Genomic DNA, 232,943 nt, shown 5'->3' with positions numbered 1-232,943 from the left:
GCCATTATTTACAGGGGGTCCCGGGGAGTGTGTCAGTATTTTCAGGGGGTCCTGGGGATTGTGTCATTATTTACAGGAGGTCCCGGGGAGTGTGTCATTATTTACAGGGGGTCCCGGGGAGTGTGTCGGTATTTACAGGGGGTCCCGGGGAGTGTGTCAGTATTTACAGGGGGTCCTGGGGAGTGTGTCAGTATTTGCAGGGGGTCCCGGGGATTGTGTCAGTATTTACAGGGGGTCCCAGGGAGCATGTCAGTATTTACAGGGGGTCCCGGGGAGTGTGTCAGTATTTACAGGGGGTCCCAGGGATTGTGTCAGTATTTACAGGGGGTCCCAGGGATTGTGTCAGTATTTACAGGGGGTCCCGGGGAGTGGGTCATTATTTACAGGGGGTCCCGGGGATTGTGTCAGTATTTACAGGAAGTCCCGGGGATTGTGTCATTATTTACAGGGGGTCCCGGGGAGCGTGCCATTATTTACAGGAGGTCCCAGGGATTGTGTCAGTATTTACAGGGGGTCCCGGGGAGTGTGTCAGTATTTACAGGGGGTCCCAGGGATTGTGTCAGTATTTACAGGGGGTCCCGGGGAGTGGGTCATTATTTACAGGGGGTCCCGGGGATTGTGTCAGTATTTACAGGAAGTCCCGGGGATTGTGTCATTATTTACAGGGGGTCCCGGGGAGTGTGTCATTATTTACAGGAGGTCCCGGGGAGTGTGTCAGTATTTACAGGGGGTCCCGGGGAGTGTGTCATTATTTACAGGAGGTCCCGGGGAGTGTGTCATTATTTACAGGGGGTCCCGGGGATAGTGTCAGTATTTACAGGAAGTCCTGGGGATTGTGTCATTATTTACAGGGGGTCCCGGGGAGTGTGTCAGTATTTACAGGGGGTCCCGGGGAGTGTGTCATTATTTACAGGAGGTCCCGGGGAGTGTGTCATTATTTACAGGAGGTCCCGGGGAGTGTGTCATTATTTACAGGGGGTCCCGGGGATTGTGTCATTATTTACAGGGGGTCCCGGGGAGTGTGTCAGTATTTACAGGGGGTCCCAGAGAGTGTGTCAGTATTTACAGAGGGTCCCAGGGAGTGTGTCAGTATTTACAGGGGGTCCCGGGGAGTGTGTCAGTATTTACAGAGGGTCCCGGGGAGTGTGTCAGTATTTACAGAGGGTCCCAGGGAGTGTGTCAGTATTTACAGGAGGTCCCGGGGAGTGTGTCATTATTTACAGGATGTCCCGGGGAGTGTGTCAGTACTTACAGAGGGTCCCAGGGAGTGTGTCAGTATTTACAGGGGGTCCCGGGGAGTGTGTCAGTATTTACAGGGGGTCCCGGGGATTGTGTCATTATTTACAGGAGGTCCCGGGGAGTGTGTCAGTATTTACAGGGGGTCCCGGGAGTGTGTCAGTATTTACAGAGGGTCCCAGGGAGTGTGTCATTATTTACAGGAGGTCCCGGGGAGTGTGTCAGTATTTACAGGGGGTCCCGGGGAGTGTGTCATTATTTACAGGGGGTCCTAGGGATTGTGTCATTATTTACAGGGGGTCCCGGGGAGTGTGTCATTATTTACAGGGGGTCCCGGGGATAGTGTCAGTATTTACAGGAAGTCCTGGGGATTGTGTCATTATTTACAGGGGGTCCCGGGGAGTGTGTCAGTATTTACAGGGGGTCCCGGGGAGTGTGTCATTATTTACAGGAGGTCCCGGGGAGTGTGTCATTATTTACAGGGGGTCCCGGGGAGTGTGTCGGTATTTACAGAGGGTCCCAGAGAGTGTGTCAGTATTTACAGAGGGTCCCAGGGAGTGTGTCAGTATTTACAGGGGGTCCCGGGGAGTGTGTCAGTATTTACAGGGGGTCCCGGGGATTGTGTCATTATTTACAGGAGGTCCCGGGGATTGTGTCAGTATTTACAGGGGGTCCCGGGAGTGTGTCAGTATTTACAGGGGTCCCAGGGAGTGTGTCAGTATTTACAGGGGGTCTCTGGAATGTGTTAGAATGTGCTATCTCATTGTGTAGACAGATCCCCTATGTCAAGCCTTACAGGGTGTGTCTCCATATGGGTGCCCAGAGATCTGACAATAGTTATACAGGAACCCGTGGGTGTGTCGCTATTTACAAGAGGCTCTCTGAGAAACTCGCTCAGTAGTTATGGAGGATCCTCTATTCTTCAGAATGTTCTTGTTATTAATGCAGTGTTTTCACAGTGCCTCCGAGAGGGTGTGTGTATTTTCAAGAGGCCCCTGTAAGTTTTTCGTGAGAAACATGTCATGTTTACAGGGGTCCTTTGTAATATGTCCAAATTTACAGGGGGTCCCCAGCAGGAACAGCAGGCCCTGGAGTCGTCCCGCCAGACACACACCTAGATGGCACATACAGGGAGCCTCTCCGCATCTTCCGCCAGCAGGTCAAAAAGCTGGAATTCTCTCCCTGAGAGTATTCTGAGTGATCCCACAGCTCAAGAAGGGCAACGGTTCAAGAAATTCAAGGTCAAAGTAAATTTACTATCAGAGTACATACATGTCACCATGTACTGCCCTGAGATTCACTCTCTTCCAGGTATTTACTGGGGAAAATAACAATAGAATTTATGAAAAATTATACATAAACAAAGACTGACAAATAACCAATGTGCAAATTAAAAAAAAACTAATACTGAGAACGTGAGTTGTAGAATCCTTGAAAGTGAGTCTGTTGGTGGTGGAACCAGTTCAGAGTTGTGCTTATCTGTTATCCACACTGGTTCAGAAGCCTGATGGCGGAAGGGTAGTAAGGGTAGTTCCTGAACCTTTTGGTGTGGGACCTAAGGCTCCTCTGTCTCCTGCCTGATGGTAGCAGCAAGAATAGTGGGGTCCTTGGTGATGGATGCTGCTTTCTTGTGGCAGTGCTCTTTGTAAATGTGCTGAACGGTGGGAACGGCTTTTGCTGTGATGGACTGGGTTGTCCATCTTTTCAAGGGCATCTGGGGATGGGCAGTTAAATGCTGGCTCTGTCTGTGAAACCCACATCCCTTGAATAGATTAAAAAAAACACGACTCTTTAGGGAACTGTGTGAACAGAAGGTTGTAAAGGGACAAGTATCATTACCTAAGTGAGCAAATCTTTGCCAGGTAGAGTTCAAAGTGGGTAAGTGCAGGTTTAGCCATTCTGAATTCCAGACAGAGTATTACATAGAGCAGTACAGTATAGGCTCTTCAGCACACAGTGTTGTGCCAAGTATTCCACACACTCACCACTCCCTGTGTAAAAAAACTACCTCTGACATCCCATGATAACAACTTTCTGCCAATTGCCTCTAAATTTGACACCTCTTTTTATAGATTCTGCAGATGTTCTGCTGAGTTCTGACCAAGGGTCTCACCCTGAAACATTGACTGTTTATTTCTCTCCATAGATGCTGCCTGACCAGCTGAGTTCCCCCCTCATGTTAGCCATTTCCACCCTGAGAAAAAAGGTTCTGGCTTCCACTATGCCTCTTAACTGTAAACCTCTATCAAGTAACCATGAAGTTCCTTTGCTCCAGGGAGAAAAGACCTAACTGGTCAGAACTTGATGATAGGTCGTTATGACCTGTGCTTATAAGACATGCTCTCAAATCCAGACAGCATCCTGACAAATCTCCTCTGCATCCACATGCTTCCTATAACGAGGTGACCAGGACTGAACACAATACTCTGTGTGGTCTAACCAGGGTTTTATAGAGCAGCAACATTACAGACAGACATACTTGATTGATCCCGAGGGAGTATGTCCTATAATGAGGACATAATAATAATAATAATAATAATAATAATAACTGTTATTAATAATTATTATAACTATAATAATATAATAATTCCTATAATGAGGTGACCAGGACTGAACACAATACACCAAGTGTGGTCTAACCAGGGTTTCATAGAGCAGCAACATTACCTCTTGGACCTTGAACTTAACCATGAGAGATTATCAATTACAGAGAGAAAAAGGATTTACTGTTTTGCAGACTCTTCCTGATATTCCGCTCCGCCAAAGAAAACTTATTAATCAACCCACTTACATGTCAGTTATTGGTTGGACAAGTAACAGTGATCACGGCACCAAACCCAGTGTTGGAATCTGATCAGAATCACTGTCTTATATGACTTGAAACCTGTTGTTTTGCAGCAGTAGCACAGTGCAAAGACACAAAATTACAGAATAAATACTCGGAGTCTTCTGTTGGTCAGGGGTGACTGTGGATATTGTGTCCTAGCTGTCTAAATACGCAAGCCAGGGCAGTACAATATGGTGAGCAAGCTCCCCCTCTCTGCCATTTGATGAACCCAAAGGAACGGCAGAGACCGATACCGTTTGGTACCAGTAGCATCGCAGGATTTTCCAGTTAGTGTTGAACTCAAAGTGGGATTGCCTTAGGGATATTAGCTCTGGATTTTTCCCTCTGAAACCTTCCCCATGAGTGGGTACAGCCACAAGGCAGCAGATGTTTGAGAACAGAGCTTTCCTTCTCCTAGATGGGCTGCCAACCATCTGCCCACAGCAACTGGTTTTAAGGTGCCAGTAACCTGCTTTTGCCCCTTCTCCTGTCGGTAGAAACGGTTCCACTGGACTTAGTAGCTAAGCCACACGCGAAGGTGCTGGACTTGGTTGTCAGAGGCTATTTGAGATGCACACCATTGGGATAATTTAATAGGTAGTGGGAGCTCATCCCCACCAACCTCTCCAATGTCATGACAACCTCACAGACCAAAATAAATGAATACAGTAATGGGAAAAAGGTATGAAGAGGTCCATGGACAATCAAATATCTGATGGCAGAGAGGGAAAAGCTGTTACTGAACCATTGAGTGTAGCTCTTCACCTCCCCCTGGTGCGCCTCCTCCCTTCCTTTCCTCCATGGTCCGCTGTGCTGTCCTGTACCCTCTTCCCAATGGTGGTAATGAGAAGAAGGCACGTCCTGGGTGGTGAGGGTCCTTAGTGATGGATACTGCCTACTTGAGGATGTCATCAATGGTATAAGTGCCTTTATTTTCAGGCAGCCCCTGATTGTGTGTCAGTATTTACAGGGTGCTTGTTCCAGAGCACCTTCATTTGTGGCAGTCGAGAACCTTTGCTCCAGCTGCCACGGAAGGCAACATTTACTGGTGGCCACCCATTTCAGTTCGAATTCCCATTTCCATTCTGACATGTCAGTCCTGGGCCTCCTCTACTGTCACAATAGACCACTCTCAGGTTGGAGGAGCAACACTCTGTACTCCATCTGAGTAGCCTCCAACCTGATGGCATGAACATAGGTTTCTCCAATATTTGGTAACTTCTTCCCCCTTCCCCCTTCTCTCTTTTCCCAGACCCTTTTCTGGTACCCCTTTTACCCTTCCCCTTCTCCTCACCGGCCCATCACCTCCCTCTGGTTCCTCTTCTTCTCTTTCTCCTCACGGTCCACTCTCTCCTTCTGCCAGATTCCTCCTTCTTCAGAGCTTCACCTCTTCCAGCTATCACGTTGTGTTGTAACCAGAGCTGCAATATGGTTGGGAAGGGTTCTTGTGCTTCTGGAGAGGGAGGGGCTGGGCTGGCTGAGGAAGCCCCTCAATTATTGTAGTTGTGTACCCCCCCCCACCGCCCCCACCAGGCGGCCACATGAGTAGCAGCAGCAATGCTTTTGGTGTGTAGGAATGGAATAGAACAGTACTGAACGTGTTGACTATCAACGTAAAGAATGAAAAGGCATTGCAGGATTCATTGTCATTTTTTTTATTATGAGTAAAGTTTATTTTGATTAAAACAAACTTACCTCATGCTCTTGAACTCAATCTCCTGTCTGATCAAGGCTTAGCAACCCTATCAACTTGTGTGGCAACCTTGAGGAATCGAAAGACCCTCTGTTCCTCCACATCGCTCAGAGTCCTGCCATTAACCCCGAGTGGGTCCTGAAGCTCCTGATGGCAGCAATGAGAAGAAAGCTTGGCCTGGATGGTGGGGTTCTTGGTGCTGTTTTCCTGTGGATGCACTCAGTGGTAGTGACGCAAAGCTGTATCCACCACTTTTGTAATATTTTTCTGTATTTACTGAGGGCTGTCTGGAATATTTCCAGGGTGGTAAATTTTTCCTGGGTCTATATTTACCAGAAATCCCTGAGGTTGGTATTGGGGTCCTTGTTGTGTTATTTTTAATGGGGGCCCCTTTTTTTCTTTACAGGGGCTCTTATTAATGCGGCCTCTGTCAGTGGTGTCAGGAGCAGGCCAGTTAGTGATGAGATGGAGAAGGTGGTTGGTTGTGCCTGGGGTTCACTGGTAGCAGTAGCAAGGCTGAGTTGGTGCCAGAAGAGAAGTGAATGTGAGAAGTGGTTTTCAGATAGGGGTTGCAGTGAGGAATTGGAGGGGATGGAGCATACCTCCAGTGCCAACATTTTGTTGACACCTTCCTGGCCATCACTGCCTCTTGGTGGTGAACCTGGCAACAGCACACTCCCTCCAGCAGCTCATCCGTCCCCACTGAATTCACATAAACATCGAACACAGAGCAGTACAGCACAGAAATGGGTCCTTCATTCCTACCACAATGTCAGTCCACCTGCTTTCCATTCTCTATCTATTTAAATGCCTCTTAAATATCACTCTCATATTTGGTCTACCACCAAACCTGGCAGTCGATTCCAGTAACCCAGCAATCCCTGTGTAAAAAACAATGGGTGGTAGAGTAGCATAGCAGCTAGTGTAATGTTTTACAGTGCCAGCATTTGGCGTTCAATTCCTGCTTCTGTCAGTAAAGAGTTTGTATATTCTCCCCTTGACTGTGTGAGCTTCCTCTGGGAGCTCTGGTTTCCTCCCACATTCCACAGATGTACAGTGAGTTGTGGGCATGCTATGTTGGCGCTGGAAGTGTGGCACCCAGCACATCGTCAGACTGTGTTGGTCGTTGACACAAACGACTCATTTCACTCTATGTTTCGATGTATATATGACAAATAAAGCTAACCTTATAATATATATTATATATGCAATATATATTATAAGGTTAGCTTTATTTGTTTTTTATATATATATACTTAACTATAATCAATTTATTTATTTCTATATTATCATGTATTGAATTCAACTGCTGCTGTTAAGTTAACACATTTCACAACACATACCTGATTATGATTCTTTAAAAAAGGCAATGAATAAATGGGCAGTGATTATCTACAAACAGAAATAGAAACATAAAATATTGAACACATTCAGAAAGTCAGATTGTATCCATGGAGAGAGAAAAACTGTTAATATTTCAGGCAGAGGCACTTTATCAGATGACAAATAATTACATATTTTTTAGTTTTTATTTCCAGTATCAATGCTTTTAATAATTTACTATTTAAATACATGTATAGGTAGAAATTTGTACGAAAATGTTGATTTGTTGAAGGAACCGAGTTAATTAAAAATAATGAATACAGGAGATTTCAACACATCAGTACAGGGAGATCCCAGGGAAAAGATTTAAGAAAGATAAACAAAAGATTCTGCTTTAAGTCCAGAGCCATACACATAAAATGCTCAAGGAACTCAGCAGGTCAGGCACCATTTATGGAGGGAAATATTCAGTTAATGTTTTCGGCCGAGACCTTCATCAGGACTGGAAAGAAAAGTAATAGGTAAAACCAGGTGAAGAGGAAGGTGGGTGGGGAAAAGAGATGCAGAAAGCAACTGGGAGGGGATAGATGGAAGAGGTAAAGCGCTCATGAAGAAGGGATTTAATAGGAATCGTGACCTTTTTAGACATAATAAGCAACAGTCGTTCGTTATTAAGTAATTTTAAGTAATTATCGGTGAGAAATTGCAGAAATAATAAACAACGATCGACCGTTATTAAGTAATTTCAAAATGTAGAAACTTATTCGTTGAGCAATTGACACTGGAATTGCAAACTTGTCCGGTGCAATGTTTGGGTAACACCGGTAGGGGCAAAGGCAATGACTTCCGCCTCGCAAGCGTGTTGGCCGTGAGGAACGATGGGGGCAGAGACTTCCGCCCCGCTCTCCTTTGGCTGGAGGGACGATTTTAATTAAGCACCGATGGGGGCAGAAACTTGTGCCCCGCACTCCTTTGGCCGTGGGAATTATTTTAGTGGGACAACGGCGGTGGCGGTGTCTTCCGCTCCACAGCGAGGGGGCGTGGAGCGACGAGTGCGTTGGGCGGCTCCTGCGCCTTGTTGTTGTGAGGCGTTGAGGGGCAGAGGCGGGCGGCGAAGATGGGCAATTGTCACACGGTGGGACCCAACGAAGCGCTGGTCGTGTCAGGTAACCTGAGCTGGCGGGGGTGGAGTGTTCCCGCTGGGGTGAGCAGAGGGAAAGACTCCGGGGAGGTAAAGTGGTGGGGATCCAGGGAGGTGGGTCTGGGTTCAATTTCCGGGGCGCTAGGCCGCACGGGCAAAGGGGTGGAGCCGAGGGTTGGGGTCCGGGGTCCGGGGTGCTGGTCGGGGTAGGGCTGGGGTCTGGATCTTGGAAGGGGTTTGGGGCGCATCAGTGACTCGATCCGCCAGTTGCTTTACTTGCGCCCCTTACAATTTTGGGGAATTTGGGCTCAACCCAAACTTAAAAAAATATTGTAACGTAAAGTTAGTTTATTCATAACGCACTGGTTATCCTTAAAGTTTTCTCTAATAATTCTTTTGAACTTGTGTTTTATTTTCGGAACAGAAGCCAGATGCTAGAAATCAAGAGCAAAATGCTAGAAGAACACAGCAGGTCAGGCAGCATCTATGGAGAGGAATTAAGTGTCCTCATTTTAATGTTGTGCCAGCCTTATCCATTTATCATTCTTCATCCTAGCTGTTCCCAGTTTCTCACTTCATCCACCCCTCCCATTTCCCCCTTCCCCACTCACCCTGACACCCAGCTCAACCCCCAGCCTCCCGTTAAACCCCCCCACCCTCTGGCCAAGCCTGCATCCCAGCTCACCCCCATCCTCCTCCCAAACCCCTCTCCCCAGCTCACCCTTACCTTTCTGCCAAACCCCCCTCCGGCTTACCCCCACCATCCTGCCAAGCACCCCCCCCCCGGCTCACCCCCACCCTCTCGCCAAGCACCCCTCCGGCTCACCCCCACCCTCTCGCCAAGCACCCCCCCCCGGCTCACCCCCACCCTCCTGCCAAGCCCGCCCCCCAGCTCTCCCCCACCCTCCCTCCAAGCACCCCAGTTCACCCTCCCCAACCCTCCCACCCTCAAACCTACCTCCTCACCCACTCATTGTCCCCCCCTGGTCTCGCGTATCACCTGCCAGCTTACCATCCCCCCTCAACTTCTTTTGGTTTCTGCCCTCTTCCTTTCCCATTCTGATGAAGGTTCTCGCCTTGAAACATTTTTGATTTATCCTCCTCCATAAATGCTGCCTGGCATGCTGAGTTCCTTCGGCATTTTGAGTATGTTAGAACTTGACTGTAAGGCACAGGTGCAGAATTCAGCCCATCAAGTCGTCTCTGGCATTTGATCACGGCTGACTTATTTTCCCTCTCAACCTCATTCTCCTGCCTTTTCCTCATAACCTTTGATGCCCTCAGGGCCTCTCGGATGTTTCTTATTTTTTGTTGTTGTCTAATGATTACTTTCCATTGTTCAATTCAGTGGCAAGAAAGGTTTAGCATTTTCTGGTTAGAGATTTAAAAGCCTGCAGGAGAAGTTGGTTGTACAATATAATTTTTTTCTGCATTGTCATTATTATCCTTTTTGGGATTGAGGCGTTTGAATAATAGATAATCTGTTACTTGTGGTGAAATCATGTTTGTGTGCACAAAATATAGCACACGATTAGTGATTTTTATGTGGTTGACATGTGTGATGGAGGGTGTGTAACTACAGATGTGTGATTGACTGTAGACCAGAGTACTACACAAGTCCAGTATTTTTCCACTTGGAGGAAGTGATAAATGAGGTTACGGGGTAATTGTTCAAACCGTTCAATACAGTGCGAAGCAATGATTTGGGTTTCATTTCAACACCTCGGATTTCACCATCTGTTACGTAAGAAGCCATTGAAGGCATTGCAGTTAAGGAAGAAATTTCCAGTCTGTCATACCGACGTACATTTCACGCCTCCATGACTCGTAAAGAAAATGTTAATCTCTGAACTGATTAAAAATTTGCACTGTGCCCGTCAGTTTCAAATGCTGTATTGCAGATTTTACAATGGGTAGACAAAATTGCCCAGTGCTTCACCAGTACTAGTCCGCCCATCATCGAGGTCTTGTATACAGAAAGGTGCTGGAAAAGGGTCCAATAACATCATGAAGGATCCCATCCACCCTGCTCATGGAGTGCTAGTCCCACTCCCATTAGGGAGGAGGGTACATAACATCCATGCCAGGACCACCATACTCAAAAGCAGTAAGGCTGATCTACACCTCGACCCACTAACCCACCTCCACACCTCCCACCACTACTTTATCACTTCTTGTCAGTCATCATATTTGCAGACAGTCCTGTGCTTATAAGAACCAGGAGCAGAATTAGACCATTTGGCCCAATTTCCCTCAGGATCAATAAAGTATGTCTGTCTGTCTGCTCCGGCAATCTCATCATGGGTGATGTATTCTCTCTCTCTCTCTACCCCATTCTTCTGCCTCCATTCCATAACCTTTGCCCTGATTAATCAAGAATCTAACAACCTCCAGCTTAAATATGATTTGTTCTGTGTCAAAGAATTCCACAAATATACCACCCTCTGGCTGAAGAAATTTTTCCTCATCCCTGTTCTAAATGGATGCCCCTCTATTCTGATGCTGTGCCCTCTGGTCCCTGACCCCCCCCCCCCCACTATAGGAACTATCCTGTCCAGATCTTTCAATATTCGATATGTTTCAATGAGATCCCTCCCACATTCTTGTAAACTGTAGTGAGTGTAGGTCCGGAGCTATCAAACGCTCCTCGTGTACCAACCGTTTCAACCAAGGGGACGTTTTCATGATCCTCCTCTGGTCTCTTTCCAAAGCAAGCACATTGTTTTTTAGATAAGGGGCTGAAAGCTATTTACAATACTCCAAGTATGGTGTGACCAATGCCTTATAAAGCCTCATCATTACATATTTGCCCTTGTATTCTAGTCCTCTCAAAATGAATGCTAACATTGCATTTGCCTTCCTCACCACCGACTCAGCCTGCAAGTTAACCTTCAGGGAATCCTGCACGAGTTCTCCCAAGTTCCTCTGCATCTCTGATTTTTGAATTTTCTCTCTATTTTTATCTTCATTTCTTCTGCTAAAGTGCATGAAGATGCACTTCCCTGCATTATATTCCATCTGCCACTTCTTTGCCTGTTCCCCGATCTGCCCAAGTCCTTCTGAAAACACCTTGCTTCGTCAACACTACCTACCCTTCCACCTATCATTGTATTGTCTGCAAACTTGGCCACAAAGCCTTCAATTCTTCATCCAAATCATTGACATACAATGTGAAACAAAGCAGTCCCAACTCTTACTGTGCAGAAAAGGCCCCCTTTATTCCCACTCTGCCTCCTGCCAGTCCGGCAATCTTCTATCCATCCCAGTATCTTTACTGTAATACCATGGGCTCGTAAGCAGTCTCGTGTGTGGCACCTTGTCAAAGGCCTTCTGAAAATCCAAATAAACAACATCAACTGATTCTCCTTTCTCTGTCCCGCCTGTTACATCCTCAAAGAATTCCCACAGAATTGTCAAGCACAGTTTCTCCTTTAGAAAACCTTGCTGACTTTGGCCTATTTTATCACATGCCCCAAAATGTCATCCCTGATAATGGACTCGAACATCTTCCCAACTACTGAAGCCAAGCTAATTAGAGTAAAATTTCCTTTCTTCTGCTTCCCTGCCTCCCTCCCTTCTTAAAGAGTGGAGTGACATTTGCAATTTTCCAGTATCCAGGAACCATTCCAAAATTTAGTAATTCTTGGAAGACCATAATCTCTTGAGCTACCTCTTCCAGAACCCTGGTGTGTAGTTTATCTGGTCCAGGTGACTTACCTACCTTAGACCTCAGCTTCTTGATCACTTCTTCCTTGGTAACAGCAACAGCACTCGCTTTTGCCCTCTGACACTTGTTTCTGGCATTCTGTTAGTGTCTTCCACAGTGAACCCTGACACAAAATACTTAGTCAGTTCATCTGCCCTTTCTTTGTCCCCGTTACTACTTCTCCAGCGTCTTTTCCCGGTGATCCAGTGTCCACCCAATCATCTGCCTCTGCTTCCCCACAACCTCATTTCTGTACATCAACAACCCCATCCTCAGTCCCATCACTCTGCCAAATTAGTTGTAACTCCCCCCAACAGCTTTAGCAAACCTGCCTGCAAGGATATTGATCCCCTTTGGGATCCTTGTCCTTTATGGATAGCTTATCTTTATAAGCTCTTATGTATTTATATTTATTGTATTTCTGTTATTCTGTTCTTTGTCTTGTGTTTTTGTGCTGCATTGCATCCAGAGTAACAAGTATCTTATTCTCCTTTACACTTGTGTAATGGAAATGACATTAAACAATCTTGAATCTTGTGGCTGGACAAGGGAGAGTAGGGCTTTGTTGGTGCCAGAATTGTTCAGGCAGGATCTCCCCCCCCCCCCACCCCCCCAAGTTGGGGGTTGATACGGAACATTGAAGCTCAAAGATTAATTAAGCCTGCATCTGCGAGCCCCATAGGGAAGTCTGTGAGTCTACAAGTCAGATAGTACCCGAAGCCAGCCTGTCCTGTGGTCCTGTGTAAGTGTGTGTGGGAGGGAAGGAGGATCAGGGCTTGTTTGTGTTCTGTATTGTCCTGCTGGATGTACTGTGCTGCTGATAGAATGTGTGGCGACATTTGCTGGCTGCCGCCAGCACATCCTTGGCTTGTGTTAGTTAATGCAAATGACACACTTCACTTTGTTTCAAAAAGAGTAAATTTATTATCGAAGTACAGGCAGTCCCTGGGTTATGTACGAGTTCTGTTCCTGAGTCCATCTTTAAGTCGGATTTGTATGGAAGTTGGAACAAGTACATCCAGTATTATTTAGCTTCAGTTAGTCAAACGTTTGTCTTAGTATATACTATATATTTTACCTTTCTATGAATATAAAACACTAAAGAAACGTATGTATTCCAATAATTAAACCACTGTGTTGCTTAGTAATAATTGTAGCTTTCATCGGGGCAGTGCCTTTCACGTGCTCCATTATTCTCACTTTATCCTTTAAAATTGTTCCAATCGTTGACTGACTGTAGCCTAACGCTTTTCCAGTGACCGATGGCGTTTCACCTCTTTCCAAATGCTTTATTATTTCCGCTTTATTTTCAATCGCGATCGCTTCACGTCAATGGAACAGAAACACTGCGGGCGGCAGCTCCCGAGCTTTGCTGGGTCCCGAGGTCCACTGGGTCCTAAGGACCACAGCATTGAGGCAGGCTAAATGGGACAAGTGGGGGCTGTGCTGGGTTTGGGTATTTGATCATCCACAATATTCCACGTGGGAATTTAAACTGGAGGTGGCAGTGTTTTTTTTTTAATGAGGTCGAGTTGCGAGCTCGACGTCAATCCAGCATAGATGGTATTGGAGTCACTGGATTGATATCAACCTGACACAGGAACGGTCTATCACTGGATCGAACTTGGGAAACTCTGTCCTTCAGCCCGGCACTGATCTCACTGTGCCACCAGCCGACTGGGGAACGGGGGTGTGGGGTCAGGGTGAATCTTACTAAGAAAATTTTAAGCCAAATACAAAGTTAAACACTCAACACAGTGTCAACAGCAATTACTTAAAATGGCAGATGGCATCGCGATCCGACTTAAAATGGCGGACTTCCTCAGTTCGAAGTACGAATTGTCCGTAAGTCGGGCGTTCGTAACTCGGGGACTACCTGTACATATATGTCACCATGTACTACAATGAGATTCATTTTCTTGCAGGAATTCACAGTACATACAAAGCAACACAATAGAATCAATGAAAAACCTGCAAACAAGATGACCAACCAACCAATGTGCAAAAGACATCAAACTGCAAATATCAAAAGGAGAAAAAAAACTTCCTAATAAATAAGCAATAGAAATTGAGAAGGTGCGATGAATAGTCCTTGAAAGTGAGTCCATAGGTTGTGGGAAATGAGTCTATATTAATTGATGTACATGTGGTAAATAATTTTTGGTGGAGAATTCCCTGAATTTTGCCCTGTTAGGAAGATGACGAACAAGGACAGTGGAAGTGAGAATCAATGTCAGGTTTATTATCACTGACTTAAGAAGTGAAATTTGTTTTGTGGCAGCAGTACGATGTAGAGATGGAAAAATTACTATAAATGATAAAATAGTGGGGAAAAAAGGAATGCTGAAGTGGTCTTTATGGAACATTCAGATGGCAGGGGGGAAGAAGGCTGTTCTTCAGACTTCCGTACCATATCCTTCAGATTTTGATCCAGATTTATTACATGTATAGTTGCAAGAAAAAGGTTTGTGAACACTTTGCAATTACCTGGTTTTCTGCATTAATTACTCATAAAATGTGGTCTGATCTTCATCTAAGTCAATACTAGACAAACACAATCTACCTAAACTAATATGAAACAATTATACTTTTCATGTCTTTATTGAACACATTGTTTAACCATTTACAGTCCAGGCTGAAAAAAGTATGTGTGCCCTTGAATTTAATAACTGGTAGAACCTCCTTTAGCAGCAATAGCCTGCACCAAACATTACCTGTAGCTGCTGATTAGACTTGTAGATCAGTAAGAAGGAATTTTAGACTACTCTTCCATATGTAACTGTTTCAGTTCATCAATGTTTTCTTGGAGAGCAGTGGTTTCCTCTGTAGTATCCTTCCATGAACACCATTCTTGTTCAATGTTTTTCATATAGTGGACACACGAACAGAGACTTTAGCAAGTTCTAGAGATTTCTGCAGGTCTTTTGCTGTTACCCTTGTGTTCTTTTTCACCTCCTTCAGCATTGCACTTTGTGCCCTTGGTGTGATCTTTGCAGGATGCCCAGTCCTAGGGGGAATAGCATAGTACTGAATTTCTTCCATGTGTAGACAGTTTCTCTTGCTGTGGACTGATGAACACTCAGGTCTTTAGAAATGGTTTTGTAGCCTTTTTCAGCTTCATGAATCTTGACAATTATTCTTCTAAGGTCCTTAAAGTTGTTTTGATCAAGGCATGGTGCACATAAAGAGATCTTTCTTGAGAAGAGCAGGCTGTCAGTAACCTGACTTTGTCTTTTTTTACAGGGCAGGGCACCTCTACAACCCACACCTCCAATCTCATCTCATTGACTGGAACACCTGACTCCAAATAGCTTTTGTAGAAGGCATTACCCCTGAGGTTCAAATACTCTTTTGAACTTAGGCTGATTGTTTAAATGATATACTCAGTATTGATGAGAAGTACAGTTGTTTGTGTTATTAGTTTATCAGATTGTATTTGTCTATTATTGTCACTTAGATGAATTTTATGAACAATTGATGCAGAAAACCAGGTAATTGCAAAGGGTTCACAAGCTTTTTCTTGCAGCTGTACATTGAAGCATAAAGTGAAATGTGTCGTTTGCTTTAACACAGAAACATAGAACATAGAAATCTACAGCACATTACAGGCCCTTCGGCCCACAATGTTGTGGTGACCATGTCAGCTACTTCAGAGGTTGCCTAGAAAGTCCCCACCATATAGACCTCTTTTTTTTTAAAGCTTCATGTACCTATCTTAAGAGTCTCTTAAAAGACCCTATTGTATCTGCCTTCGCTGGCATTGCACTTCACACACCCACCACTCTCAGTGTGGAAAAATTTGCCTCTGACATCTCCCTTGTACCTACTTCTAAGCACCTTAAAACCATGCCCCCTCATGTTAGCCATCTCATCCCCGGGGAAAAGGCCTCTGGCTATCCACACAATCAGGCTTCTCATCATCTTGTACACCTCTAACAGGTCACCTGTCGTCCTCCATTGCTCCAAGGGGAAAAGGCCAAATTCACTCAACCTATTCTCATAAGGCATGCTCTCCAATCCAGGCAACATCCCTGTAAATCTCCTCTGCACTCTCTCTATAGTATCCACATCTTTCCTGTATTAGGTGAGCAGAACTTAACACAGTACTCCAAGTGGGGTTTAACTAAGGTCCTATATAGCTGTAATAGCTGAACTCAATCCCACAATTGATGAAGGCCAACACACAATATGCCTTCTTAACAACACTGTCAACCTGCATAGCAACTTTGAGTGTCCTATGGACATGAACCCCAAGATCTCGTTGATCCTCCACACTGCCAAGAGCCCTACCATTAATATTATATTGTCTTCAAATTTGACCTACTAAAGTGAACCACTTCATACTTATCTGGGTTGAACTCCATCTGCCACTTCTCAGCCCAGTTCTGCATCCTGTTGATGTCCTGCTGTAACCTTTGACAACCCTCCAGACTGTCCTGGGGTTAACTACTAACACACCAAGGATGTGCTGAGGCAGCCCACAGGTGTCACCACACGTTCTGGATGGTTACTGTCATCCTTGATAGCTCCACAGATGCCTGTGGCAAAGAATTCCACAGACTCATCACTCTCTGGCTAAAGAAATTCCTTTTTATCTCTGGGTTCTAAAAAGATGTCCCTCTATTCTGAGGCTGTCCCCTTTGGTCTTAGACTCTCCCACCAGAAGAAACATCCTCCACATCCACTCTATCAAGGCATTTCACCATTCGGTAGGTTTCAATGTTACAAAGATCGCATGGATGAACTACAACAATTGTTCATCCCAGTTTGGCAAAAGAATAAACCAGGGAAGGTAGTGCACCCGTGGCTGACAAGGGAAATTAGGGGTAGTATCAAGTCCAAAGAAGAAACATAAATTAGCAAAAAAAAGCAGCACACCTGAGGACTGGGAGAAATTCAGAGACCAGCAGAGGAGGACAAAGGGCTTAATTAGGAAAGGGGAAAAAAGATTGAGAGAAAGCTGGCAGGGAACATAAAAACTGACTGTAAAAGCTTTTATAGATATGTGAAAAGAAAAAGATTGGTCAAGACAAATGTAGGTCCTTTACAGTCAGAAACAGGTGAATTGATTATAGGGAACAAAGACATGGCAGACCAACTGAATAACTACTTTGGTTCTGTCTTCACTAAGGAGGACATAAATAATCTTCCGGAAATAGTAAGGGGCCGAGGGTCTAGTGAGATGGAGGAACTGAGGGAAATACATGTTAATAGGGAAGTGGTGTTAGGTAAATTGAAGGGATTAAAGGCAGATAAATCCCCAGGGCCAGATGGTCTGCATCCCAGAGTGCTTAAGGAAGTAGCCCAAGAAATAGTGGACGCATTAGTGATAATTTTCCAAAACTCCTTAGATTCTGGATTAGTTCCTGAGGATTGGAGGGTGGCTAATGTAACCCCACTTTTTAAAAAAGGAGAGAGAAACCGGGGAATTATAGACCGGTTAGTCTGACATCGGTGGTGGGGAAAATGCTAGAGTCGGTTATCAATGATGTGATAACAGGTCATTTGGAAAGAGGTGAAATCATCGGACAAAGTCAGCATGGATTTGTGAAAGGAAAATCATGTCTGACGAATCTTATAGAATTTTTTGAAGTCAGAGGATGTGGTATATTTAAATTTTCAAAAGGCTTTTGACAAGGTCCCACACAGGAGATTAGTGTGCAAACTTAAAGCACATGGTATTGGGGGTATGGTATTGATGTGAATAGAGAATTGGTTGGCAGACAGGAAGCAAAGAGTGGGAGTAAACGGGTCCTTTTCAGAATGGCAGGCAGTGACTAGTGGGGTACCGCAAGGCTCGGTGCTGGGACCCCAGTTGTTTACAATATATATTAATGATTTAGATGAGGGAATTAAATACAGCATCTCCAAGTTTGTGGATGACACGAAGCTGGGTGGCACTGTTAGCTGTGAGGAGGATGCAGGGTGACTTGGATAGGTTAGGTGAGTGGGTAAATTCATGGCAGATGCAATTTAATGTGGATAAATATGAGGTTATCCACTTTGGTTGCAAGAACAGGAAAACAGATTATTATCTGAACGGTGGCCGATTAGGAAAAGGAGAGATGCAACGAGACCTGGGTGTCATTGTACACCAGTCATTGAAGGTGGGCATGCAGGTACAGCAGGTGGTGAAAAAGGCAAATGGTATGTTGGCATTCATAGCAAAAGGATTTGAGTACAGGAGCAGGGAGGTTCTACTGCAATTGTACAAGGCCTTGGCGAAACCACACCTAAAATATTGTGTGCAGTTTTGGTCCCCTAATCTGAGGAAAGACATTCTTGCCATAGAGGGAGTAGAGGTTCACCAGATTGATTCCTGGGATGGCAGGACTTTCATATGAAGAAAAACTGGATCGACTAGGCTTATACTCACTGGAATTTAGAAGATTGAGGGGAGACCTTATTGAAACGTATAAACTTCTAAAGGAATTGGACAGGCTAGATGCAGGAAGATTGTTTCCGATGTTGGGGAAGTCCAGAATGAGGGGTCACAATTTAAGGATAAAGGGGAAGCCTTTCAGGACAGAGATGAGGAAAAACTTCTTCACCAGAGAGCGGAGAATCCTGTGGAATTCTCTGCCACAGGAAACAATTGAGGCCGGTTCATTGGCTATATTTAAGAGGAAGTTAGATATGGCCCTTGTGGCTAAAGGGATCAGGGGGTATGGAGAGAAAGCAGGTACAGGGTTCTGAGTTGGATGATCAGCCATGATCATACTGAATGGCGGTGCAGGCTCGAAGGGCTGAATGGCCTGCTCCTGCACTTATTTTCTATGTTGCCCCTCATTCTTCTGAATTCTAGTGCAAACAGGCCTAGAGCCGTCAAATGCTATTCGTATGACAAGCAATTCAATCCTGGAATCATTTCCATTATATCTTTTGGGCCCTCTCCAGTTTCAGCACATATTTACTGAGATAAGGGGCCCAAAACTGCTCACAATACTGTTCCTGAATTCTGTATGTGCCTTCAGGCTTCTGTATCACCTCCCTGATGGTAGCAATGAGACAAGGCATGACCTGGGTGATGTCCTTAATGATGAAGGCCTCCTTTTTCGGTCACACTCCTTGAAGATGTGTCCTGGATGCCGGAGAAGCTAGTGCCCATGATGGAGCTGACTAAGTTTATAGTTCTGCAGCTCATTTTGATCCTGTACAGTAGCCCCCCCACCCGCCCCATACAGTTTGGCGATGCAGCCAGTTAGAATACTTTCCACAGTATATCTGTAGAAATTTGCGATTGCCTTTGGGTGACATACCAAATCTCCTCAAACTCTAATGAAATATAACCGTTGTTATGCCGCTTTTGTAGCTGCGTCGATATGTTGGGTCCAGGATGGATCCTCAGAGGCGTTGACACCTAGGAATTTGAAATTGCTCACCCTTTCCACGTCTTGTGTGGTCCTGAGGCAAGATCATCTTCATACATTCCTATGTTCTTGGGTTTGCGTTATGATGCGTATCCCAATAAAATAACTTCCCACTCAGGCCTTTAAAACATAGTGAGCACTGGAGGCTCATCACAAGTTCCAACCAAAAGCAGTGTGATAAATAACTGGAGGCACTTTTCTCTTTTTGGCAGTTGAGATATAGTTATTGACCAAAATGCTGGGGTAGCTCTTTGAACACTGGTACATGATTAGTCAAACTGTGATAGTATAAGGATCTTCAGTTGAATATCGTCTGGAATGCAGCACCTCTGACATTGCAGCACTCCCTTGGTGAAGCACTTTGGTTTTGACCCTGCTCTTGTACTTGAGCCTAGCGTGGGACTTCCTCCCACATGACCTAATTCTTCTGCAAATGTTAGTGTGACCTACTGTTTTCTACTCTCTTCGAATTTGCTTTATGGTTTGATGTAGTTTGAGGAGAAGTGTTTCCTTTTGAGGTTCAAATATAGTTTGAAGGTAGAGGTGAGCAATAATTCAAGAAATAGAACACTGAACAGTTCTGCACAGTATGGGTTCTTCGACCCACAATGTTTTGCCAACCTATTAAAATGTACTTCATGATCAATTTAATCCTTCCTCCTACATCCCTAACAAAATGGCCACTCTTTTAGGTACAGGAGTGGAACCTGGTGTGGCTTTGTGCTGCTGTAGCACATCCAGTTCAAGGTACGACGTGTTGTGTGTTTAGAGAGGCTCTTCTGCATGCCACTGTTGTAACAGGTGGTTATTTGAATTACTGTTACCTTCCTGTCACCTTGAACCAGTCTGGCCATTCTTCACTGATCTCTCATTAACAAGGCATTTTCATTCAGAATCAGATTTAATATCACCGGCATAAATTGTGAAAGTTGTTAACTTTACGGCAGCAGTACAATAAAATACATAAGAAATAAATATTGAGGGAAAAATCTGAGTTGCATTAAGAGAGTGTGTGTGTGTGTATATGTGTATAATATATAGTGCAAAATAACAGGGAAAAAAAGTAGTAAGGTAGTGTTCATGGGTTCAATGTCCACTTAGAAATTGGATGGCACAGGGGAAGTAGTTGTTCCTGAATCACTGAGTGTGTACCTTCAGACTTCTGTCCTTCCTTCCCGATGGTAACAATGTGAAGAGGGCGTATCCTGGGTGGTGGGGGTCTACCTTCCCAGGCAACACTCCTTGAAGATGTCTTGGATACTATGGAGGCTGGTACCAATGATGGAGCTGACTAATTTTACATGTTTGTGTAACTTGTTTCCATCTTGTCTAGTAGCTCCCCAAACTGGACAGTGATACAGCCAGTGAGTGTTTTCCATAGTACATCTGCAGAAATTTTCGGGTGTTTTAGTTGACAACTCAAATCTCCTCAAACTGCTAATGAAATATAGCCACCATCTTGCAGCCTTTACAACTGCATCAATATGTTATGCCCAAGTTGGTTTCTCAGAGATACTGACATCCAGGATCTTGAAATTGCTCACTCTCTCTACTTCTGATCCCTCTGAGGATTGGTTTTTGTCTCCTAGTCTTATCCTTTCTGAAGTTCAGAATCAGCTCTGGCCTTGCTGACGTTGAGTGCAATGTTGCTGATGTGACACCACTCAACTAACTGGTATATCTCTGAGGTAATGCCTTCTACAAAAGCTATTTGGAGTCATTTGTTCCAATCAATGAGATGAGACTGGAAGTGTGGTTGTAGAGGTACACTGCCCTATTAAAAAAAAACACAACAGTCAGGTTACTGACAGAGCCTGCTCCTCTCAAGAAAGATCTCTTTATGTGCACCATGCCTTGATCAAAACAACTTTGAGGACCTTAGAAGAAGAACGATAGAGATGTATGAAGCTGGAAAAGGCTATAAAAGAATTTCTGAAGACCTGAGTGTTCATTAGTGCATAAGAGATTTTGTCCACAAATGGAGGGAACTCAGTACTGTTGCCACTCTCCCTAGGAGTGGGCATCCTGCAAAGATCACACCAAGAGCACAACTTGTAATGCTGAAGGAGGTGAAAAAGAAGGGTAACAGCAAAATGCCTGCAGAGATCTCTAGAACTTGTTATTCTCTCTGTTCATGTGTCCACTCTAAGAAAAACACTGAACAACAATGGTGTTCATGGAAGGACACCATGGAGGAAACCACTACTCTTCAAAAAAAAACATTGCTGCAGTTCTCAACTTTGCAAGACCCCTTGGATGTTCTACACTTCTGGGACAATGTTCTGTGGACCGATGCGACAAAAGTAGAACTTTTTGGTATGTTTGGAGGAAAAAGGGCACTGCATCTCATCCCAAGCTTAAGCATGGTGGAAGGAGCATCATGGTTTGGAGCTGCTTTGCTGCCTCAGGGCCTGGACAGATTACAAACATTGAGGGAATAATGAATTCAAAAATGTCTTGGTACAATTTATGGGAGAATGTCAGGGTGGCGGTCCATCACCTGAAGCTCAATTGATGTTGGATGATGCAACAAGGCAATGATCTGAAGGATGAATAAATCAGTAAAAGAATGGTTTAAGAAGAAGAAAATTTGTGTTTTGGAATGAAAAAGTCCAAGTCCTGACCTTAATCCTATAGAAATGTTGTGGAAGGACCAGAAGCAAGCAGTTCATGCAAGGAAATCCACCAAAATCTAGAGTTGAGTTGAAGCAGTTTTGTAGAGAGGAATGGCCTAAAATTCCTCCAAGCTGATGTGCAAGACTGAGTAATAGTTAACCGGAAACAGTTGGTTGAAGTTATTGCTGTACAAGGGAGTTTACACCAGTTACTGAAAGTGAAGATTCACATACTTTTCCAACAAATATATGAAATATTGGATCATTTTTCTCAATAAATAAATGAACAAGTATAATTTTTTTGTGTTATTTAATTGAGTTCTCTTTATCTAGTTTTAGAACTTACATGCAGATCTGATCACATTTTAGGTCATATTTAAGCAGAAATAGAGAATTCGACTGGGTTCACAAACTTCCTAGCACCACTGTAGTGGTGCGTGAAAATCCCAGGAGATCAGATTCTGAGATACTCAAGCAACCACTGCATCTGGCACCAACAATCATCCCATGGTCAAAGTCACTCATCACATTTCTACCCCACTCTGATGTTTGGTCTGAACAAACAACTGAACCTCTTGACCATGTCTGCATGCTTTTGTGCATTGAGTTGCTGCTTATGGTTGGCTAATGGATATTAGTATTAATGCATAGGTGTACCTAATAAAGTGCCCCTTGAGTGTGTTTTGCTGTACATGTGACAAATGAAGTTGGTCTTTGCACAGCTTATAACCCAGCATTTTACTTGCATGTATGTACCTACTATCTAAGAGTCTCTTAAATGCCCCTATTGTATCAGCCTCCCTGGCCTCCACTCACCCACCATTCTCTGTGTGAAGCAAAACCTATCTGAAAGTTAGTTGCTGGTTTCTAATGCTCTGCCTTTTCAGTGCTTCCTTTCTTCCAGCCCCAACCTTTCATTTTGTTTGAGGAATGGTCACTCAAGGCAGCTCTTTAATTTGAATAACCAGCCTTGGGTTTGTTGCTGTATGACTTGAGAAACATGGAGAATTCACTAATTCCTCGTCTAGTAAAAGTTGTCTGTTGATCTTATTCCATTCTGTGTCTGTATAACCATCAGGGCTCTGGGTGGCCCTGCAACTCAGGCTTCTGCATTCCTTCGTCTCCTCAGTTCCTTGGCCAGCAGAGACAAACTCGTACAGTTAAAGAGGGGAAAAAAGGGTAAACTCATTTTTGCCACAGTAATAAGTGAGCATCTGCAGCCTTATCTCCGCGTATCTCAGAGTCATATTTATTTATTTGTCATGGAAACATACAATGAAATGTGTCGTTTATGTTAACAATCAACACATTCAGTGATGTGCTGGGGCAGTCTGCAAACGTCAACACACACTTTAGCACCAACAAAACACATCCGTAATGTTCACCAGAACACAACAAATAACAAAAGAATAATAGCCAAACAAGACAAGCTCCCACACCATCTCTGTACCTTATTTCTTGGTCAAGCTTACTCGTAACTTGTGTCTCCCTGTTTATTCATATATTCCAGTCCAGATCTGCCTCCATATTTTGAAATGCACACAAAGCACTGGAGGAACTCTATGGACGGGAAGAGTTTCAGGCCAAGACCCATCGTCAGGACTAGGAAGGTTCACTCTGAATAAACTAGAGCTCATTAAAAGCTGTATCCCAGACCCCATTATCCCTGTGCTTGTTGTAAATCTCTCCAGTCTTGGTCTTTAACCTTTATATTCTCCCACACTTAGTGTCTCACTCCCTCCTGTTCTGAACTCCCGTAGTGCCATTTGTTGCGTGGGCCCTAAGCATTTGAATTCTCTTCTCTCTTTTCATCTCCCTTTCTCTTCAAAGGTTGATGTATTATCAAAGCTTGTATCCATATACAACTCTGAAATTTGTCTTCTCCAGATAGCCATGAAGCAAAGAAAGAATGTGAAAGTTGTTCAGAGAGAGACGTCAACCCCTTCCCTGCATAAAAAACAGGAACATTGACCCTGAAAAAGCAACCCTTCCCACACACAAACTAATAACATCAACTCACAAGCATCCTCTTCTTGCCCAAGGAAACAAAAAAGAAACGGGCAAAAAAAACCACTAATATAAAAACCGTAAGTCTGAAAAAGTCCATAGTCCATAAATGCATTTGTCCAATTCATAAGTGTAGAACCATGGTACAATCCTACAGTATCACCGACATTCATCGAAATGGGGACTCCATGAGGCCAAGAGGCCTACCTACTAGCCACAACGAGCCACACAGCAACAGGCTGCTCACAGACTCCTACTTGGCAGCGATTGAAAGGAACGCAGTTGGTGCTGAACTCATGCTCACCTTCCGCAATCACTTCAATGTCTCAATCTTCCTTTACATTTTAACCATGTCGAACATTGGCTCATGCCCAGACTTGGTTTCTTCACCTCGAGGCTGTCCAAGTACATGCTCGCTTTCCAGAATCTTCTCGGAGACAACAAAATGCCGGATCACTCAATTGATCTCTAAACTGTAAATCACAGGCTGTATAGATTAGATATGGCAGAGTTATTTCCCATGGTAGGAGAATTTAGGACAAGAAGGCACGACTTCAGGATTGAAGGACTTCTGTTTAGAACAGATTCAGAGAATTATTTTAGTCAGAGGGTGGTAAGTCTGTGGAATTTGTTGCCTTGAGTGACTGTGGAGGCCAAGATATTTGGTGTATTTAAGGCAGAGGTAGATAGGTTCTTGATTAGCTAGGGCATCAAAGGGTATGGGGAGAAGGCAGGGGAGTGGGGATGACTGGAAGAATTGCATCAGCCCATGATTGAATGGTGGAGCAGACTTGATGGGCCAGATAGCCTACTTCTGCTCCTGTATCTATGGTCTTAAAAGTCCTAGGAATACATTTAAGGTGAAAACAGATGTGAACTATCTGGAAGATGTCAACTGAGGGAGTGTTGTATGCTGGCGCCATCTTGACTAAAGTTGAGGTTGTTTGACCTAGCTTTGTGTCTTAAAGGCAAATGCAATGTTAGCATTCATTTCAAGAGACCTAGAGTTAAAGTAAGGATGTAATGTTGACACTTTATAAGGCATTGGTCAGATCACACTTGGAGTATTGTGAGCAGTTTTGGCCCCATATTTAAGAAAGGATATAATGGCATTGAAAAGTGTTCAGTGTAAGGGTAATGAGAATGATCCTGGCAATGAAAGGGTCATCATCTGGAGAGCATTTGGACCCAACCTGTACTCACTGGAGTTTAGAAGAATGAGCGGGGGATCTCATTGAAACCTATTGAATACTGAAAAGCCTAGATAGTGGACATTGAGTGAATGTTTCCTATAGTGGGAGTCTAGGACCAGAGGGCACAGCCTCTGAATAGAGCAACATCCATTTAGAACTGAGATGAGGAATTTCTTTAGGCAGAGGGTGGTGAATCTATGTAATTCCTTGCCACAGACAGCTGTGGAGGCAGAGTAATTGGGTACATTTAAAGCAGAGGTTTTTTAGGTTCTTGATTAGTAAAGGTGTCAGAGGTTATGGGGTGAAGACAGGAGAGTGGAGTTGAGAGGGAAAATAAATCAGTCATGATCAAATGGTGGAGTAAGTCCAGTGGACAGAATGGCCTAATTCTGCTCCTGTGTCTTGATATCCCCATCAGCTGGTGTCACAGGAGCATTCTTGTGAAGTGTCTTATGATATTTTACCATGTTGGAAGCAAGCATTTTATTGGTGTGGGCTTTTCACTCTGCCTACATAATGGGGCTCTCAGCCGTCTGGGCTTTCTCTTCTGTCTGAGGTGTTTGGTGCAGTAGATGTAGTGTGTATGGAGTTCTGCAAGGCATTTGATAAGGTACCCCATGCAAGGCTTATTAAGAAAATAAGGAGGCATGGGATCCAAGGGGACTTTGCTTTATGGATCCGAAAATGGTTTGCCCACAGAAGGCAGAGTGGTTGTAAAAGGGTCATACTCTGCATGGAGGTTGGTGACCAGTGGTGTGCCTTAGGGATCTATTCTGGGACCTCTTTATGATTTTTTTAAATGACCTGGATGAGGAAGTGAAGGGATGGGTTAGTAAATTTGCTGATGACACAAAAGTTGGGGGTATTTTGGATAGTTTGGAGGGCTATCGGAGGTTACAGCAGGACTTCGATAGATGCAAAACTGGGCTGAGAAATGGCAGATAGGGTTCAACCCAGATAAGTGTGAGGTGGTTCATTTTTGTAGGTCAAATATAATGGCAAGACTCTTGGCAGTGTGGAGGATAAGGAGGATCTTGAGGTCCATGTCCATTGGACACTCAAAGCTGCTGCGCAGGTAGACTGTGTGGTTAAGAAGGCACATGGTGCATTGGTCTTCATCAACCGTGGGATTGAGTTCAAGAGCCGAGAGGTAATATTGCAGCTGTTTAGGACCCTGGTCAGTCCCCACTTGGAGTACTGTGCTCAGTCTGGTCACCTCACTACAGGAAGGATGTGGGAACTATAGAAAGGGTGTAGAGGAGATTACAAGGATGTTGCTTGGATTGGGGAGCATGCCTTAAGAGAATGGGTTGAGTAAATTTGGCCTTTTCTCTTTGGAGTAACTGAGGATGAGAGGTGACCTGATAGAAGTGTATAAAATGATGAGAGGCATTGATCATGTGGATAGTCAGAGGCTTTTTCTCTGGGCTGAAATGGCTAGCATGAGAGGTGCTTGGAAATAAGTATAGCGGGGACGTCAGGGGTAAGTTTTTTATGCAGAGCTTGGTGAGTGCATGGAATGGGCTGCCAGCGACTGTGGTGGAGATGGATACAATAGGGTCTTTTAAAAGGCTCCTGGATAGGTACATGGAGCTTTGAAATATAGAGGGCTATGGGTAATCCTAGTTAATTTCTAAAATAGTACATCTTCGGCACAGCATTGTGGGCCAAGGGCATTTATTGTGCTGTAGGTTTTTTATGTTTCTATGTTCTATCATGGTCAAGGTTGACATCAGGTAGCTGAGATCAGAGCTATTTGACTGGTTTTATGTGGTTTGAGGACTTGGGACTGAAGTATTTCCCATTCAGATCGAAGGTAGAGGAGGTGAACAAGTTTAACTTTTGGAATGCACACCTGAGGGGGATGTGATCTGCTGGGTTCCAGCACCAATGGCCATGTACAGTTCTGCCTCTCTGATATCTTTCTCACTGCCCTTCGGAGGGTTTTCCTAACCTCACACCCAGTGTTTTAAACCAGAGCACATCTTTGGGATATGGAAGTACAGATTCTCCAGCATTTAGTGAGTGTGTGTGTGTGTGTGTGTGTGTCGCTCTGGATTTCCAGCATCTGCATAATCTCTCAGGAGGTAAGAGATCTGATCTTCATAATTTTCCATCCCCTGTATGTAGCCTTCCCTAATGTGTTAAATGGTTTTAGCTGTTACCTGTGAGAGTTATTGAGGATCCTTCTCAAATCTAGTTCTTCTTGATGTCATGGTCAGCATTTCTGGTTGGGCCGAAGGGTCATGCTGTATTGCTCTGTGACACATGCACTTACTATCTTCCCACCCGACTCTGACATTTTGTGTGTGAAAGGGGCAGAGGTGTTGAGAAAGGAGTTGGAGTTGGGACCCGAGCCAGCGATGCTGACCGCAGCTGTCAGTGGTGCCGAGTTGCATTGGTTTTTGAAAAGTGTGCAGAGTCAATGCAATGTGAGATTCTCGGGAGTACGTAGTGCAGATGGGACATGGGAGCATACTCTCTGTGCTCCAGTGATCACTTGATCAGTGAGTGACCGTGGCAAATCTAGCCCGTTCAGTGTTCAGATTAATTTATTTGTTTAATTTTAAAGATACAACACGGTAACAGGCCCTTCCTGTCCAATCAGCCCAATATCACCTATGTGACCATTAACCTGCTGACCCGTACATCTTTGGAATGAGGAAGGAAACAACGATGAATAAATAAATTTAATTAATAAGCAAATAAATAAACAATACCTAGAGCCTGAATTGCAGAGTTCTTGGAAGTGAGTCTGTAAGTTGTGGAATCAGTTCAGAGTTGAGGTGAGTGTAGTTACCTATGTTGGTTGAGGGGTCATAACTGTATCTGAACCTGGTGTTGTGGGACCTAAGGACCCTGTATCACCTCACCAAAGGTGACAGCAAGAAGAGAGCACAGGGTTGGTCTCCCAGTGGCCACACATTTTAATTCCACATCCCATTCCCATTCTGATATGTCTATCCATGGCCTCCTCTACTGTCAAGATAAAGCTACACTCAGGTTGGAGGAACAACACCTTATATACCGGCTGGTTAGCCTCTAACCTGATAGCGTGAACGTTGACTTCTCTAACTTCCGTTAATGCCCCTCCTCCCCTTCTTACCCCATCCCTGACTTATTCAGTTGTTTGTTTTTTTCTCTGTCTCTGCCCATCACTCTGCCTGTTCGCCATCACCCTCTGGTGCTCCCCCCTCCCCCTTTCTTTCTCCTGAGGCCTTCTGTCCCATGATCCTTTCCCTTCTCCAGCTCTGTATCACTTTCGCCAATCACCTTTGCAGCTCTTAGCTTCATCCCACCCCCTCCGGTCTTCTCCTATCATTTTGCATTTCCCTCCCCCCACTTCTTTCAAATCTCTTACTACCTTTCCTTTCGGTTAGTCCTGACGAAGGGTCTCAGCCCGAAACGTCGGCGGTGCTTCTCCTTATAGATGCTGCCTGACCTGTTGTGTTCCACCAGCATTTTGTGTGTGTTGGTTGAATACCAAAACCTTTCAGGATCATCAGCTCGAAGCAACCTCTTTCTCTCTTCACTGTTGCTTCCTAATCGGAATGTTCCCATCTTTTTCTTATTGTGATTTTAATCTATTGGTTCTATCTTGATATTCTGTGAGCATATTTCTCTGACCTAACAACTCAATCAATAAAATTCCACTTGTGTATCGGTGCCAACAAGAGATCCTGATTCTCAGTAATTTAATTTAAAAGGTTTCTAACTTATCCAGAGACCTGGCTCCATTAAGTCCTGCTGCTGTTTTTGTCTACGTAATTCATTATGGAGAGTGTTTAATCCTCTCCCCATCTGAAGATGCTCGCATTTGGCTGGACTACTGGAGTCATAGTTATACCACACAGAAGCAGCCCTTTCTGCCCATCTTGTCACTCCTATTGGCTTGTCTGACCCATATCATAAACCTTTCCTGTCTCTGTACCTTTTAGCTGTTGTCATTGTTTCTGCCTCGACTATTTAATTCCAAGTATTGACCACCATTTGCATAAAGAAATTGCATTTCAAGTTCCAGTTAAATCTTTCCCCTCGCTCCTTAATCTATACCCTCTAGTTCTTGATTCCCCAACTCTGGGGGAAAAAGACTTGGAATGTATTCACCCTATCTGTTCCCTGTGTGATTTTATATCACCACTCATTCTCCTGTGTTCCAATGAATGAAGTTCTAACTTGCCCAACCTCTCTCGATAACCCAGGTTACTGAACTGCTGATATCAATCATTCTGTTCCTGAGTTATCGTACTGCATGCACATGCCTTAGAAGTGAGCACAACAGATTATTCACTCCTAACCCATCAGTACCAAGCCCTGCAGTTCCTCACTTTCCATCAGTAGATACTGGATAACGGCTGGGAATGAGTGAGGCAGGTTGGGCCTTTCATAGAATAGTACAGGCCCTTTGGGCAATGATGTTGTGTTATCCCTTCAATCTACTCCAAGATCAATCTAATCTTTCCCTCCTTTCTTTTCTATCATCCATCTAAGAATAGAACCTAGAACATTACAGCACTGTACAGGCCCTTCAGCCCTCTATGTTGTGTTGACCCATATAATCCTTTTTAAAAAAACTAAACCAACACTACCCCATAGCCCTCTATTTTTCTTTCATCCATGTGTCTGTCCAAGAGGCTCTTAAATACCCCTAATGTTTTAGCCTCCACCACCATTCCTGGCAAGTCATTCCAGGCACTCACAACCCTCTGTGTTTTAAAAAAAAACACACACAAAAAAAGCCTTACCCCTGATGTCCCCCCCCCCCCCCCCTAAACTTCCCTCCCTTAATTTTGTACATATGCCCTCTGGTGTTTGCTATTGGTGCCCTGGGAAACAGGTACTGACTATCCACCCTATCAATGCCTCTCATAATCTTGTAGACCTCTATCAAGTCTCCTCTCATTCTTCTACGCTTCAAAGAGAAAAGTCCAGCTCTGCTAACCTTGCTTCATATGACTTGTTCTCCAAACCAGGCAACATCCTGGTAAATCTCCTCTCCATAGCTTCCACATCCTTCCTATAATGAGGTGACCAGAACTGAACACAATACTCCAAGTGCAGACTCACCAGAGATTTGTAGAGTTGCAACATGACCTCTCTACTCTTGAACTCAATTCCCCTGTTAATGAAACCTAGCATCCCATAGGCCTTCTTAACTACCCTATCAACCTGCGCAGCGACCTTGAGGGATGTATGGAATTGAACCCCAAGGTCCCTTTCTTCATCCACACTCTTAAGTAACTGACCATTAATCCTGTACTCAGTCTTCTGGTTTGTCCTTCCAAAATGCATCACCTCGCACTTATCCGGATTGAACTCCATCTGCGATTTTTCTGCCCAACTCTGCAACCTGTCTGTATCCTCTTTTAACCTTCGACAACCTGCAGCTCCATCCACAACTCCTCCAATCTTCGTGTCATCTGCAAACTTACTCACCCATCCTTCCACCTCTAAGGTCATTTATAAAAATCACAAATAGCAGGGGTCCCAGAACAGATCCCTGTAGCACTCCACAAGTCACCAACCTCCAGGCAGAATACTTTCCTTCCACAACTACCCTCTGCTTTCTTCTTTTAAGCCAATTTTTTATCCAAACAGCCAAGGTTCCACTTATCCCATGCTTCATGACTTTCTGGATGAGTCTCTCATGTCTCTTAAATTTACTTATTTATTGAGATACAGCAGGGAACAGGCCCTTACAGCCCTTTAAGCCACACCACCCAGCGACCCCTGATTTAACCCTGTCCTAATCACAGGGTTAGTTAACCTACCAGCCAGTACATCTTTGGGCTTTGGGAGGAAGGATATACTAGCTTTGGAGGCAGTGCAGAGAAGGTTCACCAGATTGATTCCAGAGATGAGGGCATTAACCTATGAGGAGAGATTGAGATACCTGGGACTGTACTCACTGGAATTGAGAAGGATGAGAGGAGATCTTGCAGACACATATAAAATTAAGAAAAGGATAGATAAGATAGAGGCAGGAAAGTTGTTTCCACTGGTAGGTGAGACTAGAACTTGGGGACATAGCCTCAAGATTCTGGTGAGTAAATTTAAGATGGAGATGAGGAGGAACTGCTTTTTGCAAAGAGTGGTGAATCTGTGGAATTCTCTATCCAATGAAGCACCTGGAGGAAACCCACGCAGTTACATATAAACTCCTTAAAGACAGCGGCGGGAATTGAACCAGGATCGCTGGTACTGTAAAGTGTTGTGCTAACCTCTATGCTACTGTGCCACTCCTAATGTACTTGTCTCTACCCCTTTTGCTGGCAGTGTGCTCCACACACCTACCACACTCTCTGTAAAAAAAAAAACATACCTCCAGCATCCTTCCATACAGACAGACATACTTTATTGATCCCGAGGGAAATTGGGTTTCGTTATAGCCGCACCAACCAAGAATAGTGAAGAAATATAGCAATATAAAACCATAAAAAATTAAATAATAGTTAATTATGCCAAGTGGAAATAAGTCCAGGACCAGCCTATTCCACCCTCCCCCCCCCCCCATACTTTCCTCCAGTCACCTCAAAATTTTAACCCAACATATTAGTCATTCCCAAATGTATTGTCCGTGGGACAAAGTCACTGGCTGTCCACTTGATCCGTACCTCCTACCATATTCTACACTTGTATCTTGTCATCTCTCATAGTGCAAAAAAGTAATGAAGTAGTATTCATGGACCATTCAGAAATCTGAGGACGGAGGGGAAAAAGCTGTTCCTAAATCACTGAGTGTGGGTCTTCAGGCTCCTGTACCTCTTCCCCGATGGTAGCAATGGGAAGAGTATATGTCTAGGATGATGGAGGGGGGGGGGGGGTTCTTCAGTGATGTAAGCTCTCTTCTGGAGAACCGCCTCTTGAAGAGGCCCTTGATGGTGGGGAGCATTGTAGCAGAAGTGAAATTTGGTTCGGAAAAAGAGGGATGTCTACAATAGATATAGGCAGTGTGGAGTAAAGGAATTGCTCGAGGAATATAAAGAATGTAAAAGGAATCTTAAGAAAGAGATTAGAAAAGCTAAAAGAAGATACGAGGTTGGTTTGGCAAATAAGGTGAAAGTAAATCCGAAAGGTTTCTACAGTTATATTAAAAGCAAGAGGATAGTGAGGGATAAAATTGGCCCCTTAGAGAATCAGAGTGGTCAGCTATGTGTGGAGCTGAGGGAGATGGGAGAGATTTTGAACGATTTCTTCTCTTCGGTATTCACTAAGGAGAAGGATATTGAATTGTGTAAGGTGTGGGAAACAAGTAAGGAAGTTATGGAACCTATGACAATTAAAGAGGTGGAAGTACTGGCGCTTTAAAAAAATTTAAAAGTGGATAAATCTCTGGGTCCTGACAGGATATTCCCCAGGACCTTGAGGGAAGTTTGTGTAGAGATAGCAGGAGCTCTGACGGAGATCTTTAAGATGTCATTAGAAACGGGGATTGTGCCAGAGGATTGGCGTATTGCTCATGTGGTTCTATTGTTTAAAAAGGGTTCTAGAAGTAAGCCTAGCAGTTATAGACCTGTCAGTTTGACATCAGTGGTGGGTAAATTAATGGAAAGTATTCTTAGAGTACTTATTTATTTATTCTTATTTATAATTATCTGGATAGACAGGATCTGATTAGGAGTAGCCAGCATGGATTTGTGCGTGGAAGGTCATGTTTGACAAACCTTATTGAATATTTTGAAGAAGTTATGAGGAATGTTGACGAGGGTAAGGCAGAGGATGTAGTCTATATGGACTTCAGCAAAGCCTTTGACAAAGTTCCACATGGAAGGTTAGTTAAGAAGGTTCAGTCGTTAGGTATTAATGCTGGAGTAATAAAATGGATTCAACAGTGCTAGATGGGAGATACCAGAGAGTAATGGTGGATAATTGTTTATTGGGATGGAGGCCGGTGACTAGCGGGGTGCCTCAGTGATCTGTTTTGGGCCCAATGTTGTTTGTAATATACATAAATGATCTGGATGATGGGGTGGTAAATTGGATTAGTAAGTATGCCGATGATACTAAGGTAGGAGGTGTTGTGGATAATGAGGTGGGTTTTCAAAGCTTGCAGAGAGATTTATGCTGGTTAGAAGAATGGGCTGAATGTTAGCAGATGGAGTTTAATGCTGAGAAGTGTGAGGTTCTACATTTTGGCAGGAATAATCCAAACAGAACATACAGGGTAAATGGTAGGGCATTGAGGAATGCAGTGGAACAGGAATAACAGTGCATAGTTCCCTGAAGGTGGAGTCTCATGTAGATAGGGTGGTGAAGAAGGCTTTTGGAACATTGGCCTTTATAAATTAGAGCATTGAGTACAGAAGTTGGGATGTAATGTTAAAATTGTACAAGGCATTGGTACGGCCAAATTTGGAATATTGTGTACAGTTCTGGTCACCGAATTATGGGAAAGATATCAATAAAGTGCAGAGTCGATTTACTAGGATGTTACCTGGGTTTCAGCACTTAAGTTACAGAGAAAGGTTGAACAAGTTAGGTCTCTATTCATTGGAGCGTAGAATGTTGAGGGGGGATTTGATCGAGGTATTTAAAATTTTGAGAGGGATAGATAGAGTTGACGTGAATAGGCTATTTCCATTGAGAGTAAGGGAGATTCAAACGAGAAGACATGATTTGAGAGTTAGGGGGCAGAAGTTTAAGGGAAACACGAGGGGGTATTTCTTTAATCAGAGGGTGATAGCTGTGTGGAATGAGCTTCCTGTAGAAGTAGTAGAGGCCAGTTCAGTTGTGTCATTTAAGGTAAAATTGGATAGGTATATGGACGGGAAAGGAGTGGAGGGTTATGGGCTGAGTGCGGGTAGGTGGGACTAGGTGAGATTAAGAGTTTGGCACGGACTAGGAGGGCCGAGATGGCCTGTTTCCGTGCTGTGATTGTTATATGGTTTGTTATATGGATGAGTCTCTAACCCTGTGCAGCCTCGAGATTTGGTCTCTGTGCATTTCATCTTCTGATTACATTTAGTTCATTGCATTTACCAGTCCTTAAACTCCTGAAGAGGGAACTTGAGGGAAATTTGCATATGATGCATATTTACATACTTTGTTCCTGCTATTGTTTCTAAGTAGAGCTGCTAACTTGCTGGTGACTGTTACAGTGCATTCATTGTTAGGTTAGATAATTGATCAGATTTTTATCAGTCTTAAGATCCTCAATTTCAACATTTGCCTAAAATACTTGTGACACAATCAGTATTCATTATTAGTGAGTAAAATGCACAACTTCATTAAATTGCTTAGAGCAAAAAATCTGCATTTAAATGCAGAAATCCAGCACTGCTACAGAAACTTTGCTATGTTGTATCTAGTCAATATACTCGTATTTAAATCTGTGCAAGAATGTGAAGTTACCGTGTCCACCAAACACACTCGCTTTCACTTTCTCTGCATATTAATCCATCTAAATCATGGACCCTTCCGTTATGATTGGGGTCCATGGCATAAAAATGGCTAATGGTAAATTCTAATCTATGCATCCTCTTTCCATCAATCTAACTCTTTCCATCAGTCAGATGTTTAAAGGGCTACATTAGGGTGGAAATTGCTAATGCAAGGGAGCTTAATTTTAAGGTGTTTAGAGGAAAGTATAGAGGAGATGTCAGCTAGGTCTTTTTTCCCCAGAGTGGTGGGTGCACCTCAGGGGTGGTGATGGAGGCAGATACATTAAGGACATTTGAGTCGATGGGCACATGGATGAAGGAGGGCTGTGTGGGAGGTAAGGGTTAGATTAATCTTGGAGTAGGTTAAAGGGTCATCACCAGATCATGAGTTGAAGGGTCTGTACTGTTGTATTTTCTGTTACTGTTTGCGTAAGCCATGAACCTACTATCGTGAGTGTAGCACTGGATCCAATCAGCTGCTTTGGGAGGCAGACAGCTCTTGGCGCATGGATCGTTGTGACTGGGAAATGGGTGGCACTGTGCCACTGAAACTGGTCGTGGGACTTACCTGTGCTGGATAAGGGCAGTGGAGGAAGAAGTTCCCAAATGGAGACATAAAAAATAGAACCGAGAAACACTATATCATGCAATTGGAAATGGCACAAGTTAGTTGGTAGACCACAAGGTTTCATTATGACATATAGACTTTATAGAAGGGGGCATGTTTAAAAGCCAGAGCTTTTGTTTATTTGGTTATAATTATCTGCATGCACTAATTTGTTTCTGTATAATTATTCTATATGTACTAAACATGAAACTATTGTGGATTTTTCACATGGTGATGGATTTCTGCTTTTCAATAAATAAGGTTGTTCTAGATCAGTGGTTCCCAACCTGGGGTCCACTGACCCCTTGTTTAATGGTATTGGTCCATGACATCAAAAAGGTTGGGAACCCTTGTTCTAGACAAATCCAGTATTTACGGTTAACGATGAATAATGATTTGCTTTATTTGTCACATAGTGGGAGAGTCTAGGACTAAAAGGCATGGCTTTGGAATAGAAGGAAGTCCCTTGAGAACAGAGATGAGTTTCTTTAGCCAGTGGATGGCGAATCTGTGGAGGCTAAGTCATTGGGTATATTTGAAGCAGAGATTGATAGGTTTGTGCTCACGACAGGCTGGATAAACTTGGATTGTCCACATCTCTGGAGCAGAGGAGTCTGAGGGGAGATCTGATGGAGGTTTACAAAATTGAGAGGCACAGATAGAGTAGATAGGGTATGTTTCCCAGGCTTGAGTTATCTATTATTAGGGGGCATGCCTTGAAGATGAGAGGGTGTAGATTCAAGGGGGGGGGTGTGAGGGGTAAGGGTTTGACAGAGATGTGGGTGCCTGATATGGTGTTAGACACAAATACATTAGAGGCTTTTAAGAGATGTTTGGATAGGCACATGGATGTAAGGAGGCTGGTGGAACATGGACTGGTGTAGGTAGGAGGGATTAGTGTTTGGTGTTTTTGATTTGCGTTTTAAGCTGGTTTGGCACAACAATGCGGGCCAAATGGCCTGTTCCTGTGTGTAATGTTCTATGTTTCTATGTTAGGTTCTTGGTTAGTAAGGGTATCAAAAGTTACAGGGTGAAGACAGGAGAATGCGGTTGAGAAGGAAAATAAATCATCCATGGTGGAATGCCAGAGCAGACTTGATGGACCGAATGGCTCAATTCTGCTCTTGCGTCTTATGCTCTTAAGTACATCGAAACACAGTGAAATGTATTGTTTGCTGAAATAACTAACACAGTCCAAAGGTGTGTTGGAAGCAACCTGTGATTGTCGCCATGCTTTCAATGTCAATATAGCATGCTTACAACTTACTGGCCCTTACTAATCGGAATCCAGTGTAACGTTCAATGAATTTTAACCTTAATTCCAGAAACCAGTGTGGGATTTGCATTAAGTCTGCTCTGCCATTTCATCATGGCTGATCCCGGATCCCACTCAACCCCATACACCTGCTTTCTTGCCATATCCTTTGATGTCCTGACCAGTCTGGAAGCTATTAACTTCTACCTTAAATAAACCTATGGACTTGGCCTCCACTGGAGTCTATGGCAGAGCATTCCACAGATTCATGACTCTCTGGCTAAAAAAATTATCTCCTTACCTCTGAAAAGGTTGCCCCTCAGTTTTGAGGCTGTGCCCTCCAGTTCTGGATACCCCCGCCAGAGGAAATATCCTCTCCACATTCACTTTATCTAGTCCCTTCAACATTTGATAGGTTTCAATGAGATCCCCCTGCATTCTTCTAAATTTCCATGAGTCCAGGCCCAAAGCTGCCAAACGCTCCTTGTATATTAACTCCTTCATTCCCGGAATCATCCTCGTTGCCCTCCTCTGGACTCTCCAATGACAGCACATCCTTTCTGAGATATGGAGCCCAAAACTCTGATTCAGCAATATCTGCTTACTTTTATATTCTATTCCCTTGAAATAAATGCCAACATTGCATTTGTCTTCTTTACCATAAACTCAACCTATAAATTAACCTTCTGGGATTCTTGCATGAGGACTCCTAAGTCCCTCTGCAACTCTGACGTTTGAACCTTCTCCCCATCTTGATAATAGAAGCACTATTGTTCCTTTTACCAAACTGCATTATCATACATTTCCACTGTATTCCATCTGCCACTTTAATGCCTATTCTTCCAATTTGTCTAAGTCCTGGTGCAATCGAATAGCTTCCTCAGCACTTGCCCCTCCACCTATCTTTGTATCGTTGGCAAACTTTGCCACAAAACCATCAATTCCATTATCTAAATCACATGTGAAAATGTGAAAAGTAACGGTCCCAATACTAACCCCTGAAGAACACCTCTAGTCACCGGCAGCCAACCAGGAAAGGCCCTCTTTATATCCACTCGCTGCCTCCTGCCTGTCAGCCATTACTTTATCCATACTGGTAATGCTTTACTGGTACAGCCTTTCTGGTAATGCTATAGGATTTTATCTTGTTAAGCAGCCTCATGATTTGCTTTGTGTTTTTGGATAATTTCAGATCAAATTACTTCTCAATGTGGCAATTGCATTTGGGCTGAAATTGGCATCTTGTGTGTACTCTTCATCTGCATCTGTCCCAGGGTATTTGCTCTCTGTACTTAAAGCCAGATTGTAATTCTTTCCCTTCATGAGACTTGCCAAATTTTCTTTGATATCCTCTAGTTGTTCACACAACACTGACCAGGTCTTCCCAGAAGAAGTTTTACGAATGGGCATATTTGAATTCAAATTGCAATTGAGAAGTTCTACTGGCAGAATTTCCAGTATGCTCAATGATGTTGTTTATGTCACAATGTTGCATTATAAAGATGACTCAAAGTCACAAGGATTATAATTCAAGTTTTTGTCATCTGACTGTACATTTATACAACCAAATGAAACAATGTCCCACTGGACCCCGGTACACTCCCAGTACATACTGTTTATCACACTCAGCACAAAATGTTACCACAAGTAAGTTAAAATGTACTGTAATTCAAAATGATTGTGAAGTACACAGCATTAGTGAACAGTGCAGTAAGCATCTTGCTGTCCTGGTGACAAGATCTTGGTGGTGGCTTGGTATTTTTTAGTCTCACGATCTGAGGGGAAGAAGCAGTTACCCAGTCTGGCAGTCCTGGTCCTGATGCTCCTGTACCTCCTTCCTGCCACTAGTGACCAGAAGACATAGGAACAGAATTAGGCTATTTGGCCCATCGAGTCTGCTTCACCATTCCATCATGGCTGATTTATTATTCCTCTAAATCCCATTCTGCTGACTTCTATTCAAAACCTTTGATGTCATAACTAATCGAAAACCTATCAAATTCAACTTTAATGACTTTGCCCCCACAGCTCTGTGGCAGTGAATTCCGCAGATTCACTTCACCCTGGCTAAAGTTATTCCACCTTATCTCTGTTCTAAGTGGACGTCCATCTGTTGAGGCTGTGAACTATAGGAAACGCCCTCGCCATATCCACTGTATTCAGGCCTTTCAGTATTTGATAGATTTCAGTGAGACTCCACCCCCCTCCCCCGTTCTCCTAAACTCCAACGACTACAGGCCCAGAGCTATCTAACACTACTCGTGTGTTAATCTTTTCATTCCTGGAATCATTCTCATGAACGTCCTCTGGACCCAATAAATGCAGCACATCTTTTCTTAGATAAGGGGCCCTAAACTGCTCATGATACTCCAGATGAGGCCTTGCCGATGTCTTAAAGCCTCAACATTACATCCATGCTTTTATATTCTATTCCTCTTGAAATGAATGCTAACATTCATTTACCTTCCTCACCACTGACTCAGTCTGCAAGTGAACCTTTCGGGAATTCTGCACGAGGACTCCCAAGTCCCTTTGTACCTTGGATTTTGAATTTCTCCCTGTGTAAAGAATAGTTTATGCATTTATTCCTTTTACCAAAGTGCATGACTGTACTGTTCCCTACACTATATTCCATCTCCCACTTCTTTGTTATCTCCCAATCTGATTAAGTACTTCTGTAGATTCCCTGCTTCCTTAACACTGTCTCCCCTTGCACCTATCTTCATATCATTGGCAAATGTGGCCAGAAAGCCACCAATTCTGTCATACAAAGCATTGACATATAACGTGAAACGCAGTCCCAATACTAACCCCATGTGGAACATCACTAGTCAGTGGCAACCAACCGGAAAAGGCCCCCTTTACTCCCACTCTTTGCTTTCTGTCAATGAGCCAACCTTCTATCTTTGTTAGTATCTCTCTTGTAATGCCATGGGCTCTTACCTTATTAAGCAGCCTTGTGTGGCTTTTCTCAAAGACCTTATGAATATCCAATTGAAAAACATCCACTGACTCTTTTGTCCATCCTGCTTGTTATTTCCTCAAAGAATTTAAAGTAATTTCCAAGTAAACTGTGCTGACTTTGGCCTATTTTATGTGCCTCCAAGTACCCTGAAACCTCATCCTTAATAATGGACTCCAACATCTTCCCAACCATTGAAATCAGGCTAACTGACATCATTTCCTTTCTTCTGCCTCCCTCCCTTAGAGTGGTGTGACATCTGCAATTTTTCAATCCTCTGGAACCATTATAGAATCCTAGTGATTCTTTAAAGATCATTAGTAATGCCTCTGCAATCAATTCAGCTACTTCCTTCAAAATCCTGAGGTGTAGTACATCTGTTTCAAGTGACTTGTCTACCTTCAGACCTTTCAGCTTCCCATGCACCTTACCTTTAGTAATAGCAATTACACTCACTTTTGCCCCGACACCTGAATTTCTGGCATTCCGTTTGTGTCTTCCACAGTGAAGACTGACATAAAATCCTTAATCAGTTTGTCCGCTATTTCTTCCCACCCCTTCCCATTACTACCTCTTCAGCACCATTTTCCAGTGGTCCAATATCTACTCTGTCCTTTTTTTAACTCTTCATATATCTGAAAATGTTTTTTTGTATCCTCTTGTCTTATTGGCTTGCTTTCCTTCATACTTCATCTATTCTCTCCTTACGGCTTTTAAAGTTGCCTTTTTGTTTATTTTTAAAAGCTTCCCAATTCTCTACTTTTTACTACCTTATCTAACATTCTGTGTACTACATGCATCTAAATATAACACCTTCAGTCCTATATTCATTGCCCTTTTTGATTTTGGCCCCTTGTTACACTTTAACTCATCCCACTGACTGTAATTTTGCTCTGTCACCTGCCTGTTCTTCCTCACAGCCTCATTACACACTGCATCAGCTTGCCTACCAACTACCCCATCCTTGGGCCTATCACTCAGATTTCTATACCCCTGCCAAATTGGTTTAAGCCCTTCCCAACACTCTAGCACTCCAGCAAACTTGCCCACAATATTAGCCCCCTTGGGTTCAGGTGTAACCCGTCTGTTTTGTACAGATCATAACTTCTCCAGAATAGATACCATTTTTCCAGAAATCTGAAACCCTTCCCCCGCAGCAATTCTTCAGCAACACATTTATCTGCCAAATTATCCTGTTCTTAATCTCACTGGTGTGAGGCACTGGCAGCAATCCAGAGATTACTACCCTGGAAGTCCTGCTTTTTCAGCTTTCAACCTAACTCTGTATATTCTCTATTCAGGACCTTTTTTTTCCTACCTTTGTTGTTGGTATCAATATGTATCTGGACTTCCGGCTGCTCATCTCCTCCTTCAGAATGTTGTGGACCTGATCCAAGACACCCATGACCCTGGCACCTAGAGGCAAAATACCATCTTGGTGTCTTTTTCATATTCATAGCATCTTTTGTCTGCGTCTCAAACTTTGGAATCTGTTATCACTACTTCAGTTCTCTTCTCTTCCTTGCCCTCCCTCCCCCACTTCCCTTCTCAGCCACAGGGCCAGACATTGCTAGAGGCCTCATTGCTGCCGCTTCCCCTGGTAGATCCCTACAACAGTATTTATTATTGAGGGGAATGGCCACAGGAGTACCCTGCACTGGCTGCCTACACCCTTTACCTCTCCTGACAGTTACTCAGATACCTGCCTCCTGCATCTTGGGGGTGACTACCTCCTTGAGCTCTTATCTATCACCTCGTCATTCTCCCATATGAGCCATAGGTCGTCAAGCTACAGTTCTAGTTCATTAACACCATCTCTGAAGAGCTGCATCACGATGCACTTCATGCAGATATAGTTATCAGGGAGAGTGGAGATCTCCCAGAGTTCCTGTCTCACATAAAGACCATACCACTAACTCTGAATCTATTGTCAGTGTACTAACTATATACTAATAGAGGGGAAAAAAAAACTTACTGGAAACTTAATTAGACCCTATGCCTAATCTCACCAAAGCCTCCCACTCTTAACACTGGCCCACTGCCAACACTGGCTGCTCAGCTTACACCTTCCTTCTTTTTTGTTGGCTCCTGATGAGACTTGTTCTTTCCCCACCTTGCAATGGTATTTCCCTCGCTTGCTATTTGAAATAAGCATGTCAAAGAGATTGTGGGATGGGTGGTAGGGATCCACAACAATGCTTTGTATACAGTGCTCCCAGTGAATGTCACAAATAGCGGGGAGGCAAACCACAGTGATTCTCTTATAGAATCACAATAGTTATGGCATAAAGGAGGCTATTGGGTCTATTGAGTACATACCAACATGCCATAGAGTATGACCTCTGTCTAAAATCATTTCAGCTGATCTCATTCCTTAGCCCTGCAGATTCTTTCCATTAATTTTCTCAGACAGTGACCTTTCAAACACAATTGATCTCTTTACGATTGTTACTGGCAATGTACATCAGACCCTAATAACTGGTCGTGTAGTTTTGCTTTCCTTCTTGTCACCTCATTTTCTGTCCGATCTCTTGAGCCCTCGAGGTTCACAAGTGCTCGTGGATGTGCTGCTTTGGGCAATATAAAAACTTGTCACTTGCTTCTCAAAGTATGTTCCACTTTTTGAGTTGTGTCAGGTATGCCGTTTGAACAGTATCACAGCTAACGTGACTCAATAGAATAATTTAATCCTATTGCCCCTGTTGTCACTCTTCTTCTGTGCATACGTAACACTGTTGATGATTACAATGCAGTTTTAAAGGCACAACACCTCGCATACCAGGATTTAAAAGTTTGGAGTTAAAAGTGGCCTCAACTCATCAGTCAGTAGTTTTTAAACAAAAACAATCACTAGTTTAATAAGCCAACACATTAGAATTACATTTTCCCATTTTTTTCTCTTTATTAGAAAGTAAAAATCTTTTTCTGGGCATCTGATAAATAATCTTTCAAAGGAGTGAAGTTGCAAGATCTGTGGCAGTTTAGATTGTGTAGAATTAAAAGAAGCTAGCTTGCAGGTCAAGTCGGTGATAAGGCAAATGTAATGTTAACATTCACTTTGAGAGATCGAAAATACAAAAGCAAAGATGTAATGTTGAGGCTTTATAAGGCACCTGTGAAACCTCACTTGGAGTATTGTGAGCAATTTTGGACCCTTTATCTAAGAAAGGATATGCTGACCTTGGAGAGGGTTCAGAGGAGGTTCACAAAAATGATTCCGGAATTGAAAAGCTGATAGTATGAGGAGCGTTTGTTAGCTCTGGACCTGTACTCACTGGAATTCAGAGTAATGAGGTTGGGAGGGGGGGGGGGGGAGATTTCATTGAAACTTGGGGAATGTTAAAAGCCCTCGAAGGTAGATTTTCAGAGGATGTTTCCTATGGTGTGGGAGTCTTAAGATCAGAGGACACAGCCTCAGAATAGAGGGATATCCATTTAGAACAGAGATGAGTAATTTCTTTAGCAAGAGAGTAGTGAATCTGTGGAATTCGTTGTGATAGGCAGCTGTGGAGGCCAAGTCATTGGGTATATTTAAGGCAGAGATTGATAGATTCTCAATTTATTAGGGCATGAGAGGATACGGGGAAAAAGCAGGAGATTGGGGCTCAGAAGGAAATGGATCTGCCATGATGAAATGGCGGAGCAGACTTGATGTGCCAAATGATCTAATTCTACTGCTATAACTTAGGGACTTATGAGTGACCTTGGGAGATTATAAACTTAGTACAGGTATAGATAATGTGGATAGTCAGTTTTTATCCCGGGGTAGAAGAGTAAAATGAGCCCGCACAGAGTTAAGGTGAGAGAGCAGGTGTTTAAAGGGACCCTGAAGGGGCAAGTTTTCACAGTGTGGTGGGGAAATGGAACAAATTGCCAGAGAAAATATTAGAGATGGGTACAGTCACAACATTTCAAAGACATTTAAACAGGTACATTGATAGAAAGGTTTAGGGATGAACTCAAGAAGGCACCTTGTATGGCATAGACGAATTGGGCCGACAGACCTGTACAGTATATCTTTAGATGTACATTACACCTCCTTGTGTGCGTGTGTATATGTATGTATGTATACTCTCTCATGTTTGATAGTACTCCACGATGGGAAATATCCTCTCCACGTGGATTCTATCCAGGCTATTCAATATTCAATAGGGTTCGATGAGATCCTTTGTCATCTTTTAAATGAGAGATTTAACTAGATAGGTACATGAATATAATTTTGGAAAAATCTGAGCATGAGATGGAACGAATTGGCAAATATGGCCAATTTGCCAATGAATGTGGATGAAGTATGGTTTTTGTGCATCACGAGGAATGTTTTGGGCGAACAATTAAAATCAGGCATCCAATCAAGACTGGATGTAGCAATGGAGAGGGATCAGGGTACTGGTAGATGCAGATAATCCCATAGGTATGAAAGAAGGCAATGTTTGTGGTAGATAGTTTGTTGCGTTTGAGGCAGAACTGAGTTGAACACTAGAGAGAGACGAACTTGAGGAGACAACTGGGGCAGTGGATGGTATCAGAGGCTAGACTGTATAACATAATCATAGCTGTCCTAATTAGTTACAAGCTGAATGTTAAATGTGCATTTCACTCTATAGAGAACTCTCGTCGGGAGGGACATATAGTGTTTAGTATAAGTAGAGTGCCACAGATTTGAAAATAGATTCAGTAGAGGCCTGATTGACAAGATTCATAACCACTTAAAAGTTGTTTGATTTCTTTGTTCTTTTAATCTTTCTTTATCTTCTGAACTAAATGCAACCTTGAAAGAAATGGAGCAGAAAATTAGTCAGTATCATTGGTACTAGGCTCTATAATATCCAAGACTAATTCAAGGAATGCTGCCTCAGGAAGGCAATGTCCATCATGAAGGACGCCCGCACCCAGAATATTCCCTCTTCTCACTGTTATCATCAGGAAGGAGGTACAGTGGTCCCAAGGCACACACTGGACGATTCAGGAGCAGATTTTTCCCCTTTGTCATCCGATTTCTGAATGGACATTGAACCCATGAACACCACTTCACTACTTTTGTTTTATATCTGTTTTTCCACTATTTAATTTCCCTATTTACTGTGTGTGTATGTTTATATATTTTTTTCATTTTTTTCCATGTTTATCAAATATTGCATTGTACTGCTACCGCAGAAGTTAACAAATCTAACAACATATCCGGTGATATTAAACCTGATTCTGATTCTAATTGTTTCAAAAATATAACGGGTCATTCCTTTTGGCTCTTGAAAAAGCAGGAAATTCTCATTACTCAAATTGAGAAATTTGCAATCATTTGCGTGGATGAAAAATGCCAATTGCATTTGGCACAATGGAATGGAATCCAACAGGAAATGTGTTGAGGAAGCAACAATGACTCTTTGATACTGACTGAATCACACAGAACTTTCCTGGTAAATGTACTGCCTTGAAAGGGGCTCTCAAATTTGTTAATGGACATTGTACCAAATGTGCTTATCTTGTTTCCCCCAGCTCTGTCATTGTGGTTGTACGCTCAGTTTACCACAAGCTTTGGAGTTGTCTCCTGATACTATCCTCTCTGTTCAAGTGTTTGGTCACTTTTCACAGTATTTCAAAGTAGCTTGTTGTCGACTTTTGCTTCTGCACCTAGTAATATTTAGTTGTGTTAAAGGTGCTGAGGAAATAGAATTAATTCTGATCTGACCCATAAGTCAGAGTTTTAAAACAATTCTTAATGATTAAGCTGATTTCTTATCCAGGGAATGGTAACAGAATTCACTGTGAATAGTTGAAGAAGATAATATCGATATATTTAAAAAGGTGAGTTAGGCAAATGAGGAAGAGGGCCATGCTGATAGCTTTAGCTGAGGAAAAATTGGTGTTCAAAGTTTGAAGTAAATTTGTTATCAAAGTACATGTATGTCACCATATATACAACCCTGAGATTCATTTTCTCGGGGGCATACTCAATAAATCTGTAGAATGATAACCATAACAGAATCAATGAAAGACTGCCCAACTAGGGCGTTCATCCAGAGTGCAGAAGACAACTAACTGTAAATACAGAAGAAGAAATAATAATAAAGCAATAAATATTGAGAACATGAAATGAAGAGTCCTCGAAAGTGAGTCCATAGGTTATGGGAACATTTCAGTGATGGGGCAAGTGAAGTTGTCCCCTTTGGTTCAAGAGCCTGATGGTTGAAGGGTAATAACTGTTTCTGAATCTGGCAGTGACTCCTGAGGCTCCTGTACCACCTTCCTGATGGCAGCAGTGAGAAGAGTAGGTGCCCCTGCTGATGGATGTTGCTTTCCTGCGACAGTGTTTTGTGTAGATGTGCTCAATGATTGAGTAGGCCCAAATGCAGTTTAAAGGCTGGGCTGGATTTGTGGATGGCATGGTCTGTTTCTCTGACCTGCCATCAATATAATCATAAGGAAAGCATGCCAGCGTGCTTGGGAGGTGAACTTTAATCTTGAGGTGTTAAGGAGATTTGGCTCCAAGCACCCTGACCAATATCTACTGATGTACTGTGAAAAGTACCTTGACTAGTTGCATTGTGACTTGGTACATCAGTTTGAATGCAAGTTGCCTCAGAGAGAAGTGGACCCTGTCCAATACATCACGGGCACATCCTTTCCTACCATTGGTGGTATCTACACGAGGCACTGCCTCAAGAAGGCAAAATCAAACGTCTTTAATCATCTCCTCACCAGCCCAAGGTAAAATCCTGTACAACCAGGTTCAAGAACTTCCCTTCAACCATTTGGTTCTTGGACCAACTGGCAAAGCCCTAATCACTAGTGTAGCAACATTATGATCACTTCACACTAAATGAACTTTTTCTTTGTTCCAATCGTACTTTCTGATACTAATGCCCCTTCCCTTTGACAACATCGGTGGCGTGGGGAGGGGAGACTTGCAGCTTGGGCAACTGCCGGTCTTCCAAAAAAAAAACCTTACCCAGGCTTGCGCCCTGGAAACTTTCCAAGGTGCAAATCCATGGTCTATCGAAACTAACGGAGGCCTACCTACCTACTTTGTAATAAAAGTTGTCTTAGGAGCACAATTTTTGACTCGTCAATTAAATTTGAAGAAACTTGGGGACCGTTCATCCGACATTTTCATGTGAATTAATTTGGCCTTTCCCAGACCTTCTCTTTGTTTATTCTTGTTCAGGTATGGAGTTCCAGAGTTCTTTGACACTATCATATACTTATAAACTGTTATTATTGCCCATGTTAGTTTTAGTTTAGTGCTTGTTTCATATATATATTTTCTTTCACACATTTTTAATTTTTTTTTCTTTTTCTTTTGATGATTAGTTTTGTTTTTTTTCATATATAATTATATAGACTTGATTGATTAATGTACTTTTTTGTTGTTGATGTTTAATAGGATATTATTATCCTATTATTAATGTAATCTTAAGTCTATTGTATTCATAACCTATTCATTATTTTGTTATTTTTTTTTATATTTATATGAAACTCAATAAAAAGATTGAAAAAGAAAAGAAAGAAAAGTTGTCTTTAATTTGTTTTTCTTGTGAATGCTGCTTATCTGATGCTAAATACCTGTGATGCTGCTGCAAGCAAATCTTTCAGTGCACCTGTATATACGTGTATTTGTGCATAAAACAATAAACCTGACTTTTGAGATCTTTTGTAATCCAACAGTCATATTTGTCAGTCAAATCTGCATAATAATACATATAAATCTCTGTTTACTGGAGTTGTGTGGTCATAGATAACCAATCCAGTGAAACGTGACTGAACTGAACATTTTTCCTCCATAAACAAGTGTTCTGTTTCACCTTGAACTAAACTTCAAACCTTCATCAGAGGGAAGGCTATTTCATGAGCTGTGCTCCCTGTTCCCCAGCCAGAGCTGAATATCATTTTATCAGGTAGTTGAACTGTGTTGAATTCAAAATGTATGGATGTGGTGTATGCTGCTGATAATAATTGTAAGTGGCCTTCTGTAATCTATTAGCTTTGGGCGGTGGGGCTTGCTGTTGAGTGCAGGAGGTTCCAGAGGTTTTTGCTTCACCCACTGTCTTTGCAGATTTCACAATATTCATGCACTTCATTAATAGGGCACACTGCTGGCTTTGGATTAGCAGAGGCTTCATATTACTGGACATTGTTGTAATTTACATCCCAGCAGACTTTTAATTCACTTTAAAATTCAAGTTTCATGATAATTTATTGTCATACTTCAATACACAATGCAAAGGATTATGAAATAATTGTTATTCTGGATCTGATGCAGAATGAATAAAACACAATAAGCATGAATAACATAATAAAACCCCCCAAAAAAAGAATACCACCCAGAGGGCAGCATGCAGTAGCAATGCTATTGATGTGTAGGAATGTAATCGAACAGTACTAAAAGCATTGACTTGGAATGTAAAGAAAGAAAAGGTTTTTTAATAGTTTTTTATGAATAAAGTTTATTTTGTTAAAAACACAGTAAATATAAAAGCAATCCTTTCAAACATGTCAAACATGATGTACAAGTTACTGATATATATGTACAGGTGTCTCTTCCCCCCCCCCCCCCCACAAAGATAGAGCTTTCCCATGAAACCCCTTCTTGAGCTGAAATGGTGTAAAGCAAAGAACCATTAATTTATATTGGGGGGGGAGCGAAAATCCTCTTTGTAATGGGAAAACAGGTTACTAATGTAGGTCTTTTGTAAAAGCGAAGTGACGTAAAGCAGGGACACCTATATATATATATATTTAAAAAAAATAATAATTATATTACATTACGTAAGTGACAGTAGGTGATATACATGTGGTGGTGGTGAGTTGGGTTAGTGGCAAGAGGGGTTGATCAGCCTGATGGCTTGGGTTTTTTTTTGAGTCTGGTGATCCTGGCCTGGTCTGTAAATATCAGAGTAATACAGTACTTGTACTACAATACTTTAGTACTCTTTTTTTTAAGGATTATATGGGTCAACACAGCATGGAGGGCTGAAGGGCCTGTACTGTGCTGTAATGTTCTATGGTTCTGTGGCTCTAATACATTTTTTGTGGTGAAGTTTGTAAATTTGAAGGGGACAGAGCCTTGGTGAGTTTAAAGGGAATGCGGCCAATTTCCTCCAACCGACTGTCAGACCAGATGGAACTAGAGAGAGATGCGGTAGGATGATGGGCAGATGGCAAAAGGTGGGGAGGGTTCTAAAGGATGAAAAAGCTAAGGTGGACCTGAGTGTGTATGGGAGGAGAGCACTGGGGATTGTCATTACCTGAAGTTGGAGAATGTAATAGTCATATCATTTGGCTGAAAGTGTATAAGACATAGCAGAATCAGGTAATTCAATACATCAAATCTGCTCCACTATTCCATCATGGCTGCTTTATTATCCATTTCAATCCCATTCTCCTGCCTTCTCCCTGAACCTGTCTGAATGTCTGTCTGTCTCTGTCTATAGTTAGGTTGCCTAAGACTTCTGCACTGTACTCTGTTTGTCAACATGAGGTGGGAGAGAGAGTTTGTAAATCTGCCAGGAGCAGAGGGTGTTGGGGATGGCGAGGGTGGAGTGCTGCGACGGGGGTGTGAGGCAGCGGGCAGAGGAGGGAGGGCCAGGACAGGAAGGTGGCATGGGTCATTTCTAGTCATTTCAACACTTAGTAAGTTTCAGTGAGATTTCTCTCCACCCCCCCCCCCCCCCCACTCCTGCCATGTTCTAAAAATTCCGGTGATTACAGGCCCAAAGCTGCCAAACGCTCCTCATATGTTAACCCCTTCATTCCTGGAATCATCCTTGTGAACCACCCCTGAACTCTCTCCAATGACAACACATCCTTCCTGAGATATGGGGCCCAGAGCTGTTGACAATACTCCAAACACAGCCTGATTACTGTCTTATAAAGGCTCAGCATTATCTCCTTCCTTTTGTATCCTATTCCTCTTGAAATGCCAGCATTATATTTGCCTGCTTTACCACAGACTCAACCTGTAAATTAACCTTCTGGGAGTCTTGCATGAGGACTGCTAAGTCCCTCTGCACTTCTGATGTTTGAATTTTTTCCTTATTTAGGTAAGTCTGCATTTTTGTCTGCATTATCATGCATTTCCCAACACTGTATTCCATCTGCCACTTCTTTCATCATTCTTCCAATTTGTCTAAGTCCTGCTACAATCACATTGCTTCCTCAGCACTACCTACCCCTCCATCTATCTTGTATCATTTGCAAATTTTACCACAAAGCCATCAATTCCATTAACATTGACAAACAATGTGAAAAATAGTGGTCCCAATACTAACCCCGAGGAACGTCACTGGTGACTGGTAGCCAACCAGATAAAGGCCCTTTCTTCCCTGTTGCTATCTCCTGCCTGTCAGCCATTCTGCTATCCATGCTAGTATCCCCCTTGTAACACCATAGGATTTTATCTTGTTAAGCACCCTCATGTGAGACACCTTATCAAATGCCTTCTGAAAATCCAAGTAAATGACAACCCATGCCTCTCCTTTGTCCACCCTGCTGGTTACTTTTTCGAAGAACTCAACAGATTTGTCAGGCAAGATTTTCCTTTACAGAAACCAGATTGACTTTGATTTATTTTATCATTGGTCTCCAAGTACCAGAAACTTCATCCTTCCCAGCCACTGAGGTTAGGCTAACAGGCCTACCTATAATTTCCTTTCTTTTTTTGCCTCAGACTTGCACAGAACTGTATGTCATGGAATTAGCTGTTTTGTGGCAGCACTGCAGTGCAAATCATAATGTTTACCATAAATTATAATAAATGTATGAAAATATATGGAAATATTAAAACATGCACTGTGGATTCCGGCTAATTGTGACAAACTGGGACCCGTACGTTTTGGCCCAATTAAGCAGTTGCCTCAATTAGTTGGAAGGTATTTTGGGGGGGGGGGGGAGAAAAAAAGACGAACCAATATTTAATTAGTCACAAATTATGTATTTAAATTAAATACAGACCACAGTACTATAAAACTGTGTATTATACTAGTGTCCATACTGGGACTGCTCACTTCCCTTTGGTCCCCACTGGACACTCAGCTCTCACCTGTGGCTACCAGTAGCTGTTTACATGCAACAGCGGCTACACCCTGGTCCTCTGCTTCGACAGGTGGGCTAAACCAAATTGAGGGTAGTCAGCGGGTCTCATACCCCAGTGAAATTGGGACATGCTTGTCCTAGCATGTGAAGTCAACTCCAGAAAACTGGGCGTATGAGATCCAGTGGCCAGGAAGGTGGTTCTACAATGCTTTGTGGAGAATCAAAGACATGTAAGTAGTCACGGGTTATCTGCTGCAATGAAGGAAGACCCCACTTTGTGATGACTACTTATTTCACTGGACCTGGACTTCTGAGGTTGAGAGGGTGGAACTGTCCTGGTGCAATGGCTTTTCCACTTTAAAAACTCTCCCATTGTTGGATTTGATGGGCAACCAATACACTGTTGTGCTCTTCTATTTGACTGTAGATGAACAAAATTGAATCTTCCAAATCTTCATTTTCATTGTAACATTCAAGATGGTTGACAATGCCTTCAAATTCTTCAGTAATTCCTAACTTGTTGAAGTAATGAAGTAATTTAATTTTCACTCCTGGCCATTTCTGGCATCCCCAAGCCTGAATGCTTGAAACCACAGTGGGCAAAACAGTTCTGAATTGTCTTACTGCTTATTTCTCGCCAGCTATCAGTGACAAAAATAATTATTAGTAGAACACAAATATGTGCAACTGACACTAATTAAAAACTGTTCGCTCTAAGCATGGTATAGTCTGTAACAGCCACACAACTGACACTAGTCAGAAACTGTCCGGCAAAAGTTTCCTGTTTCAATTAAGCGGCATAGTGTTGCAGATAAGCGAAGGGAACCCCTCATATTTTCTTGATTAGTTTTTGTTCTTTAAGAGTTGTTCTAGTAAATGACTTCCCCAACAAAAAGCTGGTGGGGTGGAGGTGCATCTTTGCCAAAGGAGATGTAAGGTGCCTGCAGGTCATCTTTAGACAGGATGTAACACCTGCTCAGTCCCCTGATCAGAGTCGTGTGAAGCCATGGGAGCAGGTCCTGTTCATATAGCTGTCTCCATGGGAGATGGTCGTATGAGCAGCTGGTGCACATCACATCTGAAGAGTGTTGATAAAGGCTGGGGTCACCCACTTTGTAAAGACATTGTCCAGAAGAAGGCAGTGACAAGCCACTTCTGTAGAAAAATTTGCCAAGAGCAATCATGGTCATGGATAGACCATGATTTCTCATGTCATATGATATGGGACATAACAAACGAATGAGGCCTGATTAACTGATGGACTAATTAACCACAATCCACTCTATATCTAGTATATTGCATAATATACAATCTATATATAATATATATTACATATATAAAATGGGGGTTGCCTATGAGAAATTTCAGAGCTGTGTAAATCCCAACCAGCTGTCCAATACAGTAATCAATTCAAGTGGAATCTTTTGCAAGAGTAGGATAAAGGACCTGTGGTTGCAATCCAGACATTAGCAGCAGAGTGGTTTGTTTAAATGATTGAAGAATATTGGAAGATAAAAACATCACATGATGCTTGAGCATTGGCACAGATTCAGCTTGTGACTGCTGGAAAGGGGCTCGACAAGGGAGTCAGAGGCTTTCTTCCTTACTTAATCCTAGCTTGGTTTATTTTTTTTGTCTCTGTAAACAGAGTTCGTAGAATAGAATGTTCTGCATGATTTAAAAAAGACAACATACCATGTATTTTTTAAAAATGCTTCATTGCTTCAAACAAGATTTACTTCAAAATCAAAAACCAAGCTCCTGGCTCGCATGTCAGGATCTAGTTGTGAATTGTGCTGCCATTTCCATCCTGTCATTCTAATGTGCTTTGGGCTGGCCTGGCACTTTGCTCCAGAGAAATTGCCTTTTTGTGGCTGCTTTTTAAATTGGTCGGAGTGCAAAGTTCAACACTAAGATTTTGAGGCAGTTGCGTTAAATATTGTATTTAGTGGAAAATTCCATTTGTGCCACTGAGATATCAAGCCTGTTTTGGCAAGAAGTTGGAACTGAATTTCGAATTTAGTTCTTTGCTAAAATTAGTGATTCTGTCTAATGAAAAGTCTTGGCAGAAGGTAGGTGTTGTGGGTTGAAACTCATAACCAAGTTCTCAGTTTTAACATTCACACCGATTCTAGTACACCACAAAAGCACAGCCACTAACTACTTTCCCATACCTCTGATACTAGATTTTAACCACTGAAGCCCAAGATACTAATCGAATATTAAAAAAATCAAAGCCGAAAGCATTGAATTTATTTGAGAGATGCAGCTTGTAGAAGACACTGATGGTGAAAGAATTCGTGTAGATATTCTCTCTCCTCTTCTCCTACCCCTACTCCCCCCCCCCCCCCCCCACTGCCCACCCATGGTAGTGTAGCAGTTAGCACAATGCTTTATCAGAGATCAGGATTCAGTTCCTGGTGCTGTTTGTAAGGAGTTTGTACATTCTCCCCTGACCATTCTGCAGATCCTCCAGTTCCCTTCCACAGTCAAAACAAAAGATGTAGGATTAGTGTTATTAAGTTTTGGGCTCTCTGTGCTGGTACCGGAAACATGGCAGTACATGTCCCCAGCACATCCTCTGACTGTGTTGCTCATTGATGCAAATGATGCATTTCACTGTTTCAGTGTACATGTAACAAATAAAGCTAATCTTTAAAGGAACAAAGATCTTGGAACCACATACCACCAGGTTCGGGGACAGTTTCTATCTTACTATTATAAGAGTATTGAACATGATGTGTTCTTAGAACATTATAATACAGTTTAGGCCCTTGGGCCCACAAGGTTGTGCTGACCCTTTAACGTGAGATCAATCTAACCCTTCCCTCCAACATAGCCCTCCATTTTTTGGTCATTTATGTGTTTATCTAAGAGTTTATTAAATGCTCCTCAAATATGCCTCCATCCCTGGCAGAGTGTTCCACATACCCATCATCTCCGTGTAAAGAATGTACCCCTGGCACCCTCCCTCCCCCCCCCCCCCATACTTTCTTAACTTGACAATCTGCTTCATTGTGGCTTGCACCCCGTTGTCAGCCTGTGGCTTATTTTCTCCATAACAGAACACCACTCTGCTTTCTAAAATTGCTCTTCCCTAGTAATCTCTTAGTGTGATGAGATCCGTAAGGATGGAATGCAGAGACTTTTCACTCTACCTCGGTGCCTATGACAACAAAATAGTAATAATCAGTGTTGGGGAACGTCAAGTATGTGGTTGGCTGAGTGCTGCAAATTCACATTGATGGATTCAGTTTGAGGGAGGTGTTACATGAGGAGGAGATAATTGGCAAGTTAATTCTAATGTATCTCCTCAGATGTGGGAGGAAGAAGAGGCCGCCACAGTTGCCAGCCAAAGTCTTTAACCACTTTTGTGTAATTTTTCACATTTTAAATCCTGGAGGTGGTACTACAGATGATGTTTGACCTGGGGAGTTCTCACATTGGCTTCTCTTGTCCACTTGCTATTGATGGTTTCCATTGTGCTTAATAGCAAAGTGAGGGATTACTCTGCATGAAAGAAATGGTGAAGTCACTATTGGGAAAAGACGGCTTACCTTTGCTGTATTTCTTTTAAACCTTTTTATTTTTTTGCTTTGGTGCACTTATTAAATGTAGACTCAAAATTCTAGTGTTGGTAAATTTCTGGATAACTTTTCTTTGCTGCTTTAATCCATGCATCATTGTTTTAGATTTTAAATCTAGAGATACAACATGGTAATAGGGCCTTCTGGATCAATGAGCCCGTGCTGCTCAATTACACCTGTGCGGCCAATTAACTTACTAACCTGTGTGTCTCTGGAATGTGGGAGGAAACTGGAGCACCTGGGAGAAACCCATGTGGTCACGGGAAAACGTACAAATTCCTTACAGGCAGCAGTGGGAATTGAACCCATGTTGCTGGTGCTGTAAAGCAGCGCGCTGACCTCTACTGTACCATGCCACCCCATTGCTAAATCGTTAAGACTATAGAAGCGTATAAAGTAGCAGGAGGAGGCTGTTCTATCAATTAGTATGATGATGGCTAATCATCAAACTCAGGACCACATTCTTGTGCTCCTATTGTACCTATCATCTCAGATATATTCCCCAGCCTGGCCTTGGCAGTTCTGTATACCCTCAGTTCTTCACCCTCTGTGTGGAGAAGTTTCTGCTCATCTCAATCTTAAGTTCTTATCCTGTTCCCTGAGATTGGAACCTCTTGTTCTTGAAGCTACCATCGCCCCCAACACGTAGCAGAAGAAATGTCCTTTCTGAATTCATTCATTTGGACAGCTGTCAGAATCTTGTCTAGTTCGATGTATATCCTCTATAGTACAATCTAATGATCCCATTTCCTCCTTGTACAACAGTCCTGTCAGTTTGCTGAACCTCTGTTATATTTCCTCTGGAAGAAGTATATCGTGGGGAAGGAGACTAGTGGTATAGTTTTCCAGGGCCCTATAGAATTTTGGTAGGGTTTTCTTGCATTGAAGGATAATGTACCATTTGTCTTTTTAATTCTGAGCTAAGTTTCTCTATCATTATATAAATAATTCTCTACCTCTCTAATCTTCCGGCCCTGTGATATCTGTGAATCCATGAGTCTGCTGGAGGCTGATGGCAGCTTGTCCTGAGGTTAGAGGACAGTCCATGCAGGTGGATGGGTAAGAGGGATGAAAGGGGCTTGTTTTGCTGCAATTGCTTTGTTACTTGTCATGTTCTGTTTTGTTATGGTGGACGTGCTATGTTGGCACTGGAATGTATGGCGATATTGCCCCCAGCACATCCTTTGGTATGTTGGTTGTTAATGCAAGCAACCTATTTCAATATACATGTGACAAATCTAAATTAGTGGAAGCATTCTGTGTGCAAATTTATTTTCCCAGAAATCCTTGGGGTGTTGGTTGTTAGTGTAAATGATGCTCTATGCTGTATTTGTGATAATTAAATTAGCATCTGAACCTAACCACACTTTGCCATCTTTTACCATATACTTGCCCACTCACTAAACTTCTAAGTCACCTCAAAGCCTCCACCTTCCATGCAACATTTTTTTCTGACAGCAAACCTGTACATCCATTTCCATTGTCTAAAATACTGATGTACAATATGAATCGACAGTTGTATTGAGATGAGCTTCCTGTGCATACCGAATCCCATGGCAACAAAAAATAATGTATGGATTTAAGAATGCATGGTACAAGTCTGAGCATACACTTTTCTGTTTTGAGTCTTGTATCTGTTTTTGTGCAGTAGCTTGCAGGTGTCAATTACCTAGAGTTGGAGAACAACTGGGCATTGTTCCACCAAGAAGCTAACTGGCTTTAACTGCCAATTTTTTCCAAGTTAATGTTCTTCAGTCTTTTTTATCTGGTCACAAATATTAGCCCACCTAATGTATCCCACACAATGGAAGCATTCCATTGGCTCATCACAAAAAACTACCAACACTTTAGATGTGATCGAGTTCATATTGGGTTTATTAACAAGTACTTAAAGGGTGCAGGGATTTGCTTTGGGAGCCTACGCTATCAGGGGCTTTCTCCATTGGTCTAGAAAGTATATTAGCATTGTTGAAGAGGTATTCTGGCACATTTAGTACAGCTGCTTATGGAGTTCAGGTCTGGGTTCCTATTCATCTTCGCTTATTTAAAACCTCATTGATCACCTCGAACTCTTGACTTGGAACTGAAGTGGATCTAAATCAGTTCAAGATTAGTCATCTACACAGAGTCTAAATGAGCAACTTCACTGTATTCCCTGGATTTCAGAGCAATTTATTCTCCAGTCAGAGATACGAAATGGAATATCAAATATTCATTTTGTAATTACAGTAAAAATATTTACAGTGAAGGTTACAATAAGGTAGTTCATCATTTTCAACCAATCAGCTTGCATATATTTTCATTAGAAACTTTTAAAATGGGTTCTTATATGAAACTTAATCCCTTGGTCTTGCAGGAGAAAACCTTGCCCTTTTCCCTTTCACAAGCTGGTTGCCTATAGGTCAGATGGTAAGTGAGACTGGGGCTAACGGCATATCAGAATGCATCTATACATATTGAATTTCTGTGTGTGTGTTGCTAACACCACTCACTACCTTGTCTGTCTCAATTTCTTCACTGTGTGATATATTTGACTGTCCAAGTCCAGTCCAGAATGAGAAATTTCCTCCAGTTACATAATACTAAGGCCAAAGCTTTCCCTTTCTATAATCCATTTTCTCTATTCATGATTGTATCCTAGATAGATGGCAACCCTGACATGTTTAACTTCATTCAAGCCTGTGTGTGAAGCCATACAAGCTTCACTAAAATATTTAATTTCAACTCCAGTCTGACGATGCATAGATTTTCTTTTATATTTGCAACCTTCCACGCTTTGCCATCCCTATAACCCAGTTTATTGCTCCTTGGAAGTGCAACACCTCATTTAGGTAGCCTCCAGTAACCTCCAGCCAGTATAGAGGGGACCACGGCACAGGATCACAAAAAATTGCTGACTTAGTCAGCTCCATCGTGGGCACTAGCTTCTCCAGTATCCAGAACATCTTCGGATTTTCGGAAGGGTATGCCTCAAAAAGGCAGCATCTATCATGATGGAACCCCATCACCCTGGACATGCTCTCTTCTCATTACTACTATCAAGGAGGAGCTCCTGGAAGCTGAAGACACCCACTCAATGTTTTAGAAACAGCTTCTTCTGCTCCACCATCAGATTTCTGAATGGACGATGAGCCCATGAGCTCTACCTTGCTATTTTTTCATTTTTCTTGCTTTGTTTTTGCACTACTTAATTGATTTGAAATTTAATTTTTCTTTCATTATCATGTATTGCAAAGCATGATGTATTTTGCTGCTGCAAAACAACAAATCTTACAACATATGCAAATGACATTAAGCTCGATTCTGAACCTGAACCTGATGGCATGAACATTGACTTCTCCAACTTCCTGATGATTTATCCTCCTTTTCCATTCCCTATTCTTGTTCTCATCTTACACCATCTCTTCTCCGGTTTTCCTGCCCTCCACCTCACTCAGGTTCCCCTCCTCCTTCCCTTTCTTCTATGGTCCACTGACCTCTCCTTTCAGATTCCTCCTCCATTGGCTCTTCCTCATATCATCTCCCAGCTTCTTGCTTCATTCCCCGCCCCCCCCCCCCTTTAACCACCCACCTTCCCCCTCACCTGTCTTCACTCATCAACTGCCAGTTTGTACTCTGTCCCCTCCTCCCATTCCTTATTCTGGCTTCTTCCCCTCCCTCTCCAGTCCTGATGAAGGATCCCACCTGAAACATCACCTCCTTGTTCTTCTCCATAGATGCTGCCTGACCTGCTGAGTTCCTCCAGCATTTTGTGTCTGTTTCTCTTCTCCTTTCCTGAATTGTAATCAATTGATCTGAAGTGTTGAGTCCATCTCACTGTTAAGCTACTGTGTAGAATAAAATGCTGGAGGAACTCAACAGGTCAGCCAGCGTCTACGGAAATGAATAAACGGTCGACATTTTGGGCTGACCCTTCACGAGGACTGGAAAGGGAAGGGGAAAGAAGCCAGAATAAGGTGGGAGGAGTGAAAGGAGTACAAGCTGGAAGGTGGTAGGTGAAGCTATGTGGATGGGAGTGGGGCGATGAAATAAGAAGCTGGGAAATGATAGATAGAAATGGTAAATGCTGAAGGAGGAATCTCATAGGAGAGGAGAATAGACCACGGAAGAAAGGGAAGGAGGAGGGGCATCAGGGGGAGGTGATAGGCAGGTGAGGAGACGAGAAGAAGTAGGAGGAGAGAGCCAGAGAGGGGAATGGAAGAAGAGGGAAGGGGAGGAGGAGGGGGGAAATTACCAGAATTTGAAATTATGTAGTAATAAGACCCCACAGGGGTAAAATACCAGGACTGAAAGGTTTTGCAAGGTGGAGTTGGACTAGTTGCTTAAGAATTCACTGTTGAACAACATGCCTGACAGGAGGTTGAGGAACATTGGTCTGACTCTGAATTTTGCTCATTTATGTGACACAACAAACAGGCCTTTTGAAGGGAACTTGAATAAAACCTTGAAAATTCAAAGTAAATACAACTCTGAGATTAATTTTCTTGCGGGCATACTTAATAAATCAATAATAAAATAATGACCATTATAGAATTGATGAAAGACCGCACCAACTGGGCAACTGGTCCTTTAGCATCTGCTGGATGATGCTGAGGATGTTCTACGAGTCTGTGGTGGTCAGTGCTATCATGTTTGCTGTTGTGTGCTGGGGCAGCAGGCTGAGGGTGGCAGACACCAACAGAAACAAAGAACTCATTCGTAAGGCCAGTGATGTTGTGGGGGTGGAACTGGACTCTCTGACGGTGGTGTCTGAAAAGAGGATACTGTCCAAGTTGCATGCCATCTTGGACAACGTCTCCCATCCACTCCATAATATACTGGTTAGGCACAGGAGTACATTCGGACAGAGACTCATTCCACCGAGGTGTAACACTGAGCGTCATAGGAAGTCATTCCTGCCGGTGGCCATCAAACTTTACAACTCCTCCCTCAGAGTGTCAGACACCCTGAGCCAGTAGGCTGGTCCTGGACTTGTTTCCACTTGGAATAATTCACTTATTATTATTTAATTATTTATGGTTTTATATTGCTATATTTCTACACTATTCTTGGTTGGTGCGACAGTAACAAAACCCAATTTCCCTTGGGATCAATAAAGTATGTCTGTCTGTCATTCAAGCAGTGTGCAAAGGACAATAAAATGTGCAAATACAAAAAGAAATAAATAAATAGATAATAAATGAGTAAATAGATGGACAAGCAAACAAGCAAGCAATAAATATCAACAACATGAAATGGAGCCCTCGAACGTGAGTCCACAGGTTGTGGGAATATTTGAATGATGGGTGAGTGAAGTTATCCGCTTTGGCTTAAGAGCCTGGTGGCTGAGGGGTAATCACTTCCTGAACCTGGTGGAGTGAGTCCTGAGGCACTTGTACCACCTTCCTAATGGCAGCAGCAAGAAGAGAGCATGACCTGGGTGGTGGGGCTCCCTGATGATGGATGTTCCTTTCCTGTGACCATGCTCCGTTGGGGAGGGCTTTACCTGTGATGAGTTGGGCCGTATCCACTGCTTGTAGGATTTTCTGTTCAAGTGCATTGGTATTTCGCTACTAGGCTATGATGCAACCAGTCAGTATGCTCTGCACCACTCATCTATAGAAGTTTGTTAGAGTTTTAGATGTCATGCAGAATCTTTGCAAATTCCTAAGGAAGTAGAGGTACTGCCTGGGTTTCTTCATAAATACACTTGCATGCTAGCCCCAGGACAGGTCCTCTGAAATAATAAACTTTCAGGATGGTGAACCCACTAAAAGCAAAAAATTAGAACAAAACTTAATCTATCTACTCTCTGAACAAATAAGAACCAAGAAACGCAAATAATAACAAAAATGGCAACGAACATGTGATTCCAAGGCTGAGATCTCTGGTAGATGACCCTGCGTTGAGCTAGAGGAAATGAAGTGGCCTAATTCTGCTCCCATGTCTTATGGGTGAATTCTTCAGAGGACACACAAGTTGCATGGTTGGGTTTTGACTTGGAACTTACAAATTTGATGACACTACAAATAGAATTCTGATGAAGGGTTTCAGTCTGAATGTTTACTATTTATTCCTCTTCCTAGATGCTGCCTGACCTGCTGATTTCCTCCAGCATTTTGTGTGTGTTGCTCTCGATTTGCAGCACTTGCAAAATCTCGGGTTTCTGACACCACTAATGTATTTACTTGATACACTAGAATGTGTAGAATAGTTGACACTATGAAGGCAAAGGAAGCAACGCTGTCTTGCAGTTCTTGCATATAGTTTGCATAAAGATTTTGGAATGAGAAGAACGATGGCATAAGAACCTGAGCCACTGTTCCTTTGTGGCTGTTTTAATTATTTTCAAAATTAATTTATTATCAAAGTACATATGTCACCATATACAACCCTGAAATTCATTTTCTTGTGGACATAGTTAATAAATCTATAAGATAATAAGCATACTAGAATCAATGAAAGATCACACCAACTTGGGTTCAGCCAGAGTGCAGAAACTGCAAAAAGAAAAATAATAAGCAAATAAGCAACAAATATCAAGAACATGAGATGAAGAGTCATTGAAAGTGAGTCTATTGTTTGTGGGAACAGTTCAGTGATGGGACAAGTGAAATCATCCCCTCTGGCTCAAGAGCCTGATGGTTGCGAGGTACTAACTGTTTCTGAACCCAGTGGTGTAGATCCTGAGGCTCCTGTACTTTTTTTTTTCCTGATGGCAGCTGTGAGAAGAGAGCATGGCTTGGGTGGTGGTTGGTCCCTAATGAAGGATGCAGCTTTCCTGCAACAACATTTCATGTAGGTGTGCTCAGTGGAGGGGAGGGCTTTACCTATAATGGACTGGGCCATATCCACTATTTGTAGGTACTTCCTTTCAAGGGCATTAGTGTTTCTGTACCAGGCTATGATGCAGTCAGTCAAGACGCATCTAAACACATCTTTAGAAGTTTGTCACAGTTTTAGATCCTTGCTGAATTTCCGCAGATTCCTAAGGAAGTAAAAGCGCTGCCTTTTTCGTAATTGTTTTTGTGTGCCTGACCCATGAGATTGAGCAAGGAACAAGCCCTTCTGGCCCATTGAGCCACACCCCCCAGCAACCTTGCTATATTAAACCTAATCTAATTACAGGACAATTTCCAATAACCAATTAACCACTAGCCTGTACATCTTTGAACTGTGGGAGGGAACCAGAGGAAAACCATGCTCACACGGGAAGGAACATACAAACTATTTTACAGAGGATGCTGGAATCGAACTCCAAACTTCAATAACCCGGCTGTAATGCCTTCTTTTGTGGTGGGCTCACAGTAACTTAAGGTTCCTTTTGAAATTGATTCAACTTTATGACAAAATTCTCCTCTCTTCTGTCCTAGGTGGCTGTTGTGGATCGGATCAAAAGCAGTATGTCATTGGTGGATGGGCGTGGGCGTGGTGGTGCGTCTCACAGACACAGAGGTGAGACGGGCAAGGACTCTCTCTGTCTCACTCTCTCAATTCCCCTTTTCCTCCTCCCCAAGATATGAGAGAAGCTGTGTAAATCAATGTTTAATGGAGTGAAATGTTATCTTTCGCCCAGTCCAGATGATCATTTACCTGCTACCAGCTCCCCATTTATTTTGGTTTAGGAAATGTTTTTTGTACTTTAATTCCTTTTACTTTTTCCCATCACTTGGGTCAGTGTTAATTCATCAGATGGTGACATGGCACCAAGGACTAGATTGGTTCTAGATTTTCTCTGCAAAACTTTGCTAATATAATTTTTACAAACATAATTGGAGAGTTTGTACATTTGCCCCCTGCATCTGAGCGAGTGTCCTCCGGGAACCCTGGTTTCCTCCTACATTCCAGGGACGTGCTGCGGGTGAGGTAATTGGTGTAATTGGGGGCTTCAGTCTTGTTGGCTGGAAGGGTCTGTTACCATGCTGTATCTCTAAATAAATATTCTATATAAATTTCTCTAGTATTGCTAGCTGCTTTACTAAAATACAAAACCAATAGGAAAGTGCTCAATAAGGTATTGGAATGGGAGAAATGCTACGTTGACATGACTTACTTGCTTGCTTCCTTGAATATTATGGGAAGTGTAAATAACTGATGTCTTTTTTTAAATAAAAATCAGGTGTATCATTATCAAATATGTGTCAAATAACATTACAACACAGTGCAGGTCATTCAGCCCACAATGCTGTGCTGGCCTTTTAACCTATTCTAAGATCAATCTAACCCTTCCCTTCTACATAGCTTTGGTCAATGTTAATTCATTAGCTGGTGACACACCACCAAGGATTAGATTGGTTCTTGAGTTTTCTATCACCTATGTATCCATCTAAGAACGTATTAAATGCTCGTATCTGCCTCTACTGCCACTCCTGGCGGGGCGTTCCATGTACCCTCCACTCTCTGTGTAAAGGACCTACCTCTGACATCCTCCCCTCCCCCATACTTTCTTCCAATCACCCCTGTATTATGTATTGCAATTATGCTCCCTTGTATCAGCCAGTTCTGCCCTGGGAAAAAGGTTATCTGCTTGATCATCTTGTACACCCTATCAAGTCACTTTTCGTCCTGCTTCGCTCCAAAGAGAAAAGTCCTAGCTTGCTCAATCTATCCTCTTAAGACATGTCCTCCAGTCTAAGCAACATCCTGGTAAATCTACTTCGTACCCTCTTTAAAACTTCCACAACTTCCCTATACAACCAGAACTGAACACAATATTCCAAGTGTGGTCTAACCAGAGTTTTATAGGGCTGCAACATTATCTCGTGGCTTTTGAACTCAGTCTCCTGTCCAGTGAAGGCCAACACACCAAATGCCTTCTTAACAACCCTATCAATGGCAATTTTGAGGGCTCTATGGATGTGAACCTCATAAGATCCCTCTGTTCCTCCACGTTGCTAAGAATCCCGTCATTAACCCTGTGCTCTGATTTACAAGATATGCAGTGTAGATAAAGGTAACCAAAATATTTAAGCTGGTAGGCTAGTTGGCTCTTTATTTATGTAATTCTTGGTAATGTGACAGTGTTTGGTTTTGGGAAGATACTTCCACAAACAGGATTAGATTTATCACATGTACAACCAAACATAGAGTGAAATGCATCATTTGTATTAACTGCCAACTGCCAACTTAAGTATGTGCTGAGAGCAGCCTGCAAGTGTAAACCTATCCTATTACTGAATTTTAAACATAACTGAGAGAGAAATGTGGATCCAAAGTCTTTCATTCACAAGTTTGTTTTTAGTCAGTTATGTATTGATGGAAAATTGGTGGCTGGTTGGAGATACATCTCTACCAATGGAGTTGTTAAGGCACTCCTTCTCTCTGTTAGCCTGCAGGTCAGCCTTGGGCAATGTGTAACACCTACTTAGGCCCCTCATCAGTGTCAAATAAAGCCATGGGATCGGGTAGTGGATGGTTGTATGAGTAGCTAGTATATATCACAAGTTCGGGTTATGTGACCATTGATGCCAAGGAGACAATCTCTGAAAAGTATTGATAATTGCTAGGGTCACCTGTCTTGTAAAGACACTGTTCAGAAGAAGGTAATGGCAAGCTACTGTAGATAAATTTACCAAGATCAGTCATGGCCATGGAAAGACCATGATCACCTACATCCATACAACATGGCACATGATGATTTTAATTTTATTTAAGAGAGAGACTATGTCTGTGTAAGCATTTTGGAAATAATGTTTTTGAAATGATAGTGCAAAGTTGTTTTGTTCTTTGCAAGAACATGCTCTTTACATTTTTGCTGTTTATTATTGATAGTCACACACTGAACTGTTTCCCAGTTGCTTACAAAGGGTATTGTTCTGAATTTTCTGCACTAGAATGGCACTTCATAGAAATCCATTTCCCAGTCCTATATATTCCTGAACATTTAAGTTCACTGCAAATGATGTGAACAAACAAAATGAAACTTCCTGCTCTAATTCTATTATTGCCATTGTATGCTTTAGTGAACGGATTTCTGATGTCCTCTGCATTTGAGGTCTACTCATTGCTGCAGCTTGTAGAGATGAATCGGGAAAGATAAATAAATCTCATTGTGTGCAAGCTCTCTTCTGTCTTTGCATGATGAAGTTCCACCCAAAAACAAGACAAGCGCATAGTCAATTCTTCCATAAATGTATTTAAAAATTGTGCAGGACTACACAAGATTATATGAAATAGGAGCAGAATTAGTCCATCTGGCCCATCTAGTCTGCTCTGCATTCAGTCATGGCTGATCCTTTTTCTCCCCCTCCTCCTCAACCCCAGTTCCCAGCCTTCTTCCCATAACCTTTGATGCCATGTCCAACCAAGAACCAATCAATCTGTGCCTTAAGTACACCCATCGACCTGGCCTCAACAACTGCCTGTGGTAACAAATTCACCACACCTTGGCTAAAGAAATATCTCTATATTTCTGTTTTGAAAGGGTGCTCTGCTATCCTGAGGCTGTGTCCTCTTGTCCTAGACTCTCCCACCATGGGAAATATCCTTTCCATATCTACATTGTCTAGGTCTTTCAACATTTGAAAGGTTTCAATGAGATCCCCCCTCATCCTTTTGAATTCCAGCGAGTACAGACCCAGAGCCATCAAACATTCCTTGTATGATAACCCTTTCATTCCTGGAATCATCCTTGTGAACCTATTCTAACCTCTCTCCAATACCAGCACATCTTTTCTAAGATGAGGGGCCCAAAACTGTTCACAATACTCAAGGTGAGGCCTCATCAGTGTCTTTATAAAGCCTCAGCATCACATCCTTGCTCTTGTATTCTAGACCTCTTGAAATGAATGCTAACATGGCATTTGCCTTCCTCACCACCGATTCAACCTGCAAGTTAACTTTTAGGGTGTTCTGTACAGGGACTCAGTTAGGAACTGAGGAAGTATTCTTTCATTTCAAGTGGTTAAATTGAGGAACTCAGCACAGGCAGATAATCTGCAATCGTCCAAAGTGAGGCAGTGATTAAGCAATATACGGATTAGGGTAGAAGCAGAAATGAGTCAGATAGTATGTGAAGAGACTGAAAGGAGATTGTAATATCTGTAGCAGTGCTGTGATTTTGTGCCATTCCCTTGTATTAACTTGCCTAAGTGCCTAAGACTGCTTGTCTGCACATAAGAGATTATGGATTCAATTATCCATTCCGTTATTGGAGTAGAGTACTGTGAAAATTCTAAGCATAATGCAAGAAATATAAATAGTTTACACCACTTAGACTCTTGTGCCTGTTCCACCATCTGCTGTGGCTGATCTGTGGCCATACCTTCATTTCATCTTGATTAATCCCATATCCTTTGATGCCCGCAATATCCAACTCTTAAATATGATCAAAAACTGAGCATTCGAAGCTCACCTGGTTAGGGAATCGTAAATATTTTGCCAGTATTAGGGTAAAGGAATTTTTTTGCCTCAGTTGCAAATGGCCTGCCCTGAGTTTTCAGCCTTACCTCTGGCTCCTGACTGCCCAGACAGACGAGGCAACATCATTGCATCTGCCCAAGCCTGTTGAGGGTTTTGTATGTTCTGATAACCTTGTGCTGCATGTAGGGTGAGACTAGAAGTAGAGGGCATGGATTAAGGATGAAAGGTGAAATATTTAAGGGGAAACTGAGGGGGGAGCTCTTCACTCAGATGGTGCAGTTATGGAATGAGCTGCCAGCAGGAGTGGTGGATGTGGGTTTGATTGCAACATTTAGAAGTAGTTTGGGTAGGTATGTGTTGTATGTTAGAGGTATGCGGCCTGGGATCCAGCTGTGAGTCGACGGGAATGGACAGAATAATGGTTTGACATGGACTGGATGGACCGAAGGGCATGCTTTTATGCTGTCGTGCTCTATGACTCAATGCTTAAAGCAAAGGTTGATAGATTCTTGCTTAATAAGGTTGTCAAAGGTTATGAGAAGAAGGCAGGGGAATAGGGTTGAGAGGGAAAATAAATCAGTCATGATGGAATGGCGGAGCAGACTTGATGGGTCAATTGGCCTAATTCTGCTTGTATGTCTTGTGATGAGGTTGCTGATTGTGAACAAGGAGCATAGTCCAATTGGCTGCATTCCTCTGAGCACCAGACACGCAGTCCCAGAAATCAGTCTGATGAGCCTGGACAGCAAATGATCTCTATTACTAGTATATATACTTAAGGTGTTGAGTTCAGAGCTGGGTACACAATTCCAGGGTTCATTTTCACCAGGCTCCTGTCTAATTGCAACAAAACATTTCTGTATTTAAATATTTTAAAATAATTTTTAATATGGTGAGCCTTTCTAATTGCTCGGTTATTAATTTTCAACATTCAAAAGGTTTCAATGAGATCCCCTCTCATTCTTTGAAATTTCAGTGATTAAAGGCCCAGAGCCATCACTTGCTCTTCATACGATAAGGCTTTCATTCCCAGAATCATTCTCGTGAACCTCCTTTGAATCTTCTCCAATGTTAGTATGTGCTTTCTTAGAAAAGGAGCCCAAAGCAGCTCACAATACTCCAAGTTATGCCTCACCAATGTCTTACAGAGCTTCATCCCTGCTTTTATATTCTAGTCCCCTTGAAATGAATGCTAACATTGCATTTGCTGCCTTTACCACTGACTTGACCTGCAAATTAACCTTCAGGGAATCCTGCAGGAGGACTCCTAGACCCTATGCATTTCGGATTTTTGAATTTTCTCCCCATTTAGAAAATAGTCTATCCTTTTATTCCTTTGACCAAAGTGCATAACCATACACTTTCCGACTCTGTATTCCATCTGCCACTTCTCTGTCCGTTCTCCTAATCTAAGTCCTTCCGTAGCCTCTCTGCTTCCTCAAAACTATCTGTCCCCCCAACTATCTTCATACTGTCTGCAACTTGGCCACAAAACCATCAATTCTGTCATCCAAATCATTGACTTGCAACATAAAGAGAAGTGTTCCCACCACTGACCCTCCTCCCCATGAACACCATTATTCACCAGCAACCAATTAGAAAAGACTCCCTTTCTACCCACTCTTTGCCTCCTACCAATCAGCCAATATTAGTATCTTCCCTGTAATGTCCTTGAAGAGTGACATTTACAATTTTCCATTCTTCCAGAATCTAGTGTTTCTTGTAAGATCATTACAAATGCCTCCACTATCTCTTCAGCTACCTCTTTCAGTACCCTGGAGTATAGTCCATCTGGTCCAAGACACCTTCTCCTTAATAATAGAAACTGCACTCATTTCTGCTCCCTTACACTCTCGAAATTCCAGCATACCGACTTCCTGGTATCTAGGCTCAGTTCAAGATGCCCAAGCTGAAACAATTTTCAATCAAATCTCAAAATGCAGCATTAAAAAGCAGAAGCTCCATACTCCATTGAGCTGTTTCCCAGGAAAACCTTTGAGAGAATCCTTCAAACAGGGGACCCTGGCAGGTGCAGCTCTTGCAACTGAGGATAGTAGTGGGTGGTGGTCAGCTTGTTGGCCTTGCCCTGGGAATGGGCCAGGGTCTCATTGTTGGAGAGTTGGGAGGCTTCAAGGTGGAAGGGGTATGTATGTGAATGGAGAGGTTGGTAAACATAGGAAGGTAGGTGGGGTTTCTGAGATGAACTTGGGAACGGATGCTTAGGAAGAGGGTCTGCGGAGAAATGAAAACAAAAATGTGACACGCACACACAAAATTCAAAATAATATTTATTGTCAAAGTACATATATGTCACCATATGCAACCCCAAGATTATTTTTCTCCAAGATTACTTGGCAAATCGATAGAACAGTAACTGTACACAGGATAAATGGATAATAAACGGTGCAAATAATATAAATGGCAATAAATGACAAGTATGAAATAGGATAAAAGAGTCCTTAAATGAGTGAAGTTATCCCCATTTATTCTAGAGCCTGTTGGTTGAGGGATAGTAACTGTTTTGAACTTGGTGGTGCAAGTCCTGAGGCTCTTGTACCCTCTACCTGATGGCAGCAGTGAGAAAAGAACATGGCCTGGGTGGTGAGGATCTTTGATGGTGGATTCTGTTTTTCTAAGGGAGCGTTTCATGCAGATGTGTTCAGTGATTGGGAGAGTTTTACCCGTGATGTACTGGATCGAATCAACTACCTTTTGAAGGATTTTCCATTCAGAGGCATTGGTGTTCCCATACCAGGCCATAATGCAGCCAATCAGCACACTTTCTACCACACATTTGCCAAGGATTTTGATGACACACCAAATCTTCACAGACTCCTGAGGAAATAGAGGTGCTGTTGTGCTTTCTTTGCAATTATATTTATATGATGGGTCCAGGACAGGTCCTCTGAGATAGGGACACCCAGAATTTAAAGTTGCTGACCCTCTCCATCCCTGATTCTCTGATGAGTACTAGCTCAGGGTCCTCTGGTTTCCCTCTCCTGAAGTCTTATTGACATTGAGTGAGAGGTGGTTGTTATTAGACCACTCAACCAAATCTTCATTCTCCCTCCTGTATGCTGATTCATCACGACCTTTGATACAAGCTACAACAGTGGTGTCATCAGCAAGCTTGCACCCCAAAGCATTATATATATTTGTCAGAAACGAGGGGTAGCCAGGGAAAGAGCAGGTCCTCTTAGGAGCCAAAGAGATGATCTGTGTGTGGAGCCAGGGAATGTGTAGTGTCTTCCATCACTTGCGACAGTGAGACAAGTTATCTTCTGCCCTGAGTCACTAAGAGATCAAGAAAAATTGCTCACTGCAGCAATAGATTTTTAAAATTTTTTATTCATTTTCTGTTTTTCCTCTTTCTCTCGTCTCATCATTTTTACTGTCCATTTGGCGACAACCCATGGTCCCACCTCCGGTGCTGTTTGTAATGATGCCTTTCACCTCAGCACCATTTACTGACAGCCAGGTGTTTTTGATTTAAGAAGTGAACTTCTTTTTACTGGAAATCTGTTAATTTTTATTTGAAAATGCCCCTTGTAGTCAGTCAAAGAAATGGAAATTTGAAGGAGCCTCCAGCAATTTATTTGAACTGCAGTACTGGCAGTCGATTCTATTTATCATATCCTGTTTATACTGAATTTAAAATTTAACAGGGTGCTACTGGTTCTGGTTTTGATTTAGTTGGTTTCCTTAATTGAGATGGAGAGACAACACAGTGTTCTTGGTGCAGGGTTCTTTTTATAGCTTCATTTAGAGCACTTTCCTCTCATACCTTTATATCTTCTGCATTCTTTTCTCCACCACCCCTCCCCAGTTTGCCCCTTCTCTCTTGAAGTACAACTCTGTATACTCTCTGGAACAGGCAGAAGATTTTGTGGATGTTGGAAATAATAAACAAAATGCTGCAAACATTCTGCAAATGGGACAGCTTCTGTGGAAAGAGGAACACTTTTCAAATCAATTGCCTTTCACAAAAGCAAGAAGTTAGGGGCAGCACAGGTAGTAAAGTTGCTGCCTCCTCTGCCAGAAGAAATTCCCACAAACCTTGGTTTTAAATGACTGTCCCCGTCTCTTCAGTTATCTTCCCTGGTTAGAGACTCTCCCACTCAGTAGTGGTGGTGAGGGGGCAATAGTTTCAGATCAGTATAAAAGGAGCTGTTGATGGTTGGACCAGACTAAATGGGCCAGTTTTCACACTTTTTGGCTTCTATCGTACATGCTGGAGTAGGTCGTGTGGACCATCAAGCCAGTCTTGCCATTCAATAATGATCACAGTTGATTTTCCCCAGCCCTCAATTCCTTTTCAATATCATAGCTTTCAATTCCTTGATCTTTTAGAAAGTTAACCACTTCTTCTCAAATATATCTAATGAGCTAATCTTTATAACCTTGTCGTCATCATTATGTGCCGTGTCGTATGACTTGGTCGACTAATCTGATTGCCTGGGGGGAAGACCCCCTTCACACTGCTGTTCTTATTTTCTTCTCCATGACTGTGATTGTTCTTGGCAAATAATTTTACAGAAGTTGTTTGCCATTGCCGCCTTCTGGACAGTGTCTTTACAAGACTGATAACTCTAGCCAGTGTCAATACTCTTCAGAGTTTGCCTGCCTGGCATCAGTGGTCGCATAACCAGGACTCCACCACCTGCTTCCATAGCTTCATGTGACCCGGATCGGGGGTTTGGCTAAGTAGGAGTACACTTTGCCCAAGGGTGGCCTGCAGGTTAATGAAGAGAAGGAACGTCTTACACCTTTGGTAGAGATGTATCTCCACCCTAACACCCATTTAACCTTCTAAAATAGAAAATTCTAGAGGTTCACTAACAACTGTGAGAAGGAACTCTTATTATCTACCTAATTTTAAATAACTGCCTTCATAATTGTCTCTCTTTGTCAGAGACTCTGCCACTAGTAAGCATGTTTCATCATTTATCTTGTCATGTTCCTATAGGGTTTTAAAGGTTTCATTAAAATCCTCTCTCAATTCTTCAAACTCAAAAAAAATCATCCGTCTTTATTAGCTATTTATGATAGGTCAAACCTTTAATCCCAGGAATTAGCTGAGTGAATCTTTTCTAGGTTGTCTGCAATGTTAATATAAATTTTCTTAAATAAGTCATAGAGCACTACAGCACAGAAACAGGTCCTTTGGCCCTTTCATCCATGCCAATCTGGTTTTCTGCCACGTCCTATCTATTTGCACCCAAACTATAGCCATCCATACCTCTCATTCTACTCTAGTACTCCCAAATCAGTTTGCACCTCCAATTTCTGAATTTGATTCCTGTTTAGAAAGTAATCTACATCTTTATTCCTTCTACCAAAGTGCATGACCATGTACATCCCTATGTACATATGTTCCATCTGCCACTTTTTACCCATTCTTGTAATCTGTCTTAGTCCTTTTGCAGACTCCCTGCTTTCTCAACATTACCTGTGTCCCAACTGTCTTTGTATCATCTGCAAACTTGGCCACAAAGCCATCAATTCTGTCATCTACGTCACTAATATATAATGTGATAAGTGGCAGACCCTACATTGACTCTCTCTTGTTTGTTTCTTCAGCAACTGAATCTCCTATAGTGGAACACATTGCTACAGATGGATGTGAAGGCCCAGTAATTGAGTATATTTAAAGCGGAAATTGAAATGTTTTTCATTAGTCAGGGTGTCAGTGGCTACGGGGAGAAGGCAGGAGAATAGGAATGAGAGGGATAATAAATCCACCATGATGGAATTGTGGAGCAGATTTGATGGGTTGAATAGCCTTATTTTACTCCTATGCCTTGTCTTCAGAGTCATTAATGTAGGTAGTAAATAATTGAGGTTCAAGTACCAGTTATTGGGGCACTCCCTCCCAGTCTGAGGAAGATCCGTTATTCTGCCTGCCTTCAATTAGTTTTTCATTGATCCAGAGCACTCTGGAAACAGTCCATGGGCACAGGTAATTGAAATTATTTCAGTTTATGAGCCAACACTGAAATGTATAGAACTTACTCAGCTCAGCAATTTGAAATTAGAGCTTCCATCTAAACCAAGAAGAACAGTATTTCACGCAGCTGCCTCATATGAGAGCCATACATCACCAAAATGGGTCCTTCAGCTCAGCTGGTCCATGCTAGTCCTGTTTTCTTATTTTGCCCCGCATCCCTTAAAAGCCTTTCCTATCCATGTACCTATCCAGGTGTCTTTTAAGTGCTGTTAATTTACCTGCCTCAACTACTTCCTCATAATTACAGAATTCATCTGAAGAGATTTCAATAGCAGAGGCGATAAAGGTATACATGATGCAAATTGAGCATGTCAAGAATTTTTCTCAGATGCTAAAAGCAATTGCGTCTGGCCACCTGCTGGAAAACCAATTTGGAAGCATCTCTGGAATGATTATTATGGCATTGTGCTGCTCGTGTTCTAAAACCGCTCCAAATTCTACAATTCCATTCCTCTGCACGGGGGATATGAAATCTGTACTTCATTTCCTTTTGTGAGTTGTCCAGAGATTGATTCTTTGTTTTATTAATTCCTTGTTTACCAAGTGCACTTGTAATTTTCAGATTTCTACTTGTGCAGTACATTACAAATCATCTTTAAAAGTTCATCATGTGGTCAAAAGCTGAGAACTAGCCACAGGCATGAATGTGATGTTCACCGTGCAATGACTGATTTCACTGGATGTTCCAAAAAGCTTTTTTTATTTAGTTCTAAAAAGCTTTTTTTTTATTTCTTATAAGCTTTGTCTTTTGTTTTCTATAGAGGCCAGAACAACTTTGGTCTCTCTTGGCAGCAATAGAATTGTTGTTTAAGTTTTCGATTATGAATTTGTGTTAGGGTGGCATTATTTGTTCAAAGAGAAGTGAATTCATTGGTTGTTTGGGCAAGGTTCATTTGTTAATCTATTGAATTCAAGTGGATTAACAGACAAGGTCAGATGACTTCGTTATTCACCTTATTTGGACAAATTTCCCTGATGTTGTTATCAATTGTGACTGGCTTCACAGGCCTTCTTTGAGCTTAAGATCATTTGAGCTTCTGTTCACAAAGTTTCATATAGTTCTTGTTTGATAATGGGCAACACCAGGAAAACCCATTGGGTTTGCTTGATGGCCTCTCTCAGAGTCAACTCTTAAGGACAAGCAATGAAATATCTTGACTGGCTGCATTACAGCCTGGTATGGAAACACCAATGCCCTTGAATGGAAACTCCTTCAAATACTGGATATGGCCAGTCTATTACGGGTAAAACCTCCCCTACATGAAATGCTGTTACAGGAAACCCACTTCTCATGGACAACCCACTACTCAGGGCACACTCTTCTCTCACTGCTGCCATCAGGAAAAGGTACAGGAGCCTCAGGGCTCACATCACCAGGTTCAAGAACAATTACTACCCCTGAACCATCAGGCTCTTGAACCAGTGGGGATAACTTCACTCTACTTCACTTGCCCATCATTGAAATGTTCCCACAACATATGGACTCTCTTTCAAGAACTTTACATATAATATTCTCAATAGTTATAGCTTATTTATTTATTATTGTGTATTGTTACAGTACATCTCCAGCAACAATGAATATAGAATTGAGATAGGTTTTTTTATAAACAAATAAACATTTATTTAACTCTGTTCAACAAAAATGGAAGTAAACAAACAACTAACTTAATCAGAAGTTAACTGCTATACGGCAACTCGAACAGTTCTTAAAGTGGTAAATGTGAAAGTCCAAATGATTTATACAGTCAATTAGGAGAGACTTCCCTGAAGTAACAAATTCCTCAATGATGTGACGTTACTGCTGATTCTGGCCAAAATATGCCTTGTCCAAAAGACTCACGATGAAGGAAATAAAAAACTGCTTAAAGGAACTGACCTTTTCCTTGGTGAATAACCCTTTCTGCTCTTACATGCAACGGTTATCTCGGATGCAGGTTACTGTTTCCTGAACGAAGATCCAGTAAGGTCAATCCTGTATTAAACCGCTGACAACACCAACTTTACTTGATCCTTCAGGTTCCCATACTTTGGTACATGCTTCACTCTCTGACTGAATTGCAAAGGTAGAAAACCAAAACTAGCAGTGTTTGGTGAAACTGCCGGCAATAACCTTTGAGACTTAAGATAGAAAGTAAAACTCTACTTTAAAGCAAAACTGCATTATGAGATGAATGCGCAGCATAACGGAGTAACTGACGATTTAACCGACATCTCAACACAAAAACTCCTGCGTCACAGCAGGCTTTCCAGTTTTATACCTGTTGAGAACAGGTCATCATGTGACCTCCAACTGGCGGGAAAATTACATCATGTGATCTCACACTGGCGGGAAATTGCAGCACCCCACCATAACAAGACCATTACAAATGCTGACCAGATATTCAATTACATCATGGTCATGAGACAGTTGCAAGATACCCATGGAGTATGTAACAATATTTTTTATACTTGCACAATTTGTTGTCTTTTGCACACTGGTTGAATGCCCATCTTGGTCTTTCATCGATTCGATTATGGTTATTACTCTTACAGATTTATTGAGTATGCTCACAGAAAATTGAACCTCAGGGTTGTATGTGGTGACATATATGTACTTCGATAATAAATTACCACTTGCCCTTGATTTTTTTCCCCCCATTATTTGCTGAAGACCTTGCTTAATTCCCGGAGTATGTTCCCCAAAAGGGGAATGCTTCCTGGTTTTATTACAATGTAAACCTTGAAAGTGAGCGCTCTGTCCTCTTAATAGGCGCAGTCCTCGATGGATTTACATCAGGGAAAAGTCTGCTTTTGCAATATGTTGAGAATGAGCAGGAACAGCTTATTGTTTTTTCATCGCACTAATCAAACTTAATCCCAAGTCTCTAATGAGTGGGATCCAGCTTTCTTCAATTGGCTTTTATCGTTTTGCTGTATAAGTTCCATAAATTTTACGTTCTTCTTTAAGAGAAAAATTTCATCAATAGTTTGCAAAACTGATGTATTTTCATTGTAAAAATCTGATCAGTTTAATGGTGTGTTGCACTGCACGGGAATGTTTCTTGTAAGAAACAACACTGAAGTTTAGTTCTCTTCCTGGTTACTTGTCTTATTTCTTAAATCTGCAAAGTAGATAGTGCAGACACTAAATGGATTCTCTCCTTGCTGTGCTAGCCTTGCTATGCCCCGAGCAAAGCTGTTCGTTTGTCTCCAGAGTGCATTGACAGAGTTGTCAGAAACTACAAAATAATTTAAGTCAACACATACAAGCTGGAGGAACTCAGTAGGTCGGGCAGCATCTGTGGAAATGAGCAGTCAACATTTTGGGCCGAGACCCTTCATCAGGACTGAAGAGGGAGGGGCAGGGGCCCTATAAAGAAGGTGGGGGGAGGGTGGGAAGGAGAAGGCTGATGGGTGTCAGGTTAAAAACCAATCAGAGGGAAGATCAAGGGGTGGGGAGGGGAAGCAGGGAGGGGATAGGCAGGAAAGATGAAGAAGGAATGTAAGGGGAAAGCACTGTGTAATAGAAGAAGGTAGAATCATGAGAGAGGTGATAGGCAGCTGGAGGAGGAGGCAGAGTGAAATTGGGATGGGTGAAGGGAGAGGGAGAGAATTACTGGAAGTTGGACAATTCGATGTTCATACCAAGGGCTGGAGACTACCCAGATGGTATATGAGGTGTTGCTCCTCCAGCCTGAGTTTGGCCTCAGAGGAGGCATGATATTCTACTGCCATGATGAGGCCAAACTCAGGTTGGAGGAGCAACACCTCATATACTGTCTGGGTAGTCTCCAGCCCCTTGGTATGAACATCGAATTCTCCATCTTCCGGTAATTCTCTCCCTCTCCCTTCACCCATCCCAGTTTCACTCCGCCTCCTCCTCCAGCTGCCTATCACAACTCTGATGATTCTGCCTTCTACTACACAGTGCTTTCACTTCACATTCCTCCTTCACCTTTCCTGCCTATCCCCTCCCTGCTTCCCCTCCCCCACCCTTTGATCTTTCCCCTTACTGGTTTTTAACCTGACACCCACCAGCCTTCTCCTTCCCACCTTCCCCCCCACCTTCTTTATAGGGCCCCTGCCCCCTCCCTCTTCGGTGCAGACGAAGGGTCTCAGCCCGAAACATTGACTGCTCATTTCCACGGATGCTGCCCAACCTGCTGAGTTCCTCCAGTTTGATGTACGTGTTGATTTGACTACAGCATCTGCAGTGTACTTTGTGCTTACAATAATTTAAGTCTGGTCATTTATAAGGCACTAGTTTGGCCTGTGACCATAATTAGGCATAGACAGCCATTGCAATTTTCTCACTGTCAGTATCCGGACAGGTTATGTGGTCCGAGTTGTAGAGTAGAAAGAGGGTCTTTTGGCCAATCATATCCATGCTGACCAAGATCTCTGTCCAAGCTGGTTCATTTGCCTGCACTTGACCCATAACCTTCAACCTTTTCTGTCCATTAACTTGTCTAAATGCATTTCAGATATTAATTGTACCTCCTCCTGCAATTAGTATAGCGGTTAGCGCTGTGCTTTACAGAGCCAGTGATCACCAATCGGGGTTCAATTGCTGCCTGTCTGCAAGAGGTTTCTACACTTTTTCTGTGACTGTGTTGATTTTCCAGGTTCCCTGTTTCCTCCCACATTCCAAAGACGGTTAGGGTTAGTGGGTTGTGGGCATGCTATGTTGGTTCTTGGGGACACTTGCTGAAACCTCGGACAGTGTTGGTAATTGATGCATTTCACTGTAGGTTTCAATGTACATATAAAGCTAATCTTTAATCTTTCCTCTGGCCACGTGTTCCATATACCCAGCACCCTTTGTGAGGAAAAGTTACCTGTTGGGTCTTTTTTTAAATCTTTCCCCTTCTCAACTTAAATCTATATATTCTACTTTCTATTTGGAAAGTACACAGACAGGAATATAAGAGGAGCAACTCCTTATATTCCATCTGGATACTCTCCAACTTGATGGGATGAATATCGATTTCTCCTTCCAGTGTACAAGCCCCCTTCCTCTAATCCCCACTGTGACCTATACTTCTTTTCACCTACCTGTTTCTTCCCCTGGGTCCCCTTCTCCTGTTGTCCACTCTCCTCTCCTATCAGGTCTTTTCTTTTCCAGCCCTTGATCTTTCCCCCCACTTGGCTTCACCTATCACCTTCCAGCTAGTCTCTTTCCCGTCTTCTCCCTCCTCCTCCTCCACATTCTATGTCCTGAAGAAGAGTCTCAACTCAATGTCGTCTGTTTACTATTTTCCATCGATGCTGAGTTCCTCCACATTTTGAATGTGTTGCTTATTCTACTTTTAGACTGCCCTAACCTGGAGAAAAGACTGATCATTCTCATTATCTATGCCTCTCATAATTTAGCAAGTCACACCACACTCAGGTTGGAGGAGCAACACCTCATATTCCACCTGTGTGCTGATGGTGTGAACATCAATTTCTACAACTTCCTGATGACTTCGTCCCCAATCTCTTTTCCCGTTCTCCATTCTGGTTCCTCTCTCACCCCTTCTCGTCTCCTCGCCTGCCCATCAGCTTCCTCTGGTTCCCTTCCTCTTTCCCTTTCTTCCACGCTCCTCACCAATCAGATTCTGCCGTCTTCAGCCCTTTACCCTTTCTACTTACCCCTCCCAGCTTACTTCATCCCCTCTCTTCCCCCCCCCCCACCTGGCCTCACCCATCTCCTGCCAGCTCGTACTCGTTCCCCTCCCTGCTAAATCTCTTGTTTATCTTTCTATAAATCTTGTCTTTAATCCTTTCCCTGCACTTACCTACTACCAGTTATGTTGGAATCTCTCCTCTCTGGGCTGTGCTAGCTGTATCAAACGTCTAGTCCAGGTCCTGGCAGCCGGGATGTCACTTCCCAACAGAGACAGTCAAGAGGCTTGTAAATGAGCCCACAACTGGATATCCTGGCAAGCATCCCCCAGTGCTGGCCATGGCCATTATAGTAAAATGTGTAAATGCTGGTGCCAGAGAATGCCTTTGTTCCGAGTAGGGGAGAGTTCATGCAGCATTCTTTAAAGAGCATTTCTTCTGATTTTGGAACAACTGGTGATGCTGTTCCAGCAGGGCAGGGTTTGCAGTTAGGTCTGTAAAAGGATGCTTTTCATGACAGTCATGAAAATATCCTGACTTGAAACATATCAATTTCATTGTAGTCCTCAAATCCGGAGCAGAGTTTTGCCCTTATCAAGGATCAGCTTGAATCACCATATACATTTAGGAATTAGGAATTCGCTGTGGTGTGCTGGTCAGGGCGCAACATGCAAAAAAAAAATTCAACAATTATACAGAATAGAGAATTATATAAAATAAGATTAGAGATTAAAGTATGGATATGGAATAAAAAGTGCATAAATACATAAATACCTGGATGTATTAACAAAGTTATTTTGAGTGCATTATCTTTGCTGCAAACAGTCACAGTTTTAAACCTCCACACTGCAAGTACTTTCTCATCACCAGTTTAGTGTTAGTGATACATCATGGAGATCTGCTTTTCCAATTATATCCCATTCTATTCAAAATCGGGAACTGTGTAGTCGCATAACCAGAAGGAGGCCATGGCAAACCACTTCTGTAGAAAAATTTGCCGAGAACAATCATGGGCAAAGAACGACCATGATCACCTGCATCATGTGACACGGCACATAATGAACAGACAAATCACATAACCACTGATGTGCTTAATGATGTGACTCTTTAGGTCTAGTTGCTGCGTTAATTACCATTAAGAAAATTATCCCAGATTCACATCATAAGATATTTGGTATTTCTGTAATAATGAACAGAATTAAGACTGCTGGAACACGGAGCATCTGACAGGGTCTTATATCAGCTATTCAGCATGTGAATTTTTCTTAAGTAAGTGGGCCGTCAGTCTTTAATACAATGAGAAATGTATTTCTGCTATTCCTCTGATATTCCTTTCAACAAAACTAGGCTGCGGTATTTTTGTGTTGATTTAGTGCTGGGGCAGCACGATAGCATCACTGTTATTGCCAAGTTTTATCGCAACAGTGCTGTGAGAATCAGCATTCAATTCTGTCACTGTCAATAAGGAGTCTGTAAGTTCTCACCATGACCACATGGGTTTCCTCCAGGTGCTCAGGTTTCCTCCCACATTTCAAAGGCTTAGAGTTAGAGTTGGAGTTGTGAGCTTGCTATTTTGGTGTTGGAAGCATGGTGACACTTGTGGTCTGCCCTTAGTACATCCTTGGACTGTGTTGATCGTCGGCACAAACGATGCATTTCACTACATGTTTCAGTGTACATATGACAACTAACACTAATCTTTTATCTCTGTTCTGGTGTTTGAAAGCTTCATTTTGAACTTTAACAAGCTTTGTTTACAGGATCTGGACAATGATGGCATTTATTCTCCTAAAATCCCTCTGCTTAAGCTGTAGTCCTACATTTCATATAATCATTTTAAAATTTCAATTTTAGGATTTGGAAGATGTTTTCCTTTATTGTTAACAATATGTGCAAATTATCACTGTGTGGTGGTGTGTGGGTGTCCATCTATTCACCCAAAATTTTGCTTCTACTCTCCTGTGGAAGCAAGTGTTTACTTTATTGTCTTCAAACAATTGATACTAGAGCGTACAATCATCACAGCGATATTTGATTCTGCGCTTTGCGCTCCCTGGAGTACAAATTGATAGTAAATATAATAAAATTATAAATCATAAATAGAAAAGAGAAAGTAAGGTAATGCAGAAAAACTACACAGAGAATCGAAGTACTGCTCTTGCTTGTTAGTTAGCCATGGTTTGCAAACCTTTTTTTTAAAAGGTGCTTTAGTGAAGTGAGTTTGAAAGTTCAAATTTTTATAATTCAGACAGATGTCGTGCCTTATCAGCCTAATGAATTCTTTGAGGATGTAACAAAATATACTGATGAAGGTAGAGCAGTGAATCTAGTGTATATGGATTTCAATAAGGCATTGATAAGGTTCCACATGCAAGGCTCCTTCAGAAAGTAAGGAAGCTTGGGATCCAAGCAGACCTTGCTTTGTGAATCCAGAGTTGGCTTGCCAACAGAAGGCAGAAGGTGGTTGTAGATGGTCTGTATTCTGTATGGAGGTCGGTGACCAGTGATGTTCCGCAGGGATCTGTTCTGGGACCCCTCCTCTTTGTGATTTTTATAAATGACCTGGATAAAGAAGAAGGGTGGGTTAGTAAGTTTGCTGATGACACAAAGGTTGGGGGTGTTGTGGATGGTTTGGAGTGTTGTCAGAGGTTACTGCAAGATATCGATAGGTTGCAGAATTGGGCTGAGAAGTGGCAGATGGACTTCAACCCAGATAAGTGTGAAGTGGTTCATTTTGGTAGATCAAATTTGAAGACAGAATGTGATATTAATGGTAAGACTTTTGGCAGTGCGGAGGATTTGAGAGATCTTGGGGTCCGTGTCCATAGGACACTCAAAGCTGCTGCGCAGGTTGACAATGTTGTTAAGAGGGTGTATGGTATGTTAGCATTCAACCATGGGATTGAGTTCAGGAGCTGTGAGGTAATGTTACAGGCCTGGTCAGACCCCACTTGAAGCACCTCAGTATAGGAAAGATGTGGATACTATAGACAGAATGCAGAAGAGATTTTTTACAAGGATGTTGCCTGAATTGGAGGGCATACCTAATGAGAATAGGTTGGGTGTACTTGGCCTTTTCTCCTTGGAGCAACGGAGGATAAGAGGTGACCTGATAGAGGTGTATAAGACGATGAGGGATTTGATCGTGTGGATAGCCAGAGGCTTTTTCCCAGGGCTGAAAAGGCTAACGTGAGGGGGACATAGTTTTAAGATGCTTGGAAATAGGTACCGAGGGGATATCAGGAGTAACACAGAGAGTGGTGGGTGCATGGAATGCACTGCCGACAGCAGTGGTGGAAGTGGATACAGTAGGGTCTTTTAAGAGACTCTTAGGTAGGTACATGGAGCTTAGAAAAATAGAGGGTTATGCAATAGGCAGTTCCTAGAATAGGTTACATGGTCGGCACAATGTTGCGGGCCGAAGGGCCTGCAATGTGCTGTAGATTTCTATGTTCTTTATCCCTAACCATACATCTTTGGAAAATGGGAGAAAGCTGAAGCACCCACGGGACACCCAGGTATTCGTGGGAGAATGTACAGACATCTTGCAGACAGTGGTGGGATTTGAGCCCCTATTGTATAGCTGGTGTTGTAAAATGTTGCATTAGTTGCTATGCTACCATGCTGCTGAGATACACCGTACCGAGGGCCAATATATCTCAGCCACTTTCCAGGAGTTCTGTACATTTAGCAGGAAGGAAATGAATTAGATTTTTTAAAAAGCCAACTGGACAGATGTATCTAAAAGCTCCCAGTGGGTTCAAAACTGTACGGGAGAAGGACTTGTCCATCAGAATTCCCTGGTCCAGTGAATCATCTGATTTACACATTCTTGTATTAAGAAGCTACACAGCTTTCTCGCTCCTAACCTCTTGGCACTTGACTTTGGTACCACTGTCTGTTTTAGCATAATGTAGTGGTTAGCACATTGCTTTATAGTACCAGCAACCTGGGTTCAATTCCTGTTGCTGTCTGTAGGAAGTTTGTACGTTCTCTCCATGACCGTGTGGGTTTCCTCTCTCAGTCGCACCAGTTGGTAGGTTAATTGGTCATTGTAATTTGTCCTTGTGCTAAACTGGGGGTTGCTGAGTGGCACAGCTTGGCTCAAAGGGGCTGAAGGGTCTATCCCGTGATTAGCCTAGGGCTAAACTGGGGGTTGCTGAGTGGCACAGCTTGAAGGACATGTCCCACACTGTATCTCAATAAATAAATAAAATAAACTCGTGAATGGATTTGTTCCTGGTGCCAGCATTCAGAAGGCATAAAGATGTTTATGGACACCTATTATCAGCCTGTAGTTTTTTGAAGAAATGTTCTTAAATAGTTTTCATTATTAATTAAATTATATTAGAGATTAGTTTTACTTGCACAGGTGCATCAATCTGTACAGTGAAATGCATCATTTGCATCAAATCAAATCAGTGAGGATGTGCTGGGGGCACCAACACAACATGCCCACAACTTGCAAAGCCTAACCAAGGTCTTTGGAATGTGGGAGGAAACTGGAGCACCCGGAGAAAACCCATGCAGTCACGGGGGAGAATGTGCAAACTCCCTAAAGGCTGCGCATTGGGCTAGCTTAGGGACATCTGTTGCTGACTAATAGTTCTGTTCTGACTTGGTTTCCAAATTAGGTTCGCTTTATCAGTTATTGATTCAGTGCATGTCATTTTCCAACTGTGCAGTCATCTGGCCATTGTCACCACTTTAATATTGTATGTGACATTTTAAATCAGTAGATATGAACAGAGTTATAAAGCATGGAAACAATCTATTTGGCCCACCACATCCATAATAACATGCAATTCACTTGAGCTAATATGGATTACATTCCAGTGAAAACTGGACAGATAATTTATGCAAGAATATAGAACAGAACTGGCTGTCTGGCTCACAATGTGAAGACTCTAACCTACCCCCAGAACAATCTAACCCTTCTAACAATCTAACTCCCACATAGTCTTTCATTTTTCTTACATCCATGTACTTGTCTAGGAGTTTCTCTTAAATACCACTAATGATTCTGCCTCGTTTCACGCACTCCATACTATAAGATGTAGGAGGAGAATTAGGCCAATTGGCCCATTGAGTCTGCTCCACCATTCCGTCGTGGCTGACTTATTATCCCTCTTAACCCCATTCTCCTGCCTTCTTCCTGTAACCTACAATACCCCTATTAATCAAGAACCTATCAACCTCTGCTTTAAATATACCAGTGACCTGTCTCCACAACAACAGTCTGTGGCAATGAATTCCGTAGATTCACCACCCTCTGGCTAAAGAAATTCCTCCTCATCTCTGTTCTAAAGGGGTGTCCTTGTATTCTGATGCTGTGCCCTCTGGTCCTGGACTCCCCCATTATTCAATGTCCCATAATTAGGTTAGAATTAATTGGGTTTTTCAGGGGTCGCTGGGGCAACATCGCTTGAAGGACTGGAAGGGCCTACTCCATGCTGTATCACTAAATAAATAAATCCTCTCCACTCACTCTGTGTATAAAAGAAACCCATATCTGACATTTCCCTTCCCCACCCCCCATACTTCCCTCCAATCACCTGAAAATTATACCGTGAAAACGGTAATGATACGAGATAGCTGAATAAAGCTTGGAAACATGGTGATTTATGCAGTGATCACTTTTCAACTGAATTTCAGTCTCTTCAATCATTAAATTAAGAGGAGCATCTCTCTCACTGAATGCAATTTCTCTGCTAAACTTAAATCTAATCATCCATAATTGCCAAATGTTAAGTAGTGAAGAACAGTGTGGACAAAAATAAACGGATTAGTCACTGCATCTGGAATTATCCTTGGCTTAGTGCTCTTAATTGTGCAGTTGAGCTAAATGTCGGTAAAGACTCCACGACGCTAACTGAAGTGAAAACCCCTGATTGTATGACCCCAAAACGGTCAAAGTCAGGGAGTGAGTTAGACTATTCTGCGTTTTCTGTAGTTGCATGAGATCCCTTCCTCTTGATCTTTCATAAAGACCATAAAATGATGCTGCCTGCTGCGAGTCTCCATTATTCGAGGTGAAATAAGACCAGAGACATAGGAGCAGAATTAGGCTCATAGAGTTTACTCCACCATTTCATCATGGTTGATTTATCAACCCTCTCAACTCCATTCTCCTACCTTCTACTAGTAACCTTTGAAACCCTAACTAACCTCCGCTTTAAATTTTCCCAATGTTTTGGCCTCCTCAGCTGCCTGTAGCAATGAATTCCACAGATTCACCATCCTCTGGCTAAAGACATTCCTCCTCGTCTCTGTTCTGAAAGCACATCCTTCTATTCTGAGGCTGTGTCCTCTGATACTCCTTCAACTGGAAATATACTCTCCACATCTACTCTGTCTCGGCCTGTTAATATTCAACAGGGTTCAATGAGATTCCTTCCTCCCCACTTCGCCATTTTTCTAATCTCCATTGACTACAGGCCCAGAGCCATCAAATGCTCTTCATACATTGCCCTTTTATGCTCAAGATATTTCTTGTGAACCTCCTCGACTCTCTCCAGTACTAGCACATTTTTTCTTAGATAAGGAGCCCAAAGTGCTCACAATACTCCAGATGTCCGTGGGGGGAGGAGGTTTTGGGGTTCTTGCATCTTTTTTCTGTCTTTCATTCTTTGGGTTTTTTCCTTTCTGTTTCAAGGATGTCTGTTGAGAGTAAGAATTTCAGTTTGTATATTGTTTACACTCTCTGATATTAAATGGAACTATTGACTACCAATGCCTTATAAATTCTCAGCCTTACATCCTTGCTTCTGATGTTTCTAATTGAAATGTGCAGGTTCTCCACTTTCTGCCATTGTTCATTCATTATTGAGGTTCAGATTTGCTGGTGGTTTGTAGTCATCTCACTCTGGCTCTGTGCCTGCTACAGATGAAATGGGCTCTTTACTGGGATAAATTACAGTAATGGAGACAGACTGGACTGGCAGGGGCTGTTTTCCCTGAAGCAAAGGAGGCCGAGAGATGATATTATAAAGGTTAATAAAATCATTAAGTTTAAAATAATTAGTTTTATAATCTTCTATCTTTATTTGTCACATGTATATCAAAACATATAGTGAAATGCATCATTTGCATTAGCGACCAACATAGTCGGAGGACGTGCTGGGCTCAGCCTTCAAGTGTTGCCATACTTCCAGTGGCAACATACCATGCCCACACTTACCAGCCCTTACCTGTATGTTATTGGAGCCAGAAGACGGGGAGAATGTCCAAGCTCATTACAGACAGTGGTGGTGGTAATTGAATCGTGATCACTGGCACAGTGTTACCATGTCACTCCCAAGGTAAGGTAGATAGTTGCGGCGTCCTCCCTAGAGCAGCAGACTCTAAAAGTAGGGGGCATAGGTTTAAGGTGAGGGGAAAAATTGAAAGGAGACTGAAGGAGTAACTTTTCCCACAGAAGATGGTGGGTGTATGCGGTGACAGATGTCGAGGTGAGTGCAGCTACAGCATTTAAATGGCATTCTTGGGCAGATGAATGGGTAGGTTCATCGACTAATCTGGGTGTCATTCGGAATGCCACGAAGAGACGTGTTCTGGAATTGGAGGATTGTCTGTGTGGATGTGAAGGAAGAAAGGGGCTTGATTTGCTGTTTGTCGTGTTCTGTGTTGTTCTGCCTCACATTGTGGGCACGTTATGTTGTCGCCAGAATGTGTGGTGACATTTGTGGGCTACCCCCGGCACATCCTTGGGTCTGTTGGTCATTAACACACACAATGCATTTCACTATGTTTTGATGTACATGTGATAAATAAAGTAAAGGTTGAGGGTTTGGCCAAATATAGTTGTCTTGTCCCCAAAAATCCTTTCGGAGAGGAAATCAGAAACTCCTAGCAGGCCTGCATGTCACTCCAGTGTTATTAATGTAGATGTTGCTTGTATGCCTCTGCAGTTTGGGAGCAATTAGGGATGGTTAATAAATGCCATATTTTGTTTGTTACATCCATATCCGTGATGTGAGTAATAAAATAAAAATACCCTCAACAAAAACTGCAGAGGATAACTTGGCAGGATGGGCGGCGAGTGCACAAATTCTCAGCCATATTTCTTTTCTAGGACGTATGTGGCTTCTCACCACTCCGCTGAATCATTGTGTGTTATCTGCACAGTTTTTATTTCTTGCCAGCGTCGTTTCTCCGAGTGAAGCCAGCTGCTTTGTTGTTTTACTTTATGCACAGTTTACAGGACTCCCGGAAACCGAGGCCAAGGTTGTCCAGCATCGCTGTCCTTGGGGTAGGCCAGAGGTTCTGAGATTGAGGGTTTTCTTGTCTTCACTCCAGGTTTCCAGGAAAGCAGACACGCCATCCAACTCTTGCATAGAATTTGGTGTTTTGCCAGCATGCAAACAGCACTTTATTTCAAAGCAAATAACCTTTTGGGAATAGAAGCACTTTGCAGCCATGACATGGTTATGCATGGTGGTTTAATACTGATTTTATAAAACGCCTGCTTAAGTATTTGGAATTGGCCAAACAAGAGTGTATAAATCATGCATACGGAAGTCCGGTATACTTAATTCCTCACATTACAGGATATTGATCCCTATGTGGAGCTTCAATGGATTTAATAGCAGATCTGGGCAGCAGAAGGCAAACCTCACTTCCTGTAGGGCAATGTTAAAGTGCTGTTACAGTTCATCGAGGGTTAAATCACTTTGAACACCTGTTGAAAAACTATGAATTGATTTTCTTACTGTCTCTGGGAGTTGGATTTCTTGTGGTTTGATCTGACAATTGCTTTGACTGAATGTATGCTGTACCACCTCCTCCCCTCCCGCTCCCTGCTCCCCACCAACGTCCCATGCTGCGTAGACTACCTCTGGAGATCATGACTGTCGTCTGTCAGTGTGAGGATATAGAAACCATTGAGGGGGTCCCTGTATATGTTACAGGGGTTGCACAGGTAACTGGTTCTTAATCATGCTCTATTTTCTTGACTTGTTTTCTTTCCCCTCTGAATCCTCATCCACCCTCCTTCCCCTTCCTGTGCTCCCCCCCCCCCCCCCCAGCAGCAACTGAATGTTGAGCTCTGCTGCGGCACCTTCACTGCTTTATCCAAGTGGCATGGCCTGTAGCACTGTAGGTATCGCACAAAGGAAGCGGATTAAACCCAGCCAAGAGGCAATGGGCAAGAAAGAGGTGGATTAAAAGTACAGATTTAATAGTGAGTGTGCGTTGAGTGCACACATCTGAAGGCCAAGACTGCCTCCTGCCCCTTCTGAACAAACTATTGATTACAACTTGCAATTTTCTAATGGACAGTTGGAATTTCACCAACATTCATTAGGTCTACTGATTATAACATTTATTCACTTGGACAACAAACATAATTCTGTTCTGCAGGGAAGTTGCAGCCTCCTGCGCTAAATTATAGGGATTGACTGGGCGTCAAGAATTATTGCCCGTCCTGAATAATGACCCATGTTGTTCAATGTAATGGCTGATTCTTTATAAAAGTTCACTGAATAACACAGTTGACTTAGCAACTCCAGGAGCTATAACTGATTGACTACACTGTGAAGATCTCAGGACAGCCTCTTTGGACCAATCTAATGGTTTTTACTTTATCAGTTATTTTGTACAGCTTGGGGGTTTACGCTGTACAGATTGGGATTTAAAGAAGAAAATGGGATTGCAAGAAAAGAGAAGTGAGGCTTGAGGCCTGTCATGTGACCTGGAATTTGCGAGTGTTTTACGTTTTTCACAGGATTTCCCTTGAGATTATGACGCTTCAGCCCAAGTGTGAGGATGTAGAGACCGCAGAGGGGGTAGCACTAACTGTCACAGGGGTCGCTCAGGTAAATAACCCCACCATCCCAAAAAAATTGATTTCTAAAAGAAAAAGAAGTCTTTGCAACCTAAGTCTGTCAATAGGCATAATTAAAGCTTACTAATGCTTTTGCTTAACTTAACAAAACAGTAGGAGATCACAAGTCTGTAATTTTTTATATGAATAATGTTCAAGGGTGGAAAATGTGCTCCAGCAGGGCCTGACTGTAATAACATTCAGGCTCGAGGCTATTTACTGATAGCTCATTGTGTCATGTTTTGGAATATCATGTTTCTCAGGATGAGCTGTGCAGTGTATTGTACCACTGTGAAAAGCATCAAAATTATATGTGGATGAAACATTCACGCACCATCTGAGGTAAAACGTAAAACTTTGCTTATGTTTTCCACCTTTGAATGTTGGTGGTGAGCTGATTGTTCACTTTGGAACCATGGGAACATTCTTCTCTAACATTTGGTTAACTTTGCAGGTTCTAATTATTTTCTTTGTTGCTGACATGTGTTTCTATTCTGCCTCACCTGGTTTAATGGAACTGCATGACCTTACAATGAATGGCATTCTCCCTGGTTTGAGCCCATACATTGTGGGAAGTCGCAAGCATCCTAAATTGTCTTAGTGTCTTGTATTGGGGCATAAGCTTTTTTTTTTCTGGTACTACACGTGCCTGCATGCACCATAGCTACCTGTGGCTTTCACCAGGCCACACATTTCAGGCAACAAGTGTGCAAGATTGCGGGAATATATAACTAATAAGCACCAGTGACTTTTGTTTTTAATTGTAGACAGGTTCGTTGGATTTGAAAATGGAGGCATTACAAAAATCTGGTGGTTATTCTGAATTATAAAACATTGGTCAGACTGTAGCAAGTGTATTGTGGTCAGCAGAGCAGCTTCTGAATATAAAGTGGCAATGTATTGACTGTTTTTTAACCAACAGTTATATCCAGCTATATTGCCATTTGATTGTCAATTTCAAGAATGAATTTTGTACTTCAATTGGCTCTGTAAATAATAACTCTTAAATTTTAATAATTGAATGTCAATTGAGGCTTTTCATTAAGTGTGAGAATGCAGAGATCGAGAGAAGGGTTGCTCACATAAATAACCCCACAATCTCAAAAGCAAAACATTGCCTTTTTTGTTCTGGGCATTAGGTTTGTTTTTTATCAGTGCTGTGAACATAATCTGTTAGTTATATCACAGAACCCTTCCGACAATGAGATTTAATTTCCTGCAGCAGACTCATCAGATCAGGAACTGTTTGAGACAGACTGAAAAAGCAGAGATAGAACAGTAACCTTCTACACCAGGTAAGCTGCATAGGCAGACATTAATCACCTGAAGAATTAAATAGGGGACCAAAATCTTGAATGAAGCATCATGACCAAACAAAATATGGGAGTATTTATTGCAGTGGCAAGCTTCGAAAAGAAATGAAGGCTGGATACTGAGAAATGAATGTTCAGATTTTCAATGGTAATTTCAAGATGGTTGGATTCTATTTCTTTCGATGTCTGGTTTCCAATCTAAGCTGCAGAGAAATCTCCCAAGCTGAGTGTTTATTTGTCTGGTATGCATGCAGGTTCTCTGAGGACATTCTTTCCCAAGAACTCTTCACAACTTGTACAAGACACTTGGCAAAATTGTGACTGCATGCTAGTATGTTTAGATAAAAATATTGGCTAACCAAAGGCAACGTGTAGAGAGACCAGGGCATTTAACTCGACCATCCAGATATCGCCACAATCCACGTTCGCACCTGGCAGAAGATACCTGCAGCCCTACATCGAATGGCAAATCTATCCGTTCGTTCATATTACAGGCTGTACCTAAGTCAGGAGTTCCTATGCTGGAAAGGACCTGATATGTAAGGAAGAGCAGCAAGAATAGCCCTTTGGCTCCTCAAACCTGCTCCAGTATTCAATAAGACAAAGTCTACATACTGACTGAAAAAGCTCTCTCAGACATATTAAACATTTCCTTACCCACTTCCCCAAGCCTTTTACAGTAAATATTGGAGCCAGTTGAAATCCTTAGGACTATAACCCTATCACACTCCTCAGTTTCCTGTACATCTACTTCTTAGCTGATGTTGTTAGACCTGTCGTAAATGCTCAACAAAGTGATCACTTATGTCCACCCCACCCCTTCCCCAGTTGCATCCATGGGGCCTCCTCTTCCCCCTCGTTACTATGGTTTGAAGTCCCTTAACTAAACTTAATTGTCTTATGATTTTTTTAATATTAGCGTAGCAATTAGCACAACACTTTACAGCAGCCAGCTGTAAGATTGGGGTTCAATTCCTGCCACCGTCTGTGAGCAGTTTGTACATTCTCACCCATGACAGCACGAGTTTCCTCTGGCTTTCTGTCACACTCTAAAGATGTACCGTTAGGGTTAGTGAGTTTTGAGCATGGCATGTTGGCAGTGACACCAGTGGGCTGCCCAGTACAATGTGTGCTGATTTGATTTGACGCAAAATGACACTTTTCACAGTGTTTCAATGTACGTGTAACCAATAAAGCTAATCTTTAATCTTAGTAATAGATTCTAGCTTTCCCTCAATAGTGAATATTAAGCTAGCAGATGTAACTGATCTTTAGACCCCTGCTTTCTGTCATCCCTCTCTTTAATGATAGCATACTTGCGGTTTTCTGATACTCTGGGACCCTTAGTTGGTTACACCCACTGCATCCACTGTCTCTTCACTCATTTCCTTAAAGAGCCTGTGATGCAGGGTATTTGACCCATAAGTTACCAAGTTATCTTCTCTTCCAATGGAGATTATTTTAGCTGTAACGAGCATTTACTATCATAGTTTCTTCAAAAATGAAAATTGATCCAAATAAAATCTACAATTTTTCCTTATTAATCCTTAATCTTGTCCTCTGTGAGACCAGCGCTTGTTTTGGCTACTTTTCTGAAATACTGATAGAAATTCTTATTTTCTGCTACTTGCTGATTTACTCTCATTCTGTCTTCTCCCTCTTTATATTTTTTCCATCACACTTTGCTACTATCTAAACATTTCACCATCTTTTGACCTATTGCTAACCTTTACTGGGGTTAGCATTATATCTTGTTGATTTAATACCATCCTTAATTTTGTTAAGTAACAACAAAGTGCATTTCTTCCTCTTGAGGCTTTTAGTTACTCTGGTCTGTTCCTTTTGAGTTTCATTACATACCTTCTTCAGGATCTGCTCACGTCTCTTCTTACCTTTGACTGTTTTCCCAGACCACTTTATCCACCTCTGTCCCAGTTACATTGCAAATTCCTTTAAGTAAGTTCAGGACACCAACTTCAGATCCAAGTTTCTCGTGTTCAAAATGAATTATAATTTCTCAAGGTCTGATCATACTTTCCAAAGAGACCTTTACTTATTACTTATCCCTGATCTATTACACAGTACTAGACCCAGAATGGGCTGCTGCTGCCTGGTTAATTCCTGAATTTGTATGCCTCTCCTGACCCTCACCATCTAGAGCAAGGAACCATGTTTGAATCTGTAGTTTGATGCCATGTGGCATTTGGTACAGAGATCCTAAACACTTATTATTGTAGGGAATAGACTTGCTGGGGGGGGGGGGGTGGATAACAGAAAATCTCCAAAGGCATCAGCGATGGCATTAAAGCTGTGGAGACACACAATGTCACCCCTCCCACTGAAAAAACAATTCCTAGTGTTAGTTTCAACCTGTACATAAACCTGCACATGTTTCTGTCCTACTGATATTCTGGACATATACTTCTGACCGTCCCCCTCCACAAACAGGGCACCATGGTAGCGTAGTGGTCAGCACAACGTTTTTGCAGCTTGGAGTTCAGTTCCAGTGCCATCTGTAAGGAGTTTGTACTTTCTCCCTGTGACCACATGGGTTTCCTCCAGGAGCTCTAGGTCCCTTCCACAGTCCAAAGACTTACTGGTTAGTGGATTAATTGGTCATTGTAAATTGTCCTGTGATTAGGCGAGGGTTAAATTAGTGGGCTGCTGGGTGGTGCGGTTTGTTAGGCCGGAAGGGCCTGTTCTGCACTGTATCTCTAAAATAAATACATAAACATTCCTGATCCTGACTTAACCTTCAGTATGTGGATCTGTGAATAGTAAGCCAGTGATAATGAGGACTTACTGTGTGTGCAGGGTTATTTCTGGAGTCTAAATACCTAAAATAGTGCAGTGTATTAGCATAGTTTAATTTTAACAAGATTCACTAGTTCAGGGTCATACAGAATATCATTCACAGCTTAATTGTTACCATTTTCGCTTTCTAAATCTTTAATTGTATGTTAGGGCCCCATTAGAGAGACTTGAGTCCATAATCCACACAGGGTTATGATACTGAGGGTTGCAGTCTCTTGGGTCAAAGTTTACCTACTTCCTTTGTCACTTCCTCCCTGTTCAGAAGAGCTGATGATTTGGTGAGACCTTGGCTGTCTCAAAGATGTGACTTTATTTCAGAGAAAATCAGAGGAGCTCTGCCCCATTTCTGGGCCAGTAATTACCTCTCATCCTTGGTATAAATACAAGAAATTCTGCAGATGCTGGAAGTCCAGACCAACACACGGAACGCTGGAGGAACACAGCAGATCAGGCAGCATCAGTTGATGTTTCTGGCTGAGACCCTTCATCAGGACTGGAAAAGAAAGGGGCAGAAACCAGAGTAAGAAAGGAAGAGGAGGACAAGCAGGTGAGGGAGAAGATGTGTAGGTAGGGAAGGGGAGATGAAGTCAGAAGCTGGGAGATGATAGTGATAGAGGTAAAAGGCTGAAGGAAGAGTCTGACAGGGGAGCACCACTGAAGAAACAGGAGGAGGCACCAGAGAGACTTGATGGGCAGGTGAGGAGAAGGGGTGTGAGGGGAGCCAGGATGGGGAATGGAAAAGAAAGAAGGGGAGAGGAGGGAAATGACCAGAAGTTGGAAAAATCAATATTAATGCTACTAGGTTGGAGACCAAACATGATATGTGGTGTTGCTCCTCCCACCTGAGTTTGGCCTCATCGTAGCATAGACTGGCATGTTGGGATGTCAAATTTAAATGTGTGGGCATGGGAAATCCTGTCTTTTCAGATGGATGGAGTGAAGCTGCTAAACAAAGTGCTTCCCCATTTTTTTTGGTTGGGTCACACCGATTAAAGAGGAGACCACACCAGATATAGTAGGTGACCCTGACAGACTCACAGGTGAAGTGTTGCCTCACCAGGAAGGACTGATCAGGGTCCTGAATGGAGCTGAGGGAGGTGGTGTAAGGAAAGGTATTGCATTTATCACACTTGTTTTTGGCATATTGTGTTGTTCAACTTAGCTATGGTATTGTCATATATCAAAAATACAGTCCCTTCATCACAGCCTAGTGAAGGGGCTTGGCCCAAAGTTTTGACTGTTTATTTCCTGCATAGATGCTGTTTGACTTGATGAATTCCTCCAGAATTTTAGTGGGTGTTGTTCAAGATAACCAGCATCTCCAGAATCTCGTGTCTGTGTTTTGCTGCCTTGTCTACTCGAGCTTTATTTCTGTGTGACAATTATGCCAATAAAATAACCTCCAGTGTGATGTAAATTGTTTACAGTCACAGGAATTCCCACTGCTCATTGTGCATTGTTCGGCTAACTGGCTGTGCACATGGATAATGGAAGAGGAGCATATTACATTGTCCCCCTTTGTTGGAGTTAATATCCATTGATATAAGGCTTTGAGAAAAGATGACTATTGTGTGTCTGGATAGAGGAAATCTTTAAATGCAAAGTTCAAAGTAAATTTATCTGCCACCATATACCATCTTGAGATTCATTTTCTTGCAGGCATTTATAGGAAAATAAAGAAATACAATAGAATTTATGAAAAACTATGCATAATCTAAAACTGAACTGTGCAAAGGACAAATAGAGCAAATAAGTACCCATATGTGCGTAAATAATACTGAGAGCATGAGTTGTACAATCTTTGAACTTGCATCTGTAAATTAAATCATGAGAATGTTTAAATATAAAACTCTCAAGTGTACATTAGTGCAGACTTTGGCCACATTTCTGCACAGAGAATCAGCAGCCATAATCTGGATGCTAGCAGATTTGTTATTTCTTTAAGTTTGATCTCAAGAATTCCCCTTCAATTGAAAGAAACTGTTCAGTGTGTTGGAACGTACAGACCAGTGGGTGCCAGCATTGCTGTCCTGACTAGTGAATGATACTAGTTCAAGGAATAAAGATGTAAAGGATTTCCTAAACTGGGAGCGAATTCTGAAATCAAAAGTGCAAAGAGACAGAGAGCCCTCTTGCAGGATTCCCTAAAGATCAACTTGCAGCTTGAGTCAGTAGTAATGTTAGCATTAGTTCCAAGAGGGCTGGAATATAAAAGCAAAGATCTAATGCTGAGGCTTTAGAAGGCATTGGTCAAGTTGCCATTGGAATATTTTTAGAGAGAGCAGTTTTTGGGCCCCTTATATAAGAAAGGATATACTGATGTTGGAGAGGGCTTCAAAGGTAATGGGAAGAAGGCAGGAGAATGGGGTTGTGAGGGATAATAAATCAGCCATGATGGAATGTCGATCAGTCTCAACTGGCCAAATGGCCTGGTTCTGCTTTTCAGTGGTCTCATTTTAAATATATAGTTTAATTTTAATATTTTGTTTCCCTTAAAATCTATATTTTAAGTTAACAGGAAATGATTATTGGCCTTCCAAATCTGTAGGTTAGAGGATGAGGAGAGAAGCCACCAAGAAATTTGCACTGTCCCAGAGCTACAGAGTAGATGTGCTGGCAAGAGCATGTGGCAATGTCCAGGTGAGGGCAGCATTGGACTCAGCCGTGATAAAGACTAGAATAACCCTGCTGAGATCCATTGAAAAGGCTTGCACATGAAACATGAGTTAAGCAAGATCGAGATAAGAGGGGACAAGCTATGCTCTCAAAATATTTCTGTTGAAAGTTCAATGTATTGCTCAGTGGAGAGTCACTGTGGTAAGAGACTAAGTGTCAGCTCTTCATTGCTGGTCAGTGATAATTTGGGATGTGAGAGAATTTCTCTCGTGATGCAGTATTGCACATTAAGGTTCTAGTTCCCTCAACAACATTAATTAGTTTAGGCAGCTCAGCTTCTATAATGCATTAATGCTCAGTGAAGGGTAAATTTATTTTTGAAAAGAGTGTTCCATTTGGAATGATTTCCTCCCACCTTTGGGACCTCAGACTGACTTGTCCCCTTGTTAGTAATCCCTTTCTGTCAGGACTTAAGTTTTAACAAGATTTCCTGGGCTGAAGTTCCCAGTGTCCAATGTTGCCCAGGGAGAGTGACAGATATAATTCTCTTCCAATAACTCCATGTCCCCTGCATTGTTTTCTAAAGTTGGCAGCCATTTCATGGGCAGCAAGTGAAATATTTTTTAGCTGTCAAGTTTTGTCAGGATTAGGAAGTGTGTGTAACAAGAAGGAGATGTGTGATTTTCTGTGACCATTGCAAAGCCTCTTTTTTAAAACTACCACTGGAGAAGCAGTTGATATTCTGAGTAAGATAACAATTAAGGACATAGAGCAACAAGGTACAGGCCCTTCGGCCCAAGGTGTTGTGCCAACCTTATACCTACTCCAAGCTCAATCTAACCCTTCCCTACCACATAGCCCTCCAGTTTTCTGTCATCTATGTGCCTGTCTAAGTGTCTCTTAAATCTCCCTAATGTCTCTGCCTCTACCTCCACCCCTGACAGTGCATTCCTCACACCCACCACTCTCTTAAATAGAAACTACCTTTGATATCCTCTCTATACTTTCCTCCAAACACCTTAAAGTTATGCCCATTTGTATTAGCCATTTCTGCCTCAGGAAAAATCCTATCTCGCCCATGCTTTCTAATCCAGGTAAAATCTAGGTAAATCTCTGCACCCTCTCTAAAGCTTCCACACTCTTCTCAAGTCAAGTCGCTTTTTATTGTCATTTTGACCATAAACTGCTGGTACAGTACACAATAAAAATGAAACAACATTCCTTCAGGACCCTGGTGCTACATGAAACAACACAAAACTACACTAGACTACAGACCCACACAGGACTACATAAAGTGCACAAAACAGTGCAGGGCAGTACAATAATTAATAATAAACAAGACAATAGGCACAGTAGACAAATTTCAATATAATAATAAATTATGTAGATGTCAGTCTAGACTCTGGGTATTGAGGAGTCTGATGGCTTGGGGGAAGAAACTGTTGCACTGTTGTAATGAGGCAGCCAGAAATGAACACAATACTTGCAAGTGTGGTCTAACCAGAGTTTAAGAGCTGCAACATTACCTCGTGGCTCTGTATTTCTACCTTAAGAAATTTTTCTAACTAAAACACGTGTCCATAAATGGTACAAGTCACAGAGCTGAATGCAAAAGAACCAACTATGTAAAAAGAGATGGCCTCTTGCTCCATTGTTTTTAATTGGGTGGGCTATAAAATTAAAATGGAAGTTTGTAGCTAGGCTGAGTAATTTGCCCTACCAAGCCCAGGCTGCTGAGAGTGTCCTCCCTGCACCTTAAACTGAGCCACCTCTGGTGCACAGAACACCCAGGGGAGAAGAAACTGCATAGCGTTGTTAGCTGCAGAGATAATTGATCACTGATTCACACACTAGCACCTGAGCTTGTTTTCTTCACTTTTTAATTAGTTCCTGGAAATTATGAAAGATGTGCACGGTGTGTTTTTCAGATTTCAGACGTCACACATGGCAGCAGTTACTTGGTGTGTCTATGCTGCCAATGCAGCTGGCTAACTGTGAGAATGGCACACAGAGACAGAGATGGACACACGTGGTGCTGGAGGAACTCAGTCAGGCAGCATCATTAAAGGGAAATAAACGGTTGATGTTTTGGACTGAGACTCTTCATCAGCACTGGAAAGGAAAGGGGCAGAAGCTAGAAAGAAGGAGATGAGGGGGAGGGGAAGGGGTATAAGCTTGATAACGAGACCAGGTATGGGGGAACGGACGGTGAAGTGAGAAGCTGGGTGGATGAGGTAAAAGACTGAAGAAACACATTGACAGAGGCAGAAGAAGGAACCTGATAGGAGAGGACTTTACTGGCACAATTAAGCCACGCTGAGGTTGGATGAACAACCCCTCATATTCTGTCTGGGTCTCTTCCATCCTGACAGCAAGGTCTCCTTGGATCCCATGCCTCCTTACTTTCTGAAGGAGCCTTACATGTGGAACCTTATCAAATGCCTTACTGAAATCCATATACACTACATCCACTGCTCTACCTTCATCAATGTGTTTTGTTACATCCTCAAAGAATTCAGTCAGGCTCGTAAGGCACAAAGTCATGCTGACCATCCCTAATCAGATTATGTCTCTCCAAATGCTCATAAATCCTGCCTCTCAGGATCTTCTCCACCAACTTGCCCACCACAGATTTGTAGAATCATTTCAGTGTTGTTGTGAGTGAAGTTATACATGCTGGTTCAGGAGCCTGATGTTGTTGGGTGATAATGTAGTGATTATTCTGATGAAGGCTCCCATCCCAAAATGTCCACTGTTTTATTCATTTCTGTAGATGCTTCCTGACCTGCTGAGTTCCTCCAGCATTTTGTATGTGATACTCTGGATTTCCAGCCCCTACAGAATCTCTTGTGGTTATTCTATGATGGGCTTTCATCCAGGGGTCAAGCAAAGTCCCATAGAATCACTCACTGTTTAATGCAAGGGAGTGGACAGAGGTTGGATATGAAGTGTAATCAAATTGTCCAAACCTACCAGAAGTTTGACTTGGAGCTTTCAGAAGTACATCCCTGCTTCAGAGTGCTGCCTGTGTTTGTCTGAGACCCTTGATGAGGATGGTCTCGCATGGCTGCAAACGCAAGAGTGCAGATCAGTCACTCAGTTGTGTTGGTGCTGCATGTAGAACAGTACGCAGGCCCTTTGCACTCCTCTAAGATTAATCTAACCCCTCCCTCCCACATTTCCCTCTACTTTCTATCATCCACGTGCCTATCTAAGAGTCGCTTAAATGTCTCAAATGTATCTGCCTCTACCACCACCCCTGGCAGTGTGATCCATGCACCCAGCACTCAGTGTTTAAAAAATGTACCTCTGACATCACCCCCATACTTTCCTCAATTCACCCAAGAATGAACATATCACTGCTTATAACGACCTCATTCACTCCACATAAAGACAGTGGTAGAACAGTACAGCGCAGCACAGGCCCTTTACCCTACTCTAAGATCAATCTAACCCTTGCCTCCCACTTTGCCCTCCATTTTTCTTTCACCCATGTGTCTGTCTCAGAGGTTCTTAAATGTCCCCAATGTATCTGCCTGCTAGACTTGCATTATGGGATAATTTTGTAAAGGGTGGGACCTATTCCGTTCCTTGCCTTCTGAAATGTTGGAGGAGTGAATGGCATTATCTTAGTGAAGAGGAAAAAATGATTTAACAGAAGGTGTCCCAGTAGCCCCTCTTCAGCTCACAAATAGTGAACACATTGAAGGTCCCAGTGGTCCTGATACCTAGTCCCATTCTTATCCCTGCTCGCCTACTCGTGACGGGTGAGACAAATTGGTTGCTCAGTTTGTCCTGCACCATTGCCCATGTTTAAAAATGCAGCTGGAGCCCATACTTTCAATTGGTAGTGGGCAGCCACTGCTGTACAGAGTGAAACTCAGGGCAGGATTGAGTTGCCTGTCATACCCACTGTAGTCGGATAATCCCGGCAGTGCTTAGAGTTAACTCAGCCACAAAGCTCAGTCACTTGGCTACTCCACAAGCTCCTCTCCCTCTGCGAGGATTGTCTCCGTTTGGCAAAGTGGAAGGGAACAAGATTAAAACAGTTTAGAGAACTTTACCTACAGAATCACTGCCATGAGGAAATTATTATGTGGGTGGAATAAAAAGGTGGAAGATACAGCATTAAACTTGGATGACCATGTGTTATTTAATTAAATTCCAGCTGAGAACCATGTTAAAATTGGACATGATTATTACTTCTTCTCAATGGGAGTTGAATGTGGAAGTTGTTTCAGATTTAAGTCTCACAGCTAATTAACCACTTCCAAAATCTAGCCCCACCCACTTCCTTCTCTGCACTCCAGCCCACCACTCCTGAATTTGTCAACTCTTTCCCTGCCTCCACCTCACGGAGTGTGGCAGATTGATAAATTAGTTTCTTATTGTCAGGTGTACTGCACTGAGGTTTAAGCTTCGGAGTGTCATACTGTTTAACTGCAGCACTGCATTGAGGGTAAAACAGTAACAGTCCAGAATAACAGTTACAGAGAACGTACAATGCAGGCAGGCAATGTACAAGGTGTAAGGCCGTAACGAGTTAGACTGTGAGATCCAAAATCCATCTTATACTAGGGACTCTGCTCAAGTGTTGTAACAGCAGGATAGAATCTGTCCTTGAACTTGGTGGTATATGCTTTCAGGCTTTTGTATCTTCTGCCCGATGGGAGGGGGAAGCAAGAGAATGTGCGGGATGGGTGGGGTCTTTGGTTGTGTCTGTGAGAGGCTGGAGACAGGGAAGGTGTCTGCTTGCTGCTGAAATGGCTCTCCTTGCATCAGTTTAGTTGGTTTAATTTCCTCAATCACTCCTCCACCCAGCCACTTTTTTTTTGTAATTTATTTTTTATTGAAGTTCATCATCAAACAAACATTTCCATAAGATGTGTTTCAGACATTGTACATATATATCATATAATCATATATGTCACAAATCTCCATATAGTATTTATCTTAGGTATACACTTATAGAAAAGAGTGCAAAGAAAAAATAAGCAAAAGGAAAAAAACTATGTACAAGTAGGGAGTGATCTTTTTTTTTTACAACAGATTCATTGATTTGTGATGCTGTCAGTCTCCATCTTAGTGTGGAGCAAGTTTTCAGCAGTCTGTGCTCAGTGTAGGGTTGGATTGTGGCTGCACCTGACTGCGATTTAGAAGCAAGTCCTTGGAAGGTAAGAATTTATTTGAAATACATTAAACCTTTCACTTTGGAGACACAAGTAGAATGTATTTACATCCACAATCAATCACTGTACATTAGACTGAATTCACATACTCCCATTCAAGACAGACTCAAATCAAGCAGACCAATTCTCTGACACTTACAAGAAAGGTTTTCCACCTCCTCATTGTAATTCACTTATTTATTTTTTCCTAATTTCACCTCTTTTATTTTCCTGACTCTTTCTCACCACCTGCCAGTCCAGTTCTGATCGGAGTCGAACAGCAGAGAAACTGGCCTTCTGCCCGCCACCTCCCGTACTATTTCATCAGTACTACTTTACAATTGACCATTAGGATTGTGAGCAGAATTAGGCCATTTTGGCCTACTGAGCCTGCTCCATTATTTAATCATGGCTGATTTATTCTCCTCAATCCCATTCTCCTCCCTTCTCCCCATAACTTTTGATACCTTTATTAATCAAGAACCTTTCAACCTATGCTTTAAATATACTCAGTGACCTGGCCTTCACAGCTGTCTCTGGCAATGCTTATTGGTAGCGTAGCAGTTAGCATGACCATTCTACAGCTTGGGGCATTCCAGAATTTGGAGCTCAATTGCAGCACCATTGTAAGGAATCTAGTTTCCTCCCACAGTGCTAAGACGTACCAGGTAGGTTAATTGTTCATTGTAAATTGCCCTATGATTAGATTAGGGTTAATCAGATATGTTGGAGGTTTCTAAGGCAGCATGGCTCAAAGGGCTGGAAGTGCCTATTCTGTGCTGTTTTGCTAAATAAATTTTAAAAATTATGCCACAGATTCACCATCTTCTGGCTAAAGAAATTCATCCTCATCTCTGTTCTAAAGAGAGATCCTTATATTCTGTTGGGGATATTACCTCATCCTGTTTCAGGCAAATTGAGTGCAAATAATTCAGCCTCCAGCCCTGACTGATCACAGTCTGGTCTGTATCTACCTCTGGTCCTGTGTGGACAGAGCAGTTCTGATATGGTGCTGTTAAGTGGCTTTCCAGACTTGTTTTGGGCTCCTAGAAAGAATAGCTCCATGAAAATGGAAGGCTACTGTTCACACACTTTGAGTAAGGTTGGCATTTTGTTTTAGGGATGGGGAAAGGAAAGTGTGTCCCACCGAGAGGTCTAACAGTCCTCCCAATTTTTCTCCTTATAATGGGTGTTTTGTTGGAATTCACACAATTTTATAGAATTTGACATGTGACCTTGATTTTAAGCAGCACACACAAAATGCTGGAGGAACTCAACAGGTCAGGCAGTGTTTATGAGGGAAGTAAACAGTTGATGTTTCAGGCTAAGCCTTCATCAGGACTTGGTAGTGTGGAGGAGCAGAGGGATCTGGGGGTCCATGTCCACAGATTCCTGAAAGTTGCCTCACAGGTAGATAGGGTAGTTAAGAAAGCTTATGGGGTGTTAGCTTTCATAAGTTGAGGGATAGAGTTTAGGAGATGCGATATAATGATGCAGCCCTATAAAACTCTAGTTAGGCCACATTTGGAGTACTGTGTCCAGTTCTGGTCACCTCACTATAGGAAGGATGTGGAAGCATTGGAAAGGGTACCGAGGAGATTTACCAGGATGCTGCCTGGTTTAGAGAGTATGGATTATGATCAGAGATTAAGGGAGCTAGGGCTTTACTCTTTGGAGAGAAGGAGGATGAGAGGAGACATGATAGAGGTATACAAGATATTAAGAGGAATAGACAGAGTGGACAGCCAGCGCCTCTTCCCCAGGGCACCACTACTCAGTACAAGAGGTCTTGGCTTTAAGGTAAGGGGAGGGAAGTTCAAGGGGGATATTAGAGGAAGGTTTTTCACTCAGAGAGTGGTTGGTGCGTGGAATGCACTGCCTGAGTCAGTGGTGGAGGCAGATACACTAGTGAAGTTTAAGAGACTACCAGACAGGTATATGGAGGAATTTGTGGGGGCGTTATTTGGGAGGCAGGGTTTGAGGGTTGGCACAACATTGTGGGCCGAAGGGCCTGTACTGTTCTATGTTCTAGGACTGGAAAGGAAGTGGGGGGGGGGGGGGGAGAGCCAGAATAAGAAGGCCATGGCTGATCTTTTGATTTTGGTTATTTGTATCGGATTTATAACGTATCTTCAGATTTTTCCCTTATTGTTTGAGGTCCTGGCTCTGTTGGCACATTATCAGCATTTATTGTCCTGCGCTGACTGGCAGCTGAAGCACAGTGGGAAATCAAACACACACTGGTGGGTCTTGGCTCATGTATCAGCTAGACTGGGGTAAGTTGTAGGTTTCTGACTTTGAAGGATGTCAGACAAGAAGATATTTATTTATATATGTTACAGCCTTGTAACTTCATGGTACCTGCAATGGACATTAGTTTGTGAATTCCATGCATTTAATTAAGTGAACCTAAATTCACCATCTGCCTCAGTCTGAGTAGAGTCAATGTTGCTAAGACAATGGTCCAGACTGCTGGGTGCCAGTCTGGTTATATAATCAGTCTACCATTTAGATAAGTGCAAGTGATTTGCTTGGAAGTTCCCTGGAGCTGGTCCAGTTTTTTAATTGTTCTCTGCCCACTCTGCAGAGGGCATCTGGGGTCCAGAACTGACCAAGTACAAATGGTAGGTTTGCTTTAACTTTCCAGTGTCTGCTTGCTTGGATGTGTTCTCTCCTTTGAATTGGAAGTTTAAGGCTTCAGGGCCCAGGTTAGATACTTGAGGGGAAAATGCAAGTCTATTGTGAAGGCTTGCACTTTGGAAGGACTGTCAGAGTAGGACTTGCACAGTGAACAGAGAGATCTGGAAATACAGATCCATAACTCCTTGAAAATGGCATCACATGTAGATAGGGTCATAAAAAGAGCTTTTGGCACATTGGTCATAAATCAAACTACTGAGTACAGGGGTTGGGATGTTATGTTGAAGTTGTTTAAGATGTTGCTGAGGCCTAATTTGGAATATTTTATGCCGTTCTGGTCACCTACCTACAGGAAAGATGTCAAAGGATCATTTTATTATCAAAGTACGTACAACTTGGAGATTCGTCTTCTCCAGATAGCCATGAAAATACAGAAAAACTATGAAAATCATTGAAAGAAAAGATATCAAAACCCCTTTGCTCCCCCTGCATGAAAAAGGAAAACTTGAAAACCCCAACCCCACCCTTCCCTCACACAAAAACTAACAGATTACCCACCCGGACACTGCAGCTAGAACATCAAACCCCTCCCATGCAAAAAAAAATCAACGACAATATCGCTAACCCCCCCATCCTCTCACACAGAAAAATCTAGCAGATCGCTCACATGGGAAATCACCATCAAGAACACCAGACTTCAAATCCCCAACGCCTCCCTCGTCCAAAAAAAGTAACGTATCGCCCACCCACCAATTGGCAACAAGAAAGAAAACACAAGAACAGAAGGAAACCAATAGAAACTGCAGTTCACACCAATAATTGCGTATGGCTTGGAATTTCGTAAACATCCTCCATCAGCATTGAGGAGAGTGACAGGTCAAACTCAGTATTTCTGTGGGGAGCGACAGCTGACCCACGGCCTTTTGACCTCTGGCCCAACGTGGCCTCTTGACCTCTGGCCATGTACAAGGATGTTGCTGAGACTTAAGGAGCTCAGTAATAGGAAAATGTTGAATTGTTTAGTACCTTAATCCCTGTGGCATGAGGGGAGATTTGGTAGAGGCATACAAAATTATGAAGGGTATGGAAAGGGTAAATGCAAACAGACTTTTTCCACTGAAGTTGGGTGAGATTAGAACGAGTGGTCATAGGTTAAGAGTGAAAGGTGAAATATTTAGGGGAAGCTGAGGAGGAACCTGTTCACTCAGAAGGTGGTGAGAGTGTGGAATGAGCTGCCAGTAGATGTGGGTTCAATTGCGACATTTAAGAGAAATCTGGACGGGTACATAGATGGCAGGGGTATGGAAGGTTATGGTCCGGGTGCAGGTTGTTAAGAGTAAGCAGAATAACCGCTTGGCATGGACGAGTTGAGATGCAGGACCTGTTTCTGTGCTGTAATGCTCTGGGACTGTTATTAAGAGAATTCTGTGTTGTTGGATTAGAGATTGCATTTCATTTATTTTCAAGAGGGGTAAGGTGAGGAGGAAGCACGTCCACCTTGGGCGTCTCGGTGAATATTTCTTTCTATCAGTGTTACTCCAACAGATTAATTCAGTATCAGATTGGTGTTTGTGAGAACTTGTTGTACTCTACTTGCCCAGCAGTTTCTCCACATTGCAACAGTAACACACTTAAAGTCCCTCAGGGGCTTTAAAGCACCTCTGGAATGTTCCAAGGAAAGACACTGTGTAGATGGAAGACTTGTTTACTTCTGTAGCTAACCTGTGAGGAGTTCTTTGTTCCTTTGCAGTTCCCATTGATCCAGGTCTGGAATTTTCACTTGTTTCACAATGACCTGTGTGTTGAGAGCCTCCCACGTGCCAGCATATTGGCCAAGGGGCCTCTTGTTGTATAATTCACTGATTCTCCTTCCCCACTACTCTGTTCTGTTAAGTCTCTCCAGCATTTTGGACTACAGTGGCAAGGCTCAGATTGAGATTCTAGTTGGGTGAAACTAGAACTAGATGTCATAGATTAGGGTGAAATGTGAAATATTTAAGGGGAACCTGAGGGGGAACTTCTTCACCCAGGATGTTAAGAATATCAAATGAGTGGAAGTGGTGGTGGCAATCTTGATTTCAATATTTAAAAGAAGTTTGGATAAGGCATGGATGGGAGGGATATGGGGGTGATATGGTTTAGGTGCATGTCGATTGGTCTGACAAAATTACAGTTTGGCACGAACTAGATGAACCAAAGGGCCTGTTTCTGTGCTCTATAACTGATTTGTTTATACTGTCAACATTTTGGAACTGAATTAATCAAATTTCAGAGTACTATTGTGAAAATTGATATCTCCTTTATAAAGGAGAAAAGGCCTTGATACTTTTAACAAAGTGCATATGATCGATAGCCAAATTATGGTAATGATTTTATTATACATTAAAATAAGGAATAATTTCAAAGGTGTTAACTTTATTGGAAGTTCTGCAAACAGCCCTTAATTTTCTGTAAACTTGAAAAGGAATTTAAGTATCTAGAGTAAGGGCTTTGGATGGCAGTTAAATAAACAATTACAGTGATTGCCAGATCTGCAGTGGACCAAAGGGTCTGGACTGATCTGCATAGTGAAGGGCAGGTCTTGAGCTTTGAATCAAAGCTGAATGGGTCAAGCAAAGATTGTGTTCTTCCATTATATAAAAATAGAGAAAAAAAATGAAATACTTAGCAGGCCAGGCTGCGTATGTGGGAAGAGAAACAGACTTAATGTTTCAAGACAAAGACCCTTCATTTGAATTCCCCTTGTTAGTAAAGTAGAGAAGTTCGCCTTTGGCACTTGTTGGCAATTTAAAAATACTTGGAGTGTCCTGGCAGTGGTAGTGGAATCACGATTAGTTGGAAAGGTGGGGGGGGGGGGGAAGAAGGGAAAAATGGAAGATAAATTGTCAAAGAGTGGGCTCCACTTGTATCACTTCCAAACTAAAATTCAATTGAGAATGTTTGCTTGAAGCTGTGGTTGTGATTATCGCCTTGGTTTAATCTGCTGAATCTATCACCACCCTGAGCGTCAGGGTGTTCACTCTACCTGGCTCTTGGTAATTCTCCTGATCCTGCTGCTCAGGGCTTCCTGATCCCAAATCCTCATCATAGTCCATTGTTCCGGGATTTCTGTAACTGGTTACAGCTCGGGGTAAATCCCGAAGGAGGGCTTTGGAAATGGAGAGGAGGGAGAAAGGAGAGAGGAATCCTGTTAGCTGGAAAGGGTGAGTGAGGTACAGGGCCAGTGTGAACTGGCAAAGTGAGAAGAGAAATGCCGGCATTGGGTGGTGTGGACGTGTGTTGCCAGTTTCAAACCTCTTGTATGTAAATCGTTGTCTTCCGATGAGAAACAGATTGTGGCCAGAGACGATAGTAGTGATTGAAAGGGAAGCTTGGAGCAATTGGTGACTGTCACCAGGTTACTGATGATATCCAGCCTCTGTCATTTTTGGCTTGATACTGGGATTTTTCTTTCTCTCTCTCTCTCTCCCATTCATTCTGCCACCTTCCGGACTGGAGAACGTTCCTAACAAAACATAAACTTGACTAATTTAGCATCATGATAATCTGACGCTGGGAGGTTGTGGAGATATCAGCTGATTGCCCTTGAGCTGTCTGTACCTCCTTTTGCAACTGAGTCCAGTGTGTATCTAGTTGCTATTTCAGGGTGGTTGTTTGACAAGTCAGAGGCATTATAGTTCCCTAACCATTTGCACTTTAAGTGTCTTTCCATTCTGTTACCACAGTAGTGCTCTGCCAACAAGGTGCTTCCACAGGCCCCTTGCTTGCAATTCAATCAACAGCCAGTTCTTTGGACTTCCCTACCTCTTCCACGTGCGACTCTCCCTCTTTCCCACCTCCTCCCCATTGCCTTTTGTTGGCTCCATACTTTGTGTAATTATTTCTCCTCTCCCACCCGTTATTTTGCCAGTTAGACCGTGACTGTCAAAGCTGCATGCCCTGCAGTCATACTGAATTGCTGCCTTGTGAATGTGATTGGTGTGATTTGTGTGAATGCATGCACGTGCAACTGCTCCATCCAGACAAATCAGGTTCACGTTTTTTTTTAACCAAAGCTCCAAATAATATGAGAAATTGCCCTGTAACAATTTAATTTGGCAATATCTAAACATGAAGTCTCAACAGGTTGACAGACTTATCTGAATATTCGAAAATGCTGGAGGAGCTCAGCAGGTCAGGCAGCATATATGGAAATTAATAAACATTCGAGTTTTCGGCCCGATGAAGGGTCTTGGCCCAAAATGTTGACTATTTATTCCCCTCCATAGACGCTGCCTGACCTGTTGAGCTCTTCCACCGTTTTATGTGTTGCTGTGTATTTCCAGCATCTGCTGAATCTCGTGTGTTCTAAACATTCCATAGAGAATCAGAATAGAAACTCTCCAAATTTCTTCTTTCTCTATGGAATATACAGTTGCCAGGTTAAAGTTACAGGATGTAATACTGTTTTGTTGCTTTATGCATTGGTGTGCTTAATTCTTAAATGTGCGCTTTGCTTTTCCTTTGCAGTGTTTAGTCTGCTTTTTGTGTAATTCAGCAATTTTGAATCTTTATTAAAAAAAGTATTACAGATGTGTAATTGTAGTTTAATTCCAGAAAGTGTTTTGACACTTCTGTTAATGGCCTTAAAATATTAACAATATATATTTAACTTTGTCACGTGCTGTTGGCTCACGTTCTGTTCCCTGTGTTCAGGTGAAGGTAATGACTGACCTGGACTTGCTGGCTGTAGCGTGTGAGCAGTTCCTGGGGAAGAGTGTCACCGAGACCAAAAGTGTGGTCCTGCAGACCCTAGAAGGACATCTCCGAGCTATCCTGGGTAATTTGTCTGTCTTGAATTTGTTTGACTTGCATCCATGCAAAGTGTATATCCAGACAAGCTAGTTATTAGGCACCACACCACAAGATGCTGGAGGAGTTCAGCAGGTCAGGCAGCATCTGTGGAAATGAACATAGAGTCGACGATTCAAGCCGACACCCTTCATCAGGACTGGGAAGGAAGGGGAGTAATGGCAGAATCCTCCTTCCTTCTCAGTTCTGATGAAGGGTCTCATCCTGAAATGTTGACTTATTTATTCATTTCCGTAGATGTTGAGTTCCTCCAGCAATTGTGTGTGTTGCTTTAGATCTCCAGCATCTGAAGAATCTCTTGTGCTAATAATTAGCACAAGATAACAGTTGTTATCTACTGAACATTTGATGTTACTGGAAATGGCTGGGTCTGAGCTTTGGCTGGTGTGTCCTCTTCTGTAAGGATGAAGGTGCTTCTCTCCCAAACCAAAAAAGGGTGTAAAGCATTGGATAGAGTGCACACACATGCTTCATCCTTCACAGTTGATCGCTCTCTGCACGCCAAGGTCAAATTTCAACCCATGCTCTTGTAACTTAGGCATAGCAGCTGAATTGTTAGCTGAATCAACTGGCCAAATCAACCATACTTTCAAGGTTTATTATCAAAGTACATGTATACCCTGAGATTAATTTTCTTGCAGACATTTACAGGGAAAAAACATACAATAGAATTTTATGAAAAACTAAGCATTAACAAAGACTGACAAGCAACGTGTAAAAGAAGACAAACTGTACAATTAAAAATAATCTGAGAATATGAGTTATAAAGTGCTTGAAAGTGAATTGGTAGGTTATGGAAACAGTTCAAAATAATGGTGAATGATGTTATCCACACCAGTTCAGGAGCCTGATGGGTATAGGTTAATAATCTGGTGGTGTGAGACCTAGGGTTTATTTACCTCCTGTTTGATGAAGTAGGGAGAAGGTAGCACGTCCTGGGTGAAGGTCTTTGATGGATGCTGCTTTCTTAAGGCAGCTGTCCTTTTAGATGTTTTCAGTAGTGGAGAGGGCTATGCCTGCGATGGACTGAGCTGTATCCACTAGTTTCTGTAGCCTTTCTTGTTCCTGGGCATTGGTGTTTCCATACCAGGCCAGTTAGGATACTCTCCACTGTGCATCTGTAGAAGTTTGTCAAAGATTTTGGTGATGTGCTGAATCAGTACTAACTTCTATGAAAGTACGGGTGTTGTTGTGTCTTCTTGGTCATAGAATATTATAGCACAGAAACAGGCTCTTCAGCATGGAAACAGGCCAGGCTAGTCCATGCCAAGCTATTGCTGATGTAACGGTTAGCACAGTGTAATTATAGCTCAGGCATTGGAGTTTGGAGTTCAATCCCATTCTCCTCTAAGGAGATTGCACGTTCTCCCCATGAAATGCATGCATTTCCTCCAGGTGCTCTAGTTTCCTCCCACAGACCAAAGACAAACCAGCTGGTAGGTTAATTGCTCATTGTAGATTAGGATGGGGTTAAACCGGGTGTTGTCGGGGATTGTTGGGTGGCACAGCTTGAAGGGCCAGAAGGGCCTATTCCATGTTGTATTTCTAAAATAAAATAAAACTTGTGCTGCCAAATCCCAGAAACTTGTACCCAGACCATAGCCCTCCATACCTCTCCCCTCCACATACATATCCAAACTTCTCTCAAATGTTGAAATCAAATCCACCACCTATGACTCTTAGTGCTGGACCTGGGACAGATCCTCTGATATGGTGACACCAAGGGATTTAAAGCTACTGACCCTGTCCACCTCCATTCCTCTGATGAGTATTGGCTCATGGACCTGCATCTTCATCCTCCTCCTGTCGATAATCAGCTTTTTGGTTTTGCTGAGGTTGAGTGAGAGGCTGCCAACTAAAATCAGCATCCACAATCCCTGCCCTCCCACACTTATCTGGTTCAGTGCCTTAAGTGCTCTGCACAGTCACGTCAGGCAGCCTGTCTGAATGATGGTGGGCTTGTGAGCGGTGAGATGTAGAGCCTCAATATCAGAATATCACTGACATACATTGTGAGATTTGTTGCTTTGAGGCCACGGCACATTGCAGTTTAAAGTTTTTAAAAATTGAATATGGCAATAAATGTATTAAAAATTAAATTAAATAAGTAGTGCAAAAAGAGAGGAAAAATAGAGAGGCAGTATTCATCAAATCATTATCCTTTCAGAAATCTGTTGGCAGAGGGAAAGAAGCTAAAATGTCAAGTGTGTGTCTTCAGGCTCCTGTACTTCCTCTTTGATGGTAGCAATGAGAAGAGGGCATGTTATGGTTGAGGGATATGCTCCTTCACGATGGATGCCACCTTTTTGAGGTATTGCCTCTTGACATACCCTTAATGCTGGGGAGACTAGTGCCTATGAGGGAGCTGAGAACTTTCTGCAGCTTTTTCTGATGCTGTGCTGTGCGCTGACCCCTCCATATTAGACGGTGATTCAAAACCCTGAACAAAATTCTGTGGAAACCCTGCTGCAAGGCACAGCTGGCTCAGAGCTTTCCTCTATCAGCGATGACAGATTTTGTGACATTGATACTTTGACACATTTTAAAAACTGAAAACTGTAATAATGGAGGAAATAACTTATTAAAAAGAAGCTGTGTTCAAAAAATATTAACAAACTTAAAGCAAGGAAAATTAATTGAAAATTTCCCCTTTGCCTCCCAATCTACTGCTGTTGAATCCACATTGAAATCAGTGTGGCCTGAAACATGGGTTTGATATGGCCAGCACTTGATTACCGAGGTGGTTCCTCTGTGTCTGTCAGTAAATTCCAGACACTCGGCTTGTGTGTGGAAGTCAGCATAGCTGAACGGCAACTGTTCACGTTGGAGTCATAAAGTCACACAGCACAAAAGTGGTCCCTTTAGCTCTGTCCATGCTGGCCGTTGTACTTACCTCTACTTTGTATAACAGATAGCAAGATTCATGATCAACTTCATTGGGAACTGCTGAACATAGATGAAGTACAAGATTAAGTGGGTGACTTTCAATATTCCTGCCTTCTCACACAAAATACTGAAGGAACTCAACAGGCTAGGCAGCATCTATGCAGAGGAATAAACAATCAATATTTTGAGTGGAGAGCCTCCATCAGGACTGGAAAGGAAGGGGGAGGGGTAAGAGCACAAGCTGGCAGGTGATCAGTGAGGGGAAGATGGGTGGGTAATGGGGAGGGGGATGAAGAAAGAAACTGGAAGGTGATGGTTTGGAGGAAGTAAGGGGCTGAAGAGGGAATCTATTAGGAGAGGTATGCGGACAATGGGAGAAGGGGAAGGGTGAGAGCCAGCATGGTCATGACCTCCCTGTAGATGCCCTGTCCCCTTTCCTCATGGTCACTGTCCTCTCATTCCATTTCAAACATCAGTCACCTTGGTTGTGGTGCCTGTTTCTTGTAGATCACTTTGTAAATCCTGCTGTTGGACAAAATTAGCTCTAACTCTATCGTCTTATATTACCAGTAACTTCTCACCTATATCCGTAGTGTGGGGATGTGAAGATGGAGGGTGTGAGAGTCTGGCACAACAAGAAAGAGGTGGACATTTTGGTTGAACCTGGTCCAGGATCCCATCCAGGCATAGAGCCAGTTCCGCTTTGATTATCTAATCAACAGTGGAGGGCCCAAGTGTGGCTACAAGCCAACTGCAGCCATGACATTGATAAATGTACCTTCACTCAACACAACCTCAGCTGTTACAGAAGACTTTAATGTTTTGGTTGTTGTTAGGGTCCACGCTTCATCTGTATACAAATATAGCCCTGGATTGAGTTGCTGTTTCGTACCCTCCTTAATTTAAGTTTTCAGGCTTCCTTTCTGCACCAGCTCTCTAGGCTCACATTTAACTATAATACCTAAGGATATGCAGAGGGCAGCCCACATTCCAGCACTGACATTGCAGATTCACAGTGTTCAGCAGAGCTATACAAACAACAACAGCAAAACAAGCCAATTTCTAACCTTCCTACCCACCTGTCCACCTGTCCACCCATTCACTTACACAGACAGGCCTCCAACTCCAGTCCATCAGTGATAAACATGTATACATGAAATGCTGTCGCAGGAAAGCAGCATCCATCATCAGGGACCTCCACTATTCAGGACATGCTCTCTTCTTACTGCTGCCATCAGGATGAAGGCACAGAAGCCTCAGGACTCACACCACCGGGTTTAGGAACAGTCATTACCCTCAACCATCAGGCTCTTGAACCAAAGGGATAACTTCATTCAACTTCACTTGCCGCATCATTGAAATGTTCCAACAACCTGTGGACTCGCTTTCAAGGACTCTTTCATCTCATGTTCTCTATTTATTTATTTGTTTATTTATTATTTCTTTCTTCCTTTCATATTTGCAGTTTGTTGTCTTTTGCACACCGGTTGAACCCCCAAATTGGTGCAGCTTTCATTGATTCTGTAATGGTTATTATTATCAATAGACTTATTGAATATGCCCACAAGAAAATTAATCTCAGTATTGTATATAGTGACAGATATGTACTTTGGTAATAATTTTACTTTGAACTTTGACATGCCACCTCTAGGCCTCCTTGTTCTGGGATTCTCAGACTTGTAGACGTGGGGCCTTCAACTTCGGACTTCATCCCAGGACTCATCGATCATGGGTTTGACCTTTTGTCCTAACTCCAGGACTTGCCTTTAGTTGCCAATAACTATGTAATCTGTCCTTTTACGTTGGATTGCTGAAAGGGCACTACCTCACACTTGCCTGGATGATAATGTATTTCTATGTTCTTGCCCATGATAGAGACTGTATGAGCTCGTCACTGGTTACAGGGCTGGGTCCATCTGCCCCAAGCCCAGTTCACCCCACAAAGTTCACACTTCTCCCTCTTGCAGGCACCCTGACCGTTGAAGCCATTTACCAGGATCGGGATCAGTTTGCTCAGCTGGTGCGTGAAGTGGCCGCCCCTGATGTTGGCCGTATGGGAATTGAGATCCTCAGCTTCACTATCAAGGTAAAAAAAAACACAACTTTCACTGATTTATTGTTGATTAATTGAAATTAAAAATTATTAAGGCAGCTGCTGGACCTGACCTGACAAAATGGAGGATGGTCACAGGGCATTCTGTCTGCCTCAGGGAAGATATTACTTCTTACAGGTTGGTGGCTTGGATATTCTGAGGTGAGTGACTCATCTCCTGATTCCTCAAACAATTTGCACCATCTGCAAGGCACGTTGGAGTGATGAACATGGAGTTATACAGCACAGAAACAAGCTCTTTGGCCCATCTTGTCCACAGTGCCCAGCTGAGCCAACCCTGCTTTTGACCAATATCTCTCAACCTTTCCTACCCATGTACCTGTCCAAATCAGAAGCACAAGATGCTGCACTGAGTGGTGGTGGTGTGAGTTAAAGGAAAGCAATAAGAACAGAAGGGAGACCATGTTGGAACTGTGAAATGCAAAACATGGCAAATACAAGAGAAAGACTCACCAGGTCAGGCAGCGTCTGTAGAGGAAAAACAACTAACATTAGAGCTTGTTGATCTTTTATCAAATTTGCCAGTTGCTGCTCACAATGGGAAGACTAATCTGAAATTGTTGAACTCATTGCTGGGCCCTGACAGATGTAGTTCACCCTATCAGAAGACAATAAATACCAGAGATTCTGCAGATGCTGGAAATCTTGAGCAATGCTCACAAAATGCTGAAGGGACTTGATAGGTCAGCTAGCATCTATGGAAGGGAGTATATAGTCAACGTTTCAGGCTGAGACCCCTCATCAGGTGATGAACGTATCAACTGATGTGGTCTGTTCCTTGACCTTGCATCTAAATCAGTGTTTTGCTGAAGGAGTGTAATGTTCCGGGAAAGAGAGAAAAGGGTAGATTGTGGCAACCCACTTCCTAGCGCACTTGAACCGGCTTACAAATAGCCAGTGCGCCGGCATAAAGGCCAGTCCCAAAAGGGCTCCAGGTCTGCTTCACCAACAAAGGGAAAGGCCTGCAGGGGATTGTGAGTACGTGCCCCCTACAGCATCCGCGCCCGGGGAGGGCGTGATCAGGGAGGCTTTAAAGCAAGGCTGTGAAGTTCGAATAAAATCTTCTCTAACTGCAGTTTACTGACTCCGTGTCGTTATTTTAGCGCTGCGTGTTGCACACCGCTACAATTGGTGACCCCGATGGTCCAAATGGTTTTTGGACCAGAGATGACCGATGCCGCATCTGTTCATGCGGTTTCGTTGAAACTGCCAAGCTTCTGGACGCTGTGACCTCACCTCTGGTTCCAGCAAGCAGAGGCCCAATTCCACGTTCGCCGCTTCACCTCAGAGGACACACGTTACTACTACGTGGTGAGCTCCCTCGACCAGGACACAGCAGCCCAGGTTGAGGAGTTCATACAGTCTCACCCAGCGGACGGCAAGTACATGGAATTCAAAGCCCTGCTCATAAGGACTTTCGGACTCTCACGGCACGAGTGGGCTGCCCGTTTACTGCACCTGGATGGCTTGGGAGACAGACCTCCGTCGGCTTTAATGAATGAGATGTTGTCTCTGGCCGGCGGACACAAACCCTGCCTCATGTTTGAGCAGGCATTCCTGGAGCAGATGCCCGAGGACATATGCCTGCTGCTGTCCGACGCGGATTTCAGCGACCCCCGGAAGGTGGCAGCCTGGGCGGACTTGCTGTGGAACGCCAAGAAGGTGAGTGGGGCGTCCATCGCACAGATCACCAGGTCACGCTCCCAGCAGCAAACCAGACCAGGCCCGGCCACAGAGCCCGCTAACCCCAGAGGCAGGGGTGGGGAGCCCAACGAACAATGGTGTTTCTACCACCAGCAGTGGGGCGCAGAAGCCCGCCACTGTAGCCCGCCCTGCAAGTTCCCAGGAAACACCAGGGCCAGCCGCCGCTGATGGCTACGGCGGCTGGCCATCGGGATAGCCTCCTGTATGTGTGGGACAAGAGGTTGGGACACCGTTTTTTGGTGGACACCGGTGCTGAGATCAGCGTCTTACCTTTGACGAGTTACGACACCCATAACAGGGCACCAGGTCCCCCCCGAGGTTCCGTGAACGGCAGCACAGTAAGGACCTACGGCACCCGTACGGTGCGGCTACAGTTCGGCTCCAGCCGGTTCACGTGGGACTTCACACTGGCCGCCGTAACCCAACCGCTCCTGGGTGCGGATTTTTTGCAGGCTCACAGCCTGCTGGTCGACCTGCCGAGGCAGAGGCTGCTCCACGCCGAGACCTTTCAGACGTTCTCCCTGAGAGAAGCCTAGTTGCCAGCCCCACACTTAGACTCCATCACGCTGTCCGACAACGACTTCACCAGAGTCCTGGCGGATTTCCCATCGGTTCTGGCACTGCAGTTCACAGCGGCCATGCCCCGACACGGCGTACAGCACCACATCCCGACCCAGGGACCACCCCTCCACGCCCATGCTCGGCGGCTTCCCCCGGACAAGCTCCGACTGGCAAAGGAGGAGTTCAAGAGGATGGAGGAATTGGGGCTCATCCGACGGTCTGACAACCCATGGGCCTCCCCCCTGCACATGGTGCCCAAAGCGACGGGGCTGGAGACCATGCGGTGACTACCGCAGGCTGAACGAGGCTACCACACCAGACCGCTACCCTGTGCCGCACATTCAGGACTTTGCAGCAAACCTGCAAGGCGCTCGGATCTTCTCCAAGGTAGACCTCGTCCGGGGATACCATCAAATCCCAATGCATCCGGATGACATCCCCAAAACGGCTCTCATCACCCTGTTCGGCCTTTTTGAGTTCCTCCGCATGCCGTTCGGCCTGAAGAATGCCACACAGACGTTCCAGCAGTTAATGGACGTGGTGGGACGCGACTTGGACTTCGCATTCCTATATTTGGACGGCATACTCATAGCCAGCAGCAGTCGTCAGGAGCATCTGTCCCACCTCCGTCAACTCTACGCCCGACTGAGTGAGTACGGTCTTACAATCAACCCGGCCAAATGCCAGTTCGGACTCGATACCATCGACTTCCTGGGCCACAGGATTACTAAAGACGGGGCAACCCCTCTGCCTGCTAAGGTAGACGCGGTCTGCCATTTCCCCCGACCCACCACATTCAAAGGCCTTCAGGAATTCGTAGGTATGGTCAATTTCTACCACCGCTTCCTCCCTTCAGCAGCCCGAATCATGTGTCCCCTGTTCGCCCTGATGTCGGGTCCGGGCAAGGACATTACCTGGGACGAGGAGTCCGCCACCACTTTCATTAAAACGAAAGAAGCCTTGGCGAATGCCGCGATGCTAGTGCACCCCAGAATGGACGTCCCTACCACCCTCAGTGGATGCATCTAACACGGCAGTCGGTGGGGTTCTGGAGCAACTCATCGCGGGTCGCTGGCAACCCTTGGCGTTTTTCAGCAAACACCTGCCACCACCCGAGCTCAAATACAGTGCTTTCGACTGGGAACTGTTGGTGCTATACCTGGCAATCCGGCATTTCAGGTACTTCTTAGAAGGTAGACCCTTCACCGCGTTCAAGGACCACAAGCCGTTTACCTTTACGTTCACAAAGGTGTCCGATCCCTGGTCGTCCCGCCAGCAGCGCCATCTGTCCTACGTCTCTGAATACACAATGGATGTCCGGCACGTCTTGGGTAAGGCCAGTGTCGTGGCGGACGCGCTCTCTCACCCTAACATTCATGCCCTTTCCCAAGGGGTAGACTTTGAGGCGCTGGCAAAGGCACAGCAGGCAGACGAGGAGATCCTGAGTTACAGAACGGCAGTCTCCAGTTTGCAGCTCCAGGACCTCCCCGTAGGCCCAGGTGAGAGGACCCGACTCTGTGACGTCGCCACCGGCCAGCCCCGTCCCGTCGTCCCGGCACCTTGGCGGCGACGCGTTTTCGACTCCATTCATAACTTAGTGCACCCCTCCATCAGGACAACCATCCGGATGGTCTCCAGCAGGTTCGTTTGGCATGGACTCCGCAAGCAGGTCAGTGAATGGGCCAGAACGTGCATGCACTGCCAGACGGCCAAGGTGCAGCGGCACACCAAAGCTCTGCCGCAGCAGTTCCACCCCACCCACTGGCGTTTTGACCATATTCATGTGGATATCGTGGGCCCCCTGCCAGTGTCGTGCAGAGCGCGGCACCTCCTGACTATCGTGGACCGGTTCACAAGATGGTCAGAGGTGATCCCGCTCACCAACACCACCTCCGAATCTTGCGCCCGGGCACTGATCGCCACCTGGGTGTCCCGCTTTGGTGTACCGGCCCACATCACCTCCGACAGAGGCGCCCAGTTCACCTCCAGCCTGTGGTCAGCTATGGCCAGCCTTTTAGGGACACAGCTACACCACACCACTGCCTACCACCCACAGTCGAACGGCCTGGTGGAGCATTTCCACCGTCACCTAAAGTCGGCTCTCATGGCCTGCCTAAGAGGAGCTAACTGGGTGGACGAGCTTCCCTGGGTCCTACTTGGCATCCGCACGGCGCCCAAAGAAGATCTGCACGCCTCGTCGGCTGAGTTGATGTACGGCGCACCCCTGGTCGTCCCCAGGGAGTTCATACCAGCCCCAAGGGGGCAAGAGGAAGAACCCGCAGCAGTCCTGGGCAGACTGCGTGAGAGGCTCGGTGACCTGGCCCCCATACCCACTTCGCAGCATGGGCAGAACCCGACCTGCGTACCCAAAGACCTGCAGAACTGTACGTTTGTGTTTGTATGAAGGGGCAGGCATCGGCCACCGCTACAGCGGCCCTACGAGGGGCCGTTTACGGTGATCAGGAACAACGGGTCCATGTTCGTGCTGGATGTTGGGGGGAGAGAGGAGGTTTTCACGGTGGACCGACTCAAACTGGCCCATGTGGACTTGGCGCAACCGGTCGAGTTTCCGGCACTGCGGCGCAGAGGCCAACCTCCCAAACAGTGGGAGACTGTGGCCCAGACTGTGGACATTGGGGGGTGTATCGCCGGTTCTTGGCGGGGGGGGGGGGGTTATGTGGCAACCCACTTCCTAGCGCACTCGAACCGGCTCACAAATAGCCAGCGCGCCGGCACAAAGGCCAGTCCCAAAACGGCGCCAGTTCTGCTTCACCAACAAAGGGAAAAGCCTGCGGGGGATTGTGAGTACGTGCCCCCTACAGCATCCGCGCCCAGGGAGGGCAGGATCAGGGAGGCTTTAAAGCAAGGCTGTGAAGTTCGAATAAAATCTTCTTTAACTGCAGTTTACCAACTCTGTGTCGTTACTTTAGCGCTGTGTGTAGCACACCGCTACAAGATGTTGAATTTGTTGACCTGAAACTGGTGGACTGATGGGAGGTCACATTGTAGCTGTCAGTAGTGAGGGGGAAGAGGTGGGAGTAGTTGTGCACAAGAGCAGGCTGAAACATTTGGTCTGTCATCAGTCCAGACTACTACCAGATGCACAATATTTAGGCTTTAGGCTAGAGTACAGGGGATGGAAGATGCGAGGGTTAATGCCCTGGAACTGACTCCCCACAAGGGGGGTGGAAGCTGAGATGGTCAATAATGTCAGAGGGGCATTTTATCATTGCTGGAATGGGTAAATCAGTATTGCTGGGGTACAACAGGAGGAAATTGATCAACTGAGAATTGGCATTGATTCGATGGGCTGAAAGGCCTGTTCTGTTCTGACTGTGACAGACTGCCTACAAAGTGCAGTCTCTGTTATCAGCCAATTTGGAGCAGCTGTGAAATGATCAGTGATGTTTGCTGACATCTCTATTTTGGCCAGGGTCTGGGAGACTCTCCCACTGTTTGGTTGTCTGTCCTGTGGGATCTATCGGATCCTTGAGCAAGAGGATAGGTCTCAGTGTAAGGTCTCAAGAAATGTTTCAGTAATACTGACCGACAGCGAATCCACTCATGCTTAAAGCAAGTAGGAGGCACTGAGCCAGGTCTGCTCCACATGTCCAGTCACGTGATACCGTGCTTGCTGAACCATCAGCGTCACAGCAATGCTGATTACACAGAATACAGAGCACAGTGGGAGACCACTCAGCCCAACTCACCTGTACAGGTGCTGTTCTCTCTACATGTTGCTCCCTCTCACGCTTTCTTGCACTGTGACAAACCCTTCCATTTGTTCCTCTCTCGTTTAAAGAATACAAAGAAATCTTTCACGTCAGTATAGGAAGGATGTGGGAGCTTTAGAGAGGGTGCAGAGGAGGTTTACCAGGATACTGCCTAGATTAGAGAGGGTGCAGAGGAGATTGACCAGGATGCTGCCTGGATTAGAGAGAGTGCAGAGGAGATTGACCAGGATGCTGCCTGGATTAGAGAGGGTGCAGAGGAGATTGAGCAGGATGCTGCCTGGATTAGAGAGGGTGCAGAGGAGATTGACCAGGATGCTGCCTGGATTAGAGAGGGTGCAGAGGAGATTGAGCAGGATGCTGCCTAGATTAGAGAGGGTGCAGAGGAGATTGAACAGGATGCTGCCTGGATTAGAGAGGGTGCAGAGGAGATTGAGCAGGATGCTGCCTGGATTAGAGAGGGTGCAGAGGAGATTGAGCAGGATGCTGCCTGGATTAGAGAGGGTGCAGAGGAGATTGAGCAGGATGCTGCCTGGATTAGAGAGGGTGCAGAGGAGATTGAGCAGGATGCTGCCTGGATTAGAGAGGGTGCAGAGGAGATTGAGCAGGATGCTGCCTGGATTAGAGAGGGTGCAGAGGAGATTGAGCAGGATGCTGCCTGGATTAGAGAGGGTGCAGAGGAGATTGAGCAGGATGCTGCCTGGATTAGAGAGGGTGCAGAGGAGATTGACCAGGATGCTGCCTGGATTAGAGAGGGTGCAGAGGAGATTGAGCAGGATGCTGCCTGGATTAGAGAGGGTGCAGAGGAGATTGACCAGGATGCTGCCTGGATTAGAGAGGGTGCAGAGGAGATTGAGCAGGATGCTGCCTGGATTAGAGAAGGTGCAGAGGAGATTGAGCAGGATGCTGCCTGGATTAGAGAGGGTGCAGAGGAGATTGAGCAGGATGCTGCCTGGATTAGAGAGGGTGCAGAGGAGATTGAGCAGGATGCTGCCTGGATTAGAGAGGGTGCAGAGGAGATTGAGCAGGATGCTGCCTGGATTAGAGAGGGTGCAGAGGAGATTGACCAGGGCGCTGCCAGGATTAGAGAGGGTGCAGAGGAGATTGAACAGGATGCTGCCTGGATTAGAGAGGGTGCAGAGGAGATTGAACAGGATGCTGCCTGGATTAGAGAGGGTGCAGAGGAGATTGACCGGGATGCTGCCTGGATTAGAGAGGGTGCAGGGGAGATTGACCAGGGCGCTGCCTGGATTAGAGAGGGTGCAGAGGAGATTGACCAGGATGCGGCCTGGATTAGAGAGGGTGCAGTGGAGATTGACCAGGATGCTGCCTGGATTAGAGAGGGTGCAGAGGAGATTTACCAGGAAGCTGCCTGGATTAGAGAGGGTGCAGAGGAGATTGACCAGGATGCTGCCTGGATTAGAGAGGGTGCAGAGGAGATTGACCGGGATGCTGCCTGGATTAGAGAGGGTGCAGAGGAGATTGACCAGGGCGCTGCCTGGATTAGAGAGGGTGCTGAGGAGATTGACCAGGATGCTGCCTGGATTAGAGAGGGTGCAGAGGAGATTGACCAGGATGCTGCCTGGATTAGAGAGGGTGCAGAGGAGATTGACCAGGATGCTGCCTGGATTAGAGAGGGTGCAGAGGAGATTGACCAGGACGCTGCCTGGATTAGAGAGGGTGCAGAGGAGATTGACCGGGATGCTGCCTGGATTAGAGAGGGTGCAGAGGAGATTCACCAGGATGCTGCCTGGATTAGAGAGGGTGCAGAGGAGATTGACCAAGATGCTGCCTGGATTAGAGAGGGTGCAGAGGAGATTGACCAGGATGCTGCCTGGATTAGAGAGGGTGCAGAGGAGATTGACCGGGATGCTGCCTGGATTAGAGAGGGTGCAGAGGAGATTGACCAGGATGCTGCCTGGATTAGAGAGGGTGCAGAGGAGATTGACCAGGATGCTGCCTGGATTAGAGAGTGTGCCTTATGAGGAAAGGTTGAGTGAGCCAGGGTTTTTCTCTTTGGACTGAAGAAAGTTGAAAGGTGCCCTGATAATCACCTCTTATCCCATGCATACTACCTCCTTTGCTTATTCTTTAAATTCTTCTTTCTGTTGTTGTTCCTCTCCGTGCTTGTAGCTCACCAGGTAGCAACCTTGCTGTTTCCTTCGCATTTTTATGTTTTTTCACAAGACCGAGTTTCTAGCTCAACGCTCAACCCGGCACAGATGGAAAATGTGCAAGAAGCTGACTGGATTCAAACCCAGGACCACTCACCTCAAATACCATTACACCACTGTCTGGCATTTCTCACTGTAACTTATAGTAATTCTTAACAAATTTCACATGTTAGTGGTAATAAACCTGATTCTGAGGTTTACAAGATGATAAGAGCCATATGTAGAATGGTCAGTCAGAGACTTTTCCCAGGGCAGAAATGGCTAACCCAAGGGGGCATAATTTTAATGTGACTGGAGGAAAGTATTAGGGGGATGTTGTAGGTAAGTATTTTTTTTACACGGAGTGGTGGGTGTGTGGAATGCACTGCCAAGGATAGATGACATTTAAAGAAATCTTAGATAGGCACACAGATGATAGAAAATTGGAGGTCTTTGTGGAACAGAAGGGTTTGACTGATCTGGGAGCAGGTTAAAAGGTTGGCACAACATCGTGAGCTGAAGGAACTGTACTGTGTTGTACTATTCTAAATGGTTCGGTGGGAATAACCTGTAGGCATATTTTTCATATACTTCACAGCTGCATCACACTCTCCTATAAAAGGAGCCTTGAATCTTGTGGGGTGGGAGGGTAGGGGAAACTAACAGATTTCGTAAGGAGAAATTTTTGGTGTCTTGTTACTGAGTGAGCCATTCTTCCCTATGTAGTGAAATACTAGCTCTCCTTTCTATAACCTGTGACATTTTGAGCAGTATTAAAGCAACACCAAGCAATTCATACAGCTGTTATTTTTAGATTGAAACTTAGTCATGTTCAGAATGTGGTGAGAATTTCTGATTCCTTCAAGAGCAAAGTTGTATATATGCAATGCCTGCATTTCCCACTGCTTGATAAATATATTGAACAAGTGATGCCTTTAACCCTGTGACTGCCTAATATCTCCCACACTCATCTATTTCTCACATATTTGAACTTGATCCAAGTCTCTACCACCTGTTTCTGTGTTGTTCTGCTGAGCATTGTGGCATGTGATGGAATGTATGGTGATGCTTACAGACTGCTCCCGTACATCCCTACGTGTGTTAACACAAACAACACATTTCACTCTATGTTTTGGTGTACACATGATAAATAAATCTCAATCTTGCTTATCTTGTTTCTGTTTCATGGTGGTTTTAAACTTCTACTACTTGACTACACCCAACCTACTCTGCATTGGCTTCTGGTATCTTTTAGAGTTGGCTTAGAGTTTTTTTACTTGTTTTTAAAGCTCTCAATGGTCTGGGACCAGAGTAAATCAGAGGATCATTTTTGTTTTATAATCCTGTTCGAACTCTTGAGTCATCTTCCACTGGTCTCTTAAATGTAAACAATCTCCCTCAAATGATAATTGGCAGGTTATCATCTTTAAACTGTGGAATTTAATACCTAAAGCTAAGAGATCCAGACTCAGTTGGCACTTTTAAACACAAGCACAAAACCTATTTATTTAACTTTGCTTTTAACTAAAATCTTTTTTTATCTTTTATTTTCATGTTTACTCTTTATCCCATTGTGAAGCTGTTTGAGCTACATTGTATGGAAAGTGCTGTGGAAATAAATACTTATTATTTTAATTTTTTCTCATCTGAGGCTTGTGAAACCTGAGGTATGGGGATAGCCAAGTGCATTCAATTCTTAATTGCTAGGAACTTTTGAACTGGTCTAGTGGTGTTTAGTATTGTGTCTTTATTATTATTAACTTCCCTCTGTGCCCACGCTGATCCACTGCAGCTCTGTGTTTACCCTTGCCCTGCTTTAACTGTTCCTCTGTTTTAAACTTTATATTCAGACACCTCAATGTCAGTCTCAAACTTTCTTCTTTTAAGATGCAATTTCATATCTCCTGCTTCACTGATCATTCCCAACTCCCAAAAGTCCTCAGTAACACTCTTTTAAAGTACCAAGGTATACTTCCTTGCCAGGAAACTTTGTACCCATTCAAGTAATTGTTTCTTTGAGAAAGAGTGGACATTTTTAACAGTGTTCTCAAACTTAGTGATCATTGTAAACTGTCCCAGAGGTCGTGCACAGCGAAGTGGTTGTCCAAAGGTTTGTGTAGAGACATCACATGACAGAGGACTCAGTGGGATTCTGGCATTGGTATGAAGAGACAGAATTGCACCTCCAGCATTGCAACCCTCCCGTGATACTTCAGTGTTGCATTAGTTAATGTGCTCATGCTCGGGGGTGGGGGGGGGGTGGACGGGGTGGTGCTTAAACAAACTAGCTCATTTAAAAATCAGCTTTATCTGTCACATGTACGTTAAAACATTGAAGCATACTGTGAAATGCTTCATTTGCATCACTGAGCAGCACTGTGCAAGGATGTGCTGGGGGCAGTCTGCAAGTGTTGGCACACTTCTGATGCCTGCATCACATGCCACAACTTACTAACTCATACTAACCTTTACACCTTTGGAATTTGGGAGGAAGCCAGAACACTTGAAGGAAGCTCACATGGTGACGGGGAGAATGACAAACTCCTTACAGACAGCAGTGGACTTGGACCCGGGTCACTGGTGCTGTAAAGCGTTACACTGACTGCTAGGTATGTCACCAAAAACTTTGACAAACTTCTATGTACGGTGGAGAGTATCCTAACAGGTTGCATCACAGCCTGGTATGGAACCATCAATGCCCAGGAACAGAACAGGCTACAGAAAGTGGTGGATACAGCCCAGTCCATCACAGGCAAAGCTCTCGCACCATCAAATACATTTACAAGGAGCACGGTCACAAGAAATCAGCGTCTGTTATCAAGGACCCCACCATCTAGACCATGCTCTCTTCTCACTCCTACTGTCAGGCAGGAGGTACAGAGGCCTTAGGCCCCACACCATCAGGTTCAGGAACAGTTCACTCATCAGCCTCCTGAACCGGTTTGGATAATTTCACTCACCATAACTCTGAACTGTTTCTGTGACCTACCGGTCCACTTTCAGATTCAGATTAATTTATTTATCATGTTTGTCAGTGAAATGCATCATTTGCATTGATAGCCAGCACAACCAAGAATGTGCTGAGGGTAGCTTGCAAGTGTCACCACATGTTCCAGTACATAACAGTGTTCAGCAGAACAACACGACTCATATTCTCAGTATTTCCTTTTTACTTGCTCAGTTTGTCTTTTGCACATTGGCTGTTTGTCAGCCTTTGTTCATTGCAGCTTTTAATAAGTTGTATGTTTTTCCTGTAAATGCCTTAAAGAAAATGAATCTCAGTGTAGTATATAATAAAGCAGATGTACTTTGATAATAAATTTATTTTGACTTTTATACTTGACCAAAGGTGCATGTGATTTCATGGAGGTAGTTTGTATCATTGAACCGAGAGAGTTAAATCCTCGAATCAGTTAATCTGTGGAATTTTATGAAATGTAATGGTTCACTGACTCTGGTGTGGAAACAAGCACTGTAGTTCTGAAAAGCTTCAGCATCAGTGACTGCAGGCACTTCAGCTAATGGATTACGCAGGCTCTGGGGATGGGAACAATGTGGGTGGTGTTGTCAGAATTTTCATGTGGGACAAGTGATATTAGGAATTTGAGTTGTGCTCCAGTATTTGTTGCCTGGCTGGCTGCATCCCGTCATGTACACTGGCTGTCAGAAAACAATTCATGTGTAGAAAATAGCCTCTGAAGCAACTCTAATTAAAATTAATGGGATTTTTTGACTTTACTAAAGTGAGCAGCATGGAGTTTCCAGCTCATTTAGACCACTCCCTAGTTGATTTGTCAATAACAGAGTCCTTAGATTTCCTGTAATCTTTTAAAGAGTCTGTTGTTGTCATTGTTAAATGTTGATTCTGGGATTCTGAATTACATTTCCAGGGTTTTGTTTTGTTGCTGGCTTCTGCTCTGGAGATAGGTTTTCAGACCCCGTTGAGTCCTTCTGTTGACATTTGCCACCCTTCTCCTCTCAGCATGGCTCTGTGCAACTTCTCTGCCACAGCTGTGTGCAGGAATGTGCACTGGGAAGAGGCTTTGTCCTTTGCTGTTCACCAGCCACAAACATCATGACTGGACAACTTACGCCCCTGTTACCTATGTTTCAGGGCTTGTATCATGTCTTTCATTAAATGCAGCCCAGGAAGTACCTTTTTTAATGAAGTAATCAGTAATGTCATGTAGGAAACCTTCGGCCAACTTGTAGCCAGCGACTTACCTGCAGGAAAGATATCAATAAGATTGAGTGAGCAGAGGGAAACTTTACAAGGATGGTTCCAGTACTCGAGGACCTAAGTTATAGGGAAAGATTGAATAGGTTAGGACTTTATTCACTGGAGCACAGAGAATGAGGGGAAATCTTCATAGTTATGAAGGGTATAGATAGGGTAAATGAAATTAGGTTTATCCCACTGAGGTCAGTGAGATTAGAACTAGAGGCTATTGGTTTAGGGTGAAATGTTTAAGGGAAACATGAGGGCAACTTCTTTGCTCAGAGGACAGTGCGTGTGTGGAATGAACTGCTAGCAGAAGTGGTGAATGAGGGTTTGATTTCAATATTTAAGCGAAGTTTGGTTAAGTGCATGGATGGAGGAGGTATGGAGGGCTATGGTCCAGATGCGAGTTGGTGAGACTAGGCAGAGTAACAATTTGGTATGGACTAGATGGGCTAAAGGGCTCATCTCTGTGCTGTAGTGCTCTATGACTCTGTAATTTGTTCTAGTGATATCAGCTGAGGAATGGAACTTAACCCCAAGGCAACAAACCATCTGCCAGAGGAACTCAGTGGGTTGAGCAGCAGCATAGCTCCTGCAGCAGATTGTTTGTTGGCATTTGGCTCTAGGGTGCCAGGAGGACTCCAGCTGTTCTATAGATGGGAGTTAGAGAATCTTCCGTGTCAATCGGTGAGATCAGATGGGACCCCGGTTTACAGTCTGAGAGACGCTGTGGCCGCTCCAGTGAAGCATTACTCTGGAGGTGTCAGCAGGACTTCTGTGTTTGTGTTTCTGGGTGGAGAAATCAAACACAATGGCATCTGCCACTGGGCCAAGGGAGCCTCAGAGGACTCACTAGGTACCCCTGTGAAACGCAGTTTCTAAATCTCCAGATCTTGTCTGAGCAGAGATTGGGATGTGGATCTAGGGTATTGAAGTGGGGTCATAAACACGAGTGATTCTGCAGACCACGTGAGAAAGGGAATGAGGAGGGGCACCAGAGGGAGGTGTTAAGCAGGTGAGGAGAAAAGAAGAGTTAAGGGTGGGGGGGAACCACAGGAGAAAGTAGAAGATGAGAGAAGGTACGGGGAAAATTATAGGAAGGTAGAGAAATAGGGTATTTTTGGGGCAGGATAAAATTAGTTCTGGTGTAAAGACCATCTCCTTTAAAATGTAGTGTTCAGAGAAGGAACCGTGAATAAGAAATATATCTGTGGGTGGAAAATTAGCCAATACCAGAATTCTAAAAAGTCTTTAAAAATAAGGAATACTGAACTACAGAGCTAAAAGGTGATAATATGCTGTATACATTTCTCTAGTCAGCCCACTCCTGCTCCTCTCATTTTCCATTCCTTGTCCTGGCTCCCCTTTTGTCCCTTCTCTTCTCACCTGCCCATCACCTCCCTTTGGTTTCCCTCATCCTTCCTTTTCTCCCATGATCCTTCTTCAGTTCTCTCTCTCTCCACCCATCACCTCTCAGTTTCTCACTTCACCCCAGCTCTCTCCCCTTCCCCTTCAGTTGGTCTGCCTATCACCTGCAAGTTTGTACTTCCTCTCCCCAACCTTTTAGTTCTAGCTTCTGCTGATAGATGGTCTCCCCCTGAATTGTTTGTTCCACTTTATAAAAGCTACCAGGCCTGCTGAGATCCTCCAGCATTTTGTGTTGCTCTGGATTTTCAGTATCGACAGAATCTTGTATGTTTCTGAGAATGCATTGGTTCAAATTAATTCTCTGCTGTTTTTGTATTTAAAGGCAAGCCTTGTCTTTATTCTGCAGCATCAATAACATGCTGACCATTATGACTCCAAGGCTGTTTCAGCTCAATCTTAGCTTTGAAATCATAAAAGCATTGCACACAGAAGAAGGCTTTATGTCCCTTCAACTTCAAGGCATCTCCCCACAGAACATTCCACGCAATTAAACAGAAAAGCTGGCACTCCTCAGCAGGTCAGAGACCTTGGAGTGAGAAGCTTGGTTGCTGAACTTTCTGCAGAACTGGAGGCCTGCTGTGGAAACCGTTGTTTTCAAAGAAGTATGGAGGAAGGGTTCAGAACAAGGTCACCAGGATCTGCCTGCATTGTGACGATAAGGGGAGGGTGGACAAATCTGTGTTGCTTTCAATAGAGCATCGGGGGCTGATGTAAGATCTGATAGTTGTTTATACTATTATGAGAACCATAGATAGGGTAGACAGTCAGAATCTATCTTGGGCACAAAATATTTTTGCAATTACAAAGACTAGGAGGTGATTTGTCTAGCAAAGTCTTTGGTGACACACAAAATCTGTTCAAACTCCTAATGAAACATAGCCACTTGCCTTCTTTGTAATCACATTTGTCTAGCAAATTTCTACAGATGTACTCTGAAGAGCATTCTGAGTGGTTGCATCACCATCAGGTATGGAGGGGCAACTGCACAGGATCAAAATAACCTGCAGAGAATTGTAAACTCAGCCAGCTCCATCATGGGCACTCACCTCCCCACCATCGAGAACATCTTCAAAGGCAAACCTCACAAATGCAGAATCTGTCATGAAGGACCTCACCATGAAGTACCAGATTGGAGTACTGTGCTCAGTTCTGGTTGCCTCACTACACGAAGGATGTGGAAGCCATAGAAAGGGTGCAGAGGAGATTTACAAGGATGTTGCCTGGATTGGGGAGCATGCCTTATGAGAATTGGTTGAGGTTGAGTGAACTCGGCCTTTTCTCCTTGGAGCGACAGAGGATGAGAGGTGACCTGATAGAGGTGCATAAGATGATGAAAGGCATTGATCATGTGGATAGTCAGAGGCTTTTTCCCGGGCTGAAATGGTTGCCACAAGAGGACACAGGTTTAAGGTGCTGGGGAGTAGGTACAGAGGAGATGTCAGGGGTAAGTTTTTTTACTCGGAGAGTGGTGAGTGCGTGGAATGGGCTGCTGGCAACAGTGGTGGAGGCGGATACGATAGGGTCTTTTAAGAGACTTTTGGATAGGTACAAGGAGCTTAGAAAAATAGAGGGCTATAGGTAAGCCTAGTAATTTCTAAGGTAGGGACATGTTCGGCACAACTTTGTGGACCAAAGGGCTTGTATTGTGCTGTAGGTTTTCTATGTTTTTCTATGTATAGATAGGGTGAATGAAAGCAGGCTTTTTCCACTGAGGTTGGGTGGGGCTACAACCAGAGGTCAAGGGTGAAAGGTGAGAAGTTTAAAGGGAATATGTAGGGAAACTTCTTAATTCGGAGGGTCGCAAGCTCAATTTCAGCATTTAAAAAAAAGTTTAGATAGGTATATGGATTGTAGGGATATGGAGAACTATGGTCCCGATGCAGATCGATGGGAGTAGGCAGTTTAAATGGTTTTGGCATGGACTATAGAGGGACAGAAGGGCCTGTTTCTGTGTTGTACTTCTCTATGACAGAATCAGTGAAAGACTGTCTCAACTTAGGCGTTCAGCCGGAGTGCAGAAAACTACAAACTGCAAATACAACAAGAAAGAAATAATAATAAATAAAAAGCAGTAAATATCAGGATCCTGAGATGAAGGTTCCTTGAAAGTGAGTCTGTTAGTTGCGGGGATGTTTCAATGATGGGGCAAGTGAAATTATTCCGTTTGGTTCAAGACCCTAATAGTTGAGGGGTAATGATTGTTCCTGAACCTAATGGTGTGAGTCCTGAAGCTCCTGTACCACCTTCCTGATGGCAACAGTGAGAGGAGAGCATGTTGTTGGGTGATGGAGGTCCCTGATGATGGATGCTGTAATAAGCCTTATTCTGGTTCTGATCTAAAATCTTTTTCCCTGGGCAGAGATGTTGAAGGCTGGAGGACATAGCCTTAAAGTGAAAGGGGGGGTGGAATTTAATGGAGCTGTGCTGAGTGAGTTGGTTTTTAACAGAATGGTGGGTGCCTGCTGTGTGCTGCCAGGGGAGATGGTGGAGAATGTAGATACAACAGTGGTATTCAAGGTGCTTTTAAACAGACATGTGAATACGCAGGCAGTGGATCACACGATCGCTGGAGGGATTATAGTTTAATTCAGCGTCATGTTCGGCACAGACTTTGTGGACCTAAGAGCCTGTTCTTGTACTGCGCCTATCTTGTATGGGAACAGGTTGAGGCCATTTGTTGGTCTTTGAGCCTGTTCCAGCATTCAATAAAATAATGCTGATCATCGAGATTCAGCACTTTATTCCAGCTTTTTGCCTGGATTGCTTGATCCCTCCTGCCTAAGAAACCTATACAGCTCCTTGAATATATTAAATAATTTTGCCTCAACTCCCTATAGTGGTGAAGAAATTACTCCATTTCTGGGTCATACATGACATCCTGCATCCTCAGCTGGTTACTCTTGATCCCAGACATCCTTGTCCTGGGGATATTCCTTCCCATCTGCTCCAGTTAGAATCTTTGTAGCTTCTTGGGTGCTTCCTTGTGCAACCTAATGTAGATAAGCTTAAACGATCCAATCTGTTCTTGCGTATTGTCCATGCCCCCCACCCCCCCATAGCAGTCTGATGAATCGTTCCTGCCATCTCTCTTCATCAAAAACATCCTTCCTCAGAAAAGGAGACTGGAACTGCACACAATGGCAGCAAGACCACCAGAAACAGGAGCAGAATTGGCTATTTGTACCATTGAGCCTGATCTACTATTCCACTCATCCCATTCTTTTGCCTTCTCCCTGTAACCTGTGATGCCCTCTCTAATCAAGAACCTGTCAACCTATACCTGACGTTTCCACAGTAAGTCTGTGGCAATGAATTCCACAGATTCACCATCCACTGACTAAATAAATTTCTCTTCATCTCTGTTCTAAATGGATATCCTGCTGTACTGAAGCTGTGTCCTCTGGTCCAAAGACATTCTTGCTCAAATCCCTTTACTGCAGTTTGTTCCTTAACTACCTACTGCAAGTGCTTGTTTACCTTCAATTCATTGGTGCTCAAGGACAGTCAGGTCTGTGGTACTTCCCCTTTCCCAATATCTTTCCACTCAGCTAATTTGCCTTGAGTTTATCCACACCATTATACATTGCCCACTCCTCAACAGTATCCCCCTCTGGGCTCCCCCGCTCCCCCAGCTTTGTGTCCTCTGCTGGTTTAGAGATTCCACATTTAAATCTTTCATCAAGTATAAGTCATTGTGGACACTACCCACACAACAAACTCCTTTCTCCAAAAGCTTCCTTATAGAAAATGCTACAGGGTTATTAAAACAAAATACACGCCTTCTTAGAAGTTTCTTTCCCCAGGCAGTTAATCTGCTCAACCATTCTGGTTAGTTCATCTCACCCTCGTTTATCTATACCACTACACCCTCCGTTACTGCACTGCACCATTGATACTTTAAACTACTTTTTAATGTTGTTTACATTGTAAATACATGTTAATATTTATGTATTTATACACATTTTATTCCATATCAAAACTTTAACCTCTAACATTTTTGTCTAATTGTTGAATGTTGTTTTTTTGTTGCAAGTCGCACCACAGCAAATTCCTAATACGTGTAAATGTATATAGCAACTACTGATTAATGTACCTATAAAGGTGTGTGAAGCAAATCAGGTGGATTTGGTTCAGATGAGTCAAGTAAGGGTAAGGTTTCGGTGGTTGACACCTGTAAATGAGTCTGCGTCAGCACCTGTTGTGTGCTCGGCCAGAAGCTGTACTGCTCCCTGTGACTACATAAGTTACTGGAATGATCTTGTGAAGTGAGTCTTCTGATCCACTGCTTTTGACCCACAGGACGTTTATGACAAAGTGGAGTACCTGAGTTCATTGGGGAAGTCACAGACAGCAATCGTGCAGAGAGACGCAGAGATTGGTGTGGCCGAGGCAGAGAGAGACGCCGGCATCCGGGTAACCATTGTTCACTTGTCGCTGAAGACCATAAAACATAAGAGTAGGATTGAGCCATTTGTCCCGTCATATCTGCTTGCAATTTATTTTCCTCCTCAACCCTATTCTCCTGCCTTCATGCCATAACCTTTGATGCCCTTACTAATCAAGAATCTATCAACCTCCACTTTAAATATACCCAGTGACATGGCCTCCACAGCTGTCTGTGGCATTGAGTTTGAAGATTCACCACCCTCTGACTAAAGAAATTCCTCCTTATCTGTGTTCTAAAGGGATGTCCTTCTACGCTGAGGTTGTGCTCTCTGGTCCTATACTCACCCATCTTCTTTACATCCACTCTATCTAGGCATTTCAATATTTGATAGGTTTCATTTACATCATTCCCTCATTCTTCTAAACTCTTGTGAGTGCAGGCCCAGAGCCATCAAACATGCCTTGTATGTTAACCCTTTCATTCTCAGAATTCATGTGAATCTCTGGAGCTTCTCCAATGCCAACACATTTTTTCTTAGATTGTGGGGCCCAAAACTGCTCACAATACTCTACATGCTGTCTGATCAACACCTTATAAAGCATCAGCAATACATCATTGCTTTTATATTGTAGTCCTCTGGAAATGAATGCTGACATTGCATTTGCCAGGGTCTCTGGTTTCGAAGAGAGACGGTGGGCGATGTTTGTATTTTAGTTGCAGAAGCAGAGGGTTCCTGGATACACTGGTACCCACTTCACTGCACTGCCGAGCACTGTTTGCTTCCGAGCCCGGTTGCTCACTTGGGTGTATCCTCTGTAGTTGAGGAAAGGCACCCATTCACCCTCTGGCTGCACCCCAGGGTGTGCAGCACCATCACAGAGTGGAGTGAACACTGTGATGCTGCACAGGTTGTGTTAGGTGGTCTCATTAGAGACAGCAGTGGGAACTGAACCCAGGTCACTGGCATTATAATGGCTTTATGCTAACTGTTGTGCTGCCCCAACGCTTTTAATGAAATGAGAGATGCTCAGTTTTCATTTCTCTACTAGGTGCTGCAGTGGCATTCCGGAAGATTACTAAAAGGGTTAGGTCTTTAATCTCCACTGAGTGACAGTTAGGTGGAAGAGCTTGGACATTTCAACCACAGTGGGTATAGCAGTGAGCCTGATTATTCCTGTGTTTGTCCTGTATCCCTAAAACCCACAGGAAGCTGAGTGCAAGAAGGAAGCAATGGATGTTAAGTACAGTGCGGACACCAAGATGGCGGACTCCAAGCGAGCCTTTGAGATGCAGAAGGCAGCTTTTAATCAGGAGATAAATACAAAGGTAGGTGTGTGAGTATTACGTACATCCAACACTGCCACTGGCAGTTTAATAAGGTCGGACACTCTAAAAAATGCAGAATGTTAGCGGCACTACCGATTACTAGGTAGAGGTTGTCTCGGTTCTGAGCCGGCAGCTCAGACTGGTCTCCTGTCAGTACTTGTGCTCTACATCAAGCTCTTCGACATCACGCTCAATCACTCTATCCTACTGTTCCTACCAGATTTCCAATTAACATTTGACTAGGTGTGGCCCATCAAAAGTTGTTTAAACAAAGTGAAAGCTCGCGTCTGGAGGTTGGCCTGGATAAAAGGCTGGAAGGCAAGCAGGTTGCCAAAGTGTAAAGGGAGATGTGCAAGGGCCTCAGCTGTTGTCAATATTTATAAATAACCTGGTGGAGGTGCTGAAGGCACAGTTGCTGAACTTGCTGATGACACAGGGAGGTGATAAGTTAATTGTAAAGAGGACAGAGGGAGTCCACAAAGATCAGTTTAGTGAGAGGGCAAATATCTCGTAATTGGGGAAAATGCATTAATTTCAATAGGAAAGTTTAAGTAATTTGAATATCTAAATAGGAGAGAGATTTGTAGAACTTGTAGGATGGAGGGTGCTGGATGCCTTAATATATGGTTTGCTAAAAACTCGGTCAAAGTTGCAGTATGTTATGGTGTAGTTACGTATTGCTGAGACTACTCCTGTTGCTATTGTTGCTTGTGTTGTTCTGCTGAACATTGTGGACATGCTACGTTGGTGCTGGAATGTGTGGGGACACTTGCAGGCTGCCCTTAGCTTGGTTGGTTGTTAATGCAAATGACGCATTTCACATGTACAGTACATGTGACAAGTGAATGAATGTGAACCTGGAGTGCTGACTACGGCATCAGCTTCCTTATTTCACAAAGAGTGCTAGTGCATGGGAAGTTGATCAGAGTCACCTTTCTGGATATAACCGGAATAGGCAAGTTACCTCCTAAGGAAAGGTTGTACAGGCTAGGCTTGGAGAGAAACAAGATTTGATTGAACCCTGACAGGTCTTGACAAGGAGGAAGCCGAGAGGATTTTTCCTTCTAGACTCTGGGATCACTGTTTAAACATTAGCTCCCCGTTTCAAACTAAGATTGTTTTGCTGAGGCTCGTTTCTGTGGAACCCTTTTCTTCAGAGTACAGAGGTTGATTGATAGATTGATAAACAAGGGTGGGAAGGGGACCAAGAATGTGGGGGGTCAGCAGGAAAAGCACTGAGATGAGATTGTAGTCAGATGAGCCGTGGAGCTGAGGTGAGTGACCCTGTCCTGCTCCTGATTCAGATATTCTCATCTGAATCTGTTAGATACTTCAGCCATTCTCTCTGATTGAACAAATTCTGCACCCTCTCCAATCTCTGGGTGAAGATTAAAATTAAAAACTTGAAATGGTGGAACTCCAAAATAAAAGCAGGAGATATGAGAAACACTCAGCAAGTCTGCCAGTATCTGCAGGGGAAGAAACAAAGTTAATGTTTTAAGCCAACACCATCCTTTAGAACCGGGAAAAAAGTGCCAATATTATTTTTACTCTGTCCGATCTGCTGATTTTTCACTCATCTGAGTGCTGATGCTTATCTGGCTTTCCATATTGTGGAAGCTGCAGCAAGGAAAGGGTTAAAAGACTGTGCTAACAGAACAGAGCTCAGACACTTGGTGAGTGTGGAAGTTCATTGAAACAAAAGCCTGGATGATGAACTGACAGGGACAGTGTGCAGGCACCTAGGCTCAGCATGTGCACCCTTACTGTTCGAGTCTGATCACCAAGCATGCCAAGACGAGATTGACTGAGCTGACCTGTTTGGCAGAGGAGAAAATGGGAGCTGGCTGAACAGTGGGGAGTTGAGTGGGATTGAGGGGTAAGAAGAGGCTGGTGCATTTGGAGCAATGAACTACATCGTTAGATCGGCAGTAGAACGATGGGAAGTCTCAGTGTGTTCAGAGCACCAGGAAGCAGCAGGTTGATTAATGTTCCCAATTAGAATTAGCTTTAGTTTTCACATGTACATCAAAATAAAGCTGATCTTTAAATCTAATCTTTAATCTTTCAATCAAGTCAGCTGGTCTCTTATTCACGGGGATTGATACTGTGTTGTGGTCCACACCTTGCCTTCCCTCTTCCTCTTTCTGAGTTAATTGTTGTACCTTGTTTTCTCAACTGTATTCAGAAAGCAGAGGCTCAGCTGGCATACGAGCTACAGGGGGCCAAGGAGCAGCAGAAAATCCGGCAGGAGGAAATTGAGATCGAGGTGGTTCAACGCAAGAAACAGATCGACATTGAGGAGAAAGAAATAGTCCGCATGGACAAGGAGCTGATTGGGACAGTGAAAAGGCCGGCAGAAGCTGAGGCTTTCAAGATGCAGCAGCTGGCAGAAGGCCAAAAGTGCGTGTGTGACTTCTGTCCCCGTGACTGCTTTCCCTCAGTATATTTATCTCATGTTAATGAAACTCTTGTGGTGTATCTGACTGTGGGAGTTGTCAGCTGACAGAGTGCTGTGTGATCTTTTGTTTCTCAATCAGAGCTGGGCCAGAGTTCAGCTCTTGCTGCCTGTTCCACCATTGTCCTAAGATCATACATGGAAACAGACCCTTTAGCCTAACTCATTTGTGCTGTATTGCCCCGTGAGCTAGTCTCAACTGACTGCATTTGCCCCATAACCCTCTACGCCTCTCCTGTCCATATACTTGTTTGGATTACTAATGAGCCTATTTCAACTGCTATTTGCTCCTTCCAAATACGTACCATCCTTTGTGAGAAGCTGCCTGGTGTTCCTCTGATCATAAGCCTATGCCCTCTTGTCTTTAGCACCGTTCCTTTGAAAAGGACCAGTCCGGGCAAAATCCTGGTAAATCTTTTCTGCACTGTTTCCAATTTAATAACGTCTTTCCTACACTAGGGTGACCAATACTATACACAGTACTACATGTATTGGCCATGCCATAACTTGCCAAATGCCGTACTCAGTGCCCTGACTGAAGGCCAGTAGGTCAGGCACCTTAATCGCTGGCATATCTATCTATGATGGTGCTTTCAGCAAACTATGCACTTGTACTCTTAGATCCCTCTGTTTGGTAACACTGCCCAGGACCCTACCATACACTGTCCATTTCCAGGCCCAGTTTATTCTCTAAGCTCCATCCAGTGGACATTTCTTCTTTCTACTTTATGCAAGCTCGCCCCCCTCCCCACACTTCTTGGCCCTGTAAACTAACAGCTGTGGGAAATGTAGGGATTATTCCTTCGGTAATTTGAAGTCTCACCCATCCCCCATTCCATCTGAATGATATCTTTTTTTCGCAGCCTGTGAATCAAGGATTGTTAATTTGAGTCCTGCACTAGATACATAAGTACACGAATCTGGATGTTGGCTACTGTGCCAGATAAACTGTGAAATTGCCACCCATGTTAGTTTCCTTCTGAGCATAAATGCAAGAAAATAGGGGCAGAAAAAGTCTACTTGGCCCCTCCAGCCTGCCCTGCATTCACTACAATCACTGATCTATAGTGACTTCATCTCCAGGCCCTTTCCCCGTACCCTCAATTCCATGATCTTTCAAAAATGTGCCTGGCTCTACCTTAAATACTTCTAATTTAGTCCAGTTAATAATTATTAATGCATTCCAATTAATAATCTAGCCTCCACAACCCAGATTCCAGAAAAAAAATCACTTGTCTGCGGTACTCCAAGTGTGTCCTATGTATGAGTGAACTCCAAGCCCTTTGCAAGATCACCTACTCCAAACTCAATCTGACTCCTCCCTCCCACAGAGCCCTCTATTTTTCTTCTATCCGTGAGTCTTTTAAGTCTCCCTAATGTACCTGCCTCTACCACTACCCCTGGCAGCACATCCCACACATCCACCACTCTGTGTTTTTAAAAAAAAACAACTCCAACATCCCCAGTATACTTTCCTCCAATCACCTTAAAATTATGTCCCCTCGTATTGGCCATTTCCACCCTGGGTGTCCACATACCATCTCGTACACTCTATCAAGTCACCTCTCATCTTCTTTCGCTCCAAAGACAATAGCCCTAGATATCCATTATCTGAATGTTTGTTCGGTCTCTCACTGTCTCACTATCCTCGTCAAGTTGTGCCCTCCCACTGCGGCCAGAAGTCCTGTGTGAGAGATGCTTGTTCACTCTCCCAGTTTGGATCAGTGGCCGCACTATAAATCTACCTCATTCCTTGATGTTGTACAGTAGTGGAAGGTGCTGGGCTAACATTTGTGGGTCTCATGTCTGCAGAGTGAAGCAAGTGCTGATCGCCCAGGCTCAAGCTGAAAAGATCCGCAAGATCGGAGAGGCCGAGGCTTCTTCTATCGTAGCCATTGGAAAAGCAGATGCAGAGAGAATGCGACTGAAGGCCGCAGGTTATCGGCAGTATGGAGAGGCGGCCAAGATGGCAATGGTGCTGGATGCTCTTCCCAAGGTAATGTGCCCTGTGTAAGGGTGCTGGAAGATTTATACGCATGATGTTGTTAGTATGACCAGTGGAGTAGTATTTCCAAGTTGTCAATGGTGCAGGTGAATGAAATAAGTGGAAATAACTAGATTCTAGAGGGAGATGGGATTGCATTTATATCATAAGACCTAAGAGTAGAATTAGGCCTTTTGACCCATCAAGTGTGTTTAACATTTGATCATGGCTATGTTCTGTCAAACTCATTCTCCTGCCTTTTAACACCATTACTAAATCAAGAACCTATCAACCACCACTTTAAATATACCCAATGACTTGGCCTCCACAGCCATCTATGGAAATGGATTCCACAATCCACCACACCCTCTAGCTAAAGAAATTCCTCCCCATCTCTGTTCTAAAGGGTCGTCCTTCTATTCTGATGCTGTACTTTCTGGTCCTAGACTCCTCCACCACAGGAAATATTTTCTCTATCTAGGCCTTTCAGTATTCGGTAGGTTTCAATGAGATTCCATCCTGATTCTTTTAAACTTCAGTAAGTATAGCTTCAGAGATGCTCCTCATATGTTCACCCTTTCACCCTGAGATCATTCTCATAAATATGTGGACCCACTCCATTTTGAAAAGGGTGAATGTGAAAAGACCAGGGAAGTGTGATTGGCAAGAGGAACTTGAATTCAGCCAGTATCAGAGTGTTCTGTATTCATCAGTCATGGGCTGAAACTGAGCAGTAAACATGTTAGATATTCATGTGTGCTTGCTGATCACAGAGCTGTGCACACTGGCAGCACGTGCATGGGATTTAGGTTGGTGTTGGATAGAGTTCCTTCCCTTGGTTATAATCCCATGGGGCACGATGTGTCTCAATATCCATCACACTGTGCATTCAGTCCCTGGTGCCCCTTGGTTGTGGCAGTCTACAGAGGCCTGAGGAGAGAGCAAGAAAAATGTGGAAAAGAGGGTTGTTCAGTGTAGCGATCAGGAGGTGAGGATGGAGGAGTGTTTATCCTGCTGGTCAAAATGGTACTGAGCTGTGGTCTCTGTCGAGATCATGGCTCAGACTCCATTGTTTTAAAGTTCGTTGGGTGGTTTTGAGGGTGGAAAGTGGAGTTAGAGGGTCATGTTAAGGTTTACAAACAGGGATGTGGCGGAGTTTTAGGTAAAGCCTCTGCTCAACATTCAAAAGCCAGTGGTGAGGATGGGTGATGAAAGACATCCATGGATTTGTGCTGTCCCAGGCCAGCGGGGACTGGGATTAGATGCCCATGTGAACAGGAAGCATGAGGACCAGTCAGTGAGCCTGGATCTTGAACCTGGAGTCACCAGGTAGCCTGTGGGTCAACACAGAAGAATTTGAAAGTTGAAGCCTGTAGTTGGAGGCTGGCGGTCGTATCCCCCGGTCTGGTGGAGCACGGGGCTTGTTTTGCAGCTGTTTTGTTGCTGCTTGTGTTCTGCTGAGCATCGCGTGTATGTTGCCTTGGAGCTGGAATGTGTGTGTGTTGCCAGCACATCCTTATGAATGCGAAGGATGCATTTCACTGTACGTGTGATGTATAAGTGAATCTGTATGTTTGAACTGTGGTGTTTGGTCTGTTCACGGTAACCTCTGTTCCCAGATCGCCGCAGAGGTTGCAGCTCCGTTAGCCAAGACAGACGAAATAGTGATTCTTGGAGGAGACAATAACCGTGTGACGTCGGAGGTCACGCGTCTACTGGCCGAGGTCCCAGCCTCTGTGCACGCTCTCACTGGGATTGATCTATCAAAGGTGAGTACCCATTTCCTTCCAATGTTGTTGATCTGTGCTAGACGTACCTGTCCAACCTTTTGTACTTCAGGCTGTTTGAGGGCAGAAAATTTTACTCGTTCAGTCATCTGATATGAGATTTGTGGAATGACAATGGATCAGAAGAGGCTGTTTGACCCATTAAGTCTGTACCATACTACTGTATGAATATCATTCCCCACCCTCTCCCCATAGCCCTGCATGTTCTTTCAGTTACCTTCCCACTGACCTTTAGATTGCTACAAGAGAACAGTACCCCCTAGCAGTGCACTTCACACAACAGGCTCCTCCACCCCAACGAGCACAACCCCAATTCCTCCAGACTTGCTATGTGACTGAAAATCTTTACTCCAGATGTAATTGTTTTTAAAATTTCTGCAACCTTTCCAAGGCTTTTTCTCTCTCAAATATTGCACCAAGAATTGTAACCATAAAGTTCATCTCTACTCTTGTATTCTGTTTATAAAGTACCGTAAGCCCTTTGATGTGCCTTTTAACCTAGCTGACCTCCTTCACCCAAGAATGTTGACATACTTCCTCAGGTTCTTGTACCTCCTTTCAAATTATGTCCTTAATCTTCCCTTCCAATAGAAATGTAGCATTTCCCATTACTCAGCAGTAAACTTCATCTGCTTCCCCCCCCCACCCCACTAGTTTCTTCTGTCTTTTGGAAGTCTATGACTGTTCTCAGAATTCACTAAACCTACAAGTTTTGCATAATCTGCACATTTGGAAATTGTACGGCTTTGATATAAAGGAGCCTCATGGTCCTGGGACTGGGAAACTCCACTGAAATTTCTTCCATTGTGAAAGTCAACCTTTCCCCTGTTGTACTAGTAGTTTTGTCTGCAAACAATTTATTCCATAGTTTTCAATTTTGGTGACAAGATGCACATCTGAGCTTGTCTCATTGTCCGCATTTGGCCCACGTTTCCCTGAACTACATATGCATCCATTCAAGTGTCTTTTAAATGTTATATCGTAACTGCCTCAACCACTTTCTCTGGCAGTTTATTCCATATGAAGACGTTCCCGGTCAGACTGGGCTCCCAATCTTTTTTATATCATTAACCAGTACCATTAAGCAAAGGGTCCATAGACCCCAGGTTGGGAACCCCTGAGTTGGCAAGATCTTAATCAGCTGGAATGACAAATAGTGCTTGCTTCAGATAAGTGTGAGGTGTTTGGGAAGACAAATCAGGGTAGGACTATCACTGAATATTTAGGCCCCTGGGGAGTGATCAGAGGACACCAAAGATGCAGAGTTTCCAGAAAATGGTGCCAACAGTAGACAGATTGGTGGAGAAGGCTTTTGGCACTCAGGCCTTCATCGGTCATGACATCAAGCATTGAAGTTGGACAAGATGGTGAGGCCACGTTATATTTCCCTGTGCTAGGGAAGATGTCATTAAACTGGAAACCGTGTAGGAAAGATTTCTGACGCTGTTGCCAGGACTTGAGGGACTGAGTTGGAGAAGTTGAAGAGGTTAGGAGTTTTTTCATTGGAGAATAAGGAGTGACCTTACCGAGGTTTATCATATCATGAGGACACGGATAGGGTGAATACAGGGATGGGGAACCAAAGTGAGAGGTCATGGGTTTTCAGGTGAGAGGGGAGCAGTGTAATAACCTGAGCAGAAGCTTTTTTACCAGAGGGTGCTTTGTACGTGAATTGAGCTATCAGAGGAAGTGCTTGAGGCAGGTACAGTATAACAGTTTAAAGCTATGTGGATAGGAAAGGTTTAGACTCTAAACCAGGGGCTACTGATCTCTTATGCCAATTCGAGTTCAATTGTCATTCAACCGTTCATGAATACAGCCAAACGAGACAGCATTACTATGGGTTCCAGCTGCTAAAACACATTACCAATAGTCACACACAAGAACACATTCACGGAATAAAAGAGTCCTGACCCCCCCCCCCCCCCCACCATAACACCGCAACTTGAAGCTCAGTTCCTGCACATGCAAGTCAATGAGCCCATTCAGAGTATCAATAAGATACAGTGACGTAGAATCGTTTTGATTGCCCAGCCCTGTATTCACCCTATCTGTGTCCTCATGATATGTTAAACCTCGATATAATCACTCCTTATTCTCCAATGAAAAAACTTCTAACCTCTTCAACTTCTCCAACTCAGTGCCTCAGGTCCCGGCAACAGCATCAGAAATCTTTCCTACACGGTTTCCAGTTTAATGACATCTTCCCTAACACAGGGAAATATAACGTGGCCTCACCAATGTAGCATCCCAGATCACCGAGATCCTCTCAACCCCCCCCCCCCCCCCCCCCGATGCCCACTAGACGCCATGTGGCTTTGAGGCCACTCCTTGCATATGCAAGCACGTATAGTATAATACGTATAGTATAGCAAAATTACAACAATACAGAATATACATGTATATAGTCCAGATCGCTCTGTCCTCGCATATACAGGCAAATATAGAATATTAGTAAAAACGCAACCAAATATGTATGTATATAGTCCAGACCCCTCAGTTGACCACAGCTGCGCTGTGCTGGTAGAGCGCAACAGCTAGGACACCTCTCCCCTGGCGGCTGAAAAGCAAACAGCCCCACAGCTTGAGGCCCAAGTCCATTGAGTGCCACCAAAAAAAATCAGCAGTCAACCACGGCAGAGCTTGTCTTCCGCCAGGCAAGACCCTGGGAGGGCAGCACTGACTCCATTCGGAGCAGTGCGCCACATTGGCCTCGTCTCTTCGCTACGGTGGCTGCAAACAGCCGACACTGTGACATCAAGTCTTGTCCTCACTGTGACCGAGGCCAGGGAGCTCCCCCTCCATTGTCCCCAGCTCTCACCCAATAAATTGGCAAACTGTCCAAAGGGGTCTTATGATCACAAGAAAAGGGACCATGATGACCACTCGCTACTTGACTGTAAGCCTCCATTGACTCAGACACAGCTCATTCATTATCTCCACCAGCGAGCAATTCACTCATGGTGTAGACCTGCAGTGCTTTAAGTTCTTAGCAGGATCTTACGATCATTAGGAGCAAACAAGGGGACTGTAGACCCCAGGTTGGGAACCCCAGGTTTAGAGGAACACTGGCCAAAAGCAGGCTGTGTGATGAGCTGAAATGGGCAGCTGGGTTGACATGGTCCAGCTGGGCCAAATGGACTACAGGAATCTTAGGTTCATCATGAATGTGACTTTTGCCTCCAGGTCATGTTCAAGTTGCAGACTTTAGGCTAACACATTTTGTCAGCAGTTAAGCTAGACAATCACAGCTTGACAGCAGTTAATCTACAGAACCACAGTTTGGTAGCAGGTAATCTAGACTACATCGACTACCTTTTTCCAAAGTTGCTCCCTGGCCTGCTGAGTTCCTTCAGTACTTTGTGTGTGTGTTGCTCAGATTTCCAGCATCTGCAGATTTTCTCTTTTTGGAAATACTCAGCAGGTCAGGCAGCATCTGTGGGGAAAGAAACAGTTGCAGTGTTTCAGGTTGATATGTTGTTGCCTGGCTACTCAGTGTCTCCACCATTCTATTTTTAATTTCACATTTTGTTTTTGGAACAGATTTTTCTTTTTGAGATGCTGTCCTTTAAGTGAAACTGATGGTTTTTGTATCAAAGAATTTCAGGAATTGTCCCTGATGCTGTTCTCCCTGAAAAATCTCTCGAGTTCTAATCAAAGTAGTTCTGACTCAGTTCAACTCCTCTCTCAATGTTACATTCTGTTTCTTCCCTAGGTTCCTTTGATCCACAGTTTAACCAACGCCCAGGCTTGATTATCAGAGATCCATTTAGAACGTTCCCCTGCAGAAAGTACTACTCCACAGATCTGCACCTCAGAATACTTAAGGATCACTTTTTCTATGGATAATTTGTGCGATTTTTCCTTTTTAATTTTTTTTTTGGTTTTCTTTCAAACCTCTGGTGCCTTAATTTAAGAATATCAATCAGTTTTTTTTTAAATAATCCGAATTTTTAGTCATTGGTGTTCATTTGTTCATACCTTGTTTTTGGACTCAAGCCCATGTTGCAGGTTGCCATCAGAAAACACAATCAGTTCATGGAAAGCTGGCCTTTTAAAGCTTACTACGGATTCCTTTTTGCTTAATTTCAAGCACCAACATCTACCCTAAGCTGCCCTGGTGCTGCTGAAGGTGGGGAAGAAACGGCAGCCATTGGGCTACTCATTCCTGTTCTCAGGCTTCTAAATTTTCACATGGGATACCTAAACTCTTCAACTAAACTTCAGAGGACACTTTTGAAGTGCCTTTTGTTATATTTAAGCCAGTCCCTCAACATTCTAAGAGCTCCCTGACGCATCCTGCAACATGGACAAAAGACCGAGCAGCAGGTGACAAGTACTGAGCTCCAACAGGCCCGATGTTTTTTTTTAAAACTTGCTCATGGAATGGTGAAACCGTGAGGAGCAGCTAATTCTGCGAAGTTTCCTAATGAATGTCTCAGAAGGAAGCTAAAGTAGTTTGTTCAGTTGGGTGGTTGAGGATGTGTAGAGGATGTATTCCACAGAATCGATACTGGGCATGGTGTTATATTGTGTACATTAAATTTGGTTATACTTTTAAAATGGCCTCTACACACCAACAATCATATTTCTTTTGGATCTTGGCAAGTGCAAATATCTGGCACAGGTGTTGATTTGCTGGTTGTTGCCTGTGGGACTAAACACGATACAGTGCCTCATAGAGCTGTCAAACACCATTTCACTCCAGCTGGCAGAGTTAAAAAGCTGCCTCACTCTTTCCCTGCGTCCTTGCAGGATGATTCTTCAGCCATGGCCTTGGGGAACAGCCTGGCCCCTGGCCATGGGTGACCTACTAAGTTATGACTGCATAGAGCATGCTTACTGGAGTGAATCTACAAGTGGAGACCTCCAGTGATGCAATTCACCTTCCAGCAAAGTGAAATTGCAGAGTTCATTTTGCTCTTTAGTCCTGTGTCCACTGGCCCACAGCTGTAAGTTTCTGATCTCACTGGGTTTTCCCTCTCTAGTGCTGAGGAATTATTAGTAAGAATCCAAAAGGACCAAGGTCCATTCTTGTCACTGAAGGCAGCAAATTCCCATATTGTAAAGCTCCCTCACAGCAGCTAAACCACCTTCTCCAGTTTCCCAAAAGTCTTAAATTGCAAATTAGCCAGCTAGGATGGAATCCATCTCCAGGCTGCATCACCGCAAGAAATTATTTTAAACTGCTGAGTGGCGATGCTGAAAGAGCAGAGTACTGTCATGTACATTGTTAACTTTGTTACTGCACGTGTGATTTTTAACTTTACTGCCCTCCCAGTGCAAATAGCTTCATACTGGTTAAGCGTAGCCTGAGGTTTCCAGTGTCGATCTGACAGATTATGCAAATTCTAGAAAGCCATTTAAATATTATCCTTGGTGCATGGGCTCCTCTCCCCTCATGTGAGTGGCGCAGGCTGGCACGCCAATCATCAGCTGGGTGCTCCACATGTTCCCTGTATCTTTTCCCAAAATGTGTTCCTCAAGCAAAAGCCTTAAATCCACAGCTCAATAACAAAGGAGAGAAGAACAGATTTTAACCCTGCCAGACTTCGTTTCTGTCACTGTGAAGGAACTGTTATGTATAATGTGACCTTTCCCAATTCCCGGTTCCATTTCTTTCTTGATCTTCTGTACAATGGGGATGAATATTATAAAGCAGCCTTTGTCTCTGGGTTAGATAGATTTTCTCCAGCATGGGAAAGGTGGTCCCAGGTATGTGAAGCTGGCTTTCGGGTGTTTAAAGTGGGGGGGGGGATGATCTGTACAGTTACCCTCTCCTTCTGGAGGTCCAGATCAGCTTTAACTCTGCACTTTAGCCTCTGACTAGCCCAAGGTCACATCACCACGTCTGACCCAATGCAGTGCTGTTAACTGGACTGTGGCATGTACAACCAGCCACACTTTTTTTAATGCGTTGACAATGTAAACTTTTTAAAATTAATTTTATCACATTTCTTTCCTGCCAAAAATAACTTTGATTTGTTACAAATGATGCATCTATTAAAAAATAACAAGATATCTGCATTGAAAAGTAAGTAAAAAGAGGAGCAAATGTGGTATATTTAATATATACTCAATAACACTTCTATAGAAATAGTGGTACAATTATGTATACAATAGAAAGTAATTCATGTAATCTGTTTTTTGAAACTGAATCACATCCATGGGAATCTCTCAATGGAGTATGATAAATATTGACATGCTGGCCCGAAGTCTCTTTGTCTTCTCTTCATTCAGTCCAATGAGTGAACCACGGGGCCTGGGTGGTTTCAGTAACTGGTCCGGATTGAGTTCGAAGTACAGCCGGTTTGAAGAGCATCCATACAAACGTACAGGTTCTTTTAAACTGCAGTTCCTTAGAAGGAGTGTGGTGGGTACATGCTCTCTGACGTGTGTGTTTGGGCAACGTTGGGAGTATGTTTCCATGGAATCCGCCTCACTAAGGTTGAAGCCTACAATTCAAAGTTCAGAGTAGATGCATTATGAAAGTAGGTACACATCACCATATACAACCCAGAGGTTCACTCTCTGGCAGGCATTCACAGTAGAGCTGAGAAATGCAATAGAATCAATGTAAAAAGATACAGAGTCTGGCAACCTACATGCAAAAGAAGACATTGTGCAAAAACAAAAGTAATTATAATACTGAGCACAAGAGTTGTAGAGTCCTTAAAAGTGAGTCCATAGGTTGTGGAATCAGTTCAATGTTGAAGTGAGTGGAGTTATCCACGCTGGTTCAGGGGCAAGTTGAGTACCTGCAAATCCATTGGTCATACACTGCTCGGCTTGCCTTGCCGTCCCAGTGCCCATGTGTTTGGCATGGGATCGCTGTTGTGGGAGTTTCCTGCCATGAGATCTCGCCAGTGTTATTGCCAGTCTGCTGCACACTCAGGTCAGAGAGACAGGTGCATCCAAAGCCCAGGTGGGAAACCAAACAGCAACTGTAATCAATGTCAAAATAGCAAGCACTGTCCACCTTATTGTAGTGGAGCACAGCAGGCCAGGCAGCATCTATAAGGAGAAGCACTGTTGACCTTTCGGGCCGAGACCCTTCAGTTAGTCCTGACGAAGAGTCTCGGCCCGAAACGTCGACAGTGCTTCTCCTTATAGATGCTGCCTGGCCTGCTGTGTTCCACCAGCATTTTGTGTGTGTTGTTTGAATTTCCAGCATCTGCAGATTTCCTCGTGTTTCCACATTTTATTTGTTTCTGGCTTCCACCCCTTCCCTTTCCAGTCCTGATGAAGGGTCGTAGCCCAAAACATCGATTGTTTGTTTCCAAACCTGTGTGTTGCTTCATATTTTATTTGCTATTTGTCATTCACATCGTGTGTTCACTTTGTTAAATTACACAAAACACTTCAGGACATGGTCTCACTTTGCTAGATGATTGGTACAGAGGCATTCCAGTCGTCTCTTAAACCAACTATTTACAGCTTGGCACAGGCACTTTAAAATTAAAGTCATAATCTTTCTTTCACAAGTGCATTAGAACCAAAGCATGGAGATTTCTTTGAATAATTTACAGTAGGGGGTTTTCGCTGTGCTGTGTGCCCTCAATGCCACCCAGGACAGCCTCACCCTATCCTGCTGGAAACACTCAGCCAATCTGTGTAGAGAGATGAGTACAGGTTGGGGATTTGACATCAGCTCTGAATCTGGATCCACATCAGCAGCTTAGCTGTGTTAACCAACATCACGAGGAACGGTAACTGGCATGGTGCTGCTTCCATTAACACTGGCTGCCAACTACACTCAAAGGTGCCACATAAAAGTCTCTGTAGAAGTCTTAGGCTCATATATAGCTAGAGTGTCTAAGACTTTTGCACAATACTGTATATCAGTTAAAATAGGAAGGTGTTTGGGGAAATAGAAATAAAAGTATTTATCTTTTTATCAGTCCAGTAGTATTTGGTTACTGCAGGTTTCCCCCTTGTACATTGGTGGGACTCAAAGCTGGTGAACGATTGATTCTAATACTATAAATTTAAGGGAATAAACAATTGACATTTTGAACTGAGCCTGAAATATTGACTGTTTATTCCCCTCCATAGATGCCGCCTGACTTGCTAAGCATTTTGTGTGTGTTTCTCTGGATTTCCAGCACCTGCAGAATCTCTTGTTTAAATTTAGGAGAATCTACACTTAGACAAGGAAACCAGCTCCAAAAAATATTTCCTGCTGTTGGAGTATGTTGTGCATCTAGTTGCTGACCAGCTAGTAATGGGGTACAGGGGTCAGAGACAGAAACTGAAAGCTGAAAAGTTTAAGGGGGAAGTGAAAGGAAACTACTTCAGTGAGGTCATGAGAGTATGGAATGAGTAGTACATGCAAACTCAATTTCAACGCTTAGGCAGGTACATGGTTAATAGGAGTATGGAGGGCTTTGGTCCGGTGCAGGTCGATGGGAGTAGCAGTTTAAATGGTTTCAGCATGGACCAGATCAGCTGAAGGGCTCTACCTCCCTGACTCTAATGATGCAAATTATTTAAATGAAGTACAGACAGAAAATTATATAAATACTTAGAAGATCAAGCAACAGCCATAAAGAAAAGCAAATTCAATATTTCAGCATAGTAGTTCGCATAACGCTTTACAGTTCCAGCAGCCTGGGTCCAATTCCTTTCGCTGCCTGTAACGTTTGTCCGTTCTCCCCATCACCATGTGGTTTCCAGTTCCCTCCCACAGTCCAAAAACATTCTGGTTGGTAGGTTAATTAGCCATTGTGAATTGTCTGTGATCAGTCTGAGATTAAATTGGGGGATTGCTGGGCGGCACAGCTCAAAGGACCAGAAAGGTCTGCTCCACACGGTATCTCACTAAATACAAAAAATTAAAATCTCATTTGCAGTGGCATCATACACCCATGGCATCCTATAAGCAGCATCCACAAGATTGTACGTACTGAAATTTAAAAGACGCAAGTAAAAAACAACTCCATTTTAGTGCGAAATGTCATAGTGTTAAACTGCAGTCATTAGGGTCGTGCCAGTTGGTTCAAGAATTGAATGGTTGAAGGGAAGTAGCTGTTCTTGAAGACCCAATGATTGCTTATATCTGCAGCTTTTTTTTTGCTGGAATTAAACCCTCACGGTGGAGCTTCCGTGTGATCGGGGTTCAATTCCTGCCACTGTCTGTAAGGAGTTTATACGTTCTCCCATTCACCAGGTGGGTTTTCTCAGGCTGTGCTCCATTTTCTTACCACATTCTGAGAGGAACAGGTCAGTGAGTTGTGGGCCAGAAGTGTGGCAACACCTGCAGTCTGCCCCCAGCACATCCTCGTTGTGGGTTATTCATGCAAAAAGTCCGTTTCACTCTGCTTTGATGTTTCAACGCACACGTGACAAATAGAACTAATCTTAATTCTGAAGTATAATCTGCAGAATGGTGACCTAGATGGCATTCAGAGACCCAGGCGGGAGCTTCTGATGAGCAGTGCGGATGACTGTGGTAACAGCTTGCCACTGAGTGTGGAAGTAAGGAGCCTTCCACTGAAGATTACTGTACAGATAGCAATGTAGCACAAACCATGAACTGGATCTAAATAATTAAAGCAGGAATTAAATAAAGATGCATGAGCTAATAGATATTAATGAATTGCACCAGAACGTAAACTGTCGAGGTGTTAATCTGCTTACAGAGGATTTGTGTTAGAAAATTCAACACTACAAAGCCAACACAAGAGATCTGATTTAAACAGCTTGTTCATGACTCAAGCCTGCAATACTTGGTTCATTTCAAATCCTTTTGTAATCTCCTTTCAGTTCGAGGACAATAAATAGTTCTACTTTCAACCCCTTTGAAGATCATTTTAACTGTAGAACTGGTTTGGGGTGAAAGGTGAAATATTTAAGGGGAGCCTAAGGGAGAAAATCTTCAATCAGAGGGAGGTGCCGTTGTGTGGACCGAGCTGCCAACAGAAGTGGAGGAGTGGGTTCAATTTCAGAGAATTTTAGAGAAGTATGGTTAAGTACATGGGAGGGTTATGGAGAGCTATGGGCCTGCAACTCTAATTGTGTGAGAGAGTAACCAACATCCACACAGCACATGACAAGCTCCTGCCTGGGTCTCAGGGGATCACAGTTTGGCATTTGATTTGTACAACTCTTGTAGGCTTCTTTTGGAAGCTTTCATTTTTTTTCAATCATAATTTCCACCCATTTTTCTGGAGAAACACTTCAATTGGATCAAAGCAGTGACAGGCAAAGTTAGAAGCAACTCCTGAATCCCAAAGCCCAGAGGGTGCAGAGGTCAGTAGAGTGATGAACAGTACTCTCCACTCCCACTTACAGGATAAAGCCATCCAACCCTCACAAAGTACATTCCCTCCTCCAACAGTTACACTGACGAAGGGTCTCGGCCCGAAACGTTGACTGTACTTCTTCCTATAGATGCTGCCTGGCCTGCAGTGTTCCACCAGCATTTTGTGTGTGTTGCTATTTAAAAACTCTTCACTAGAAGCAAGGTTTAGTATCTAATGGCTATGCAAGTACATTAAATTGACACTAGTTAGAAACTGTTCAGCAACTGTCTCCTGTCCCAATTAAGTGGCACAGTGTCCCAAAGAAATTAAGGGAATTCCAGCTATTGACTTGTGTAGTTTTTGTTATTTAAGAGTTGTCCCAAATAAGCGGCTGCCCTGATTAATCAGTGGTCAAATTAACCAGAATCCACAATATACTCTTGTGTATGAGACATAGAGAAAGAAGCCATGTCCTGCGTGAGTGGAGGGTCTTTAATTATAGATGCCAACTTGTTGATGTCTCACCCTGTGAAGATGTCACATGATACAAGGGTTTGACTGCTATTGTACCCTGAATCAAGGACTGATTCTGAGGCCAGTGGGCCACACATCGGATGGATTAAGATTGCTATTGGGTGTTAATGGGCATTGGATCAATGAGGGGCTGAGGCAACACAGTTTCAAACTCTGTTCCTCACCCACACTTCTCCTGGCCAGGACCAACTCCAGCTCAAGTACCAGGTTATTGGATGACCAATAGGCTTTCTAATGCTGTTCCTCGATTCTCTTGTGTAGGATATGTATGTAGGTGATCCTAGGGGAGGCTGAGAGAGAGACAGGCGCCCGGTGTGTAAGATAGGCCAATGATGGTCTGATGAATTACAAATATCCATTTGTGGGATCTTACTGCCTTGTTCCCCACAAAAGGTAGCTCACTGCATGTGAAATGTTGGGGTTTTATTTTTAAGGATCTGGGTGTTAGTGTCAGTTTAAAAAAACCTATTGAATGTTTTCACAGTTCGATAAGATCCAGTCAAAGTCAAGGTAAATTTATTCTCAAAGTATGGATGACGCCATATACTACCTTGAGATTCATTGTGCAAATACAAAATAAATAATACTGTGAACACGAGTTGTAGAGTCCTTGCAAGTGAGTCCACAGGTTGTGGAATCAGTTCAGAGTTGAGATGAGTTATCCATGCTGGTTGTAGGTAATAACTGTTCCTGAATCCGGTGGTGTGGGATGTAAGGCTTCCATACCCTCTGTCTGATAGCAGCAGTGAGAAAGATCACATACTGCTTTCATGTGGCAACACCCTTTGCTGTGTGAGAACTCTTGACCTTACAATCTACCTCGTTATGATCTTGCACCTTATTGACTGTCTGCACTGGACTTTCTGTCACTGTCAGAACGAAGTCAAAGGCTTTGTTTACACACGGTGGGTGTATGGACTGGTGGCAGAGGCAGATCCGCTAAGGACAGTTAAGAGATTTTAATAGCCACGTGGATGATGGGAGAATGGAGCACTACGTGGGAGGGAAGGGTTAGGTCGATAGGTTAGCAAAGCAAGAAGCCTGCATACTGGCACAGCCCAGGCTGTGGGAGGAGCCCACTGAACGTCAGGACAGCCAGTCTCTGTGGGGAAGGACCACAGTCCAACACCTTTCATTGCCATTCATGGGGGGCAGAGTTAGGTGGGGAAGCCCCTCGAACAAGGGTGTATCATATCGGGGGCAATGGTGCTATTAAAACATTTTAAACTTTACACGACTGAGTGTGAGTTTTTTTGCTCGTGTATTTTCATTGCGATCCTCTGATACTGGTGAGAGCATTCCAACTCTGTGAATGACACGCTGTCAAGACGTGAGGGTCCCACTAACTTTTTTTTCACAGAAGTGTGTTTATTGTAACTTCTACATTATTTCAACACAACATCAAGCACACCAGAAACAAGAACAGTGACTTAAGACTGAATTAAATTGTTCCTATCCTGATCTAGGATGATGTTTATCATTTGCAATGCACAACTATCTTGGGGCCCATCACCAGCAACGATGGGATGACCGACAGGGAGACGGTGGAAAAGCTCGAGGCTGGGTGCCTGGCAAATAACCTTTTCCTTAATGTCAACAAGACAGAGGAGATGGTCATTGACTTCAGAAGAACTCGCACCACTCATACATTGGCATCACAACTGTAGAAATTGCAAGCAGTTTCAAACACCTGGGAGTACACATCATCTTCTACCTCTCATGGTCACAGAACACACCTACACAGTCAAGGAAAGTCATCAATGCCTTTACTTCCTGAGGAGGCTGAAGAGAGCTGGAATTTGCACATCCATACCCACCTCATTCTACAGGTGTGCAGTAGAGAGCATCCTGCCAAGCTGCATCACTGCTTTGTAAGGAAACTACACTATGACAGACAGGAAGGCCCTACAGTGGGTTGTCAAAACTGTCCAACACATCACTGGCACCAGCCTACCCACCATCAGGAGCTTGTATACAGAGAAGTGCCGGAAAAGGGCCAGCGACATCATGAAAGATCCGACCCTGCCTGCTCATGGACTGTTTGTCCCACTCCCATCAGGGAGGAGGCTAGGTAACACTCACACCAGGACCATCACTCAAAAACAGTTACTTTCCTCAAGCAGTAAGGCTAGTCAACACCTCCACCACTAACCCACCCTTCCACACCCCAAACACCACTACTTTATCATTTCCTGTCAGTCACCTTATGTACAGCCTAGTGTCGCCACAGACATACTATACAATCTGTGTATATATGCTACCTTGTGTTTTTATACTTATTGTGGTTTTATTTCTCATTATAGCGTTTTTAATTTTTGTGGGTTTTTTTATGCTGCATCAGATCTGGAGTGACAATTATTTTGTTCTCCTTTATACTTTCATAATTGGAAGTGACGTTAAACTATGTTAAATGGTGCTATAAACACTGTTATCCCAGTGTGGACATACTCCTGGACAGAGCCAGGCTCTCAGTCTGGGTGGAGCCCTCCACTGCTCGCCTCCAGGGCCTAGGGAGAGCGACCTTACAAAGTAAACAGTGCTGTCAACTGTTCACTGGGTGAGTGATCCTCCAGTGTGAGACACTGTAAACATCCTGAGCGGATGAGCCCAGTCCCGGCTCAGATTCTTGGCTAACAGTGCCCCCTGCAGCCGGTGCAGTGGCAGTACAAGTGGAGGGCAGGAGCCATCCTTCACACCAAATTACTTCACGGAGACTTGAGACAGCAGACGTTGAAATCTGGAGCTAAAAACAAAAAGCAGATGAAGGAACTGACGGGATTAGACACCATCTGTGGGGGTGGAGGGGACAACTGTCCATTTCCCTCTAAAGATAAAAAAGATAACAGTCACAGGTACATTGAAACCTATACTGACGCATGATGTTTGCGTCAACAGCCAACACAGCCTGGATGAGCTGTGCTTTGGGCAGTCCACAAGTGTCATCGTGTTTCTGGTGCCAACATCGGATGCCCACAACTCACTAACCTACTAACCTGTACGTCTTTGGACTGTGGGAGGAAACCCATGTGGTCACGGGGAGAACGTGCAAACTCCTTACAGACAGAGGTGGGGATTGAACTTGCGTCAGTGCCACTGTAAAAGCATTACGCTAACTGCCGTGCCACTGTGGCGTCTCTACAGAGGCTGCCTGACCTGGTGAGTTCCTCCCGAAGTCTCCGGATGTTCTGAGTGCTGAGCTCCGCTCTGTTTAATGTGGGCTGTGTAAGTCCGTGCAGAGGCTTCGTCTCATAACCCAGTCACCATTTGGACTGGACATCCTTGCTGCTGGACCTGAGGGAGGGGTGTTAGTGCTCACACTCTTTCTGAGTGCTAACGCCCGCCCCACCACCCCGCTAGGCCACCGACCGGGTCTGTGTGAATTAGGGACACGGCAAACTCGACAGAGACTGAAACAACCAAGTCATCGAGAGCAAAGGAAGAGGAAACAGCCCAGCCCCACACGTCTGGCACTGAACCTGTAAGAACACCAGATGTACACAATGAATAAACTTAGAGAGCAGTTAAGTCAGTTTTATTCTGGAAAAATGCAGCAGCTGTTGTGCATAAAAGCAAGATTCATTAAGAAAAAACAGAACATTGATCACAGCACTGTACAGGCCCTCTGGCCCACAATGTTGTGCCAATCCTTTAACCTACTCTAAGATTAATCTACCCTTCCCCTTCCACATAGCCTCCATTTTTGTTTAATCAGTGTGCTACCTAAGTCTTGTAAAAATCCCTAATGTATCTGCCTCCACCACCACCCCTGACAACGTGTTCCACAAAGCCACCATTCTCTGTAAAAAAGCTACCTCTGGAATCCCCCCCCCCTCGATACTTCCCCCCACCCCCACTCACAATCACATTAAAATTACGCCTCCTCATGCTAGTCATTTCCATTCTGGGAAAAAGTCCCTGGCTGTCCACTTGATCTGTGCCTCTTATCATCTTGTCCACCTCTATTCAGTCACCTCTCATCCTCCTTCCCTCTGAAGAGAGACCCCCGCAGCTTGCTCAGCCTTTCCTCACAAGCCACGCTCTCCAATCCAGGCAGCGTCCCACGAACTGTACACTGCACAACAAGGATTTTGTTTCTGAATACTTTGGATGCATCTTATGGATTTTGGGCTGCTGATCATGAAAATTACTATTAAATTTCCCTATCATGCTTCTTTTTTTTGTAATTGCCTATATGTATTATTTCAATTCATAATTCAAGTCAATTAAAATGTTGCCCACAATATAAGCTGAAAAGTTTTCCATCTTTCTATCTTGTCCAGACAGGCCTGGGCATGCTGAGGCAGGGTGGATAGCAGGACAGGTTTTAGAAAGGCTATAAAAGCATATCTCTCTCTCTCTCTCTCTCTCTCACACACACACACAGTTCTATGCATTGTGTTTACATGTACATTGGTTTGTGATCACATTGATATGCATGCTCTATGTGCATAGCATATTGTGTGCATTCATTACAATAAAGTAATTGTATTTCCAGAAGTACTTGTGATAACAAAATGTCTTACCAATGTTGCCATAGCCACAATACTTTCTGTTATACTTGTGAGTATACGATTAAATCTCAAAGACAAAGCATGACTCCTCTTTTTAAGGAAGTCTGTAAGCTCTACTGTGGTTGTAACATTGGCTACCAAAAGAAAGCCTAGGCTCCTGACATTTTCTGCAGTTAGACTTCCCTGTAAACCCTGGCACTGTCAGTGACGAGCATGGGGAAAGGTTTCACCAGGACATTGCCGTCATGGAGGAACAGTATCAGGGCGGCTGGAATCCATTAATGTTGGCTGATTATTGTTGAACACTTCAGCGAGAAGCCTCAGACACTGACTACAAATGAAAATCATCAACAAAACATTTTTAGTTTAGTTGAACTATTACAAAGAGTCAACACCATTATGAAATTAAATGCATTATATTTGAGAAAAGTTCATTTCTTTTTTTCTCCAAATTCCTACATGATACAAGCAGTCTGAAATCATATTTATGTTCAGCTTCAAGTGGTCTGTCATAACAAAAAAATCCTGAGGAAGCAGCGCTTCTGAAAAAAAAACTGTTGTCCAGTGTTATTGGACAAACTGTTGAGAGGCAAATCTGTCAGATCTTCTAGCCTCTGAGCTTTAGCTCACTGTTCCCTAAGAACGCCAGCTCTCCCAGGTCCTGTACCAACCCTGAGCAACCCCTGCCCTGTTAGTGGTGCTGTCTTTCAGTGGAGAGGATGGGAGAGATAAAAACCACAGGTCTTAGGTTAAAGGGTGAAAGGTGAAGTATGTAAGGGGGAGCTCCTTCACTCAGAGGGTGGTGAGAGTGGTGATGCAGACTCAATTTCAACACTTAAGAGAAGTTTGGAGGGATATGGAGAGCTTTAGTCCAGGTGCACGTTGATAGGACGAGGCAGAGAAACAGTTCGGCATTGACTAGATGGGTCAAAGGGCCTGTTTATGTGCTGTAATGTTCCTTGGCTCCACAACTAAATAATTTGTCATCAAAATCAAACCAACTCCCTGCCCCCAGCTGGGAGTCGCAAGGAAACCAATCACCACTTCAGAGAATTGTAATTAATGAAAGCACTTTAGAAACTAATCCCAGCGAAGCAGCAATTACCCTAAATCGATGGTAGGAAAGATTATAGTCTCTGGGGAGTGAACCCATCTAATATGGTGCTAAGCTTCTTCACCTTTATAACTGGGTTTAACAGTCGCTCTGAGCTCTCACATGGACCATGGCCCGTTAAACTTCTCGGAGTCAGGAGAACCACCACTGATGGAATTGTCCCTGACTCCTGCAGTCTCCTACAATGGGACCATTGGCGCTTTCGATGGCCCTCAGTGGCCGTACCTTGCTCCGAAGAGCACCTACATGGCTGTGGCCTCTCTGATGGGTTTGGTGGTCTCCCTGGCCTCCTTTGTGAACGGCATGGTCATCCTGGTGTCCATTAAGTACAAGAGGCTTCGCTCACCCCTCAACTATATCCTGGTGAACCTGGCCGTGGCCAACCTGATGGTCACTTTCTTTGGCAGCACCGTCAGCTTCTCCAACAACCTGAATGGCTACTTCACCCTGGGGGAGACGGTGTGTCGGTTTGAAGGCTTCATGGTGTCCCTGACAGGTGGGTGTTCCTGGGACTTCCCTGGGGATCCACAGGGAACTTCTCCTCCCATGAAGCATGACCTAGGGAACCCCTATCCTTAAGGATTGATCCTGTACTGAGTATTGGGACTAGGAAGTGGCCATTCGGCCTCTCATGCCTGTTCTGTCATTGGCACTTCATGACTGATTGTTATTAGTCATGCAGCAGAGAAACAGGCTCACAGGCAGCACAGTAGCGTAGTGGTTTGTATGACACTGTTACAGCACAGGTTCAGTTTCCACCCCCGTCTGTAAGGAGTTTGTACGTTTCCCCCGCAACTGTGTGAGTTTCCTGCAGGTGCTCCAGTTTCCTCCCACGTTCCAAAGACGTACCGGTCAGAGTTAGTGAGTTCTGTGGTGACACTTTCAATCTTCCCGGCACATCCTCAGTGATTTGATTTGTCACGAACAATGCATTTCACTGTATGTTTCAATGTACGCATGAGAAATAAAACTAATCTATCTAATTTTTAACCCACCATGTCCAGTGTACACTGTACAGTGAAACCAGCCCCATTGACCCCGTAGCCTTCTAAGCCCTGGTGACTCGAGTACTCGATTCCATAACCCTTGGCTCATGTTCATTAAAGAGGTAAAGGTGAGACTAATCAGAGATCTTGCTCTATGAGCCAGCAGAGTGTGATGGGCTGAATGGTGACGTGCATGTTTGTGCCAAGGTGTTCAATCACCATCCCACTTAGAAACCTATTGCTGGTCCTTGATTACCACCATGTTCACATCCTCCTCAATGGCACAGAGGGGAAGAGGAATCTCAGGGTTGTGTACTGCATAGATATTTTGGTAATTAATGTACCTTGTACCTTCAACCTTGATTTCCTTCACCAGCAGTTCTGGGCAGCAGCTTTCCCCCACCATCTCTGGGGCAGTTCAGAATGGCTGATTTGCAGCTAGTGCCCAGGTCCAGTGGGAGAAACAGAAAAGTCCCTGGCCCTGTGTTGTAGGAGTTACTGGTAGCACCAGCAATGGCCTCATCTTCATCATCTGCTGTCTACCCCCTTCCTTTCCAGTCCTGAAGAAGGATCTTGGCCCTAAATGTCATTATCATAGATGCTGCCCGACCTGCTGAGTTCTTCCAGCATCTTGTGTGTGTTGCTCTGGATTTCCGGCATCTGCAGACTTTCTCATGTTTATGAATGGCCTTACTTTGTCCAAATCCCAGGTTGGTGGGTCAGAGAGAGGACAGTGCCAGATAGATGGAGGTGTAGTGAGGGAGTTTATTGTCTGGTGAGATAGAGGTACGATGAAAATCTTACTTGTGGTAGTTTCCATTGTGTTCATACGGCACACAGAACATTACTTACACAAGACAGTAAAGAGACAAAAAAGACATTAGTACAAAAAGCAATTAGATTACAGTGCAAGAGGTGGAGTTCTGTTGCTAAGGGAGAGTTAGTGTTGTGTGGGTTCATTCAAGAACCTGATGGGTTGAAGGGAAGAAGATGTTCCTGAACCTGATGGTGTGAGACTTCAGCTTTCTGCACCTCCTGCCTGACAGGAGCTGTGAGATACAGAACAGGACAAGGAGACAGAGTCAGGGCAAGATGCTGTTACAGCTCCAAGCATTGGAGTTCAGAGTTCAACTCTGGTGTCCTCTGTAAGAAAATTTGTGCATTCTTCCCACGTGTTTCCTTCCACAGTGCCAGGATGCACCGGTTATCGGGTCATTGTAAATTGTCCTGTGATTAGCCAAGGGTTAAATTGGGGGGTTGTTGGATGCCGTGGCTCGCTGGGCCTTTATAAAATAAATTCCAGGCTGAGATTGTTTCCCTCCTGTCCCTCCTGGAAAAAACTGGCTCTGGGAGTAAGTGAAGCTGAGATCTCTGCTGTGTCCTTTCCGGGCAGGTATTGTGGGACTGTGGTCGCTGGCCATCCTGGCCTTTGAAAGGTACATCGTCATCTGCAAACCCATGGGTGACTTCCGCTTCCAGCAGCGGCACGCGGTCTGGGGCTGCCTCTTCACCTGGCTCTGGTCACTGGTCTGGACTGCCCCGCCTCTGTTTGGATGGTGCAGTTATGTTCCTGAGGGTAAGAGTATGTGTGTGAGAGCTTGGATCCCCACCTCCAACACCCCCTGCTTCTCGCTCGAGCTGCTTTCCCACTCTGCCTGTGTGCCGACACTGCCTCCAGTGCAGGATCCCAATATCTCTCGATTCCCTCAGGATCCACAGGTCTACAAGCACCTGTCGAAGTCGAATCTAGCCGACTGTCAAGTTCCTGCAGGCCTCCTGGTGCAGTTTCAAGATAAGTTTAATGGCCTTGTTGCCCCTGAAATCCCATAACAGTCAAACCCATTCACTTCAATAAAAGTCTCCAAGTTAGCCACTCTCAACATTCCGAATCAAAATCAGAACCAGGTTTAATATCACTGACAGTAGTCACGAAATTTGATGTTTTGCCGCAGCAGTACACTGCGATACATAAAATACTCTATAAACTACAATAAGAAAAATGCATAAATACTTGAATTAATTGGGTGGTGCAAAAAGAGTCCAAAGCTGTAGTCATCCTAAATGGAAATATCTGATGATTCCCTTCGAAGCTGCACACACAGAGTCGCTATCTTGGTTCACCTCTCTCCACGCTCTCCCACCAGTTCTCCTGTGATTCCAAATTTCCACTTGACCTTGACAATCCCCAGGGGGTGACCTTTTCTGTCAATGCCTCTGCCACCCACCAGCTGGGGCATCACTGAGCAGGGGATCCTAGACATTTAAATCATATGGACCTTACTGCATGCAAACAATTGAATATACAGTGGATTTTCTGTTAATTGAGCCATTGGTAATCAGGGCAGCAGTTTATTTGGGACACTACGCCACTTAATTGTGGCTTAGGAATTACGAAGATGAGAAAATCTGCAGATGCTGCAAATCGAAAGCTGCACACACAAAGTGCTGGAGGAACTCAGCAGGCTAGGCAGCACCTATGGAAAAGAGTAAACAATCGATGTTTCAGGCCGAGACTCTTCATCAGAACCATAGATGCTGCCTGGCCTGCTGAGTTTCTCCAGCATTTTGTGTGTGTTGCTCAGGAATAATGAAGAATTTGAAGCTATTGACTATCGTCTTGAATATTACAATGAAAATGAAGATCTGGAGGATGTGAATGTCAAAGGCATTGAATGAAGGCAGTCCATTATCTGCCCTAGGTGTCTGTGCTGATTGTGTTCATTTACAGTCAATCAAAAGAACACAGCAGCGTACACTGGATGAGTTCCTCTGACGATAACTATTAGGAACTAACACAAAGTTTTAAGGTTCTGTAGAGGTATTGATAGTGTTCTAATTGGTTCTCTATTTAATTTAAATACATAAATTGTTACTCAGTTTTTTTATACCTCTTAACTACTTCCATGAAATTTCAGCAAATTAGGGCAGCCAGTTAATTGGGCCAAAGTGTACTGGTCCTGATGTGTCCCAATTAACTAGAGTTAATGATGGGGGTTGATTATGGCCGCTGTCTGTAAGGAGTTTGTGCGCGGGTTTCTCCCGGGTGTTCTGGTTTTCCCCCACACTCCAGGAAGGCATATGGTGAGGGTTGGGGTTAGGAAGCTGTGGGCATGCTATGTTGGTGACAGAAGCATGGAGACATGTGGACTATCCCCAGCACGTGCTCAAACTGTGTTGGTTGTTGAATCAAACAATACATTTTACTGCATGCTTCAATGTACATCTGGCAAACAAAGATAATCTTAATTATTTTATCCACCCTGAAGCAACAGCTTCAGTTAACTAAGATGGTTTTCCTTTCTGGGCACCAGGACTGCGGACATCCTGCGGACCGAACTGGTACACGGGTGGGACCAACAACAACAGTTACGTGGTTGCCCTGTTCATCACCTGCTTCGTAATGCCCTTGAGCCTGATCATCTTCTCCTACACCAGCCTGCTGGTGGTCCTCCGAGCTGTGAGTTTGGTGAATTCTTCTGCTCCAGAGATAAACTTCTCTCCCAATCCTCTCTCCCACCACAAGGTAGATGGAAAACCGTAGTCTCCCTCCATCTCCTCTCATCCCCAGTCTCCACCGCACTGACGGGAGTCAGCGGCTTCCAATTTGCTGTCTCGGACCTGACAACGTGTGATGAGAGAAGGTGGAGGGAGATTCACTCGGTATCAATGTGTCTGACCCTGGGAGTGTGTGATAAGACAGGGTGGAGGGAGATTCACTCGTATCAACGTTCCCTCTAATATTTTTACAGCAGTGTAGTCCAACCATTGTTCTGAGCAAGGAATTTTTACATGGCCTGAAAACTGCAAGGCACTTTAATAAAACTTTATATAAAAGAAAACTCAGCTGTGCGGCAACAAAGGCTTTGTGCGTGGGAGCGTTTCAGTTACTGCACAGACACACACCTGCACAGTTTCTAGAGTAAAGTGCTCTGTGTCTGACCCCGGGAGTGTGTGATGGGACAGTGTGGAGGGAGATCCACTCTGTGTCTGACCCCGGGAGTGTGTGACGGGACGGTGTGGAGGGAGATTCACTCTGTGTCTGACCCCGGGAGTGTGTGATGGGACGGTGTGGAGGGAGATTCACTTTGTGTCTGACCCCGGGAGTGTGTGACGGGACGGTGTGGAGGGAGATTCACTCTGTGACTGACCCCGGGAGTGTGTGATGGGACGGTGTGGAGGGAGCTTCACTCTGTGTCTGACCCCGGGAGTGTGTGATGGGACGGTATGGAGGGAGATTCACTCTGTGTCTGACCCCTTTTTTTTATTACAAAATCCTTTATTACAAATATCAGTGCTATACAATATATACAAAACAGTGGCAAACACAATTACTGCACTACAAATAGACAATAGACATTACACCAGAATGTTGCCATCCCCATCCACGATGGCATTCACACCCCGCGGAGCCCAATGGTGTCGAAACTCCTCCAAGGCCGCTGTGGACTGCGCGTGTTCTTTTTCAATAGTTACCCAGGCACGAACATACCCCCTAAACATTGCCAGGCAGTCTGTCTGGGGAGATCCTCCCGCCACCCGTTTCCAAGACCCATGGATGGCGGATTTCGCCAGCCCCAGGAGCAAGTTGACTAGGACATCCTCATCCCTCCATGCCCCCTTCCTTACTGGATGACCATATATAAACAGGGTGGGACTAAAATGCAGCCAGAAGGCAAGAAGCAGCCCACGCAAATATGCAAAAAGAGGCTGCAGCCTCACACACTCCATGTACATGTGGTACACGGTCTCCTCCAGCCCGCAGAAGTGGCATGTAGGGTGGGAAGTCCATGTACAAACTGAAAAACTTATTGCAGGGCACTGCCCTATGCAGTACCCTCCAGCCGAGATCCCCCAGGTGCATGGGAAGAACCCCGGCATAAAGGGACTTCCAGTGGGGACCCTCCTCACCTCTGGGTGGAAGGACCTACCGCCATGGCGTGTCGGGACGGTGGACAAGGGCAAGGAAGTGGAGGATGTGGAGTAGCAGCCCATACAGATACCTCCTACTTGCATCCCTGAATGGGACTGTGGGTATCGATGAGAGACGGCTCAAGTTGTGTGGACACGGCTCCCGGAGAAGATTGCGGGGTCTGGGCCCGACCAGCAGCTCGACCTGAGTCGGTCCACACAACTGAGCCGCACCGACAGCCACTGAGGTAGGGCAAGGGTCGGCCAGGACCCCGCCCTCCGCCTGAGGAGGGGATTCCCGGCCTGAGGCGACCATGTTCCAGACTCTCAGTAGGTCCTGATAGAAGCCAGGCAGACTCCGCAAAGCAGTACGGCTGAAACCCGCCGGTGGTAGCCGCATGTCTTCATGAAGACAGCAGCCCCTCCGGAGGAAGAAAGTCGCCAACACGTGCCAACTGGGAGGGTGCTCGGTGTACAGGAATCTCTGCAGAGTCCTGAGGCGGAGAGCCGCCAGTCGCGTTCGGACGCACACCAGCGACTGTCCGCCCTCTCCCACTGGGAGACTCAAGACCACTGCAGAGACCCAGTGTTTCCTGTTGCCCCAGAAGAAGTCCACTAATTTCCTCTGCAGTCTTGCAACAAACGGGGCAGGAGGGGCCAAGGTGACCATCCGATACCACAACATGGAGGCCACCAGCTGGTTTATGACCACCACCCTGCCTCGATAGGAAAGCACCCTGAGAAGGCCTGACCAGCGCCCCAGACGGGCCATGACTTTCGTCTCCAGGTCCTGCCAGTTCACCAGCCAGGTCTCCCCAGAAGGACTCAGGTAGACTCCCAGATAGAGGAGACGCCTAGTACTCCACTCAAAAGCTCTCATCTCCTCCGGCAGGGAGTTCACCTGCCACTGACCCACTAAGAGTCCGGAACATTTCGCCCAGTTGATCCTGGCGGAGGATGCCGCCGAGAAAACGTCTTGGCACTCACGCATCTTCCGCAGGTCATTGGGATCTGTCATCATGAGGAGTACCAGGAGTGTGTGACGGGACGGTGTGGAGGGAGATTCACTCAGTGTCTGACCTTGAGAGTGTGTGATGGGACGGTGTGGAGGGAGTTTCACTCTGTGTCTGACCCCGGGAGTGTGTGATGGGACGGGAGGGAGATTCACTCTGTGTCTGACCCTGGGAGTATGTGATGGGACAATGTGGAGGGAGTTTCACTCAGTGTCTGACCCCGGGAGTGTGTGATGGGACGGTGTGGAGGGAGATTCACTCTGTGTCTGACCCCGGGAGAATGTGATGGGACGGTGTGGAGGGAGTTTCACTCTGTGTCTGATCCTGGGAGTGTGTGATGGGATGGTGTGGAGGGAGTTTCACTCTGTGTCTGACCCCGGGAGTGTGTGATGGGACGGTGTGGAGGGAGCTTCACTCTGTATCTGACCCCGGGGGTGTGTGATGGGACGGTGTGGAGGGAGCTTCGCTCTGTGTCTGAACCCAGGAGTGTGTGAGGGACGGTGCGGAGGGAGATTCACTCTGTGTCTGACCCCGGGAGTGTGTGATGGGACGGTGTGGAGGGAGTTTCACTCTGTGTCTGAACCCGGGAGTGTGTGATGGGACGGTGTGGAGGGAGATTCACTCTGTGTCTGACCCCGGGAGTGTGTGATGAGACGGTGTGGAGGGAGTTTCACTCTGTCTGACCCCGGGAATGAGTGATGGGACGGTGTGGAGGGAGATTCACTCTGTGTCTGACCCTGGGAGTGTGTGATGGGATGGTGAGGAGGGAGCTTCACTCTGTATCTGACCCCGGGAGTGTGTGATGGGATTGTGTGGAGGGAGTTTCACTCTGTATCTGACCCCGGGGGTATGTGATGAGACGGTGTGGAGGGAGTTTCACTCTGTGTCTGACCCCGGGAGTGTGTGATGGGACGGTGTGGAGGGAGTTCCTCTCTGTGTCTGACCCTGGGAGTGTGTGATGGGACGGTGTGGAGGGAGATTCACTCTGTGTCTGACCCCGGTAGTGTGTGATGGAACGGTGTGGAGGGAGTTTCACTCTGTGTCTGACCCCGGGAGTGTGCGATGGGACGGTGTGGAGGGAGATTCACTCTGTGTCTGACCCCGGGAGTGTGTGATGGGATTGTGTGGAGGGGGTTTCACTCTGTGTCTGACCCCACGAGTGTGTGATGGGACAGTGTGGAGGGAGTTTCACTCTGTGTCTGACCCCGGGAGTGTGTGATGGGACGGTGTGGAGGGAGCTTCACTCTGTGTCTTACCCCAGGAGTGTGTGATGAGAGAGTGTGGAGGGAGCTTCACTCTGTGTCTGACCCCGGGAATGAGTGATGGGATGGTGTGGAGGGAGATTCACTCTGTGTCTGACCCTGGGAGTGTGTGATGGGACGGTAAGGAGGGAGCTTCACTCTGTGTCTGACCCCGGGTGTGTGTGATGGGATTGTGTGGAGGGGGTTTCACTCTGTGTCTGACCCCGGGAGTGTGTGATGGGACAGTGTGGAGGGAGATTCACTCTGTGTCTGACCCCGGGAGTGTGTGATGGGATTGTGTGGAGGGAGTTTCACTCTGTGTCTGACCCCGGGAGTCTGTGATGGGACGGTGTGGAGGGAGCTTCACTCTGTATCTGACCCCGGGGGTGTGTGATGGGACGGTGTGGAGGGAGCTTCACTCTGTGTCTGACCCCAGGAGTGTGTGATGGGACGGTGTGGAGGGAGTTTCACTCTGTGTCTGACCCCAGGAGTGTGTGAGGGACGGTGTGGAGGGAGCTTCACTCTGTGTCTGACCCCGGGAGTGTGTGATGGGACGGTGTGCAGGGAGCTTCACTCTGTGTCTGACCATGGGAGTGTGTGATGGGACGGTGTGGAGGGAGATTCACTCTGTGTCTGACCATGGGAGAGTGTGATGGAACGGTGTGGAGGGAGATTCACTCTGTGTCTGACCCCGGGAGTGTGTGATGGGACGGTGTGGAGGGAGATTCACTCTGTGTCTGACCCCGGGAGTGTGTGATGGGACAGTGTGGAGGGAGCTTCACTCTGTATCTGACCCCGGGAGTGTGTGATGGGACAGTGTGGAGGGAGTTTCACTCTGTGTCTGACCCCGGGAGTGTGTGATGGGACGGTGTGGAGGGAGTTTCACTCTGTGTTTGACCCCGGGAGTGTGTGATGGGACGGTGTAGAGGGAGATTCACTCTGTGTCTGACCCCGGGAGTGTGTGATGGGACGGTGTGGAGGGAGTTTCACTCTGTGTCTGACCCCGGGAGTGTGTGATGGGATTGTGTGGAGGGAGTTTCACTCTGTGTTTGACCCCGGGAGTGTGTGATGGGACGGTGTGGAGGGAGATTCACTCTGTGTCTGATCCCGGGAGTGTGTGATGAGACGGTGTGGAGGGAGTTTCACTCTGTCTGACCCCGGGAATGAGTGATGGGACGGTGTGGAGGGAGATTCACTCTGTGTCTGACACTGGGAGTGTGTGATGGGATGGTGAGGAGGGAGCTTCACTCTGTGTCTGACCCCAGGAGTGTGTGATGGGACGGTGTGGAGGGAGTTCCTCTCTGTGTCTGACCCTGGGAGTGTGTGATGGGACAGTGTGGAGGGAGCTTCACTCTGTATCTGACTCCGGGAGTGTGTGATGGGACAGTGTGGAGGGAGTTTCACTCTGTGTCTGACCCCGGGAGTGTGTGATGGGACGGTGTGGAGGGAGTTTCACTCTGTGTTTGACCCCGGGAGTGTGTGATGGGACAGTGTAGAGGGAGATTCACTCTGTGTCTGACCCCGGGAGTGTGTGATGGGACGGTGTGGAGGGAGTTTCACTCTGTGTCTGACCCCGGGAGTGTGTGATGGGATTGTGTGGAGGGAGATTCACTCTGTGTCTGACCCCGGGAGTGTGTGATGAGACGGTGTGGAGGGAGTTTCACTCTGTCTGACCCCGGGAATGAGTGATGGGACGGTGTGGAGGGAGATTCACTCTGTGTCTGACCCTGGGAGTGTGTGATGGGATGGTGAGGAGGGAGCTTCACTCTGTATCTGACCCCGGGAGTGTGTGATGGGATTGTGTGGAGGGAGTTTCACTCTGTATCTGACCCCGGGGGTATGTGATGAGACGGTGTGGAGGGAGCTTCACTCTGTGTCTGACCCCAGGAGTGTGTGATGGGACGGTGTGGAGGGAGTTTCACTCTGTGTCTGACCCCGAGAGTGTGTGATGGGACGGTGTGGAGGGAGTTCCTCTCTGTGTCTGACCCTGGGAGTGTGTGATGGGACGGTGTGGAGGGAGATTCACTCTGTGTCTGACCCCGGTAGTGTGTGATGGAACGGTGTGGAGGGAGTTTCACTCTGTGTCTGACCCCGGGAGTGTGTGATGGGACGGTGTGGAGGGAGATTCACTCTGTGTCTGACCCCGGGAGTGTGTGATGGGATTGTGTGGAGGGGGTTTCACTCTGTGTCTGACCCCACGAGTGTGTGATGGGACAGTGTGGAGGGAGTTTCACTCTGTGTCTGACCCCGGGAGTGTGTGATGGGACGGTGTGGAGGGAGCTTCACTCTGTGTCTTACCCCAGGAGTGTGTGATGAGAGAGTGTGGAGGGAGCTTCACTCTGTGTCTGACTCCGGGAATGAGTGATGGGATGGTGTGGAGGGAGATTCACTCTGTGTCTGACCCTGGGAGTGTGTGATGGGACGGTAAGGAGGGAGCTTCACTCTGTGTCTGACCCCGGGTGTGTGTGATGGGATTGTGTGGAGGGGGTTTCACTCTGTGTCTGACCCCGGGAGTGTGTGATGGGACAGTGTGGAGGGAGATTCACTCTGTGTCTGACCCCGGGAGTGTGTGATGGGATTGTGTGGAGGGAGTTTCACTCTGTGTCTGACCCCGGGAGTCTGTGATGGGACGGTGTGGAGGGAGCTTCACTCTGTATCTGACCCCGGGGGTGTGTGATGGGACGGTGTGGAGGGAGCTTCACTCTGTGTCTGACCCCAGGAGTGTGTGATGGGACGGTGTGGAGGGAGTTTCACTCTGTGTCTGACCCCAGGAGTGTGTGAGGGACGGTGTGGAGGGAGCTTCACTCTGTGTCTGACCCCGGGAGTGTGTGATGGGACGGTGTGCAGGGAGCTTCACTCTGTGTCTGACCATGGGAGTGTGTGATGGGACGGTGTGGAGGGAGTTTCATTCTGTGTCTGACCCCGGGAGTGTGTGATGGGACGGTGTGGAGGGAGATTCACTCTGTGTCTTACCCCAGGAGTGTGTGATGAGAGAGTGTGGAGGGAGCTTCACTCTGTGTCTGACCCCGGGAATGAGTGATGGGATGGTGTGGAGGGAGATTCACTCTGTGTCTGACCCTGGGAGTGTGTGATGGGACGGTAAGGAGGGAGCTTCACTCTGTGTCTGACCCCGGGTGTGTGTGATGGGATTGTGTGGAGGGGGTTTCACTCTGTGTCTGACCCCGGGAGTGTGTGATGGGACAGTGTGGAGGGAGATTCACTCTGTGTCTGACCCCGGGAGTGTGTGATGGGATTGTGTGGAGGGAGTTTCACTCTGTGTCTGACCCCGGGAGTCTGTGATGGGACGGTGTGGAGGGAGCTTCACTCTGTATCTGACCCCGGGGGTGTGTGATGGGACGGTGTGGAGGGAGCTTCACTCTGTGTCTGACCCCAGGAGTGTGTGATGGGACGGTGTGGAGGGAGTTTCACTCTGTGTCTGACCCCAGGAGTGTGTGAGGGACGGTGTGGAGGGAGCTTCACTCTGTGTCTGACCCCGGGAGTGTGTGATGGGACGGTGTGCAGGGAGCTTCACTCTGTGTCTGACCATGGGAGTGTGTGATGGGACGGTGTGGAGGGAGTTTCATTCTGTGTCTGACCCCGGGAGTGTGTGATGGGACGGTGTGGAGGGAGATTCACTCTGTGTCTTACCCCAGGAGTGTGTGATGAGAGAGTGTGGAGGGAGCTTCACTCTGTGTCTGACCCCGGGAATGAGTGATGGGATGGTGTGGAGGGAGATTCACTCTGTGTCTGACCCCGGGAGTGTGTGATGGGACGGTGTGGAGGGAGCTTCGCTCTGTGTCTGAACCCAGGAGTGTGTGAGGGACGGTGCGGAGGGAGATTCACTCTGTGTCTGACCCCGGGAGTGTGTGATGGGACGGTGTGGAGGGAGTTTCACTCTGTGTCTGAACCCGGGAGTGTGTGATGGGACGGTGTGGAGGGAGATTCACTCTGTGTCTGACCCCGGGAGTGTGTGATGAGACGGTGTGGAGGGAGTTTCACTCTGTCTGACCGCGGGAATGAGTGATGGGACGGTGTGGAGGGAGATTCACTCTGTGTCTGACCCTGGGAGTGTGTGATGGGATGGTGAGGAGGGAGCTTCACTCTGTATCTGACCCCGGGAGTGTGTGATGGGATTGTGTGGAGGGAGTTTCACTCTGTATCTGACCCCGGGGGTATGTGATGAGACGGTGTGGAGGGAGTTTCACTCTGTGTCTGACCCCGGGAGTGTGTGATGGGACGGTGTGGAGGGAGTTCCTCTCTGTGTCTGACCCTGGGAGTGTGTGATGGGACGGTGTGGAGGGAGATTCACTCTGTGTCTGACCCCGGTAGTGTGTGATGGAACGGTGTGGAGGGAGTTTCACTCTGTGTCTGACCCCGGGAGTGTGCGATGGGACGGTGTGGAGGGAGATTCACTCTGTGTCTGACCCCGGGAGTGTGTGATGGGATTGTGTGGAGGGGGTTTCACTCTGTGTCTGACCCCACGAGTGTGTGATGGGACAGTGTGGAGGGAGTTTCACTCTGTGTCTGACCCCGGGAGTGTGTGATGGGACGGTGTGGAGGGAGCTTCACTCTGTGTCTTACCCCAGGAGTGTGTGATGAGAGAGTGTGGAGGGAGCTTCACTCTGTGTCTGACCCCGGGAATGAGTGATGGGATGGTGTGGAGGGAGATTCACTCTGTGTCTGACCCCAGGAGTGTGTGATGGGACGGTGTGGAGGGAGTTTCACTCTGTGTCTGACCCCAGGAGTGTGTGAGGGACGGTGTGGAGGGAGCTTCACTCTGTGTCTGACCCCGGGAGTGTGTGATGGGACGGTGTGCAGGGAGCTTCACTCTGTGTCTGACCATGGGAGTGTGTGATGGGACGGTGTGGAGGGAGATTCACTCTGTGTCTGACCATGGGAGAGTGTGATGGAACGGTGTGGAGGGAGATTCACTCTGTGTCTGACCCCGGGAGTGTGTGATGGGACGGTGTGGAGGGAGATTCACTCTGTGTCTGACCCCGGGAGTGTGTGATGGGACAGTGTGGAGGGAGCTTCACTCTGTATCTGACCCCGGGAGTGTGTGATGGGACAGTGTGGAGGGAGTTTCACTCTGTGTCTGACCCCGGGAGTGTGTGATGGGACGGTGTGGAGGGAGTTTCACTCTGTGTTTGACCCCGGGAGTGTGTGATGGGACGGTGTAGAGGGAGATTCACTCTGTGTCTGACCCCGGGAGTGTGTGATGGGACGGTGTGGAGGGAGTTTCACTCTGTGTCTGACCCCGGGAGTGTGTGATGGGATTGTGTGGAGGGAGTTTCACTCTGTGTTTGACCCCGGGAGTGTGTGATGGGACGGTGTGGAGGGAGATTCACTCTGTGTCTGATCCCGGGAGTGTGTGATGAGACGGTGTGGAGGGAGTTTCACTCTGTCTGACCCCGGGAATGAGTGATGGGACGGTGTGGAGGGAGATTCACTCTGTGTCTGACACTGGGAGTGTGTGATGGGATGGTGAGGAGGGAGCTTCACTCTGTGTCTGACCCCAGGAGTGTGTGATGGGACGGTGTGGAGGGAGTTCCTCTCTGTGTCTGACCCTGGGAGTGTGTGATGGGACAGTGTGGAGGGAGCTTCACTCTGTATCTGACTCCGGGAGTGTGTGATGGGACAGTGTGGAGGGAGTTTCACTCTGTGTCTGACCCCGGGAGTGTGTGATGGGACGGTGTGGAGGGAGTTTCACTCTGTGTTTGACCCCGGGAGTGTGTGATGGGACAGTGTAGAGGGAGATTCACTCTGTGTCTGACCCCGGGAGTGTGTGATGGGACGGTGTGGAGGGAGTTTCACTCTGTGTCTGACCCCGGGAGTGTGTGATGGGATTGTGTGGAGGGAGATTCACTCTGTGTCTGACCCCGGGAGTGTGTGATGAGACGGTGTGGAGGGAGTTTCACTCTGTCTGACCCCGGGAATGAGTGATGGGACGGTGTGGAGGGAGATTCACTCTGTGTCTGACCCTGGGAGTGTGTGATGGGATGGTGAGGAGGGAGCTTCACTCTGTATCTGACCCCGGGAGTGTGTGATGGGATTGTGTGGAGGGAGTTTCACTCTGTATCTGACCCCGGGGGTATGTGATGAGACGGTGTGGAGGGAGCTTCACTCTGTGTCTGACCCCAGGAGTGTGTGATGGGACGGTGTGGAGGGAGTTTCACTCTGTGTCTGACCCCGAGAGTGTGTGATGGGACGGTGTGGAGGGAGTTCCTCTCTGTGTCTGACCCTGGGAGTGTGTGATGGGACGGTGTGGAGGGAGATTCACTCTGTGTCTGACCCCGGTAGTGTGTGATGGAACGGTGTGGAGGGAGTTTCACTCTGTGTCTGACCCCGGGAGTGTGTGATGGGACGGTGTGGAGGGAGATTCACTCTGTGTCTGACCCCGGGAGTGTGTGATGGGATTGTGTGGAGGGGGTTTCACTCTGTGTCTGACCCCACGAGTGTGTGATGGGACAGTGTGGAGGGAGTTTCACTCTGTGTCTGACCCCGGGAGTGTGAGATGGGACGGTGTGGAGGGAGCTTCACTCTGTGTCTTACCCCAGGAGTGTGTGATGAGAGAGTGTGGAGGGAGCTTCACTCTGTGTCTGACTCCGGGAATGAGTGATGGGATGGTGTGGAGGGAGATTCACTCTGTGTCTGACCCTGGGAGTGTGTGATGGGACGGTAAGGAGGGAGCTTCACTCTGTGTCTGACCCCGGGTGTGTGTGATGGGATTGTGTGGAGGGGGTTTCACTCTGTGTCTGACCCCGGGAGTGTGTGATGGGACAGTGTGGAGGGAGATTCACTCTGTGTCTGACCCCGGGAGTGTGTGATGGGATTGTGTGGAGGGAGTTTCACTCTGTGTCTGACCCCGGGAGTCTGTGATGGGACGGTGTGGAGGGAGCTTCACTCTGTATCTGACCCCGGGGGTGTGTTATGGGACGGTGTGGAGGGAGCTTCACTCTGTGTCTGACCCCAGGAGTGTGTGATGGGACGGTGTGGAGGGAGTTTCACTCTGTGTCTGACCCCAGGAGTGTGTGAGGGACGGTGTGGAGGGAGCTTCACTCTGTGTCTGACCCCGGGAGTGTGTGATGGGACGGTGTGCAGGGAGCTTCACTCTGTGTCTGACCATGGGAGTGTGTGATGGGACGGTGTGGAGGGAGTTTCATTCTGTGTCTGACCCCGGGAGTGTGTGATGGGACGGTGTGGAGGGAGATTCACTCTGTGTCTTACCCCAGGAGTGTGTGATGAGAGAGTGTGGAGGGAGCTTCACTCTGTGTCTGACCCCGGGAATGAGTGATGGGATGGTGTGGAGGGAGATTCACTCTGTGTCTGACCCTGGGAGTGTGTGATGGGACGGTAAGGAGGGAGCTTCACTCTGTGTCTGACCCCGGGTGTGTGTGATGGGATTGTGTGGAGGGGGTTTCACTCTGTGTCTGACCCCGGGAGTGTGTGATGGGACGGTGTGGAGGGAGATTCACTCTGTGTCTGACCCCGGGAGTGTGTGATGGGATTGTGTGGAGGGAGTTTCACTCTGTGTCTGACCCCGGGAGTCTGTGATGGGACGGTGTGGAGGGAGCTTCACTCTGTATCTGACCCCGGGGGTGTGTGATGGGACGGTGTGGAGGGAGCTTCACTCTGTGTCTGACCCCAGGAGTGTGTGATGGGACGGTGTGGAGGGAGTTTCACTCTGTGTCTGACCCCAGGAGTGTGTGAGGGACGGTGTGGAGGGAGCTTCACTCTGTGTCTGACCCCGGTAGTGTGTGATGGGACGGTTGTGCAGGGAGCTTCACTCTGTGTCTGACCATGGGAGTGTGTGATGGGACGGTGTGGAGGGAGATTCACTCTGTGTCTGACCATGGGAGAGTGTGATGGAACGGTGTGGAGGGAGATTCACTCTGTGTCTGACCCCGGGAGTGTGTGATGGGACGGTGTGGAGGGAGATTCACTCTGTGTCTGACCCCGGGAGTGTGTGATGGGACAGTGTGGAGGGAGCTTCACTCTGTATCTGACCCCGGGAGTGTGTGATGGGACAGTGTGGAGGGAGTTTCACTCTGTGTCTGACCCCGGGAGTGTGTGATGGGACGGTGTGGAGGGAGTTTCACTCTGTGTTTGACCCCGGGAGTGTGTGATGGGACGGTGTGGAGGGAGATTCACTCTGTGTCTGACCCCGGGAGTGTGTGATGGGACAGTGTGGAGGGAGCTTCACTCTGTATCTGACCCCGGGAGTGTGTGATGGGACAGTGTGGAGGGAGTTTCACTCTGTGTCTGACCCCGGGAGTGTGTGATGGGACGGTGTGGAGGGAGTTTCACTCTGTGTTTGACCCCGGGAGTGTGTGATGGGACGGTGTAGAGGGAGATTCACTCTGTGTCTGACCCCGGGAGTGTGTGATGGGACGGTGTGGAGGGAGTTTCACTCTGTGTCTGACCCCGGGAGTGTGTGATGGGATTGTGTGGAGGGAGTTTCACTCTGTGTTTGACCCCGGGAGTGTGTGATGGGACGGTGTGGAGGGAGATTCACTCTGTGTCTGATCCCGGGAGTGTGTGATGAGACGGTGTGGAGGGAGTTTCACTCTGTCTGACCCCGGGAATGAGTGATGGGACGGTGTGGAGGGAGATTCACTCTGTGTCTGACACTGGGAGTGTGTGATGGGATGGTGAGGAGGGAGCTTCACTCTGTGTCTGACCCCAGGAGTGTGTGATGGGACGGTGTGGAGGGAGTTCCTCTCTGTGTCTGACCCTGGGAGTGTGTGATGGGACAGTGTGGAGGGAGCTTCACTCTGTATCTGACTCCGGGAGTGTGTGATGGGACAGTGTGGAGGGAGTTTCACTCTGTGTCTGACCCCGGGAGTGTGTGATGGGACGGTGTGGAGGGAGTTTCACTCGGTGTTTGACCCCGGGAGTGTGTGATGGGACAGTGTAGAGGGAGATTCACTCTGTGTCTGACCCCGGGAGTGTGTGATGGGACGGTGTGGAGGGAGTTTCACTCTGTGTCTGACCCCGGGAGTGTGTGATGGGATTGTGTGGAGGGAGATTCACTCTGTGTCTGACCCCGGGAGTGTGTGATGAGACGGTGTGGAGGGAGTTTCACTCTGTCTGACCCCGGGAATGAGTGATGGGACGGTGTGGAGGGAGATTCACTCTGTGTCTGACCCTGGGATTGTGTGATGGGATGGTGAGGAGGGAGCTTCACTCTGTATCTGACCCCGGGAGTGTGTGATGGGATTGTGTGGAGGGAGTTTCACTCTGTATCTGACCCCGGGGGTATGTGATGAGACGGTGTGGAGGGAGCTTCACTCTGTGTCTGACCCCAGGAGTGTGTGATGGGACGGTGTGGAGGGAGTTTCACTCTGTGTCTGACCCCGAGAGTGTGTGATGGGACGGTGTGGAGGGAGTTCCTCTCTGTGTCTGACCCTGGGAGTGTGTGATGGGACGGTGTGGAGGGAGATTCACTCTGTGTCTGACCCCGGTAGTGTGTGATGGAACGGTGTGGAGGGAGTTTCACTCTGTGTCTGACCCCGGGAGTGTGTGATGGGACGGTGTGGAGGGAGATTCACTCTGTGTCTGACCCCGGGAGTGTGTGATGGGATTGTGTGGAGGGGGTTTCACTCTGTGTCTGACCCCACGAGTGTGTGATGGGACAGTGTGGAGGGAGTTTCACTCTGTGTCTGACCCCGGGAGTGTGTGATGGGACGGTGTGGAGGGAGCTTCACTCTGTGTCTTACCCCAGGAGTGTGTGATGAGAGAGTGTGGAGGGAGCTTCACTCTGTGTCTGACTCCGGGAATGAGTGATGGGATGGTGTGGAGGGAGATTCACTCTGTGTCTGACCCTGGGAGTGTGTGATGGGACGGTAAGGAGGGAGCTTCACTCTGTGTCTGACCCCGGGTGTGTGTGATGGGATTGTGTGGAGGGGGTTTCACTCTGTGTCTGACCCCGGGAGTGTGTGATGGGACAGTGTGGAGGGAGATTCACTCTGTGTCTGACCCCGGGAGTGTGTGATGGGATTGTGTGGAGGGAGTTTCACTCTGTGTCTGACCCCGGGAGTCTGTGATGGGACGGTGTGGAGGGAGCTTCACTCTGTATCTGACCCCGGGGGTGTGTGATGGGACGGTGTGGAGGGAGCTTCACTCTGTGTCTGACCCCAGGAGTGTGTGATGGGACGGTGTGGAGGGAGTTTCACTCTGTGTCTGACCCCAGGAGTGTGTGAGGGACGGTGTGGAGGGAGCTTCACTCTGTGTCTGACCCCGGGAGTGTGTGATGGGACGGTGTGCAGGGAGCTTCACTCTGTGTCTGACCATGGGAGTGTGTGATGGGACGGTGTGGAGGGAGTTTCATTCTGTGTCTGACCCCGGGAGTGTGTGATGGGACGGTGTGGAGGGAGATTCACTCTGTGTCTTACCCCAGGAGTGTGTGATGAGAGAGTGTGGAGGGAGCTTCACTCTGTGTCTGACCCCGGGAATGAGTGATGGGATGGTGTGGAGGGAGATTCACTCTGTGTCTGACCCTGGGAGTGTGTGATGGGACGGTAAGGAGGGAGCTTCACTCTGTGTCTGACCCCGGGTGTGTGTGATGGGATTGTGTGGAGGGGGTTTCACTCTGTGTCTGACCCCGGGAGTGTGTGATGGGACAGTGTGGAGGGAGATTCACTCTGTGTCTGACCCCGGGAGTGTGTGATGGGATTGTGTGGAGGGAGTTTCACTCTGTGTCTGACCCCGGGAGTCTGTGATGGGACGGTGTGGAGGGAGCTTCACTCTGTATCTGACCCCGGGGGTGTGTGATGGGACGGTGTGGAGGGAGCTTCACTCTGTGTCTGACCCCAGGAGTGTGTGATGGGACGGTGTGGAGGGAGTTTCACTCTGTGTCTGACCCCAGGAGTGTGTGAGGGACGGTGTGGAGGGAGCTTCACTCTGTGTCTGACCCCGGTAGTGTGTGATGGGACGGTGTGCAGGGAGCTTCACTCTGTGTCTGACCATGGGAGTGTGTGATGGGACGGTGTGGAGGGAGATTCACTCTGTGTCTGACCATGGGAGAGTGTGATGGAACGGTGTGGAGGGAGATTCACTCTGTGTCTGACCCCGGGAGTGTGTGATGGGACGGTGTGGAGGGAGATTCACTCTGTGTCTGACCCCGGGAGTGTGTGATGGGACAGTGTGGAGGGAGCTTCACTCTGTATCTGACCCCGGGAGTGTGTGATGGGACGGTGTGGAGGGAGTTTCACTCTGTGTTTGACCCCGGGAGTGTGTGATGGGACGGTGTAGAGGGAGATTCACTCTGTGTCTGACCCCGGGAGTGTGTGATGGGACGGTGTGGAGGGAGTTTCACTCTGTGTCTGACCCCGGGAGTGTGTGATGGGATTGTGTGGAGGGAGTTTCACTCTGTGTTTGACCCCGGGAGTGTGTGATGGGACGGTGTGGAAGGAGATTCACTCTGTGTCTGACCCCGGGAGTGTGTGATGAGACGGTGTGGAGGGAGTTTCACTCTGTCTGACCCCGGGAATGAGTGATGGGACGGTGTGGAGGGAGATTCACTCTGTGTCTGACACTGGGAGTGTGTGATGGGATGGTGAGGAGGGAGCTTCACTCTGTGTCTGACCCCAGGAGTGTGTGATGGGACGGTGTGGAGGGAGTTCCTCTCTGTGTCTGACCCTGGGAGTGTGTGATGGGACAGTGTGGAGGGAGCTTCACTCTGTATCTGACCCCGGGAGTGTGTGATGGGACAGTGTGGAGGGAGTTTCACTCTGTGTCTGACCCCGGGAGTGTGTGATGGGACGGTGTGGAGGGAGTTTCACTCTGTGTTTGACCCCGGGAGTGTGTGATGGGACAGTGTAGAGGGAGATTCACTCTGTGTCTGACCCCGGGAGTGTGTGATGGGACGGTGTGGAGGGAGTTTCACTCTGTGTCTGACCCCGGGAGTGTGTGATGGGATTGTGTGGAGGGAGTTTCACTCTGTGTTTGACCCCTGGAGTGTGTGATGGGACGGTGTGGAGGGAGCTTCACTCTGTGTCTGACCCCAGGAGTGTGTGATGGGACGGTGTGGAGGGAGATTCACTCTGTGTCTGACCCCGGGAGTGTGTGATGAGACGGTGTGGAGGGAGTTTCACTCTGTCTGACCCCGGGAATGAGTGATGGGACGGTGTGGAGGGAGATTCACTCTGTGTCTGACCCTGGGAGTGTGTGATGGGATGGTGAGGAGGGAGCTTCACTCTGTATCTGACCCCGGGAGTGTGTGATGGGATTGTGTGGAGGGAGTTTCACTCTGTATCTGACCCCGGGGGTATGTGATGAGACGGTGTGGAGGGAGCTTCACTCTGTGTCTGACCCCAGGAGTGTGTGATGGGACGGTGTGGAGGGAGTTTCACTCTGTGTCTGACCCCGAGAGTGTGTGATGGGACGGTGTGGAGGGAGTTCCTCTCTGTGTCTGACCCTGGGAGTGTGTGATGGGACGGTGTGGAGGGAGATTCACTCTGTGTCTGACCCCGGTAGTGTGTGATGGAACGGTGTGGAGGGAGTTTCACTCTGTGTCTGACCCCGGGAGTGTGTGATGGGACGGTGTGGAGGGAGATTCACTCTGTGTCTGACCCCGGGAGTGTGTGATGGGATTGTGTGGAGGGGGTTTCACTCTGTGTCTGACCCCACGAGTGTGTGATGGGACAGTGTGGAGGGAGTTTCACTCTGTGTCTGACCCCGGGAGTGTGTGATGGGACGGTGTGGAGGGAGCTTCACTCTGTGTCTTACCCCAGGAGTGTGTGATGAGAGAGTGTGGAGGGAGATTCACTCTGTGTCTGACCCCGGGAATGAGTGATGGGATGGTGTGGAGGGAGATTCACTCTGTGTCTGACCCTGGGAGTGTGTGATGGGACGGTAAGGAGAGAGCTTCACTCTGTGTCTGACCCCGGGTGTGTGTGATGGGATTGTGTGGAGGGGGTTTCACTCTGTGTCTGACCCCGGGAGTGTGTGATGGGACAGTGTGGAGGGAGATTCACTCTGTGTCTGACCCCGGGAGTGTGTGATGGGATTGTGTGGAGGGAGTTTCACTCTGTGTCTGACCCCGGGAGTCTGTGATGGGACGGTGTGGAGGGAGCTTCACTCTGTATCTGACCCCGGGGGTGTGTGATGGGACGGTGTGGAGGGAGCTTCACTCTGTGTCTGACCACAGGAGTGTGTGATGGGACGGTGTGGAGGGAGTTTCACTCTGTGTCTGACCCCAGGAGTGTGTGAGGGACGGTGTGGAGGGAGCTTCACTCTGTGTCTGACCCCGGGAGTGTGTGATGGGACGGTGTGCAGGGAGCTTCACTCTGTGTCTGACCATGGGAGTGTGTGATGGGACGGTGTGGAGGGAGCTTCACTCTGTGTCTGACCATGGGAGAGTGTGATGGAACGGTGTGGAGGGAGATTCACTCTGTGTCTGACCATGGGAGAGTGTGATGGGATGGTGTGGAGGGAGATTCACTCTGTGTCTGACCCTGGGAGTGTGTGATGGGATGGTGAGGAGGGAGCTTCACTCTGTATCTGACCCCGGGAGTGTGTGATGGGATTGTGTGGAGGGAGTTTCACTCTGTATCTGACCCCGGGGGTATGTGATGAGACGGTGTGGAGGGAGCTTCACTCTGTGTCTGACCCCAGGAGTGTGTGATGGGACGGTGTGGAGGGAGTTTCACTCTGTGTCTGACCCCGAGAGTGTGTGATGGGACGGTGTGCAGGGAGTTCCTCTTTGTGTCTGACCCTGGGAGTGTGTGATGGGACGGTGTGGAGGGAGATTCACTCTGTGTCTGACCCCGGTAGTGTGTGATGGAACGGTGTGGAGGGAGTTTCACTCTGTGTCTGACCCCGGGAGTGTGTGTTGGGACGGTGCGGAGGGAGATTCACTCTGTGTCTGACCCCGGGAGTGTGTGATGGGATTGTGTGGAGGGGGTTTCACTCTGTGTCTGACCCCGCGAGTGTGTGATGGGACAGTCTGGAGGGAGATTCACTCTGTGTCTGACCCCGGGAGTGTGTGATGGGATTGTGTGGAGGGAGTTTCACTCTGTGTCTGACCCCGGGAGAGTGTGATGGGACGGTGTGGAGGGAGCTTCACACTGTGTCTGACCATGGGAGAGTGTGATGGAACGGTGTGGAGGGAGATTCACTCTGTGTCTGACCCCGGGAGTGTGTGATGGGACGGTGTGGAGGGAGATTCACTCTGTGTCTGACCCCGGGAGTGTGTGATGGGACAGTGTGGAGGGAGTTTCACTCTGTGTCTGACCCCGGGAGTGTGTGATGGGACGGTGTGGAGGGAGATTCACTCTGTGTCTGACCCCGGGAGTATGTGATGGGACGGTGTGGAGGGAGTTTCACTCTGTGTCTGATCCTGGGAGTGTGTGATGGGATTGTGTGGAGGGAGTTTCACTCTGTGTCTGACCCCGGGAGTCTGTGATGGGACGGTGTGGAGGGAGCTTCACTCTGTATCTGACCCCGGGGGTGTGTGATGGGACGGTGTGGAGGGAGCTTCACTCTGTGTCTGACCCCAGGAGTGTGTGATGGGACGGTGTGGAGGGAGTTTCACTCTGTGTCTGACCCCAGGAGTGTGTGAGGGACGGTGTGGAGGGAGCTTCACTCTGTGTCTGACCCCGGTAGTGTGTGATGGGACGGTGTGCAGGGAGCTTCACTCTGTGTCTGACCATGGGAGTGTGTGATGGGACGGTGTGGAGGGAGATTCACTCTGTGTCTGACCATGGGAGAGTGTGATGGAACGGTGTGGAGGGAGATTCACTCTGTGTCTGACCCCGGGAGTGTGTGATGGGACGGTGTGGAGGGAGATTCACTCTGTGTCTGACCCCGGGAGTGTGTGATGGGACAGTGTGGAGGGAGCTTCACTCTGTATCTGACCCCGGGAGTGTGTGATGGGACGGTGTGGAGGGAGTTTCACTCTGTGTTTGACCCCGGGAGTGTGTGATGGGACGGTGTAGAGGGAGATTCACTCTGTGTCTGACCCCGGGAGTGTGTGATGGGACGGTGTGGAGGGAGTTTCACTCTGTGTCTGACCCCGGGAGTGTGTGATGGGATTGTGTGGAGGGAGTTTCACTCTGTGTTTGACCCCGGGAGTGTGTGATGGGACGGTGTGGAAGGAGATTCACTCTGTGTCTGACCCCGGGAGTGTGTGATGAGACGGTGTGGAGGGAGTTTCACTCTGTCTGACCCCGGGAATGAGTGATGGGACGGTGTGGAGGGAGATTCACTCTGTGTCTGACACTGGGAGTGTGTGATGGGATGGTGAGGAGGGAGCTTCACTCTGTGTCTGACCCCAGGAGTGTGTGATGGGACGGTGTGGAGGGAGTTCCTCTCTGTGTCTGACCCTGGGAGTGTGTGATGGGACAGTGTGGAGGGAGCTTCACTCTGTATCTGACCCCGGGAGTGTGTGATGGGACAGTGTGGAGGGAGTTTCACTCTGTGTCTGACCCCGGGAGTGTGTGATGGGACGGTGTGGAGGGAGTTTCACTCTGTGTTTGACCCCGGGAGTGTGTGATGGGACAGTGTAGAGGGAGATTCACTCTGTGTCTGACCCCGGGAGTGTGTGATGGGACGGTGTGGAGGGAGTTTCACTCTGTGTCTGACCCCGGGAGTGTGTGATGGGATTGTGTGGAGGGAGTTTCACTCTGTGTTTGACCCCTGGAGTGTGTGATGGGACGGTGTGGAGGGAGCTTCACTCTGTGTCTGACCCCAGGAGTGTGTGATGGGACGGTGTGGAGGGAGATTCACTCTGTGTCTGACCCCGGGAGTGTGTGATGAGACGGTGTGGAGGGAGTTTCACTCTGTCTGACCCCGGGAATGAGTGATGGGACGGTGTGGAGGGAGATTCACTCTGTGTCTGACCCTGGGAGTGTGTGATGGGATGGTGAGGAGGGAGCTTCACTCTGTATCTGACCCCGGGAGTGTGTGATGGGATTGTGTGGAGGGAGTTTCACTCTGTATCTGACCCCGGGGGTATGTGATGAGACGGTGTGGAGGGAGCTTCACTCTGTGTCTGACCCCAGGAGTGTGTGATGGGACGGTGTGGAGGGAGTTTCACTCTGTGTCTGACCCCGAGAGTGTGTGATGGGACGGTGTGGAGGGAGTTCCTCTCTGTGTCTGACCCTGGGAGTGTGTGATGGGACGGTGTGGAGGGAGATTCACTCTGTGTCTGACCCCGGTAGTGTGTGATGGAACGGTGTGGAGGGAGTTTCACTCTGTGTCTGACCCCGGGAGTGTGTGATGGGACGGTGTGGAGGGAGATTCACTCTGTGTCTGACCCCGGGAGTGTGTGATGGGATTGTGTGGAGGGGGTTTCACTCTGTGTCTGACCCCACGAGTGTGTGATGGGACAGTGTGGAGGGAGTTTCACTCTGTGTCTGACCCCGGGAGTGTGTGATGGGACGGTGTGGAGGGAGCTTCACTCTGTGTCTTACCCCAGGAGTGTGTGATGAGAGAGTGTGGAGGGAGATTCACTCTGTGTCTGACCCCGGGAATGAGTGATGGGATGGTGTGGAGGGAGATTCACTCTGTGTCTGACCCTGGGAGTGTGTGATGGGACGGTAAGGAGAGAGCTTCACTCTGTGTCTGACCCCGGGTGTGTGTGATGGGATTGTGTGGAGGGGGTTTCACTCTGTGTCTGACCCCGGGAGTGTGTGATGGGACAGTGTGGAGGGAGATTCACTCTGTGTCTGACCCCGGGAGTGTGTGATGGGATTGTGTGGAGGGAGTTTCACTCTGTGTCTGACCCCGGGAGTCTGTGATGGGACGGTGTGGAGGGAGCTTCACTCTGTATCTGACCCCGGGGGTGTGTGATGGGACGGTGTGGAGGGAGCTTCACTCTGTGTCTGACCACAGGAGTGTGTGATGGGACGGTGTGGAGGGAGTTTCACTCTGTGTCTGACCCCAGGAGTGTGTGAGGGACGGTGTGGAGGGAGCTTCACTCTGTGTCTGACCCCGGGAGTGTGTGATGGGACGGTGTGCAGGGAGCTTCACTCTGTGTCTGACCATGGGAGTGTGTGATGGGACGGTGTGGAGGGAGCTTCACTCTGTGTCTGACCATGGGAGAGTGTGATGGAACGGTGTGGAGGGAGATTCACTCTGTGTCTGACCATGGGAGAGTGTGATGGGATGGTGTGGAGGGAGATTCACTCTGTGTCTGACCCTGGGAGTGTGTGATGGGATGGTGAGGAGGGAGCTTCACTCTGTATCTGACCCCGGGAGTGTGTGATGGGATTGTGTGGAGGGAGTTTCACTCTGTATCTGACCCCGGGGGTATGTGATGAGACGGTGTGGAGGGAGCTTCACTCTGTGTCTGACCCCAGGAGTGTGTGATGGGACGGTGTGGAGGGAGTTTCACTCTGTGTCTGACCCCGAGAGTGTGTGATGGGACGGTGTGCAGGGAGTTCCTCTTTGTGTCTGACCCTGGGAGTGTGTGATGGGACGGTGTGGAGGGAGATTCACTCTGTGTCTGACCCCGGTAGTGTGTGATGGAACGGTGTGGAGGGAGTTTCACTCTGTGTCTGACCCCGGGAGTGTGTGTTGGGACGGTGCGGAGGGAGATTCACTCTGTGTCTGACCCCGGGAGTGTGTGATGGGATTGTGTGGAGGGGGTTTCACTCTGTGTCTGACCCCGCGAGTGTGTGATGGGACAGTCTGGAGGGAGATTCACTCTGTGTCTGACCCCGGGAGTGTGTGATGGGATTGTGTGGAGGGAGTTTCACTCTGTGTCTGACCCCGGGAGAGTGTGATGGGACGGTGTGGAGGGAGCTTCACACTGTGTCTGACCATGGGAGAGTGTGATGGAACGGTGTGGAGGGAGATTCACTCTGTGTCTGACCCCGGGAGTGTGTGATGGGACGGTGTGGAGGGAGATTCACTCTGTGTCTGACCCCGGGAGTGTGTGATGGGACAGTGTGGAGGGAGTTTCACTCTGTGTCTGACCCCGGGAGTGTGTGATGGGACGGTGTGGAGGGAGATTCACTCTGTGTCTGACCCCGGGAGTATGTGATGGGACGGTGTGGAGGGAGTTTCACTCTGTGTCTGATCCTGGGAGTGTGTGATGGGATGGTGTGGAGGGAGTTTCACTCTGTGTCTGACCCCGGGAGTGTGTGATGGGATGGTGTGGAGGGAGCTTCACTCTGTATCTGACCCCGGGGGTGTGTGATGGGACGGTGTGGAGGGAGCTTCACTCTGTGTCTGACCCCGGGAGTGTGTGATGGGACGGTGTGGAGGGAGTTTCACTCTGTGTCTGACCCCGGGAGTGTGTGATGGGACGGTGTGGAGGGAGTTTCACTCTGTGTCTGAACCCGGGAGTGTGTGATGGGATTGTGTGGAGGGAGTTTCACTCTGTGTTTGACCCCGGGAGTGTGTGATGGGACGGTGTGGAGGGAGATTCACTCTGTGTCTGACCCCGGGAGTGTGTGATGAGACGGTGTGGAGGGAGTTTCACTCTGTCTGACCCCGGGAATGAGTGATGGGATGGTGTGGAGGGAGATTCACTCTGTGTCTGACCCTGGGAGTGTGTGATGGGATGGTGAGGAGGGAGCTTCACTCTGTATCTGACCCCGGGAGTGTGTGATGGGATTGTGTGGAGGGAGTTTCACTCTGTATCTGACCCCGGGGGTATGTGATGAGACGGTGTGGAGGGAGCTTCACTCTGTGTCTGACCCCAGGAGTGTGTGATGGGACGGTGTGGAGGGAGTTTCACTCTGTGTCTGACCCCGAGAGTGTGTGATGGGACGGTGTGGAGGGAGTTCCTCTTTGTGTCTGACCCTGGGAGTGTGTGATGGGACGGTGTGGAGGGAGATTCACTCTGTGTCTGACCCCGGTAGTGTGTGATGGAACGGTGTGGAGGGAGTTTCACTCTGTGTCTGACCCCGGGAGTGTGTGATGGGACGGTGCGGAGGGAGATTCACTCTGTGTCTGACCCCGGGAGTGTGTGATGGGATTGTGTGGAGGGGGTTTCACTCTGTGTCTGACCCCACGAGTGTGTGATGGGACAGTGTGGAGGGAGATTCACTCTGTGTCTGACCCCGGGAGTGTGTGATGGGATTGTGTGGAGGGAGTTTCACTCTGTGTCTGACACCGGGAGAGTGTGATGGGACGGTGTGGAGGGAGCTTCACACTGTGTCTGACCATGGGAGAGTGTGATGGAACGGTGTGGAGGGAGATTCACTCTGTGTCTGACCCCGGGAGTGTGTGATGGGACGGTGTGGAGGGAGATTCACTCTGTGTCTGACCCCGGGAGTGTGTGATGGGACAGTGTGGAGGGAGTTTCACTCTGTGTCTGACCCCGGGAGTGTGTGATGGGACGGTGTGGAGGGAGATTCACTCTGTGTCTGACCCCGGGAGTATGTGATGGGACGGTGTGGAGGGAGTTTCACTCTGTGTCTGATCCTGGGAGTGTGTGATGGGATGGTGTGGAGGGAGTTTCACTCTGTGTCTGACCCCGGGAGTGTGTGATGGGATGGTGTGGAGGGAGCTTCACTCTGTATCTGACCCCGGGGGTGTGTGATGGGACGGTGTGGAGGGAGCTTCACTCTGTGTCTGACCCCGGGAGTGTGTGATGGGACGGTGTGGAGGGAGTTTCACTCTGTGTCTGACCCCGGGAGTGTGTGATGGGACGGTGTGGAGGGAGATTCACTCTGTGTCTGACCCCGGGAGTGTGTGATGAGACGGTGTGGAGGGAGTTTCACTCTGTCTGACCCCGGGAATGAGTGATGGGACGGTGTGGAGGGAGATTCACTCTGTGTCTGACCCTGGGAGTGTGTGATGGGATGGTGAGGAGGGAGATCCACTCTGTATCTGACCCCGGGAGTGTGTGATGGGATTGTGTGGAGGGAGTTTCACTCTGTATCTGACCCCGGTGGTATGTGATGAGACCGTGTGGAGGGAGCTTCACTCTGTGTCTGACCCCAGGAGTGTGTGATGGGACGGTGTGGAGGGAGTTTCACTCTGTGTCTGACCCCGAGAGTGTGTGATGGGACGGTGTGGAGGGAGTTCCTCTCTGTGTCTGACCCTGGGAGTGTGTGATGGAACGGTGTGGAGGGAGATTCACTCTGTGTCTGACCCCGGTAGTGTGTGATGGAACGGTGTGGAGGGAGTTTCACTCTGTGTCTGACCCCGGGAGTGTGTGATGGGACGGTGTGGAGGGAGATTCACTCTGTGTCTGACCCCGGGAGTGTGTGATGGGATTGTGTGGAGGGGGTTTCACTCTGTGTCTGACCCCGCGAGTGTGTGATGGGACAGTGTGGAGGGAGATTCGCTCTGTGTCTGACCCCGGGAGTGTGTGATGGGATTGTGTGGAGGGAGTTTCACTCTGTGTCTGACCCCGGGAGTGTGTGATGGGACGGTGTGGTGGGAGCTTCACTCTGTGTCTTACCCCAGGAGTGTGTGATGAGACAGTGTGGAGGGAGCTTCACTCTGTGTCTGACCCCGGGAATGAGTGATGGGATGGTGTGGAGGGAGATTCACTCTGTGTCTGACCCTGGGAGTGTGTGATGGGACGGTAAGGAGGGACCTTCACTCTGTGTCTGACCCCGGGTGTGTGTGATGGGATTGTGTGGAGGGGGTTTCACTCTGTGTCAGACCCCGGGAGTGTGTGATGGGACAGTGTGGAGGGAGATTCACTCTGTGTCTGACCCCGGGAGTGTGTGATGGGATTGTGTGGAGGGAGTTTCACTCTGTGTCTGACCCCGGGAGTCTGTGATGGGACGGTGTGGAGGGAGCTTCACTCTGTATCTGACCCCGGGGGTGTGTGATGGGACGGTGTGGAGGGAGATTCACTCTGTGTCTGACCCCAGGAGTGTGTGATGGGACGGTGTGGAGGGAGTTTCACTCTGTGTCTGACCCCAGGAGTGTGTGAGGGACGGTGTGGAGGGAGCTTCACTCTGTGTCTGACCCCGGGAGTGTGTGATGGGACGGTGTGCAGGGAGCTTCACTCTGTGTCTGACCATGGGAGTGTGTGATGGGACGGTGTGGAGGGAGCTTCACTCTGTGTCTGACCATGGGAGAGTGTGATGGAACGGTGTGGAGGGAGATTCACTCTGTGTCTGACCCCGGGAGTGTGTGATGGGACGGTGTGGAGGGAGTTTCACTCTGTGTTTGACCCCGGGAGTCTGTGATGGGACAGTGTAGAGGGAGATTCACTCTGTGTCTGACCCCGGGAGTGTGTGATGGGACGGTGTGAAGGGAGTTTCACTCTGTGTCTGACCCCGGGAGTGTGTGAAGGGATTGTGTGGGGGGAGTTTCACTCTGTGTTTGACCCCGGGAGTGTGTGCTGGGACGGTGTGGAGGGAGCTTCACTCTGTGTCAGACCCCAGGATTGTGTGATGGGACGGTGTGGAGGGAGCTTCACTCTGTGTCTGACCCCAGGAGTGTGTGATGGGACGGTGTGGAGGGAGTTTCACTCTGTGTCTGACCCCGAGAGTGTGTGATGGGACGGTGTGGAGGGAGTTCCTCTCTGTGTCTGACCCCGGGAGTGTGTGATGGGACGGTGTGGAGGGAGATTTACTCTGTGTCTGACCCCGGTAGTGTGTGATGGAACGGTGTGGAGGGAGTTTCACTCTGTGTCTGACCCCGGGAGTGTGTGATGGGACGGTGTGGAGGGAGATTCACTCTGTGTCTGACCCCGGGAGTATGTGATGGGACGGTGTGGAGGGAGTTTCACTCTGTGTCTGATCCTGGGAGTGTGTGATGGGATGGTGTGGAGGGAGTTTCACTCTGTGTCTGACCCCGGGAGTGTGTGATGGGATGGTGTGGAGGGAGCTTCACTCTGTATCTGACCCCGTGGGTGTGTGATGGGACGGTGTGGAGGGAGCTTCACTCTGTGTCTGACCCCGGGAGTGTGTGATGGGACGGTGTGGAGGGAGTTTCACTCTGTGTCTGACCCCGGGAGTGTGTGATGGGACGGTGTGGAGGGAGATTCACTCTGTGTCTGACCCCGGGAGTGTGTGATGAGACGGTGTGGAGGGAGTTTCACTCTGTCTGACCCCGGGAATGAGTGATGGGACGGTGTGGAGGGAGATTCAATCTGTGTCTGACCCTGGGAGTGTGTGATGGGATCGTGAGGAGGGAGCTCCACTCTGTATCTGACCCCGGGAGTGTGTGATGGGATTGTGTGGAGGGAGTTTCACTCTGTATCTGACCCCGGGGGTATGTGATGAGACGGTGTGGAGGGAGCTTCACTCTGTGTCTGACCCCAGGAGTGTGTGATGGGACGGTGTGGAGGGAGTTTCACTCTGTGTCTGACCCCGAGAGTGTGTGATGGGACGGTGTGGAGGGAGTTCCTCTCTGTGTCTGACCCTGGGAGTGTGTGATGGAACGGTGTGGAGGGAGATTCACTCTGTGTCTGACCCCGGTAGTGTGTGATGGAACGGTGTGGAGGGAGTTTCACTCTGTGTCTGACCCCGGGAGTGTGTGATGGGACGGTGTGGAGGGAGATTCACTCTGTGTCTGACCCCGGGAGTGTGTGATGGGATTGTGTGGAGGGGGTTTCACTCTGTGTCTGACCCCGCGAGTGTGTGATGGGACAGTGTGGAGGGAGATTCACTCTGTGTCTGACCCCGGGAGTATGTGATGGGATTGTGTGGAGGGAGTTTCACTCTGTGTCTGACCCCGGGAGTGTGTGATGGGACGGTGTGGTGGGAGCTTCACTCTGTGTCTTACCCCAGGAGTGTGTGATGAGACAGTGTGGAGGGAGCTTCACTCTGTGTCTGACCCCGGGAATGAGTGATGGGATGGTGTGGAGGGAGATTCACTCTGTGTCTGACCCTGGGAGTGTGTGATGGGACGGTAAGTAGGGAGCTTCACTCTGTGTCTGACCCCGGGTGTGTGTGATGGGATTGTGTGGAGGGGGTTTCACTCTGTGTCAGACCCCGGGAGTGTGTGATGGGACAGTGTGGAGGGAGATTCACTCTGTGTCTGACCCCGGGAGTGTGTGATGGGATTGTGTGGAGGGGGTTTCACTCTGTGTCTGACCCCGCGAGTGTGTGATGGGACAGTGTGGAGGGAGATTCACTCTGTGTCTGACCCCGGGAGTATGTGATGGGATTGTGTGGAGGGAGTTTCACTCTGTGTCTGACCCCGGGAGTGTGTGATGGGACGGTGTGGTGGGAGCTTCACTCTGTGTCTTACCCCAGGAGTGTGTGATGAGACAGTGTGGAGGGAGCTTCACTCTGTGTCTGACCCCGGGAATGAGTGAAGGGATGGTGTGGAGGGAGATTCACTCTGTGTCTGACCCTGGGAGTGTGTGATGGGACAGTAAGGAGGGAGCTTCACTCTGTGTCTGACCCCGGGTGTGTGTGATGGGATTGTGTGGAGGGGGTTTCACTCTGTGTCAGACCCCGGGAGTGTGTGATGGGACAGTGTGGAGGGAGATTCACTCTGTGTCTGACCCCGGGAGTCTGTGATGGGACGGTGTGGAGGGAGATTCACTCTGTCTGACCCCGGGAATGAGTGATGGGACGGTGTGGAGGGAGATTCAATCTGTGTCTGACCCCGGGAGTGTGTGATGGGACAGTGTGGAGGGAGCTTCACTCTGTGTCTTACCCCAGGAGTGTGTGATGAGACAGTGTGGAGGGAGCTTCACTCTGTGTCTGACCCCGGGAATGAGTGATGGGATGGTGTGGAGGGAGATTCACTCTGTGTCTGACCCTGGGAGTGTGTGATGGGACGGTAAGGAGGGAGCTTCACTCTGTGTCTGACCCCGGGTGTGTGTGATGGGATTGTGTGGAGGGGGTTTCACTCTGTGTCAGACCCCGGGAGTGTGTGATGGGACAGTGTGGAGGGAGATTCACTCTGTGTCTGACCCCGGGAGTGTGTGATGGGATTGTGTGGAGGGAGTTTCACTCTGTGTCTGACCCCGGGAGTCTGTGATGGGACGGTGTGGAGGGAGCTTCACTCTGTATCTGACCCCGGGGGTGTGTGATGGGACGGTGTGGAGGGAGATTCACTCTGTGTCTGACCCCAGGAGTGTGTGATGGGACGGTGTGGAGGGAGTTTCACTCTGTGTCTGACCCCAGGAGTGTGTGAGGGACGGTGTGGAGGGAGCTTCACTCTGTGTCTGACCCCGGGAGTGTGTGATGGGACGGTGTGCAGGGAGCTTCACTCTGTGTCTGACCATGGGAGTGTGTGATGGGACGGTGTGGAGGGAGCTTCACTCTGTGTCTGACCATGGGAGAGTGTGATGGAACGGTGTGGAGGGAGATTCACTCTGTGTCTGACCATGGGAGAGTGTGATGGAACGGTGTGGAGGGAGATTCACTCTGTGTCTGACCCCGGGAGTGTGTGATGGGACGGTGTGGAGGGAGATTCACTCTGTGTCTGACCCCGGGAGTGTGTGATGGGACGGTGTGGAGGGAGATTCACTCTGTGTCTGACCCCGGGAGTGTGTGATGGGACAGTGTGGAGGGAGCTTCACTCTGTATCTGACCCCGGGAGTGTGTGATGGGACAGTGTGGAGGGAGTTTCACTCTGTGTCTGACCCCGGGAGTGTGTGATGGGACGGTGTGGAGGGAGTTTCACTCTGTGTTTGACCCCGGGAGTGTGTGATGGGACAGTGTAGAGGGAGATTCACTCTGTGTCTGACCCCGGGAGTGTGTGATGGGATTGTGTGGAGGGAGTTTCACTCTGTGTCTGACCCCGGGAGTGTGTGATGGGACGGTGTGGAGGGAGCTTCACTCTGTGTCTGACCCCAGGATTGTGTGATGGGACGGTGTGGAGGGAGCTTCACTCTGTGTCTGACCCCAGGAGTGTGTGATGGGACGGTGTGGAGGGAGTTTCACTCTGTGTCTGACCCCGAGAGTGTGTGATGGGACGGTGTGGAGGGAGTTCCTCTCTGTGTCTGACCCCGGGAGTGTGTGATGGGACGGTGTGGAGGGAGATTTACTCTGTGTCTGACCCCGGTAGTGTGTGATGGAACGGTGTGGAGGGAGCTTCACTCTGTGTCTTACCCCAGGAGTGTGTGATGAGGCAGTGTGGAGGGAGCTTCACTCTGTGTTTGACCCCGGGAATGAGTGATGGGATGGTGTGGAGGGAGATTCACTCTGTGTCTGACCCTGGGAGTGTGTGATGGGACGGTAAGGAGGGAGCTTCACTCTGTGTCTGACCCCGGGTGTGTGTGATGGGATTGTGTGGAGGGGGTTTCACTCTGTGTCTGACCCCGGGAGTGTGTGATGGGACAGTGTGGAGGGAGATTCACTCTGTGTCTGACCCCGGGAGTGTGTGATGGGATTGTGTGGAGGGAGTTTCACTCTGTGTCTGACCCCGGGAGTCTGTGATGGGACGGTGTGGAGGGAGCTTCACTCTGTATCTGACCCCGGGGGTGTGTGATGGGACGGTGTGGAGGGAGATACACTCTGTGTCTGACCCCAGGAGTGTGTGATGGGACGGTGTGGAGGGAGTTTCACTCTGTGTCTGACCCCGAGAGTGTGTGATGGGACGGTGTGGAGGGAGTTCCTCTCTGTGTCTGACCCTGGGAGTGTGTGATGGAACGGTGTGGAGGGAGATTCACTCTGTGTCTGACCCCGGTAGTGTGTGATGGAACGGTGTGGAGGGAGTTTCACTCTGTGTCTGACCCCGGGAGTGTGTGATGGGACGGTGTGGAGGGAGATTCACTCTGTGTCTGACCCCGGGAGTGTGTGATGGGATTGTGTGGAGGGGGTTTCACTCTGTGTCTGACCCCGCGAGTGTGTGATGGGACAGTGTGGAGGGAGATTCACTCTGTGTCTGACCCCGGGAGTATGTGATGGGATTGTGTGGAGGGAGTTTCACTCTGTGTCTGACCCCGGGAGTGTGTGATGGGACGGTGTGGTGGGAGCTTCACTCTGTGTCTTACCCCAGGAGTGTGTGATGAGACAGTGTGGAGGGAGCTTCACTCTGTGTCTGACCCCGGGAATGAGTGATGGGATGGTGTGGAGGGAGATTCACTCTGTGTCTGACCCTGGGAGTGTGTGATGGGACGGTAAGTAGGGAGCTTCACTCTGTGTCTGACCCCGGGTGTGTGTGATGGGATTGTGTGGAGGGGGTTTCACTCTGTGTCAGACCCCGGGAGTGTGTGATGGGACAGTGTGGAGGGAGATTCACTCTGTGTCTGACCCCGGGAGTGTGTGATGGGATTGTGTGGAGGGGGTTTCACTCTGTGTCTGACCCCGCGAGTGTGTGATGGGACAGTGTGGAGGGAGATTCACTCTGTGTCTGACCCCGGGAGTATGTGATGGGATTGTGTGGAGGGAGTTTCACTCTGTGTCTGACCCCGGGAGTGTGTGATGGGACGGTGTGGTGGGAGCTTCACTCTGTGTCTTACCCCAGGAGTGTGTGATGAGACAGTGTGGAGGGAGCTTCACTCTGTGTCTGACCCCGGGAATGAGTGAAGGGATGGTGTGGAGGGAGATTCACTCTGTGTCTGACCCTGGGAGTGTGTGATGGGACGGTAAGGAGGGAGCTTCACTCTGTGTCTGACCCCGGGTGTGTGTGATGGGATTGTGTGGAGGGGGTTTCACTCTGTGTCAGACCCCGGGAGTGTGTGATGGGACAGTGTGGAGGGAGATTCACTCTGTGTCTGACCCCGGGAGTCTGTGATGGGACGGTGTGGAGGGAGATTCACTCTGTGTCTGACCCCGGGAGTGTGTGATGGGACGGTGTGGAGGGAGTTTCACTCTGTATCTGACCCCGGGGGTGTGTGATGGGACGGTGTGGAGGGAGTTTCACTCTGTGTCTGATCCTGGGAGTGTGTAATGGGATGGTGTGGAGGGAGTTTCACTCTGTGTCTGACCCCGGGAGTGTGTGATGGGATGGTGTGGAGGGAGCTTCACTCTGTATCTGACCCCGGGGGTGTGTGATGGGACGGTGTGGAGGGAGCTTCACTCTGTGTCTGACCCCGGGAGTGTGTGATGGGACGGTGTGGAGGGAGTTTCACTCTGTGTCTGACCCCGGGAGTGTGTGATGGGACGGTGTGGAGGGAGATTCACTCTGTGTCTGACCCCGGGAGTGTGTGATGAGACGGTGTGGAGGGAGTTTCACTCTGTCTGACCCCGGGAATGAGTGATGGGACGGTGTGGAGGGAGATTCAATCTGTGTCTGACCCTGGGAGTGTGTGATGGGATCGTGAGGAGGGAGCTCCACTCTGTATCTGACCCCGGGAGTGTGTGATGGGATTGTGTGGAGGGAGTTTCACTCTGTATCTGACCCCGGGGGTATGTGATGAGACGGTGTGGAGGGAGCTTCACTCTGTGTCTGACCCCAGGAGTGTGTGATGGGACGGTGTGGAGGGAGTTTCACTCTGTGTCTGACCCCGAGAGTGTGTGATGGGACGGTGTGGAGGGAGTTCCTCTCTGTGTCTGACCCTGGGAGTGTGTGATGGAACGGTGTGGAGGGAGATTCACTCTGTGTCTGACCCCGGTAGTGTGTGATGGAACGGTGTGGAGGGAGTTTCACTCTGTGTCTGACCCCGGGAGTGTGTGATGGGACGGTGTGGAGGGAGATTCACTCTGTGTCTGACCCCGGGAGTGTGTGATGGGATTGTGTGGAGGGGGTTTCACTCTGTGTCTGACCCCGCGAGTGTGTGATGGGACAGTGTGGAGGGAGATTCACTCTGTGTCTGACCCCGGGAGTGTGTGATGGGATTGTGTGGAGGGAGTTTCACTCTGTGTCTGACCCCGGGAGTGTGTGATGGGACGGTGTGGTGGGAGCTTCACTCTGTGTCTTACCCCAGGAGTGTGTGATGAGACAGTGTGGAGGGAGCTTCACTCTGTGTCTGACCCCGGGAATGAGTGATGGGATGGTGTGGAGGGAGATTCACTCTGTGTCTGACCCTGGGAGTGTGTGATGGGACGGTAAGGAGGGAGCTTCACTCTGTGTCTGACCCCGGGTGTGTGTGATGGGATTGTGTGGAGGGGGTTTCACTCTGTGTCAGACCCCGGGAGTGTGTGATGGGACAGTGTGGAGGGAGATTCACTCTGTGTCTGACCCCGGGAGTGTGTGATGGGATTGTGTGGAGGGAGTTTCACTCTGTGTCTGACCCCGGGAGTCTGTGATGGGACGGTGTGGAGGGAGCTTCACTCTGTATCTGACCCCGGGGGTGTGTGATGGGACGGTGTGGAGGGAGATTCACTCTGTGTCTGACCCCAGGAGTGTGTGATGGGACGGTGTGGAGGGAGTTTCACTCTGTGTCTGACCCCAGGAGTGTGTGAGGGACGGTGTGGAGGGAGCTTCACTCTGTGTCTGACCCCGGGAGTGTGTGATGGGACGGTGTGCAGGGAGCTTCACTCTGTGTCTGACCATGGGAGTGTGTGATGGGACGGTGTGGAGGGAGCTTCACTCTGTGTCTGACCATGGGAGAGTGTGATGGAACGGTGTGGAGGGAGATTCACTCTGTGTCTGACCATGGGAGAGTGTGATGGAACGGTGTGGAGGGAGATTCACTCTGTGTCTGACCCCGGGAGTGTGTGATGGGACGGTGTGGAGGGAGATTCACTCTGTGTCTGACCCCGGGAGTGTGTGATGGGACAGTGTGGAGGGAGCTTCACTCTGTATCTGACCCCGGGAGTGTGTGATGGGACAGTGTGGAGGGAGTTTCACTCTGTGTCTGACCCCGGGAGTGTGTGATGGGACGGTGTGGAGGGAGTTTCACTCTGTGTTTGACCCCGGGAGTGTGTGATGGGACAGTGTAGAGGGAGATTCACTCTGTGTCTGACCCCGGGAGTGTGTGATGGGACGGTGTGGAGGGAGTTTCACTCTGTGTCTGACCCCGGGAGTGTGTGATGGGATTGTGTGGAGGGAGTTTCACTCTGTGTCTGACCCCGGGAGTGTGTGATGGGACGGTGTGGAGGGAGCTTCACTCTGTGTCTGACCCCAGGATTGTGTGATGGGACGGTGTGGAGGGAGCTTCACTCTGTGTCTGACCCCAGGAGTGTGTGATGGGACGGTGTGGAGGGAGTTTCACTCTGTGTCTGACCCCGAGAGTGTGTGATGGGACGGTGTGGAGGGAGTTCCTCTCTGTGTCTGACCCCGGGAGTGTGTGATGGGACGGTGTGGAGGGAGATTTACTCTGTGTCTGACCCCGGTAGTGTGTGATGGAACGGTGTGGAGGGAGTTTCACTCTGTGTCTGACCCCGGGAGTGTGTGATGGGACGGTGTGGAGGGAGATTCACTCTGTGTCTGACCCCGGGAGTGTGTGATGGGATTGTGTGAAGGGGGTTTCACTCTGTGTCTGACCCCGCGAGTGTGTGATGGGACAGTGTGGAGGGAGATTCACTCTGTGTCTGACCCCGGGAGTGTGTGATGGGACGGTGTGGTGGGAGCTTCACTCTGTGTCTTACCCCAGGAGTGTGTGATGAGGCAGTGTGGAGGGAGCTTCACTCTGTGTCTGACCCCGGGAATGAGTGATGGGATGGTGTGGAGGGAGATTCACTCTGTGTCTGACCCTGGGAGTGTGTGATGGGACGGTAAGGAGGGAGCTTCACTCTGTGTCTGACCCCGGGTGTGTATGATGGGATTGTGTGGAGGGGGTTTCACTCTGTGTCTGACCCCGGGAGTGTGTGATGGGACAGTGTGGAGGGAGATTCACTCTGTGTCTGACCCCGGGAGTGTGTGATGGGATTGTGTGGAGGGAGTTTCACTCTGTGTCTGACCCCGGGAGTCTGTGATGGGACGGTGTGGAGGGAGCTTCACTCTGTATCTGACCCCGGGGGTGTGTGATGGGACGGTGTGGAGGGAGATTCACTCTGTGTCTGACCCCAGGAGTGTGTGATGGGACGGTGTGGAGGGAGTTTCACTCTGTGTCTGACCCCAGGAGTGTGTGAGGGACGGTGTGGAGGGAGCTTCACTCTGTGTCTGACCCCGGGAGTGTGTGATGGGACGGTGTGCAGGGAGCTTCACTCTGTGTCTGACCAGGGGAGTGTGTGATGGGACGGTGTGGAGGGAGCTTCACTCTGTGTCTGACCATGGGAGAGTGTGATGGAACGGTGTGGAGGGAGATTCACTCTGTATCTGACCCCGGGAGTGTGTGATGGGACAGTGTGGAGGGAGTTTCACTCTGTGTCTGACCCCGGGAGTGTGTGATGGGACGGTGTGGAGGGAGTTTCACTCTGTGTTTGACCCCGGGAGTGTGTGATGGGACAGTGTAGAGGGAGATTCACTCTGTGTCTGACCCCGGGAGTGTGTGTATTGGGACGGTGTGGAGGGAGTTTCACTCTGTGTCTGACCCCGGGAGTGTGTGATGGGATTGTGTGGAGGGAGTTTCACTATGTGTTTGACCCCGGGAGTGTGTGATGGGACGGTGTGGAGGGAGCTTCACTCTGTGTCTGACCCCAGGATTGTGTGGTGGGACGGTGTGGAGGGAGCTTCACTCTGTGTCTGACCCCAGGAGTGTGTGATGGGACGGTGTGGAGGGAGTTTCACTCTGTGTCTGACCCCGAGAGTGTGTGATGGGACGGTGTGGAGGGAGTTCCTCTCTGTGTCTGACCGCGGGAGTGTGTGATGGGACGGTGTGGAGGGAGATTCACTCTGTGTCTGACCCCGGTAGTGTGTGATGGAACGGTGTGGAGGGAGTTTCACTCTGTGTCTGACCCCGGGAGTGTGTGATGGGACGGTGTGGAGGGAGATTCACTCTGTGTCTGACCCCGTGAGTGTGTGATGGGATTGTGTGGAGGGGGTTTCACTCTGTGTCTGACCCCGCGAGTGTGTGATGGGACAGTGTGGAGGGAGATTCACTCTGTGTCTGACCCCGGGAGTGTGTGATGGGATTGTGTGGAGGGAGTTTCACTCTGTGTCTGACCCCTGGAGTGTGTGATGGGATTGTGTCGAGGGAGTTTCACTCTGTGTCTGACCCCGGGAGTGTGTGATGGGACGGTGTGGAGGGAGCTTCACTCTGTGTCTGACCCCAGGAGTGTGTGATGGGACGGTGTGGAGGGAGTTTCACTCTGTGTCTGACCCCAGGAGTGTGTGAGGGACGGTGTGGAGGGAGCTTCACTCTGTGTCTGACCCCGGGAGTGTGTGATGGGACGGTGTGGAGGGAGCTTCACTCTGTGTCTGACCCCAGGAGTGTGTGATGGGACGGTGTGGAGGGAGTTTCACTCTGTGTCTGACCCCAGGAGTGTGTGAGGGACGGTGTGGAGGGAGCTTCACTCTGTGTCTGACCCCGGGAGTGTGTGATGGGACGGTGTGCAGGGAGCTTCACTCTGTGTCTGACCATGGGACTGTGTGATGGGACGGTGTGGAGGGAGTTTCACTCTGTGTCTGACCATGGGACAGTGTGATGGAACGGTGTGGAGGGAGATTCACTCTGTGTCTGACCATGGGAGAGTGTGATGGAACGGTGTGGAGGGAGATTCACTCTGTGTCTGACCCCGGGAGTGTGTGATGGGACGGTGTGGAGGGAGATTCACTCTGTGTCTGACCCCGGGAGTGTGTGATGAGACGGTGTGGAGGGAGTTTCAGTCTGTCTGACCCCGGGAATGAGTGATGGGACGGTGTGGAGGGAGATTCACTCTGTGTCTGACCCTGGGAGTGTGTGATGGGATGGTGAGGAGGGAGCTTCACTCTGTATCTGACCCCGGGAGTGTGTGATGGGATTGTGTGGAGGGAGTTTCACTCTGTATCTGACCCCGGGGTTATGTGATGAGACGGTGTGGAGGGAGCTTCACTCTGTGTCTGACCCCAGGAGTGTGTGATGGGACGGTGTGGAGGGAGTTTCACTCTGTGTCTGACCCCGAGAGTGTGTGATGGGACGGTGTGGAGGGAGTTCCTCTCTGTGTCTGACCCTGGGAGTGTGTGATGGGACGGTGTGGAGGGAGATTCACTCTGTGTCTGACCCCGGTAGTGTGTGATGGAACGGTGTGGAGGGAGTTTCACTCTGTGTCTGACCCCGGGAGTGTGTGATGGGACGGTGTGGAGGGAGATTCACTCTGTGTCTGACCCCGGGAGTGTGTGATGGGATTGTGTGGAGGGGGTTTCACTCTGTGTCTGACCCCGCGAGTGTGTGATGGGACAGTGTGGAGGGAGATTCACTCTGTGTCTGACCCCGGGAGTGTGTGATGGGATTGTGTGGAGGAAGTTTCACTCTGTGTCTGACCCCGGGAGTGTGTGATGGGATTGTGTGGAGGAAGTTTCACTCTGTGTCTGACCCCGGGAGTGTGTGATGGGACGGTGTGGTGGGAGCTTCACTCTGTGTCTTACCCCAGGAGTGTGTGATGAGACAGTGTGGAGGGAGCTTCACTCTGTGTCTGACCCCGGGAATGAGTGATGGGATGGTGTGGAGGGAGATTCACTCTGTGTCTGACCCTGTGAGTGTGTGATGGGACGGTAAGGAGGGAGCTTCACTCTGTGTCTGACCCCGGGTGTGTGTGATGGGATTGTGTGGAGGGGGTTTCACTCTGTGTCTGACCCCGGGAGTGTGTGATGGGACAGTGTGGAGGGAGATTCACTCTGTGTCTGACCCCGGGAGTGTGTGATGGGATTGTGTTGAGGGAGTTTCACTCTGTGTCTGACCCCGGGAGTCTGTGATGGGACGGTGTGGAGGGAGCTTGACTCTGTATCTGACCCCGGGGGTGTGTGATGGGACGGTGTGGAGGGAGCTTCACTCTGTGTCTGACCCCAGGAGAGTGTGATGGGACGGTGTGGAGGGAGTTTCACTCTGTGTCTGACCCCGGGAGTGTGTGAGGGACGGTGTGGAGGGTGCTTCACTCTGTGTCTGACCCCGGGAGTGTGTGATGGGACGGTGTGCAGGGAGCTTCACTCTGTGTCTGACCATGGGAGTGTGTGATGGGACGGTGAGGAGGGAGCTTCACTCTGTGTCTGACCATGGGAGAGTGTGATGGAACGGTGTGGAGGGAGATTCACTCTGTGTCTGACCATGGGAGAGTGTGATGGAACGGTGTGGAGGGACATTCACTCTGTGTCTGACCCCGGGAGTGTGTGATGGGACGGTGTGGAGCGAGATTCACTCTGTGTCTGACCCCGGGAGTGTGTGATGGGACAGTGTGTAGGGAGCTTCACTCTGTATCTGACCCCGGGAGTGTGTGATGGGACAGTGTGGAGGGAGTTTCACTCTGTGTCTGACCCCGGGAGTGTGTGATGGGACGGTGTGGAGGGAGTTTCACTCTGTGTTTGACCCCGGGAGTGTGTGATGGGACAGTGTAGAGGGAGATTCACTCTGTGTCTGACCCCGGGAGTGTGTGATGGGACGGTGTGGAGGGAGTTTCACTCTGTGTCTGACCCCGGGAGTGTGTGATGGGATTGTGTGGAGGGAGTTTCACTCTGTGTTTGACCCCGGGAGTGTGTGATGGGACGGTGTGGAGGGAGTTTCACTCTGTGTCTGACCCCGGGAGTGTGTGATGGGACGGGAGGGAGATTCACTCTGTGTCTGACCCTGGTAGTATGTGATGGGACAATGAGGAGGGAGTTTCACTCTGTGTCTGACCCCGGGAGTGTGTGATGGGACGGTGTGGAGGGAGATTCACTCTGTGTCTGACCCCGGGAGTGTGTGATGAGACGGTGTGGAGGGAGTTTCAGTCTGTCTGACCCCGGGAATGAGTGATGGGACGGTGTGGAGGGAGATTCACTCTGTGTCTGACCCTGGGAGTGTGTGATGGGATGGTGAGGAGGGAGCTTCACTCTGTATCTGACCCCGGGAGTGTGTGATGGGATTGTGTGGAGGGAGTTTCACTCTGTATCTGACCCCGGGGGTATGTGATGAGACGGTGTGGAGGGAGCTTCACTCTGTGTCTGACCCCAGGAGTGTGTGATGGGACGGTGTGGAGGGAGTTTCACTCTGTGTCTGACCCCGAGAGTGTGTGATGGGACGGTGTGGAGGGAGTTCCTCTCTGTGTCTGACCCTGGGAGTGTGTGATGGGACGGTGTGGAGGGAGATTCACTCTGTGTCTGACCCCGGTAGTGTGTGATGGAACGGTGTGGAGGGAGTTTCACTCTGTGTCTGACCCCGGGAGTGTGTGATGGGACGGTGTGGAGGGAGATTCACTCTGTGTCTGACCCCGGGAGTGTGTGATGGGATTGTGTGGAGGGGGTTTCACTCTGTGTCTGACCCCGCGAGTGTGTGATGGGACAGTGTGGAGGGAGATTCACTCTGTGTCTGACCCCGGGAGTGTGTGATGGATTGTGTGGAGGAAGTTTCACTCTGTGTCTGACCCCGGGAGTGTGTGATGGGATTGTGTGGAGGAAGTTTCACTCTGTGTCTGACCCCGGGAGTGTGTGATGGGACGGTGTGGTGGGAGCTTCACTCTGTGTCTTACCCCAGGAGTGTGTGATGAGACAGTGTGGAGGGAGCTTCACTCTGTGTCTGACCCCGGAAAATGAGTGATGGGATGGTGTGGAGGGAGATTCACTCTGTGTCTGACCCTGGGAGTGTGTGATGGGACGGTAAGGAGGGAGCTTCACTCTGTGTCTGACCCCGGGTGTGTGTGATGGGATTGTGTGGAGGGGGTTTCACTCTGTGTCTGACCCCGGGAGTGTGTGATGGGACAGTGTGGAGGGAGATTCACTCTGTGTCTGACCCCGGGAGTGTGTGATGGGATTGTGTTGAGGGAGTTTCACTCTGTGTCTGACCCCGGGAGTCTGTGATGGGACGGTGTGGAGGGAGCTTGACTCTGTATCTGACCCCGGGGGTGTGTGATGGGACGGTGTGGAGGGAGCTTCACTCTGTGTCTGACCCCAGGAGAGTGTGATGGGACGGTGTGGAGGGAGTTTCACTCTGTGTCTGACCCCGGGAGTGTGTGAGGGACGGTGTGGAGGGTGCTTCACTCTGTGTCTGACCCCGGGAGTGTGTGATGGGACGGTGTGCAGGGAGCTTCACTCTGTGTCTGACCATGGGAGTGTGTGATGGGACGGTGTGGAGGGAGCTTCACTCTGTGTCTGACCATGGGAGAGTGTGATGGAACGGTGTGGAGGGAGATTCACTCTGTGTCTGACCATGGGAGAGTGTGATGGAACGGTGTGGAGGGACATTCACTCTGTGTCTGACCCCGGGAGTGTGTGATGGGACGGTGTGGAGCGAGATTCACTCTGTGTCTGACCCCGGGAGTGTGTGATGGGACAGTGTGTAGGGAGCTTCACTCTGTATCTGACCCCGGGAGTGTGTGATGGGACAGTGTGGAGGGAGTTTCACTCTGTGTCTGACCCCGGGAGTGTGTGATGGGACGGTGTGGAGGGAGTTTCACTCTGTGTTTGACCCCGGGAGTGTGTGATGGGACAGTGTAGAGGGAGATTCACTCTGTGTCTGACCCCGGGAGTGTGTGATGGGACGGTGTGGAGGGAGTTTCACTCTGTGTCTGACCCCGGGAGTGTGTGATGGGATTGTGTGGAGGGAGTTTCACTCTGTGTTTGACCCCGGGAGTGTGTGATGGGACGGTGTGGAGGGAGTTTCACTCTGTGTCTGACCCCGGGAGTGTGTGATGGGACGGGAGGGAGATTCACTCTGTGTCTGACCCTGGTAGTATGTGATGGGACAATGAGGAGGGAGTTTCACTCTGTGTCTGACCCCGGGAGTGTGTGATGGGACGGTGTGGAGGGAGATTCACTCTGTGTCTGACCCCGGGAGTATGTGATGGGACGGTGTGGAGGGAGTTTCACTCTGTGTCTGACCCTGGGAGTGTGTGATGGGATGGTGTGGAGGGAGTTTCACTCTGTGTCTGACCCCGGGAGTGTGTGATGGGATGGTGTGGAGGGAGCTTCACTCTGTATCTGACCCCGGGGGTGTGTGATGGGACGGTGTGGAGTGAGCTTCGCTCTGTGTCTGACCCCAGGAGTGTGTGAGGGACGGTGCGGAGGGAGATTCACTCTGTGTCTGACCCCTGGAGTGTGTGATGGGACGGTGTGGAGGGAGTTTCACTCTGTGTCTGACCCCGGGAGTGTGTGATGGGATGGTGTGGAGGGAGCTTCACTCTGTATCTGACCCCGGGGGGGTGTGATGGGATGGTGTGGAGGGAGTTTCACTCTGTGTCTGACCCCGGGAGTGTGTGATGGGATTGTGTGGAGGGAGTTTCACTCTGTGTTTGACCCCGGGAGTGTGTGATGGGACGGTGTGGAGGGAGATTCACTCTGTGTCTGACCCCGGGAGTGTGTGATGAGATGGTGTGGAGGGAGTTTCACTCTGTCTGACCCCGGGAATGAGTGATGGGACGGTGTGGAGGGAGATTCACTCTGTGTCTGACCCTGGGAGTGTGTGATGGGATGGTGAGGAGGGAGCTTCACTCTGTATCTGACCCCGGGAGTGTGTGATGGGATTGTGTGGAGGGAGTTTCACTCTGTATCTGACCCCGGGGGGAAGTGATGAGACGGTGTGGAGGGAGCTTCACTCTGTGTCTGACCCCAGGAGTGTGTGATGGGACGGTGTGGAGGGAGTTTCACTCTGTGTCTGACCCCGAGAGTGTGTGATGGGACGGTGTGTTGGGAGTTCCTCTCTGTGTCTGACCCTGGGAGTGTGTGATGGGACGGTGTGGAGGGAGATTCACTCTGTGTCTGACCCCGGTAGTGTGTGATGGAACGGTGTGGAGGGAGTTTCACTCTGTGTCTGACCCCGGGAGTGTGTGATGGGACGGTGTGGAGGGAGATTCACTCTGTGTCTGACCCCGGGAGTGTGTGATGGGATTGTGTGGAGGGGGTTTCACTCTGTGTCTGACCCCGCGAGTGTGTGATGGGACAGTGTGGAGGGAGATTCACTCTGTGTCTGACCCCAGGAGTGTGAGATGGGATTGTGTGGAGGGAGTTTCACTCTGTGTCTGACCCCGGGAGTGTGTGATGGGACGGTGTGGAGGGAGCTTCACTCTGTGTCTGACCCCAGGAGTGTGTGATGGGACGGTGTGGAGGGAGTTTCACTCTGTGTCTGACCCCAGGAGTGTGTGAGGGACGGTGTGGAGGTAGCTTCACTCTGTGTCTGACCCCGGGAGTGTGTGATGGGACGGTGTGGAGGGAGGTTCACTCTGTGTCTGACCCCAGGAGTGTGTGATGGGACGGTGTGGAGGGAGTTTCACTCTGTGTCTGACCCCAGGAGTGTGTGAGGGACGGTGTGGAGGGAGCTTCACTCTGTGTCTGACCCCGGGAGTGTGTGATGGGATTGTGTGGAGGGAGTTTCACTCTGTGTTTGACCCCGGGAGTGTGTGATGGGATGGTGTGGAGGGAGATTCACTCTGTGTCTGACCCCGGGAGTGTGTGACGAGACGGTGTGGAGGGAGTTTCACTCTGTCTGACCCCGGGAATGAGTGATGGGACGGTGTGGAGGGAGATTCACTCTGTGTCTGACCCTGGGAGTGTGTGATGGGATGGTGAGGAGGGAGCTTCACTCTGTATCTGACCCCGGGAGTGTGTGATGGGATTGTGTGGAGGGAGTTTCACTCTGTATCTGACCCCGGGGGTATGTGATGAGACGGTGTGGAGGGAGCTTCACTCTGTGTCTGACCCCAGGAGTGTGTGATGGGACGGTGTGGAGGGAGTTTCACTCTGTGTCTGACCCCGAGAGTGTGTGATGGGACGGTGTGGAGGGAGTTCCTCTCTGTGTCTGACCCTGGGAGTGTGTGATGGGACGGTGTGGAGGGAGATTCACTCTGTGTCTGACCCCGGTAGTGTGTGATGGAACGGTGTGGAGGGAGTTTCAGTCTGTGTCTGACCCCGGGAGTGTGTGATGGGACGGTGTGGAGGGAGATTCACTCTGTGTCTGACCCCGGGAGTGTTTGATGGGATTGTGTGGAGGGGGTTTCACTCTGTGTCTGACCCCGCGAGTGTGTGATGGGACAGTGTGGAGGGAGATTCACTCTGTGTCTGACCCCGGGAGTGTGTGATGGGATTGTGTGGAGGGAGTTTCACTCTGTGTCTGACCCCGGGAGTGTGTGATGGGATTGTGTGGAGGGAGTTTCACTCTGTGTCTGACCCCGGGAGTGTGTGATGGGACGGTGTGGAGGGAGCTTCACTCTGTGTCTGACCCCAGGAGTGTGTGATGAGACGGTGTGGAGGGAGTTTCACTCTGTGTCTGACCCCAGGAGTGTGTGAGGGACGGTGTGGAGGGAGCGTCACTATGTGTCTGACGCCGGGAGTGTGTGATGGGACGGTGTGGAGGGAGCTTCACTCTGTGTCTGACCCCAGGAGTGTGTGAGGGACGGTGTGGAGGGAGCTTCACTCTGTGTCTGACCCCGGGAGTGTGTGATGGGACGGTGTGCAGGGAGCTTCACTCTGTGTCTGACCCCGGGAGTGTGTGATGGGACGGTGTGGAGGGAGTTTCACTCTGTGTTTGACCCCGGGAGTGTGTGATGGGACAGTGTAGAGGGAGATTCACTCTGTGTCTGACCCCGGGAGTGTGTGATGGGACGGTGTGGAGGGAGTTTCACTCTGTGTCTGACCCCGGGAGTGTGTGATGGGATTGTGCGGAGGGAGTTTCACTCTGTGTTTGACCCCGGGAGTGTGTGATGGGACGGTGTGGAGGGAGCTTCACTCTGTGTCTGACCCCGGGAGTGTGTGATGAGACGGTGTGGAGGGAGTTACACTCTGTCTGACCCCGGGAATGAGTGATGGGACGGTGTGGAGGGAGATTCACTCTGTGTCTGACCCTGGGAGTGTGTGATGGGATGGTGAGGAGGGAGCTTCACTCTGTATCTGACCCCGGGAGTGTGTGATGGGATTGTGTGGAGGGAGTTTCACTCTGTATCTGACCCCGGGGGTATGTGATTAGACGGTGTGGAGGGAGCTTCACTCTGTGTCAGACCCCAGGAGTGTGTGATGGGACGGTGTGGAGGGAGTTTCACTCTGTGTCTGACCCCGAGAGTGTGTGATGGGACGGTGTGGAGGGAGTTCCTCTCTGTGTCTGACCCTGCGAGTGTGTGATGGGACGGTGTGGAGGGAGATTCACTCTGTGTTTGACCCCGGTAGTGTGTGATGGAACGGTGTGGAGGGAGTTTCACTCTGTGTCTGACCCCGGGAGTGTGCGATGGGACGGTGCGGAGGGAGATTCACTCTGTGTCTGACCCCGGGAGTGTGTGATGGGATTGTGTGGAGGGGATTTCACTCTGTGTCTGACCCCGCGAGTGTGTGATGTGACAGTGTGGAGGGAGATTCACTCTGTGTCTGACCCCGGGAGTGTGTGATGGGATTGTGTGGAGGGAGTTTCACTCTGTGTCTGACCCCGGGAGTGTGTGATGGGACGGTGTGGAGGGAGCTTCACTCTGTGTCTGACCATGGGAGAGTGTGATGGAACGGTGTGGAGGGAGATTCACTCTGTGTCTGACCATGGGAGAGTGTGATGGAACGGTGTGGAGGGAGATTCACTCTGTGTCTGACCCCGGGAGTGTGTGATGGGACGGTGTGGAGGGAGATTCAATCTGTGTCTGACCCCGGGAGTGTGTGATGGGACAGTGTGGAGGGAACTTCACTCTGTATCTGACCCCGGGAGTGTGTGATGGGACAGTGTGGAGGGAGTTTCACTCTGTGTCTGACCCCGGGAGTGTGTGATGGGACGGTGTGGAGGGAGTTTCACTCTGTGTTTGACCCCGGGAGTGTGTGATGGGACAGTGTAGAGGGAGATTCACTCTGTGTCTGACCCCGGGAGTGTGTGATGGGACGGTGTGGAGGGAGTTTCACTCTGTGTCTGACCCCGGGAGTGTGTGATGGGATTGTGTGGAGGGAGGTTCACTCTGTGTTTGACCCCGGGAGTGTGTGATGGGACGGTGTGGAGGGAGTTTCACTCTGTATCTGACCCCGGGGTTGTGTGATGGGACGGTGTGGAGGGAGCTTCGCTCTGTGTCTGACCCCAGGAGTGTGTGAGGGACGGTGCAGAGGGAGATTCACTCTGTGTCTGACCCCGGGAGTGTGTGATGGGACGGTGTGGAGGGAGTTTCACTCTGTGTCTGACCCCGGGAGTGTGTGATGGGACGGTGTGGAGGGAGATTCACTCTGTGTCTGACCCCGGGAGTGTGTGATGAGACGGTGTGGAGGGAGTTTCACTCTGTCTGACCCCGGGAATGAGTGATGGGACGGTGTGGAGGGAGATTCACTCTGTGTCTGACCCTGGGAGTGTGTGATGGGATGTTGAGGAGGGAGCTTCACTCTGTATCTGACCCCGGGAGTGTGTGATGGGATTGTGTGGAGGGAGTTTCACTCTGTATCTGACCCCGTGGGTATGTGATGAGACGGTGTGGAGGGAGCATCACTCTGGGTCTGACCCCAGGAGTGTGTGATGGGACGGTGTGGAGGGAGTTTCACTCTGTGTCTGACCCCGAGAGTGTCTGATTGGACGGTGTGGAGGGAGTTCTTCTCTGTGTCTGACCCTGGGAGAGTGTGATGGGACGGTGTGGAGGGAGATTCACTCTGTGTCTGACCCCGGTAGTGTGTGATGGAACGGTGTGGAGGGAGTTTCACTCTGTGTCTGACCCTGGGAGTTTGTGATGGGACGGTGTGGAGGGAGATTCACTCTGTGTCTGACCCCGGGAGTGTGTGATGGGATTGTGTGGAGGGGGTTTCACTCTGTGTCTGAACCCGCGAGTGTATGATGGGACAGTGTGGAGGGAGATTCACTCTGTGTCTGACCCCGGGAGTGTGTGATGGGATTGTGTGGAGGGAGTTTCACTCTGTGTCTGACCCCGGGGGTATGTGATGAGACGGTGTGGAGGGAGCTTCACTCTGTGTCTGACCCCAGGAGTGTGTGATGGGACGGTGTGGAGGGAGTTTCACTCTGTGTCTGACCCCGAGAGTGTGTGATGGGACGGTGTGGAGGGAGTTCCTCTCTGTGTCTGACCCTGGGAGTGTGTGATGGGACGGTGTGGAGGGAGATTCACTCTGTGTCTGACCCCGGTAGTGTGTGATGGAACGGTGTGGAGGGAGTTTCACTCTGTGTCTGACCCCGGGAGTGTGTGATGGGACGGTGTGGAGGGAGTTTCACTCTGTGACTGACCCCGGGAGTGTGTGATGGGACGGTGAGGAGGGAGTTTCACTCTGTGTCTGACCCCGGGAGTGTGTGATGGGACGGTGTGGAGGGAGATTCACTCTGTGTCTGACCGCGGGAGTATGTGATGGGACGGTGTGGAGGGAGTTTCACTCTGTGTCTGATCCTGGGAGTGTGTGATGGGATGGTGTGGAGGGAGTTTCACTCTGTGTCTGACCCCGGGAGTGTGTGATGGGATGGTGTGGAGGGAGCTTCACTCTGTATCTGACCCCGGGGGTGTGTGATGGGACGGTGTGGAGGGAGCTTCGCTCTGTGTCTGACCCCAGGAGTGTGTGAGGGACGGTGCGGAGGGAGATTTACTCTGTGTTTGACCCCGGGAGTGTGTGATGGGACGGTGAGGAGGGAGTTTCACTCTGTGTCTGACCCCGGGAGTGTGTGATGGGACGGGAGGGAGATTCACTCTGTGTCTGACCCTGGGAGTTTGTGATGGGACAATGTGGAGGGAGTTTCACTCTGTGTCTGACCCCGGGAGTGTGTGATGGGACGGTGTGGAGGGTGATTCACTCTGTGTCTGACCCCGGGAGTATGTGATGGGACGGTGTGGAGGGAGTTTCACTCTGTGTCTGATCCTGGGAGTGTGTGATGGGATGGTGTGGAGGGAGTTTCACTCTGTGCCTGACCCCGGGAGTGTGTGATGGGATGGTGTGGAGGGAGCTTCACTCTGTATCTGACCCCGGGGGTGTGTGATGGGACGATGTGGAGGGAGCTTCGCTCTGTGTCTGACCCCAGGAGTGTGTGAGGGACGGTGCGGAGGGAGATTCCCTCTGTGTCTGACCCCGGGAGTGTGTGATGGGACGGTGTGGAGGGAGTTTCACTCTGTGTCTGACCCCGGGAGTGTGTGATGGGACGGTGTGGAGGGAGATTCACTCTGTGTCTAACCCCGGGAGTGTGTGATGAGACGGTGTGGAGGGAGTTTCACTCTGTCTGACCCCGGGAATGAGTGATGGGACGGTGTGGAGGGAGATTCACTCTGTGTCTGACCCTGGGACTGTGTGATGGGATGGTGAGGAGGGAGCTTCACTCTGTATCTGACCCCGGGAGTGTGTGATGGGATTGTGTGGAGGGAGCTTCACTCTGTATCTGACCCCGGGGGTATGTGATGAGACGGTGTGGAGGGAGCTTCACTCTGTGTCTGACCCCAGGAGTGTGTGATGGGACGGTGTGGAGGGAGTTTCACTCTGTGTCTGACCCCGAGAGTGTGTGATGGGATGGTGTGGAGGGAGTTCTTCTCTGTGTCTGACCCTGGGAGTGTGTGATGGGACGATGTGGAGGGAGATTCACTCTGTGTCTGACCCCGGTAGTGTGTGATGGAACGGTGTGGAGGGAGTTTCACTCTGTGTCTGACCCCGGGAGTGTGTGATGGGACGGTGTGGAGGGAGATTCACTCTGTGTCTGACCCCGGGAGTGTGTGATGGGATTGTGTGGAGGGGGTTTCACTCTGTGTCTGACCCCGCGAGTGTGTGATGGGACAGTGTGGAGGGAGATTCACTCTGTGTCTGACCCCGGGAGTGTGTGATGGGATTGTGTGGAGGGAGTATCACTCTGTGTCTGACCCCGGGGGTATGTGATGAGACGGTGTGGAGGGAGCTTCACTCTGTGTCTGACCCCAGGAGTGTGTGATGGGACGGTGTGGAGGGAGTTTCACGCTGTGTCTGACCCCGAGAGTGTGTGATGGGACGGTGTGGAGGGAGTTCCTCTCTGTGTCTGACCCTGGGAGTGTGTGATGGGACGGTGTGGAGGGAGATTCACTCTGTGTCTGACCCCGGTAGTGTGTGATGGAACGGTGTGGAGGGAGTTTCACTCTGTGTCTGACACCGGGAGTGTGTGATGGGACGGTGTGGAGGGAGATTCACTCTGTGTCTGACCCCGGGAGTGTGTGATGGGATTGTGTGGAGGCGGTTTCACTCTGTGTCTGACCCCGCGAGTGTGTGATGGGACAGTGTGGAGGGAGATTCACTCTGTGTCTGACCCCGGGAGTGTGTGATTGGATTGTGTGGAGGGAGTTTCACTCTGTGTCTGACCCCGGGAGAGTGTGATGGGACGGTGTGGAGGGAGCTTCACTCTGTGTCTGACCATGGGAGAGTGTGATGGAACGGTGTGGAGGGAGATTCACTCTGTGTCTGACCATGGGAGAGTGTGATGGAACTGTGTGGAGGGAGATTCACTCTGTGTCTGACCCCGGGAGTGTGTGATGGGACGGTGTGGAGGGAGATTCACTCTGTGTCTGACCCCGGGAGTATGTGATGGGACGGTGTGGAGGGAGTTTCACTCTGTGTCTGATCCTGGGAGTGTGTGATGGGATGGTGTGGTGGGAGTTTCACTCTGTGTCTGACCCCGGGAGTGTGTGATGGGATGGTGTGGAGGGAGCTTCACTCTGTATCTGACCATGGGGGTGTGTGATGGGACGGTGTGGAGGGAGCTTCGCTCTGTGTCTGACCCCAGGAGTGTGTGAGGGACGGTGCGGAGGGAGATTCACTCTGTGTCTGACCCCGGGAGTGTGTGATGGGACGGTGTGGAGGGAGTTTCACTCTGTGTCTGACCCCGGGAGTGTGTGATGGGACGGTGTGGAGGGAGATTCACTCTGTGTCTGACCCCGGGAGTGTGTGATGAGACGGTGTGGAGGGAGTTTCACTCTGTCTGACCCCGGGAATGAGTGATGGGACGGTGTGGAGGGAGATTCACTCTGTGTCTGACCCTGGGAGTGTGTGATGGGATGGTGAGGAGGGAGCTTCACTCTGTATCTGACCCCGGGAGTGTGTGATGGGATTGTGTGGAGGGAGTTTCACTCTGTATCTGACCCCGGGGGTATGTGATGAGACGGTGTGGAGGGAGCTTCACTCTGTGTCTGACCCCAGGAGTGTGTGATGGGACGGTGTGGAGGGAGTTTCACTCTGTGTCTGACCACGAGAGTGTGTGATGGGACGGTGTGGAGGGAGTTCCTCTCTGTGTCTGACCCTGGGAGTGTGTGATTGGACGGTGTGGAGGGAGATTCACTCTGTGTCTGACCCCGGTAGTGTGTGATGGAACGATGTGGAGGGAGTTTCACTCTGTGTCTGACCCCGGGAGTGTGTGATGGGACAGTGTGGAGGGAGATTCACTCTGTGTCTGACCCCGGGAGTGTGTGATGGGATTGTGTGGAGGGGGTTTCACTCTGCGTCTGACCCCGCGAGTGTGTGATGGGACAGTGTGGAGGGAGATTCACTCTGTGTCTGACCCCGGGAGTGTGTGATGGGATTGTGTGGAGGGAGTTTCACTCTGTGTCTGACCCCGGGAGTGTGTGATGGGACGGTGTGGAGGGAGCTTCACTCTGAGTCTTACCCCAGGAGTGTGTGATGAGACAGTGTGGAGGGAGCTTCACTCTGTGTCTGACCCCGGGAATGAGTGATGGGATGGTGTGGAGGGAGATTCACTCTGTGTCTGACCCTGGGAGTGTGTGATGGGACGGTAAGGAGGGAGCTTCACTCTGTGTCTGACCCCGGGTGTGTGTGATGGGATTGTGTGGAGGGGGTTTCACTCTGTGTCTGACCCCGGGAGTGTGTGATGGGACAGTGTGGAGGGAGATTCACTCTGTGTCTGACCCCGGGAGTGTGTGATGGGACGGTGTGGAGGGAGTTTCACTCTGTGTCTGACCCCAGGAGTGTGTGAGGGACGGTGTGGAGGGAGCTTCACTCTGTGTCTGACCCCGGGAGTGTGTGATGGGACGGTGTGCAGGGAGCTTCACTCTGTGTCTGACCATGGGAGTGTGTGATGGAACGGTGTGGAGGGAGCTTCACTCTGTGTCTGACCATGGGAGAGTGTGATGGAATGGTGTGGAGGGAGATTCACTCTGTGTCTGACCATGGGAGAGTGTGATGGAACGGTGTGGAGGGAGATTCACTCTGTGTCTGACCCCGGGAGTGTGTGATGGGACGGTGTGGAGGGAGATTCACTCTGTGTCTGACCCCGGGAGTGTGTGATGGGACAGTGTGGAGGGAGCTTCACTCTGTATCTGACCCCGGGAGTGTGTGATGGGACAGTGTGGAGGGAGTTTCACTCTGTGTCTGACCCCGGGAGTGTGTGATGGGACGGTGTGGAGGGAGTTCCACTCTGTGTTTGACCCCGGGAGTGTGTGATGGGACAGTGTAGAGGGAGATTCACTCTGTGTCTGACCCCGGGAGTGTGTGATGGGACGGTGTGGAGGGAGTTTCACTCTGTGTCTGACCCCGGGAGTGTGTGATGGGATTGTGTGGAGGGAGTTTCACTCTGTGTTTGACCCCGGGAGTGTGTGATGGGACGGTGTGGAGGGAGATTCACTCTGTGTCTGACCCCGGGAGTGTGTGATGAGACGGTGTGGAGGGAGTTTCACTCTGTCTGACCCCGGGAATGAGTGATGGGACGGTGTGGAGGGAGATTCACTCTGTGTCTGACCCTGGGAGTGTGTGATGGGATGGTGAGGAGGGAGCTTCACTCTGTATCTGACCCCGGGAGTGTGTGATGGGATTGTGTGGAGGGAGTTTCACTCTGTATCTGACCCCGGGGGTATGTGATGAGACGGTGTGGAGGGAGCTTCACTCTGTGTCTGACCCCAGGAGTGTGTGATGGGACGGTGTGGAGGGAGTTTCTCTCTGTGTCTGACCCCGAGAGTGTGTGATGGGACGGTGTGGAGGGAGTTCCTCTCTGTGTCTGACCCTGGGAGTGTGTGATGGGACGGTGTGGAGGGAGATTCACTCTGTGTCTGACCCCGGTAGTGTGTGATGGAACGGTGTGGAGGGAGTTTCACTCTGTGTCTGACCCCGGGAGTGTGTGATGGGACGGTGTGGAGGGAGATTCACTCTGTGTCTGACCCCGGGAGTGTGTGATGGGATTGTGTGGAGGGGGTTTCACTCTGTGTCTGACCCCGCGAGTGTGTGATGGGACAGTGTGGAGGGAGATTCACTCTGTGTCTGACCCCGGGAGTGTGTGATGGGACGGTGTGGAGGGAGTTTCACTCTGTGTCTGACCCCGGGAGTGTGTGATGGGATTGTGTGGAGGGAGTTTCACTCTGTGTTTGACCCCGGGAGTGTGTGATGGGACGGTGTGGAGGGAGATTCACTCTGTGTCTGACCCCGGGAGTGTGTGATGAGACGGTGTGGAGGGAGTTTCACTCTGTCTGACCCCGGGAATGAGTGATGGGACGGTGTGGAGGGAGATTCACTCTGTGTCTGACCCTGGGAGTGTGTGATGGGATGGTGAGGAGGGAGCTTCACTCTGTATCTGACCCCGGGAGTGTGTGATGGGATTGTGTGGAGGGAGTTTCACTCTGTATCTGACCCCGGGGGTATGTGATGAGACGGTGTGGAGGGAGCTTCACTCTGTGTCTGACCCCAGGTGTGTGTGATGGGACGGTGTGGAGGGAGTTTCTCTCTGTGTCTGACCCCGAGAGTGTGTGATGGGACGGTGTGGAGGGAGTTCCTCTCTGTGTCTGACCCTGGGAGTGTGTGATGGGACGGTGTGGAGGGAGATTCACTCTGTGTCTGACCCCGGTAGTGTGTGATGGAACGGTGTGGAGGGAGTTTCACTCTGTGTCTGACCCCGGGAGTGTGTGATGGGACGGTGTGGAGGGAGATTCACTCTGTGTCTGACCCCGGGAGTGTGTGATGGGATTGTGTGGAGGGGGTTTCACTCTGTGTCTGACCCCGCGAGTGTGTGATGGGACAGTGTGGAGGGAGATTCACTCTGTGTCTGACCCCGGGAGTGTGTGATGGGATTGTGTGGAGGGAGTTTCACTCTGTGTCTGACCCCGGGAGTGTGTGATGGGATGGTGTGGAGGGAGCTTCACTCTGTGTCTTACCCCAGGAGTGTGTGATGAGACAGTGTGGAGGGAGCTTCACTCTGTGTCTGACCCAGGGAATGAGTGATGGGATGGTGTGGAGGGAGATTCACTCTGTGTCTGACCCTGGGAGTGTGTGATGGGACGGTAAGGAGGGAGCTTCACTCTGTGTCTGACCCTGGGTGTGTGTGATGGGATTGTGTGGAGGGGGTTTCACTCTGTGTCTGACCCCGGGAGTGTGTGATGGGACAGTGTGGAGGGAGATTCACTCTGTGTCTGACCCCGGGAGTGTGTAATGGGATTGTGTTGAGGGAGTTTCACTCTGTGTCTGACCCCGGGAGTCTGTGATGGGACGGTGTGGAGGGAGCTTCACTCTGTATCTGACCCCGGGGGTGTGTGATGGGACGGTGTGGAGGGAGCTTCACTCTGTGTCTGACCCCAGGAGTGTGTGATGGGACGGTGTGGAGGGAGTTTCACTCTGTGTCTCACCCCGGGAGTGTGTGAGGGACGGTGTGGAGGGAGCTTCACTCTGTGTCTGACCCCGGGAGTGTGTGATGGGACGGTGTGCAGGGAGCTTCACTCTGTGTCTGACCATGGGAGTGTGTGATGGGACGGTGTGGAGGGAGTTCCACTCTGTGTTTGACCCCGGGAGTGTGTGATGGGACAGTGTAGAGGGAGATTCACTCTGTGTCTGACCCCGGGAGTGTGTGATGGGACGGTGTGGAGGGAGTTTCACTCTGTGTCTGACCCCGGGAGTGTGTGATGGGATTGTGTGGAGGGAGTTTCACTCTGTGTTTGACCCCGGGAGTGTGTGATGGGACGGTGTGGAGGGAGATTCACTCTGTGTCTGACCCCGGGAGTGTGTGATGAGACGGTGTGGAGGGAGTTTCACTCTGTCTGACCCCGGGAATGAGTGATGGGACGGTGTGGAGGGAGATTCACTCTGTGTCTGACCCTGGGAGTGTGTGATGGGATGGTGAGGAGGGAGCTTCACTCTGTATCTGACCCCGGGTGTGTGTGATGGGATTGTGTGGAGGGAGTTTCACTCTGTATCTGACCCCGGGGGTATGTGATGAGACGGTGTGGAGGGAGCTTCACTCTGTGTCTGACCCCAGGAGTGTGTGATGGGACGGTGTGGAGGGAGTTTCTCTCTGTGTCTGACCCCGAGAGTGTGTGATGGGACGGTGTGGAGGGAGTTCCTCTCTGTGTCTGACCCTGGGAGTGTGTGATGGGACGGTGTGGAGGGAGATTCACTCTGTGTCTGACCCCGGTAGTGTGTGATGGAACGGTGTGGAGGGAGTTTCACTCTGTGTCTGACCCCGGGAGTGTGTGATGGGACGGTGTGGAGGGAGATTCACTCTGTGTCTGACCCCGGGAGTGTGTGATGGGATTGTGTGGAGGGGGTTTCACTCTGTGTCTGACCCCGCGAGTGTGTGATGGGACAGTGTGGAGGGAGATTCACTCTGTGTCTGACCCCGGGAGTGTGTGATGGGATTGTGTGGAGGGAGTTTCACTCTGTGTCTGACCCCGGGAGTGTGTGATGGGATGGTGTGGAGGGAGCTTCACTCTGTGTCTTACCCCAGGAGTGTGTGATGAGACAGTGTGGAGGGAGCTTCACTCTGTGTCTGACCCCGGGAATGAGTGATGGGATGGTGTGGAGGGAGATTCACTCTGTGTCTGACCCTGGGAGTGTGTGATGGGACGGTAAGGAGGGAGCTTCACTCTGTGTCTGACCCTGGGTGTGTGTGATGGGATTGTGTGGAGGGGGTTTCACTCTGTGTCTGACCCCGGGAGTGTGTGATGGGACAGTGTGGAGGGAGTTTCACTCTGTATCTGACCCCGGGGGTATGTGATGAGACGGTGTGGAGGGAGCTTCACTCTGTGTCTGACCCCAGGAGTGTGTGATGGGACGGTGTGGAGGGAGTTTCACTCTGTGTCTGACCACGAGAGTGTGTGATGGGACGGTGTGGAGGGAGTTCCTCTCTGTGTCTGACCCTGGGAGTGTGTGATTGGACGGTGTGGAGGGAGATTCACTCTGTGTCTGACCCCGGTAGTGTGTGATGGAACGATGTGGAGGGAGTTTCACTCTGTGTCTGACCCCGGGAGTGTGTGATGGGACAGTGTGGAGGGAGATTCACTCTGTGTCTGACCCCGGGAGTGTGTGATGGGATTGTGTGGAGGGGGTTTCACTCTGCGTCTGACCCCGCGAGTGTGTGATGGGACAGTGTGGAGGGAGATTCACTCTGTGTCTGACCCCGGGAGTGTGTGATGGGATTGTGTGGAGGGAGTTTCACTCTGTGTCTGACCCCGGGAGTGTGTGATGGGACGGTGTGGAGGGAGCTTCACTCTGAGTCTTACCCCAGGAGAGTGTGATGAGACAGTGTGGAGGGAGCTTCACTCTGTGTCTGACCCCGGGAATGAGTGATGGGATGGTGTGGAGGGAGATTCACTCTGTGTCTGACCCTGGGAGTGTGTGATGGGACGGTAAGGAGGGAGCTTCACTCTGTGTCTGACCCCGGGTGTGTGTGATGGGATTGTGTGGAGGGGGTTTCACTCTGTGTCTGACCCCGGGAGTGTGTGATGGGACAGTGTGGAGGGAGATTCACTCTGTGTCTGACCCCGGGAGTGTGTGATGGGACGGTGTGGAGGGAGTTTCACTCTGTGTCTGACCCCAGGAGTGTGTGAGGGACGGTGTGGAGGGAGCTTCACTCTGTGTCTGACCCCGGGAGTGTGTGATGGGACGGTGTGCAGGGAGCTTCACTCTGTGTCTGACCATGGGAGTGTGTGATGGAACGGTGTGGAGGGAGCTTCACTCTGTGTCTGACCATGGGAGAGTGTGATGGAATGGTGTGGAGGGAGATTCACTCTGTGTCTGACCATGGGAGAGTGTGATGGAACGGTGTGGAGGGAGATTCACTCTGTGTCTGACCCCGGGAGTGTGTGATGGGACGGTGTGGAGGGAGATTCACTCTGTGTCTGACCCCGGGAGTGTGTGATGGGACAGTGTGGAGGGAGCTTCACTCTGTATCTGACCCCGGGAGTGTGTGATGGGACAGTGTGGAGGGAGTTTCACTCTGTGTCTGACCCCGGGAGTGTGTGATGGGACGGTGTGGAGGGAGTTCCACTCTGTGTTTGACCCCGGGAGTGTGTGATGGGACAGTGTAGAGGGAGATTCACTCTGTGTCTGACCCCGGGAGTGTGTGATGGGACGGTGTGGAGGGAGTTTCACTCTGTGTCTGACCCCGGGAGTGTGTGATGGGATTGTGTGGAGGGAGTTTCACTCTGTGTTTGACCCCGGGAGTGTGTGATGGGACGGTGTGGAGGGAGATTCACTCTGTGTCTGACCCCGGGAGTGTGTGATGAGACGGTGTGGAGGGAGTTTCACTCTGTCTGACCCCGGGAATGAGTGATGGGACGGTGTGGAGGGAGATTCACTCTGTGTCTGACCCTGGGAGTGTGTGATGGGATGGTGAGGAGGGAGCTTCACTCTGTATCTGACCCCGGGAGTGTGTGATGGGATTGTGTGGAGGGAGTTTCACTCTGTATCTGACCCCGGGGGTATGTGATGAGACGGTGTGGAGGGAGCTTCACTCTGTGTCTGACCCCAGGAGTGTGTGATGGGACGGTGTGGAGGGAGTTTCTCTCTGTGTCTGACCCCGAGAGTGTGTGATGGGACGGTGTGGAGGGAGTTCCTCTCTGTGTCTGACCCTGGGAGTGTGTGATGGGACGGTGTGGAGGGAGATTCACTCTGTGTCTGACCCCGGTAGTGTGTGATGGAACGGTGTGGAGGGAGTTTCACTCTGTGTCTGACCCCGGGAGTGTGTGATGGGACGGTGTGGAGGGAGATTCACTCTGTGTCTGACCCCGGGAGTGTGTGATGGGATTGTGTGGAGGGGGTTTCACTCTGTGTCTGACCCCGCGAGTGTGTGATGGGACAGTGTGGAGGGAGATTCACTCTGTGTCTGACCCCGGGAGTGTGTGATGGGACGGTGTGGAGGGAGTTTCACTCTGTGTCTGACCCCGGGAGTGTGTGATGGGATTGTGTGGAGGGAGTTTCACTCTGTGTTTGACCCCGGGAGTGTGTGATGGGACGGTGTGGAGGGAGATTCACTCTGTGTCTGACCCCGGGAGTGTGTGATGAGACGGTGTGGAGGGAGTTTCACTCTGTCTGACCCCGGGAATGAGTGATGGGACGGTGTGGAGGGAGATTCACTCTGTGTCTGACCCTGGGAGTGTGTGATGGGATGGTGAGGAGGGAGCTTCACTCTGTATCTGACCCCGGGAGTGTGTGATGGGATTGTGTGGAGGGAGTTTCACTCTGTATCTGACCCCGGGGGTATGTGATGAGACGGTGTGGAGGGAGCTTCACTCTGTGTCTGACCCCAGGTGTGTGTGATGGGACGGTGTGGAGGGAGTTTCTCTCTGTGTCTGACCCCGAGAGTGTGTGATGGGACGGTGTGGAGGGAGTTCCTCTCTGTGTCTGACCCTGGGAGTGTGTGATGGGACGGTGTGGAGGGAGATTCACTCTGTGTCTGACCCCGGTAGTGTGTGATGGAACGGTGTGGAGGGAGTTTCACTCTGTGTCTGACCCCGGGAGTGTGTGATGGGACGGTGTGGAGGGAGATTCACTCTGTGTCTGACCCCGGGAGTGTGTGATGGGATTGTGTGGAGGGGGTTTCACTCTGTGTCTGACCCCGCGAGTGTGTGATGGGACAGTGTGGAGGGAGATTCACTCTGTGTCTGACCCCGGGAGTGTGTGATGGGATTGTGTGGAGGGAGTTTCACTCTGTGTCTGACCCCGGGAGTGTGTGATGGGATGGTGTGGAGGGAGCTTCACTCTGTGTCTTACCCCAGGAGTGTGTGATGAGACAGTGTGGAGGGAGCTTCACTCTGTGTCTGACCCAGGGAATGAGTGATGGGATGGTGTGGAGGGAGATTCACTCTGTGTCTGACCCTGGGAGTGTGTGATGGGACGGTAAGGAGGGAGCTTCACTCTGTGTCTGACCCTGGGTGTGTGTGATGGGATTGTGTGGAGGGGGTTTCACTCTGTGTCTGACCCCGGGAGTGTGTGATGGGACAGTGTGGAGGGAGATTCACTCTGTGTCTGACCCCGGGAGTGTGTAATGGGATTGTGTTGAGGGAGTTTCACTCTGTGTCTGACCCCGGGAGTCTGTGATGGGACGGTGTGGAGGGAGCTTCACTCTGTATCTGACCCCGGGGGTGTGTGATGGGACGGTGTGGAGGGAGCTTCACTCTGTGTCTGACCCCAGGAGTGTGTGATGGGACGGTGTGGAGGGAGTTTCACTCTGTGTCTCACCCCGGGAGTGTGTGAGGGACGGTGTGGAGGGAGCTTCACTCTGTGTCTGACCCCGGGAGTGTGTGATGGGACGGTGTGCAGGGAGCTTCACTCTGTGTCTGACCATGGGAGTGTGTGATGGGACGGTGTGGAGGGAGTTCCACTCTGTGTTTGACCCCGGGAGTGTGTGATGGGACAGTGTAGAGGGAGATTCACTCTGTGTCTGACCCCGGGAGTGTGTGATGGGACGGTGTGGAGGGAGTTTCACTCTGTGTCTGACCCCGGGAGTGTGTGATGGGATTGTGTGGAGGGAGTTTCACTCTGTGTTTGACCCCGGGAGTGTGTGATGGGACGGTGTGGAGGGAGATTCACTCTGTGTCTGACCCCGGGAGTGTGTGATGAGACGGTGTGGAGGGAGTTTCACTCTGTCTGACCCCGGGAATGAGTGATGGGACGGTGTGGAGGGAGATTCACTCTGTGTCTGACCCTGGGAGTGTGTGATGGGATGGTGAGGAGGGAGCTTCACTCTGTATCTGACCCCGGGTGTGTGTGATGGGATTGTGTGGAGGGAGTTTCACTCTGTATCTGACCCCGGGGGTATGTGATGAGACGGTGTGGAGGGAGCTTCACTCTGTGTCTGACCCCAGGAGTGTGTGATGGGACGGTGTGGAGGGAGTTTCTCTCTGTGTCTGACCCCGAGAGTGTGTGATGGGACGGTGTGGAGGGAGTTCCTCTCTGTGTCTGACCCTGGGAGTGTGTGATGGGACGGTGTGGAGGGAGATTCACTCTGTGTCTGACCCCGGTAGTGTGTGATGGAACGGTGTGGAGGGAGTTTCACTCTGTGTCTGACCCCGGGAGTGTGTGATGGGACGGTGTGGAGGGAGATTCACTCTGTGTCTGACCCCGGGAGTGTGTGATGGGATTGTGTGGAGGGGGTTTCACTCTGTGTCTGACCCCGCGAGTGTGTGATGGGACAGTGTGGAGGGAGATTCACTCTGTGTCTGACCCCGGGAGTGTGTGATGGGATTGTGTGGAGGGAGTTTCACTCTGTGTCTGACCCCGGGAGTGTGTGATGGGATGGTGTGGAGGGAGCTTCACTCTGTGTCTTACCCCAGGAGTGTGTGATGAGACAGTGTGGAGGGAGCTTCACTCTGTGTCTGACCCCGGGAATGAGTGATGGGATGGTGTGGAGGGAGATTCACTCTGTGTCTGACCCTGGGAGTGTGTGATGGGACGGTAAGGAGGGAGCTTCACTCTGTGTCTGACCCTGGGTGTGTGTGATGGGATTGTGTGGAGGGGGTTTCACTCTGTGTCTGACCCCGGGAGTGTGTGATGGGACAGTGTGGAGGGAGATTCACTCTGTGTCTGACCCCGGGAGTGTGTAATGGGATTGTGTTGAGGGAGTTTCACTCTGTGTCTGACCCCGGGAGTCTGTGATGGGACGGTGTGGAGGGAGCTTCACTCTGTATCTGACCCCGGGGGTGTGTGATGGGACGGTGTGGAGGGAGCTTCACTCTGTGTCTGACCCCAGGAGTGTGTGATGGGACGGTGTGGAGGGAGTTTCACTCTGTGTCTCACCCCGGGAGTGTGTGAGGGACGGTGTGGAGGGAGCTTCACTCTGTGTCTGACCCCGGGAGTGTGTGATGGGACGGTGTGCAGGGAGCTTCACTCTGTGTCTGACCATGGGAGTGTGTGATGGGACGGTGTGGAGGGAACTTCACTCTGTGTCTGACCATGGGAGAGTGTGATGGAACGGTGTGGAGGGAGATTCACTCTGTGTCTGACCATGGGAGAGTGTGATGGAACGGTGTGGAGGGAGATTCACTCTGTGTCTGACCCCGGGAGTGTGTGATGGGACGGTGTGGAGGGAGATTCACTCTGTGTCTGACCCCGGGAGTGTGTGATGGGACAGTGTGTAGGGAGCTTCACTCTGTATCTGACCCCGGGAGTGTGTGATGGGACAGTGTGGAGGGAGTTTCACTCTGTGTCTGACCCCGGGAGTGTGTGATGGGACGGTGTGGAGGGAGTTTCACTCTGTGTTTGACCCCGGGAGTGTGTGATGGGACAGTGTAGAGGGAGATTCACTCTGTGTCTGACCCCGGGAGTGTGTGATGGGACGGTGTGGAGGGAGTTTCACTCTGTGTCTGACCCCGGGAGTGTGTGATGGGATTGTGTGGAGGGAGTTTCACTCTGTGTTTGACCCCGGGAGTGTGTGATGGGACGGTGTGGAGGGAGTTTCACTCTGTGACTGACCCCGGGAGTGTGTGATGGGACGGTGTGGAGGGAGTTTCACTCTGTGTCTGACCCCGGGAGTGTGTGATGGGACGGGAGGGAGATTCACTCTGTGTCTGACCCTGGGAGTATGTGATGGGACAATGTGGAGGGAGTTTCACTCTGTGTCTGACCCCGGGAGTGTGTGATGGGACGGTGTGGAGGGAGATTCACTCTGTGTCTGACCCCGGGAGTATGTGATGGGACGGTGTGGAGGGAGTTTCACTCTGTGTCTGATCCTGGGAGTGTGTGATGGGATGGTGTGGAGGGAGTTTCACTCTGTGTCTGACCCCGGGAGTGTGTGATGGGATGGTGTGGAGGGAGCTTCACTCTGTATCTGACCCCGGGGGTGTGTGATGGGACGGTGTGGAGGGAGCTTCGCTCTGTGTCTGACCCCAGGAGTGTGTGAGGGACGGTGCGGAGGGAGATTCACTCTGTGTCTGACCCCGGGAGTGTGTGATGGGACGGTGTGGAGGGAGTTTCACTCTGTGTCTGACCCCGGGAGTGTGTGATGGGACGGTGTGGAGGGAGATTCACTCTGTGTCTGACCCCGGGAGTGTGTGATGAGACGGTGTGGAGGGAGTTTCACTCTGTCTGACCCCGGGAATGAGTGATGGGACGGTGTGGAGGGAGATTCACTCTGTGTCTGACCCCGGGAGTGTGTGATGGGATTGTGTGGAGGGAGTTTCACTCTGTATCTGACCCCGGGGGTATGTGATGAGACGGTGTGGAGGGAGCTCCAATCTGTGTCTGACCCCAGGAGTGTGTGATGGGACGGTGTGGAGTGAGTTTCACTCTGTGTCTGACCCCGAGAGTGTGTGATGGGACGGTGTGGAGGAAGTTCCTCTCTGTGTCTGACCCTGGGAGTGTGTGATGGGACGGTGTGGAGGGAGATTCACTCTGTGTCTGACCCCGGTAGTGTGTGATGGAACGGTGTGGAGGGAGTTTCACTCTGTGTCTGACCCCGGGAGTGTCTGATGGGACAGTGTGGAGGGAGATTCACTCTGTGTCTGACCCCGGGAGTGTGTGATGGGATTGTGTGGAGGGGGTTTCACTCTGTGTCTGACCCCGCGAGTGTGTGATGGGACAGTGTGGAGGGAGATTCACTCTGTGTCTGACCCCGGGTGTGTGTGATGGGATTGTGTGGAGGGAGTTTCACTCTGTGTCTGACCCCGGGAGTGTGTGATGGGACGGTGTGGAGGGAGCTTCACTCTGTGTCTTACCCCAGGAGTGTGTGATGAGACGGTGTGGAGGGAGCTTCACTCTGTGTCTGACCCCGGGAATGAGTGATGGGATGGTGTGGAGGGAGATTCACTCTGTGTCTGACCCTGGGAGTGTGTGATGGGACGGTAAGGAGGGAGCTTCACTCTGTGTCTGACCCCGGGTGTGTGTGATGGGATTGTGTGGAGGGGGTTTCACTCTGTGTCTGACCCCGGGAGTGTGTGATGGGACAGTGTGGAGGGAGATTCACTCTGTGTCTGACCCCGGGAGTGTGTGATGGGATTGTGTGGAGGGAGTTTCACTCTGTGTCTGACCCCGGGAGTCTGTGATGGGACGGTGTGGAGGGAGCTTCACTCTGTATCTGACCCTGGGGGTGTGTGATGGGACAGTGTGGAGGGAGCTTCACTCTGTGTCTGACCCCAGGAGTGTGTGATGGGACGGTGTGGAGGGAGTTTCACTCTGTGTCTGACCCCAGGAGTGTGTGAGGGACGGTGTGGAGGGAGCTTCACTCTGTGTCTGACCCCGGGAGTGTGTGATGGGACGGTGTGCAGGGAGCTTCACTCTGTGTCTGACCATGGGAGTGTGTGATGGGACGGTGTGGAGGGAGCTTCACTCTGTGTCTGACCATGGGAGAGTGTGATGGAACGGTGTGGAGGGAGATTCACTCTGTGTCTGACCATGGGAGATTGTGATGGAATGGTGTGGAGGGAGATTCACTCTGTGTCTGACCCCGGGAGTGTGTGATGGGACGGTGTGGAGGGAGCTTCACTCTGTATCTGACCCCGGGGGTGTGTGATGGGACGGTGTGGAGGGAGCTTCGCTCTGTGTCTGACCCCAGGAGTGTGTGAGGGACGGTGCGGAGGGAGATTCACTCTGTGTCTGACCCCGGGAGTGTGTGATGGGACGGTGTGGAGGGAGTTTCACTCTGTGTCTGACCCCGGGAGTGTGTGATGGGACGGTGTGGAGGGAGATTCACTCTGTGTCTGACCCCGGGAGTGTGTGATGAGACGGTGTGGAGGGAGTTTCACTCTGTCTGACCCCGGGAATGAGTGATGGGACGGTGTGGAGGGAGATTCACTCTGTGTCTGACCCTGGGAGTGTGTGATGGGATGGTGAGGAGGGAGCTTCACTCTGTATCTGACCCCGGGAGTGTGTGATGGGATTGTGTGGAGGGAGTTTCACTCTGTATCTGACCCCGGGGGTATGTGATGAGACGGTGTGGAGGGAGCTTCACTCTGTGTCAGACCCCAGGAGTGTGTGATGGGACGGTGTGGAGTGAGTTTCACTCTGTGTCTGACCCCGAGAGTGTGTGATGGGACGGTGTGGAGGGAGTTCCTCTCTGTGTCTGACCCTGGGAGTGTGTGATGGGACGGTGTGGAGGGAGATTCACTCTGTGTCTGACCCCGGTAGTGTGTGATGGAACGGTGTGGAGGGAGTTTCACTCTGTGTCTGACCCCGAGAGTGTGTGATGGGACAGTGTGGAGGGAGATTCACTCTGTGTCTGACCCCGGGAGTGTGTGATGGGATTGTGTGGAGGGGGTTTCACTCTGTGTCTGACCCCGCGAGTGTGTGATGGGACAGTGTGGAGGGAGATTCACTCTGTGTCTGACCCCGGGAGTGTGTGATGGGATTGTTTGGAGGGAGTTTCACTCTGTGTCTGACCACGGGAGTGTGTGATGGGACGGTGTGGAGGGAGCTTCACTCTGTGTCTTACCCCAGGAGTGTGTGATGAGACGGTGTGGAGGGAGCTTCACTCTGTGTCTGACCCCGGGAATGAGTGATGGGATGGTGTGGAGGGAGATTCACTCTGTGTCTGACCCTGGGAGTGTGTGATGGGACGGTAAGGAGGGAGCTTCACTCTGTGTCTGACCCCGGGTGTGTGTGATGGGATTGTGTGGAGGGGGTTTCACTCTGTGTCTGACCCCGGGAGTGTGTGATGGGACAGTGTGGAGGGAGATTCACTCTGTGTCTGACCCCGGGAGTGTGTGATGGGATTGTGTGGAGGGCGTTTCACTCTGTGTCTGACCCCAGGAGTCTGTGATGGGACGGTGTGGAGGGAGCTTCACTCTGTATCTGACCCCGGGGGTGTGTGATGGGACAGTGTGGAGGGAGCTTCACTCTGTGTCTGACCCCAGGAGTGTGTGATGGGACGGTGTGGAGGGAGTTTCACTCTGTGTCTGACCCCAGGAGTGTGTGAGGGACGGTGTGGAGGGAGCTTCACTCTGTGTCTGACCCCGGGAGTGTGTGATGGGACGGTGTGGAGGGAGCTTCACTCTGTGTTTGACCCCGGGAGTGTGTGATGGGACAGTGGAGAGGGAGATTCACTCTGTGTCTGACCCCGGGAGTGTGTGATGGGACGGTGTGGAGGGAGTTTCACTCTGTGTCTGACCCCGGGAGTGTGTGATGGGATTGTGTGGAGGGAGTTTCACTCTGTGTTTGACCCCGGGAGTGTGTGATGGGACGGTGTGGAGGGAGTTTCACTCTGTGACTGACCCCGGGAGTGTGTGATGGGACGGTGTGGAGGGAGTTTCACTCTGTGTCTGACCCCGGGAGTGTGTGATGGGACGGGAGGGAGATTCACTCTGTGTCTGACCCTGGGAGTATGTGATGGGACAATGTTGAGGGAGTTTCACTCTGTGTCTGACCCCGGCAGTGTGTGATGGGACGGTGTGGAGGGAGATTCACTCTGTGTCTGACCCCGGGAGTATGTGATGGGACGGTGTGGAGGGAGTTTCACTCTGTGTCTGATCCTGGGAGTGTGTGATGGGATGGTGTGGAGGGAGTTTCACTCTGTGTCTGACCCCGGGAGTGTGTGATGGGATGGTGTGGAGGGAGCTTCACTCTGTATCTGACCCCGGGGGTGTGTGATGGGAGCTTCGCTGTGTGTCTGACCCCGGGTGTGTGTGAGGGACGGTGCGGAGGGAGATTCAGTCTGTGTCTGACCCCGGGAGTGTGTGATGGGACGGTGTGGAGGGAGTTTCACTCTGTGTCTGACCCCGGGAGTGTGTGATGGGACGGTGTGGAGGGAGATTCACTCTGTGTCTGACCCCGGGAGTGTGTGATGAGACGGTGTGGAGGGAGTTTCACTCTGTCTGACCCCAGGAATGAGTGATGGGACGGTGTGGAGGGATATTCACTCTGTGTCTGACCCTGGGAGTGTGTGATGGGATGGTGAGGAGGGAGCTTCACTCTGTATCTGACCCCGGGAGTGTGTGATGGGATTGTGTGGAGGGAGTTTCACTCTGTATCTGACCCCGGGGGTATGTGATGAGACGGTGTGGAGGGAGCTTCACTCTGTGTCTGACCCCAGGAGTGTGTGATGGGACGGTGTGGAGGGAGTTTCACTCTGTGTCTGACCCCGAGAGTGTGTGATGGGACGGTGTGGAGGGAGTTCCTCTCTGTGTCTGACCCTGGGAGTGTGTGATGGGACGGTGTGGAGGGAGATTCACTCTGTGTCTGACCCCGGTAGTGTGTGATGGAACGGTGTGGAGGGAGTTTCACTCTGTGTCTGACCCCGGGAGTGTGTGATGGGACAGTGTGGAGGGAGATTCACTCTGTGTCTGACCCTGGGAGTGTGTGATGGGATTGTGTGGAGGGGGTTTCACTCTGTGTCTGACCGCGCGAGTGTGTGATGGGACAGTGTGGAGGGAGATTCACTCTGTGTCTGACCCCGGGAGTGTGTGATGGGATTGTGTGGAGGGAGTTTCACTCTGTGTCTGACCCCGGGAGTGTGTGATGGGACGGTGTGGAGGGAGCTTCACTCTGTGTCTTACCCCAGGAGTGTGTGATGAGCCGGTGTGGAGGGAGCTTCTCTCTGTGTCTGACCCCGGGAATGAGTGATGGGATGGTGTGGAGGGAGCTTCACTCTGTGTCTGACCCCGGGTGTGTGTGATGGGATTGTGTGGAGGGGGTTTCACTCTGTGTCTGACCCCGGGAGTGTGTGATGGGACAGTGTGGAGGGAGATTCACTCTGTGTCTGACCCCGGGAGTGTGTGATGGGATTGTGTGGAGGGAGTTTCACTCTGTGTCTGACCCCGGGAGTCTGTGATGGGACGGTGTGGAGGGAGCTTCACTCTGTATCTGACCCCGGGGGTGTGTGATGGGACAGTGTGGAGGGAGCTTCACTCTGTGTCTGACCCCAGGAGTGTGTGATGGGACGGTGTGGAGGGAGTTTCACTCTGTGTCTGACCCCAGGAGTGTGTGAGGGACGGTGTGGAGGGAGCTTCACTCTGTGTCTGACCCCGGGAGTGTGTGATGGGACAGTGTGGAGGGAGCTTCACTCTGTGTCTGACCCCAGGAGTGTGTGATGGGACGGTGTGGAGGGAGTTTCACTCTGTGTCTGACCCCAGGAGTGTGTGAGGGACGGTGTGGAGGGAGCTTCACTCTGTGTCTGACCCCGGGAGTGTGTGATGGGACGGTGTGCAGGGAGCTTCACTCTGTGTCTGACCATGGGAGTGTGTGATGGGACGGTGTGGAGGGAGTTTCACTCTGTGTCTGACCCCGGGAGTGTGTGATGGGATTGTGTGGAGGGAGTTTCACTCTGTGTTTGACCCCGGGAGTGTGTGATGGGACGGTGTGGAGGGAGTTTCACTCTGTGACTGACCCCGGGAGTGTGTGATGGGACGGTGTGGAGGGAGATTCACTCTGTGTCTGACCCCGGGAGTGTGTGATGGACGGTGTGGAGGGAGTTTCACTCTGAGTCTGACCCCGGGAGTGTGTGATGGGACGGTGTGGAGGGAGCTTCACTCTGTATCTATCTGGGGAGAGTTTGACAGGACAGTGTTGCTGGGGTTGTGATGTGAGTGTGAGTGAGCTGCGTCTCTCCTTCGCAGGTCGCCCAGCAGCAGAAGGAGAGCCAGACGACACAGCGTGCTGAGCGAGAGGTGACCCGCATGGTGATTGCCATGGTGATGGCCTTTCTGATCTGCTGGCTCCCTTACACCTGCTTCGCCATGGTGGTTGCTGTTAACAAGGACATCGTGATCCAGCCCACTCTGGCCTCCATGCCTTCATATTTCTCAAAGACAGCCACCATCTACAACCCCATCATCTACGTCTTCATGAACAAGCAGGTACAACCAATTTCCCCACCTTCACTGAAGAAGCACCTTGATGTTCACATACAGTATAGCTGGGGTGCCTAAGACTTTCGCGTAGTACCTCAGTAACTATATGTATTACACTGTACTGCTGGCACAAAAAAAAACAAATTTCATGACATACGTGAGTGCTGATAAACCTGATTCTGATCTGGGTCTCTGTTGTGGACTGAGAGTGGGAAGGGAGCAGGGAGAGGAGAATCGTGGTTGGGAAAAGGGGAAGGGAGAGGGGAGGGAGCGGGAAGCACCAGAGAGACATTCTGTAATGATCAATAAACATTGTTTGGGATCAAATGACCTTGCCTGGCGTCTCAGGGCTGGGTGTCTCTGCACCTGCACCATCTCCTGCCTTGGCACTCCTTCTCTGCCACCTGTCCCACACCCCTCCCACATCACTCCACTCTCACCTTGCCCAACATCCTTTGTTCCCGCCACAATCCCAGTGAATTTAATTAATTAATTAAGATGTCATATATTTCAGTTAACGTAGGGACCGAATCATCAGAATTTCCAAATGGTCAGATTGCAGATTATCAGAATTCCTCTGGGTCTGCCTGTCACTGCCACCTGGTGGCCAGCTGGAGGATGGCGCCTCTGCTTGGCTGATTGAAGATTGTAGAACTACGTACTTTCCTTCTGTTCCCGAGGATGGTCAAGAGTTTTGTAGTCAAAGAGGCTCTTTTGAAGTGTAATGGGATTAAGAGTACAGCAGTTGACAGAGTAGGATCCCATGTGGAGGGATAACCATTCACCCACACCACCAGGGTGAATCTCCTGTTCTGCAGGCAATACTGTGAGAGGAACACACACAAAATGTTGAAGGATCTCTGCAAGTCAGGCAGTATTTATGGAGGGGAGTAAACAGTCAATGTTATGAGGTATGAACCTTCATCAGGACTAGAAAGGAGGGGGTGAACCAAGTCTCAGGGGAGACACAGTGGTAGATATAAAGTAGTCTTTTTATTTGATACACACTCTCACAAGTAAACTAACAGCCTTTTGGAGTCACGAGAGAGACAGACAGACAGAGACAAAGACTCTCTGACCCAAAGTTACTCCTCATTTTTATATGTTAAAAAACAAAGTTAACAGGACAATTTCTATAGTTACAATGCCCTCATAATCTTTCATTCAAGTTAAGTGTAGTTTCAAATGCCTGGATCTTCCCACCAACTCACCCAAAGTAAGTGTTAATTACTGTCCTGTTCATACAATGGGTGTCGACTGCATTCATGTATATGCAGATGTACATCAGTTAAGTGCCTGTTTCCTGGTTCCAATCTGATTTTTAAACTCAATCTACAGTCTATATTCAGATCTGATGGTTGGCTGCAGAAGTCAATGTTGGGTATATGTACTAAATCCCAAAACATACTCTAACAGTTCCTTCTCTTGTCCCTCATGGACAAAATGAATTTGCTCCGGGAAAGGCCAACCTTAAAGAGAATCTTCTCAAATAGGGCATCAAGAATGCTCTGCTTTGGAACCTCTCCCCCAATTACTTTATGTGCATCTACATTTACGCTATCATCCGTAATGGCTACTGACAGAGAGATTGTTCCAGAAATTTGACCAAAGCTCCTTAAAATACAGCTTTGTCATTCGTATGCTTGTTGCCTCCTTCCCTGCTGGTTGGTTGCAGATTTTATTCTTTATCTTCACTCCTTCCATCTCTGATAGCAGCTAAAACTCAGTGGTTACTCTCTTCCCAGAGTCACCGGCAAGGTAAGTGTATCAGGCTTACAGGCCCTCTTATCGGTGTACAGGAGGGACTGGGGTGGTCTCTATCTGAATGACTGCAAGGACCTCTCCCCGGTGGCACCGTAAAGTCCAGCCGATTGCTGGCCCAGCTCATTCATATTCATTCCCCAGTGAGGTCGGGAGTGACTGCCTTTGCAATTTCTTCTCTTTCTCAGCCTGCCATGCCATTGAAGCTGTGGAACCTGCTGTCTCCATCTATTTTCCCCAGTGCCCAACCTATTTTACGCCGTACAACTAATCACCTTCCTTCAGCAACCAGCCTTCATTACCGTCCCCATTATACTTCAGCTTGTCGTCGCACTCTCTCTCTCTCTCCGTGACTTCTGCTTTCATCAGGTGTGGTCAGCTGGCTGGCGTTCGTCTCTCAGGTTCTCTGTAATGACACTTGACCCCTCGCTCTGTCTGTGGGGGCAACAAAAAGGTGAGTCGTCGAGTTTAACCAGTGTCCAGTGTTACCACTGGCTGCCTTGCCGGGACTGTACAGGCGCCATTCGCCCAGAGCACCACCTGTGCTCCTTTCGATCTGGAAGCAAACCCTGCCTTTTCCTCATCTGAACCCACCACCCCATCTTACTTCCTTCATTAAGGCAGAGGACTCTGCTGTGAAATTACAGCAGTAATTGATGAGGCCCATTATTCTCCTTACTGCCCTTACATTTACTGAGCGGCGTGTAGAGTTGACTGCAGGATGACATGTCCTTCCCCCCCTGGGAAATCATGTAGACTAGGTACTGTACGGTTGGCTTTCCTGTCTGGGCCTGGTGTGGACCAATCATTTCACATTATCTCTAAAACATTGGCTATCGCCCCTAAATGACCTACCTCATCTTGCGAAGAAATAGGTAGATCATCTATATATTGCAAGCTGTTTGGCCGGCTGGGTATCAGATTGAGGTTTTCCAGAGTTGGCACCATGTCTTTATGAAGAGAATGGCTGGGCTATTGTGGTATCCCTGGGAGAGTCTGGTCCGCGTAGTCTGCTGCCCACCCATGCTGAAGGCAACTCGGTCCTGGGACTCAGATGCTAAGGGGAGTCCCCAAAAACAATTAGCGATATCCAGGACTGAGGAAATGTTATGTTCTGAAGACAGGCCATTCAGGATTGTAACAGGGCTCGCTACAGTGGGATGCAATCTTGATGTGGACTTATTAATGACGATATAGTCTATTGTTATTGATATGATCCACTGGGCTTCCTTGCTGAACATATAGAGTTGGCGAGTTAGTAATTGACACAGTCCCTCTCTGTATCCCCTTAGATTCTGGGTCCTTCACTGCAGCCTGAAACACTGACAGGGTATCAGCTTTTATCGGGCACTGCTTATGGGGTTTATGCAGATCCCCTCTGTCCTAACTGAGTTTGTCTTCACTCAACCACAACCTTGCTTGTGTCTAGTCCGCCTGTAGACACCATCCTGGCTTCAGTGCTTGATGATCAGAGCAGCTGCAGCTGTGCTGGCTAGGTTGTCAACGCTTGTTCGCTGCCCCTGACTTGTCCATATTATTTCACCCTTTCTGGAATCAGTAATGGCCCCCCACCCTCTCTTAGAATGTCTGTTCCTAGGATAGTACCCTCATTATTTGGACAGACACAGGAATCTACATCTAAAGTATCTGGGGCCGACTTCTCTCCGGCTTACGGGACCGGTAATGTAAATCGACTCTCCAGCTGTGCGCTTGCGTAGATCAGTTATCGATACTGACGACCCTGTGACACAAACATTTCACTTAATAAACATTTTGTGTACATCTGTGGATGGCCAGCACTGACAATACAGGCTGCCATCAGTCGTTCTGTGTACACCCGTGGATGGCCACCACTGACACTACAGGCTGCCGTCAGTCGTTCTGTGTACACCCGTGGATGGCCACCACTGACACTACAGGCTGCCGTCAGTCGTTCTGTGTACACCCGTGGATGGCCACCACTGACAATACAGGCTGCCATCAGTCATTCTGTGTACACCTGTGGATGGCCACCACTGACACTACAGGCTGCCATCAGTCGTTCTGTGTACACCCGTGGATGGCCACCACTGACACTACAGGCTGCCGTCAGTCGTTCTGTGTACACCCGTGGATGGCCACCACTGACAATACAGGCTGCCGTCAGTCATTCTGTGTACACCCGTGGATGGCCACCACTGAGACTACAGGCTGCCGTCAGTCGTTCTGTGTACACCCATGGATGGCCAGCACTGACAATACAGGCTGCCATCAGTCGTTCTGTGTACACCCGTGGATGGCCACCACTGAGACTACAGGCTGCCGTCAGTCGTTCTGTGTTCATCCGTGGATGGCCACCACTGACACTACAGGCTGCCGTCAGTTGTTTTGTGTACAGCCGCGGATGGCCACCACTGACACTACAGGCTGCTGTCAGTCGTTCTGTGTTCATCCATGGATGGCCACCACTGACACTACAGGCTGCCATCAGTCGTTTTGTGTACAGCCATGGATGGCCACCACTGACACTACAGGCTGCCGTCAGTCGTTTGTCTGACCTCACTGGCTCTATAATCTGGTAAGCAATCAAATCAGGAAGAAATGACACTGCTGCCAATTCTGTCTGCTTCGGTGACTGATTCTCTGACCATGGCCTGAGAAGCCACCATTGTAACAAATTGTCTCCTTCTCCCTCCCACATCTCTTCTGGCAGTTCCTAGCTCGCTGCTCTGGTTGCTCCCACACAAAACAAGTCCTCTGTGATATCACAGAGCTACTTTATAACTTCTCCCTCCCCCCTGCCCCCCGGACTATCTCACTGGCTCCTGATACTATTGTGGAGCAGATGATTCCCCCCATCCCGAAATCTAAAACTTCCTGCTGGGCCGAGCTCAGGCCTTCCTTCAGTATTCTCAGGAAAGCTGGGTCATCCCTCACTGGATTATCCAACCCTGAATACTCCTCATATGCTCAATATTTATGTCCTGCATAAACCATGGCTAGCTCATCAGCTCTTTGAATCACTTACATTATCATTCCCCTGTTACTCTCACCTCCCCTAGTCACCACCTCACTTCTACTTTCCTCTTCATTGCTGGCATTCCCGGTAGTTGCTCACATACCACTCTGCACTCTCTGGGCCATACTGTCCCATACATCCCTTGGGCACTTTGCTTTTACCAACATGTGTATATCAGCTGGTAAATTTCAACCATTTCCTCAAGCTTGCGCCAGAATTCTGAACTCCCACATGCGACTTGACTTGAGGGCAGCTTTGACAAAATGCTCTGTTTCTCCCCAGGTGTAAACACGTTATGGATGGTCATATTCAAGGTCAAGGCCTGGCTTGAGTTGTAAGGGTTCTCAACCTGATGTTGCCTACCTCAATAGGTGCCACTCTGAAGAATATCTGGGTATAACCTCATCCCTCAAAAATCTCTGCTCTAATTCCCAGATTACACCTATACAACTGATGGGTAAAAGTTAAACTGTACATACTTAAAATCTGCCACTTACTGTACGTGCTTCATAATGCCCGTTGTATTCCTTCTGAAACTGTTACACCAAGGTTACAGACTTATTGTTAAACACACAAACATGCTCACAAATGCATCTGTTGCTGTACAATTCCCCAAAGGAGTATTTGCACACTTCACTACTGTCCCAAACAGTCAGTAATCACCCTTCACAACTGGTAGCCTCATCTCAGCAAATTAACACAAAAGTTTAGTCTCTTACATAAACACACATGCATGCACACACACCACACTGCTTTTATATCTACCAATTCAGCTCTCTGCTGTGTTCCTGATACCTCTCAATACCTTAATCACTAACCCAAACAGATCCAAGTGTGAGTGCTAATTTAAAAAATGCTGAGATTATTGGCCACATATTGGGTCACAAAAGTATCCCAGATGAGCCCCCAAAGTGTTGTAACATGATAGATATAAAGTAGTCTCTTTACTTGATCAGGGCAAATAAGTTCACAGCCTTTTGGAGCCACGAGAGAGAGACAGACCCTCCAACTCAACTTTACAGCATATGTTTACATAGGTAACAGGACAAATTCTATGGTTACAACACCATCATAATGCTTCTTTTGAGTTACATGTAGTTTTCAAATGCCTGGATCTTCCCACCAAGGTACCCAAAATAAGTGTTTAACTACTGTCGTATTCATGCCATGTGGTGTCAATTGCATTCATGCATATGCAGACAATATAAGTAAAGTGCCTGTTTCCTGGTTTCAAGCTGCATTTTAAATTTACTTTACAGTCCACATTCAGATCTGGAGGTTGGTTGCTGAAGTCATTGTTCACGATAGGTCCTAACCCCAAATTACGCCCTAACATGGGGATGAAACCAGAATAAGAAGGTGGGAGAGGGGAAGGAGTACAAGATAGGTAAGACCAAGTGAAGCAGAAGGTGCTTGGGTGGGGGAAGGAGAGTGAAGTTAAGAAACTGGGAGGTGATAGGTGGAAGAGGTAAAGGGCTGAAGAAGGAGGAATCTGATAGGAGAGGGTAGTGGACCGTGGGAAGGAGGTGGAGTACCCTACAGAGGTGATGGGAAGGTGAGAAGAGAAGGGGTGAGAGGGAACCAGAATGGGGAATGAACAAAGAGTGAAGCGGGAGGAAGAAATGAGAAACCAGACATTAGTGAAAACAATGTCCATGCCATCAGATTGGAGGCTGCCCAGATGCTGTGGGTATATAGGCATCCGTTAGTCTCGTGAGACCATGGATTTGTGCCTTGGAAGGTTTCCAGGGCGCAGGCCTAGGCAGGGTTGTATGGGAGACCGGCAGTTGCCCAAGCTGCAAGCCTTCCCCTCTCCATGCCACCGATGTTGTCCAAGGGAAGGGCACTAGGACCCAAGCAGCTTGGCACCGGTGTCGTCGCAGAGCAATGTGTTGTTAAGTGCCTTGCTCAAGGACACAGCACGCTGCCTCAGGTGAGGCACTAGACCAATGCCTTATCCACTAGGCCATGCACCAACACAGACGCTGTGAGTATGTTTGTGTTTACACCACCTGCAGGAGTGCATCCCTGACAGTGCAGCACTTCCTAGGTACTGCACCAGGAACACTTGGGACATTCTTATGTTTATTTCTCCTGAGTGAAACCTGAACTCAGTTCAGGGCAGAAAAAGCTCTTCACTCTGGCCAGAGGCTCACAGAGGAGGGGGTTCTGAACCTACTCCCACCATTGTTTATTTTGCTGTGTTGATTATGTGTCATATGTTTTGGGGAACAGGCCTGTCGGCCCCTCTAGTCCAGGCCAACCATCGAACACCCATCTCAGTCTATCACTGTCATGCCGTGCGCTGGCAACATTGGAACCCAAGTGCGGAGGAAAAGGATTCTGTTGCAGAGACAGTGACCGGAGTTTACTCAATGGAATTCCAACAGAACATCGGTTGCTTGGCTGAGTGACACCACAAGATGTTATACTCTCAAAACTGGGACCCTGCGATTCGTGCTAATCAGGCGTCTGCTCTAATAACATGGAATCCCTGAGTCTATCAAAATAAACTTATCAAGTTTAATCAGAAACGTCAGGAGACTGCATTACAAAGAGCAGTTCATTCAAGAAAATCAGGAGGACTTCGAAACATTTTAACAACTCTCGTTAAACAGCAATGAACTAATTCAGGTGCTAGAAAAACCTCGGAGCCCAATACTCCCTGGCTCCCTGCACCAGGTCCAAAGAGCTGATTACAATAAGATATAGGAGCAGAATTAGGCCACTTGGCCCATTGAGTCTGCTTTGCCATTCCATCATGGCTGATTTACTATCCCTCTCAAACTGCCTTCTGCCTGATACCTTTGAAATCCTGGCTAATCAGCATTAAGTACATCCAATGACGTGGTCTCCACAGCTGTCTGTGGTAATGAATTCCCCAGATTCACCACTCTCTGGCTAAAGAAATTGTTCCTCAACTGTTTGAGGAGTTGGTTGAGGAGAGCAGAGATGAGTGGCAGCAGAGATGGAGTTCCTGGGAGGGCATGGTTGAGGCAAGTGGGTGCGGAGTTAGGGTTGAAGCAGAGTCACAGTGTGCCTGAGAGCAAGGGAAGTCCTGATGTCTCTTTGATTTAAACGCCGGGCTGAAAGGTATTGGCAGCGTTCAAGCTCCAAACTTGTTTGAGAGCAAAGAATGACTGACGTCTGAATGATTTAAGAGCCAGGCTAGATTGAAAATGACAGGATGTTGGGACCGAAGTCTGGTTCTGCTTGCTGCTGTCCCACATGTTTACTCAGCTCTGCTCTGAACTGAGGCTGTACCCTGCCCTGGTCAGGTTTCATGTCTTTTGTAAACTTAATTTCTGAAGCTCTTTGCATTCTTTTACTGTTTTTTTCTCTCTCTGCTCACTGGGTGTTTGATGGCCACAGGGGGAACACACACACATACAGCACCTGTGAATCACAGTGGGATCCCAGTCTCTCCTTCTCCTCTTTGAGGAATCAAGGACCAGTGATATATGTGTGGGCTGGCGGTTTGATTGACAGCTGTAAATTGCACCCAGGGGTTGGGTGAGTGGGAGAAGCCGAGGGGGGAATAAAAATTGAAGATATGCGAGTCTGCAGTTGCCAGAATCTGGAGCCACAACAATGTCCTGGCGGAACCGAACAAGTTGAGCAGCATCTGTAGAGGAAAGGGAATTGTTGAAAACAGGATTAATAACGGGAGGTTGATGGCCAGCGTAGACAGTATCTGAAGAACTTTTTGCCGAGCTGTATCTCTCTAAGACTCTTGTTTTTGTAGTTTATTTAGATATCTACAAATGACTTCTCCCCTCTCTCTCCCCAATCACCTCTCTCTTTTTCTCACAATCTCTCCTTTCTATGTCTCTTACACCCACACACTTACTCTCTCTCATTGACACACTTTCTTTCTCTCACACACACTTTCTCTCTTTTCTTACCCACACTCTTACACATGCACCCACTTTCTCTACTCTCTCTCACATAGGCACACACACTCACTTCCTCCCGTTCACTCTCTCTCTCTCAAACACACACACATACACAGACTCACACCAACTTTCCCGACGGTCTGACCGTTTCTGCTCTCTCTCCCCCCTGCAGTTCCGGGACTGCCTGCTCACCACCCTGTGCTGTGGCCGCAACCCGTTTGCGGACAATGAAGAGAAGACCTCCAGCTCCACTTTGGGGAGTCGCACCGAGACCGTCACCCTCTCCGAGGTGGGTGGCAACAGAGTATCCCCAACTTGAAATGCAAAAACAACGCTGCTGTCAGGATCCCTCCCCATCAGCAACCCCCTTAACGATTAAAGATTAGTTTTATTTGTCACATGTACATTGAAATGTACAGGGAAATGCATCATTTGCATCAACGACCAACACAGTCTGAGGATGTGCTGGGGGCAGCCCACAAGTGTTGTTGATATGCCACGCCTACAACTTACTAATCCATACATCTTTGGAACGTGGGTGGAAATCAGAGCACTCAGAGGAAACCCACGCGGTCATGGGGAAAAAGTACAAACTCCTTACGGGGGTTCTGCGGGAGGAGCTGGCGAATGGGCTGAATTTTAAAGGGTATAGGGAAGAGGAATGAAAGGGAAGCAGAATTATATGGGGTTGGACAGGTTAGTGGCACAGTGATGAGCTAGTTAGAGCAGCCCCCCCCCGAACTGCACCAGAGTCCCGGGTTCGATCCTGACCTCGAATACTGTCTGTGTGGAGTTTGCACGTTCTCCCTGTGTGTTTCCCTTGGGCACTCCGGTCTCCTCCTACATCCAAACAATGTTTAAATGTTCACTCTAAATTGTCCATAATGTGTGGAATCTGGGAGCATTGGATTGGAGATAATTGGAATGTGGGGAGAAGAGAGAATGGGATTAAGGCATTTGGGTGATTGATGGCCAGTACAGAGTTGGTGGGCCAAAAGGCCTGTTTCTGTGACTCTGAGAAAGGGAGTGGGGGTGGTTATGAGAGAGAAAGAGGCACCTACATGATGAGTGAGCAACACAGCCTCTGTCTACACGTTCCAGGATTCCACCAACACATCTGGCCAGTGTTGAGACTTGTTTATCACGGCAGGAAAGTCCACACCTGTTCTGAGGACTGTCCTCTGAGATCTTTCTGAACAGTGCTGAGTCAGTGAGGAAACCTGATGTCCAGTGTTTGTGTGAGTGACTGATTCAATAAACTGTACAAGTAATGAGTCTGTGTTTTACTTGTGTCCCTTCTTAATTCTCCTGCATGAAACACTCTGGCAGAAGGTCCACATAGTGACCGTGCCTGGCACCGATCCTCATACCGACCGTGCCTGGCACCGATCCCCATACCGACCGTGTCTGGCACCGATCCGCATACCGACCGTGTCTGGCACCGATCACCATACCGACCGTGCCTGGCACCAATCCTCATACCGACCGTGCCTGGCACCGATCCTCATACCGACCGTGCCTGGCACCGATCCCCATACCGACCGTGCCTGGCACCGATCCGCATACCGACCGTGCCTGGCACCGATCCCCATACCGACCGTGCCTGGCACCGATCCGCATACCGACCGTGCCTGGCACTGATCCTCATACCGACTGTGCCTGGCACCGATCCACATAGTGACCGTGCCTGGCACCGATCCCCATACCGACCGTGCCTGGCACCGATCCCCATACCGACCGTGTCTGGCACCGATCCTCATACCGACCGTGCCTGGCACCGATCCTCATACCGACCGTGTCTGGCACCGAACCTCATACCGACCGTGCCTGGCACCGATCCTCATACCGACCGTGTCTGGCACCGATCCCCATACCGACCGTGCCTGGCACCGATCCGCATAGTGACCGTGCCTGGCACCGATCCCCATACCGACCGTGTCTGGCACCGATCCGCATAGTGACCGTGCCTGGCACCGATCCTCATACCGACCGTGTCTGGCACCGATCCTCATAACGACCGTGTCTGGCACCGATCCGCATACCGACCGTGTCCGGCACCGATCCCCATACCGACCGTGCCTGGCACCGATCCGCATACCGACCGTGTCTGGCACCGATCCGCATACCGACCGTGCCTGGCACCGATCCGCATACCGACCGTGTCCGGCACCGATCCCCATACCGACCGTGCCTGGCACCGATCCCCATACCGACCGTGCCTGGCACCGATCCGCATACCGACCGTGCCTGGCACCGATCCCCATACCGACCGTGCCTGGCACCGATCCCCATACCGACCGTGCCTGGCACCGATCCTCATACCCACCGTGCCTGGTACCGATCCGCATACCG

The 232,943-nt window shown here is 47.7% G+C and overlaps 2 protein-coding genes across 4 annotated transcripts; both read left to right on the top strand.

Moving 5' to 3' along the window:
* Positions 1 to 8,090: 8,090 nt before the first annotated feature.
* LOC132396144 (flotillin-2-like) lies at positions 8,091 to 143,038 on the top strand. Of its 3 annotated transcripts, none has more exons than XM_059973662.1 (11): positions 8,091 to 8,245; positions 61,283 to 61,364; positions 86,588 to 86,678; positions 105,933 to 106,056; positions 110,942 to 111,060; positions 129,186 to 129,299; positions 130,480 to 130,599; positions 132,788 to 133,002; positions 134,870 to 135,053; positions 136,661 to 136,810; positions 140,544 to 143,038. In XM_059973662.1, the coding sequence occupies exons 1-11, from the start codon at positions 8,197 to 8,199 to the stop codon at positions 140,580 to 140,582; spliced, it is 1,287 nt and encodes a 428-aa protein (XP_059829645.1). In that variant the 5' UTR covers positions 8,091 to 8,196; the 3' UTR covers positions 140,583 to 143,038. The 3 variants fall into 3 exon arrangements, with proteins under 3 accessions (XP_059829645.1, XP_059829646.1, XP_059829649.1); XM_059973663.1 differs by lacking the exon at positions 86,588 to 86,678 and adding an exon at positions 85,693 to 85,783; XM_059973666.1 differs by lacking the exon at positions 86,588 to 86,678 and having other exon boundaries at positions 8,108 to 8,245.
* A 10,375-nt stretch (positions 143,039 to 153,413) lies between these two features.
* Positions 153,414 to 232,015, top strand: LOC132396145 (pinopsin-like). The gene is made up of 5 exons (XM_059973667.1): positions 153,414 to 153,727; positions 155,611 to 155,793; positions 157,529 to 157,674; positions 221,703 to 221,942; positions 230,764 to 232,015. The coding sequence occupies exons 1-5, from the start codon at positions 153,478 to 153,480 to the stop codon at positions 230,908 to 230,910; spliced, it is 966 nt and encodes a 321-aa protein (XP_059829650.1). The 5' UTR covers positions 153,414 to 153,477; the 3' UTR covers positions 230,911 to 232,015.
* Positions 232,016 to 232,943: the final 928 nt, after the last annotated feature.

The sequence above is a fragment of the Hypanus sabinus genome, chromosome 6, assembly GCF_030144855.1.
Source record: "Hypanus sabinus isolate sHypSab1 chromosome 6, sHypSab1.hap1, whole genome shotgun sequence".
Classification (NCBI taxonomy): Eukaryota; Metazoa; Chordata; class Chondrichthyes; order Myliobatiformes; family Dasyatidae; genus Hypanus; species Hypanus sabinus.
Note: the sequence above shows the minus strand (reverse complement) of the source record. Positions and strands in the feature narration are given on the sequence as shown.

Bases quoted from the DNA above. Each gene is read 5' to 3' on its own strand.
- LOC132396144 (XM_059973662.1), top strand. From the start codon at position 8,197: ATGGGCAATTGTCACACGGTGGGACCCAACGAAGCGCTGGTCGTGTCA. The intron at 111,061-129,185 runs GTAAAAAAAAAC...TTTGACCCACAG, and splicing joins TCCTCAGCTTCACTATCAAG to GACGTTTATGACAAAGTGGA. The intron at 133,003-134,869 runs GTGCGTGTGTGA...TCATGTCTGCAG, and splicing joins CAGCTGGCAGAAGGCCAAAA to AGTGAAGCAAGTGCTGATCG.
- LOC132396145 (XM_059973667.1), top strand. From the start codon at position 153,478: ATGGCTGTGGCCTCTCTGATGGGTTTGGTGGTCTCCCTGGCCTCCTTT. The intron at 155,794-157,528 runs GTAAGAGTATGT...TCTGGGCACCAG, and splicing joins GTGCAGTTATGTTCCTGAGG to GACTGCGGACATCCTGCGGA. The intron at 157,675-221,702 runs GTGAGTTTGGTG...TCTCCTTCGCAG, and splicing joins TGCTGGTGGTCCTCCGAGCT to GTCGCCCAGCAGCAGAAGGA.